Here is a 230,538-nt window from a genome sequence, read left to right as displayed (position 1 = left end):
TGGATGGATGGATGGATGGATGGATGGATGGATGGATGGATGGATGGATGGATGGATGGATGGATGGATGGATGGATGGATGGATGGATGGATGGATGGATGGATGGATGGATGGATGGATGGATGGATGGATGGATGGATGGATGGATGGATGGATGGATGGATGGATGGATGGATGGATGGATGGATGGATGGATGGATGGATGGATGGATGGATGGATGGATGGATGGATGGATGGATGGATGGATGGATGGATGGATGGATGGATGGATGGATGGATGGATGGATGGATGGATGGATGGATGGATGGATGGATGGATGGATGGATGGATGGATGGATGGATGGATGGATGGATGGATGGATGGATGGATGGATGGATGGATGGATGGATGGATGGATGGATGGATGGATGGATGGATGGATGGATGGATGGATGGATGGATGGATGGATGGATGGATGGATGGATGGATGGATGGATGGATGGATGGATGGATGGATGGATGGATGGATGGATGGATGGATGGATGGATGGATGGATGGATGGATGGATGGATGGATGGATGGATGGATGGATGGATGGATGGATGGATGGATGGATGGATGGATGGATGGATGGATGGATGGATGGATGGATGGATGGATGGATGGATGGATGGATGGATGGATGGATGGATGGATGGATGGATGGATGGATGGATGGATGGATGGATGGATGGATGGATGGATGGATGGATGGATGGATGGATGGATGGATGGATGGATGGATGGATGGATGGATGGATGGATGGATGGATGGATGGATGGATGGATGGATGGATGGATGGATGGATGGATGGATGGATGGATGGATGGATGGATGGATGGATGGATGGATGGATGGATGGATGGATGGATGGATGGATGGATGGATGGATGGATGGATGGATGGATGGATGGATGGATGGATGGATGGATGGATGGATGGATGGATGGATGGATGGATGGATGGATGGATGGATGGATGGATGGATGGATGGATGGATGGATGGATGGATGGATGGATGGATGGATGGATGGATGGATGGATGGATGGATGGATGGATGGATGGATGGATGGATGGATGGATGGATGGATGGATGGATGGATGGATGGATGGATGGATGGATGGATGGATGGATGGATGGATGGATGGATGGATGGATGGATGGATGGATGGATGGATGGATGGATGGATGGATGGATGGATGGATGGATGGATGGATGGATGGATGGATGGATGGATGGATGGATGGATGGATGGATGGATGGATGGATGGATGGATGGATGGATGGATGGATGGATGGATGGATGGATGGATGGATGGATGGATGGATGGATGGATGGATGGATGGATGGATGGATGGATGGATGGATGGATGGATGGATGGATGGATGGATGGATGGATGGATGGATGGATGGATGGATGGATGGATGGATGGATGGATGGATGGATGGATGGATGGATGGATGGATGGATGGATGGATGGATGGATGGATGGATGGATGGATGGATGGATGGATGGATGGATGGATGGATGGATGGATGGATGGATGGATGGATGGATGGATGGATGGATGGATGGATGGATGGATGGATGGATGGATGGATGGATGGATGGATGGATGGATGGATGGATGGATGGATGGATGGATGGATGGATGGATGGATGGATGGATGGATGGATGGATGGATGGATGGATGGATGGATGGATGGATGGATGGATGGATGGATGGATGGATGGATGGATGGATGGATGGATGGATGGATGGATGGATGGATGGATGGATGGATGGATGGATGGATGGATGGATGGATGGATGGATGGATGGATGGATGGATGGATGGATGGATGGATGGATGGATGGATGGATGGATGGATGGATGGATGGATGGATGGATGGATGGATGGATGGATGGATGGATGGATGGATGGATGGATGGATGGATGGATGGATGGATGGATGGATGGATGGATGGATGGATGGATGGATGGATGGATGGATGGATGGATGGATGGATGGATGGATGGATGGATGGATGGATGGATGGATGGATGGATGGATGGATGGATGGATGGATGGATGGATGGATGGATGGATGGATGGATGGATGGATGGATGGATGGATGGATGGATGGATGGATGGATGGATGGATGGATGGATGGATGGATGGATGGATGGATGGATGGATGGATGGATGGATGGATGGATGGATGGATGGATGGATGGATGGATGGATGGATGGATGGATGGATGGATGGATGGATGGATGGATGGATGGATGGATGGATGGATGGATGGATGGATGGATGGATGGATGGATGGATGGATGGATGGATGGATGGATGGATGGATGGATGGATGGATGGATGGATGGATGGATGGATGGATGGATGGATGGATGGATGGATGGATGGATGGATGGATGGATGGATGGATGGATGGATGGATGGATGGATGGATGGATGGATGGATGGATGGATGGATGGATGGATGGATGGATGGATGGATGGATGGATGGATGGATGGATGGATGGATGGATGGATGGATGGATGGATGGATGGATGGATGGATGGATGGATGGATGGATGGATGGATGGATGGATGGATGGATGGATGGATGGATGGATGGATGGATGGATGGATGGATGGATGGATGGATGGATGGATGGATGGATGGATGGATGGATGGATGGATGGATGGATGGATGGATGGATGGATGGATGGATGGATGGATGGATGGATGGATGGATGGATGGATGGATGGATGGATGGATGGATGGATGGATGGATGGATGGATGGATGGATGGATGGATGGATGGATGGATGGATGGATGGATGGATGGATGGATGGATGGATGGATGGATGGATGGATGGATGGATGGATGGATGGATGGATGGATGGATGGATGGATGGATGGATGGATGGATGGATGGATGGATGGATGGATGGATGGATGGATGGATGGATGGATGGATGGATGGATGGATGGATGGATGGATGGATGGATGGATGGATGGATGGATGGATGGATGGATGGATGGATGGATGGATGGATGGATGGATGGATGGATGGATGGATGGATGGATGGATGGATGGATGGATGGATGGATGGATGGATGGATGGATGGATGGATGGATGGATGGATGGATGGATGGATGGATGGATGGATGGATGGATGGATGGATGGATGGATGGATGGATGGATGGATGGATGGATGGATGGATGGATGGATGGATGGATGGATGGATGGATGGATGGATGGATGGATGGATGGATGGATGGATGGATGGATGGATGGATGGATGGATGGATGGATGGATGGATGGATGGATGGATGGATGGATGGATGGATGGATGGATGGATGGATGGATGGATGGATGGATGGATGGATGGATGGATGGATGGATGGATGGATGGATGGATGGATGGATGGATGGATGGATGGATGGATGGATGGATGGATGGATGGATGGATGGATGGATGGATGGATGGATGGATGGATGGATGGATGGATGGGAGCGCCCCCTTTGAAACGGGGCGGTGGCAACCGCCACCATGCTCAGCCGTCTTTTGTTTTTTTCTTCTTTTTTTCTTCTTTTCTTTTTCTTTTTTTAAGTGGTTTGGTGACGTCACGTCACGTGGTTTGGTGGCTGCCCGGCCGCGCCCAAGGGCTGAACTGAGTGATTGCAATATGCTAGGCATCAAAACTTGGTACTCCACCCAAATTTACATAGCAAAACTGCCATTTCAGTGCCAAGTCGGCACCTTCTTCAGGGTTGACTGGGTGGAAGCAGATGACGCGCTTTATTTAACCACTGCCACTGGGAGTCACCGTCACGTCACAATGGGATCGCAATGGGTGTGCCGCCGTGTTGGTCATGAGTTGGGAGCGCTGAAATTATGTCATCGCTGCTTGACGGTGGTTGTAATTTGAAACTTTGCGAAGGCCGTGCACACACACTGACCAGGAGGAAAAACAAGATGTCTAGAGCCTCGTCATCGCCATCCTCGTGCGCCTCGTTTTCCTTGGAAATGTTCTGCGAATACCACTGCCACGTCAATGATTCCAGCTGTGCGGACTTGAAGTTCCTGGAAGTTTCGTGGTCCCAACTAATCCTGGAATACCGAAGTAGCACCTTACGCTGTTTCTGGCCTGTGAAAGTTCAACTTCTTTCATGGTGTACTAAGTCAGACGGCGACCATGACAGCTAACAGCACAGCTATGCTATTGATGATGTATCCGTTCTTGAATGAAAAAGGCGAATCCTTTCAAGTTTTACGACACTCTCGGTGCATTCATATTCACAGCCAGTGTGAGTGTCTTTAACCGGCCTGCATCACAGCGCTGCTTGCGCAAAACGAAGCACAGATGGAGATGTATATATATAAATATATATGTATATGCATGTATGGAGTAGGCGTAACGCTCTGCATTCACTTATGTAGCCCTGAATATAATGCGGTTATCTCTGCAGTCTGCACTTGCGGCTACCAATCTTCTGTCTGGAATACCCCTTTATCAAAGTACCACACTCAAAATCTCTCGTAGTGGCAGTAATACGCAGTGGCCAGTGTATAGTGGTCGTATAGCTACCATTTATACACGACCGCATAGACTCTTCGTTATATTAGGGAGGTGGTTTGCTGACTGATATCCACTGAATAGGTGGTTTCGCTCTCGGAATCTGTTTTGACCTGTTCATCACTGAAAACATCGTGATTTTGTTCACTAAATGGCGGAGTAGTATCCCAACTATCAGTTTCTCCTCTCGGTTCATGTAATAATTTTTAAAAGGCAATTTTGGCTCAAAGAAATCTCACAAATCTACCTAAAAGGTAACCTGGGGGAGGCGGCAGGCTAATTACCTGTTAATTCTCAGTAATAAAAAGAAAGGGCAGAAGAATCGCTTCAAACAAGGGATTTCGAACTGCCATCATACTCGTTCAAAAACCTAGCACCAATCCATTGTGCCGCAGAACTGACAGATGCGGACGGTTTTAATTGCGCTACTATCCTTTCTCACAAAGTTTCTCTTATTTCGCGTTAGGTTGCGCTGCTTAACTCTTATCGGCAGGGCGTGTGTGTTTGTACACACGAATTTTTAAAAGTTCTTATCGAAGTATCTAGCGTTGTTTTCAACAACTCAGTGATGTCGGCTGCATTTGAAATTCCTGGTGATCAGGATAGCAGGGTTTTCTGTATAGAAAAAAAAATTGCTTTCCTAAACAAATAAAAAGTTTGGTGCACGCTTAGGCTCTGCCTTAGACGCGATAACCTTAATGGCTCCTTCCAGCGGCCTCCAGTCCTTTGCGTGCTACTTCAGAGACGGGAACATCTAACAGCGCAGCCCCTGGCGTTGCTTTAACTCCATGAATTCCAGGCCTATGAAGGCCACACCCCAAGCGCCATCTCTTGGCACAGCGGTGCTCCACGGCGCGTCTTAGCTCTGGCGGCCGCCGCATAGCGGCGCAACTACATAATCAGTTGCGCCGCCAAGCTGCCGCGCCGCCACCCCAACAATTCGAGATTAAGAAAAAGGAAAGAAAAGTGGTCTGGGCTTCCGCTTCCTAGCGGGGTTGTTCGGTCGGAAATTTTTGGGTCTGGAAACCACCGCCCGACACCCGCCGGTAAAAACCGGCAAAAGAAAAGCAAGTGACACTCAGGTACGGTGCACGGCTTTCTCAGTGGTGTGCGCTTGGAGAAGGCTCCGCAAACCACGCTGCGCCCTTTCAAGGGCAAACCCATTTTCGAACACCTCAGTCTGCAAAGATTGTTTGTGTCACCGTGTTTATACGGGGTTCTCACTACGAAGTAAAGAGTTCAAGCTTTTGCGTTCTAATTAGCGTGTTGCAACAGTCATACATGTTCAATTGTCACTGCTGAAAGCGATTCTTCGACGTTCCGAAGAGAAAACTTCTGGGTATCACTGCGGTTCTGGCCAAGTCCGGCTTTTTCCGGCGGTTTGACTTTGCGATAGCACGGCCAGTGCTGTCGACACTGGATTTTCTGCATAATAGGGTCCTTAAAACTATCAATTTAATAGCAATGGACATCATGAAGTTTTACGGCGCGCCTATGGAGTGCTGTAGTAGTTGTTTACATTGGCCTCTGTTGGAGCGTTGCCTCTGAGGGCTGTTCTGTGGTGTAACTTCTTTCTTCTCTCATGTGGTAGAAGGTTTTAATAAAGGACACCGTGCATGAGTTTTCGTTGCAAAAACAGGTTCGGTTGATAAAAATAATTATGGATAAATGTTTGTAATTAGAAAACAAGGCTGCAATTAAGGGAACGTGTGACTGTGCGGCGTGCGTGAATTTCCAGTTTTTGAGCCATTCATGTTTTTTTTGTTCGTTTCAATTGGGTTTTTCGAAGTAAACACAGAGATCCTGTCGATGATAGAACATAACGTGTATTCTCAAGTGCGAACCGGAAGTTGTGGGAATGCACTGTTGGGGAACGCTTGAGAGCAGGGTTGCCTTTCTTGATCGTGGTTTTCTTGTAGCTGGTCATCGGTCCAATTCTGATCTTATTTTCTTTCGGAACAAAAGTCCGTTCATTTGCTGGTCACGCTGTCGACCATTCCATCTACTGTTTTGTTACAGTCGTCTGCACCGTAGTTCCGTTAGTGTCCACATGATGGTGTTCGTCAGCGCAGTGGAGTTCAACGCTGGAGAAATGCCTTATCGACCGCCTGGACCAGCAAGCCTGGATCATCTAATTAGTCCGCAAGTCAGCTGCCGCGAGCGAAGCCCTGGACTAGGGGCACCGACCACCCAGGTCGTGCAAATTCTTTTGGATAAAAGATTGCACATCATCCTTGCGTGACTCCTTTGGTCTCTTCTCATCTCAGTTTCTTCTCCTATTCACGAGGTTGCAGTGCTGGCATTTTATACAGTCCTTTTATGCGAACGGTATAGTACTGGGACCATCAAGTATCGAGCTCGCTATTCAGCCGGTGCAGGTTTTACGGAGGTGACGTGCGTCACTATCGCAGGCTACTAACGGGTTGTCATAGGGATAGTGGCATTCTCCTTGATTCTAGTGAAGGCACACAAAGCGGCTCTGAGGAGAAGACTATGAGGCGACAGCGACTGCGATAGGGTTCCTCATGTTCCGTGCAGACGGGGACTTCGTGCTTGTTCCATGGCGAGAAGATTCTTCGTTGCCTGCTGCTCGTGGTAGAGTTGCCTGCTGTTTCGAAGTGGCGGAGTTTCAAATCAATGTGGAACCAATGGCTTAGCAGCATGTGCCAAATCCTCTTTTAGAGCTTTAGCTCTTGTAGGTTCTTTCCACAGTTTTGAAGAGGTAAAAAACAGCGCAGCGACGACGGACAAGAACGAAGAAAGAAGAAGGACAAGCGCTGAAAAACAGAGCTAAGAGTACCAGAAATGAACGGCAGAAGAACCGAAAACTGAGTGAGTTGGTGCATATTGAAAAGGTAAAAAACAGCCCAGCTACGGCGGACAAAAACGAAGAAAGCGCTTGCCCTTCTTCTTTCTTCGTTCTTGTCCACCGTCGCTGCGCTGTTTTTTACCTCTTCAGTATGCACCAACTCACTCAGTTTTCGCTTCTTCTGCAGTTCCTCAGTTTTCCTCCGTTGCCGTCGGCGCCGTTCGAAAAACGTTCGGACCCGGAAGGGGCTTCCTCTGAAGGAAGCACCCTGCGGTAACAGTGCCCCTCACACCTACGATCTCAGTACCTCTCACTCTTCCTAGCACCTCTCGCATGCCAGTTGAGCGACCTAACTCTTATGGGGCCAAACTGCAGAGGCATCTAGCTCTTTCCTCAGTCCTGCCCGTTTGGTTAGGCTAGCCCACAGCCGGGGACGCTAGGGCAAAACTTGACTTGGGGGCACCGACCAAGAGAGAGAGAGCTCTTCAATATTTTAGCCTCCGTGAATATTCGCTGCCATGGTAATCTGCGTAGGTAAGGGAATAGGCGAGTAAAGATGGAAGAAGGGTGGTAGAAAATAAATAGCGCGGTCATTGAAGAGGGTTGCAAGGCAATAGTTCACTGCTTGATGGATTCTTTGGACGACACCTCAGTCAAGTTCTGTGCATGTAAAACAGGGTAATCAAGTGTTCGGGCAATTTAGGGTTTGTCTAAAACACTAGTAGCGTCTAGATAGGCAAATAAGAATATGACTGCATGTCACTGCTGTCTGTAGCAGCCTAAAGTACCGAATATAGAGTCCACCGCGAGTTGCACTTGGGTGATGGACTGCATGCATTGTTCATAGGGAGCACGTTCGTTGGCGTACGCTCGACATTCGAAGAGAATATGGAGTGCAGTCGCAACTGAGCCACAGTTGCCACAATACGGACTGTCTGCTTACTTGAAATGGTGTCGCAGACTGTTCGGAATCGCAGTACTAAAATGATGGCGACGATAAATTGTTTCTAGATGACGCGGAAGCCCGAGTTGTAGTCTTAATTTCAGCTGTAAGTCGATGGAATGGAGGAAGCGCTAATGATGACTTGAAGAGTTCCAGAGGCGGTTCTTTTCATCCTGGGCCTTTCGTTTGGCGAGTTGGAACGCATCTGATTGTGTGAAGATGCGCTTGCAGTTAAGGTGCTAGCTGGAGACCTTTGCGAGCCGCTTCGTCGGCCCTTTCATTAGCTAGGACGCCGAAGTGAGCTGGAATTCATTGAAAAATTATGCAGTGGCCTTCAGCAACAGCCAAGTGGTGCAGATATCCGATGTCACGAGAAACTGGCTGGTGATTTGTTCTCTTCAGCAGGTTGGACAAGGTTTGCAGCGCTCCTTGCGAGTCTGTGAAGATCACCCAGCGTCCTGGGTTATGTCGCCGATAAAAATGCACGACCTACATACAATCGCAGCACCTAAGTTCGCCAGCTCCCAAATACGATGCGCATGCTCTGCTAGGTCTTCCCGGCGGTGCTCTAGTGCGTGGTTAGAACATACGCTTTATCAACTCTAGTTCATCTGCACTTCTCCGCTATCAAACAAAAGTTGAAGCTTGGTGATTAGCGTCACAAAACTTTTACCTCCCCCTGCTTTTCAGTTTTGGCGAGAGCGCCGGCTGCGATGGATCGTCAAGCAAAATTTGCAGCTCACCATGACGCTGCCGGGCCACTAGGACGAAGACTTGTTCACGAAAAGTTACTTCCTCAACCTAATGCTCAAACATTCGCGGTACGTACTCATTATCGTCACATGGGTTGTTTTGATCCGCAGCCACAACGACCAGACGTGGAGCCGTCGTTTACCAGTGGTTATATACTTCGGGAGCTATTTTTCGCCAGCCTCAGAGTTTCGGCCCCGTATCCTTACAGGCCGAATGCACTTACAGTCAAGAGTAGATCAGACACGCACAACTGAGAAGGACCTTAGAGTGTATTATAATGACGCTAGATGGCGCGAAAACAAAAACAGTCCAAACCACTGACAGGTCATCACGTGCGCAAGCACACGGGCCAACGCTGCTACATGAAGTAACCACCGGCTCGGCGCAGTTCTTTCTTTTGAATCGCCAAGCACATCCCACGGCGACACGTCGGGAACTCGTCGGGCAACACTGGCAAAGGAATAATGGTCTTGTACGCTGTTTCGCGGGGCCCAGCTGACGGTTCTCCCGCGGTCATAGTCGGCCGAGCCACATAGTGGAACTCCATTTCGCCGTCCATGGAGGTAGCGCTAAATGAAGCACCGGACGTCACCATTGAATCACCCTCGGTGGCCGTGGCGCTAATTGGAGGGTCCGATGGTCCCTGCCGGCTGAAGGACCAACTGACGGTGCCTTCTTCCAAGCTGCGCTCATCCTCAGCACCTGGACTGCATCGCATCGTTTCCATATCATCCGTTTCGAAGCTAGAAGACGCCGATCCTGCTGCGAAGTGCTCGCGATAAAATGTAAAGGCGTCAGGGTCGTCCCCTGGCGACATATGAAGCTCCGCTGTGGGTGCCGAGAGCTCTGTCGGCATGGCGGTGGTGGGCACAGTACCACTGCCCCAATGTGGTCCTGGTACTTGGGAATTCCATTCCGGCTGGAGGCGGCCACGCTTTGCTGCAGAGCCTTCCAAATCGGGACCAGGGCATGAACGCTTGGATGCCATGTTGTTCAGTAAGGCTTGTTTTCTACCAGACGGTATCACGCGCAAGTGCGATGGGCGAAGGCGCTCTTTGTCGTCGTCTTCCAGCGCCCGCGAGCAGCAGAGAGAGCCCAATGTTGGCGGTCCTGTAGACAATACCTCTGCCTGCCCTAGGTAGACGTATTCCTTATGTTACGTTTCGCCTTCGCCGTGGGGAAAAAAACGGCATGACTGCAGCGGAACGCCGACTAGCCCCGAAACGCACGTTGGGTGAACGCCTTGATTACCCGCAGGAAGCCGCGTCCGTCTGCCCGGGCGAAGTTTTGAGCGCGTCTCCCCTACACCGCGTGCGAACGCACGTTCGAACGCATGAAATGCGCGGGAACGCCGCTAGTGGACATTCAAGCGTCTGCGTTACGTGGATGGCACCTTTCTCTCTCTCACAATACGTGACAGCGGTGTGATCCCTCGATCGGGAGTGAGTGAGTGTGTGTGTGTGTGTGTGTGTGTGTGTGTGTGTGTGTGTGTGTGTGTGTGTGTGTGTGTGTGTGTGTGTGTGTGTGTGTGTGTGTGTGTGTGTGTGTGAGTGAGATTGGTGCCACAGAGAACCTCCTTTCTCGGCGGGGGCCCGGCCCCCATCTAGGGAACCTAGGGCAAGGGAACGCTTCAAAACCTCGGCAGCGGTACGGCTGAGGGGCTTTTCATCTGATGGTCTCATCGTGTGCTGAGGTAGCATGGTCGGGCGCCGGAGAGGGAATGAAGGAGGTCGGAGACGAGGATGCGGGAAAAGACAGGAGAGAAAACTTTATACAGCAAAATTTACATTACTTACAAGTGAGGTCGGTAACGAGACGCTCACTGCTGGAACGCTGCATGAGGACAGCACATGATGAGACCATCAGATAATAATAATAATAATAATAATTCTTTATTGCGCCAAATATTTAAAAAAATGTACAGAAATCCGGCCTGCCAAAGCCTCATAGGGCTTGAGCGGCAGAGCCCGACAGGCAGCGGAACCGCGCAGACATACACACAGGCAAAAAAAAAACACATTCAAAATAACGGACATCAAATTAGTATGACGGTGAGAACAAAATAGACACAAGACTCAAGATGAAAAGCGTACCGCTGCCGAACCTACTCGAAGGTATAAACCATACGCTATATGCGGATGACATAACAATATGGACGCATACAGGAAACGATGGGGAAATAGAACAAAATCTCCAACACGCGATCGATATTGTCCAGGAATACGCGGAATGGGCAGGATTAAAATGCTCGCCAAGCAAATCCGAACTTCTGGTGATCCGCGGGGCTAGCAAACGCGATACCAACGCAGGAGACATTCACGTACTGGTAAATGAGACTCCGGTAGCCAGAGTTGACAAAATCAGGGTCCTAGGACTTATAATACAGGACAATAGAAAGAACACAGAGACAATAAACAGGCTTAAGTCCACAATTAACATGACAACGAGGCTCATAAGGCGAATAGCTAACAAAAGACGGGGAGTCGAAGAGAAAGATCTCTGCCGAATGGTTCAGGCTTTCGGGATAAGCAGAATAGTTTATGCCGTTCCCTACCTCAAGCTAAGGCTGGCGGAACAGAACAAAATAGATAGGATCATAAGGCAGGCATATAAAGCAGCATTGGGGCTGCCCCACTGCACTCCTACAGAAAGACTTCTTAAACCGGGGACCTACAACACCACCACGGAACTATGCGAGGCACATATATTTGCGCAATTAAGGAGGCTTGCGATCTCCCCCCGGGGAGAAAGATCCTGAGCAACCTAGGATTACATGATAGAATTCCGGAAAGAAACTCGCAGGCAAAATTACAAATAAAAGTTAGAAAATTACTCACTATTAAACCACTTCCAAAAAACATGCACCCTGCTTTTCACGAAGGCAGGAGGAGAGCCAGAGCAAAGGCCCTTGAAGCCAAGCTCGAAGGCTCGGAATACACAACCTATGTAGACGCGGCGGAATACGAAGGAGGCGACTGCTTTGTGGTCGTGGCCGTGAACGACTCGGGTGAAACATTAACGGCCGGTTCGGTCAAAACAAAAAACTCAGGGACAGCGGAGGAGGCGGCTATCGCCATGGCAATGGCCAGCACCAAAGCAGTCACCATAATTAGCGACTCCAAGGTGGCTATCAAAAATTTTGCGCGGGGTATGATCTCCCAGGAGCCCAGGAGGCAGACCGAATATTAAGACATAAAGACTGGGACCAAAGAGAGGTGGAACTAATATGGGTGCCGGCACACTCGGGGAACAGGGGAAACGAGTTGGCTCACAGTATAGCTCGAGGTTATGTCAGCCGAGCAGTGAGCCGGGTTGAGTCCCCAAATTTCACGAGAGATGCATTCATATCATTTCACGAATACATCAATTAGTTTAAACTGGAAAGGAGGATCTATCCGCCACCAGACAAAAAGCTCGACAAAAGCCAGGAGGTAACGTGGCGTCGGCTCCAGACGCGAGCCTTCTTTAGCCCGTCGAGACTAGCACACATGTATCCAACACAATACAACGCTACTTGCAAACAATGCGGCGAGATAGCCGGATATGACCACATTTTGTGGAGCAGCAAAAAGGCGCCGCCACCGGCGGACCTACTACCAGTCCCTTCTCTAGAGCGGTGGGAGGCTATACTGGCCAGCTCAGACCCGTTGACGCTGGTCCGGGCCACTGAGTGGGCTCACAAGGTCGCCAAGAGCCATGGGCTCGAAGCCACCTAGTATAATTCCCACTAGGGCTCAGTCCTGACAATAAACGTTTTCCAATCCAATCCTCATTGCTAGCCTTAGTGCCTACATTATCCCCCGAGCCCTCACGGCTTGCGGATCTGCACTGTTCGCTAGCTTCTTGACCGAAATCATCGGCCCTCGCTGCCGAAGTGGTCTTTCTTTTCTGGACCAAACCTGTCCTATGCCGCCACTTCTGAGCAGCAGCCGTGTCATCCGGCGACTGAGCTGAGCTCCTAACTCGGTCCCTGACACTCTCGCGGTGTAGCTTACCACCGTCAATTTGGCTTTCGAAATCTGCCGCCGCGGGAATTCGAAAGTATCGGAAAAGCGCACTTTTAGCTATCGCATAGTTGTGGGCATCCTCGTCAGATAACCGCGGTAATACATCGGCGGCTTCACACGGTCAAGTTCCCATCAACACAATTGGCCAATCACCCTGGTCTAGCTGCTCCTCCATGCAAATTCTCTCAAAATTTTCTAGAATATTTCTGAAATTTTCGTCTTTTTAAAAAAAAAAAAAGCGAGATGGCGCTCTCATTCCTCTGATCGCGTTAAGTGTACGCGTGAGTTTCCGCAGCTCTCTTTCGTGTTCCTGTTCCCGCAGCTCTCTTTCGCGTTCCTGTTCCCGCAGCTCTCTTTCGCGTTCCTGTTCCCTTTTTGCCATCTGTTTCTCCTCAATGGTCTCAAGGCATTCCGCAAGCTCGTCATCTTCAGCCTCTAACGCAAGAATAGCCTTCAGCAGTCCTGGTTTTCTTAGTTTGTCTGAGACATCCAGACCCAACTCTTTCGCAAGCTCCAGTAACTTCGGTTTGCGCAGCGTCTTCAAATCCATGGCTGCTCCGAGTGCTGCTTTCTGTACGCTATTGTCTTGCTGCAACTAAGCCGGCAGCAACGACAACCCCAATTACCAGCTCTGTTTCTGACCCTAACAAAGCCTGGCAAAACAAGCAGAAGAAAGTCCCGCACTCACCTCGCAGCCAAGAATCCAGCGCAGTCGTTCCGCTGCAGGCAACCAGTCATCACGCAGGGCTCGTTGCACTGCCCCCGACTCGCCGTTCAGCGTCCGTTTGACCAGATCTCTCCGCTGGCGTCCATTGTTTCGCATCCCACCGCTGCCACCAGTTTGTTAAAGATGAGGTAGCATGGTCGGGCGCCGGAGAGGGAATGAAGGAAGTCGGAGATGAGGATGCGGGAAAAAACAGGAGAGAAAACTTTATACAGCAAAATTTACATTATTTACAAGTGAGCTCGGTAACGAGACGCTCACTGCTGGAACGCTGCATGAGGACAGCACATGATGAGACCATCAGATGAAAAGCCCCTCGGCCGTACCGCTGCCGAGGTTTTAAAGTGTTCCCTTTCCCTAGGTTCCCTAGATGGGGGCCGGGCCTGCCGAGAAAGGAGGTTCTCTGTGGCACCAATCACACACACACACACACACTCCCGATCGAGGGATCACACCGCCGTCAGGTATTGTGAGAGAGAGAAAGGTGCCATCCACGTAACGCAGACGCTTGAATGTCCATGAGTGGCGTTCCCGCGCATTTGATGCGTTCGAACGTGCGTTCGCACGCGGTGTAGGGGAGATGCGCTCAAAACTTCACCCGGGCAGACGGACGCGGCTTCCTGCGGGTAATCAAGGCGCTCACCCAACGTGGGTTTCGGGGCTAGTCGGCGTTCCGCTGCAGCCATGCCGTTTTCTTCCCCACGGCGAAGGCGAAACGTAACACTTACCACTTCCAGCACCTCGCTACCAGTTGTGAACTGCTGTTCCCTTGCGAGACTGTTGAACATTACTTTGGTTTTCCGCATGTTAATTTTGAGACCCGCCGTTCTGCTTTCCCTGTCGTGATCTGCTCATGATCCGCTGATCCGGATCACGAGAAGGAAATAACTAGAAGAATAAGAATTTGATGGAGCGCATATGGCAGGCTCTCTCAGATCATGAACGGCAGTTTACTAATTTCCCCTAAAAGAAAAGTATACAACAGCTGTATCTTACCGGTACTCACTTATGGGACAGAAACGTGGAGGCCAACAAAGAGGCTTCAGCTGAAGTTAATGAAAAAGCAGCGAGCTACGGAAAGAAAAAGGATAGGCGTAACACTATGTGACCGGAAGCGGGTAGAGTGGGTGAGGGAACAAATACGGTTTAATGACATCCTAGTCGAAATCAACAGGAAGAAATGGCCTTGGGCCGGGCATGTAATGCGAAGGCAAGATAACCACTGATCTTTGAGGGTAACGGAGTAACTACCAAGAGACGGCAAGCGTAGCAGGGGACGGCAGAAAGTTAGGGGGGCGTATGAGATTAAGAAATTTGGAGGGATACGCTAGCCGCAGCTGGCAAAGGATAGGGTTAATTGGTGAAACATGGCAGAGGCCTTTGCCCTGCAGTGGGCGTGGTCAGGCTGCTGCTGCTGCTGCTGGTGATGATGATGATGAAATTGTTTCGCATTTACAGGCTGTCGCTGTGCAAGCGTTTAGCTTCGCTCTTAGGTTTGCAGTCTCAGCGAAAAAAAAAGCGCTTGAGTTAAGCACGGCTTCTGGTTGGTTGTTCCTTCTTCGCTCTGGACTACATGAGAACTTACGTTCGGTTGGAGCGGCAGTGGCCTGTGCCGAGCGTGTCAAGTTTGCGTTGCTGGAAACGTCTGCTTTAAGCTCGGTCGCATGGGCTGTGCACGGCCATTAATACACGCAGCTGTAAACAGTTTGCGTTAGTGAAGTGCTCGTTACTAATTCTACTATTTGTTGACCACAATCATCACCGTTTCCCTAAGGAAGGAATGGCATCCAAGATTCTTTCAGAGGCCACACTGAAGACGGGGCACAAAAAGCTACGGCACATAGCAGCTTACGAGATCAAAGCACACAGGGGCGTGCTACTGGTGTGATCACAGCTGCTTTTTGCGCATCGGCGTGGAGCGAGTACGTGGTTTTAGAGGTAGAGTCCTTCCTTCATCGCATGCACTTAGACAGGGACTTAGCAGGCATATCATCCAGACTTACCGAACCTCCCCCCCCGTTCTCCCCCCCCCCCCCCCCCCACACACACACACACACACACACACACACACACACACACACACAAAGAAGCAATCAATACGGCTGTAGCGCGTACTGCGAACCGCTTTCTCCGCCTCCTCATCCTTGCATCGCCCTCTCGTCCAGCCGTATCTGGGCATGCGCGTAGAGTCTTGCGTGTTGCAACAATTGAAGCGCGAATGTTGGCGCCGCTTCAACGACCCCGTCTCAGTCACCACGCTAGCTGCCTGCTTTTAACACTGAACAGCATAAGGATTGACAGAAGTGATCAAAATACCATTGCATTTCTAAGAGGAACACAGGAGTGTCACTAAACTATATATTTTGCTGGGCCCTCTAGCAGGAAGTGATCGAGACATACGCCACTACATCCTACTTGCTACTTGTGCTTAAGCTCTCTCTCTTCTGCTGGATTGTTTGGATTTATTCTGCCTGATGTTTTGTTTTTTTTTTCTTTTTTCTAGCTCCAAACGTTCTGACAAACCTAAAACAATCATGCAAACAAGCACACAGAACCTACGACGTAGCGCTTGTGGTATCCATTGTTCCTAGCTTGCAACGCATGGTGGCTCTCGCAAAGGCGTTTCCTGCGAGCTACTTGGTTCGGTAGCATCATAAGGCACAATGCAAGAGACGTGAAATCAGCTTCCAAGGGCTTCAGGGTACCAATCAAGTGGAAACGATTACAACACTTCTCCTGGCCAGGTGTTCTGCTTTACTCGGATAGCCGGTAAAGTTTCTCCTTTACCCCGCCCTTTGAACGTCAAACACCATGAGTTGCTGACAAGTCACTTTACGCCGCTGAGTCGGCTCGATGGCTCAGTGGTTATGGCACTCGGCTGCTGACCCGAAAGATGCGCTTTCGATCCAGGCTTCGGTGGTTGTATTTCCATGGTTGCGAAATGCTACAGGTAGCTGTACTGTGCGATGTTAGTGTACTGTACGTTAACAAACCCAGGTGGTCGAAATTGACCACAGCCTTGCGGCGTCCCTCATAGCCTGAGTCACTGTGGGATGTTAAACTACATAAAAGCAAAACCCCATACCCATTCGTGCCACTCGTTTTAAATGCCTGAGCTTCTTGAAAGCTTCGTTACCAGCTTATGCATAGACTGGCGCCGGCGGATGAACAAGAGTGAACGACAGCTTATATCGGCGTTTAGGATACAGTTCAGTAAACTGTCCGCCAATCTTTGGACGATAGGCCCCACGTCCAGTCGCGATCGTGGCCTTGGCAACCGTTGCGAGACTGATAAGAGCGCGCTGTGAAGGGACGAAAGTAGTTCCTGGAGCACTCGTCGCAGCGAAAACACTTCAAGAGCGATGCCTCCCTCAAGCCCGCAGTACACACTGGTGGGGTTTTCACCAGAGCTCGACTGGAGGCCCCTGACCTTCCTGAAGCCTATTCCAGCGAACCGGGTATGCAGCACTTGCGGTCTGGTGCGCAAGGCAGCCGCCTTGCTGCCCTGCATGCACGTGCTGTGCGAGTCTTGCTGCGAGCAATGCGCACAGGACGGTTCGCAGGTGTGCCCGCTCGACGGCAATCCCTATGGGAAGGAGGACGTCCATATGATGGAATGCCCTGCCGACGAGATGCTGAGAAGAGAGGTAAGTGAAAAGGAAACAGAAAATGTGGTTGCACTGCTACAGTCAACTTTTTTTTTAAAGCGATAGCGCTGAAGGCCTCGTTACCCAGAAAACCTGGCTTCGGCATTGCGAGCGTGGAATCACGAGCATGGCTCTTGCACGTGGTCCTTAGAGAGCAGCCAAGGAGGCCGGTGGGCCACCTAGCTCGCATGACCTTGCGGTGCCATCGTAACCTGCCCCACCATGGCAGGTGGCAGTTAAATTAATAATTGGTCGCTCGGGGAGAGCAACCTTGGGCTCCTTTGGCTACTAACTTATTACGCGATGGTGTCAGCTTGAATATCACTTCAGTTTTTAGAGCCTTCCATATTTTTAATCATATCGGGTGGTCGCCGAACGCCAGGTGTGTTGGGGTCTTATAACTGCGACAAGCGGTGCAATCGGCGAGACTTCGCGCGACCCCCCCCACCTCCCCTTCCAAAAAAAGAAAGAAAAGATGTGAAGATGTCCAGAAAACCTTCCTTGAAAGCTGCGTTGCTTTATTTTTAATTCAGAGCCCCGTGACTGGGTTTCCACTTCGCAGAGCGCTGTGGCAAATCAAAATTCACATCGCATGGCATTAATCCTTCTGGCGAGCTCGTGAGTTTCCTTTCTTGACTATTTCTTTTTTAAATATTCACTCCATTTCCTGAACCCATGCTCCAGTCATACGAAAGAGAAATTGATTGATTGAAAACGAGCTTGACCAATTTTCTTGCGCTTACACACGCTTTAACAACAAAAAAGGTAAAGCGCGTGGCAGGGACTGCCTTTACTCACGCACGTCCTCTGCTTGGCATCTATTTTTTTTTAACAAAATATTGTAGAGCGTGTGTTTTTCGGAACAGAACAGCTTAGCAGACGGCGTTCCCGCTACAAGGATTCCAAACACTTACACGAACCTTCACCGATTTCCCGGTTTATCGCCGTCATGAGGCACTATTATGCGAAAGGGTCGACAGTCACGTGATGCTATTCAAAATCAGAAAGGCTGTACTTGAATTTGCTTCGCAGGAACGTCGCCAGCGCTATCAGAAGCCGAGCGTTATCTGTTTCGCTGGACAATAGCGTGCGATATCCCCCCTGTTGTCTTGCCTATGGCTGCTACGCCAAGGATCTACCCTCGAAAGCGCCTAGTCGGGCCAAAGTTTCCAATTCAACGTGCAATGCCATAGTTGACGGCGAGTTAGGCAAACAGTTTGCTGTCCCAAGAAAGACACAAGTTGGTCTAGTTCGACTTATCGCCTGGCTCTAACGACCACTTGGAGGAAAATTTTGAATATTGGAATACTGTAAGTTTAGTTTAGTTTAGTTTACGGGGTTTAACGTCCCAAAGCGACTAAGGCTATGAGAGACGCCGTAGTTGAGGGCTCCGGATATTTCGACCACTTGGGGTTCTTTAACGTGCGCTGACATCGCACAGTACACGGGCCTCTGGAATTTCTCCTCCAAAGAAATTCAACCGCCGCGGCCGGGATCGAACCCGCGTCTTTCGGGTCAGCAGCCGAGCCCCATAACCACTGAGCCACCGCGGCGGCGTGGAAAACTAAGATACTGTTTTGGAAATATTGAAGGTTATGGTCCACCCTTCCGATGCGGAGCAAAACTCTTCTTTTAATGCTTTTCAATCGCTCGCGTCGAGTAGTTAAGACTGCCATAGGAAACCATTGGGGAACGTCATTTACAGTGGCAAAAAAGGTAATAGCAAAAAATTACAAACCTGCCGAATGCAGATGTGCGGATATATTGCTTGTTGTAGTGAAATTTTATTATGCGTGAGAAATTGCGTTCATGAACTTTTTCACGTTAAAAAAATGCTTTTGTCTAGTTTCTGGGTGTGAGAGCACAATTTCACTAATAACGGAACTTCCATAATTCGGAAGAGGATAAAATTGTAATTAGAAGCATCGACACCCCCGCTCTTCTGGCCATTTCGTAAAACATCCTGCGAAAAACTTGATACTGCTTCAATTTCGAATCTTTAAACCAAAGGCCACAGTGTCCTTAACTTCTCGTTGATGATGTCGATCTCATTTTCTTATTCTACGTCCTGAGATTCAGTCAACGGGAGCGGGAAAACATTACGTTTTTAAATTCTTTTATACCTGGAATAAATGTTATTCTGCTGCTGAAAAAATTATCAACGAAGCTAGAAAAAGCGCTGCAACCAATTTCTTATTCGAAAAAAAAAATTGAATGCATCTGTACTCAGCATCTCTGTAGTCCTCCAGTAGTTGAAGATTCTTATGTTGCTCCATAGTGGTACAAAGCGGGCTCCACGAAACAGGTTCAGTGTACAGTACTGATAAGAACACTTTTGTGAACCCAGAACAAACTGCAGCCATCCAGCCGTGCATTTCCAAAACTCAAAAAAAAAAGAAGCAGAATGTGACACTTATTCTTTAGCCTTGAACAAAGCGGTTACATAAGCAACGTAGATCACAATACCAGAAGACCAACAGTCGGCCCTACAGCACGCACACTGGATGTCTTAACATCTCAGCTTTCTCCTCTTTCTCGGCCTGATCCCATCGCCTGCTAAGTCCTCTGTGATTTGCAATGGAAACAAAGCTGTTTTGCGCAAAGTTCCTTTGTTTAATTTTACTTTCGGCAATTCCCCGATCCCCCATGTATAAACGGTCCGATTCTTGATCTTCTTCACAAATCTGCGACCGGCAGTTCGTGGCTAATAGCCTTCCGTAAATTAGCTGACGCAACGCTTGGTGTTACCCGCCGTATATCTGTGCGCTCTTGGTGCACTTGCTCATATGGCTCACTAGTTCGTGCGTTCTATCCGATAGCCAAGGATGGTACACCGGGCACAATTTCATCGCAACACCTGCTGACGGTGGGACTCCCTCGAACCTATTAACCATGAGGCTATGCGCGTCGTAATTTATCTTTCCCGCATTACAATCATAGCCGTCCTTCAGAAGTACGACAATGTTAATACCCTCACTGAACTCACCAAGCAGCGTGAGGAAAATAGAGCTTGCAAATTTCCTCTCAACACTTCCCCATGTCGTACTGTGAGCTGCAGACAATCGATCCACACTTGCCAAGCCAGTGTCAGCCTCAACTGAACCTCAAACGCGCATACTTTATACCGATGCATCACGTACAACAAAATGGGGAGCCATCGCTGTTTACAGCCACTCTCATCCTGATAATAACTCTCGTGCAGCAAATACCGCGGATACGGGCATCTGTTGGAACTTGAACGCCAAGCGATGTACAGTGCCATAGCTTCTCTTTCGTTCATCCCCACTTGAAATGGAGGGAGACAGAGAAAAAAAAGTAATTTAATGAAAGGAATGGATGGAGAGGTCGGCCGGCGGTAAGGTGACCCTTGCCTGCTACTCCACTTGAAATGTAGTTCATTTATATACCCATGTCCTGTATGCATGCACTCGATTATCAGCCATGCTCATGATCCTCATAATATTCACGTCGATGCTTTGTCACAACCAGACGCACCAGAAGACCCGCCGACTTCCCCATTTCCCCCAACTGCATTCCTGTTCTGTGTATCTTAACCACATTCCAGCGCCAGCGAACACGCGCAGTAGATTATCGCGCTCGCATACCCTCCCCGTTAGCCTCGGGAGGAGACGATAACCTTGCGCCGTACTCGGTGAAGGGAGACTCCAACTCCATCTATTCGTATTCCAAATTGATTCGTCGCGGCGTAGTAACCAGATACAAACGGCTGATAGTAAGTGCCGCAGCTGCACCTCTTTACTGGACGTGGGTAACCCAAGCAGCCCAGGTAGCCTGCCCATTATTGAAAATGGGTGTTTCCACTGTGGTCTTTTATAAGACCGGCTTTTGCCAGCACATTTTCAATGCTGGGCCGATTAGCTGGGCTGCTGGGGATATATGCGTCGCTTGTGGATATGCCTATAGCGATGGCTTCTGTACGCCAACGGTTCCTTGCGGTGGAATTGGGAAGGCGATCACAAAAAGTGGACAATGGAAAACTGGCACATCGGCAAGCTTTGCGGCGTTCAGAGCGAAACGGCCCTGCACTCACTCTTCTAATAACTCAAACACAGGGCCTGAATTTGGTTAAACATTTTTTAAAAATAAACGCGCTTCTTGGGACACAGTGCACAAATGGACGGAAGGGCACACTTTCTCCAAATAATGAAAAAAACTCAGTTCCTCGGCATGTTCTCGCGGCTTATCTTCAAGTGTTGCATCCTCCCGCCTTGCAGGTCATGTGCTGGAACGAAGGCTCTGGCTGCCAGTATGCGACAGCTGCTTCAGGGATCACCCAGCATTTCCTGCGGGAATGTGAACACCACTCCGTCCATTGTCCCAAGTGCTCGGCCACCGTTCTTTGCCGAGATGTGTGCGAGCATCTCGCATCACCCAGTTGCGGCTCTTCCTTTGCTTCCGAAAACCACGCTCCGCCGGGTAAACTGGATGGGGCAGCATTTTTGACTTCTCTCCAAGCAGCCTTCGAAACGCAGGCGGATGAACTGTCAACTTATCTGAGGCCAATGGCTGTCGACATCCGCGCACATGGGGACATATTAAGAGAAATTTCCGACAGTATAAACACACTGAAAGAGACAATAAGGCCTGAACCGGCGGTCTCAACAAGACAAAATCCCGATAGTGCAAGAAAAAGTGTACGTGCCACAGTTGCGCCCAAAGTGGAACTTAATGAAAATTTTCCCGCATGCACCGATGAAACTGGCATTTTTTCTAGAAGCGTCAACAGCTTTCAAAAAACACTCAAGGATGGTCTGCGCAAAACACGGGACGGACTGACACAGATTGCAGCTCCCGTAACACAACTGAACGCGGACGTGAACGAGAATAGTGAAAAGGGATTCGACCGTGTCATGCTTCGACTCATGGAACCACAAGAAGAGCAGTGTATGGTGTTTTTTGTCAAGGACGTGAAAACGCTTCATGACACTGCGACAAAGGAAGGCTGGGCTGCGTATGACAGCGAGCAGCTTTACCTTCGGGGCTACTGCATGTCTCCTGGCGTTCTGCTCATAAAGAGTGAGGATTCTGCGACACTGCACGCCAGGTACACTCTGCACAAGGGTGACATGGACGACTTTATTCAATGGCCATTCGAGCATAAAATGCGGATGAGTGTGATTCATCCCAAGGGACGTGCAGAGCTTGTGCTGGAATGCAAGCCGTGTGGAAGACAAGAAAGACATCAAAAGCCAAGGGAATCAAGCAACTCTATTGGTTACATTCCTGGTTCTTTTAACCTCGGTGATCTGATAAAAGACGGATACGTAGAAAATGATCAGCTTCGTGTTAAGTGGGAGCTTTTGTCTTGAAGCAAACTTCAGCACACAAAGAGGTCGTCTCCTTCGTTTTTGTGCGCCCGAAAACCATTGTACTGCTGCGTTTTTTTTTCGGACAATTATTTGGTCCATAGTATGAAATTAGGCAGAAGGTTAATAAACAGAACTGCTGTGAAAGTCTATCTTGCAAGTCTTCTTGCTTACTGTGTCTGATTTTCTTGTACGTTACATACTTCTATTTTAAGCCACGACGACTTGTACATTTCTGCTCAGATTTTAGTCCCCAAAGACATGTAAACGAAAGACCTACAAATAGGTATGGGTTATTTGAAATGGCAGAAGCCTGTTTTTCATTTGTTAGTGTTTATTTTTAAATTTACTGAGTGAAGTTGCACCTGCCTACATTTGAGATGGTAGTACCCAAGGCTGTTTTTATTTTCAGCAAATCCAACGTTTATCCTGTGTGCTTCTTCTGTGTCTTTATTTTCTATGCTCGCGCCAAGTTTAACAGGATGAATCACAACTCGCCAAACGTTATGCATTACTCTCAAAGTTTCCGTTTTGTTTCCATAATGCTGTCAATTATTTATGCAAAAATAGGTCACAAGGTAGAAACGAGGCGCGAAAGAATTCGAGGCGAAATAATTCGATTTTTCTCTCTTATTATAGGGATTGCTTTAGAGCTCCCGTCAGTGCAGCTCTTCGATAGTTCCAACTGTGCCCCTTGAGTTTCTGTACCTTGGGCTTTAAAAGTGCACAAAGGAGGAATCTGAACTCGTCTTATTATCGCGGGAACTCGATCTACACGTTCCGAGCATCCTTAGAAACTTCGAATTGTTGTCTTCGTTTAAAATAGTACATCGCCACGTTGTCTCTGAAGTAACCCGTAGTTGTCGAGGCATTTCTTTGTCCCTTCTTTGTTTACCGAGCCAATAATATTGTCACGTAATGATGACGTAGTCAGGCTAGCAGGAAGACAGCAAAAAACTGGCTGGGGTTCAAAGAGGCTGAACCTAGTTTAGAGAGTGCAAGCTCGGTAAGCATGATCAGGCACGGTTTGCTGCTCTTTAACGTTTCCTTGCTCTATCCTTCGCCATGGCGCCCTGCCGAAGTTCTCGATCTAAGAATCATCAGGTTAAATCAACCGTCTGCGATTCACAGCCGAAGCACTGCTTCCAGCGCGCAACTCCTCAGTGGTTATCTGCGCATATCAACCAATGTTTCGCACTTGTTATCTTATCTTAATGAGCGGCAAGTCACGTGGTTCAGCGCAACTGTGAGATGAGCGTTGAATGAAGTTGTTCAACGCAGTTGCGAAGGCGAGTGAACGAAGCCGGCTCCGTGCGCTGCAGCTGCGTGGAGGCGCAGCGAGTCACGTGGTATGACGTCACAGCCACACCTCCCCGCTCTACCGCTTGAAGGTCATTCCTCGGAGTGACGCTCTAAAACGCCTTATGGAAGAATCGGTATATCTGACAGACCTGCGCCCGCAAAGAACACAATAACTCGGCGGTGCATTAGCAACTGCTCGGTGGTCGACAAACGGAATGCCTGGCGCTATAAGCTGCGCTTAATTAAAAGCCGGCAACGAACTATCGAGATACGGCGAGCAATGCAATCTGAACAGCCTGGAACAATACCGAATCGGCACGGCCCGGGCGCGATCAATCGAGATAAATCTGGTCGTGTCTTGCATCACAAACAGAGCGATAAATCCGCGTGAAGGCAGCTTTCAAAAATTAACAAACAAAAAACTTAAGAGATCACTGCGGCTACCCGCATTGGGAGAATGCGAAAGCATTGACGTCTCCTCGACAATGGTCGCCCCACTTTGCCTCTGATTCCCAATTTCTCTAATTATTATCTTAATTGAAGTGAAGTGAAGTGAAGTCTTTATTTCATAGCAAAGTGTACAAAAAGAAGTACTGGTCAATCTAAGCACATAGTGCTTGTTAGAAGACCAGGCAGCCAGTGTTGCATCCTTATACATTCACAATATTCACATAACAGGAAAAAATAATAATAGAAGGTAAATACATGTAATACAATCCTATGCGAACCAAATATAAAAACGAGAAAATATAAAAAAACGAAAAAAAAGAAACCGGTCAAGTTTCCCACTTGGCAAAAAAAAATCCCATATTACAAGACAAAGTTGAACACCATTTCCTTACTTCTCTCAGCATTACAGCTCGTGGTTTTAAATCGTACAGTATCTCACTTAGTTCATTGAATATCTGAGGTACATAATAATTTCTGGCTTTCTTTCCATAGTTTGTAAAGACTCGTGGTTTAACATATTTCTCAGTTTTTCGTAGTAATACATCTTTCTTTACTAATAGCTTAAAATTGTTAGAATAATAGTAGCGGGTCAACCCAGTATACTTAAATAGCTCATTTAAATAAATTAATCATATTTACTCTGATTATACCCTTTTTTGCTGTCAAACACATTTTCACCTATCAAATTTGGCGCAACGTTTGCTTTCCTGCCCAATTACTGTATACCCGTCCAGCCTTTTCAACCGTCCGTTGAATTTGCTTCTAATTAACTAAGTCATCTATATCAATCAAACTCTCTTGTTCGATTAATTATCAGTCAAAAAACACATTTCAATCAACTTCAAACTTTATTTTGATTTCTTTGCCTATTTTTCCACTATTTTGCCACCCACGGCTGTTTTTCCGTCCACTCACTATATCGACGTCCGTGCTATTTGAACGTTTTTTTTACATTATCGGCTGTAATCAATTAACTAACCAACCTATTGACATGAAACTTTTTGCACAGTATTCTCACATTGTGCTGTATTGATTACAATTATTCTTTTGATGTTATCCTTTCTGAGAACGTCACAATCGCAGCGGACGCGTTGTGGTGACACGCTTTGGTGACACGACCCTGTGAACATAGCCTAGAAATACTTTCGCATTAAAAAAAAAGCTTTTCGTCAATACTGCGTGATTTAGTTGCTCACCTCTTGTGGTCAATTTCGTCTTCAGACCTGGAAACTCCCCCCTTTTTTTAGTTTCAATCGGAGCGCTTTTTGTGCACCCTTTGCAGACCTCACGCTATCGCTACTACAAGTTTCATGCCCACTTCCTTATCTCGATTGTACATGCAGTTCTTTTTCGTAGGCGATGAAGCTGAAGCGAATGTTTGTCTTCTTCGTCTTTGGAGAGCTGAATGACATGGATCCGGTCTGAATCTCTAGGGCCAATTGGAACGCCATGTCTCATAGTGTCATGAGGAATTGCGACGTAGCAGTAGCTTTATCAACTGAGCTAACCCGGACGGCAAGCTTATGGTAGGGCGAGAGCGAATTGATCAATAACTCGAAGTGGGAACAGTGTTCGTCGAATGTTTTTGGGAATCTCCCAAGTTGCCTTTGTAGCCGTATGGCTGCGCTTGGGTGGATGTTAATGAGTAATTACTCTCTTATTACAAATCAACTCCGGCTTGGGGAATTCCCGTAAACATTTGACCCACGAAAGTTGCATGGTCAGTATTTTATTCAATCGTGGCGGCTTCTCATCAGATGTGAACGCCATTATATGTTGACGCTCGGCATCTCCGTGCATCTCCACGCTTTGAAAGGGAGTTAAGATTGTCGCCTGGACGACCGCAGAGAACGGGATAAGACCTCGCTCTCAAGACGCAGAAAAAGCAGCTCCTGATGAGACCGGTGCCGCAGACGTAGTACGTGGCGAACAATGCCTCCCTCAAGCCCACAGTACACGCTGGTGGGATTCTCCCCGGAGCTTGACTGGAGGCCCCTGACTTTCCTCAAGCCTGTTCCAGCCAACCGTGTATGCAGTGCCTGCGGTCTGGTGCGCAAGATGATTGTCTTGCTCCCCTGCATGCACGTGCTGTGCGAGTGTTGCTATGGGCAGTGCAGCCAGGACGGATCGGACGAGTGTCCTCTGGACGGCAACCACATCGAGGAGCAGGACGTGAACATTATGAACGTCTGGCTGAGCTGGCTCGAAAACTTTGGGTTTCAAATTAAAGTTCTTGGTCTGAGATGTGTTAGAGTTTATTATAAGCCTTTCAACTCAACCAGACGGGCAAATCTGTCAGAATGTTTAGTTCTGTAGCGAAAGCTGCGTTGGCCACGAACTTGCGATTTCGCTGTGGCGGTGCTCCGAGGAGGCACAGAGACCGACCTTGAGCCGTTGCCTGGCAACCGCCGCAGCTGGCGGACGCCGCGTGCTCGCCGCGCCATCTGGCACCACGTCACACTGCGCGCCTCAATGCGGAGCCGCCGCCGCCGTTCGGTATGACGTTACACCGCTTGCCTCGTCGTTGCGCTCGCCTCCTTTCGCTTCGCCAGCTGTATCGCATGCCTGATAACATGTCGGATGATTGAAACAACAACATAGCTAGACAATCAGATTAACCTAGACTTGCAATCAAGATTAACCAAGGCTAACCAAGATATGCCTTACCTTTCCATACGTATATCCTGGGCCGAGCTAAGCCACTGCCAATTTTTTGGCATAATACTCTCGATGGCGTTCTAAAAATAGACAGTGCTCGCGTGTTATGTGGAATCGATAGGCAGGCCATTCCAGTTTAGTGCTACCTATGCAAAGGTTGAATGGCAGTCTGTAGCAGTGCGTTCGCGAAGTTGACGAAAGGTCTTAACGTGATGAGTGACGAAAGAGACCAGATGTGCTGATTTCAAAGCGGTGAGGGATTAGTGATAAAATTAGTGAAAGAGGCTCAGCCTGTAGATTTCGCGTTGTATCTGAAGGTCAGGCAGGGTAGCTTTAGATTTCATACCAGTGACGCTAGAAATATAAGAAAAATCTGAGTGGGTGAGGCAAAATTCGTGGTTTCGCTCATATTGGCACCTAGTATTGCCAGGTGGCGCATACGAAGTAGGGGACGACGACGAAGTAGGGCTCGCGCCGTGTGGAGTCTGTCGCTGTTGTTGCCCCAGCTTGCCTGGCCTTCCCTTTCGTACTTGCTAATAAAGCCCCCCTTCGTCAGCAAGCACGTTAGTCTGGTGTAGGCGCTGGGTAAGATCCCTGTATATGTCTAATACTCCTCCGCATACCCTGGGCTCCAGTCCTTCGCTGGTGGAAACCCCTGTGCACCGTGCTAGCCGGAGAAGCCAAGGCCTACCTCCCGAACACGGGCTTTTGGAGTCTGCAAGAGCACCCACCCATCGACCTGTTATGCCAGCTGCAGCCTACTATACCTTGCAGAATCCGCGACTGCCCAAACCATTCCATGGCAGTCAGCTCGAAGACGTCGAAGACTGGCTGGTCGAGTTTGAACGCGTGGACTCGTTCAACCAGTGGGACGACGCAGCCAAGCTTCGAAACGTCTTCTTTAGCCTGGAGGATGGGGCACGTACGTGGTACGAGAACCGAGAAGCTGCGCTAACATCATGGCATGAGTTCCGCCGACGCCTGCTGGAGACCTACACCAGCACGGATCGCCGAAAACGGGCTGAACGGGCTTTGCAGTCTCGCATTCAAATGCCGAATGAGTCTGTAACCATGTACGTGGAGGATATGACTCGGCTCTTCCGGCGAGCTGACCCGGCCATGCCCGAAGAGAAAAAGGTGCGCCAACTCATGCGCGGTGTCAAAGAACAGCTCTTTGCAGGCCTCGTGCGCAGCCCACCATCGACCGTCGCTGCATTCCTTGCCGAGGCCGCGACGATGGAAAAGGTTCTTCAACAACGTTCTGCGACTTACAACCGGCCCGTGCATGCTGCTGCAGTCACCGAATCGTTTGCCACCGCCGGGAGCCACCCTGACGATTTGCGCGAACTGATTCGCACCATCGTGCGTGAAGAGGTCCTCAAGTTTTGCAGCCCTTCGCAGTCTGCACTTGGTTCGATTTCTGCTCTTGTTCGCGAGGAGGTGCAACAGGCGTTCAGGGGTCCTACCGTCGAAACACCACCTCTGCCGGGAGACTACAGCCGCCCCACCTATGCCGAAGTTGCGAGACGCCCGGCTGCAGCTTCGCAACCGCCGATTCCAGTAACGCCTCCTGCACCGCTGTCCCCAGTTCCACCAGTCCCGTATTTCGACGATCGCCGAGTGCACTTGCGGGAGACCGATGTCTGGCGCACACCTGACAACCGGCCACTCTGCTTTCACTGCGGAGAACCAGGCCATCTCTACCGCAATTGCTCTTATCGACGCCTCGGTCTGCAGGGCTTTCGAGCCGATTCGCCCAGACCCCGGTTTGGCCACCGGCCTCCAGCCATTCAAGACTTCCTCGCGGAACAGCGACTTTCAGCCCGTGTGCCGCATCAGCCGCGCTCATCTTCTCCGCGGCGCTCTTCCCCGAACCCGCACAGCTCCCCGCGAGCAGTACAGGGTCGCTCGCCGAGCCCTCGCCGGGAAAACTGAGACCAGCGACCTTCGGGGCCGAGGTCGCTGGGAGTCGCTGCGCTGAAGACCTCCCGCCGCCGCCGCTACGCTCCGACCGTGAACAGATAGTACCGTCATCTGACCAAGACAGCTGCGTTTCCTTGGACATACCTGTTCTTCTCGACGGTCACAGAGTCAGTGCATTAGTGGACACCGGGGCCGACTATTCAATTATGAGTGATAAATTGGCGACTCTTCTAAAAAAAGTCCTTACGCCTTGTTCTGTAGTGCATCTCCGTACTGCCGGTGGTCATCTCGTTACTCCAAAGGGTATTTGCACGGCTCGCGTTCAGATTCAGGGATCTACGTTCGTCGTCAGTTGTGTAGTTCTGTGCAATTGCTTCCGCGATCTCATTATCGGCATTGACTTTCTGCGGGAGTATGGTGCTGTTATCGACCTCCGGCAACGAATCATCACCTTTTCGACCAGTCAAGCCACCCACGTCGCCGACTCTTCCACCGCAGTGCCGCCCTTCGTGTTTCTGCTGACAGTGTCACGTTGCCGCCACGGAGCAGTGTTTTGGTTGAAGTCACTTGCAACGACTTGCATGATGCAGAAGCAGTCGCCGAGGCTAACCGTTCACTCCTGGTTTAAAATGGCAGTTTGGGCGAGTTGGTTAAGCATCTTGTAATAAAAACAGCGCAAGGACACAGGACGAGAACGGAGAGTAGACACACACGGCGCTGAACCTACAACATCTACGCACTCAGAAACACATTTTGAGCGGTCATGTACTGCTGCCCTAGACGATACACTGCGAGCAAAACCAAGCTTTTCAACAGTCTTCATACCGGTTTCCAAACAAAACTTTGGTCCTAGGCGTAGGGTCTTCTCTTGGCGAGGATCCACGGTGATGTCCCGAAGCACCCAAAGTTTTCCTTCAGCTTGCTGCCGCTTGGCTGCTCCTGGAAACGAAGAGCGCACAGTTTTCCACAGGAATTCCGTGAGCTGTTCTGTAGTCTTGCACCACTCGCGGAAGAGGCGTTGATTCCGGCGTACATCCTCGCAGCAGCACCTTGTCCGAAGCATGTCCTTGAAAAACCTCGCCTGTCTCCAATATTCACTCTGGATAATCTTGCACATTCTCCTGGTATGGCCCACAGATGGTCTCAACATTCCACACATGGCTTGCAGATCCGTAGGGCAGGTTCCATGACGGAGATGGTAGGAGGCTGAGCGGGCACGGCAAATGCACACGGCGATGAGCGGAGACAAAACAGCTGGTTGTGACAAATCCAGGTGTCGACATGTAAAAGAGGCCCAGGAACTAGAAATGAACTGTAGTAAAATGGCTGTTTGGGCGAGTTGGTTAAGCATCTTGTAATAAAAACAGCGCAAGGACACAGGACGAGAACGGAGAGTAGACACACACGGCGCTGAACCTACAACATCTACGCACTCAGAAACACATTTTGAGCGGTCATCTACTGCTGCCCTAGACGATACACTGCGAGCAAAACCAAGCTTTTCAACAGTCTTCATACCGGTTTCCAAACAAAACTTTGGTCCTAGGCCTAGGGCCTTCTCTTGGCGAGGATCCACGGTGATGTCCCCAAGCACCAAACTGTGCGCTCTTCGTTTCCAAGAGCAGCCAAGCGGCAGCAAGCTGAAGGCAAACTTTTGGTGCTTGGGGACATCACCGTGGATCCTCGCCAAGAGAAGACCCTACGCCTAGGACCAAAGTTTTGTTTGGAAACCGGTATGAAGACTGTTCAAAAGCTTGGTTTTGCTCGCAGTGTATCGTCTAGGGCAGCAGTAGATGACCGCTCAAAATGTGTTTTTGAGTGCGTAGATGTTGTAGGTTCAGCGCCGTGTGTGTCTACTCTCCGTTCTCGTCCTGTGTCCTTGCGCTGTTTTTATTACAGGATGCTTAACCAACTCGCCCAAACTGCCATTTTACTACAGTTCATTTCTAGTTCCTGGGCCTCTTTTACATGTCGACACCTGGATTTGTCACAACCAGCTGTTTTGTCTCCGCTCATCGCCGTGTGCATTTGCCGTGCCCGCTCAGCCTCCTACCATCTCCGTCATGGAACCTGCCCTACAGGTCTGCAAGCCATGTGTGGAATGTTGAGACCATCTGTGGGCCATACCAGGAGAATGTGCAAGATTATCCAGAGTGAATATTGGAGACAGGCGAGGTTTTTCAAGGACATGCTTCGGACAAGGTGCTGCTGCGAGGATGTACGCCGGAATCAACGCCTCTTCCGCGAGTGGTGCAAGACTTCAGAACAGCTCACGGAATTCCTGTGGAAAACTGTGCGCTCTTCGTTTCCAAGAGCAGCCAAGCGGCAGCAAGCTGAAGGCAAACTTTTGGTGCTTGGGGACATCACCGTGGATCCTCGCCAAGAGAAGACCCTACGCCTAGGACCAAAGTTTTGTTTGGAAACCGGTATGAAGACTGTTGAAAAGCTTGGTTTTGCTCGCAGTGTATCGTCTAGGGCGGCAGTAGATGACCGCTCAAAATGTGTTTCTGAGTGCGTAGATGTTGTAGGTTCAGCGCCGTGTGTGTCTACTCTCCGTTCTCGTCCTGTGTCCTTGCGCTGTTTTTATTACAAGACACTCCTGCTTACTCAAGGCATCTGCGCCGCTCGCAGTCTACTGACGCTTCGTGGTGGCCGGTCTGCGGTCCTGGTCACTAATTTTTCTAATGAGTACCGGCACCTTTTTGCAGGAACGGCTATCGTTTCTGCCGAACCTGTTACCGATATTCCCGTTTGTTTTGCGTCCGCGGCAGCCGGCACTGACGAACCTTCTCTTGAAAACGTCGACATAAACTGCCACCTGTCTCGGGAGCAACGCCTGGCTTTGGAACAGCTGCTGAAGGAATACAAGTCGTGCTTCGCTTCCTCCTCGAAGGTTCGTCAAACACCCATCACGCAGCACCGCATCATCACCTATGACGACGCTCGCCCTATACGACAGCAGCCTTATCGTGTTTCTGCTAAAGAACGGGCGGTTATCCAAACTCAGGTTCAGGAAATGCTTGACGATGGCGTTGTTCAACCTTCCCAAAGCCCGTGATCTTCACCTGTAGTCCTTGTTAAGAAGAAGGACGGCACTCTCCGGTTTTGTGTCGACTATGGCAAACTGAACAGTGTGACCAAAAAGGACATCTACTCGTTGCCGCGCATTGACGACTCGCTGGATAGATTACGGCGCGCTAAGTACTTCTCATCCATTGACTTAAAGAGCGGCTATTGGCAAATTGAAGTAGACGAACGGGACCGCGAAGAAACCGCCTTTGTGACTCCAGATGGCCTCTATGAATTTAAAGTGCTTCCTTTCGGTTTGTGCTCCGCCCCGGCTACGTTCCGACGGATGATGGACACCGTCCTCACAGGCCTCAAGTGGCAAAGCTGTCTTGTTTACTTGAACGACGTCGTAGTTTTTTCGGAAACGTTTGAACAGCATCTCCAGCGCCTGCGGGCTGTCCTCAAAGCCCTCCGCTCGGCAGACCTTTCCCTGAAGCCCCAGAAGTGTCATTTCGGTTACGAAGAGCTCAAATTTCTGGGTCACGTTGTGAGCGCTGAGGGAGTGCGACCGGACCCCGAAAAGACTGCCGCCGTCGCACGTTTTCCCGTTCCGACCGACAAGAAAGCTGTCCAGCGCTTCCTGGGTCTCTGCGCGTATTATCGGCGCTTTATTGCGGACTTTAACACGATTGCTGAGCCGTTGACGCGCCTCACCAGGAATACCACCTCGTTTGTCTGGACCACTGAGCAACAGACCGCTTTCTCTACGCTCCGCCAGCGCCTTCAAACACCTCCCGTTCTTGCGCACTTCGACGAAGATGCCGATACCGAGGTCCACACCGACGCCAGTAACATCGGTCTTGGCGCGGTCCTTGTTCAACACCAAGACGGCCTTGAGAGGGTTATCGCCTATGCTAGCCGTACTCTCTCCCGCGCCGAGAGCAATTACTCGACGTCTGAAAAAGAATGTCTTGCGGTCGTGTGGGCCACAATGAAGTTTCGCCCTTATCTTTACGGCCGCCCATTCAAAGTGGTCACCGATCACCACTGCCTATGCTGGCTGGCAAATTTGCGAGACCCATCTGGACGCCTGGCACGCTGGAGCTTACGGCTCCAGGAATTTGACATTACTATTGTTTACAAGTCCGGCCGCAGACACGAAGACGCCGACACACTGTCGCGTGCACCAGTTGATCCTGCCGACGCAGCGCCCGATGACGACAGCGGCTTCCTTGGTACTCTCACCGCCTCCGACCTACTGACTCGGCAGAGGGCGGACTCGGATCTTCGCCCTCTCATTGACGCCCTTGAAGGTAGTGATACGGTTATACCTCGCCACTTCTCTCGACGTCTTGGCTCCTTCTGTTTGCGGCAAGGTCTCTTGTACAAGAAGAACTCGAGGGGAAACGATAGACCTTACCTTCTCGTCATTCCAGCCGACCTCCGATCTGACGTTCTTTTCGCCTGCCACGATGAGCCCACGTCTGGCCACTTGGGCTTTTCACGTACGCTCGCCAGAGTGCGGAACATGTATTACTGGCCTGGACTTTCTGCTGATGTCAAACGATACGTTAAAAGCTGCCGAGAATGCCAGCGCCGGAAAACGCCACCACTTAAGCCGGCGGGTTTTCTCAAGCCCGTTACTGCCCCTCGCGCTCCGTTCGACCAGATCGGCATGGACCTCCTCGGCCCTTTCCCCTTGTCGCAGGGCGGCAATAAGTGGATCATAGTTGCTACCGACTATTTGACTCGCTACGCCGAGACCAAGGCGATCCCTCGTGGCACAGTTTCAGAAGTCGCAGAGTTTTTCATGTACAACATCGTCCTGCGACATGGCGCTCCTTCGCATGTGATTACAGACAGAGGGACGGCGTTTACAGGGCAACTAATCGACCACATCTTTCGGCTGAGCTGCACAACACACCGCAAGACCACGGCCTACCATCCGCAGAGCAATGGCTTGACCGAACGATTAAACAGGACCCTTGCGGACATGTTGTCCATGTACGTAGATGTTCAACACAAAACTTGGGAGGAGGTCCTGCCGTATGTCACCTTTGCCTACAACACCGCCCTGTAGGAAACTACGCGCTTCTCCCCGTTTCGCCTTGTGTACGGACGCGAAGTCCAGGGCATGCTTGATGCCATGCTCCAGTGCCCAGAGGATGACCAACTCGCCCCAGACGCCCAACAGTTTGCCCAACGTGCTGAAGAAGCCCGTCAGCTGGCCCGCGTGCACATCGGGCAACAGCAGAGCTCGGATGCGCGCCGTTACAACCTTCGCCACCGACAGGTTGACTACAAACCCGGTGACCAAGTCTGGGTGTGGACTCCTGTTCGTCGCCAAGGCTTGTGTGAGAAACTGCTCACCCGCTATTTTGGCCCTTACAGAGTGGTACGGCGTGTGAGTGAGGTTAACTATGTAGTGGTTCCGGACGGTGCTGCGCAACCGCGACGCCGACAGCCCGACTCTGACACTGTGCACGTTGTGCGGCTGAAGCCGTACTATACACGGTGACGCAACCGTGCTGATGTTTTCGCGCGCTTCAGTTGCGGCAGTTTGCTTGTTTTTTTGTTTATTTTTTGTTTCACCCTTACGTCGACAGCGACAGCGCTCTTTTTTTTTTTCTTCATAAGGGGGAATAATGCCACCTAGTATTGCCAGGTGGCGCATACGAAGTAGGGGACGACGACGAAGTAGGGCTCGCGCCGTGTGGAGTCTGTCGCTGTTGTTGCCCCAGCTTGCCTGGCCTTCCCTTTCGTGCCTGCTAATAAAGCCCCCCTTCGTCAGCAAGTACGTTAAAATATTCAAGTGTTGGCTTGAAACAAGAAATACGACGGACTCACACTGAGCATGCATATTCAAGCTTTGGACGAAGAGACGCTATGTAGGCGACAGAGTTCGAATAAAAGCTGCATGATGTGAAATGGTTAGTAATGTTGGTAGGTGACGAAAAATTGAACAATCAGGTGACATGAATTTTCAGTTGCCACAAGGGTACCTTGTTCAAAATCTCAGATGTCAGGGCGTTTAAGCTCCCACCCGGGAGTCTTGTTCACAAGACTGCCATGTTAGAGCCGTGACGTTATGTCGTTATCTGGATCTTTAGGAGAAGATGATAAGAGAGTACATAAAATCTTCATATGCAGGAGGGACTGAAAACCTTACCTTAGGCCCCGCAAAGTTGCGCTACAAGCCACGCAAGGAACTATTAGAGAATAAGTACTGACCACAAACTTGAAATGGATTTCGATTAATCTTCATATTCCAAAGAATGCAGCTCTCTTATTCACTGTCTTGAAAAGGGTGACAATTTTCTGCAGGATTTAGTGAAGATCCTGCTGAGCTTCCGAACACACCCCATCGCAGTAGCACCTGACAAAGAAAATACTTTTCTACAGACCTACATTAGAGGGGAAGATAGAGATGCGTTTTGCTTCCTTTGTTTCAGAGAAGGCACTGGCTCCAAGTATCCTCAACAAGACATTCAAGGGTGCAGTATAAAGGGCATGACATTGTAAACCATGTGAATCCTGTTTCCACTTAATGCAACCAATGTTTACTACTTCAAACAAGTTCGCAACAGCAAACGACGACCGCGAAAGCGCTTGGCGAATTGTTTTACGTCAATGATCTCCTAACTAAAAGCCTAAAAAGTTATAGAAGTGTAGCGTCCCTTCTAGGACAAACTAGTAACTACAAGAATAAAAAAATGGGGAGGGTCTATGCGACATGAGTCGAAGTGTTCGGCATTGCTTGAAATTCCGAACAAGAAACTTCGAGCTTCTCGGTATCAAGTCTGTTGGACTTCCTGAATTCCTTCTCCTAAATTCGAACGAGAATATCTCCGATGGCATTCAGTCTGGTTATGTTTAAGACTCAAAAAGAAGAGATCGTGTGGTTCCGGAAACATTGACCTGCTAATAAATATCGGTTGATGTCACTGCGAAATGGATGACGAAGTTGAAGAACGGTGACATCAGCAAATGTTTATTAGCAGCCCAATATTTCCAGACCCATTCGATTTTTTCTTTTGTAAATCCTAAACCTAACCAGACCGAATTCCATCGAAGGTGTTCTCGTTTAAATTAAAGCATTTTGTCCTACGCGTAGCTGCAAGAATTTTTAGCTTTCTTAAATTTCTTGGCTTTTTTAACGCCTTTCATACGAATTCTGAAGAAACAATAAACAGCATAGACGTAAAGAAAGATAACACGACGTTACCGCTTCCAGTGCCATCGCAGTTCATCACGTAGAGCTTTTAGGAGCATATGACCTTGCCTACCTAAGGAGCAGAGGCATTCGGCCCAGTATTGCGAATGGATGATATCACTGTCGTTCTTTGTAACATCGGCCTTGGCTAATACGGTCCCAATATTGGGGCTATTACCTGTACTACAGGGTAACCATGCATTCAGCAGCTTTCTGAGCATCAAGGTTGACCACAACAAACGAAAGGATTCCGTTAGTGGAGTCTCCTGGACAGGATGCGTCTCCTTAAAATGGAAGCAATTTGTACACAACTGGGTAACAGAAATCAGAGGACGGATCAATTGGTCGCAATAGAAACGCTGTCCTGGCCCGGATAATCCTGCAGACCTACTAGTCGTTGGGAGTCGCTTGAAAAGACATTGTGCAGCCGCACGTGGCGAAAAAGACCCAGGCAGTTTCAATTAGGCGTAGACCAGTGGCCGTTGATGCCGACAGGCTCTCTTGGCACCGAAGATTGGAAAAGAAGTGAGGTACTTGTAGTTCGAGATACTTCTATCGTTGAGGCTCTGAACCCGATGATTGCTTTCGAAACAATGAAGGGAGATAAGATGACTCCTCATGGTCATAGCCTAGACATTGCGACATCTCGACCGTTGTAGACGCAGAAAGCAAGCGCTGCTCAGTCTACAAGAGATTTGTGATCGTCCTGATTACAGTACCCTGATTTAACGCGACCAGCGAAATTTCAGTGCACCTACCAATCGCTACTTGTTTTCTTTTTTGTGCTTGCGCTGTGCTTGTGCTATGTATTGTGCAAATCTCTGACGGGACCATGACCAACACCAAAGATTGGGTGCCAAAAAGCTATTTGTTATTACAGGGAGTCACTGCTCACTGGGAAAATGGCTGGCAACGAACCTGAGATGCTGACCAACTTTTGGTGAGGCCGGATAAGAAGCGCCTTATTAGGAAGGCGTGTTTTTACACCATTTGTTCCAGGCTTCATCTCCAGCACCCTTCAGGCGGTAGTGTTCACATCTATGCAGTGAGTTTACGAGAATTGTCACAGCTTGTATGGATGGAGTGGTGTATATTATCCAGTTTTTGTGCGAAACACTGAACAGCCTGCGCAGAATTTCATTAAACTCTGTTTGCGCATTTTTCATTCCTCATGTTGTATAATACCCCGTTCCTTCCATGCGTCTGATTTCAGTGTACCTTGACAATTAATCCCTAATAGGCACATTTATTGCTGCACAACTATAGCACGCCCTCATCTCTGAATATTTTTATTGTTGGCCAGCATATACTCCTTAGAGAGAAGCTGCAATAACTGACCATCAAAAGCTAGCGTGTGCTGAAATTGTAGTCATGTATACGACAGACCACCGATATGTTTCCGAACATAGCGACAGCGGGAAGAATTCATAAGCCGGAACCAAACCCGTGATCTTTTTCTTTAAGTTCAGCGAAATTACTGCCTTCCCAATTCTCCTGGGAATACAGCTGTGCCCGCTGTACCGCATAGTTCCTGACCTGGGAAAGATTCGCGGTCAATTTATTAAGCCACCCTAGCGGCGTTTCATCCCGTATATTTCCAGGCGTGGTATCTCGGTTCAGCGCTGCACTTGCGACGGGAGGCAACTCGTGCAGTAGCGATTGTCGCCTAGACGACCGCCACGAAGAAGATAAGAGCGCTCTCTGAAGGGGCGGAAACAGCAGTTCCTGATGCGACCGGCGCGGCGGGCGCATACGTGGTGAACGATGGCTCCCTCAAGCACGCAGTACACGCTGGTTGGGTTCTCCCCGGAGCTGGACTGGAGGCCCCTGACTTTCCGCAAGCCTCTTCCAGCCAACCGTGTATGCAGCGCCTGCGGTCTGGTGCGAAAGAAGACCGCGTTGCTGCCCTGCATGCATACGCTGTGTGAGTGTTGCTACCAACAATGCGGCCAGGAAGGATCGTACGAGTGTCCTCTGGACGGCAACGCCTACGAGGAGGATGACGTCACCCTGATCGACTTCTCCGCTGGCGATCTGCTGAGAAGACAGGTAAGCGAGAATGTGCAGGAATAAGTTGCTTTGGCTTTTTTTTTATGTTTCTTTTCGCTTGCGCCTTTCTGTTTGCAGTCCAGAGTGTTTCTCACATGCCTACACATTTCACATCCGTCTGAGCACCTTACAGAAGTAGAATGCAACCAAAGAGCTCTGTAAAATGGTCATACTGTTGCAGATTTCCTTTGTCAGCGTAATGTTGCGCTGGATATCAATGGTATCGGTTCAGTAACGAGGGGCAACTCATGCAGTATATTACGTGTTTCTCTAAGCAAATATTATACACGCTTAGCTACGCGCACTGCTGCTCAGTGTTGAGCCGCTGTGCGTGATATTCTTGCACTTAAAAGAGCTAGTGTGGAGAGAGGAAATATCTCTTCACTCTCCAGGGCTAACAACAGGTTGAGGTATTATGCGTGGTGCATTTGTTAGCCCCGAACCAAACCTGGTGGCCGGGAAAGTTTCGTCTTAAATCGCAGGTATTTCGATAACCATTGAAACACAGCATTCTCGCTTTAGCTGAGGCTGATCCTACAATGTTGACCTGATATATGCTGCCAGTTTGCTTCAAGAAGGGCGTAATTTCTTAATCTGTCGATTCTAAATCGTACTTTATAGACCGTTTAAACTGCGCCAAGAAACCCTACACCCAATATTCAGAGAAACAACCTGTTTTTACTGATTTTGCTTTCCACAGAGACAAAATGATAGTTACTGGAGTTCGTATTAGTTTATCATATTGCATCGCATTCAGGTGGGTGTATCTGTTCCTCTCTTATCTCGCACAGCTGGTTGCGTTCAGTGCTTCCTTGGTTAGCACGCGCATTAACACAGGGCGGAAAGCCTTGCGTTGAATTCTCGCGAAGCCGACATCTGCCCGTTTCTACCTTCCCACTGTGTACAAAGCCGCGTATCTTGTTGTTTTCCTACGGAAAAGACAATATTACGTTTAAATTTAGCGTGCTGTTCCAGCGCGGGTGCTTCAAGGAGCCGCTATGAAGCCGCCGTGCAGCTCCTCGATGCACCCTAGAATGCTGTGCTGTAGCGGCGCCAACGTTGTCAGAGGCAGGCCCGTTTTTTTTTTTCTACGACCAAACGAGTGTGGTCTTCCACCTGTTGAAGGCTGTTTCGTGATAAGTCCCACACCTTCCTCGAACATGATGTGCCAGTTCAAAATAAGATCCCCATCCTTTTCAAGTTGTTCGACGAATGGTTAGGTACATAAATTTTTTCTCTTCTTCACACTCGAATATTTTTTATTTGCTATTTTGATAGAACATAGAGAACAATGCGAATGATACATGTTCTGCATAAGAAGCAAATAGGATACTTGATTGTTTTTTGAAAATATCTGTCCCGCTTATCATTACATTTCTCTGCCCAGAAAAACAGCCCATAATATTGAAACCCATTCCCAATTTGCTATCCCCAGCTTCTCCATCCCTCCAAGTGACTTATTTCGCATCGTTGCAGGTGAAGTGTTGGAATGAAGGTAGTGGCTGCCAGTATGCGACAGCTGCCTCAGGGATCGCCCGGCATTTCCAGCTGGAATGCGAACACCACTCTACAAGTTGTCCCAAGTGGTCGGCTACCGTCCTTTGCAATGATGTGTGCGCGCATCTCCGGTCGGCCTCTTGCAACACTTCGACATCCGTGGCATCCGAAAACCAAGTTCCACCGGCTCACGCGGAGGAGGCAGCATCGTTGACTTCTTTCAGAGGAGCCTTCGAAAGGCAGGCGGGTGAAATCACAGCATATCTGAGGCCAATGGCTGTCGATATCAGCACGCATGGGGACCGATTGAGCGAAATCTCCCATGGCATAAACACACTAAAGGAGGCGGTGCGTCAAGGACTAACGACTTTAACAAGGCAGAACCATGAGGAAATAACGTCCTCCAACGCTGAGCTGAAACATTGTTTTTCGACATGCAGCGATACAGTAAACACTTGTTTGAAAACCTTAAAAAGCGTAGAAAAAAAACTCAACGATAAATTGAGCGCAACGCGAGACGACTTGTCCCAGATTGCAGCTAGTATTCAACAAATAAAGGCTGAATTGCGTAGAGAGAGCGCAATGCAAGGGACGCAGTGCGAGTTTCTTGTAAAAGGAGTGAAATCGCTTCAAGACAAGGCGATGCAGAATGAATGGCCTCAGTATGACGGTGAGAAGGTGTACCTTCGTGGCTACTGCATGTCTCCTGGAGTCATGTTCCAACGTGACCCGATGCATGTTTCTATGAGATTCAAGTACACCCTGCCCAAGGGCGACATGGACGACGAAGTCCAGTGGCCTTTCAAGCACGAGGTCAGAATGAGCGTCATTCATCAGAGAGGAAGGGAAGACATTGTGCGGGAAGTTAAACCAGATCCATCTAGGGTACGTAATGGAAAGCCAGCAACATCACGCAACTTCTCTTGTTTCTTTGGTCCTTCGATTCTTCTCCGATATCTCATCCGTGACGGGTATGCAGATAATGACCAGCTTCGGATAAAGTTGCAACTGCTGCCCTGAACCGAACTTGAGCGCGGACACGGACCGTCCGTTAAAACTTCGTGTATGTGAACGTCCCTCTAAGCTCCATTTCTATCTTCAGTTGTCTATGGATAACTTCACGTAAGTAAGAAATTCCTCTGAAAACACTGGTATTAAAGCTCCTTTCCTAACAGCTCTGATTAGAAACTCTGCACAAAAATAGCTCTTAATTTTGTTTTATTTCTGACCCTCAGATATGTCTCCAACCGTGTAATGTATAAAGAACTAAATAAACAAATGTTATTTCTTCTCTGGCAGTGAATGCTCGGTATTTCTCGAAACATTGTCGTAAAGCGATAGTAACCACATTTTGCGGCCTTTTCTGATTATATTCATTCTCGGCGAATAAAAGAAGCCCTGCCCTCATTTGCAATTTATTTAGGAAGTAGAATCTTTTTATGCGCGAGCCGCCGCGGTGGCTCAGTGATTATAGCGCTCGGCTGCTGACCCGAATGACTCGGGTTCTATCCCGACCGCAGCGGTCGTATTTCTATGGAAACGAAATTCCAGAGGCCCGCGTACTGTGCGATGTCAGTGCACGTTAAAGAACCCCAGATGGTCTAAATGTCCGGAGCCCTTCACTACGGCGTCTCTCTGATAGACTGAGTCGCTTTGGGACTTTCAACCCCCATGAACCTTTAAGGCGCGGAGACAATGGTTGCGACTGTGTCATAATATTGTTAACTCCAATATGCTTATATAATACAAGCAGATACACTTTCGACACCTGAAATAGAAACACTTGGAAACCACGACATTAAAAATTACAAAAAAAGTGTTTCTTTTCTTTAGTGTTTCTCTGTTAGGATCAGAGCATCTCTTCAAAAAATAGAACAGGCTCATTGTAGCTCTTATATACGCTGTATTGTGTGGCGTTTCTATCCGCATGCGTATAAATACACCAGCGTTGTTCTGTTCCAAAAAGGGTGTTCTTTAGACGAATACTGGAAGGTAGGCTTCCACGCAGTAACTTTACTAAACGGCCACCCATGTGGCCGATGGCCCGCAAATGGACATCGCTGCCTGTCGGAAGGTATACGCATGTCCCAGCATTCGTGCTTACCTGAATGAGTATGATGCCGTCTCAGCTTGCAGCCTCGACATTGGCATCGTGTCGCCTCTACCTTGATTTTACTGCACACTATATCGCAATAAATGACGATGTTCGACGGCGCATTACTGTCGTTCGTTTTTTTTTTCCTCCCTTCAGAAGGGGACCTGCTATCCGTGGAGCAACCTGCCGTGGCCGAAGTTACTATCTTCATTCTTTGAAAACCATGCACAGATCATTCATGGTTGAACGAAAATTTTAAGGTCAATTTTTCCTTAATTAATTCCTGGAAACTCAACACCTGTTCCTGTGCACGCCGCTTTTGGTCGCTTATTTATTACCTCTGTCTATCGCTGATACAAGAACAGCTTCGTGCCCGCTTTCTTCTCTCGCTTCCAAGCGAGTAATTTCTCGCAGGCGATGACGCTCCAGCAAAACTTCATCGCCTTCGTCACCTTCGGAGAGCTGCCTTAACAAGGATCCAGTCGCCACCTTCTGTGCCAACGCGGACTTCGTGCGTCGTAATTCAAAGTGGGAGACACTGTGGCGTCTGTTAGCTGGAATTGAAAGAGCACACATGTTTTAGTAAAAGCAGCCATGCTGACGAAAACCATACTGTGGCAAAAAAATTTCTTCCAATAGAATATTTTCCGTGCACTTCAAAGCCAACATCGAACATTTGGTGCTAAGTCGCATGCATAGTACAAAAAACAGAGTGCCGTTACACTTTCGATCACAACATCAGCCTAACCTACTTCTTTGCAAAAGCGAAATGGGCGCAGAAAAAAAATATGTCCCGAAATCTCTCTAGAACACCATGACAACTTATTATGGAAATATCTTCTCCTCTCTGTAATTATATCGCGTTTTCATATAGTATGCTACAAGGTATGGAAATGTGTATGAACGCACTAGCTCGCCTCCACGCGCGTTCAGCAACAGAAGCGTTTCAGCATTCATCCCGAACATTGCTTCTAAAGCTTTTTTTAGAATCTATAGACTATTTAAAAAACATTTTTAAACAAAAAGGAAAAAGCAACAAAATTAGTTTCAGCATTCATCCCGAACATTGCTTCTAAAGCTTTTTTTAGAATCTATAGACTGTCTAAAAGGCTTTTTTTAGACAAAAAGGAAAAAGCTACAGAAGCGTTTCAGCATTAAACCCGAACATTCCTTCCAAAACTTTTTTAGACAGTCTATAGGCTGGCTAAAAGGCTTTTTTTCTTTTTTTTAAGAGTTTGTTAGGCAATCTATAGACTGTCTAAAAAACGTTTTGGAAGCAATGTTCGCGTTTAATGCTGAAACGCTCCTGTTGCTAAACGTGCAAGGAGGTGAGATAGTACGTTCCTACACATTTCCATAGCTTGTAGCGTACTAGTGACTGTCCATAGGTTACTACTGTCTATAATGTGTGTAGACTCTGTATAGACAAATCCTAGACAACAGTCCACAGACAATACAAATGCTATAGGCAGTTTATACACTGTGGCCAAACTCTTTTGGTAGACTGTTGTCTATAGACAGTGTATAGACAGTTAATAAAACAAGAATTATCTATAGGAAGGCAATAGAGGCTATAAGGTATCTATCGACCATTTTAATAAGGCATGGCGCCGCTGCGGTTGGGCCTCTTGTACGCGCACAGGCACAAGCACTCTGATTGGAGGGTACCCTCGACTCCCTGGACGCTTACTAAGCGACATAAATAAAGTAGTCCCACTTTTCATAGAGTGCTCCCAATTAACCGGATTGTAGGTGACCACATGCCAGGCAGCAGCCGCAATAAAATATGAGATGCCACGTTTTTTTTTATTCCAGTTTGCCAGTCACGTTAACAAGTAACGTTTAAGTTCGAATGAAAGCAGACGCATGATAATTTTTAGCACACAGTTTGTAACGTGCCTTGTTGCTCAACATATTTGAGTACGTTACGCAAATAATGAACCACAGCAAACTATATGCTTAAGACTCGCAACAACAACGGGGACACACAGGCTATGGAGGAAGTAGCGATAGCGCTAGCCGCAACGCACTCTGCATCGAAATACATAGTTACAGATTCCCAGGCAGCTTATAGAAAATATATGCGTGGCAGAATCACGCCGCTAGCCTGCAAAATTCTTAGTGAATGTAGGACTTCATCTGAACGGAAGGAATTAATATGGATACCAGGTCATCAGGGAGTTGAAGGAAACGAGCGCGCACACTCTTCGGCCCGAGCTTTTCTTCCCCGGAATCCTTCTACGTCCTCCCTTACTGATTCAGGCTCCCCTGCTCCATTAACAACATACTCAAAAATATTACAACACTTGCTCCTTGAAAGGCAAACACTCCCGAGGCCCGCTAAGGGTCTCAGTAAATCAGAGGAATGTCACCTTCGCAGGCTACAAACTATGTCTTTCAATAATCCAGCTAAGCTTCACGCCATTGAGCCCGAGTCCTTTTCGGCACAGTGCAAATTTTGTGGCCAGAAGGCAAACCTGTACCATATGGTATGGGCTTGTCAGAAAAATGACAGCATTGACATCATAAATCAGCCAACGCGGGAGGGCTGGGAGGCGGCCCTGTCCAGCTCGGACCTCGAGGAACAACGAGCCCTCGTCGCCAGAGCACGGGCAGCGGCTTTTACCAACGGCGTCCCGGACTAGGGACCCGATCAGCCTTCCCTCCAACTAAGGCATTGTGGCTTTCAATAAATGTTTCTATCATCAATCGCATTGCTTTTTGTGCACCCTTTGTAGACCTCACGCTATCGCTACTACAAGTTTCATGCCCACTTTCTTATCTCGCTTGTACATGCAGTTCTATTTCGTAGGCGATGAAGCTGAAGCTGTGTTTGTCTTCTTCGTCTTTGGAGAGCTGAAGGACATGGATCCGGTCTTAATCGTATAGGACCATGCGAACGCCATGCATCATAATGGCATGAGGAATTGCGACGTAACAGCAGCTGTACCAACTGAGCTAACCCGGACGGCAAGCTTATGGTAGGGGGAGAGTGAATTGATGAATAACTCGAAGTGGGAACAGTGTTCATCGGATGTTTAGGCGAATCCCCCAAGTTGCCTTTGTAGCCGTATGGCTGCGCTTGGGTGGATGTTAATGAGCAATTACTCTCTAATTAGAAATCAACACCTTCTTGGGGGATTCCCGTACACATTTGACCCACGAAAGTTTCATGGCCAGTTTTTTATCCAATCGTGGCGGCTTCTCATCAGATGTGAAGGGCATTATATTCGACGCTTGGCGTCTCAGTGTATCTACCCGCTTGTGAGGAGAGTCGTGATTGTCGCCTGGACGACCGCAGAGAAAAAGATAAGGCCTCGCTCGCAAGGCGCAGAAAAAGCAGCTCCTGATGACACCGGTGCCGCAGACGTAATACGTGGCGAACAATGCCTCCCTTAAACAAGCAGTACACGCTGGTCGGGTTCTCCCCGGAGCTCGAATGGAGGCCCCTGACTTTCCGCAAGCCTATTCCAGCCAGCCGTGTATGCAGCGCCTGCGGTCTGGTGCGAAAGAAGACCGCTCTGCTGCCCTGCACGCACGTGCTGTGCGAGTGTTGCTACGGGCAGTGCAGCCTGGACGGATCGAACGAGTGTCCTCTGGGGACGGTAACCACTTCGAGGAGGAGGACGTGAACATTATGAACGTGTCCGCTGAAGATCTGCTTAGGAGAGAGGTAAGCGGGAATGTTAAGGACTACAGCTGCTTGGGTTTTTTTACCCCAAACAACAAAGGTGATCGGCTCAATATTGGAAACCGATGTTTTCACTCCGGACATTTGTAGGGCCTGCCTTTGCCAGCACAATTACCGGTGCTGCTTGGGATGTTTCTTTTTACTTGCGCCTTGACTCTTCCCGCGCAGAGAATTTCAAGCGAGTCTGCACGTTGCGCATCCGGCGGAGAAAAATATCGAAGGAGAATGCAAATAAACAGCGCAGTAAAATATCGCTATTCACCCGGAGCCCCTTTATCGGCGTAATGTTCATCAGGATAGGATGGTTACATGTCAAATAATAAGCCCCCAAGACCTTATAGTTGGAAATGTTCGGTATCTTATGTGTATCTCAACTGGATTAAAAATATCTACGTGAACCTGCTCACTGATTCACCATGTAGAGCCACTACATGGTAGAGCCACTGATTCACCATCCTTGCCCTTTAAAGGCCTTATACGGTGAGCGATAACTTCTCACTGTGCAGTGCTTTCGAGGGCTGCAGATGCAGTGCGTACCCAAGCAGCACATTTTATTGACTCAGTATTGGAAATGGATGGTTTTACTCTGGCTCTTTATAGGACCGGCCTGTAGCGATACATTTTCACTATTGGCCCGATTAGCTGTGGTGCTGGGGTAGTGTAATGCTGACATAGCCAACAAATCTGGACAAAAGCATTTTTAAACGGGAAAGAGTTTATGAACACAATTTTTTTATACATTTCAAGATTTCACTCTAACAATTAATATGCGTGCAGCTCTCCCCTCGTCGGGCTTGAATTTTTCTGACATGAATATTTTTGCTGTCCACAAAAACATTCCGCATTTCTTTTCTGGGGGAGTTTTACCCGCTTGACGCGAGCGAGGGAAAAACTTGAAAAGAAAGATTCTGCGACGCAACTTAAGAGTGGGCCATTAGTTCAATAATTCCATAATAGTACCTTACTATACTTCAATATTAAAAATTGTTGCCCTGAAATATTGGACATGGCATATAGCAATCATTAAGGCCGTGAAACTGTTGGCGTAAATTCAGCGCATTTCTCTACACATACAAGGGCTGTATTTAAGGTTTAGTTGAGCCGGTGATAAGAATGTTGACGTGGAAATAAAAAAATGTCTCGTAGCCAAGCGTTGGATCATGCAGTGCTTGCACACAGGCATCGGTCGCCTTGACGTGCAATGAGGGAAACATCCCTTTGCTTATATTTCCTTTTCGCTACTAGAAAAAGTTATTTATTACTGCTAGTATATTTTATCATATTACCACACTAATAAAATAGACGAATTCTGGAACTTAATTATCTTGCACAGCTAGTTGGGCTGAGTGTTTCTGTGTCCGTATGTGAGCAAATGTAGAACGGAGAGTCTTGCATATCAGTCGAGAATGCCCGCCGTTTTTGCGTTCCTGCTGTCGCTTTGTGTACAAAGCCGGGTATCTAGTTTTCCTCATGCTGAGAAAGGGCCTCTCAGATTCATAGTTTTCATACTGCTCTAGTGTGCCCGTCAAAAGCCACCGCTGTGAAAATTTTCTGCACCACCTCGATATACTCCCTAAGTAGCAGTGTGGGGGCGTCGCCAGCGCTATCAGGCAAAGGCCGTTGGATAATTCGACAAACAATTGCGTGTGATCTCCCAACTGTAGCTGCGGAGTTTCTAGAAAGGTCCGTTATCTCTTACACATCCTTCTTGAACACGGTATGGCAGATCAAAGTTTTCTTCCCCCACTTTTAAAGGTGTTTGACGAATGTTAAGCCAAACAAATACGTGTCTTTTTCCCATTCGAGAACTTCTCTTTATGATGTTCATACAAAAAACTTAGGTAGATCTACAGTAGCCGTTCGATGTACGCAACAAACAGGACACTCTTTTGGGGAAAATATCTCCCACGTTCAGCCTTTAAATTCTCAAAAGAAAGAAGTAAGAAAGATACTCCGTATTTCGCAAAAGCCCGCAACCAAGCCGTATTAAAGAACTTCATTTCTGATTCGCTACGCCTAGAAAAGGTCATAAGTCCACGCAGTCACAGCATGTCACCAGGCTATTCCTTTGATCTCCTCGCAGGTCAAGTGTTGCAATGAAGGGAGTGGCTGCGAGTATGCGACGGATGCTTCAGGGATCACCCAGCATTTCCAGCTGGAATGTGAACACCACTCCGTCCGTTGTCCCAAGTGCTCAGCCACCGTTCTTTGCAAGCAGGTGGGCGCGCATCTCAGGTCGGCTGCTTGCAACATCTCGATGCCTTTCGCATCCGAAAGCCATGATCCGGCGGTTCCCATGGACGAAGCAGCGTCTGTGACTTCTTGCAAAGAAGTGTTTGAAAGGCAGTCGGGTGAAATCACAGCATATGTGGAGACAATAGCGGTTAATACCAGCCCACAAGTGGATCGATTACACAAAATCTCTCGCAGCGTAAAAAAAGGAAAAGATACACTCTGTTCAGAACTAGCGGTTTTAACAATGCAGAACCATGACGAAATAGCGTCCTGTAAAACTGAGCTCAAAGAGTGCTTTGCGACATGTAGTGATACAGTTAACACTTCCCAGAGAACTGTAATCAATGTAGAAAAAAATGCTGAACAATAAATTGAGCGGAACTCAAGACGACTTGTCGCAGACTGCCGCTGCCGTAAAACAAGTGAATGCTAGAGTAAAGGAAAGCCTCCCAAAATCATCGCAACCCGTCACCAGTGCGCATAACCACTGTTCACTTGAAGTGGCGCACTGCGAGTTTTTTTGTAAAGAAAGTGAAATCACTTCAAGACGCAGCGATGGAGAAAGGTTCGGCTACGTATGACAGCGAGAAGGTGTACCTTCGTGGCTACTGCATGACCCCTGGAGTGCTGGCCATAAAAAGTGAGCAACCGGCAACACTGCACGCGAGGTACACCCTGCACAAGGGTGACATGGACGACGTTGTTCAGTGGCCATTCAAGCACAAAATAAGGATGAGCGTCATTCATCCGGGGGGAGGGGTAGATCATGTGCTGGAACTTAAACCAGATCGAAAACACCGAGCGAATCGGAAGCCAAGTGTTCAAAGTGTCCCGACTTATTCCCTCTTGTATTGCTTAATTAAGCCTCACTGATCTCAATGCAGCCGGATACGTAGACAATGACCAGCTTCCATTAAAGTGGGGCTGGTGCCTTAAATCACACTTGAGCACGTATTGTGGCGGTCAGTTTTAATTTCGCGTCCTTGAATACTATTTGACTGCTCTATGGTGGCTGTCAGTTTTAATTTCACATGTTTGAACACTCTTGTAATGGTCAATTTGTTTGCTGTTTTTCGATTCTATGGGGAAGAATGCTGTGTCATGTAGAAGTCATTCTAATTATCCTCATATGATGGATCAGAAACGACGGTTTAAAAAGCACTCTCTACCATTGTTTTATTTGGGACCCTCATACGTACCTCGCCATGTCATGTGAATTAAAAATGCCTAAATAAAGGAATGTTATTTTTCCTTTCGGTGCGGACCTTGCGTGTTTCTTGAGAGACTTTGGTGTGAAGCAATAGTGATATTTTGTTGCATCCATTTCTGATCATTTCTTCACCGAATCCATTCCCTGTCTCCACCGAAACCTACGGGTTGAGATTTTTGTATAATCTTTAGTGTTGTATGAATACATTATTTATTTATTTTTATTTAGTTGTTTATTCTCTAACTCAGCTGTATGCATTACATGTATTATATAGGGGTATTACATGAAGGATAATACAACACAATATACAAAGTGAATCGTAAATGAATGACACTGGGTTAAAGGATAATATTGTATAATAAACTCTTAAACATATCTAACCAAAAACATTAATTTCAAACCCAACGTTTCTGAGCCAGATCGGCTCCCTCTTCAATGATTACCCGGGGCAGTTGTTAGCGTCTTTAATTCTCCATGGAGGGGAGGAGCCGGTCTTTTGACCTCCTGCTACCCCCGTGCATACTTAAAGGACTGTAGACACCAAATTTTTGATTATGTGCTTTCTTGTCTCAAACTACACACTAAGCATTTGTATACACGAAGTACCCCGTGGTATTCGCCTACGACCGCTAAAAAATTTATCACTGAATTTCTTCTTGACGCTGTTTCGGCTTCAACAACTGAATGATGGCTGTGACGTATAGTTTGATGTTTTCGTCACGTGAGGCAAAAAAATGTGAATTTAACTGCTGATACATCGTTTGTTGTGATTCTAGCTATTGAAGCAGGCTGGATTAAGTGCTGTAATGAGTTAAAATATGTATCAGCATTTATATTGCCATTTTTTCTTTCGTTCGTCACGTAGCTTAAACATCAACTACACGTCGCAGCCATCATTCGGTTGAAACCGAAACAGCGCGAAAGAAGGAGTCCGATTATAAATTATTTAATGTTTGTATTCGAAAACCACACGGTGATCGAGGTATTCTTATGTTTAAAGCATCATTTGAAAAAAGAAAACACCCAATAAAATTAGATGTCTATAGTTCTTTAAAGACGCTATAGCTACTGGCCCCAGTCACCCCTGAAGAAGAAGCCGAGCTGGCTCCGAAACGTTGGGTTTCCAATTAAAGTTTTCGGGCGGAGATGGGGATGGGTAAGAGTTTATTATAAGCCTTTAAACCCAACCAGACAGGCAAATTTGTCAAAATGTTTCGTTTTGTAGCGAAAGCTACATTGGCCACGAAGTTGCGATTTCGCTATGGCGGCGCTCCGAGGAGGCACAGAGACCGACCTTGAGCCGTCGCCTAGCAACCGCCGCAGCTGGCGGACGCCACGCGCTTGCCACGCCATCTGGCATGACGTCAAACCGCGCGCCTCACCGCTGAGCCGCCGGCGCCATTCGGTATGACGTCAGACCGCGCACTTCTTCGTTGCGCTTGCCTCGGCTCGCTGTCGCATGCCTGATAACACGTCGGAGTATTGAAACAACAACATAGCTAAACAATCAAACTAACCTAGACTTGTAATCAAGATTAACCCAGGCTAACCAAGATATGTCTTACCTTTTGCTGCGTATATCCTGGCGTAGCCAAGCTAAGCCGCTGCCATTTTTTAGCATAATACTCTCGATGACGTTATAAAAATGCACAGTGCTCGTGTGGTGTGTGGAGTCGGTAGGAGGCCCATTCCAATTAAGTGCTGCCTATGCAAAGGCAGAATGACAGTTTGTAGCAGTGCGTTCGCTAAGACGACAGAATGCCTTAAAGTGATTAGTGACAAAAGAGACCTACCAGACTTAATTCCATCGAAGAATTCGAAGATGGAATTCAGTCTGGTTATGTTTAGGATTTCAAAAGAAGAGATCCTGTGGTACCGGAAACATTGAGCTCTAATAAATATTGGTTGACGTCACTCTGAAACGGATGATGAAGTCGAAGAACAGTGGCATCAGCCAATGTTTATTAGCAGCTCAGTGTTTCTGAACCCACTGTATTCTTTCTTTTTTAAATCCTAAGCCTAAGCAGACTGAATTCCATCGACGATGTTCTCGTTTAAATTCCTGAAAAGGAAGCCGGACACAAAGCAGTTTGTCCTACATGTAGCTGCAAGAATTTTATCTTCCTTAAATTTCTTGGCTTTTTTAACGCTTTTCATATGAATTCTGAAGAAACAGTAAACAGCATAGACGTAAAGAAAGATGACACGACGTTACCGCTGCCAGTGGCATCGCTGTTCATCGCGTAGAGCTTTTAGGAGCACATGACGTTGCCTACCTAAGGAGCAGAGGTATTCGGCCCAGTATTGCGAATGGATGATATCACTCTGGTCATTTGTAACATCGGCCTTTGCCAATACGGTCCCAATATTCGGGCTATTACCTGTACTGCAGGGTAACCATGCATTCAGCAGCTTTCTGAGCACCAATGTTGACCACAACACGCGAAAGGGTTCCGCTAGTGGAGTTTCCTGGACAAGAGGCGACTCCGTAAAATGGAAGCAATTTGTACGCAACTGGGTAACAGAAATCAGAGGACGGAACAACTGGTCGCAATAGAAAAGCTGTCCTGGCCCGGATAATCCTGCAGACCTCCTAGTCGTTGGAAGTCGCTTGAAAAGACATTGTGCAGCCCCGCGTGGCGAAAAAGACCCAGGCAGTTTCAATTAGGCGTAGACCAGTGGCCGTTGATGCCGACAGGCTCTCTTGGCGCCGAAGATTGCAAAAGAAGTGAGGTACTTGTAGTTCGTGATACTTCTATCGTTGAGGCTCTGAACCCGATGATTGTTTTCGAAACAATGAAGGGAGATAAAATGACTCCTCATGGTCACAGCCTAGATACTCTGACATCTCGACCGTTGTCGACGCAGAAAGCAAGCGCTGCTCAGTCTACAAGAGATTTGTGATCGTCCTGTTTACAGTACCCTGATTTAACGCGACCACCGAAATTTCAGTGCACCTACCAATCGCTACTTGTTTTCTTTTTTGTGCTTGCGCTGTGCTTGTGCTGTGTATTGTGCAAATGTCTGACGAGACCATGACCAACACCAAACATTGGGTGCCAAAAAGCTATTTTTTATTACAGGGAGTCACTGCTCACTGGGAAAATGGCTGCCAACGAACCTGAGATGCTGACCAACTTTTGGTGAGGCCAGATAAGAAGTGCCTCATTAGGAAGGCGTGTTTTTACACCATTTGTTCCAGGCTTCATCTCCAGCACCCTTCAGACGGTAGTGTTCACATTTATGCAGTGAGTTTACGAGAATTGTCACAGCTTGTATTTCTTGTGTGAAACAGTGAACAGCCTGCGCAGAATTTCATTAAACTCTATTTGCGCATTTTCCATTCCTCATGTTGTATTATACCCCGTTCCCTCCATGCGTCTGATTTCAGTGTACCTTGACAATTAATCCCTAATAGGCACATTTATTGCTGCACAACTATAGGACGCCCTCATCTCTGAAGACCAGGATATACTCCTTAGAGAGAAGCTGCAATAACTGACCATCAAAAGCTAGCGTGTGCTGAAATTGTAGTCATGTATAAGACACACCGCCGATATGTTTCCGAACATAGCGACAACGGGAAGAATTCATACGCCGGAACCAAATCTGTGATCTTTTTCTTTAAGTTCAGCAAAACTGCCGCCTTCGCTATTCTCCTTGGAATACAGCTGTGCCCGCTTTACCGCACAGTCCCTGACCCCTGACTTATAGCTTCTGTGAAAGCTTTGCGGTCCGTTTATCAAGCCACCCTAGCGACGTCTCATCCAGTATATTTCCACGCGTGGTATATCTCGGTTCAGCGCGGCACTTGCGACGGGAGGCAACTCATGCAGTCGCGATTGTCGCCTAGACGACCGCCACGAAGAAGATAAGAGCGCGCTCTGGGGCGGAGGGGCGGAAAAAGCTGTTCCTGATGCTACCGGCGCGGCCGACGCATACGTGGTGAACGATGCCTCCCTCAAGCACGCAGTACACGCTGGTTGGGAGTCTCCCCGGAGCTGGACTGGAGGCCCCTGACTTTCCGCAAGCCTCTTCCAGCCAACCGTGTATGCAGCGCCTGCGGTCTGGTGCGAAAGAAGACCGCGTTGCTGCCCTGCATGCATGCGCTATGTGACTGTTGCTACGGGCAGTGCTGCCAGGACGGATCGAACGAGTGTCCTCTGGACGGCAACGCCTACGAGGAGGATGACGTCACCCTGATGGACTTCTCCGCTGGCGATCTGCTGAGAAGGGAGGTAGGCGCGAATATGCAGGAGTAGAGTTGCTTTGGCTTTTTTTGTTTCTTTTCGCTTGCGCGTTTCTCTTTGCAGTCCAGAGTGTTTCTCACATGCCTACGCATTTCACATCCGTCGGAGCACCTTACAGAAGTAGAATGCAACCAAAGAGCTCTGTAAAATGGTCATACTGTTGCAGATTTCCTTTGTCAGCGTAATGTTGTGCTGGATATCAATGGTATCGGTTCAGTAACGAGGGGCAACTCATGTAGTATATTACGTGTTTCTCTAAGCAAATATTATACACGCTTAGCTACGCTCACTTCTGCTCAGTGTTGAGCCGCTCTGCGAGATATTCTTGCACTTAAAAGAGCTGGTGTGGAGAGAGTAAATATTGTGACGACGACGAAGCTGGCAGTGGCGCGGGACGGAGCGCTCGCGCTAGGCCAGCGGCCATTAAATCATATCTCGTTCATGGTTCACCACGCCTCATTCTTTGGCTGGCCGCCACGTTACATTTGGTGCGACGTGCTGGGGTCCCTTCATCGCCATCCTGGTCCCGGAGCTTCGGTGTCCTGCGCCTGCCGTGGACGTCGGCGGTGAGTACCTGGTCCGCGCCGCCCGGCCGTGCCCCAGCCCGCCGGACCTGAACCGACCTCGCCGCTCACCCCAGCCCCAACCCCCGCCCGGACCACAAGACACGACGACCCAAGACCCCACCGACCCGAGACCCCACCGACTCGAGACCCCACCGACCCGAGACCCCACCGACCCGAGACCCACACGTGAAGACACCGCCCCCCCCTGCCCCTGCCGTCCGGTGCGTCCACGGACCTCGGCCGTCAGCTCCTGGCACCCCCCGGCTCGGATGCTTCGTGTACCGGGACTCATCCTCTCATCTTTCTCATCGTTGCGGCCAGCACTGCACCATCTTCTACATACTGTTAAACCCCCCACTCAAGACCATCGCCATTTCGCCGTCTGTTCTTCACCGATCGGGACGATCGCTCGGAGGCCCCGGGTAGTGTGACGACGACGAAGCTGGCAGTGGCGCGGGACGGAGCGCTCGCGCTAGGCCAGCGGCCATTAAATCATCTCTCGTTCATGGTTCACCATGCCTCATTCTTCGGCTGGCCGCCACGTTATAATATCTCCACACTCTCCAGTGCTAACAGGTTGAGGTGTTATGCATGGTGCATTTGTTAGCCCCGAAGCAAACCTGGTGGCCGGGAAAGTTTCGTCTTAAATCGCAGGTATTTCGATCACCATTGAAACACAGCATTCTCGCTTTAGCTGAGGCTGATCCTACAATGTTAACTTGATATATGGTGCCAGTGTGCTTCAAGAAGGGCGTAATTTCTTAATCTGTCGATTCTAAATCGTACTTTATAGACCGTTTAAACTCCGCCAAGAAACCCTACAACCAATATTCAGAGAAAGAACCTCTTTTTACTGACTTTGCTTTCCACGGAGACAAAATTATAATTACGGGAGTTTGTATTAGTTTATAATATTGCATCGCATTCAGGTCGGGGTATGTGTTCCTCTCTTATCTCGCACAGCTGGTTGCGTTCAGTGCTTCCTTGGTTAGCACGCGCATTAACACAGGGCGGAAAGCCTTGCGTTGAAGCCGCGCGAAGCCGACATCTGCCCATTCCTACCTTCCACTGTGTACAAAGCCGCGTGTCTTGTTCTTTTTCTACGTAAAAGACAATATTACGTTTAAATTTAGAGTTCTGTTCAAGCGCGCGTGCTTCAAGCAGCCGCTATGAGGCCGCCGTGCAGCTCCTCGATGCACCCTAGAATGCTGTACTGTAGAGCCGCCAACGTTGTCAGAGGCAGGCCTTTTTTTTTTTCTACGACCAAACGAGTGTGGTCTTCCACCTGTTGAAGGCTGTTTCGTGATAAGTCACACACCTTCCTCAAACATGGTGTGCCAGTTCAAAATAAGATCCCCATCCTTTTAAAGATGTTCGACGAATGGTTAGGTACATAATTTTTTTTCTCTTCTTCACACTCCAATATTTTTTATTTGCTGTTTTGATAGAACTTGGTGAACAATGCGAACGATACATGTGCAGTATACAGTGCAAATAGAAAACTTGATTCTGTTTTCAAAATATCTGTTGAGTTTACCATTTCCTTTTTCAGGGCCGCAAACGAGTGCCTAATATCGAAACCCATTTCCTATTCGCTATGCCCAGCTTTGCCAACTCTCCAAGTCAGTTGTTTTGTCTCCTTGCAGGTGAAGTGCTGGAATGAAGGTAGTGGCTGCCATTATGAAACAGCTGCTTCAGGGATCGTCCGGCATTTCCAGATGGCATGTGGTCACCACTCCGTCCGTTGTCCCAAGTGCTCGGCCACCGTCCTTTGCAGAGACGTGTGCACGCATCTCCGGTCGGCCTCGTGCAACACTTCGACATCCGTGGCATCCGAATCCGAAGTTGCACCTGCTCACGCGGAGGAGGCAGCTTCGTTGACTTCTTTCAGAAGAGCCTTCGAAAGGCAGGCGGGTGAAATCACAGCATATCTGAGGCCAATGGCTGTCGATATCAGCACGCATGGGGACCGATTAAGCGAAGTCTCTCATGGCATAAACACAATGAAGGAGACACTGCGTCAAGAACTGACGTCTTTAAAAGGACAGAACCAGGAGGAAATAACGTCGTCCAACGCGGAACTGAAACAATGGTCTGCGACATGCAGCGATACAGTTACCTCTTGTTTGAAAACTATAAAAAGCGTGGAAAAAAAAACTGAACGATAACATGAGCGCAACGCGAGACGACTTGTCCCAGATTGCAGCTAGCATTGAACAAGTCAAGGCTGAATTGAAGGACAGCGTTCAAAAATCATTGCAACCTGTCCCCAAAGTGCGTAGAGAGAGTGCAATGCAAGGGACGCAGTGCGAGGTTCTTGTAAAAGGAGTGAAATCGCTTCGGGACAAGGCGATGAGGGAAGGCAGGGCTGAGTATGACAGCGAGAAGGTGTGCCTTCGCGGCTACTGCATGTCCCCAGGAGTCTCGTTCGAGCGTAACGGGAGATCTGTATGGCTTCAATTGAAGTACACCCTGCACAAGGGCGACATGGATGACGACGTCCAGTGGCCTTTCAAGCACAAGGTCAGGATGAGCATAATTCATCCGAGAGGAAGAAAAGACATTGTGGAGGAAGTTGAATCAAATCCATATGACCCGCGTAATCAAAAGTTAACAACACCAAGAAACGAGGCTTATTACTATTCACCTTCGCTTATCCTCCAATATCTCATCATTGAGGGGTACGCAGAGAATGATCAGCTTCGGATCAAGTTGGAACTGATGCCTTGAACTAAACTTGAGCCCAGACCCCTGCCATCCCTCAGAACTTTCTTTAGTTCTTCAGTGAATAAATTTACGTTAGGTAGAAATTCCGCTGAAAATACTGGCATGAAGACTCTTTTCGCAACAGCTTCTATTAGTTACACTGCACAAAAACAGGTTCTAATTTTGTTTCATTTCTGACCTTCAGAAATCCCCTACCGTCAAATCTAAAGTACAAATAAATAAATAAAGAAATAAACAAATGTTATTTTTCTTCTCCCTGCGAATGCTGCGTTTCCAGAAACACCTCGATAAAAAATAGTAACCGCTTATTGCGTTCCTTTTCTGATTGCATCCTTTCTATACGGAAAATAAAACGCCGGCTGTAATTTGCAACTTATTCATGAAATCAATCTTTATATACGTGAAGATATAATGTTTGCGACCTTATTACACGTATAATCTTGTTTAGTATAATGTACTTCCATAATATAACCAGCGATACTTTGACACCTTAAATGGAAACTTCGAAGCAACGACATATTCAAATTTAAAAAAAAATCGTGTTTTTTCTATTGGTGTTTTTTTTTAGTTAGGATCAGATCAACTCTTCCAAAAGTACAGCAGCGTCATTTGATTTGTTATGCACGTTGTGTCTTCGAGCATTTCCTCCACACGCGGACAAATAGAGCAGCGTTGTCCTGTTCCCGAGAAAAAGGCCTTCTTTAGACGAGCGACAGAAGGTAGGCTGCCCCGCAGTAACTTTTTCTAACCTAACACCCATTTGGCCCACGGGCCGCAAATGGACATCGCCCCCCGTCGGAAGCTACGCATGCCCTGTCATTCATGCTTACCTGGATACTGAGCATGCTGCCGTCTCTGCTTGCAGCCTCGACTTTAGCTTCGTGTCGCGTACGATTCCTATCATTGCACACTATTCCGCAATAGACCGATTTCACAAGGAGTTGCGCTACGCCACCGCTGCCGCGATGCATTCTGGTAGTTGTGGTACTTCCGGTCGGATTTCGTGCTGTGTTTGCACGCCACTAGCGCAGTTCTGCGAGGCATACCATCAAATACGTCGTGTTCGCGGATATTTCACGATGGTTGGGTACACTTGTTGTGTTCCGGGTTGCTACAATAACAGCAGCAAGCACAAAGGCCTTGGATTTTACGTTTTTCCCAAGGAAAAGAAGCTACGAGAGCAATGGATCGCTAAGATCAACAGAGCTGGACAAACTGGCAGGTAAGTTATATGAGCGGTGCTCTTAGCGTTTTGTGCGATAGATTACGCGGTCGTATGTGCACATTTGCAAGAGATGCGTTTGTGTGTCAAGGAGGCTGTATGAGCGATGTAGTCCGTGCGTAACAGACTAGCTGCTCAGTAGAGACGCCGCCGGCACCCATTCCGCTTCGCAGCGGTGTCGTTTCCGAGGCTCGCAGGTTGAGTCATTATTGGCCAACGCATATTATTAGTGCGTAAGCACAAATCCGATGGGTACCGACCCCGAGCAAAATCGTCCGTTGTCTGCTGCGCTGTCTGCTCGCAGCTGGCCTAGCGCGAGCGCTCCGTCCCGCGGCACTGCCCGCAAATCGTCGTCTGCTACTTAGAACAGATCAATGAACAGATCCGTGCTTTCGCACTTATTCGAATGTAGTAAGCATTCTCTTGCTGTTCTTCTTGGCTTTTAAGCCCTTCCTCAGTCCCCAGTGGTGCGCGGGTGCTCTCTTGCAAGTGGCCTTAGGGCTGTTGTTTCCTTTCAGTTCAGTGTTGCGCAGGCAGCTGACAGAGATGTTATGTCTCAAACGTTGTCACGTTTTCATACTCATTGGATTCACAGTAGTGCGCTGCTAACTGGGCTGGTGTTTTTAATCATGTGTTCCTTCAAACAACAATAATTGGAACTACCATGCATACCTATATTGCTTGTTTTATATATTGAGCTGTCAAGAGAAAACCTACTTACGAACCGCCGCGGTGGTTCAGTGGTGTTTGCGTTCGGCTGCTGATCGCAAGGTCGCGGGGTCTGTCGTGACCGCAACTGCTGTTTTTCGCTGAAAGCGATATACAAACGCTCGATAAACAACTGAAGGTGGTCCAAATTAATCTGGAGGTCTCCACTACGTTAAGCGTCCCTCGTAGCTGATGTGCATCTTCGGTGCAGGAAACTCCAAATTAAAGATAAAGGACCTACTTACTGCATGAATGCCACGACTGGTATTGTTTAAAATGTTCATAGTAAGCACATCAAACGGCTTGTGACTACATGGTCATCCTTTTTACAGATTTTCGCGGTTTGTTCCGACATCAGGCCACAGAGTCTGTGGGGCCCACTTTGAAGGAGGAAAAAAGACCTACATGATTCGAGTGCCCACAGTCTTTCCCCTAAAGCCACAAAAGGTGATGAAGAGACGTCCGCTGAAGCGAATAAAGGTATAGTAGCCAGCTACAAGCCGAGCATTTGATGTCTGCATCTGTTTATTGCACAGGTTTTTGCTAGTTTCAAGTTAATACACTTAAATGTATAGGATTGAGTTCGAAGTAGTCACAGCATGAACCTGTAAAGTTCTAAGTACTGCTGCAGAATCTTTGTGTAGCTCTCTTAGACATTTTCTTGAGAGTAGTTATTATTTTATAAACAGCAGTGTCAGGTAATCTTGCCTTAGACATTTGTGATATGCAGTACACATGATTGTGGTTTAGTTCTACTCATTTTGTGCTATCTTTTTACTATTTGACTTTCTTAACCTGCTTGCTTGTTCTTCTACTGCTACCCTATTTCTCAAATAAATATTATTTCCCTCCTTGCTTCAATCAGCCCACTCAGAACACTTCTCTCTACAAAAAGCACAACACTGCCAAAGGCCTAATAGTGTGCAGCCCCAATGGGTTTGTCATGTTTGCTTTAGATCTTGCACCTGGGAGGCTCTCAGATAAGGCATTGACAGAGTCATGTGGCGTTCTTGACATGTTTTCATCTGGGCGCAGTGTGATGGCCGACAGGGGATTTACAATAGCTGATGAGTGCAAGCAGCGCTCGCTACACTTGAACATCCCCCCCTTCATGAATGGGCGTCCACAACTGTCGGAAGAAGATGAAGCAGAGACAAGACGCATAGCAAGCCTTCGCATACATGTGGAAAGAGTAATTGGAAGGGTGAAAAACTTCCGAATCCTGTCGCAGGTTTTTCCCAACAGCATGGCAGATCAACTCAACAAGGTTTGGCATGTGTGTGCGCGTCTAACAAACTTTGTTGATCAGCCCTTACTCTAACTACTATACAGTAACGAACTCTTATTGTGAGCCGAAGTAACTCCTACCAGCATATGCCCAACTGCATGCTGGTGCCACCTGACTAACCACTCCTATTTTCGAGAACAGCTCACCACTTACTTTTGCTCACAATAGTGCTGTGCATCCCATTTAATTATGGTGACACCACCTGCATGAGCCGTTAGCCGTACTCCATTAACGAGACCACTATTAATATGAACACTTTTTCTGCGGATCACACTATTTCATATTTATGCCTTGTCCGTATGAAAAGTTCTCCAAACAGTGGGCAGAGTGAAAATGCGCAATGCTTATATCCATGTATATTTGTTGTGTTAGTATAGATAGCGACAAGAACAAAATCATGCCTGCCCCGATCAGAGGTTCCTGTACATTGACTACAGACACCAGTGAAAGGCAGTCCTAAAGTGCTGATCCCTTTGTTACAGCCCTTTTTTTTCTTGTTGCCTGCTTGGCATTGCCAGGCGGCCTTACTGTTTGCCATATTCAATGAATTAGCAGCCTGAAAGCTGCTTTCAGGCTACTGGATACAGATGTGTGCTAGTAGTACAAGGGGCATGAGCTGATGTAATAGCAGATACCTCATCATGCTATGAGGCGTGATAACACGTTTCTTGGACGATCACTCATTTCAAACTGCACCGCATTGTTTAAAAAATAATGGTACCCAGGGTAATGCACTCGAAGCTCCCAAACTTTTGTCCGATTTCCTCTTCACTGCAGTGTACTGAAGGTGGCCTTAATCAGACCTGAATGTTTTCTTTTTTATTGATTCTTTATGGATGGCTTAATTTATGGACAGTTTTGATCAGATCTAAAGTGCTCATATTAACAAGGTATGACTGTGCTACTTAAAATTATATTTCTTTTAAACAGTTATCAATTTTACCTTCAGTCTTTGCTAAAGTAAGTAACATTAAGTGGTGCAAGTACCTCGAGAGCACAGGAAACAAGTCAGTAGCCATTCCGCATGCAGTTGCCCGAATTTTTTACATGGCGGTTATTGTAGGTAATTGTAAAGCGCTCAGCATGTGGCATGAAAGCCTGATCACTGCGTTTTTTTATCGGGACCAGCTTTCTCAGGCACATGTTCATGTTTAATATGATGAGAACATTGCCTACTTCCTTGGTATTGAATATTATTGCCATGAGAGATTAACACTGAAAGTGGGATTATTGAGTATGTGGTGTATACTGCTGTAAAGGAGGTGCTAACCCATTCTTTTAACTGTTTGTTACTATCAAGTTCCTGTTTAGACACGCAGAGGGCTGTTGAACAACCATCTGTTATTCCTATGGAGCATACATGCATACGATTAATAACCTTTGCTCTCTGTACTGTTTTACAGAGTGCCCTAGAAGTGGATTTTAAATGCTTTTTGTCATATATGCTGAGTTGCATGCCAGTTGTTTAGGTCGGCTCTTGTTTTCCAGGATGCTTTGTCGCAGTGTACCTCAACTGCTGATATTTTCCTTTTTCTGCTTTTGTAGTCTACTTTTGTTGTGTCCACAAGAGTCACTTCGATTGCACTGTTCTCACAGTTTATGGGCCACTTCCTGGAAGAAAGCTCTTCGCAGTTTTTCAGGAGATTTTGTAGTTGAATGCTCACTACTCTAGGAACCACAGCACAAGGAACTTAATTCACAAATGGACCATCTTGTCTGACTGTTGTCTACTGACACAATGCACATATGCTTTGAAAACAAAGCACTGGAGACATAGTGCACGGGCAGTACCCAACTGCATTAAACATGCAGTTTTATTTTATAACACTTCAAAACAGACAATACTCGTGAGTTTTTTAGGTATATGCAATAGAACTCTGAATAAGACAAAAAAAGTAGTAAAATGCACATAAATACAGCCACAAACTTAACATTTTTCCAGTGATACAAATTGTTTCATGCATCTCACAGTAGTTTCTCTATTTGTACGTATCACCATGCATTGCACAAATAAATTTGCATAAAAATTATGCATCTTAGGTACTAATAACAACTGCTTCTTGGTATTCTTATGCATGCTTATCACAGATTTGTACTGAAAATGCTGTTCCCTGAGGACCAACAGTTCTTGAGTGACTTTGAACAATAAAATTCATTGCTCTTTATACACCTGTTAATCACAGATATGCATTGAAAAACGAAATGCTAGACTGATAAAAATGATTAGAGCAATAAAAATAACAAATATCAAAAGGCACACACCATTTTTTTTCCCAGAAAGCAAATGAGCAGACAATCTCCTCGTAGTGATCGGCAGCTATAAATGCACTCCAGACTTAATTCCTAAGAGTCGCCTAAAACGCTTTTTTTAGAGCACATAGAGGAGCCTCAACATCACTACGCAAACTATCGTAGAGCCGCCGCGGTGGCTCAGTGGCTATGGTGCTCGGCTGCTGACCCGAAAGACGCGGGTTCGATCCCGGCTGCGGCGGTTGAATTTGTTTGGAAGAGAAATTCTAGAGGCCCGTGTACTGTGCGATGTCAGTGCACGTTAAAGAACCCCAGGTGGTCGAGATTTCCGAAGCCCTCCACTACGGCGTCCCTCATAGCCTGAGTCGCTTTGGCACGTTAAACCCCATAAACGAAACTGTCGTAGCTGCTTTAATAGCTTGCACAACACTCATTGCTGCATGTGATAAAGGGGAAAATCAGTGGTTAAGGTGCTCGGCTACTGATCCCGGGAGCCTGTGTTTAACCCATTGTGGCCATGTATTGATGAAGACATACAAGACATGCACATGTGCTATGCAATGTCAGAGCCTGTTGAAGGACCCCATGCAGTCTAATTCAATCTGGAGGCCATATGTCGCTTTAGGACATTGAACCTCGCACTTTACAACTTTTTATACTCAAATAAATAGTAACATGAGTCTTTCCATTTAAATCAATCCTTTAGTACGGTGAGAAACTGCTTTTTCATGTGAGTTTAGGAGGAGTTTAGGCTCTTGTTTGTAACACGCACATACAACACATGCACACTTATGCCATTCTTTCAAGATTTGTTTCAGCGTGTGTTTGAAATGAACGGCAGCAAGTACATCTTAATGAAATGTGAGCAACGGTCCACTAATTCAATGAAAAAGGGTTCACTGAAGAGCACTGTAACCTGCAGGCACTTCTCTTTGCTGTAAACGAACAGCACGCATGACTTAATGGCAACCACACCCATTTGCATTTGCACTTGCGTGTAGTACTTGCTTGTGGGCTTCAGATGCCCATCACGTAGTTCACGCTTTCTAAATGCCTCCACATCCATTGGGATTTTGATTTCAATGAGGCGAACTTCGCAGCAGCCACAGGAAACAATGCCGTCTGGACTTGCACCCAGAAATGGCTGGTGGCATGAAAGAAAAAGGCCACATTCTTTGACACTGATGTCAGCATGGTTGTTATTCTGGCTGATAAAAGCTGCTCGTGCCTCAGCTTCAAGTAGCAGCCCTCTTTTCATTGCATAGGTAACGCGTGGTTTTTTACCCATGACTGCATTAGTTACAGACCGGGCATCATGGGGTCCCATTTTTGTTTTACAAGTGTGTACCCATGTATAGACCCTGTGTGCAATTGAGGCTGTGATGAGGCCTTCCCTGTAGGAGTGCCACAGGGGACTTGCACTTTGCAGCCGGGTGGCTACCTCAATTGCCGCCACCTCCTCGCGTGTGTATAAGGCTGACGGAGAATTCTCTTTCACCCGTTGCAACCAGCGGGAGGGCAATTTAACCGCTGTGGCTGCGTCTGACTCCACAGTTCTCTCTTGTCGGACAGGCAAAAAATCATTCGCCTCTAGCACATCAGCAAAGCAGTGAAGGCCGCTTGCTTTAAACTTTGCATGCAAGTTGACCAGCTGTGAGGTGCGGACATTTAAATTCTCGCTCCCAAGAGATGAATACTCCATTCGTTTTTTGTGGTGGCTTACAGCAGGACTAATCCTTTCTGTTGTGTCTTTGCTGAACACCAGGTTGCTCATCTGTCCACTTATTGCTCTTGGGTTCCTTGGATGGTACCATTGGCGTTCTGTCTCTGTACATGAGACCGCTTCTGGTACGCTACGCAGGTCATGCTGCGCAATATGCATGAGGCCATACAGCACACAGCAAACATGCTTACACACCCCTCCCTTTCCTGCAACACATGAGCAATGGCCAGTGATCACTTCACCATCACATTTTGAGACTTCAGTGCTCACTTTGTACAACGTTCGTGTGGACATAGATGCCAGCACTTCAGCACGCACAATAGTTGCTGGAGATGCCCTGGTGGAAAATTCGAGCTTGTGTAGGTGGCCAGACGTAAACAGGCGCAGGCCATCTTCTCTGTGTTTGCGGGCTCCCTTTTTTTCAATGTATCTGCATAATAAACACAGAAGCAAGGATGCATCAAACCAAAGCTGTTTGGATGACATGCTATGAAGAAGTGTGGGAGTCACAGTGGTCCAAGTAACTATGGCCCCTGATAATGAGACATCACTGAAAAAATCAACATGCAAACCACTAAAAAATTGGCTTTTTGCCCACTATGGTTCGATGAAAGCTACCGAAAGCAATTTACAAAGGCATCATTTCTTCTCGTGATTTTATTACGGTGCTTTATTTGGAAAAAGCAACCTTAATTGGAGCTTTATTTTATTATTTTGTGCATTTAATTTATGTTAATTAATTTAAGTTGGAGTTCATTTCGGGCCTCTGCACCATGAATTTCATACCTGTATATGTGCTCTTTTGCAAAAAACTGGTTCAGTGATCTCGTTTCGCGAGTCCATTCCTGCTGGTTCAGCTCGCTGGGTCCAGCCATATCTGGTTTCACGTTGGCCTGCACAGAAAATTGATTGAACCCACAAAGCTGTCGCATGCTATCTGCACAGTTCAAGAGGCCTGTAAGTACTTTTAGAATGTAGTATAAAAACAAGCTCAGTCGCTAGATTGTGCTGCCATGAACGTCCGAGATAAATCATGCACACCTACACATAGGTGCGAACCCGCAGTCGCGCTCAACAGTTGGCGAGCCCCTACGGACGACGACACAGCTAGTGCACACTGAATGTTTTTTGAGCAGTCATTCACTGCCATCCAGGCTCATATTACAGTGGTTGTTGTTCTCAAACATGCATTTCGCGCAGTTAACAGTTTTCGAAACGAACTCCGCGTTGCCAATATACAGGAAACAACGCGAGCCTTCGCGTGCTCGGTCACCGATCCAAAACGCCAAACAGTTCGAACCTTATTTTCTTTATTATCGAATGACTGCAGACCAACCACAATATGAAGGCGGTCCGGCTCCGCAACCGTCGACAGGCTCGATACCTGTGCAGTTTACTCAAGTGTGTTGACACAGAGGGGCCCTTGAATATTTCCGCGGAGGTTTTCACAGAACGTACTATATCGACCCTTTTATCATGGTTCGCAGAGACTTCTGAGAAGCCATATCCCAGGCGGGCAGCTTATTTTTTTTCTAAGGGGCTAATGAAGAAACAAAAAGCAGGATTACATTGAAAAAAGATGCGAATACGGCAGCAGACAAGGCGGTGAGGAGCAAGTTTCCTTTCCAAAGTGCTTTATCAAAACACGATAATACGTTGAAATACTTACATGAGAAACGACACCGATGATTAGAAGCTCCTGCGTACGTCCCACACAACGGATTGCTAAGCAGCCTCAGGCGTGGAATCTTGCGTTGAAACGTCGCAGCGGCCACGGCTACAGCGGCTGGAATACCACGGCGCTCCGTCTGTACTACAACAAGCATGGCGGCGGGGCAACTTCCGGTGTACTCGCGCATGCGCTGTTTGCTTTGTGAAATCGGTCTATTCATGACAATGTCCAAGCGCGGAATACTGCCATTCTTTTTTTTTCTTTAGAAGAGGACTTCGCCATGTCATAGCAGGAGTGACCTACTGTGGTCGAAGATGCTGTCTTCCTTTTTTGGAAACCATGCACACATCATGCATGGTTCAACAAATGTTTTCACGTCAATTTCTTCTGAAATCCTGGTAACTCAGCAACTCTTCGTATTCTCGGTGCTTTTCAGGATTTCTTTTCAACCTATGACTATCGCTGATACAAGAACAGCTCCGGGCCCACCTTCTTCTCCCGCTTCCAAACGACCAGTTTTTCGAAGGCGATAAAGCTGAAGCAAGAGTTACCCGCCTTCATCACCTTAGCTCAAAGCTGACTTCGTGCTTTCCGTTGTCATGAGGCACTGCAGCACCTTTTAGCTGGAGTTAAAATATAAGATGCACTGTTTAGTAAAACCAACAATGCAAACAATGGTTATGCTGGGGCACAAAGTCTTTTTCTTCCCATAGAATATTTTCGGTGCACTCCGAAGCCAACATTGCCCAAACTCCTTGCTAAATAGCGTATACAATACTATGAGTAGAGTATCGTTGCACTTACCATCACAACGTCAACCTAACCTGCCTCTGCGATAGAGAAATAGAGTCATTGCAAGTTAGTATTAAAATATCTTCTTCACCTCTCTGTTATCATACTGCGTTTTTGTACAGTACGCTATAAATTACAAAATTGTGCAGGAACGCTCTACCTCGCCTCCACGCACGTTTAGCAACAGAACCGCTTGAGCAGTCAACCCAAACAGCGCTTACAAAAGCTTCTTTAGTCGGTCTATAGGCTGTCCATGGACTTCAGTCTACGAAGTCTGTAGACTAAAGACAATTCATAGAGAACAGTCTATAAGCAGTACAAATGCTATAGGCGATTTATCGACTTATGGTCATGCACGTTTTGTAGATTTCCGTCTATGGACAGTGTATAGACTATAAACAGAAAAATGCGATAGAAAGTCAATGGAGTCTTTAAGATGCCTGTAGACTGTCTGTAGACCATTTTAATAATGGATGGCGCCGCTAAGGGTGGGCCTCTTGTACGCGCACAGGTCGAAGTATACCGATTGAACTGCACCCCTCGACTCCCTGGAAGCTTACTAAGCGGCGTAAATTAAGTAGTCCCACTTCATATAGAGTACGGCCAATTCACCGGAATGTAGGTGGCAACACGGCACGCTGTAGCCGCGATGAAATGAGAGACCTCGCGTTTTTATTTTCTGAGTTTACCAGTCGCGTAAAGAAGTAACGTGATAATTGGAGATGAAAGCCACGTATCTTGTTGTTTTTCTTGCATTGACAAAACCTTTCTTAGATTCAAAGTTCGTATGCCACCTTGCAGTGGCTGTCTGTAGTCGCCGCTGCGCGTTTGCTCTCCAGTGCTTCGACACACCATTGAAATTGCTCTGCTTGAGCGTTGCGAACGCTATCAGGGCCCGGCCGTCGAATATGCCGACGAACAAACAAAAAATGTTAGCGTTTTAACGTAGCTAAACCAAGCAGACATGCGAAAGCATGTGCTTAGAATGATTCGCTCATGGTTTTCTTTTTCTGGGTCGTCGGCACGTCTGGCAACAATATCAGGCTACGGTTAAGCTCTGACCGAGATTCACATAATCTTATCTGTTCGCGCCGAGATAGAAGTTGAGGAAGACGACGATGTGTCCTGCACAGCGCGAGTGTGTGCTGTTTAACACGAGGCGTGGTCGGCTTCAGCAATAGCATAATACGAGGTCTGTTAGAAAAGTATCCGACCTTTGGCCGAAGAAAAAAAATAGCATAACTGGAGCGTTGGAAACCTAATTACCTTCAAAGTAGTCTCCTTGGGACTCCACACACTTCTCCCAGATGTCCTGCCACTGTTGGAAGTATTCCGAAAAGGCCTTTTTCGGAATGGAGTTTAGCTCAGCTGTCGTTGCAGCCATAATGTCCTCTCTTGTCTGAAATTGCGCTCCTTTCAATGGCCTCTTGATTTTCGGAGACAACCAGAAGTCGCAGGGGGCCATATCAAGAGAGTAAGGAGTCTGCCGAACTACAGGAGGCTGGTTTTTCGCCAAAAAATCTGAATCAAATGCGAGGAATGTGCAGGAGCATTGTCATGATGGATGCGCCAATTTCCTGTTGACCTCAACTCCGGTCTCCTGCGCCGCACAGCATCGCGTAGGCGACGGACAACACCCCTGTAGTACACTTTGGTCATTGTTTGACCCTGGGGCGTGCGTACTCGTGGTGTGCCACACAGCGAGAGTCCAAGAAAGTAGTCAGCATCACTTTGACGTTGCTGAGCATTTGGCAGGCCTTCTTTGGTCTTGGGGACGTGGAATGCTTCTACTGTGACGACTGGGATTTGGTTTCCGGGTCGTACCCGTACACCCAAGACTCGTCACCAGTGATTATGGTGTTGATGAAGTCGGGGTCACTGTTTATGGAATCCAGCGGGTCCTGTGAGACTTCAACACGAAGCTGGTTGTGCTCCACCGTGAGCAGCTTCGGCGCGAATTTCGCCGCAACTCTCTTCATGGCCAAATCTTCGGTGATAATGGAATGTGCAGAAAAACTACTGATGTTCACCTCTTCCGCAATTCATCGGATAGTCACACGACGGTCCCGCATCACCAGAGCGTTCACTTCGGCAATGACCTGGCCATTTCGGAATGTTGATGGCCAACTGGAGCGTGGCTCGCTCTCCACCGATGTGCGGCCATCTTTAAACCAGTTGTACTATTGCTTAATTTGTGTGCTGCTCTAAGCATCATCACCGAAAACCGTCTGAATATTCCGAATGGTTTCCGCTTGGCTGTCGCCCCGTTTCTGGCAAAATTTGATGCATTAGCGCTACTCCTGTAGTACCGCCATTTTGCTTGCACTAAAAAAACCGACGAGAGCACTGCGCACTACCTCACTCAAACGCTGGCTCCCAGCGACTGACGCTATCGGCAGGCGGGAAAAAATTCGTGCATGCGCACGACGGTTCAAAGTCTGCTGGTGCAAGCGCGCTTGTTTCATATTCATCAGGTGCTCGCAAAAAAAAATAAGGTTCGATACTTTTCTAACAGACCTCGTACACTACAGTGCAGTCGCCAGCGAAGCTGATCTGGTCGCCCCACCGCTGGTTTGAAACCCAGTCGCGGCAATATATATTTTATTTCTGCATGGGCTGTTGCTATGCTAGGTTTTGCCAAGGTCACCTTCAAGGTCAAGCTTCACACAAACTCCACAGAACGTAAAGTAACGTAATCGTCGGCGCGTCGACAACTGCGCGTCGGCAACCGGCGCGTCGGCAACTGAAGAGCACCCTATCCGCCACACAAGAACAGGGGGGGGGGATCCTTTCCTCCTCTTTCTGCATGGCGGCGACGGTGTTCTATGCAGTCACGTTATCTTGACTCTCTAGCGGCGTCAGCGGCATCCAGCGGTATCAGTCGGTCGCTGCTAGCGCTGGGGGGATGAAAGGGGGGCGGAGCTGGTTACAAGGCCGACGACAACGCCGACGACGACGCGAAACCCAGGAACGGACGTCAAAGAGCTGCGCTCTAAAAATATTACGTAGCCATCGAAGGCTCACAACCGAGCGGTTATAATCGAATCTCATTTCAAATTCGCTATCCTTGCAAAAAGTTATAAGTGAGACTTTCGGCATATAATCAATTGAGTTCTTTGGTCTCCCAACCAAACCTTTCAGGTCAAGTGCCGGAACGAAGGCAGTGGCTGCCAGTATGCCACCGCTGCTTCAGGGATCGCCCAGCATTTCCTGCGGGAATGCGAACACCACTCCGTCTGTTGCCCGAAGTGCTCGGCCACCGTTCTTTGCAGAGACGTGTGCGCGCATCTCCGATCGGCGTCCTGCAGCACTTCGACATCCGTGGCATCCGAAAGCAAATTTCCACTGGCTCACGCGGAGGAGGCAGCATCGTTGACTTCTTTCAAAGCAGCCTTTGGAAGGCAGGCAGGTGAAATCACAGCTTGTCTTAGGTCAATGGCTGTTGATATTAGCACACATGGAGACAGATTAAGTCATACCTCTGATGGCATAAACATGCTGAAGGAGACACTGCGTCAAGAACTAATGTCTTTAAAGCGACAGAAGCACGAAGAAACAACGTCCTCCGACGCTGAACTCATATAATGTTTAGCCACCTGCAGGGAGAATGTTAACACTTCTTTGAGAACTATAATAAGCGCAGAAAGAAAAGTGAGCGATAAATTGAGCCCAGATCGCAGCCGGCATTGAACAAGTCAAGGCTGAATTGCAGGAAAGCGTCCCAAAAACATTGCAACCCGTCCCCGATGTGCGTAGAGAGTGTGCAGTACAGCTGGCGATGTGCGAGTTTCTTGTAGGGGGCGTGAAGTCGCTTCAAGGCAAGGCGATGAAGGTTGGCTGGGCCGACTATGAATGCGAGAAGGTGTACCTTCGCGGCTACTGCATGTCTCCTGAAGTGCACATCTCCAAAGTCCATGGAAGTCTGTTCGTAAGCGTGAAGAACACCCTGCACAAGGGCGACATGGACGACGTTGTTAGGTGGCCTTTCGATCACACCATCAAGTTCAGCGTCATTCGTCCGGGAGGGGGCGCTGAGCGTGTGCTGGAAGTTAAACCAGATCCACATAATCCAGATAATCAAAAGCCAAGCACATCGAGCAACCAGTCTATTCACTTTCATGCACCTTTTGTCCTCACACGTGGCATCCGTCACGGGTACGTACCAAATGGCTAGCTGCTCATGAAGTTTGAGCTGCTGCCTTGAATCACTTTTAAGCGCGGACACTGGCCACCCCTTAGAATTTCGTCAGTGAACGCCCTTGTATGCTGCATTATTTTTTTTTCAATTTTCTGGGGATTAACTTCACGTCACGTAGAAATTCATCGAAAAACAATAGTATGAAGGAGCTGATTAACAATTCCTCACAAAACATCTCCTAATTTTCTCGACTCCTGATCCTCGGTTGTCCCCAACCGTGATATGTGAAGTATAAATGACTAAATAAACAAGGGAGTAATTACTCATTGGCATCCACCCGAGCGCAGCCATACAAACCTAAGAAACCTTGGGGGATACCCTAAACATTTGTCCGAATAAATAAACAAATGTTATCTCCCGTCTCGCTGCGAATGTTGCGTGTTTCTTGAAACAGTTTGATGAAGCAATAGTGACCGCTTATTGCAAACATTACTGAATATCTTCTACTATCCGAAAAAAAAATAAGAAACGCCTATCTTCGTTTGCGATGTACATGCACAATCGAATTTTTATTTCCATCAAATATAATAGTTGCGGCTTTATCATAATCTTGTGAAGTATCTATTTACATGGCACAAAGAGGGATTGCTTTGACGCCTTAATTTGGTTTGGTTTTGTGGGGTTTAACGTCCCAAAGCGACTAAGGCTATGAGAGACGCCGTAGTGGAGGGCTCCGAAAATTTCGACCACCTGGGGTTCTTTAACGTGCACTGACATCGCACAGCACACGGGCCTCTAGAATTTCTCCTCCAAAGAAATTCTAGCCGCCGCGGCCGGGATCGAACCCGCGTCTTTTGAGCCAGCAGCCGAGCACCATAGCCACTGAGCCACCGCGGCAGGTTGACGCCTTAATTAGAAACAGTTAAGAGGTGCCGAATGATATAAAAGGCACACAGTTTGTTTGTTTTTATTTCCGTATAACATGAGTTGATTCAGTCAGGATCAGCGCAAGTCTGCCAAAGTACAGCAGCTTCATCTGAGCTTTTATTTATTATTTATTATTTATTTATTTAGGAATACTGCAGACTCCTTCTGGAGTCCAAGCAGGAGTGGGAAACACATGAATTATACCAAAAATACATGAATAATACCAAAAAAACACATGAATAATACCAAAAATACAAAATGAAGTCAAAGAAAAAAGTCATACATTCAAACCAACGCAGCAATGAATTCCACTTCGTCAGGAGAATCGAGAACATTCTGAGGCAGCTTATTCCAGTCGGACACAGTAGTAGGAAAATAGGAATATTTAATTGAATCGATGCAAGCCTGGTATTCTTTTAAGATTTTCCCGTGGTTAGACCGTGTGTTAGCTCGAGGTGCAGGGGTAAGGTAGAGAGTCTTGTTTATTTTTGTCTTATTATTGTACAGGAGGTGCAAGAACTTAAGCCTGTATTCTGTGCGTCTCGATTTGAGGGTCTGAAGATCCAAGAGATTAATCATGTGTGTTACGCTATCTGTTCGTCTGTAGCGGTTGCAAATAAAACGGACGGCCATTCTCTGTACCTTTTCCAACTTATCTATATTTGTCTTGGTGTAGGGGTCCCATATGCATGACGCATACTCCAAAATCGGTCTAACCAAGGATTTGTATGCAGTGAGCTTCACCTCTGTTGGGGCTGTCGCCAATTTTCTTCGAATCCCCCATAAGGCCTTACGTGCGGTACAACATATGTTGTCAGTATGTTTGTTCCAGGTTAAAGTTGATGTTATTGTGACTCCTAGATATTTTACAGCTGATACTTCGTTAATTACATCCCCGCCAATATTGTATGTGTGAGCTAATGTTTGCTTCTTGTTTGAGACACGAAGAACAGAGCATTTTTTTATGTTCAGAGCCATTTCCCACTTTTCGCACCAGGTGTAAATATTGCCAAGATTCGCGTTCAGGAGTTCTTGATCGTGTGGTGACCTGACCGTTGTGTACACAACACAATCGTCCGTTAAAAGTTCAACTACTATTCCAGGGTCTATCTCGGTAACAATATCATTGATATAAATAAGGAACAAAACCGGGCCCAGGACAGACCCCTGGGGTACACCTGATGTCACTGGAAGGCTATCTGAAGAACTATTATTTACGTTAACATACTGTGCGCGGTTGTCAAGATAGGCTTTTATAAAGTCAATAAGTATTCTGTTTATTCCAAAGTTATAAAGCTTTTGTATCAGTTTATTGTGTGGCACCTTATCAAACGCCTTGGCAAAGTCCAGGAACACTGCATCGATTTGACCTCTGTCATTAATTGCAAGAAAAAAGTCATGGCAGGTAGTAATCAACTGTGTGATGGTGGAGAGCCCGCGCCGAAACCCATGCTGGGCATCTGACAATAAGCGGTTTTCTTCCAAATATTGAACTAGTTCTCTGCAAATTATGTGTTCCAATAGCTTCGAACTAACTGAAGTTAAGGAAATGGGGCGGTAATTGGATACCGTTTTACGATCACTGGATTTGAAAATAGGGACAACACGCGCGTTTTTCCAGTCGGCAGGCAGTGCTGAGCTTGACAACGAAGCAGTAAAGATTGCGTGCAAGTAGTGCGATATCCACTCTGCGTAACGGTGCAGAAATGCTGTAGGAATATTGTCTGGCCCCACTGCTTTTTTCACGTCCAAGTTTAAGAGTAAATTAAAAATACCTTCTCGAGTCACAACTACGTCGCGCATTGTCGACTGGAACTCCTCGGGTGCAAAACCAATGCTCTGGTCTTTAGGCGCGAACACTGAGTGGAAATACTTGTTAAATTCATTGGCTACACATCTAGAATCTGTAATTTGTATGCCATTAACACATAAAGAAATTTCATTTGACCTGTTGTCATTTATAAATCTCCAAAATTTTGCCGGTGCCTGTTGGAGAAAGTTTCCGAGGGTAACGGAAAAGAAGTTGTCTTTAGCTTGCTTTATCCTATTCCTGAGCTCATTTCGTAAGCTTCTAATGACAGCTAGTGGCCGAGAAGGCATTCGCCTGAGTCGTTTTAGCTTCCGCTTCATATGTATAATATCTCTTGTAATCCATGGATTATGTCTTTTCTTTTTGAGCTTCTTCGGAACAAACCGTTCCAGACATTCGAAGCATATTGTTTTAAACCTGGACCATAACATATTCACGTCCTCGTGGGTCTCAAAGCCCCGGTAATGTGTCTCTAGGTAGTCAAGAATACTCACATCATCTGCTCTATTAAAGTCTTTAACAATAACAGGTGAATTATTGCTTTCAGACCTACTTTGGAGATGAAAAGTTGCCGATACTAGTTCATGGTCAGACACACCACTCATAACATCAACATGAGTACAGGAAATAGCAGGACTAACGAACAACAAATCTAAAGTGTACCGCGATAAATGTGTGATTCGTGTAGGCGCGCGAACAACCTGGGTGAGGTCACATGAAAAAGCAACGCTTAGAAGCAAGTTGGAATGTTTTAAATCGCCACCCGATACTGTCATACTTAGCCAGTCAATATGAGGCAAGTTGAAATCACCACCTATAATCAACTTTGTATGAACTCCCCTGAAACGCTGCACATAGTCACAAAACTGCTCAAGAAAAAGAATGTCCGCGTTAGGTGGGCGATACACAACACCGATAACAACAGTATTACCAAAAACTTCTACCTTGGAGAACAAGCTCTCATGTCCAGGGATGCCATCGAGTGGTGTCAGATTTATGGAGTTCTTTACAATAATAGCCACTCCTCCCCCACGAGACGGCCGGTCACGCCGTAATATTTTGTACAAAGGTGGTACAACATCACTGTCCGGTACATCGTTATGTAACCATGTTTCAGTTAACAACATAACATGGGGATCAAGATCGTAAAGTAAACCTTCAATATCTGTTGTTTTGCTAATGACACTGCGCGCGTTCAATGACACCAATCGCATAGACTTTGTATCCGTGGGCTGTCACTTCGGTGCCATGTCGGCGATTTTTTTCTGCTTACGGCCTCTATGTTTATTCACTTTTGGAACATCGGCATCGTTGTCACTTGACGCATCTACGATTTGGTCCTCAAAGTTGGCGAGTTTTCGACGCTCATTCTTTTCTTCGTCCCACACGTAAACATCGTTCCCGATAACGAGCTTATCGCGCCTGAGATGAGCTGTTTCCGTAGTACTATCAACTGTCGACCATAGCAACTTCCTTATTTTCCGTATTCGAGGTGTGTAGTCATCGGACAAGGACACGTTTTTGCCTTTTAACTTCTTCGCATTACTAAACAGCAGTACTTTTTCAGAGAAGTCATATAGCCTCAAAATCACTGGCCTTGTTTTGTCCGCTGTTTTCTGCCCAATTCGGTGAATTCGCTCGAGACTGGTCACATTGACTCCCAGCGTTTTTTGGAAGATTCCCGTTAATACTGCCTCCATAAGAGACTCCGTTGTCTCTGTTTCTTGCTCCTTCACGCCGTATACAATCAAATTATTCCGACGGCTGTAACTGTCAAGGTAATCAATTCTACGTGTCGTCGCAGCAATTTCCTCACGAAGCAAACCAACTGACCGTTCACACTCTTCCACTTTTTGGGCTGTTTGCACTAGGGATCCAATACTGGCTTCAATTGAGCTCAACCATTTGTTGGTGTCCAAAATGTGGGCATCAAGTTTTTTTCCAATTGCTTTGATTTCTGCCGCTGAAGCTATCTGGTTCTCAAGAATAGCGGCCAGTTGATCTTGCGTCGAGGGGCCAGGATTCAATTCTACATCTCCACTCAAGAGGAGACGAATTAAGCACAAAGACTCAAAGCACCCCGCAACGCATTCACACAACACTTGTGGGCAAGGCAGCACAATAAGGCACAATGAATCACTCTTAAATTCACACACTGCACGTTTAGCACTAACCTGCACAGAGATGACCAGGAAGTTTAGATGCGGCTGCATCGTCCGGCTGCTGCTTTGCCCACTGGCACAGAAATTTTGGTGGGCGGTGCTCGAAGGTTCCGTGACTGTCAGTGTGTACGTTGTTACTTTTATGTACGTTGTATCTTCGAGGATTTTCTCCCCTAGCGGACGAATACAGCAGCGTCGCTCTCCCCACAGAAGGCATTCTTTGGACGAGGTAGTCTTCCACGCCGGAGTTCTTTCTGGACAATCACCCGTGTTGCCCACGGCGGGCAAGGGGACATCGCGGCCGTTTGAAGCTACGCATTACTGATCCTTTGTGATTACTTGGATGAGTGTGCTCTCGTCCCAGCGTGAAGACTCGCAGTTGGCTTCGTGTCGCGTATACATTGTTTTAAATGCCCACTATTTCACAATGCATTACTTCATTATACTGCATTACACTTCGCCATGTTATCGGTGCAGTGACCTGTCGTGGTCGAGGCATTCCTCTTCCTCCTATGTTATACGAAGATCACGTGTGGTGGAACAAAATTCTTGAGGTCAATTTGTTCTTGGTTCCTGGGAACTCAGCACTTCTTCCTATTCGAGGCACTTTTCATGGTTTTTGACGTATCATTATCACTAATACAGAACAGCTCCGTGCCCACTTTGTTCTCTCGCGTAACAGCGAGTCATTTTTCGAAGGCGATGGTTTTTGTTTCCTCTAGCGATAAAGTTGGAGCGATAGTTCTTCGTCTTATCACCTTTGGAGGCTGATTAACCTTAGTCCGGTAGCCACCTTTTGTACCAACGCAGACTCCATGCCCCGTAGTGCTAAGAGGCATTGTGGCGTCTGTTAGCTGGAGTTAAAAGCGCACTCATTGTTTAGTGAAAGAAACAATGCAGACAAAATCCATGTTTACTGAAAAGAAGTAACAGCTCTGTTGGAAGACGGCACAGAGAACGAGACAGACACCTGCGCTGTCTCGTTCTGAGTCCCGTCTTCAAAAAACCCTGTTACTTCTTTTCCGTCATCATGTACCAACCATCCTGTATTATCACTCTTCTAAAAACCATTTTGGTCAAATATTGAGCGGAATCCTCCAAGGTGGAGTAGATTTGTAATAAGGGAAGAATTACTCATTGACGTCCAACCCGGAGCGACTGCTCCGGTGAAGCCGTGGTCCCGGGTTCGAACCGCGGACCAGGACGAATTTTTCTTTAAGAACGAAGTTTCTGAGAAACCTGCATAGCTTTCCTTTGTAGCCATATGGCTGTGCTGAGATGGACGTTAATGCGTAATTACTCCCGTATTATAAAAACCATTTCGTAACACGAAATTTTATTTCTTGTCATTGGAAATTTTCCGTGCACAAAGATGCCAAATTTACCCCAACCCCATGCTAAATCCCATATAAATACAAAAAATGGAGCGCCTTTACTCTGTCTTTAAAAATATCAACTTAACCAGGGGAATAGAATTGTTCCCCTCTCTGTTCTTATATAGCACATGAACCTTGGTGCTTGAAAGAACGCTTAACAGGGACTGGTGATGGAATGCGGGGTGCGGTATGGAAGCTACGGCTTCAGGAATTCGACTGTTTCTATGTGTGAAGTGCAAAACAATAGAAAAATGTGCTCGTGTGGCAAAAAAAAAAAGTTTCCAAAGTTGTGGTGATGACCTACACTAAGAAAGGGATAAGAGGATGTAGTAATGAAATGGTAGTGCAGTGAATCGGGATGGAGCACTTCATGGAAAGCTCACAGGCGTATGAGTTGTCTGTGTTGTGTTAGACAAGGAAACGTTAGATTTCATGCCTGTGATATCTGCGGTCAATAGAGGGTAAAAGGAACTGTGTTATTCTGAACTCCCTGTAAGGAGAACCAGATTGATCATCGAGGAAAAGAACTGAGGAAAACAAGTGCTGCATATGATTCCTTGATTCGCTCATCAACTTATCGCACAGTCCGTTGAGAAGCATTAAGGTCATAGATTTTCTTTTCTCTTTTTGTTTTGGTTCCGGTTTGCAGTGCATATGCTAACGAACGAGGAGCAAGCAGACGGCGTTACAGAACACCTAAGGCCGGCTCCCTTTTTGGAAATAACAGCAAATCCAAAAGCATTTGACATCTGCGGATTGATAATAAAAAAGATCGAAATAGAATGAAAGTACTATTTACAAAATGACCAACTCTAAAGTACAATCGCCTCCGCGGTGGCTCAGTGGTTATGGTGCTCGGCTGCTGACCCGAAAGACGCGGGTTCGATCCTGGCCGCGGCGGTTGAATTTCTTTGGAGGAGAAATTCTAGAGGCCCGTGTACTGTGCGATGACGGTGCACGTTAAAGAACCCCAGGTGGTCGAAATTTCCGGAGCCCTCCACTATGGCGTCTCTCATAGCCTTAGTCGCTTTGGGACGTTAAACCCCATAAACCAACCATCTAAAGTACAATCCTTTGTTATATATTTAAGTGCAACGCAACAATGCATGCAAGTACCATGGCATGCTGCAGAAGAAGCATATCATGTACAAGTCTTTTATAGCTGTGGTCGCCTCTGCTTTCCATCGCCGGAAAAGTTGCTAGGGGGTAAGCACTGAGAACTCGCGGAATAAGAAACGTGAACTTCTGGTGGATATAATCTGTTCGAGACTTGAAAACATGGAAGCTAACTGTTCGACAGATGTAAACTGTAGGGCAGAGGAGATATACGTTTTCAAATCTTTAGTGACTCCTTTTCATTACATTCTTTATGTATGCAGCCATTTTTTTTTTAATTTTCTGTATATCGGGCGCTGCTATCCCGTTCGTCTACGGAGGCGGGCCGATTAGCTCCCGCGGCCGATAGCGGGTATACAGATTAGCGGGCCGATAGCAGCTTGCGAATTGGGCTTGATTACGCTGTCTCGTTCCACTTAAAGGCCAAGCTGGAGCGTCCTCCATCTTTGTTTAGCTCACCCCGTCTGCCCACTGACGGCGAGCGAAGCGGATTCGGTCGCTTTTTAGGCCGACCAGGGCGGAAAGCGGCGCGGTAATAGCGAGGCCGATTGGTCCAGGACCGAGTGCCGCCGCCGGAAAAATTCCTCGGGGACAAATATGGCGGCGCCCTTCGAAGCAGGACCCCTCGCTTAGAACTGAATTCGTCGCCGTTGCTGCTTTTTAAGACGAAAGCATTTAATGGCTCGTACTCCCGTCCGTCCGTCCGTGTTACATCCAGCCACTGGGGTGACTTATCGACGATGACGGGTGTCCACAGAGATATGTGATACAGTTACTGCGTTATTTCCTTTTCTCAAATACAATTTTCCTCAAACTCACGAAATTAAATGGCTGATCTCACCCATGATTTGCACATATGTCCACCTGCGATCCCTTGATCAAGCCTACAAGCCGCCGCGGTGGCTCAGCGGTTATGGGGCTCGCGGCTGCTGACCCAAAGCGCACGGGTTCGATCCCGGTCGCGGTGGTCGCATTTCGATGCAGGCGAAATTCCAGAGGCCCATGTACTGAGCGATGTCAGTGCACGTTAACGAACACCCGCCTGTTTTTCCCGAGCAGCCGAGCTCTCGCTCTGAAACTCCTCGCATTGAAGTTGTTGTATTAAGCAGCTTTCATTGAGCCCTCGTATAGTACATGCCGCATTAAGGAAAGTATTACTTGATAACCGGTTACAAAAGATCGCATTTTTTGCTGGAGTACAGCGTAGCTTTCCTTTTGAGATGGAACTGCTATCGTCCATACTACTTCCGGAAAACGTAGTTCAATTGACCATGAAAAAAGCTGGCCTACGCTGAAATGGTAGCCATCTACACAGGCCACTCTGCGAAAGGTGAACACACAGTTCGCGGGAAGAAGTGTCACATACAGTAATAAGTCAAACCATACGTATTATACACATCAGTTTTCCACTTCCGTTCAAAAACATCGCCCACTCCCTTTCCATTCGCCTGGGAGCCCGTGTGCGCCCGCTGTACCGCCTAGTTTCCCAAGCAGTACAAGTAATCGGCCAATATTGCAGATGGATGGTCTCACTCTGTTCCTTTGTAGGACCGGACTTTGCAAATACGTTTACAGTATTGGGCCGATTACTTCTGCTGTTTGGGTTATTATCTATGAGCTTCTATGAAAGTTTCGCGCTCAGTTTTTTACAGTCATCCTAGCGACGTGTGATCTCTAGTGAGCGGCGGTACATTTCGACGCGTGGCATTTCGCTGCTCCGCTGCACTCGCGAGGAGAGTCAGCCCGTGCGGTCGCGATTGTCGCCTAGACGACCGCCACGAAGAAGATAAGAGCGCGCTCTGAAGGGGCGGAAAAAGCAGTTCCCAATGCGACCGGCGCAGCGGACGCATACGTGGTGAACGATGCCTCCCTCAAGCCAACAGTACACGCTGGTGGGATTCACCCCAGAGCTCGACTGGAGGCCCCTGACTTTCCTCAAGCCTGTTCCAGCCAACCGTGTATGCAGTGCTTGCGGCCTGGTGCGAAAGCGGACCGCGTTGCTGCCCTGCATGCACGTGCTGTGCGAGTGTTGCTACGGGCAGTGCAGCCAGGACGGGTCGAACGAGTGTCCTCTGGACGGCAACCACTTCGAGAGGGAGGACGTCGGTTTGTTGGACTTCACTGCGGACGACCTGCTGAGAAGAGAGGTAATTACGGGAATGCGCTTTCTTTGTTGCTTTTCGTTTGCGCCTTGCGATCTGCCGCGCAATATTTCCCGCATGCCTACGCATTTCGTATGAATCGGTGGACGTAATCACACTGTAATCCAATGAAAGAGCCCTGTAAAATGTTCTTATCTTTGCGGAGCCCCTTTATCGGAGTAATGTTGCGCTGGGCGGGCGTGGTATCCGTACAATAATGCCGCTGCTGTGGCTCAGTGGCTACGGCGCCCGGCCGCTGATCCGAAAGACGCGGGTTCGATACCGGCCGCGGACGTCGAATTTTCATTGCGGCGAATTCTAAAGACCCCTGTACTCTGCGATGTCAGTGCTCGTTAAGGAACCCCAGGTGGTATTAATTTCGGGAGCCCTTCAGTACGGCGTCTCTCATTGCCTCAGACGCTTTTGGACGTTAAACCTCCATAAACCAGACACCATACCCGTAAATTATAGATGCCACAGAAGCCGAAAAATTCGAAATCCTAGCCACCTTATGCAGTATCTCAGCTACAAAAATATGTGCGCGGCTATGCTAACTGCAGGGCTAGAGCCGCTGTGGGAGATATGTTGCACTTCAAGGCCCTTATATAATGATAGGAAAACTTCTCAGTCTCCGCTGCTTTCGAGTGCTGCATATTGGAAAGCTCCGGAGGAAACTCGGTGGTATCGAACTTTTCGTCGTAAACTCGGAAGTCTCGATGATGATTGAAGCATGGAATTGCGGTTCTAGCTTAGGCTGTGCCTCGACCGTAGACCTATCGACAAGCTAAAGCTCGGTTTAACCACTGAGCCTGCTCCGGAAATAGATACCATACCGAGATTTCGAACAAATATCCAAAGTTTTCCAATTTACCTTTCCACGATGGGAAAATGTGTTAATAGATATCTCATTACTTTATCACGTTTCCAAAGTAATCCGGTAACCAAAAGCGGACACATAGTTATCTCGCACTGCTGCCTGTGCTTAGTGTTTCATGGTTAGCATGTGATTAAATTTAGGGTGGAGCCTTCCGTTCCAGTCGCGTACGGCCGACGTCTGCATGTCTCTACCTTCGCCGCATAGGCATAGCAGGGTATCGTGCTTTGCTTCGACTGAAAAACCGCCTCTTAGATTTCAAATTCGCATGCCGTTCTACCGCGGGTGCCTGAATCCGCCGCTGCGAAGTTGTCCTTCCGCTCCTCGATGCAGCCTATAGAGTTCAGTGCTGGAGCGTCGCCAAAGCTATCAGGGGCAGGCCGTCGTAATCTTCGCTGGACACAACAGTGGGACCTCTCGCCTGTTGCCGGGCTGCTCCGAGATAAGTTACGCGCCTTTCTCGGACAAAATGTGTCAGTTCACGGTTACATTATCATCCTCTCAAAAATTTGTGACGATTGGTGAGGCAAACGTTATTTAATCTGTACGACAACAATATTTTTGTCCGTGATTTCCGTACGATATAGTGATTAAGGTACACGATGCAGATTCAGTATACACAGAAAATTTAAAATGTGATTGCAATGGTAAATGTTGGTCACGACCAACGTTTAATTTCTCAAAATCAATTACAGGAAAAATAATGAAAAATATTCCACAGCCATCAAAGCCCCACAACCGAGCGGTTATTTTTGACTCACCCTAGAGAACGTCACTACTCCCTCGCCACATAGTCGCAACATATCTCAAGGTGGCTGATTTTGCATCCTTGCAGGTCAAGTGCTGGAATGAAGGTAGTGGCTGCGAGTATGCCACCGCTGCTTCAGGGATCGTCCGGCATTTCCAGCTGGAATGTGAACACCACTCCGTCCGTTGTCCCAAGTGCTCGGCCACCGTTCTTTGCAGAGACGTGTGCACGCATCTCCGGTCGGCCTCTTGTAACACTTTGACGCCTGTCGCACCCGAAACCAAAGTTCCACCCGTTCACGCGGAGGAGGCAGCATCGTTGACTTCTTTCAGAGGAGCCTTCGAAAGGCAGGCGGGTGAAATCACAGCATATCTGAGGCCGATGGCTGTCGATATCAGCACGCATGGGGACCGATTAAGCGAAATCTCTCATGGCATAAACACACTCAAGGAGACACTGCGTCAAGAACTAACGTCTTTGACAAGACAGACCCATGACGAAATGGCGTCGTCCAACCCTGAACTGAAACAATGCATTGCGACATGCAGCGATACAGTTAACACTTGTTTGAAAACCATAAAAAGCGCAGAAAAAAAATTCAACGATAAAATGAGCGGAACTCGAGACGACTTAATGTCGCAGATTTCAGCTAGTATTGAACAAATCAAGGCTGAATTGCAGGACACCGTACAAAAAGCGTTGCAACCCGTTCTCAATGCGCATCGACTGAGTGCACTACAAAAGACGCACTGCGAATTTTTTGTAAATGGAGTGAAATCGCTTAAAGACGAGGTGGTGCAGAAAGGCATGTTTGACTATTACAGCGAGAAGGTGTACCTTCGCGGCTACTGCATCTCTCCTGGAGTCTTGTTCTGGCGTTTCAGTGCATCTGTAGTGCTGCAGTTGAAGTACACCCTGCACAAGGGCGACATGGACGACAAAATCCAGTGGCCTTTCAAGCCCAAAGTCAGGATGAGCGTAATTCATCCGAGAGGAAGGAAAGACATTGTGCCGGGAATTGAACCAATTCCATTTCGTCTATGCAATCAAAAGGCAACGACATCAAGCAACGAGACTTGTTTCAATTTTTGTCACATTCAACTCCAAGATCTCATCCGTGACGGGTACGTAGATAACGATCAGCTTCGGATAAAGTTCGAATTGCTGCCTTGAACCAAACTTGAGCGCGGACACCGTCCATCCCTTACAACTTTGTGTCTTTGAACGCCCTTGCATGCTCCATTTCTTTCTTCAGCTCTTTATGGACTAACTTGACGTTAGTAAGAAATTCCTCTGAAAACACTGATATGCAGACTCCTTTCGAAACAGCTCTGATTAGAAACACTGCACAAAAATAGCTCCTAATTTTGTTCTATTTCTGACCCTCAGATATGTCTCCCACTGTGAAATGTAAAAATAACTAAATAAACAAATGTTATTTTCTGTCTGGCTGCGAATGCGCGGTATTTCTCGAAACATCTTCGGAAAACGATATTAACCGTATATTGCGTCTTTTTCTGATTATATCCATTTTCTACGAAAAAAAAAGCCTTGGCCTCATTTGCAATTTATTTACGAAGTACAATCTTTATATGCCGAGCCGCCAAGGTGGCTCAGTGGTTATCGCGCTCGGCTGCTGACCCGAAAGACCCGCGTTCTATCCCGGCCACGGCGGTCGTATTTCGATGGAGGCTAAATTCTTGAACGCCGCGTACTGTGCGATGTCAGTGGACGTTAAAGAACCCCATTTGGTGGAAATTTCCGGAGCCCTTCACTACTGCGTCTCGCATAGATTGAGTTGCTTTGGGACGTTAAGCCCCCATGAACCTCTATAGGCGCGAAGACAATGGTTGCGACTTTGTCATAAGTTTGTTAACTACCACCTACTTGTATAATACAAGCAGATACACTTTTGACACCTTAAATAGAAACACATGCAAGCTACGATGTATTCAAATTTAAAGAAAGTGTGTTTTTTCTCATTATCGTTTTTGAGTTGGGATCAGGGCAACTCTTTTAAAAATACAGCAGGCTCATTGCACCTGCTCTACACGCTGTATCTTCTGGTATTTCCCTCCGCATGCGGGTAAATACACCAGCGTTTTCCTGTTGCCGTTAAAAGGGCTTCTTTAGGCGAGCGCAGGAGGGTAGGCTTCCCCGCAGTAACTTTTAATAAACCAACAACTCTGCGGCCCACGGCCCGCAAATGGGCATCCCGGCCGTCGGAAGCTACGCATGCTGATCTTTCATGCTTACCTGGATGAGTATATGCCGCCGTCCCTGTTTGCAGCTTCGACTTTGATTTCAGGTTGCCTACACCTTGCTGTCACTGCACACTATATCGCAATTCATGACGATGTTCGACCGCGGACTCCTGCCGTTCCTTTTTTTCCTCGCTTTAGAAGGGGACATTGCCATGTTATCCGGGAAGCGATCCGCCGCTGTCGAAACTGCTATCTTCACCCTTTGCAAACCATGCAGATATCATTTATGGCTGAACGAAATTTTTCAGGTCAATTTGTCCGTAATTCCTGGGAACTCGGCAACGGCGCTTTTGGTGGCTCATTTTTACCTCTGTCTATCGCTGATAGAAGAACAGCTTCGTGCACACTTTCTTCTCTCGCTTCCAAGCGTATCATTTCTGGCAGGCGATGAAGCTTAAGCAAAACTTCGACCAGCTTGGAACTAAGTGGTAGGTCCTGCCTTGAATAACACTCGACAGCCTACAGGGGCGACCTCTTTCAAATTAGATTTTGTAGACACCCCTGCATCATCATCATCATCATCAGCCTGACTGCGCCCACTGCAGGGCAAAGGCCTCTCCCATGTCTCTCCAATTAACGCTGCCCTTTGCCAGTCGCGGCCCCCGTATCCCCGCAAACTTGTTAATCTCATCCGCCCACGTAACTTTCTGCCGCCCGCTGCTACCCTTACCTTCTCTTTGAATCCAGTCGGCTACTCGTAACGACCGTTCGTTAACTTGCCTTCGCTTTACATGATCTGTCCGAGCCCATTTCTTCCTCTTGATTTCGACTAGGATGTCATTTATCCCCGTTTGTTCCCTCAACCACTCTGCACGCTTCCGATCTCTAAACGTTACACCTATCATTTTTCTTTCCATGGCTCGCTGTGTTGTCCTTAACTTAAGCTGAACCCTCTTTGTTAGCCTCCACGTTTCTGCCCCTTAGGTGAGGTGAGTACCGGTAAGATGCCAGTAAGGTACCGACGCCCCTGCGCAGCTGCTTTATTTGCGTTCGACTGTGTGCAGAGTACCAGTCGCTTAGGTTGAAATACATCGCTGAATATTTGTACGGAGGTTTCTTCCGCAACAGTCTAGACTGATAACACTTCATAAAAAAATATTATATAAATTTATATTATTTCGGACCTTCAATTTAATCCAACCATGACACATAAAGCAAAATTGGTTAAATAAACCAATGCGATTTGTTTTCGTTGCTGCGGACTTTTTGCTTCTTGTTAAGGTTTGCTGAAGCAATATAAACGGATTATGTTATATGCTTCTTATTACTTTTCTTCTCTCACAACAAGTGTGGCGGCTCTCACCTGCGACTTGAGCACCCGACCCAATCTTTATTCCAAACTAAAACACTATTGTTGCGTATGTATTATTGTGCGGTTAAATATTAATCAGATGCATAATGCAACAGGGGCCAATTTTGTCACCACAGATAGAAACACTTCTAAAGCTACTCAAGACTAAGAATTAAAGCAAACAATTCGATATATTTCTTTCTGAAAGAATAAATCATCTTTGAGAGTCACAATAAGAGCAGGTCTCCTACAAGAGCAATAAAATCACTCACGTTTTTGTACATTTTGGATGTTCAAAAAGTTCTACCCATCGCTGATAGACAGCAGCATTGCTCTCTTCCCACAAGAGGCATACCCAGCAGCCCAGATAATTGACCCAGTATTGGAAATGTATTGGCAAAGTCTGGGTCTACAAAGGACCAGAGTTAATCCGTTCATTACCAACATTGGGGCGATTACCTATCATGCTCGGGTATATTTCTTGGACAAACGCAGGAGGCTATGATTTCGAGCCGAAGACTCATGTGGCCCAAGGCGTTCGCAAGCGGAAATCGTGGCCGCTGGGAGCGACGTGCATTCCGTCCCTCATGCACGCTTGAGGGAGTGTGCTTGCGTCTTCGCGTACAGTCTCGCAGTTGGCTTCGAGTCTCAGGCTTTCACTGCACACTGCTGACAGATGGAGGACGAAAAACTGCGTCCTGCAATTCTTAGTTTCTTCGCTTTAAAGGAGGACTTCGCATTGCTGTCCGAATTACCCGCCTTCGTCGAGGCATGTGTCTTCCTTCTTTACCATGCACAGATCTTGCGTGGTTAACAAAATTCCTTTAACGAAATTTGAAATTTTAACGCGATAGCGTAAGAGTCCCGTTCAGCGGGGAACACGGCGTAGTTGGTGTCGTCGCCGGTGCGTGTGCAGAAGCCGGAGTAGTCGCCGGTGCATGTACCGGCACACATGGAGCTGTGGAATGAAAAGTGATTGAGAAAATTCGTAATTAGTATGTCGCAACATGAACAAAACGTCATTATGACATTTAGGTACATAAAGAAAATTATTTGCGATCAAAAGATGTGGGGTAATTAGTCGGGATTATAAGCCCTTACTTAAATACCCTATGCTCCTTGGTTTCGGTGACTTTCGGATTCCGTCAAGCATGTCGTAACGAGCCTCTCTTTTCCCCTTCCCTCAGGCGCTCGATAGCTAACGAGGGACTCGATCCTGGCAGTCTTGCTTCCGTGAGTGGCATAAGAGGGTTTTCTCACAGCTTCTGCCCTGACCGTTCGATCACGCTCCTACGTGGCACTCGCGCTAACACGGAACAAACTACGGCGATCCGCCGCTATGGTCGAGGGTGGCGCTGGTGAACACTCTCAAGGTTCGGTTACACTACACTAAATAGTACCGTAACCAGAAGATTGGATAGCCGTTCCCGTAGCTCAGTTAGTAGTGCACTGGACTCGCAATTTGGAGGTCGTAGATTCGGATCCTGCCGGCGGCATGTGTTTGTTATTTGTCTTCTCCGTTCTAATCGATTGTCTTTAAAATCTCTGTCATATTAATCTCGCACTGAGGAACACCACAGATTAAAAATAAAGAAAAAAACATTCCCTGTGCTCCTTGATTTCGGTGACTGTTGGCTTCCGTAACGTATTATGTCGCGAATCAGACTGGTTACCTCTAGGCAATGGAGGCACTTATTTTTTTTTGCATGGAGGTAAGCCCACGCTGACAGACTTCAAGACAGACTTAACCAGGTGTCATCCCGCAGCCCGCCATGCACAGTCACACCAGCATCCAGCTCTCACTTTGCCCACACATCAGAATTCCAAGAGGCATACACAAGCATCGAGGAAATGAGGCCAGGCAGGAGGTCGATCCAGCGCAGCATACACCCTCGCACTGTATAGCACACTGCTCTTCTGAAGAGAGACTTCGATGAAAGTGGTGGCTATACGCGATGATTCGTCATGCGGCTCTTCCACACGCTGAACAGTCTCATGAGCACTAAAAGATCACATGGCACTTTATAACCTGCCTCTGTGGTAGGCAAAAATCTTATAGTGTAGGGCGTAATCTCAATGTCCTTTTGGAGATTCCGTTGAAGAATGACCCCCCCAAAAAAACACAGCATTGTGACACAACACAAAGCAACGATTAATATTTTATAGCTGCTAACACAAGCGACAGTTTGCAGACCATCGCACAAAAGTCCCTTTTTCATGAAATCACGTTTTGACAGGTAAGGTGAAGTTTAAAAAAAAAGACGCCCAGGCTTAGCTTGGTTAAGCCAAGAATGCGTTGCACATTGCGCGGTCTTTTTGCGCGAGGTATTGCTTGGCGGCACTCGATTTTCTCAGGAGCTTTTCCTCCGTGACGTATGGATGGATGGATAGGAGCGCCCCTTTGAAACGGGGCGGTGGCAACCGCCACCATGCTCAGCCGTCCTTTTTTTCTCTTCTTTTTTCTTTTGTTTTCTTTTTTTCATGTGGTTTGGTGACGTCACGTCACGTGGTTTGGTGGCTGCCCGGCCGCGCCCAAGGGCTGAACGGAGTGATTGCAATATGCTACGCATAAAAGAAAGATTTGCGGTCGATTGGACACACATCCGTTGTTCCCGCTTTCATACACTGTTTGCTGTCTAGAAAGGAGAGGTCGGTAGAGAAAACAACGTCTCAGTCAAAACTTTTGTCATCTGTCTTCTGGATAGCTATAGGAATTCTAAGGAAAACCGTGTACCGTGAGCAAATGCAATGAGTCGGAGACTTCGTCAAAGAAATCTCACCAACGGCCCCTCACTCCTATGACCACTGGGCACAAACAGAACAGGCAAATGAGCAATTAATCGTCTGTTAAACACAGCTAGGAGGCAGGGATGGTTGGCTGTTTTGAAAAAGAACTACTTTGAAACGAGCTGATGAAGAAACAAGTGGTGAGGACCAGCTTCTCCTCCAGAGGGAGAAACGAATTGTCTCGACGCTTAGGCTCCCATTGAGAGCTGCACACAAAACTGGCAAAGATTCTATGCAACGGCTGCTCAACGGCTGCAGGACATAGATAAGCTTCGCAACCAATAAGATACTGCGAACTTGCGGTCGTGCAAATAGAGACAGCTCAAAGCTAATCCAAGCCTGGGTTTGTCAACTAACTAACGCGACCTAAGAATTCACTGAGGCCCACTATTACGAGACTGATGCAAGGAAACCCCCCAATACTGTAGATTGAGGGAGTCCCACCTGAAGCCCGCAGAAAAACTCGCTTTTGTAGCCCATGGCCTAATCAGAACCCCTTTAATTTATCAAGCTTAAGAGACGCACCCGAACTATCACAAAACTGCTTAGTTACACGCAAAACCTCGAGCGTACACTTTTTATCCGAACAGAAAAGGCAACGTCATCAGTATAGGCCAAAATCTTAATTTCATATTGTGATAGTGATTAATCAAAAGGTAGCACTCTCGCACTACACCTTGGCGGGCCTACGTAATAATTTACTTTTTTATTGGATAATCGATTTTTAATAGCAAGCTAGTTGTGACGTCCATGTCATGGATACCGACCCTCTTCGAATAAAACCGAATTTCGATAATAGTATTCGGCGTACCTTTTTCGGTTTAAACCGAAAAGTCCGAACTCTTATTATAGAGCTTCCAGACGCGTCATGTATGAACGAAGCGTGCGCGTCCACCGCCTCTGAAGACCTGTTTACATGAACCCGATAGCGTCCGGTCGGGTGGAGCAAGGTCACCCCGACTCGACGACTGTGTGTTTACATGAACTGGATTTTGGCGAGTCGAAACCGGTTCAACTGCAGCGACACCAAGCGTCGAGCAGCGCAATGGGAAAAGGCAGCGGCAGCCTCCAAGATCGCAGCCCTGCACCGTTGTCTCGGAGGCGCGAGGGCGCAAGCGAAAAACAGGTTCGCATATATCATCTCCCTTCCCAGTAACCCGACTATTCGAATCGACTGTATTTAAAAGCACATCGAGGCATCATAGCGTCGAGGGCCGATTGAGCCAACCTGCCCCATGCGGGGGAGTTGACTGGACGACTCCGACTCGACACGGAGCGCATTCAAATGAACCAAAGTGACCGGTTTTTGACCCGATAACTGCACTCAACCCTGCCCGATCGGGTTCATGTAAACACCACTTCCAAGTGAGCGGCCGACGCCGTTAACAGCCTGGTCGCTTAGACTCGAAAATGCATCGGCACATTCTTCCGGAACATAGAAAGCGCACCGTGGTCTTCGATAAGTGATGGACAGGCCACCGACAGTAAATTCAGGCGGAGTTTTCACCGAGGCAGTTCACAGACAAAACAAAAAAGGAAGGGAAAGTGCTGTGAAGTCGCGCGTTTTAAAGCAAATTTCGTTTTTTTTATTTATATCATTGTACAGCCCGTCTAACTGAGCAGCGACCAATTACGTGGGCGCGGTAAGCGTGCATTTAAAACACTTTTGCAAAAAAAGTAATAAATTTGGGTTGGTTGTTTCGTAACGCTCTGTACAACTTAACGAAATGCATCTTACCCTAAAGTAAATTAGGCAATTTGCTTATTAATTTTGGCTAATTAACCGTAATTTACCAATAATGCCAGGCGTGCCAACCGACGGGAAATATTACGTAGTTGGTTTCACTTAGCTCCAGTGCACCGTTTTTTTTTTAATCCGTGGTTCAAGTTACATGATGCACCTTGTACGCGTTTAAAGAGAAACGGTAATTTTAATCTCATTGCCATCACATCTGTACGGCGCTATATCTCGACGCATGGCTTTTCACTCCTCCATTATGCTTCCTACGATAGTGAGCTCAGTCAGTCGCGATAGTCGCCTTGACGGCCGCCACGAAGACTTTAACCCATTAATTCTCATACATTCAAAACGTCAGATAAGAGTTATGAATTTCCCGGACTTCAACATTAATGCCCTCCTGATCGCAAAAATGTATAAAAGAAACATTGATATTCATCAAGAAAACATTGATTACATGTTAGTTTATTTTGCCTATTTTGATAACTGACTGTCTAATGACCACAAGACCATGTGTCAGCACGCAGGCGCATACAGAAATTCAAGTGCGAAACTCAAAACTGCTCTATCATCTTTGAATGCAGCATTACGACCGCATAAATGATGGGCTTTTTTGAGTTAGGGCTAGCTTTTGACGAATTTATCTTTTCGCGGGCTTCCTGCATATCCGGCAGCTTATACTTTGACCTTGCGTTGATAAATAAGTTGGAGAAGAGCGTTACTTGAATTGTGCTAGCGTCTGCATTAGATATGAGGGCAGAAATTAAAACTATTCACATTTCTGCGTCCTTTACCATGCATGCAACGTCGGTCGGTAATTGATAAAGCGAGAGGAAAAAGAATAGCTATATACGACAGGCGCAGTTAACCGATTGGCCGTTTCACACTTGAAGGAAACTGGGAGCGCGTGGCCACCGATATCAGGGGGGAATCAGCGACAACGGCGCATGCGCAGTAAGGGCGGCCGGCTGCTCATTCCGCGCATGCGCCTTGTGCCGCCCGTTCTCGCCGGCGCTTCCAGTTTGGCTCTCAGTGTGAAACGGCTCGATACGTCGCCAACAATGCCTCCTGCAAGCCCGCAGTGCACGCTGGTCGGGTTCACCCCGGAACTTGACTGGCAGCCCCTGACTTTCCTCAAGCCTATTCCAGCCAACCGAGTTTGCAGTGCATGCAGGCATGTCTGCAGAAGGACGGTGTTGCTGCCCTGCATGCACGCGCTATGCGAGGCTTGCAACGAGCAGTGCTGCCAGAACGGCTCGCACCAGTGTCCGCTGGACAGATGAGGGCACGAGGAGGGTGACGTCACCCTCATGGACTTTCCTGCTGACGACCTGCTTGGGAGAGAGGTAAGCGATGATATAAAAGAGCTTCTGGAGCCCCCCTTTTTTCGTATCTTTTCGCTTCTTGCGTGCCGCGTGAAGGGGTTCGAAGACGTCTGCCCAGACGAAGATAAGTCCCATTGTCGAAACGTTGGCTCAAGCAACCTGAGGTTTTTCCCCTCCCTTGTTCTTTTTGTGATCGCCAAGGACCATCTACCACACCATCTCTCTACCATGGACTCTAAAGGTTAGGTTATTTGTAAAACATAAATACCCCCGAAAGCAGAATTGACAGCCGTCGCCGTTGCTCAGCGGTAGAGAACCAGACGCGTGATTCGGAGGTCGTGGGTTCGGATCCCACCGGCGGCATGTGGTTGTTTTTTCTTCTGCTTTGCTAATCAATTAGTTTTAAGCGATAATATTTTCAGTAATATTCTAAAACGCACAACAGCACAAAAAAATAGAAATCCCTCGAGTCCCTTGGTTTCTGTGGCTGTTGGCTTATCTCATATTTATAACGAGCCCCTCATCCCCCTTCTCTTGTTTGCTTAATTGCTTAGCGAGGGCCTCGGTTCTGGCAGCCTTGGTGCCATAGGAAGCATAAGAGGGTTCTCACACAGCTTCCACTCTCGCCGTTCGATGACGTTCTACGTCACATCAGCGGTAACTCAGGACGTGCTACGTCCGCCGCTTAAGAACGTGGGTGGCGCTGGTGAACACTCTAAAGGTTAGGTTATTTGTAAAACATAAATACCCCCGAAAGCAGAAGAATTGACAGCCGTCGCCGTAGCTCAGCGGTAGAGCACCGGACGCGTAATTCGGAGGTCGTGGGTTCGGGTCCCACCGGTGGCATGTGGTTGTTTTTTCTTCTAGTTTGATAATCAATTAGTTTTAAGCGATAACATTTCCAGTAATATTCTAAATCGAACAACAGCACAAAAAAATAATTGGAAATCCCTCGTGTCCCTTGGTTTCTGTGGCTGTTGGCTTCTCTCATATTTATAACGAGCCCCTCATCCCCCTCTCTTGTTTGCTTAATTGCTTAGCGAGGGCCTCGGTTCTGGCAGCCTTGGTGCCATAGAAAGCATAAGAGGGTTCTCACACAGCTTCCACTCTCGCCGTTCGATGACGTTCTACGTCACATCAGCGGTAACTCAGGACGTGCTACGTCCGCCGCTTAAGAACGTGGGTGGCGCTGGTGAACACTCTAAAGGTTAGGTTATTTGTAAAACATAAATACCCCCGAAAGCAGAAGAATTGACAGGACAGCCGTCGCCGTAGCTCAGCGGTAGAGCACCGGACGCGTAATTCGGAGGTCGTGGGTTCGGATCCCACCGGCGACATGTGGTTGTTTTTTCTTCTGATTTGCTAATCAGTTAGTCTTAAGCGATAACATTTTTAGTATATTCTAAATCGAACAACAGCACAAAAAATAATTAGAAATCCCTCGTGTCCCTTGGTTTCTGTGGCTGTTGGCTTCTCTCATATTTATAACGAGCCCCTCATCCCCGTTCTCTTGTTTGCTTAATACATTGATTCAGTCAGGATCAGCGCAACTCTGCCAAAAGTACAACAGCTTCATCTGAGCTTTTATATACGTTGTATCTTCGAGCATTTCCTCCCCAAACGGACAAATACAGCAGCGTCGCTCTCCCCACAGAAGGCATTCTTTGCACGGGGTAGTCTTCCACGCAGGAGCTCTTTCTGGACGATCACCCATGTTGCTCACGGCAGGAAGGGGGCATCGCGACCGTTTGAAGCTATGCATGACGCATCCTTTATGCTTACCTGGATGAGTGTGCGGTAGTCTCAGCGTGAAAACTCACGGTTGGCTTCTTGTGGCGTAATCGTTGTTTTCAATGAGCACTTTTTTACAGTGCATTACTATGCTGGAAAGCGACGTCCTGCCGTTCTTTTTTTTTTTCACTTTAGAAGAACACTTCTCCGTGTTATCGGTGCAGTGACCTGTCGCCGTCGAGGCATCCCTCTTCGTCCTCTGTATACTATACTGAGGTCAGGTATGGTAGAACAAAATTCTTTTTGACGCGAATTTGTTCTTAGTTCCCAGGAACTCAGCACCTCTTCCTATTCGAGGCACTTTTCACGGTTCATTTTTGACGTCTCACTATCACTACATTTTATGAAACATGGCTCTGCTTGGGTAGGTGTCTGTTTGTAGTCGTCTGAGCGTGGTGGCCTGCTCTCTGTTGAGGATATCCGCCGGAGCCGAGTACTTCTTGCGCGCTCCCAACAGCGCCTTCATTGCCTCCCCGTAAGATTCTGGCGTGCTGAAGGGTTCGACCGGCAAACACGCCCTCCGGTTCCTGAACCCTCGGACAACGGTGTCTGCCATGAGATTTCCCTCAACCCCAGTGTCAGGGACCCAAATGATGGTGTGCTGAATGTGTGTGTTGTTTGATCCATGTCTGTGTTGGTTTTGTTCGAAGAGAATCCTCGCGACTTTTTGGCCGACCCTTCCATCTCTGTATGCCCTCGCTGCAGCCTGAGAATCCGTCGCTATCCAGTAACTCAGTCCCTGCCGATGGGCTTCAGTCAGGGCTAGAGCTATGGCGATCTCTTCCGCTGCTTGTGTTGTCCTTGTGCGCAATGATGCACCCGTAATTATCTTCCCATTGGCGTTCACTACTGCTACCGCCCTAGCGTTTTCCTTCGTTCTGTACTTGGACGCGTCAACATACAGAACCATCTGTGAACCATCCAGCTCTTGGAACACTCCACGAAACAGATATGCAGGATGTTAAGCCGGATTACGAAGAAGAGAAAAGGGGTGAAGGAGCAAGATGCGTTACGGATCACTTCTGCGCTCATCATACCGAGGATGACGGCAGCGGCGGAGGCCAACGGGATCCTGGACTAGGGAAGACCGACCACTGAAGCTCCACATCTATCTATCCCCAAAACCCTACTCCCTCACTCTTCCTTTTGTGACAATAAATGTTTTACTACTACTACTACAACTACTATCACTAATACAAGAAAAACTCTCCGTTATCAGCCACTCATTTTCCGTTGGCGATAAAGTTTTTGTTTCCTATAGCGATAAAGTTGGAGCGATGGTTCTACGTCTTGGTCGCCTTTGAAGGCTGACTAACCTTAGTCCGGTAGCTACCTTTTGTACCAACGCAGACTCCATGCCCCGTAGTGATAAGAGGCACTGTGGCGTCTGTTAGCTGGAGTTAAAAGCGCACTCGTTGTTTAGTGAAAGAAACAATGCAGACTTTAAGGAAAAGAAGTAACAGCGCTTTTCGAAGACGGCACAGAGAACGAGACAGACCCCTGCGCTGTCTCGTTCTCAGTCCCGTCTTCAAAAAACCCTGTTACTTCTTTTCCATCATCATGTACCAGCCAGCCTGTACTACCCCTCTTCTAAAAACCATTTTGGTCATATATTTAGGAGAATCCCCCAAGGTGGAGTAGATTTGTAATAAGGGAGGAATTACTCATGGACGTCCACCCGGAGCGACTGCTCCGGTGAAGCCGTGGCCACGGGTTCGAACCCCGGACCAGGGCGAGTTTTTCTTTAAGAACAAAGTTTCTGAGGAACCTCCATACCTTTCCTTTGTAGCTGTATGGCTGTGCACAGGTGGACGTAAATGAATAATTACTCCCTTATTATAAAAACCATTTCGTAGCACGAAATTTTATTTCCTGTCATTGGAAATTTTCCGTGCACCACGATGCCAAATTTACCCAATCCCCATGCTAAATCACATATAAAATACAGAAAATGGAGCGCCTTTACTCGGTCTTTAAAAATATCGACTTAACGTACTGCTTTGAGAAAGGTGAATAGGATTGTTCCCCTCTCTGTTCTTATATCCCACATGATCCTTGGCGCTTGAAAGAACGCTTACCAGAGACTGGCGAATAGGAAAGAATAGGAAAATGTGCTCGTGTGGCAAAAAAAAAAGTTTCCAAAGTTGTGGTGATGACCGGCACTAAGAAAGGGATAAGAGGATGTAGTAATGAAATGGTAGTGCAATGAATGGGGATGGAGCACTTCATGGAAAGCTCACAGGCGTATGAGTTGTCTATGTTGTGTTAGACAAGGAAACTTTAGATTTCATGCCTGTGATATCTGTGGTCAATAGAGGATAAAACGAACTGTGTTATTCTGAACTCCCTGTAAGGAGAACCATATTGATCATCGAGGAAAAGAACTGAGGAAAACAAGTGCTCCATATGATTCCTTGATTCGCTCATCAACTTATCGCACAGTCCGTTGAGAAGCACTAAGGTCATGGATTTTCTTTTCTTTTTTTTTTGTTTTTGTTCCGGTTTGCAGTGCATATGCTAACGAACGAGGAGCAAGCAGACGGCGTTACAGAACACCTAAGGCCGGCTCCCTTTTTGAAAATAACAGCAAATCCAAAGCATTTGACAGCTGCCGATTGATCATAAAAAAGATCGAAATAGAATGACAGTACTGTTCACAAAATGACCAACTCTAAAGTACAATCCTTTGTTATATATTTAAGTGCAACGCAACAATGCATACACGTACCATGGCATGCTGCAGAAGAAGCATATCATGTACAAGTCTTTTACAGCTGTGGTCGCCTCGGCTTTTCATCGCGGGAAAAGTTGCTAGGGGGTAAGCACTGAGAACTCGCGGAATAGGAAACGTGAACTTCTGGTGGCCATAATGTGTACGAGACTAGAAAACATGGAAGCTAACTGTTCGACAGATGTAAACTGTAGGGAGATATACGTTTTCAAATCTTTGGTGACTCCTTTTCATTATATTCTTTATGTATGCAGCCATTTTTCTATATTTTCTGTATATCGGGCGCTGCTATCCCGTTCGTCTACGGAGGCGGGCCGATTAGCTCCCGCGGCCGATAGCGGGTATGCAGATTAGCGGGCCGATAGCAGCTTGCGAACTGGACTTGACTAAGCTGTTGAGTTCTACTCTTAAAGGCCAAGCTGAAGCGTCCTCCAACTTTGTTTAGTTCACGCCGTCTGCACACTGATGGCGAGCGAAGAGGCTTCGGTCGCTTTTTAGGCCCACCAGGGCGGAAAGCGGCGCGGTGATAGCGATTGGTCCAGGACCGATTGCCGCCACCGGGAAAATTCCGCGGGGACGAACATGGCGGCGCCCTTCGAAGCAGGACCCCTACCTTAGGACTGAATTCGTCGCCGTTGCTGTCTTTTTAAGACGAAACCCTTGAATGGCTCATACTCCCGTCCGTCCTTCGGTGTTACATCCAGCCCCTGGTGTGACTTATCGACGATGACGGGTGTCCACCGAGATATGTGATAGTTACTGCGGAATTTCATTGCCTCAAATACAATTTTCCTCAAACTCACGAAATTAAATGGCTGATCTCACCCATGATTTGCAGATATGTACATCTGCGATCCTTTGGTAAAGCATACAAGCCGCCGCGGTGGCTTAGCGGTTATGGTGCTCGCCTGCTGACCCGAAGAACGCGGGTTCGATCCCGGTCGCGTCGGTCGAATTTCGATGAAGGCGACATTGCAGAAGCCCGTGTACTGTACGAAGTCAGTGCACGTTAACGAACACCGGTATGTTTTTCCCGAGCAGCAGAGGTCTCGCTCTGAAACTCCTCGCATTGAAGTTGTTGTATTAAGCAGCTTTTATTGAGCCCTCGTATAGTACATGCCGCATTAAGGAAAGTATTACTTGTTAACCGGTTACAAAAGATCGCATTTTTTGCTGGAGTACTGCGTAGCTTTCCCTTTGAAATGGAACTGCTATCGTCCATCCTACACTAGTTCCTGAAAACGTAGTTCAATTGACCATGAAAAAACTGGCCTACGCTGAAATGATAGCCATCTACACAGGCCTCTCTGCGAAAGGTGAACACACAGATCGCGGGAACAAGTGTCACATGCAGTAATAAGTCAAACCACACGTAGTATACACATCAGTTTTCCTCTTCCGTTCAAAAACATGGCCCCCTCCCTTTCCATTCTCCTGGGAGCCCGCGTGGGCCCGTTGTACCGCCTAGTTTCCCAAGCAGCACACGCAATCGGCCAATATTGGAAATGGATATTCACACTCTGGCCCTTTGTAGGACCGCACTTTGCAAATACATTTCCATTATTGGGCCGGTTACATGTGCTGCTTGGGTTATTACCTATGAGCTTCTATGATAGTTTTGCGCTCAGTTTTTTTAAGGCCATCACAGCGACGTTTCATCTCGAGTGAGCGGCGGTATATGTCGACGCGTGGCATTTCGCTGCTCCGCTGCACTTGCGGCGAGTCAGCCCACGCAGTCGCGATTGTCGCCTTGACGACCGCCATGAAGAAGATAAGAGCGCGCTCTGAAGGGGCGGAAAAAGCAGTTCCTGATGCCACCGCCATATGCCACCGCCGCAGCGGACGCGTACGTGGTGAACGATGCCTCCCTCAAGCCCTCAGTACACGCTGGTGGGATTGTCCCCGGAGCTCGACTGGAGGCCCCTGACTTTCCTCAAGCCTGTTCCAGCCAACCGTGTATGCAGTGCCTGTGGACTGGTGCGAAAGAGGACCGCTTTGCTGCCCTGCATGCACGTGCTGTGCGAGTGTTGCTACGGGCAGTGCAGCCAGGACGGGTGGAAGGAGTGTCCTCTGGACGGCAACCACTTCGAGGAGGAGGACGTCCGCCTGTTGGACTGCACTGCTGACGATCTGCTGAGAAGGGAGGTAATTACGGGAGTGGGCTTTCTTTGTTTCTTTTCGTTTGCGCCTTGCGATTTGCTGCGCAGTATCTCCCGCCTGCCTACCCATTTCACATGAATCGGAGGGCAAAATGAAACTGTAATGCAATGATAGAGCCCTGTAAAATAATCGCATTTTTGCGGAGCCACTTTTTTGGCGTAATGTTACGCTGGGCAGGAGTAGTATCCGTAAAATAAAGCCGCCTCTGTGGCTCAGTGGTCACGGCGCCTGTCTGCTGACCCGAAAGACGCGGGTTCGATACCGGCCGCGGAGGTCAAATTTTGATGGAGGCGAATTCTAGAGGCCCTGTACTTTGCGACGTCAGTGCAGGATAAAGAACCCCAGGCGGTAGAAATTTCCGGACCCCTTCAGTACCGCGTCTCTCATTGTCCGGGCCGCTTTTCGACATTACGCCCCCATAAGCCAGAAACCATATTCGTAAATTAATGAAGCCGCAGCAGCGCAAAAATTCGAAATGCAAGGCATCCTATGCAGTATCTCAGCTGCAAAAATATGTGCGCGGCTATGCTAACTCCAGGGCTCTCCAGACCTGCTGTGGGAGATATGTTACACTTGAAGGCCCTGATATAATAAGAGGAAAACTTCTCAGTTTCCGCTGCTTTCGAGTGGTGCATATTGGAGAGCTCCGGAAGAAACTCGGTGGTATCGAACTTTTCGTCGTAAACTCGGAAGTCTTGATGATGATTGAAGCATGGAATTAATCTTTTAGCTTAGGCTGCGCCTCGACCGCAGACCTAACCACAAGTTAAAGCTCGGTTTAACCACTGAGCCTGCTCAGGAAATAGATACCATACCGAGATTTCGAACAAATATCCCAAGTTTTCCAATTTACCTTTCCACGAAGAGAAAATGTGTTAATAGATATCTCATTACTTTATCACGTTTCCAAAGTAATCAGGTAACCAAAAGCGGAGACATGGTTATCTCGCACTGCTGACTGCGTTTAGTGTTTCCATGGTTAGAATGTGATTAAATTTAGGGTGGAGCCTTGCGTTCCAGTCGCGTACGGCCGACGTCTCCCTGTTTCTACATTCGCCACATATGCATAGCAGAGTGTCTTGCTTTGCTTCGACTGAAAAAAATGCCGCTTAGACTTCAAGTTCGCATGCCCTTCTACAGCGGGGGTCTGAAGCCGCCGTTGCGAAGTTGTCCTGGAGCTCCTCGATGCAGCCTATAGAGTTCAGTGCTGGAGCGTCGCCAAAGCTATCAGGGGCAGGCCGTCGTAATCTTCGCCGGACAAAAAAAGTGTGACCTCCCACCTGTTGCCGGGCTGCTCGGTGATAAGTTACGTGCTTTTCTGGAACACAATGTATCAGTTCTCGATAACATTCTCATCCTTTCAAAAATTTGTGACGAATGGTGAGGCAAACGATATTTACTCTGAACGACAACAATATTTTTGTCCGTAATTTCCGTACGATATAGTGATTAAGGTACAGGATGCAGATTCAGTATACACAGAAAATTTAAAATCTGATTGCAATGGTAAACGTTGGTCACGACCAACGTTTAATTTCTCAAAATGAATTCCAGGAAAAATAATGAAAAATATTCCACAGCTATCAAAGCCCCACAACCGAGTGGTTATTTTTGACTCACCCCAGAGAACGTCACTAGTCCCTCGCCACATAGTCACAACATGTCTCAAAGTGGCTGATTTTGTATCCTTGCAGGTCAAGTGCTGGAATGAAGGTAGTGGCTGCGAGTACGCGACGGCTGCTTCAGGGATCGTCCGGCATTTCCAGCTGGAATGTGAGCACCACTCCGTCCGTTGTTCCAAGTGCTCGGCCACCGTTCTTTGCAGAGACGTGTGCACGCATCTCCGGTCGGCCTCTTGAAACACTTCGACACCCGTGGGATCCGAAAGCGAAGTTCCAGCGGCTCACGCGGAGGAGGCCGCATCGTTGACTTCTTTCAGAGGAGCCTTTGAAAGGCAGGCGGCAGAAATCACAGCATATCTGAGGCCGATGGCTGTCGATATCAGCACGCATGGGGACCGATTAAGCGAAATCTCTCATGGCATAAACACACTCAAGGAGACACTGCGCCAAGAACTAACGTCTTTAATAGGACAGAACCGCGAGGAAATGACGTCGTCCAACGCTGAACTGAAACAATGTTTTGCGACATACAGCGATGCAGTTAACTCTTGTTTGAAAAATATAGAGAGTGTAGAAAAAAAACTGAACGATAAATTGAGCGCAACGCGAGACGACTTGTCCCAGATTGCAGCCAGCATTGAACAAGTCAAGGCTGAATTAAAGGACAGCGTTCAAAAAACGTTGCAACCTGTCCGCAATGTGCGCGGAGAGAGTGCACTACAAGAGACGCACTGCGAGTTTTTTGTGAAAGGAGTGAAATCGCTTGAGGACGAGGCGATGCAGAAAGGCTGGGCTGAGTATGACAGCGAGAAGGTGTACCTTCGCGGCTACTGCGTGTCTCCCGGAGTCTGGTTCTATTTTGAGGGGCCATCTGTACGGCTGCTCTTCAAGTACACCCTGCACAAGGGCGACATGGACGACGAAGTCCAGTGGCCTTTCAACCACAAGGTCAGGATGAGCGTAATTCATCCGAGAGGGAGGGCAGACATTGTGCGGGAAGTTGAACCAGTTCCATCCCACCCACGTTATCAAAAGCCAGAAACATCAACCAACGACTCTTGTTACTTTTCTCCATGCATTGTACTCCAAGATCTCATCCGTGACGGGTACCTAGATAATGACCAGCTTCGGATGAAGTTTGAACTGCTGTGTTGAACCAAACTTGGGCGCGGAGACGGGCCATCCGTTAAAACTTCGTGTTATTGAACGCCCTTGTACGCTTCATTTCTTTTTCAGTTATTTAGGGACTAACTTTACGTTAGGTAGAAATTTGTCTGAAAACACTGGTATGAATGCTCTTTCGTAACAGCTCTGATCGGAGACACTGCACAAATACAGCTGCTAATTTTGTTTTATTTCTGACCCTCAGAAGATTTCTACAGAGAAATGTATAGTATAAATAACTAAATAAACAAAATATTTTCTTCCCTCTGCGAATGCTCCATATTTCTCGAAACAGTTTAACAAACAATAGTAAACGCTTATTGCGTAAATTTGTATTATATCCTTTCTCTACGAAAAAAAATAGCTGGCGCTCATCGCAATTTATTTGCGTAGTACAATCTTGACATGCGTGAGCCGATCCGGTGGCTCAGTGTTTATGGCGCTCGGCTGCTGACCCGAAAGACACGGGTTCGATCCCGGCTGCGGCGGTCGAATTTCGTTGGTGGCGAAATTCTGATTGCAAAAATTCTGATGGAAAGAACCCCTGGTGGTCGAAATGTCCGGAGCCGTTTACTACGGCGAGCATCACAGACAATGGTTCCGACATTATCATAATCTAGTTATCTACCATCTACTTACATAATACAACCAGGCACACTTCTGACACCTTAAATAGAAACACCTCGAAGGTACGACATATTAAAAATGTTGAAGTGTGTTTTTTCTCATTATGGTCTCTTTTTTACGGAATCAGAGAAACTCTGCCAAAAGTACCGCATCCTTATTTCATCTGTTATATTCGTTTTAGCATCGAGCATTTCCTCCGCTAGCGGACAAATATGGCACCGTTGATGTGTTCTCAAAAAAGGCCTCCTTTATACAGGCGCTCGCCGGTGGGCTTCCTTGCAGTAACTTTTTCTAAACGAACACCCATGTGACCCACGGCGGGCAAGCGGGATATCGTCCGCCGTAAACTACGCATGCTAATCTTTCATGCTTACCTGGATGAGCATGCTGCCGTCTCAGCTTGAAGCCTCGACTTTGGCTTCGAGTCGCGTATAGTTCATTTCATTGCACACTGTATCGCAACTAGTGACGATGTTGGTCCGCGGAAAACTGCGCCTTTGTTCTTCCTCTTCCGAAGAGGACTTCGCATTGTTTTCGCAGGAGGGGTTGGTAGCTTGGTTGGCCTCAAATAAAGATGGCACGTACCCACTACGGGGGAGTGGCCAAGACACAGGTGGTGAATTACAAGAAACAGGAGCGTTTATTGGGAGAAAAGCAGTAGTAATAGCGTACAGGATGATAGATTGGTCGACGTGACCTGTCGTGGTCGAAGCTACTGTCTTCCTTTCTTTGGAAACCATGCATACATCACGCATGGCTGAACAAATTTTTCCAGGTAAATTTCGTTTGAATTCCTTTAAACTCAGCAAATCTTCGTATTCTCGGTGCTTATCAGGTTTTCTTTTTGACCTCGGACTACCGCTTATTCAGAACAGCTTCGCGCCCAGTTTCTTCTCTCGTTTTCAAGGTAGTAATTTTTCGCAGGTGATGAAGCTTAAGTAAAACTTCCACGCATTCGTCACCTTCGGAGAGCTGCCTTAACAAGGATCCGGTCGCCACAATCTGTGCCAACGCGGACTTCGTGCCTCGTAATGCCATGAGCCACTGCGGTGTCTAGCTGCATTTAAAACAACACGTATTATTCAGTAAAAACAACAATGCCAACAAGATCTATGTTGGGGCTCAAAATCTTTGTCTTCCTATAGAATATTTTCCGTGTACTACGAAGCCAACATTGCCCAAACCCTCTGCTAAATCGCGCATACAATGCAATAAGTAGAGTGTCGTTGCACTAACCATCACATCAACCTAGCCTACCTCTTTGCAAAAGCGAAATTGACGACAGAAAAGCAAAATATCAGCTGAAATCTGTCTAGTAGTATGAAAACATCTTCTTCCCCTCTGTTATTTTATGGCGTTTTTGTACAGTACGCTACAAGCTGTAAAAATGTGTAGGAGCCCGCTATCTCGCCTCCACGCACGTTAAGCAACAAAAGTGCTTCATTTTTCAACCAAAAAATTTCTTTAGACAGTGTGTACACTGTCCATAGACTTCTGTCTACGAAGCCTGTAGACTCTCTATAGACAAATCCTAGATAACAGTCTCTAAACAATATGCTACAGACAGTCCATAAATTTATGGTCCTACACTTTAGGTAGACTGTTGTCCATAGACATTGTATAGACTATGAGTAGAAAAATATCTAATGGAAGTCAATAGTGTCTTTAAGATGTCTATAGACTGTCTATAGACCATTTTAATAAGGGTTGGCGCCGCTGCGGGTGTGCCTCTTGTACGCGCACTGGTACATGCATTCTGATTGAACGAACAGTACCCCTCTACTCTCTAGACGCTTACTAAGCGACATTAATAAAGTAGTCCCACTTTGCATAGAGTAGCGCCAATTCACTGGAATGTAGGTGACAATATGCCAGGCAGTAGCCGCAATAAAATACACGAGACCCCGTGTTTTTTTTTTTTTTTTCAGTTTCCAGTCGTGTAAACAAGTATCATTTTAATTCGAATAAAAGCAGACACATGCTAACTTTTAACACAAAATTTGTAACCAATTGCCTTGTTCCTCAATTTATTTGAGTACGTTACGCAAATGCTGGACCACAGCATAATAAATACTTAGGGCACGTGAAAGCAGTGTGAAATTAATCTACTCCTTAGCAGCTATCCCAGGCACGCGCGCTACCGATTTAGCCATGGGCGCCACTATTTTTTATTGGGGTATTTATTGCGCTAGTACGCTAGGTACGACGTGCGGCAAGAAGACTCGGTGCAGTTTTATTCCGGGTTCATATGAGAGAGAAACTTTGTGGCAGTGTGCCTTTCGCTTTCAACTTATCGCAAGCTAATCGAAAGGCATGCTGAGCCGCCTTTATAGCTGGCTTGTCTTTTTGTCTACCCATTTAGGATTTGCTGGACGCTGGCTGTTCGCGCATGCGAAAGGGTGCCTGCGTGCGGCCGCCTATGATGGTGAAAACCTCTTCTTCGAGAAGTGTTTCTTCCTGAGGAGTCGTTGGGGTCTTTTCAGCGTTACGGCATCAAGTGATCCCTAAAAGAAAGAGGGTTTGGATTGGTTTCGTTTATGATTGTTTAAGGTCCCAAAGCGACTCAGGCTATAAGAGACGCCGTAGTGGAGGGCTCCGGAAATTTCGACCACCTGGGCTTCTTTAACGTCCACTGACATCGCACAGTACAGGGGCCTCTAGAATTTCGCCTCCATCAAAATGCGAGCGCCGCGGCCTTGATCGAATCCGCGTCTTTCGGGTCAGCAGCCGAGCGCCGTAACCACTAAGCCACCGCTGCAGCAAAAGGAAAAAGGGGAAGCGCCTGATAACTGCGTTGCCACCAATAAGTAGGCTTACTTTATATTAAAACGAGGGAATTGCGCTAAAAAAGAAACGGTGGAGAGGAGGACATGGACGGGCACCCGTCCATGTCCTCTTCTCCACCGTTTCTTTTTTAGCGCAATTCCCTCGTTTAAGTATGTACGACCGACTCGTCCAACAACGTGCTCTCTTACTTTCTATTGTCGCAACCTGATAGTATTATGATGAGCGAGAATTACAGGCCGTTCTTCTGCAGTATACAATGAACGACTTGAAAGCTCGGCATATCACTCACAGGGCTGACCGAATTGTCTGATATGGTAGAGTGGGGCATTATATAATATATAAAGACTTCGGCTTAAGTGTCGTGTCGGTTGGAAGTTACCACGCAAGCTACGCACTTAAGCAATCGCTTTGCTTAATGTCCGCTTCGTATACTTACCGCCCCTCTCGTGTCTCCTGGCATGAATGACGGCTGCAGCGATACGCAGGCAGTGCCTTACCACTTTCCCCTATTCCCAGAGACCGCACTATACAGGCAGGCATCGATCTCGGTCACAGGCTGCGGCCTACCTGACCTTCACGCCTTAGTGGCTCAACAGCAATCAGCAGGTCTCATGCATACATTAATCATTCCCCGTTCCTACGTTGGATACCGCGGATTATATTCGAACTATCATTTCCTTTCCTGAGCCAACTCGCAATGCACAAGCAATTCACACACACTTCGTCGCGGCTATTCGCTCCCTTCAAAGTAGGCCAGCTCGCTACGACGTCAGATAAAGCTAAAACTAAGGTCAACTGGATGTCGCCTTAATTTTATTTTTTTCCCCTCCTTTTCATATGTTCATATCTTCGCCATGATGACTGAGCTTTGCATCTGTGTTCATATATTTTTTTCTTTTCTTCCTGTCACACCTACGGCAAAAAATCTGTTGTATATATTTGTGTACAGTGACATGTACTGGTTACTGCATGACATAGAACTGTGCAGAGTGCAACTACAAATGTGTGTGTCTGTTTTTTCTTTTAATTTTTCCTGTAATGCTGTCGAAACAGTATGCGGAGGGAGGGTTTCCTCAGGCTAGTAGCCTTTAGTTTTCGCTTCGTTTTTTTCTTGTATTCGAAAGAAACCAATAAACAATCAACAATATTTAGTCGCCACGTCCCATTTCTCTCCACGGCAGATCTCTGTCCCCGCGTAAAGCTTACGAAATTAAATGGCTCATCTCGTCCACGATTTAAAAAAACGTTTCAAAGAAAGTCAATTTGGGCTACATGGCTCATTATTCGAGAGTGAAATGGCAATAGCGCTACAGCGAGACATACAAAACAAAGACTGACGCAGGACATGGGCTAACTTCATCTGAGTTGATGTACTGCCAAGCCAGCAAATGTACAGAAAAATTTTAAGGCATGCGAAAAAAAAAGAAGAAAAGGCATCAACCAAACCGTCTAAAATATGGCATCTCGGTCTTCGAAAGGCGGACCGAACTATCGCTCACACAATCCATTCCCCTATTTTTTATAGGGAATGCTTGCAAATCCTCCCGTGCCTTCGTATATCCACTCCTGCCCTGAATATTTATCTCCTTAAGTCGTGGTTCACACTTCTTGCAATGCTTAGATCTTTTTCCCCCCGGCCCATGTTCTGCCGCACGGTTACACACGAAGCCTTCAACGCACTAGTATACAATGTGTGCACCTCCCAGTTCTTTTAGCGATCGTGGATGCTCAGCAGCGCAGTCCTTAACGCCCCACCACGTTTGGCCAACATAGGCTTTTCCGCTGTAAGTGGCATCTCGTATACCACACCTGTGCAGCGCTTCACGTACTGCATGCCATGCGTTTTGTTGCAAGAACTCTTTTTATCGCTCGCAATTCGCGCGCATGGCTGCGCAAGCTTTCGTGGAGAATAAGTTACGACCGATACGCCACGTCGCTTCGCCACCGTTTTCACATTATGCGCGACACTGCTCACATAAGTTACCAATTCTGTTTTCACGGATTGTTTTGTTGGCTCCCACGACTTTTGAAACATAGAAAATTTCATCTTAGGAGGGCTTCAGAAACTTCTCTGATGACCAAGCATGGGAACCCCGCCGAAACTAACCGATCAACTTCCTCATCAAAACTTGCCGGCATAGCATGCTGACACGACTTCACGAGAGCTGATTCGAGGCAGAGGCCCGCAATGGCGCGTTTTATAGTTTTTGAATGAGCTAATGTATCAGGCAGTAGCTCTTTCTGTGCTCGAGGTGAGTATCGCCAACAGACATAATGCTCGCCCAGGGTAATGTTAAGAACTAAAAACTCCGAACACCCCCTCATAGAAAGTTCACTACTGAGCGCCAATCCCCTCTCTTCTGTTTGAAAGTTGGCTAAAACTCTGCTTACAGCATCTGTGTAGGTCAAGTATTCTTTTTTTTTTCAAAAACTATTAAAAAACCATCAAAATACCTAAACACATCTTAGTACTCCCTCCCCTGTTAACCTTTGTTCTAGGCCGCGGTCAGTGAATGCATTTGCACACATACGCACCTGTGATTCCTTGGTCAAGCCTACCAGCCGCCGCGGTGGACCAGTGGTTATGGTGCTCGGCCGCTGTCCCGAAAGACGCGGGTTCGATCCCTGTCGCGGCGGTCGCATTTCGACGGAGGCGAAATTCTGGAGGCCCGTGTACTGTGCGATGTCAGTGCACGTTAAGGAAACCCCGGCTGTTTTCCCCGAGCAGTAGAGCTCTCGCTCTGAAAGTCCTGGCATTTAAGTTGTTGTATTAAGCAGCTTTTATTGAGCCCGCATACAGCACGTGGCTCATTAAGGAAAGTATTTTTTTCACTCATTTTACACCATGTTTCAATGGCGCACACTCAAAAAGACCGTGTTTAAGCTTGAACAGTTTTAGACAGTTATAATAGTGAGGGATGTACGCATTCAGTTCTCGTGCGAGAAAGTCAACCGGTCGCGAAGGTTTCGCCTAAAACTTCAGTAACGTATCTGCCATTGCGCCGTTGTTGCGTTGACATTCTGTTTTCACGTATTACTCGACAACCATTACAAAAGGTGACAGTTTGTGCTGGAGTACTTCGCAGCTTTCATTTTCAAACTGAACTGCTGTCAGCCAGCCAACACAGGTTGAGGAGAACGTAGTTTCATTGACCATGAAAAAAAGCTGGCCTCCGCTGAAATGGTAGCCATCTACAAAGCCCCTTTGCGGCACGTGAACACACAGATCGCGTGAACAAGTGTCACATACAGTAATAAGCCAAACAATACGTAATCGAGACATCACTTCTTAACTTCCGTTAAAAAAAAAAAAATGTCTGAGGCTTAACTTGGTTAACCCTGGTGAGATGCGAGGCATATTGACGGCTAGTCTTGGTAATACATGGCTTTCCTTGGTTGAATACTTGGTCATTTTAATACAACCACTAGAAGCCTTCGTCGTGGGGGAAGACAACGGCATGGCTACAGCAGAACGCCGACTAACCCCGAGACGCGCGTTGTGTGAGCGCCTGGATTGCCACGGAAGCCGCGTCCGCCTGCCCGGTGGAGCGAGCGTTTCACCTACACCGAGTATGAACGCGCGTTCGAAATGCGCGAGAATGCCGCTCGAGGACATTCCGGCGTCTGTGCGATGGCATCGTTCTCCCTCTCCCAGCGCGTGACGGCGATCTGTCGTGACGTCATTGTGTCACGTGGTGTGACGTCACCATACCACGTGGTCTGCACGGCGTGCAATCGCAGCGATGGCACGAGTTGGAGCGCCGTCTCTCATCTGTCGTGACGTCATTGTGTCACGTGGTGTGTACGGCGTGTAACCGTCACGAAAGGCTTGGGTTACCTATTGTAATATGCTTCGCATAAAAATTGCTCCGCCTTCCCATTCGTCTGAGAGCCCGTGTGCGCCCGTTGTGCCGCCTAGTTTCCCAAGCAGCACAGCCAATCGGCCAATTTTTTGAGGTGCATGGTTTCACTCTGGTCCTTTGTTGGACCGGACTTCGCAAATGCGTTACCAGTATTGGGCCTATTACTTTTGCTGTTTGGGTTATTACCTATGAGCTTCTATGAAAGTTTCGCGCTCAATTTTTTAAAGCCATCATAGCGACGTGTGATATCTAGTGAGCGGCGGTACATTTCGACGCGTGGCATTTCGCTTCTCCGCCGCACCTGCGACGAGAGTCAGCCCGATGCAGTCGCGATTGTCGCCTAGAGGACCGCCACGAAGAAGATAAGAGCGCGCTCCGGAGGGGCGTAAAAAGCAGTACCTGATGCGACCGGCGCAGCGGACGCGTACGTGGTGAACGATGCCTCCCTCAAGCCCTCAGTACACGCTGGTGGGATTCTCCCCGGAGCTCGACTGGAGGCCCCTGACTTTCCTCAAGCCTGTTCCCACCAACCGAGTCTGCAGTGCCTGCGGTCTGGTACGAAAGAGGACCGCCTTGCTGCCCTGCATGCACGTGCTGTGCGAGTGTTGCTACGGGCAGTGCAGCCAGGACGGCTCGAACGAGTGTCCTCTGGACGGCAACCGCTTCGAGGAGGAGGACGTCCGCCTGTTGGACTGCACTGCTGACGATCTGCTGAGAAGGGAGGTAATTACGGGAATGGGTTTTCTTTTTTTGCTTTTCGTTTGCGCCTTGCGATCTGCCGCACAATATCTCCCGCATGCCTACGCATTTCGCATGAATCGGTGGACATAATCACACTGTAATTCAATGAAAGAGCCCTGTAAAATGTTCTTATCTTTGCGGAGCCCCTTTATCGGAGTAATGTTGCGCTGGGCGAGCGTGGTATCCGTAAAATAATGCCGCTGCTGTGGCTCAGTGGCTACGGCGCCCGGCCGCTGATCCGAAAGACGCGGGTTCGATACCGGCCGCGGACGTCACATTTTGATTTCGGCGAATTCTAAAGGCCCCTGTACTCTGCGATGTCAGTGCTCGTTAAAACCCCAGGTAGTAGCAATTTCCGGAGACCTTCAGTACGGCGTCTCTCATAGCCTCAGACGCTTTTGGACGTTAAACCTCCATAAACCAGACACCATATCCGTAAATTAATGAAGCCGCAGAAGCGTAAAAATTCGAAATCCTAGCCACCTTATGCAGTATCTCAGCTGCAAAAATATGTGCGCGGCTATGCTAACTACAGGATCTTCCAGAGCCGCTGCGAAAAATAAGTTTCACTTGAAAGCCCTGATATAATGGCAGGAAAACTGCTCAGTCTGCGCTGGTTTCCACTGCTGCAGATGGTATGCCTATTGGAGAGCTCCGTAAGAAACTCGGTGGTATCGAACTTTTCGTCGTAAACTCAGAAGTCTCGATGATGATAGAAGCATACAGTTGCGGTTTTAGCTTAGGCTGCGCCCCGACCGTAGACCTGTCCTCGAGATAAAGCTCGGTTTAACCACTGAGCCTGTTCAGCAAAGAGATGCCATATCGAGATTTCGAAGAAGTATACGATTTTTTCCAATTTACCTTTCCACGAAGAGACAGTGAGTTCATTGATTTTTCATTACTGTATCCCACTTCCAAAGTGTTCAGGTAACCAAAAGCGGAGAAATAGTTATCTCGCCTTGCTGGTTGCGTTTAGTGTTTCCATGGTTAGCATGTGATTAAATGTAGCGTGGAGCCTTGCGTTCCCGTCGCGTACGGCCTACGTCTGCCTGTTTCTGCCTTCGCCACATATGCATAGCAGGGTATCGTGCTTTGCTTATACTGAAAAACCGCCTCTTAGATTTAAAGTTCGCATTCCGTTCAACATTCTACCACGGGGGTCTGAAGCCGCCGATGCAAAGTTCTCCTGCAGCTCCTTGATGCAGCCTAGGATTCAGTGCTGGAGCGTCGCCAAAGCTATCAGGGGCAGGCCGTCGTAATCTTCGCTGGACACTACAGTGGGACCTCTCACCTGTTGCCGGGCTGATCGGTGATAAGTTACGCGCCTTTCTCGAACACAATGTATCAGTTCTCGATAATATTGTCATCCTTTCTGAATTTCGTGACGAATGGTGGGCAAACAATATTTAATCTGTGGACAACAATATTTTTGTCCCTGATTTCCGTACGATAGACTGATTAAAGTACACAATGCAAATTCAGTATACACAAAAAATTTAAAATGTGATTACCATGGTAAATGTTAGTCACGACCAGCGTTTAATTTGTCAAAATCAATTACAGGGAAAATAATGCAAAATATTCCACAGTCATCAAAGCCCCACAACCGAGCGGTTATTTTTGACTCATCCTAGAGAACGTCACTAGTCCCTCGCCACATAGTCGCAACATATCTCAAAGTGACTTTTTTGTGTTCTTGCAGGTGAAGTGCTGGAATGAAGGCAGTGGCTGCCAGTATGCCACCGCTGCTTCAGGGATCGTCCGGCATTTCCAGCTGGAATGTGAGCACCACTCCGTCCGGTGTCCCAAGTGCTCGGCCACAGTTCTTTGCAGACACGTGTGCGAGCATCTCCGGTCGGCCTGTTGCAACACATCGGCATCCGTGGCATCCGAAAGCGAAGTTCCACCGGCTCACGCGGAGGAGGCAGCATCGTTGGCTTCTTTCAGAGGAGCCTTCGAAAGGCAGGCGGGTGCAATCACAGCATATCTGAGGCCAATGGCTGTTGATTTCAGCATGCATGGGGACCGATTAAGCGAAATCTCTCATGGCATAAACACACTCAAGGAGACACTGCATCAAGAACTAACGTCTTTAAAAGGGCAGAACCACGAGGAAATAACGTCGTCCAACGCTGAACTGCAACAATGTTTTGCGACATGCAGTGATTCAGTTAACACTTGTTTGAAAACCATAAAAAGCGTAGAAAAAAAATTCAACGATAAAATGAGCGGAACTCGACTTTTAATGTCGCACATTTCAGCTAGTATTGAAAAAATCACAGCTGAATTTAAGGCGAGCGTTCAAAAATCATTGCAACCCGTCCCCAATGTGCGTATAGTGAGTGCACTAGAAGAGACGCACTGCGAGTTTCTTGTAAAAGGAATGCAATCGCTTCACGACGAGGCGGTGGAGAAATGCAGGGCTGACTATGACAGCGAGAAGGTGTACCTTCGCGGCTACTGCATATCTCCTGGAGTCTGGTTCCATTTTGGGGGGACATGTGTATTTCTGGGATTCAAGTACACCCTGCACAAGGGCGACATGGACGACGAAGTCCACTGGCCTTTCAAGCACAAAGTCAAGATGAGCTTAATTCATCCGGGAGGAAGGGAAGACATTGTGGAGGAAGTTGAATCGGATCCATCTAAACGATGTAATCAAAAGCCAACAACATCAAGAAACGGGGCTTGTTACAGTCCTAAGGGCCGTATACTCCCACATCTCTTCCTTGACGGGTACGTAGATAATGATCAGCTTCGGATAAAGTTGGAACTGCTGGCTTGAACCAAACTTGAGCACGGAGGCGGGCCATCCCGTACAACTTCGTGTCTGTGAACGCCCTTGCACGCTCCATTTCTTTGTTCACTTCTCTAGAGAATAAATTTCCGTTAGGTAGAAATTCCTTGTAAAATAGTGGTATGAAAGCCCTTTCCCAACAGCTTTAATTAACAACGCTGTAAAAAAACTGCTGATTCGGTTTTATTTCCGATCCTCACATGCCCCTACCGTGAAAATGTAAAGTGTAAATAACTAAATAAACAAATGTTATTTCCCCTCTCGCCGCGAATACTGCGTGTTTCTCTAAACATTCGTAAACGAATGGTCACCTCTTAATGCGCCCTTTTTTGATTATATCCTTTCGATGCGAAAAAAAAAACGCCGGCCGTCATTTGAAAATTTATTTACGATCTCCGGTCTTTATATTCGCGAAGACATAATGGTTGCTGCTTCATCGCAATCGTGTTAAGTATTACCTGATAACATCATACAGCCAGATATACTTTTGACATCTTAAATAGAAACACTTCTAAGCTACGACGTATTCGAAACTTTATAAAAAGTTTTTTTTTATATTCGTGTATTTTTGTAATAACGATAAGAGCAACTCTGCCAAAAGAACGGCAGCCTCATTTGCTCTGTTATGCGCGTTTTATATTCGAGCATTTCTGCCTCACGCGGACAAATACAGCAGCGTTGTTCTGTTCCCAAAAAGGCCGTCTTTAGACGAGCGGTAGAAGGTAGGCTGCCCCGCAGTAACTTGTTCCAAACTAAGACAAATGTGGTCCACGGCTCGGAAATGGACATCGCCCCCCGTCGGAAGCTACGCATGCCCCATCTTTCATTCTTACCTGGATACTGAGTGTGCTGCCGGCTCTGCTTGCAGCCTCGACTTTGGCTTCGTGTCGCGTACGGATCATTTCGCTGTACACTATTTCGCAATTCATGACGATGTTCGACCGCGGAAAACTGCCATTCTTTCTTTTCTTTCTTAGCAGAGGACTTCGCCTTGTTATCAGTGCTGTGACCTACCGTGGTCGAAGATACTGTCTTCTTTTTTTGGAAACCATGCACACGTCATGCATGGTTGAACAAATTTTGTCAGGTCAATTTCTTCTGAATTCCTGGAAACCCAGCAACTCTTCGTATACTCGATGCTTTTCGGTGTTTCTCTTCAACCTCTGACTATCGCTGATACGAGAACACCTTCGTAGCCACTTCTTCCGCTTCCAAGCGAGCAATTTTTCGAAGGCGATAAAGCTGAAGCAATAGTTACCCGCCTTCATCCTCTTCGGAGATCTACACGGACCCGGTCGCCACCTTCGCTGCCATCGCGGACTTCGTTCTTTCTATTGTAATGAGGCACTGCAGCACCTTTTAGCTGGAGTTAAAGGGATACTGAACCAAACATTTGGAGCTGCTCTTTTGCATGTAAACAAGAGCTTGACTACTAAAATTGGTAAATATGACAAGCATTTTAGCGAAAAAGGCGGATAACACGCTTTTTTTCGCGATTTATTGCCGTATCGTTGCACCTGGTGGCCGCCTGTGGAAGCTGCGACTAGACGTCATAACACCCGCGCGCCCACCGTTCCCGCAGAAGCACGATCGCCATCGCTACTCGCGTCTTTTCCGTGTCTGTCGTCTGCTCACGGCGTACACAGATATGTCAAAATGTTAATCGATGCTGTCTACATACCATAACCGTATTCACGCTTACGTCCGCTAAATGCAGCTACTTTTTCCGGACCTTGTGCCATTTCTAGCATTCTCGCTTTTAAAACAGAAGCGGGACGATATTCAAACTAGTGGCGCCATCTGATGGTTAGGAGGGGAAGCATTGTTGTCAACAAACCGACACCCCTCTTAGCCTAAAGGGGGCAGAATCGTCGCTCTAATTAAAAAATAAAGCAAATTTATTACTCGTAAGTTTTCTTATGTGCAACAGGAGATGAAGCGAAAGACTGGTGGCCCATTAATGGCCAGTGAACGCGCTGAAGAAGCCAGTAACAACGACGCAGCCAGTCCGAAGCGAGGTTTCATGCATCGAAGGGCGCCGCCATATTTGTCACCGCGGGAGGGTGCCACGACGTCACGCTTTCCACCTCGCGCCGACCGGGAGGGCTTGGCGCGCGCTCATGAAACATCGAAAATAAAACCATGCGCTGAAAAATATCCGCAGTGACGACTAGATTTCGGTGTAATCACATTCCGAGAATCTATATTGAACCTTTCTGTTCAATTTTCAGATTTTGCTTCAGTATCCCTTTAAAATAAGATGCATTGTTTAGTAAAACCAAGAATGCAAACAAAAATCTCTGCCTCTCCCGTAAACGAGAGTAGAGTAAGCATGAAATGTTTACGGGCCTAATGTCATCTCGGTGGACACCCGAACCGCACCGTACAGGAAGGGACAAACGCCACTACCCGTTCAGCGCGATGCCTTGCCATTTGAACGCAAGGTTTTTTGAGGAAAGGAAATGCCGCAGTAATTCTCTGCCATCTTGGTGGACAACCGAACCGCACCGTAAAGGAAGGGAGGAACGCCACCACCCGTTCGGCGCGATGCCTTGCCCTTTGAACGCAGCGCTTCTCCCCCGGATCACGTATGACAGCGAAGTGTAACGTGGCATTTATGTGCTTTTTGCACGCCTTATTAGAAATCGGAAATTATAATTCCGTGCATTATCAAACCCACAGCTCCACTGATATCTTGATAAACATTGAGAAGGCACTGGCAGCAGTTATTTTTTGTCTCGTTTGGAGACCAACCGGCGCTTGCATGCCGGTCGCGTAGGAGGGCTTAGAGAGTCTCGTTAAATCTCGTTAAGTCTCGTACGGTGCCCGGATGTTCTCGTTTCAGAGCCCGGATGACGAATTCAGTGCCCGGATGAGTGGATTTCAGTGCCCGGATGACGGGAATTCAGTGCCCGGATGACGGGAGTTCAGTGCCCGGATGAGTGGATTTCAGTGCCCGGATGATGGCTCTCGGTCTCGGCGTGACGTCACCACACTGCCGACAACGGGAGCTAAAAGCATTTCATGCTTAAAATTATGTTTGTGTACCGTCTTACCGTTACTCTTACCGGAGTACCGGGAGTCCGCCCACCGCCGGTGAGCACTCGCTGATTGGTCCCGATGCTGCAGGTGCGCGCGCATCTTACCGGTACCTGGCGCCATCTGGCGCTGTCAAAGAGATTTGCGCATGCGCATTTGCTGCGCATGAGCTCACGGCATTCCGGTACCGGTAACATTGTCACGGTACACGGTATCCTAAACGTGTGTGATGACGGGTGCAGCGTGGCGCAGCAGTCCGTTACAACATTCCCCTATTCGTACAGGTCGCAGTATACAGGCAGGCATCGATCTCTGTCACAGGCTGCGGCCTGCCTGACCTTCACTCCTACATGGCTGAACAGCAATCAGCAGCTTTCATACATACATTAGTCCTTCCTTGTTGCTACGTTTGCTAGTCCGCATCATTGACACGATCATTTCCTTTTGTGAGCCTCCTCGTAATGCATAAAAAATTTACACACCCTTCATCGCGGCTATTCGCTCCTTTTAATGCAGGCAAACTCGCTACGAAGTCAGAAAAGGTAGAGTGAGGTCATAATTTCCAAGTCCCGTCCTTTTTCACTGTACGGCGGTTCTCTGTCCCCGCGGAAAACTCAAGAAATTAAATGGCTTTTGCATATATGTCTACCTGCGATCTCATGGACAAGCATAGAACCCGCCTTGGTGGCTCAGCGGTTATATAGTGCTCGGCTGCTGACCAGAAACACGCGGGTTCGATCCCGGTCGCGGCGATCGCATTTCGATGGAGGCGAAATTCCAGAGGCCCGTGTACTGTGCGATGTCAACGCAAGTTAAAGAACACCCGGCTTGTTTTCCACAGCTCCACAGGCATTGAAGTTGTTATATTGCGCAGATTTTATGGTGCCCCCGTATAGCACGTGCCTTATTAAGAGAAGTAACTTTTTCACTCATTTTACACCATGTTTTCTTTCACGCACACTTAAAAAGACAGTGTTTCAACTTGAACAATTGTAGTGAGCTAAAATAGCGATGGATGTAAGAATTCAGTTCTCGTGCGAGAAAGTCAAATTTCGCGAAGGTTTCGCCTAAAACTTAATGCGAAGCTTTAGCACTTTTCGTAAAAATTCAGTTCCCTGCGACATTTTATAGTTTTTAGTCCACTGACAAAGAGTACCTCATTCAAAAAGGGCGGCAATAAACGCGAAAAGCTGTTTGGAAGAAAACGGGCAACAGCGCCTCAGAGCGCCGAGCGAATGCCACTGTCGCCCGCGATTGGCCGGGACCGTCATGACGTCATACACGGTTACCTGAGGCCAGCACCGACTGCGTTGCTGCGTAGCGCGTTGCTTCAGCTGGCTTGAGAACTGCGGTTCGCAAATTATGGATCATTCAAGCTGTCTTGAACAGTTGGTCTCTCACCATGCATGTTCGAGCCATCAGCGTGTCCAGAAAACGGCGGAACCAACGATGGCGCGGAGTGCGCCGGCAGCGAAGGTGAAGTCGCGACATTTTCACGTGCTGGAAATCTCAACTGGTACGCATGTTTCGCATACGTGCGTACACAGCGTTTAAGTGGGTGCATGTGCGTGCATAGCTTCTGCGTAGGTGCGTGTGCAAGTGGCAATTACAAAAAAAAACGAGGAAATCACGTCGAAGCGTTGTTGTCTACTCGCTGCTGCATAAAAGCCAGACAACTTGAAACGCCCGGAAACATGATCGAATTCAAGTCACCGGTAGGTTTACACGAATCAGGGGAGGTAAAGCATTAGTTTATTCATTTAACTATATTGAGGTGTGCAATTACACCCAAAGGCCTTTTAGAACTAGAAAATAATGCCAAACTGGACGAATCGGAGTGGGTTCACTGTTGTACGGCAGCACGAAGAGATGAGACGACGGATGAAGCTCACGCGTGCGCTATTCCTTCCGTCGAATGTTTGCGCTACGGTTCAACCGAAAAACTTCTGCACTTAACACCGCACATTTTGTTCTGTTTTTTTTCGCATGCTGAACACGCTTCTGAAAAATAATTATGGCTGCGTTTCGGAGCAGTGCTGCTTGTCAAAACTAGTGTGCTTGGAGATACAGCTCCAGTTGCGCATCGAGGTAGCCAGCACAATTATTTGTGTCAGATATATGCGTACCGCGACTTCGCCGTTCTGATTCGAGAAAAAAGTTGGATGAATTTTGACGCCATTGACGGTCGTCTGCCATGAACCAGCGTTCATGAATGCAGATGTTCGCATTGTTCAAGTATACTATAGTTTGATATTATCGGTTTTTATTTCAATTAGGTGCAGCTGCATATACTGCGCCGTGATGAAAGATGAAGAGGATTGCTTGTGCTTCGAACCACTCCGGGCTTCAGTCGCGCTGATTAAATTGAAATATCGAGTGCCCGCATCATTCTAAAGCTTCCATAATAGTCACTGTGGCGGAAATGGTCGGAGCACGAGACAGTTGATTGCGTAGGCACGAGAATTTTTCCTTTTCACGGCAGTGACCCTCTGGGCAAAAAGTTTCCTATCCTTTCGCAATGTGTGGAACACCACGTCTTCTTCTCGACCGCCAGAGTTCGCACAACCGAACACTGCCCAAAACGAGGGCATGATGACGGCCTGTCGGTGCACGCACTCGCCACAGAACGCCCGAACCAATGATAGCAAACGGCACTGGCTTAGGATAGCGTTGATCCGTCGTTCACCGAAGCGGGGGCCGGAAAGGAGCAAGTAAAGCAGGCGACCGGAAGACTACCCGTGAATGGCGTCACTTCCGCCAGTTCTCCCTTTTTGCCACCCCCTACTGGACGCTTCCGGAAGCGACCAGGGCGTGTCGCCGGCGGGATTTAACAAGCGATTGCGGCTCTTTTTCCAGCCACTATCGAGAGAAAAATTACACACATGATTTTCAAGGTCCCTTCTTCCCAACCACACGTTTCATGCAACTGGTGGCGAAGGTTTCTACTAACACTTTAGTAATGGATCTGTCATGGCACCCTTGTTGCCATGACATACTGCGTTCTCTTCCCCGTCATTTTCACGCCTAACTTGACAACCACTCACCAAAGGTCACCTATTTCCAGGAGCACTACGTAGCCATCATTTTCAAATGGAACTGCTATCTTCCAGCCTATACTGTTTCCGGAGAACGTAGTTTCGTTGACCATGAAAAAAAGCTGGCCTGCTTTGAAATGGTATCCATCTGTAAAGGCCTTTCAGCGGCAGGTGAACATATCGATCGCGGGTAAAAGTGTTACAGACAGTAATAAGCCAAACCATACGTAATCGACACATCACTTTTTCACTTCCATTAAAAAAAAAATTGCTCCGCATTTCCATTCGGCTGGGAATTCACGTGTGGGCCCGACCGCCTAGTTTCTAAATCAGCACCGGAAATCGTCCCAATATTGCAGATAAATGGTTTCACGCTGGCTCTTTGTAGGACCGTACTTTAAAAATACGTTTCTAATATTGGGCCGATTACCTGTGTGGCTTGGGTTATTACCTATCAGCTTCAATGAAAGTTTCCAGGTCAGTTTTTTTTTAAGCCATCCTAGCGGCGTGACATATCTCAAGTCAGCGGCGGTACAGGGTAAGCCGCAATTAAAGGGAACACGGCTTCGCGTGGCCACGTGCCTGCGGAGTGCAATTGCACCTAATCCGTTCATGAATCGATGCAGAGCGGCGCACGAGAAGAGAGACTTCGACCAGGTGTTTCTGTCATGTGCCCCTTTGCACGGGTTGTCTAACAGCTTGGGCTTAATGGTACTCTGTATGTGGGCATCCACGCGGAGCCCTGTTCCCTCTGAGCGTGATTGACCCTGCACATTTCGAGGCGCGACATTTTCCAGCTCCGCTGCACTTACGATGAGAGCCAGCCCATGCAGTCGCGATTGTTGCCTTGACGACCGCCACAAAAAAAGATAAGACTGCGGGGGCGGAAAAAGCAGTTCCTGATGCGACCGGCGAAGCGGACGCATACGTGGTGAAAGATGCCTCCCTCAAGCCCTCAGTACACGGTGGTGGGATTCTCCCCAGAGCTGGACTGGAGGCCCCTGACTTTCGTCAAACCTCTTCCAGCCAACCATGTATGCAACACCTGCGGATTGGTGCGAAAGAAGACCGCGTTGCTGCCCTGCATGCACGTGCTGTGCGAGTGTTGCTACGGGCAGTGCAGCCAGGAGGGATCGAAGGAGTGTCCTCTGGACGGCAACCACTTCGAGAAGGAGGACGTCCGCCTGTTGGACTGCACTGCGGACGATCTGCTGAGAAGGGAGGTAATTACGGGAGTGGGGTTTCTTTGATGCTTTTCGTTTGCGCCTTGCGATCTGCCGCACAGGATCTCCCGCATGCCTACACATTTCACATGAATCGGAGGACAAAATCACACTGTAATTCAATGAAAGAGCCCTGTAAAATGTTCTTATCTTTGCGGAGCCCCCTTATCGGCTTAATGTTGCGGTGGCCGGGCGTGGTATCCGTAAAATAATGCCGCTGCTGGGGCTCATTGGCTACGCCGCCCGGCCGCTGATCCGAAAGACGCGGGTTCGATACCGGCCGCGGAGGTCGAATTTCGATGGAGGCGAATTCTAGAGGCCCCTGTACTGTGCGATGTCAGTGCACGATAATGAACCCCAGGTGGTAGAAATTTCAGGGACCCATCAGTACGGTGTCTCTCATTGTCCCGGCAGCTTTTGGACATAAACCCCCGTAAACCGGAAACAATATCCGTAAATTAACGAAGCCGCAGCACCGTAAAAATTCGAAATCCAAGGAGTCCTATGCAGTATCTCAGCTGCAAAAATATGTGCGCGGCTATGCTAACTGCAGGGCTCTCCAGAGCCGATGTGAGAGATATGTTGCTCTTGAAAGCCCTGATATAATGAGAGGATAACTTCTCAGTGTCAGCTGCTTTCGAGTGGTGCATATTGGAGAGCTCCGGAAGAGACTCGGTGGTATCGAACTTTTCGTCCTCAACTATAAAGTCTCGATGATGATTGAAGCATGGAATTACGCTTCTAGCTTAGGCTGTGCCTTGACCCTAGACCTATCCACAAGCTAAAGCTCGGTTTAACCACTGAGCCTGCTCCGGAAATAGATACCATACCGAGATTTCGAACAAATATCCCAAGTTTTCCAATTTACCTTTCCCCGATGGGAAAATGAGTTAATAGATATCTCATTACTTTATAATAATGGAGTAATTACTCATTGGCGTCCACCCGAGCGCAGCCACACGGCTACAAAGGAAAGCTATACAGCTTTCTCAGAAACTTCGTAGTTAAAGGAAAATTCGTCCTGGTCCGGTAATTACTCATTGGGTACCAATGAGTAATTACTCCATTTATTCAAATCTACTCCACCTTGGGGGATTCCCCTAAACATTTGACCAACACTGTTCCGACTTCGAGTTATTGATCAATTCGCTCTCGCCCTACCATAAGCTTGCCGTCCCGGTTAGCTCAATTGGTAGAGCGACTGCTCCGGTGAAGCGGTGGTCCCGGGTTCGAACCCCGGACCAGGACGAATTTTTCTTTAACTACGAAGTTTCTGAGAAAGCTGTATACCAATGAGTAATTACTTCATTATTACAAGTCTACTCCACCTTGGGGGATTCCCCTAAACATTTGACCCATTACTTTATCACGCCTCCAAAGTAATCAGGTAACCAAAAGCGGCGACATAGTTATCTCGCACTGCTGGCTGCGTTTAGTGTTTCCATGGTTAGAATGTGATTAAATTTAGAGTAGAGCCTTGCGTTCCAGTCGCGTACGGCCGACGTCTCCATGTCTCTACCTTCGCCGCATATATATAGCAGAGTATCGTGCTTTCCTTCGACTGAAAAACCGCCTCTTAGATTTAAAGTTAGCATTCCGTTCTACATTCTACCGCGGGGGTCTGAAGCCGCCGCTGCAAAGTTCACCTGCAGCTCCTTGATGCAGCCTAGGATGCAGTGCTGTAGCGTCGCCAAAGCTGTCAGGGGCAGGCCGTCGTAATCTTCGCTGGACAAAAAAAGTGGGACCTCCCACCTGTTGCCGGACTTCTCCGAGATAAGTTACGCGCCTTTCTCGGACAAAATGTGTCAGTTCAAGGTAACATTATCATCCTTTCAAAAATGTGTGACGATTGGTGAGGCAAGCGTTATTTAATCTGTACGACAACAATATTTTGTCCGTGATTTCCGTACGTTATAGTCATTAAGGTACACGATGCAGATTCAGTATACACAGAAAATTTTAAATGTGATTGCAATGGTAAATGTTGGTCACGACCAACGTTTAATTTCTCAAAATCAATTACACGAAAAATAATGAAAAATATTCCACAGCCATCAAAGCCCCACAACCGAGCGGTTATTTTTGACTCATCCTAGAGAACGTCACTACTCCCTCGCCACATAGTCGCAACATGTCTCAAGTTGGCTGATTTTGCATCCTTGCAGGTCAAGTGCTGGAATGAAGGTAGTGGCTGCCAGTATGCGACAGCTGCTTCAAGGATAGTCCGGCATTTCCAGCTGGAATGTGAGCACCACTCCATCCGTTGTCCCAAGTGCTCGGCCACCGTCCTTTGCAGAGACGTGTGCGAGCATCTCCGGTCGGCCTCTTGCAACACTTCGACATCCGTGGCATCCGAAAGCGAAGTTCCACCGGCTCAAGCGGAAGAGGCAGCATCGTTGACTTCTTTCAGAGGAGCCTTCGAAAGGCAGGCGGGTGAAATCACAGCGTATCTGAGGCCGATGGCTGTTGATATTAACACACATGGAGACCGATTAAGTCATATCTCTCATGGCATAAACATGCTGAAGGAGACACTGCATCAAGAACTAACGTCTTTGAAAGGACAGAACCACGAGGAAATAACGTCGTCCAACGCTGAACTGAAACAATGTTTTGCGACATGCTGCGATACAGTTAACTCTTGTTTGGAAACTATAAAACGTGTAGAAAAAAAACTGAACGATAAATTCAGCGGAACTCGAGACGACTTGTCGCAGATTGCAGATAGCATTGAGCAAGTCAAGGCGGAATTGAAGGACAGCGTTCAAAAAACGTTGCATCCTGTCCGCAATGTGCCTAGAGTGAGTGCACTACAAGAGACGCACTGCGAATTTCTTGTAAAAGGAGTTAAATCGCTTCAAGACAATGTGATGCAGTATGAATGGGCTGACTATGCCAGCGAGAAGGTGTACCTTTGCGGCTACTGCATGACTCCTGGAGTGTGGTTCGAGCGTGGCGCGACATCTGTACGGCTGGAATTCAGGTACCAACTGTACAAGGGCGACATGGACGACGAAGTAGAGTGGCCTTTCAAGCATAAGATCCGGATGAGCGTAATTCATCCGAGAGGAAGGGAGGAACTTGGGCGAGTATTTAGAGCAGATGCATCTGACCCAGGTAATCAAAAGCCAAAAACATCATTCAACGAGCCTTGTTACTATATTAGTTCCATTACAATGCAAGATCTCGTCCGTGGCGGGTACGTAGATAATGACAAGCTTCGGATGAAGTTTGAACTGCTGCCTTGAACCAAGCTTGAGCGCGGACACGGGCCATCCGTAACATCTTCATATTAGTGAACGGCCTTGTAGACGCTCCATTTCTTTCCTCAGTTGTTTTGGGACTAACTTTACTTTAGGAATAAATTCGGCTGAAAACACTGCTATGAAGGCTCTTTCCCAACAGCTTTGATTAGAGACACTGCACAAAAATATCTTCTAATTTTGTTTTATTTCTGACCCTCAGATTGCCTTTTTACTGAAGTATGTGGTATAAATAACTAAATAAACAAATCTTTTCCTCCGTCTAGCAGCGAATGCTCCGTATTTCTCGAAACATTCAATAAACAATAGTAACCGCTTATTGCGTAAATTTTTATTATATCTTTTCTCAACGAAAAAAAAAACACTGGCTTTGATTTGAAATTGATCTGCTAAGTACAATCTTTACATTTTCTTTACAATCTTTACATGCGCGAGCCGATCAGGTGGCTCAGTGGTTATGGCGCTCGGCCTCTGAACTGAAAGACACGGGTTCGATCCCGGCCTCGGCGGTCGAATTTCGATGGTGGCGAAATTCTGGTGGCGATGTCGGTGCCAGATAAAGAAGTCGAGGTGGTCGAAATGTCCGGAGCCCTTTACTACGGCGAGCATCATAGCCTGAGTCGCTTTGGGACGTTAAACCATCGTGAACCATTATAGGCGAGGAGACAATGGCGGCAACATTGTCATAATCTAGTTATCCACTATACAGCATAATACAGCCAGGTACACTTCTGACACCTTAAATAGAAACAGTTTGAAGCTACGACATGTTCAAAATTTTGAAGTGTGTTTTTTCCCATTATCGTTTTTTGTGTTGGGATCAGAGCAACTCTGTCAAAAGTACCGCAGCCTCATTTCATCTGTTATGTACGCTTTAGCATCAAGCATTTCCTCCGCAAGCGGGCAAATATGGCAGCGTTGATCTGTTCCCAAAAAAGGCCTCCTTTACAGAGGCGCTCGACGGTAGGCTTCCTCGCAGTAACTTTTTCTAAACGAACACCCATGTGGCCCACGGCGGGCAAGCGGGATCGCGTCCGTCGGAAACTACGCACGCTAGTCTTCCATGCTTACCTGGATGAGCATGCTGCCGTCTCAGCTTGAAGCCTCGACTTTGGCTTCGAGTCGCGTATGGATCATTTCATTGCACACTGTATCGCAACTAGTGACGATGTTGGTCCGCGGAAAACTGCGCCTTTGTTCTTCCTCTTCAGAAGAGGACTTCGCATTGTTTTCGCAAGAGGGGTTGGTGGCTTGGTTGGCCTCAAATAAAGATGGTACGTACCCACTACGGGGGAGTGGTGGCCAAGACACAGGCGGTGAATTGCAAGAAACACGAGCGCTTAGTGGGAAAAAAGCAGTAGTAATAGCGTACAGGATGATAGATTGGTCGACGTGACCTGTCGTGGTCGAATATACTGTCTTCCTTTCTTTGGAAACCATGCATGCATCACGCATGGCTCAACAAACTTTTCCAGGTAAATTTCATTTGAATTCCTGTAAACTCAGCAAATCTTCGTATTCTCGGTGCTTATCAGGTTTTGTTTTTGACCTCGGACTACCGCTTATTCAGAACAGCTTCGCGCCCAGTTTCTAATCTCGTTTTCAAGGTAGTAATTTTTCGCAGGCGATGAAGCTGAAGCAAAACTTCCACGCCTTCTCACCTTCCCAGAGCTGCCTTACACGGATCCGGTCGCCACAATCTGTGCCAACGCGGACTTCGTGCCTCCTAATGCCATGAGCCACTGCGGCGTCTAGCTCCATTTAAAACAACACGTATTACTCAGTAAAAACAACAATTCAAACAAAATCTATGTTGGGGCTCAAAATCTTTGTCTTCCCATAGAATATTTTCCGTGTACTACGAAGCCAACATTGCCCAAACCCTCTGCTAAATCGCGCATACAATGCAATAAGTAGAGTATCGTTGCACTTACCATCACATCAACCTAACCTACCTCTTTGCAAAAGCGAAATTGACGACAGAAAAAAAAAATATCAGCTGAAATCTCTCTAGTAGTATAAAATATCTTCTTCCCCTCTGTTATTTTATGGCGTTTTGTACAGTGCGCTACAAGCTGTAAAAATGTGTAGCAGCGCACTATCTCGCCTCCACGCACGTTAAGCAACAAAAGTGCTTCAACCAAAAAATTTCTTTAGACAGTCTGTAGACTGTCCATAGACTTCTGTCTACGAAGGCTGTAGACTTTCTATAGACAAATCCTAGATAAGTCTCTAAACAATATGCTACAGACAGTCCATAAATTTATGGCCATATACTTTAAGTAGACTGTTGTCCATAGGCATTATAGAGACTGTGAGTAGAAAATATGAAATGGAAGTCGATTGTGTCTTTAAGACGTCTATAGACTGTCTATAGACCATTTTAATAAGGAATGGCGCCGCTGCGGGTGGGCCTCTTGTACGCGCACAGGTAGATGCATTCTGATTGAACGGTACACCTCGACTCTCTGTACGCTTCCTAAGAGACATAAATAAAGTAGTTCCACTTTGCATAGAGTAGCGCCAGTTAACTGGAATGTAGGTGACAACATGCCAGGCAGTAGCCGCAATAAAATACGAGACCCCGTGTTTTTTTTTTTTAATTTGCCAGTCGTGTAAACAAGTATCATTTTCATTCAAATAAAAGCAGACGCGTGCTAACTTTTAACAAAAGATTTTAAACCATTTGCCTCGTTCCTCAAGTTATTGGAGTACCCTACGCAAGTACTGGACCACAGCATAATAAATCCTTAGTTCCCGTGAAAGCGGTGTGAAATTAATCCACTCCTTAGCAGCCATCCCAGGGACGCGCGCTACCGATTTAGCCATGGGCGCCACTATTTTTTATTGGGGTATTTATTGCGCTAGTACGCTAGGTACGACGTGCGGCAAGAAGGCTCAGTGCAATTTTATGCCGGGTTCATATGAGAGAGAAACTTTGTGGCAGTGTCCCTATCGCTTTCAACTTATCGCAAGCTAATCGAAAGGTATGCTGTGTCGCCTTTATAGCTGGCTTGTCTTTTTGTCTACCCATTCCGGATTTGCTGGACGCTGGCTGTTCGTGCATGCGAAAGAGTGCCTGCGTACGGCCGCCTATGATGGAGAAAACCTGTCCCTCAAGAAGTATTTGTTCCTCAGGAGTCGTTAAGGTTTCTTCCGCGTTACGGCATCGAGTGATCCCTAAAGGAAAGAGGGTTTGGTTTGGTTTGCTTTATGAGTTTTTAACGTCCCAAAGCGACTCAGGCTATGAGGGACGCCGAAGTGAAAGGCTGCGGAAATTTCGACCACCTGGGGTTCTTTAACGTGCACTGACATCGCACAGTCCACGGGCCTCTAGAATTTCGCCTCCATCGAAATGCGACCGCCGCGGCCGGGATCGAACCCGCGTCTGTCGGGTCAGCATCCGAGCGCCGTAACCACTGAGCGACCGGGGCAGCCAAAGGAAAGAGGGGAAGCGCCTGATGACTGCGTTGTCACCAATTAGTGGGCGTACTTTAGATTGCCGCAACCTGGTAGTATTATGACGAGCGAGAATTACAGGCCGTTCTCCTTCAGTATACAATCAACGAATTAAAAGCTCGGCATATCACTCACAGGGCTGACTGAATTCTGTGATAAGGTAGACTGGGGCATTATATAATCTATGAAGACTTCGGCTTAAGTGTGAAATCGGTTGTAAGTTACCATGCAAGCTACGCACTTCCGCCATCGCTTTGCTTAATGTCCGTTTCGTATACTTACCGCCCCTCTCGTGTCTCCTGGCATGAATGATGGCTGCAGCGGAACCCAGGCAATACGTTACAACATTCCCCTCTTCGAACTGACCACATGATACACGCAGGCATCGATCTCCATCACAGGCTGGCAGCCTAACTGACTTTCACGTCTTTGTGGCTGAACAGCAATCAGTAGGTCTCACGCATGCATTAACACCTCCCCTGTTCCTACGTTGAATAGTGCGCATTATATTCACACAATCTTTCCTTTTCTGAGAAAACTCGATATGCATAAGCAATTTACAGACACTTCATCGCGGCTGTTCGCTCCTTTCAAAGAAGGCCGACTCGCTATACGACGCAGGAAACAGCTAAAGCTAAGGTCAACTGGATGTCGCCTTTCTTTCCTTTTTTTTTTTTGCCCTGTTTTTCATATGTACATATGTTCGCCACGATGACTGAGCTTTGCACTTGTGTTCATATTTGTTTTTTCTTTTCTTCCTGTCCCACCTATGGCAAAGAATCTGTTGTATATATTTGTGCACAGTCATATGTACTGGATCCTGCATGACATAGAATTGTATAGAGTGCAGCCGCGGTGGCTCAGTGGCTATGGTGCTCGGCTGCTGGCCCGAAAGACGCGGGTTCGATCCCGGCCGCGGCGGTTGAATTTCTTTGGAGGAGAAATTCGAGGCTCGTGTACTGTGCGATGTCAGTGCACGTTAAAGAACCCCAGGTGGTCGAAATTTCCGGAGCCCTCCACTACGGCGTCTCTCATAGCCTCAGTCGCTTAGGGACGTTAAACCCCATAAACCAACCAACCAACAAAATTGTGTGTCTGTTTTTCTTTTCCTGTAATGCTGTCAAAACTGTATGCGGAGGGAGGGCCTCCTGAGGCTAGTAGCCTTTAGCTTTCGCTTCGCTTTTTCTGTGTATTGGAAAGAAACCAATAAACAATCAACAATATTTAGTCGTCCCGTCCTATTTCTCTCTATGGCGGATCTCTGTCCCCGAGGAAAACTAACTAATTTAAATAGCTCATCTCGTCCACGACCTGAGAACGTTAAAAAGAACGTCAATTTGGGCCAGGTGATGCTGCATTATGTGAGACTGAAAAGGCAATAGCGCTGCTGCGAAACACACCCAAGAAAGACTGACGCAGGACATGCGCTAACTTCATCTGAGTTTATTTACTGCCAAGCCAGCAAATATATAGAAAAATTTTCAGCCATCTGCAAAAAAAGAAACAAGAAATGGCATCAACCAAACCGTCCAAGATATCACATCACGGTCTTGATAAGGCAGACCGAAGTATCGCTTACACAATCTAATCCCCTCTTTTTTATGTAGAATGCTTCCAAAACCTAACGTGCCTTCCTATCTCTACTTCTGCCAAGAATCTTTTATCTCCTGAAGTCGTGGTTCACACTTCTTGCAGTGCCTGGATGTTTTTTCAGCCGGCCCATGTTCTGCCGCACGGTTACACACGAAGCCTTCAGCACAGTGCTGTGAAAGATGTGCACCTCAGTTGCCTTTCTCCCGAGGATCGTCGTCGGAATGGCCGGTTTGGTCGGGTCGGGTGCTCGTCGATGCGACGAATGACAATGGCACGAAGCGCTTCGCGTCTTCGTCCACTCGTGCGGCGGCACGTTGCCGGTTGGGGCAGCAACTCCAAACTTCCTGAGAAGCAAAACTTATTTATAGGGGTGTGCGAATATTCGAAATGTTCGAATATAATTCGAATATTGTATTTTCAGTATTCGTATTCGATTCGAAATCCAAGTATTCGTGTTGTTTCGAATATTCGATACGAAGCGAATATTTGTATCTAGCCGAATATTCTATTGCGAGCACCGGCGTTCATTTCGGTCCGCAAGTCCTATCGACAGAGACATAACATGGCGGCGCCCAGAGCAATGCGTAACATTGGGCCATGCAGTAGCTGACTGCACTGGTGAGCTTCTTTGTGCGAAGCTGGTATGGTCAGAGCTGTGCACGAAATACCTCGCAATACGAGCCAGTTCAGTGCGAATTGAGAGGGCATTATCTGTGGCTGGAGAAGTCGTTTCAGCTAGAAGGGAACTGCTACTTCTGCTTCACCATGTGGAGCAGCCGGTTTTCCTTCACGACAACCTTTTATGTTCATCCCAGCAACACGCTTTTGTGATTATGGCAAGCTAGCCTTGATCAATGCTGTGTACTAGCCATCTTCTGATATTTCCACTCTTCTAGGAACAATGTTCGAGACTGACACTTTTTGAGCAGACACACACACCTTTTGTGGTCATTTCATCACTGATAGTTGAACTGAACTGTGATGTTCTTGGCTGCTCAAATAAATGTTTTGTAGTGGTTGAATGCGTCTGTCCTTGATTATTCGATATTCGATTCGATATTCGGAACCAAGTATTCGTATTCGATTCGTATTCGAAAAATTTGATATTCGCACACCCCTACTTATTTAATGAAGACGAGACCAAAATACAAGAACTAAGAGAAAAGGCTGTTTAAAAAAAGGCTGTTTAAAAGAAGGGCCGCATAAAAGCGGCCGAGTCTGAGACTCGGCGCGCTCCCCCCGCTCTTTGTTCGTAGCGGGTTTTAACACCTTCGATAATTGGGCGGAGCTTTATTAAACCTGCTCTCGCCCAATTCCAACCAATGCTGCTGAAATGCCACTGTACATGCAAATGGGCGGAGCCCAGTGCTCGCCAGAGCCCGACTCTAGAGGCGCCAGTAAGTCCACTGCTTAGGTAGACAGTCGGGTGGTTTCAGAAGGCGCCGACCTTATTGTCCCCCACACCCACTTGACAGCTCATCTCTCTTCAATGTAGAACGGTCGCCGACCCTATGCAGCCCTGACAAGGCTGTTCGCGGTCTGCTCCCCGTTTCCCGCGGCCTTGGAGAGCGCCCGAAGCGCGCGACGCGCTGTCTCCATTCTCGATCCCTCCCGACTTAGCCGGACACGGTAGGGGGAAATTAGCTACTGGCGCCGTAGGCCTCTAGCTTAAAGTTCTTTTAGCGATCGTGCACGCTCAGCCGCGCTGCCATTAACGCCCCGCCCCGTTTGGCCCACATAGGCTTTTCCGCAGGTCAGTGGTATCTCGTATACCACCCCTGTGCAGCACTTCACTAACTGCTTGTCATGCGTTTTGTTGCAAGAGCTCTTTTTATCGCTCGCAATTCGCGAGCATAGCTGGGCAAGCTTCCGTGGAGCACAAAGCACGACTGGCACGCCACGTAGCTTCGCCACCTTTTTCACATTGTGCTCGACCCTTCGCATATAAGGTACCACTTCTGGTTTCACGAATTGTTTTTTTTGGCTCACATGACTTTTCAAATAGGGCACATTTGATTTTTCTTCCGAGGGCTTCAGCAACTTCTTTGATGACCGAGCATGGGAACACCGCCGAAACCAACCGGTCAACTTGCTCATCAAAACTCGCCTGCATAGCATGCTGACACGACTTCACGAGAGCTGATTAGAGACAGAGGCCAGCAATGGCGCGTTTTACAGTTTGTGAATGAGCTGATGCACAAGGATATAGCTCCTTCTCTGCTCGAGGTCAGTATCGCCAACAGACATGGTGCTCGCCCAGTGTAATGTTAAGATCTAAAAACTGCAAACACCCCGGCATAGAAAGTTCATGAGTGAGCACCAACCCCCTACCCTCGTTTTGAAAATTGTCTAAAACTGTGCTCACAGCATCTGTGTAGGTCAAGTGTTTTCTTGTTTTTGAAACTATTAGAATATAGTCAACATACCTAAACACTTTGGTACTCCAATGTTTGGGGGAATCCCCCAAGGTGGAGTAAATTTGTAATAAGGGAGTAATTACTCATTGGCATCCACCCAAGCGCAGCCATACGGCTAAAAAGGAAAGCTATAAGCTGAGAAAGGAAAGCTGAGAAAGCTGTATAGCTTTCCTTTGTAGCCGTATGGCTGCGCTTGGGTGGATGCCAATGAGTAATTACTCCCTTATTACTTTGGTACTCCAATGTTAAACTTAGTTCTAGGCCGCGGTGAATGAATGCTGTTTGCACATATGTGTACCTGCGATTCCTTGGTCAAGCCTACCAGCCGCCGCGGTGGATCAGAAGTTATGGTGCTCGGCTGCTGTCCCGAAAGACGCGGGCTCGATCCCGGCCGCGGCGGTCGAATTTCGATGGAGACGAAATTCTACAGGCCCGTGTACTGTGCGATGTCAGTGCACGTTAAGGAAACCCCGGCTGTTTTTCCCGAGCAGTAGAGCTCTCGCTCTGAAAGTCCTCGCAGGGAAGTTGTTGTATTAGGCAGCTTTTATTGAGCCCCCGTATAGGACGCGCCTCATTAAGGAAAGTATTTTCTTCGCTCATTTTATAGCATGTTTCCTCTGGCTCACACATCGGAAGACAGTGTTTACTTCAACAGTTTTAGACAGTTGTAATACGAGCTATGCACGAATCAGTTCTCGTGCGAGAAATTCAATTGGTCGCCAAGGTTTCCCCTAAAATTTTAGTAACGTATCTGCCATTATACCTTTGTTGCCTTGACATAGTGCTTTCGCTTATTACTTGACAAACCGGTTCAAAAGGTGACAGTTCGTGCTGGAGTTTACGTAGCCTTCATTTTCAGATAGAGCTGCTATCGTCCAACCAACACCAGTTGCGGAGAACGTAGTTTCATTGCCTCCTATCGTCCAACCAACACCAGTTGCGGAGAACGTAGTTTCATTGCCCATGAAAAAAAGCTCGACTGTTCAGAAATGGTACCCATCTATGTAGTCTCTGCGGCATGCGATCATACCGATCGGGAGAACAACTTTCACAAATAGTACTAAGCCAAACCATGCGTTTTCGCGAAATAACTTTTTCTCTTCAGTTAAAAAAAAAATAATAATCCGCTCTCCTTGCGATTCGCGTGGAAACAGGTGTGCGAACCTTCTACCTCCTAGTTTCCCAATCAGCACAAGTGATCGGCCAGTATTGCAAATGGATGGCATCACTGTGGCCCTTTGTAGGACCGTACTTTGCTAATACATTTCCATTATTGGGCCGGTTACATGGGCTGCTTGTGTTATTACCTATCAGCTTCTATGAAAGTTTCGCGGTCAGTTTTTTAAAGCCATCTATAGCGTCGTGTCATCTCTAGTGATCGGCGGTATATATCGAAGCGTTGCATTTCACTACTCCGCTGCACTTACGATGAGAGCCAGCCCATGCAGTGGCGACTTTCGCCTTGACGACCGCCACAAAGAAGATAGGACCGCGGGGGCAGAAAAAGCAGTCCCTGATGCGACTGGCGCTGCGGACGTACGCGGTGAACGATGCGGAGGGAAGCAGACGACGCGCCCAGCTGCGTCACCGTCACTATGGGTGCGTTCCAATTCTCTAGACGTCCGACAAGATGTCTAGTGTGACGTCTAGGAAGCCGTCTACATGTCTACATATTGGAACGTGTCTACTTCACGCGCCGCCTTTCGTCATACAACATGAACTAAAATTTACAAATAGTTGCACGCCTATGTTCTTAAAAATTGTGAATAAAAGAAGTTAAAAACGCTCTGTTAGTAGTTTCCTCTTTCTTTTTTGTTTTTGCTGCAATAATGTTGCGTTCATCGCTACAGCTTTTGCAGACAATCTCACTCGCGTAGCAGACGATCTCACCGGCCCGATTTCCTCCCGCGCCATTCAAACATATAAGCTGCTATAGCAATCGTAGGTCCACAAAGGCTGCTTTATTGGCCGCCAGTTCTTATAAAAATCAACTTAACGGAACGACTCACGCTTGAAAGATGGTGCGTCTCCGTGCCAGCGAAGAGCACGGCTCGCTCAGCTCCGACTGCACCAACTGCTCCGCCATCTTTAGACAGGAAGTTAGCCTGCATCGATGTTGACTTCGGCGAAGCAGTCTTTTGGACGGCTTCGTGAAAAATGGAACACGTCTCAAAATGACGGCTCTCCGGTAAGACGTCTAAGTAGACCATAGAGTTTCTTACTATTACCTAGAGGGAAAGCTGGCAGCCCGTCTATGGGAGTTTGCATGGCGACCCCTCGAGACCTCTTCAGCCACCATGGGCGCTCAAAGCATCATGGGGCGGTGAGCTACTTGTTGCGGAACTGCAACTTTTGGCCAAGAAATAATAGAAAAATAAAGCTGTTTGATAACTACAAACGTCCTAACATTCAATATCTTGTCTAATGATTGCAACAAACGAGCAGAAAAGCATTTAAGTGCAAAGTTTGCCCAAAATAAGAGACGACTCGCTCTCCTATTGGCCTAGTAATGAACACTATAAAAACTAATATTTCGTAATTAACAGTCGCACTTTTAAAAGTAAATATGTTTTTAAAAAAAATGTTGTTGCTTAGATACTTTAAGAGGTTTTTTAATGGCATTTCGGAAGAGTAAAACCTTTTATGGGCGTCGTGTGTCGTCGCGTTTTCACTACTATGGCTTTTGCACACAGCGTTCGCGCGTAAGTCTTCTGCGCCATGGAGGAAAAAAAACTAGGAGAGAGTGCGCTCAGCCTCTGCAAGCCATCCTCCTCTGACGCCGCTGCCGAGGGCCCTTTTGCGCACTGGCTCTTGGGAAATAGGCCCTCCTCCACAGTTACCAGACTGCCAACCAGCGGTGCTTTTTAGTGAACGTCCGTGCTCCGATTGTATCGCAAAAGCGCAGCGCCTGTGTTTGGCAGTATGCGTACCGAGCTCGAGGTTGTCTGAAGGCTCCGCGTCTCAGCGCTCTGTTGATTACACTCGAGTTTTTGGGTGCACTGTAGAAAACTGCAGGTAAACTTTTCATCAAAGGGTGCGGCCGCAACCTCGATCGTCACTGTTCAACTGTCGTTCATAAAGAGAATGGAGAGGTTTTCCTTTCGTCGTTAAACACACATACGGAGCGTTTATTTCAGCGCATGCTATAAGCGGAGAACTCGAGAGCAGGCGAAGAAAACGAGCCTCTAAAAAAAGGGCGCAATGGCTTCCAGAGCGCTCGCGGCGGACGGACGTGTTTAACGAGCGCTCCGGCGCGCTGCGCAAGATTCTGTTTCTCGGGCAGGCGAACTTCGGCCGGCCCATGGGCCCGCCGTTCTCCGCTGTTTTCGATGCACAAGTCGCGCCGAATACGCTCGCGCACATACGCGGTTCCGACGTGAAATGCAGCAGTGAAGTATTTCTCTCTCTCGCTGTCGAGAGAGAGTGCCGGCGGCTTTACGTCAGCCCCTGCGCGGTGTCTCCCGGCCACAGCGCACAATCACTTACAAAAAGCAGTAAACTGTATGTACTAAATAGCCGCGCGCACGTAGTGTCCTGTCTCGGACTAATCGCGCGGGCTGCACACTGCACTAGCGGCCGGGGTGGGGCGCCCGGCCGCGTATACCGTCCGAGGTAGCACCCACGAGGCGTTCGTGTCACGCGTGCACTACCTGGTGAAGAGCAAGCAAGAAGTCAAGTCCGCCTGCTCGATGAACGCACAGAGGCTCACCATTGTTCTGTCGGGTGCGCGCACTGCCGCGCGGCCACAGGAGCGCTTCGAGACTGTCCGGTATGATTCCCAGCGCCCTGTAGGCCGCGAGCATCTCGCGACGCGGCACTGCAGAATCGGCACAGCGAAGGAGCATGTGGTCTCTACTGCGCCGCAGTTATCGCACGCGTCGCTCGGGGGTGGTGGCCGCTGCGGCGAGCGAGCAGTTTGCGCTCACCACGGAGCCGTCAGTGAACACAAGCAGATGGTCGCGCAGTTGCTCGCAGAGCGAGAGAGCGAAACCGGAACCGAAATCCGGCTAAGAGCTACCGCTGCCTTGTCACGTGAGGTCCTATTTCCCATGATGCTTTCCATTATATTTTTTATGACCAGGGTTGCCAGATTGGGCTATTAATAGCCAAATTTGGCTACTTTTTGTCCCAGTTGGCGTCAGAAATTTCGTTTTGGCTATGTGGCTACTTTTGGGCTACATCTTTTTCATGCGTGAAAAAAACAGTTAAAGTAGTTATAATGTGCTCTGTTACAATTATAGAGTGACCGAAGTAAAAGGAATGCTAGAATCAAAATGCAGGCTATAGCAGGTTAAAGAAATTGAGCGCGTCTGCTACAAAATGACAATTTGTAAACGCTGTGTTCGAGGAAACTTATGTGCTTCAGGCGGTCAAGGATCATGGCCTTTCGATTTCTTTTATAAAGAGTGGACACTACGTTAAAGTTGCTCCCCGGAAACACGTCATGGCCTATAGATTCCACTTAATCCGCGAACTAACGCCACCCGCGCGCGCGCGCCACCGAACAAAAACTGTTGCCGTCTTCACATGTGAGCGTTCTCCCATCGACGGTGCACCACGGGTGACCATGGTACCAGAATAGAGGGAAAACACTAAGAGAACTTAAGTCTTCTAACGTGGTCCGAATGCGTAAGCATTAAATGCTACTGTTTCACTTCTGTTGCCTGGTTTCGTGATCCTCACATGTTAACCGTTAATCGTAGACGTGGCCTAGTGGTTTGGGGCATCCGCTTCGGCTGCGGTAGGTGGCTGGTTGGAAACCCACCGCCAGGCATGTTCTTTTCTTGTATTGTTTATTCTGGTTCTGCGGACACATTCTGCTGAAGATACGCATGAGGCAAGGAATGCTTACGCATTGATAAGGTCTTTCTGTTTCTTCCTATTCTCGTGGTGGACACAGCAAGCGCGCCACTCGCAAGAGCCTACGCTTTTTCTGCAGCCTCAAGCGGCACACGTGCAGCCCTCGAGATTCATTGCGAGCGACGCGAGAGCGCCGTGTCCATTGCGTAATCTGCGTGCACTCATGCGGAGCCATGGAGCCATCCTTCGGCGCTGCGCAGAATCCACTGTAACTATCGAAGGCGGCGGAAATTAGTGGCATGACATGGCATTAGATCCGTCGCTACGAGAACTTTAATCAGAATGGGCGTTGGCGATGTACATCCGGAACTCCAAAAGGAATGGAAAACAGAGCCGGAATTCAAGGGCAATATGTTTTTCTCATTATTGAGAACGTGCTGTTAGACTGAAGATAAAATCGACACAGATTACCATCTAATGGCATATATCCTTGATTTATTTTGAGCTCATGCGTATCGTAGAATGTAGCTTCAAGAAGGCGCATGCTAGATGCTTTGAGGTGACGCTCTCAGTGTGAACCTTTCTCTTAAAGCATAAAATTGAAATGTGAGGCTGCGTAATTATACAGTAAAGTATTTTCACTGTCGATGTGTCTAATCTGCGCGCGAACATTTAAAAGGTGAAATATTCCTAAACTAGAGCTGTGATTACGTTATATAGCGCCGCCGTTCTTTTCCGCGTGCAGACTGGCTGTCGTCACCTGTCTCAGGTGATATGGCCTACTGCCGCACCTGCAAAGTGGAACTGCGGCCCCATCTTTAGAACCTGGTTAGCGCACCTGGTTAGCCGCACTGGTTAGCGCGCATGACGGATGGGAAATGTAACAACGGAAAGAACACGCCGTGCGCACCCCCTCAGACATCATGTGCGGGAAAGAAATCTAATATGTAAATATTCTAGCCGAAAATTAATTCAATATGCTTAAGAAATGTCGTCACAAAAACAAATATTTTTGGCTACTTTTGGGCTACGCAAAAATTTCGCTTTTGGCTACGTTTGGGCTACAGCGGAGGCCAATTTGGCTACCTGAGGTCGGAGACATCTGGCAACCCTGTTTATGACTAGGCTTCAAGATTGTGACGTCATACTCCCTCCTAGTTTTTTTTCTTCCTCCATGGTCTGCGCACACACAGACAGCGTTTTTGGAATGAAACATCTTAGTAATGACACTCCATGTTCCTGAAAAACTACAACTGTTCCGCAACAAGTAGCTCCCCGCCCCATGATGCTTTGGGCGTCCATGATGGCTGAAGTGCAGCGCCGCCAGCTTTCCCTCTAGGTAATAGTAAGAAACTCTATGAAGTAGACGTCCACTCGGGAGTATTGGAACGCACCCTTCATCAACGCTGCGCATGCTCAGAGAGCAGCGTGGGGCGAGATCGAGTGCTAAAAGCATGGAGGAAGGAAAGCTCCGGAGAGGGCCTACCTCCGTGGCTGTAAGCATGCTAAAAGTATCTCCCTGCGCGAACAACTTGATTGTCGCCAGCGGCTCACACGTTCCATGCGTTGGATAGCGTGGCGGAGAGGTTTATCGAAGCCATAACGTGACACGCCTGTGTGTATGACAGCAGGCGAATCGATTTCAGTGACCAACAGCGCAAAGAGAACGCGTGCAAACAGATACGGCAGAGCAGCGGTCTTTCCGCAGGTGAGCGGTTTACGACTGCTATTTTCGGCTTCATTGGTACGTTTCTCTGCCGGAGTATCCCACTTGCTGCATGCACCGTAATGTTTGATCGAATTTTTTTTCTCTCGTTTTAGTTTGTATTTGAAGAATGCTGCAAGTCGTGGAAGAAGCTCGGAGATCGCTTTACCCGTTAGCTCGAAGCAATCGAGCTCGCAACGAGCCGCAGCAGCGCCCATACGTTGCGAGGCGGACAGGGCAGTTTAGCGATGCAGTGAACTTTTACAAGATCTGGGGTTGTCGAGGAAAGTGAGTTTGGAATGTTTCTTTTCGAGGCTCGAAGTACGTGGAGTTACGAGCGTGAAACGTGTTCGTTGTGCTCCATGAATTGGGTGCTACGTTCCCGCTCGTGTTGTGCACTGAACTTCCTTCGTTAATTTATTCTCTTTTTTGCCGTTACTGTCATCACCTGTGTGGGAGGATTTAGTATCACTTTTTTGCTTTGTGTTTTGTTCTTGTAACTGCCTATGAATTGCTGCGTTGAATCACGTTTAACACCACGGCTTCTGGAGAGGACCCTGGAGAAGCCTGTCGACTGTTCCTCATCTTTTCGGAAGGTTTCACAGCTTTTATGCGACTCAGAAATGAGGGTACTGCATCCGAAGTAAAATGAGATGAACTTTTTGCCAGCTTTCGAAAGGTAGAGTAAAATAGGGTAATATCAAACATTACATCAAATAAACATGCCGAACGGTCAGACGTCTGTTCCGACAATTCCATGAATCCCCAAGCTTCCGATTGTGCCTTGGTGCACAAGCACCGAGTTTTCAATCTGCGGGGGGAAGGGGGGGGGGGGGCAGGGGGCGGAAGGGGAGGGAGTTATTAGCACCCTCTCTTTTGTTCATTCGCACTCCCGCCTTCCTCCCAGCATGCTCCTTGGCAAGAGATATTTATTGATTTATTTTACTCTCAGTATACAGAGCACATTACAGAAGGGAGCGGCAATGGCAATTTAGAAGATTAAAAAAAGGTAAACGGGCCAATAAGTACAGATCCTTGAGGGACCCCAGAACCAAGTGGTACAGTAGAGAAATCATCGTTATTAGTGGTGACAACTTCAACTTGAGAGGAAGGAAATCCACGGATTCAGTTAAGAACTGCAGCGTTAATGCTCAGCACACTTAGTTTCTGTAGTAATATCAGTGAGTTATCAATTTTATCGAATGCTTTAGCAAAGTAAAGAAATATAGAATAGAAGTAGGGCTACAAAATGAGCTTTGTTATAGTCTCTAATGGTGTAAGCTTGCAGGGTTTTAAATACGGTGCCTGCGATAAAGCGAGCGTGAAGTGCAGCGTATCGGGGTACCGCAGCGTACCGCAGCTTCGCAGAGGGGCGCTGCGGACGCCAGTGAAAAGCGCCCTCTCGGGCCGACTCCGCATTTTTGTCCGGGCAAACCGGTCACCCCTCCCATTGAGTACCTGCGCGAGCAGCGCGCTTTCCCCTCAAAAAAAGCCAGTTCTGCACGTACTTTGCACGTGTTGGCCAGCCTGCAAATCTCTTTGTGCAGTGCCGAGCTTTTTCCCTCGTGCTTGAACGCTGACGAGCTTCAGAGGATTAGCAAAATGTACAGGGGCGCTAGAAGAAAATGCGAACAGCACGCCGCCCACGCGCTGCGCAGTCGGAATTGATCTTCAATGCGTTTTTATCTCGGTAGTAACAAAAAGACGCTAGAGTGGTACATTATTGTATCACGGATGTCTCTAGTGTATTTGTGTTGCCAGCCAAGTATAAGCGTGACGAAAATAAATTCCAACAGCGGAGCGCCTAGGCACTACGCTGTTCGCATTTCTTTCTGTCGCGGCAGTACGCTCTGCGATGTAGGTTAAAAGAAATAGTGGACGTAAAAATTTTTTTTTTCGCTGCGCAAACTTCAAAAAAGAACTGCTAGTGGATCAGGCCCACTACGTGAAGCAGATTGTTGACGAAAAAGCCGGTACCGTAACGGCGAAATGTGTATCGCAAGTAAATGACGAGATCATTTAAGACGTGGAATTCGAGGTAAATACATTTTTTTGGCGCGGCCATCTTCGCAAGATGCTTAATTTCGTTGGGTGGCTGAGCACTTCGGTGCAGGCAGGTTTGTTGGCCAAATAATAAGGATTTTGTTACCTGTTTCGATGAATAATGATGGAAATAATTTTTATTTTAACTTAAAATAAAGTGGCCTTAAGGCGACACGCGAGGCTGAGGTGAAAAACGAAAACACACACGAAATGCGCCTACCAGCTGCTTGCTATATACGGCTAAGAGAAAAAAATGCTCTAGTTTGGTCAATCGCTACATCGGAGATAAACGGTTGGTATATTTATTTTAATGCCAATTTCAGCGCACGCGCATCCCCAATACAATTTATTTGCAGAGCCATCGCTCATATGCAAACGCTCATTCATGTGCAAGCAAACATTTTGATTATTTTTATTTTTTGAATTTTTTTACATGTAAAGCAACTTCGAAAATTGAGCCAGGCGTCAGAAGTCGGAACATTGAGGAGATCACTGACCTTGCCTCACACGCGTCTGCATAATGCCATTAGCTGTAGTCAGTCTCCAAAATAAAAAACGGCAAAAAAAATGAGTTTCGTTAGCGCGAGCTTTACTAAACACTGCATGCTTAGTGAATTACAGCAAGAACTCCTCAGAAATAATATTACGCGTGCAACATACCAAACGTGTTTAGCAACAGGAAAAAGCTTACTGCACCCTGCCCATAGCAGTTATCGAGGCCTGCCGTTTCTCGTTCTCATCCATTTCATACCCAACAATTCCGGACAAAAACATTTTTGAATAGGAAAAAGTGTATGAACGCATTTATTTCATATACTGGAAGATTTCACTATAGCAATCTCCCATCGATAGGAGTGAAGTTCGCGGTGCCGTATGTTGTTTGCTGCATCCGGTCGCTTTATGGGAATGCCCATTACGTTCTTTTTCTTGGGCCCTCCGCACAACCACACAGGAAGGGGTCAGTCAACCCGGCGGGAAAAGAGGGGGCGCCGAATGGCGGGGGATTACAGGAGACTTCAAACTCCCCTTATGGACGGAGTCGTTAGGCGGCATCCTGTGTGCACGTGTGTACGGCGAGGCTGACCCGCGTCACAGTGCGTGGCTCTTTGTACCATGTCTGCAGCGGCATGCTTTGACCTATTGTCACGCTAGCTGCAGGCATGAGGAGCGACGACGAGAAACAGATGAGTTGAAATGGCGTTCCTCGAACTTGGCGGCAACCGGACCTTGGGAAAGCGAGTGATCGCGAAGCTCGCAGCGGGAAAGCATAATTATCCGAAATTGTGATGGTGGAAAGTGTGTATATGTGTACAGTGTCGCGATGAGTTACCTTCTTTCCCCAATCATTCATTGGTTGTGTTATTCTTTCCCCAACTGCTGATTTGTGGTATTTTCCTTTCCCCAATAAGTTATTGGGTGGATGTTTGTATAGTACTTGATTGGTTATTCTCCCACCGAGGGCGGGGACATTGGTTTTAAAACCAGCTGCTTCGGCAGGACCGAGGGCTGGTTTCGTCACCTAGAACTGCGAGCCAGTCAAGTGTAAATATGTTTTCTCCTTGCTTGTGTCCTCCGTTGTGTTTTTAATTGTTATAAAAGTTAACCTCTCCTGAAGTGTCCTCTTGCAATGTGATTAAGCAAAACGAATCTGCAAGACGTCAAGAGTCCTTACAACCATCATCATTAACTAAATTTCCCTCTACGAGATCAAGAGGGAATCCAACTGGCGCAGTCTCGGCAGGATTTGCTACGTCTTCCTGCTCGAGGTATCTGACGGAGGGGCGGAGGATCAAGTCGGTGGACAAGCTGCAGAGCGGTACGTCCTAAAGGAGGAACGTGAGTCAGCGTCAGAGCGACGCTGAAAGCTTCGGAGGCTTCTGGTCACTGTCAACGGGACGTAGGAGGCTCAAGTCGGCGAGGAGCTGAAGGAGCCAGGCGACCGACGTGTCGTAGAGGTGCCTAATCCGTGAGCTGCGGAAGGAACCAAGCGTCCCCGTTGAGGTTCAAGAGAAGAACCAGGCGACCAGCGAGTCAAACGAGGCAGGACAAGTCAGCGAGCTGCTGTGAGAGCCGGGGCTCAACTCAACTCATCCGCATCAAGGAGCCCGCTGTCGTCACTCAGGGCGACGAGATTGCCGTGGCAGAGGAAAGCAACCTGCGAGGTAGGAGACCTTTCTGCTTCCTCCGAATTCACCATGTCGGTGTAGTGTTTCCGTGCTATAAACGATAGCACGGAAAAGGGAGATGGCTGCCGTACGGTATAATCGGGAGGGCATTATGCGACGCGTTGAGGTTGAGCAGAAGGCAGAGCAGCTGCTGGAGATTGAGAAGCTGAAACTTCTCATTGAGCAGGAAAAGTTAAAGCTTGCGCAGATGCAATCGGAATTAAAGCAGGGACCGAAAATTGCTAGCGCGATCCAATTTGCTGCAATTCAATGCTTTGATTGCATGAAATTTGGGCATCTAATGATTAACTGCCCGAACTCGAAGCGAGAACAAAGTGTTCCGGTTGTAAGGAGAGAGGTGCGCAAACTAGTAGCCCATGTGGAAATGCTGGTGCCTGAGAGGCTGTGTTCCCAATCGGAGATGATTGGTGAGAAGGCCAGTCAATCAGATAAGACAGAGGACCAGGCATGCGGCGATTTGCGTGCCAAAGGTAAGCGTTCTGAAACCTGTGTCGCCTCAGGGACCGAAATAGCGGTTAGGCAGCAGGGCCCAACCGTGTGTGCCGTGCCAGGAGAGATGGCTGAGGGCATAGGGGCGTTGTTCACGCCTGTGAAGCTCTGCCTATCAGAGCAAACTGAGATAGAGCAGACCCAGAAGGCACATGAGTGCATTGTGTGTGAACAGGTGTTCAGCACTGGGCCAGAACAGGTTGACGCAAACTCTGGGGCAGCCGTAATGCTCGACGAAGAGGTAGAGCAGGCGCGAATAGAGGCAACACCATTCGCAGGCAAGTGTAAGCTAGCTGCCAAAGATGAGGTCGGTAGCCAGCCGGAGCGGACACTCTGCGCAGTGACCGCAGATACTATAGCTGAAGGTGTAGGGAAGTTGGCAACACCTGAGACACACTCGCTGCGAGAGCAGCCAGACAGGGAGCAGCTATATGTAGCAAATGAGAGAGCATGTTTTGAAGACGATTTCAAAACTGCGCATGAGTCTGTTCAAGACAAACCTGAGGCTCCAGTGGAGCTTGAGGCAGATCCGGAAGCTGCCAATGTTATTGCAGATGATCATAGGCTAACCAGGAAAGATGAGCCTGCATTTGATGCCGAGGAAGGAAGGGATGCGCGTTTGGTCACTGCAATGGCTTTCGAAGCTGATAGGGAACTGCAGGACTGGGATAATGCACCTGTCCCGGTGGGTATCAGCGTGGAGGAGAGACAGTCTGTTTCATCGCCAGAAGTGCGCAAGCAAGCTGGTGGAGTCAACTGTGAGAAAAGAAGGCTCGAAGGCATGATTTTCTTTGAAGCGTACGTCGGCGGGCAGTTGTACGAAGAGCTAGGGCTACTTGAATCTCGTTGCAAAACTGCATGCGAAGTAGCCGATGAGAGGCCTGAGCGAACTGTAAAATTGAAAGAAGTGGAGAATGCAGACGCGAGGGCAGCAGCAATCTTCGTAGCCCGCGGGGAGCAGGTGAGCTCTATTGCTCCGACGGTGGCGGCATCCTTTGGAACCGGCGTTGTCCCGGATAATTCGGAATTTTGGACCAGTCTTCTGGACAAAGCCCAAAAGAAACAAGTTTTGTTTCGAGATGTAGGCGGCTAGAAGTAATTTCTGCCAATTTGGGGCAACGATCTGACATGGTGAATTCTGGAATGTGCAGATTGGTCTCCAGCCTTGTGTGTGCGGGTTGAAATATCCGCTGTGTGCGCGCATGTGTGCGTGCTGGTGTACTGACCGGACAGCCAGCGCATGTGTGCGTGTTGGTGGACTGACCGGACAGCCGACGTACGTGTGTGTGCGTGCGTATGTACTTTTGTTGTTGGACACCGTGGCTGAACTTTAATGTCCCACTGACAACAAGTGTCCGTGTGACATTCTTGGTTGGGAGGAGTGAAGTTCGCGGTGCCGTATGTTGTTTGCTGCATCCGGTCGCTTTATGGGAATGCCCATTACGTTCTTTTTCTTGGGCCCTCCGCACAACCACACAGGAAGGGGTCAGTCAACCCGGCGGGAAAAGAGGGGGCGCCGAATGGCGGGGGATTACAGGAGACTTCAAACTCCCCTTATGGACGGAGTCGTTAGGCGGCATCCTGTGTGCACGTGTGTACGGCGAGGCTGACCCGCGTCACAGTGCGTGGCTCTTTGTACCATGTCTGCAGCGGCATGCTTTGACCTATTGTCACGCTAGCTGCAGGCATGAGGAGCGACGACGAGAAACAGATGAGTTGAAATGGCGTTCCTCGAACTTGGCGGCAACCGGACCTTGGGAAAGCGAGTGATCGCGAAGCTCGCAGCGGGAAAGCATAATTATCCGAAATCGTGATGGTGGAAAGTGTGTATATGTGTACAGTGTCGCGATGAGTTACCTTCTTTCCCCAATCATTCATTGGTTGTGTTATTCTTTCCCCAACTGCTGATTTGTGGTATTTTCCTTTCCCCAATAAGTTATTGGGTGGATGTTTGTATAGTACTTGATTGGTTATTCTCCCACCGAGGGCGGGGACATTGGTTTTAAAACCAGCTGCTTCGGCAGGACCGAGGGCTGGTTTCGTCACCTAGAACTGCGAGCCAGTCAAGTGTAAATATGTTTTCTCCTTGCTTGTGTCCTCCGTTGTGTTTTTAATTGTTATAAAAGTTAACCTCTCCTGAAGTGTCCTCTTGCAATGTGATTAAGCAAAACGAATCTGCAAGACGTCAAGAGTCCTTACAACCATCATCATTAACTAAATTTCCCTCTACGAGATCAAGAGGGAATCCAACTATAGGCTTGCATTTTTTTCGTATTAACGTTTTTCCTATCGTCAACTGCTCGCGCTGCCATATTGTTTCCGGCGGCGGAACCGGTTTCTAGCAGTCCAGAGAGGAGGCGTTTCGCCGCTTCCACCGTGCTAGCGGGAGGTGCCCACTGCAGTCCTGGGAACAATATGGCAGCGCCCAGGGAGCCCTTTTTGGAAAGGTACTATTACCTTGAATATTTCCGTTACTGTACGTTACAATTTTCCTATATTAAATTTTTTTCCCCAAAGAATGTAGGACAGCTCCAGGAAAACTGTACAATTAAACGGGCAGTCCTTGGCCGTTGATGTTCAGAGAACTATTGTGACAGCCCCACACACAAGTTTCTCCACTCTTAGAGCGTCGCGGAATTCACAGCGAGCGGCAACACCACTTTTGTGCGCCCGCGAGCAGGACGGCACGTGCTCACAATGAAAGAGAGAGTGCCAGGTGCGCGAGCAGCACGCGCGTACCAGTCGACAGGCTGCTGGCTCAATGCGCTCCGCCGGCGACGTGCCTGGACGGAAACGCCAAAATGACCGGCAGGGGAGAAGTGGCGCTGGTGCAGTGGGAGCAAACTTCAGGTGCGCGGCGCTAAAAAAACATTGTCGAGCATACTTCCGCTGCGTGGCTGTGTTGCAGGAAGTATTTACGTTATCAAAGCGATAACATTAGCGATAGCGATATAAGCACGAGCGCTTAGAACGCGCTCGTGCTTATATCGAATTCCATCTTGGTGCTCCACCGCAAAGAAACTTTTTGTTCAATATCAAGCATTAGGTGTGCGGCTAGCATGCAGTTCCAATTCCCATGCACTCTTGTTCCTTCCTGCCGGCCGGCCGTAAAGCCCCCCCCCCCCCCCCCCCCCTCCTTCCACAAACAGGGCTTTCTTGTCGCCGCGCCAGTTTATCAACAAATTACCGCTGTGAGCTCAACTGAGTCGCAGCGCCAACAGAAAACGAATTTTGTCATGGTTTATGCAACCTGGTGCATAAAAATGTACTTTCGCTTAATTTATCAAAGCTTGAATCGATATGAGCAGCTAATCCAGCTTTCACTAATTCTGAGGTCCGAAGTCGCGTTATTTTATTCAGGAGCTCTCGCCGCGTGTGGGAGCGTTGCGTAGCCGTTTGGCTAAGTGTGAAAAATGTAATGAAATCGCGCATAGTATTTTCCTATGAATAAGGTAGATACCGCACCGCTGCGGTGGCTCAGTGGTTACGGCTCTTGGCTCTGGCCCAAAAGATGCGGGTTCGATCCCGGCCGCGGCGGCCGAATTTCGATGGAGGCGAAATTCTAGAGGCCCGTGTACTGTGCGATGTCCTTTACCCCCCAGATCCCTCTGACATGCGTGCGGACAAAGCAGCTGAAATCGGTAGCAGCGATCATGCTTACAATCCTGTGCATGAAATGTGTTTGATGGGAACAAGAGCAAGCTCAGCCCAAGGATGCCGAACACGTACTGGTGATCGAAAACACGCGCTCCGTCGGGACAACCTTCAGTCTGCAGCTCGCCTATCCAGTTACTACTCCACTGCGTCAAATCAATAGCTCTACATTCTGATGCATAAAATTATCATACATGATATGGAACGTAGAAGGCGACAACAAACGACACGACAGCTCAGAAATCTGCTTAGAAGTGCCGGTTTCCAGCCCGTACACTACCTGGTCGACTACCCTCGGATGTCACGTTAACGAGAGAAGAGAACACGTAAACATGCGTTCAACGCACGGCGCCGGCGCGACCCGCAGTCCCTCGTGCCGCGCGCGCCGACAGATGGCGACTGGCCCGCTAGACTTGGTCTCTCCCGACAAGTGGCAAAACCAGTCTTCTAAAAGCATCGGCTTATTCCGGATACAAAAAAAAGCACTTTGAGAGGGCACAACATGAGACGACAACATTACAATTTTAATATAAACATATTTTAAACTCTTCGTGTCTAAGAAACAATGGACTACCCGTCGCGGGGTGCATGTTCCAGTATGTAGACAATGATATGCTGCCCCATAACCCCACCGCTCAGTCTCCCGGGAGAGAAAGGGGGGGGGGCTCGAGCCTTTCAGTTCCCCGGCACTCAGTGCCTATGCTTTGGTGTTGCGTGTTTTTGCTTTCTGGAATTTGGCTCTGCTGCATTCTTGTAACTCGCGAAAACTGTTTTGGGCTAACGTGCCATGTGCATTGGTTGCTTGGTTGTTCGGCCTGTTGCTTTGCTCTTTTTGTGCTGAGGGTGGGTCGAGGGCTGCAGAGGGTCAGTGGGCAGCCCTCTGCCAAGAATATGGGTCGGGGAAAGCTCGTCTTTATCCTCCTGCAAGAGATCTTGTGCTTTTAAATTTCTGCTGATGGGAAACAAGGAAAAAGAGGCCCACTGCTGAACTTCCACCATATAATTATTCACAGAGCAGATCTTCACGTGTCAATATCAAAAGTCTTCAGCAGTATAATCCTACACACCTTGTATACTGAAACGAAACGTTAAGCTAGAACACTCTTGAATAATAAAGTATATAAAACAAGCTCATTACTTTACGTGGTATATGCCTGTACAACAAACAGGAACACAAATATATCAAGAACCATTGCAACACATGCGTGAGACGCCATTAGTGCAATCCATTATTTATAACTCCTGAACTCACCGGTCAAGAGAGTGAAAAATGAAGTTTCACATTTTGAGCTGACGTGTGGCATTTGCTTGCCTTGCATGAAAATTGTTACGCTCGACTCCTTCCGCTAAAGCGCCGAAGCATCGGGACGGCCCCTTGGTGCCGTATGTGTTAAAGACGCGTAACGCCGGTCTACAAAGAATCTCCAGACATCTGGAAACTGTCAATAGACAGGACTTCGGAGAGGCGTCGGCGTGGCGGCCCCGGCACCCCGAAAGCAGGGAGCGGCGTCAACAAGGGGACCCCCTGGTGGTTTATGGGGGGACATCCGCTGCACGGGAACGGCTCAACTCCCATTAGCGGTGCCGAACCCAAACGAAACGCAACGGCATGGTGTGTCGGCGGCTGTTCTGTGTTGTTTGTGGCCAGCGCGGGTGCTGGCGTGCTCGCGCTTCGGTAACGGCTTCCGGTCTTCCTGGAACCTTTCGGCGCAAGTGCGACGCCGGCCCTCCGTCCCCGCGGCTCGCTGTGAAGTGCAGGCGTCAGACTCGTGTTTCGGCTGACGAATGGCCGAACTCAACGGCTTGTCATCGTTGCCGCGAGGGATCGGCCGGACAGCATCTTCGAAGAAGTGGCGAGGGTGAACTGGGGGACGTCCTTGTGGGCGGACCACTACGAATGGACACGTGACCCAGTTCACAGTGATTGGACACATTTTTGATTAACCAATTTCCCCAACTAGGGACCTGGGGACAGGACACGCTATTTAAGCCGCTGTTCGGCATGGAAAGAGGCTTTTTCTTCAATCTTGTAACCTTGTCTCCCTACTTTACCTTCTTGTCTTACTTTCTTCATGTAATTAAACCTTTGTATTTTACCTGTTACCTTGTCTGGAAAGTTCGTTCTATGTGCCGGCAGAGAGAGGGAAATTATGGTTATGGTAGGGAACACAACTGGCGCAGTCGACAGGATCTGCTTAGGCTGAGCGGAAGAACTTCACCGGGGACAAGCGACAACGACGACGAGAGTGGCGGAGGGAGCGACCGAGCTACCAAGGAGACCCACCAGACCTCCAGGCTCATCTGACCCAGCCGGGGCACCGACAGCGACGCTTCGGTAGCTAGGCGAGTACCCGTTTGGTTTCTTGTGTTTGCGTGTAATGTCAAAGCCTTGGGTTTTGAGGAGTGACATCGCTAAAGAAACAGTAATGGAGAACCCGGGTGTAGATGGGGAAGGGGGAGAGGTGCCGGCGCTAACAAGCGAAATGGTAGAAGGCCGTAGTAACGCCTCGCCACAGACGGCGTCGGAGCAGCAAGAAATGCTGCTGGAGTTACAATTAAAAATTGCTGAAAGGGTCCTAGAAACAGTACGTTTGCAATCGCAAAGTGGAGTCGCGTCCGTCGAGGGGAGCAGCTGCTCAGGTGCGGATACGCGGTCGGAGGAGGACCGGAAACTAAAATTTGCTAGCCTGTTGAAGGGGGTACTCGCGACAATGCCTACTCAAGAAGCACTAGTGCCGGGTTGGTTTGAAGACATCGAGGCAACCTTGGAATCCTACGATGTACCAACGGAGTGGTGGGCCGGACTTGTGTTGCCGCGACTCAGTGAGAGGGCACGGGGACTCCTTACACGTCTGTCTTCAGATGAAAGGCGAGAGTACGCCATTCTAAAAAGCAAAATTTTGCAGGGACTCAGATTATCAGCTGCGGAGTACAAACGCCTGTTCCAATCATCCAGCAGGAGACCGGAAGAGTCGTGGGAGCAATTCGCGGTCAGATTAGAGAATTATTGGGGGTACTATGTCGAAAGCAGTGAAGCAAACTCGTTGGAGAAAATTAAACAGCTGGTAGTCTCAGACCGTCTGAAGGATTGTCTCAGCGCAGACGCAAGAGCACACATTGTGCTAAATCAAAGCCATAAGCGAGGATTCCTTAAGCCCGAAGATGTTGCTACGATAGCACAGGCATTCGAGGAGAGTGTCAGGTGCAGAGTAACAGCGGGAAGGACATCAAGTGCGAACGAAAAACAGAAAGCTGAAGGGACACCGACAGCGCGGCCTTCAGAAAACGCTAGCCCCCATTCGCGGCGCAGGAAACAATGTTTTAGTTGCTACAGCTACGGGCACGTAGCAAAGGAATGCCCGCAGGGCGCATTATCAGTGAGGGAGGCGACAAAGAAAAATCGTAGTGAGAACAGAGAGGTCGTTGCTCGGGTAGCCGCGCCACTTGAGGCGGGGGACGCGCCAGTGCGAGTAACAGAAGTCGGCGGGGCCAGCACGGTTACGCTAAAGAGTGCAGGTCAAACTTTCGACGCGCGAATAGACTCTGGGGCGGACTTGACCGTCATTCGCAAATCACTATGCCCAAGGTACGACAGCGCAGGGTCGACTATCAAACTGACAGGCGCGTTTGGGGAGCAAGTAGTTGCCGAGCTAGCATACGTGCCGATGTCGACTACGGAGGGCGCTCCAGGTATCTCATTTTACCCCTCGGAGAAGGGCATACTGTGCGCAATCACCGACAAGTTGGCAAAGGGCATAGACGCGCTGATAACCCCTAATGATTACGAGCAGCTCTTGGAGGACAGAGTGGCAGTACCACCTATCTGCGAGCTTGAAGGCGAAGATGAGAACTTAGACCCAGGGCAGGAATCGTGCGAGAACGAGAGCCAGGAAGTAGTGCGCGCATGCGAAGTGACCGTCGAGAGCACCTCGCAAGAGGCAGCGCAAACGACGCGGCAGAAATTCCGCGAGGCGCAACGGATGGACGAAACGCTGAGAGAAGCATGGGCACAGGCGAAGGAGGGCACGCACGGCATGCTCGTGCGTGACGAGCTGCTTTATCACCGAGAGCACGTCGCCGGGCACGAGTGCTGCCAGCTCGTTCTGCCATCAGAACGCCGCAAGGAAGTCCTAGAAATGGCCCATGATTCCGCATGGGCAGGACACCTTGGCGAGCGGAAAACTCTACAGCGCATTAAGGCGTCATTCTACTGGCCAGGGGTAGCCCGCGATGTGAAGCAGCACTGCCGCACGTGCCATGATTGTCAGATAAGAGCCCCTATGCGAACACAGGACCGCGTGCCGATCTCACCTTTAGCTAGACCGGGCGTCGCATTCCAAGTGGTAAACACGGACTCTGTAGGCCCGCTCGAGCCGCCTTCCGCTAGAGGACACCGTTATGCTTTATGTGTAGTGGACGTCCATTCAAGGTGGCCAAAAGTAATATGTTTGAAGGCCTTGACTGCGGGGGCTACTTGCGACGGGTTACAACAGATATTTGCGCAACTAGGTGTCCCAGAGACGATCTGCTGCGATCAGGGCACAAATTTCACACCTAAGTTGACTCAGGAGCTCCTTGCAAAGCTAGGCCCAAAGGGCATTCGACGAGGTCAAGGCTAGGCTAAAGTCTGCGACAGCGCTACGCGCACCAGATCGCACGCGAGGATATGTCCTCGCCACAGACGCGTCCGACTTCGCCGTCGGCGCGTGTCTAGCGCAACTCGACGAGGAAGGTAGGGAGTGCCCCGTAGCCTTCCTGAGCAGGAAACTGAGTCCGGCCCAGGCCCGTTGGGCCACCATTGAAAAGGAGGCTTATGCCATCATTTGGGCACTAGAGAAACTCGAGGAGTGGGTGTTTGGCACTAAGGTGCGAGTGATCACCGACCATAACCCTCTTCGCTACCTCACCCTTTGCAGTCCACATAGTGCTAAGCTCACTCGATGGTCGTTGGCTCTGCAAAAGTACAACCTCACAATAGAACACAAAAAAGGGTGGTGGGTGGTAGTGGTTTATTTAAAAAAAAAAGATAAATAAATAAATAAATAAAAAGTGAAGCAAAAGAGTGTTGCCGGCCGCGGCAATTGCTATCTAATATCTTAAGCACCCGAGCTGCAGCCGGCGGAAATGAAAGGGAAAGGGAGAGGATAGTGAGGAGAAGTATAGACGGGAGCGACAGCAAGAAAGGACAGGGGAGAGCTTTGTACACTATTTACAAAATACACAAGTAATCAAGTTCGCGCCGCTCGCGCGCTAATGTCCAAACATTGTCCGAAAATAAGTGCGCGCGAGCGACCACTGCGCACAATCACAAAAGATGTAAACACAATGTACATAGCCGCGCGCACATATAGCGTCCTGTCACGGACTAATCGCGCGCGCGACACACTGCACTAGCGGCCGGGGTGGGGCGCCCGGCCGCGTATACCGTCCGAGGTAGCACCAACGGAGCGTTCCTGTCACGCGTGCACTACCTGGCGAAGAGCAAGCGGGAAGTCAAGCCTGCCTGCTCGATGAACACACAGAGGCTCACCATTGTTCTGTCGCGGGTGCGCGCACTGCCGCGCGGCCACAGGAGCGCTTCGAGACTGTCCGGGATGATTCCCAGCGCCCTGTAGGCCGCGAGCATCTCGCGACGCGGCACTGCAGAAGCGGTACAGCGAAGGAGCATGTGCTCCAATGTTTCCACTGCGCCGCAGTCAGCGCACGCGTCGCTCGACGAAAGTCCGTGGCGCACCCGTCTTACCCCGGGCCACACGCAGCCGACGCGCACTCGGATGATCATCGCCCGCTGGAGGCGCGACAGTGAGCGCGCGCCGACGAGAGAAATGCGCTCTCCTCGCGCGATGCGAGGGTCCGGGTGTTGCTGACGGAGGTGGTCGTGGATCACCGCACGCACGTCTTCCAGGGCGAGCGGTTCGTCGCTGGGAGGAAGCTGATGTGCGGCGGTGGCGAGCTCGTCGGCTTGCTCGTTGCCGCGGATGCCGCAGTGACCGGGCACCCACTGCACGCGAATACTGCATCTGCGCTCCGCGAGGCGCTCAATGCGCTCGCGTAACGCGCACAGCAACGGGGTGCCACGGCCGGGAGTCTGCAGGCGGCTGAGGGCGGCACGGGAATCACACAGCAGAGCACACCTGGGTGGCGGCGGAGTAAGGGTGAGCACCAGGTCCAAGCCCAGGCGAAGACCCAGTAGCTCCGCCGTGGTCGAAGAGCCCAGGTAAACCACTCTTTGCTGGCGGTGCAGCTGCAGGGCGGGGATGGTGGCCGCTGCAGCGAGCGAGCAGTTTTCGCTCACCACGGAGCCGTCAGTGAACACAAGCAGATGGTCGCGCAGTTGCTCGTAGATGACGGCTCCGGCTAGCTGCTGCACCGCACATAGTGGTGTGCTGCGTTTTCCCGCGATGCCGACGATCTCTCGCTGTACCTCCGTCGTGAGGGGCCAGGGGGAGCAGAGGCCGTAGGGGGGCGTGGCGCGCGTCAGCTGGTCATATTCCTGCAGTGCCGCGCCCATTCTTGAGCGCGGGTATTGACGAAGGCGCTGCAGGAGTTCCCCGCCGTCCGGAGCGCGGTGAAGGCGGTCGATGTGGTGCAGCGAGCGCTGCGTGGCCTGTAGCTGCAGCGGCCACGCGCCCGCCTCGGCCAGTGTGGCCTCGCATTGCGAGTTGCCGGGTAGGCCGAGGCAGGTCCGCAGCGCTTTGCGATGCTGCACCTCCAGTGCCTTCCATGATGGTTTGCGCACCGTGACGAGGGGCAGCGCGTAGAGTATCGCCCCTAAGGCTGCGGCGTTGTAGAGGCGCAGCGCAGCCTGCTGAGAAATCCCCTGGCCCCGGGCGGTGAGCTTGTGCACGGCGGCTGTAGTCCTCTTCATCTGCTGGCAGGCCCTGGTCGCCGCGGGGCGAAAGGAGAGGCGCTGGTCGATATCCAGGCCGAGGTACCGCACGGAGCTCTTCCACGGCAGCGGCGTCCCAGCCAACGTCAGCGGCGCCAGGCGGGCGCATCTGCGAGCTCCGCAGGCCATGGCTGCAGACTTCTGCGCGCAAAGCGCCAGACCGAGGCCCCGCAACCGGTCGCCGATAGCGTCAAGGGAACCCTGGAGGCAGTCTCTCACGCGGGAAGCCTCGCCCGGAGGTCCCAAGCACCACAGAGCGATGTCGTCCGCGTATATGGAGATGTACACGCGGTGCCGGTTGCCTGTGGGCAGACAGCCCGGCACCGCCGACATCGCCACATTGAACAGGAACGGGGACAACACCGACCCCTGCGGCACGCCTAGATCCACCGGGCGGGGCTGAGAGAGAGCCGCTCCCACGCGCACGCGAATAGTGCGAGCGTTAAGGAACCCCTGCACATAACGCAACAGACGACCGGCCACGCCCGCCTCTTCCAGCCTCGCGAGAATTACCGCACGGTGGACGTTGTCAAACGCACTCGAGACGTCGAGCAGCAAGAGCAGTGCTACCTGCCGCGCCGCCACGGCGTGCTCGAGTGCGGAGACAACGTCCGCGATTGAATCTGCCGCGCAGCGCATCCCGCGAAACCCTGTCTGACGCTCGTCGAACAAGTCCGCCTCCGCGGCCCGCGCATGCAGGCGTTGGAGCGCCATATGCTCCATCAGCTTGCACGCCGCCGACGTCAGCGCCACTGGACGGTATCCGCTGAGCTCCGTGGGTGGGCGGCCTGGCTTCGGTATCGGGCAGACGACCGCTGTGCGCCACTCCTCAGGTAGCACCCCGCGTTCCCACACCAGGTTGAGCTGCCGCAGGAGGACTTGACGTTGCTCCGCGTCCAGGTTGCGCAGCATCTGGTAGGTAACCCCGTCCGGCCCGGGCGCTGAGCGGCGGGTGCAGTGGCGCAGCGCGTCGTTCAGTTCCGCCGCAGTGAAGAGCGCGTTGCACGGGCCGTCATCCGGGGCGGGGGAAGAGGCACTGGCGTCGAAACTGGGGCCCGATGTCGTCACTGCACGGCTCGCGGGGCCCTGTGGCGCGAATCGGTCAGCGAACTGCTCAGCCAGCTGTTGGTTTGTTTGGCCGCTCGAGATGGCGAGAGCGGCCAGTGGCTGAGGGTTCGCCTGAGGTGTAGTGATGCGCCGCAGTGTGGTGAAGAGCCGTCGCGAGCTGCGATCCTTCTCCATCGTGTTGCAGAGAGAAGCCCACTGCCGTCGATATAGCTTGTTGGAGTGACGTCTTGCCGCTGCGTCTAGCCGATTGTAGACCGTCCAGTCTTCTGGCTTGTCCGTCCGTCGCGCCCTGCGCTCCGCCTTGTCCCTTTTGTCGCGCAGATCGAGCAGCTTATTGTCGGGTGTTGGCTGACCTGCCCGCACCTCTGCGCGACGCGTGGCTGCGAGGGCGCTCCGGACAAGACTGGTGAAGTAATCGGCGCCGGACGCAGCGGCGGCGTCCACCTCTTGGCGGAAGCGGCCCCAATTCACGATAGCGTACGTACGCATGGGGCGCGCCTCTTTAGCAGTGGGCTCTATGGTGATGGAGAAGTGATCCGAGCCCCAGAGGGATGGTGCACGACGCCAGGTCGCCTCGATGCCGCTGGACGCGAACGCAACGTCGATGCAGGAGCCTGACGATCCACGCCGTCGGAAGGTGGGCTGGCCAGTGTTGAGGGGAGTGAGTCCCAGCTGCGTTGCTGTGTCATGCAGGTCGTCGCCGCGCCGGTCGTTGCGCGCACTGCCCCACGCACAATGATGGGCATTGAAGTCACCAACTATGAGCTGGCGCGGGGCACAACACGACGACACAGCACGAAAACACAGCGCGTTCCACGCCACAGCTGGGCGCACATAAACACTGGCCACTGATGTGTCAACACCCCCGACGCGCACTGTCACTGCCACGCACTCCTGAACGTCACTCGTCGCCGCCGCCGTGCCGACGAGCGCGTGCTGGACGTCGCGCCGCACATAGATGGAGGCCCGCGATTTTCCGGGTCGATGGGCTGGGTCGCCGCAAGGGATTGATGCACATGACCCCTCCTCACACTTCGTTGGTGAATGGTAGCCGATGTAGCCGGGCAGCCGCCTTTGGGGCTCCCCATCCCGCAGCCGGACGTAAGTTTCCTGCAGCGCGATCACCTCTGGTTGTTCGGATGTTATGCGTGAGCGGAGCTCAGCGTATCGCGCTGCAAGGGAGCGGACGTTCCATTGCAGGACTGTGGGAATGCGGGGTGCTGCCCGGCGACTAGCCATGTTGTTGGCTGTTTAGTGCAGGAGGGCCTGTCGCTTCCTCACAGATGCGGCGACCCTCGGAGCCCTCTGGCAGGAGCACGCTTAGTGCTCGCAGCGCGGCCTGCAGGCGCTCGATTAAGGCATCGCGTGCGTCCAGAGGGGAACCACCGGAGGTAGTGGGTGCGGGCCTCACTGGTGCGGTGCGGGAACCGGCCGGCTGCTTGGGATGCTGCCACCGCTGCTTCTGAGGCCGGAGCTGCTGAGAAGGCTGCTGCTGCTGCTTGCTGTGGCCCACAACCTGCGCATAGCTGCGCTTGCTTGGTTGCTGCTGTGCAGCCTGCGGCGCCGTTTCTTCACGTACAACCGCGCGCACGGCCCGTCGTGAGAGAGGCACCTCTGACGAAGCCAAAATCGTGGCGACATGCCTCTCTCGTTGCCAGTGGGGGCATGAAGGGTCCGTGGCAGGGTGTCGGCCGCCGCAGTTTGAGCAGCGCGATTTTCCGCTGGTGCACGCCCCAGTTTCGTGTGGTCCACCGCAGCGGGCACAGCGGGCAGCAGCTCTGCAGGCCTCGGTGGCATGGCCCAGGCTGGAACAGCGGGAACACTGCAGTGGGCGCGGGCGGCAGGGCCGGACAGCGAGGCGCCGCCTGTAAATGAACACATACGGTGGCGGGATCGGCGCCGCAAATCGGAGAAGCAGCGTGCTTCCCGACAGCGACGCCGACGTCACTGCCACCGCCGATTCCACGGCGGCAAGCAGCTGGTCCGCTGAGCGGCGCGCGTCCACGCCGAACACGAGCCCACTGGACTGGTTGCGAGGAGCTGGCTCCCTGGCGCACACAGCCAGGCCACGGATGACAGTCGTGGCCAGAAGCGAGCCGAAGGTAGCTGCGCAGCCGGTGTCCACCGCCACCACATTCCTCCGCGTATTAACGCGAACCGCCAGCACGCCTGGGCGCGGGCCCAGCTCCTCAGCAATCTCCCAGCCCTGTTCCCTGCTTATGGCCACGCCGCGTTCCGCTGGCCGGAACAGGACTGTCCAGTGGAGCTTCTCATGGACCGCCACAGCAGCAGCAGCTCTCTGCAGGGCAGCCTTACGCCTTCGCTGTGCTCGGGTTGAAGCCTGGCGCCAGGGGATCAGGCCGGCGGCCTCCAGGGAGCATGAGGATGCCGGGGGGGCGTGGCACTCGTTGCTGTCAGGCACGCTGGCAGCGTGCGCCGCGCTCCGTCTGAGAGCCGCAGCTGTGGCCTCTTGGTCACGTGCCGGGTTTGCTGGCTTCTGCCGCGCCGCGTCAGCCGATGTCGTCACCGGCCGCTGGTCCCTCAGGGTGGGGGCTTGCGTTCCGGCGAGAGCAGGGGGAAAGCAGCTAGTACTGGCAGACACGCTGTTGTCCGCTGTCACCTCCCTGGCTCTTTGTCCTGTGATCGCTCCCTCTGGACGCGGAGGGGGAGGTGAGACAGGTGCAGTGAGCTGCAGTGCTTCGCGCTTGGCAGCAGATTCCTTGCCCCCGCTGCCTTTGTTCCCCTCCTCAGACTGGGTGGAAAGGCGCCGCTTGCGATGGGTGCTTTGATCCATGGCGTCGTCCCCCTCTGGCTCTTCTACGGCTGCTACCACCGCTGCCGGAATTTGGCCGTCGCCGTGTGGTGGCTGCTGGACCGGGCTGGCAATGGCGGCTTCCCCGTGTTCGTCCGCGCGCGCCGCCATCGCAGCAGCACGTGGCGGAAGGGCCAAGGTGCGTAACGTTGCCTTCGCCGTCTCCGGAGTCAGGGCAGAGCGCTGTGTTGCGCGCTGCACGCACTCTATCCACCTCTCTAGCAGCGGAGATGATTCGAGAGACCGGTCGCGGCGTGCGCTCTGTGAACGAGGTCCGTCTGGCACAGTCCTAGGCTTGCGCATTCCGCGGCCGCGGGCCTCCTGGTGGGGCTCCATGGCCGGGGGCCACGTGAGGTGCTTATCCCAGGTCCAGGTCCGTTGCCTGCGGGCCGTACGTGCAGGCGATGCGGGCCCAACCCGAGTGCTGAACGACGTAGCTAGGCCAGGCCGAAGTCGAAGGAGCGTCAAAAAACACGTCCGACTCGTCCGAATTCGTCGGTGTCATTCACAAAAAAGGGATCCAAAATGCCAACGCCGACGCCATGTCAAGGCTTGTGGGTGCCGGCTAATCTCCAGCGGGATCTCTGTGTGTACGGGCGAGGGGTCAAGTTTTTTTTTTCTCTCTCTGTCTCTCTCTCTCTGCTTTTGCGGTATGGGGGATAAGTGGGAGAAGGCTTTGACTTTGCACGCGGCGCGGGAGGCCATCGGGAACTCCCGGCCGCCGGGGCTCGGGCTTGTCGAGCTATTCTGGTGTGTTGTGTTGCACGCTAGGAAAACCATGCAACACAGTTGGTGCGGAGGTGTTACGCTCGACTCCTTCCGCTAAAGCGCCGAAGCATCGGGACGGCCCCTTGGTGCCGTATGTGTTAAAGACGCGTAACGCCGGTCTACAAAGAATCTCCAGACATCTGGAAACTGTCAATAGACAGGACTTCGGAGAGGCGTCGGCGTGGCGGCCCCGGCACCCCGAAAGCAGGGAGCGGCGTCAACAAGGGGACCCCCTGGTGGTTTATGGGGGGACATCCGCTGCACGGGAACGGCTCAACTCCCATTAGCGGTGCCGAACCCAAACGAAACGCAACGGCATGGTGTGTCGGCGGCTGTTCTGTGTTGTTTGTGGCCAGCGCGGGTGCTGGCGTGCTCGCGCTTCGGTAACGGCTTCCGGTCTTCCTGGAACCTTTCGGCGCAAGTGCGACGCCGGCCCTCCGTCCCCGCGGCTCGCTGTGAAGTGCAGGCGTCAGACTCGTGTTTCGGCTGACGAATGGCCGAACTCAACGGCTTGTCATCGTTGCCGCGAGGGATCGGCCGGACAGCATCTTCGAAGAAGTGGCGAGGGTGAACTGGGGGACGTCCTTGTGGGCGGACCACTACGAATGGACACGTGACCCAGTTCACAGTGATTGGACACATTTTTGATTAACCAATTTCCCCAACTAGGGACCTGGGGACAGGACACGCTATTTAAGCCGCTGTTCGGCATGGAAAGAGGCTTTTTCTTCAATCTTGTAACCTTGTCTCCCTACTTTACCTTCTTGTCTTACTTTCTTCATGTAATTAAACCTTTGTATTTTACCTGTTACCTTGTCTGGGAAGTTCGTTCTATGTGCCGGCAGAGAGAGGGAAATTATGGTTATGGTAGGGAACACAACTAAAATGAACGCATTTTACAGACGGAGAGGACACAACTTCATGTTGTGCATTAGTATCGCGTGACTACCCTCAGCTGCAATGGCAAGGAGTCCATTGGGGACATGAAGTATACTCTGCAATGGCGTCTCGAATTCTCATGGCACCTGAAGCTGTGCAGCTGCCATTTCCAGTACTCTGATGGTTTATGTGCGCTATGGTCTGCCTCCAGCCACCTGCTTGGATTCTGTCACCACTGACCCGGCCGGCCGCGTATTCGCCAACTGCATTCGCACCGCGACCACCTTTGGCGCGAATTCTTTGTGCGAACCGCTGCAGGTGCCGCGCTTCACTTCGGGAGCAGCCTGTACAGCCACAAGGCTTGAAACCACGGTGAATTGATCACGGTGACTGAAGATTGTCACAACGGCTTACCTAAAAGGGATAATAAATCCGCTTAAACGGCGTTATATGCCACTATGCATCACGATTTGCGACCTAAAAGGGAAAAAGTTGAAAAAAAATGAAATAAAAAAAAATAGAACTACAGTACAGAGAGCGGAGTCGAACGGCCGACCTTCCATACGCAACACGTGCCTCTAATCCACGGCGCCATAGCGGCGAGGTCAAGCCGTCGTTATGAATGAATATTTATAACCAGCCTTAATGTGGCTGCTACCTGCCGGTGGGCGGCGCGGTCATCGCGGGCTGTACCGGCTGCAGTTGGCGAACACGCGACCCGGCCACCATAATCATTAGGGCAACAGGCACTGCCAGAGAGCAGCAAATTATGCAGGCCCACCGCCGCGCTCACCATGTCCATTAGCAACTCCACATCGGTTCCCAGGAAACAACGCCACCGGCAAACAAAATTCCAAAAGCGTTTTCAACACAATGGCATGCCATTGGCAGCCTATAGTTAAACATCTTTTTCCCGCGATTCAGTTGCCTGGAGGGTTAAGGGTTCTTCAGGTTCGTTTACGTTTCTTCGGGGGAGTTCAGCCTCCTCAAAACGTGAGTAGTTCGGTGGTGTTTGAAGCACACGAGTACAGAAGCAGAAGGTACGAAGGAGAAATTACATTTACAGGGTATATGCAAGGCAAACTCAGTTGCAGAAGCCTGAAGTCACACAGAAGTTTCAAGTACTGCAACATAGAATGCACTTATCTCACACACACATACTTCAGAAAATCTTACTCATCGACCGGCGGTCTCGGTTAAGCCTAGAAGTTCTTTCTGTACGTGCTAAGCACGGAGCATGGTTGGGACTGCCATTCCTGGCTTTCTCTTCCGTTTTTATTACTTACATGAACAAAGGCGCTGGGGCGGTCATTTCTTTTTACCCGCCGTAGTCTTTGAACAACCAATCGCTACTTAACTGCGCAGGAGCCACAGCTCTGTGCGTTGGGCATAGCCTCGAAACCAGTGCTCGAATAAATAAAACAAACAAATCAACAAAACATTCGTAAAACGCTCTCCACGCAACACCCTCGCCTTCCCCCAAGAATGTACTTTTCGTCTCCAAGTGCATGCACGTGCCTAAGCGCCTCGGAGAGCTCAGGGCCGCCACACTCGCATGCTGCGTCCGACCGGATGACCTTTGTTTACCTCCCCGCATGGCTACAACGGTATCACTCAGCGGATCAGCCCTTTGATCAGTCGCGGTGGGAAGGAGACCACCCTTTTCGGGACAGGCAAGGCCATGCTGCACGCGCGCCCTCTGCCCGAGGCGTCACGTCTGCGTTCCAGAAGGGCGTCCTCCCCATGCCGGTAATTGCTTCAGCATGTGTTGCTCGCTTCACTGCGCGAGCCACGCGGGAAGTACAAAGGGGAGAGCCGGCGAGGTCGTCAACGAGGAGCGATCTTACACGTCCCCCCTGAGAGGATAGACGAGCTTGGGAGTCCGCTCGTTTAGAGAAGATCAACAAAAGATCGCGGCTGTCTACAAATACAATATGCGATCCGCATATAGAAAGAAACTGACATGCTGAAAGACGGCTCGCGCGTCACAAAAATACAACTTGCCGATCCAGCACAAAAACACTCGTGACAGAGCATACACGATGTTTGTCTCAGTACCAGAGTCAGGAGCATGTAAGCATCCTTGCACAGAGTTCTGGCAGAGCCGGTGAGGTCGTGTATGAGGCGCGATCTCACACCTCCTCCTGTCTTTTCTACTATCCCCTCACCTCTTTCCTTTCACTTGTACACGCTGCCTGCTATCCTTTATTTCCGCTGCCCCAGCTCAGGTGCTTCAGCAGCGATAGCAGATGCAGAAGCTAGCAAAAATGATTTTTCCTTCCATATTCAATGAAAAATAAAACCACCAGTACTACTACTACTACATATACATTGGATTTTATCAGGGAACAATCTTGCCCCGCCGCGGTGGCTCAGTGGTTACGGCGCTCGGCTGCTGTCCCGAAAGACGCGGGTTCGATCCCGGCCGCGGCGGCTGAATTTCAACGAGGGCCAAATTCTAGAGGCGCGTGTACTATGCGATGTCAGTGCACGTTAAAGAACCCCAGGTGGTCGCAATTTCCGAAGCCGTTCACTACGGCGTCCCTCATAGCCTGAGCTGATTTGGCACGATAAACCCCAATAAACCAAACCTAAACCAAAGAACTAATTTTAATAAGCAGAATGCGAAAAGTTGCTACCACCTTAGCGTACTAATCAAGCTTTGTAGTTGTTTTCTGCTAGTGTATAGTTGGGGGGAAGACGCCCCCTCCCTTGCCCTCCATTCCGGACGCCCGTGGATTCATGCTGTTTTCAAACCAGATCTGTTTACGCCGCGAGCGGTGACGTGTTGGCCGGGAAGTTTGTGAAAAAGGGAGAAACACCTGCGCAGCGGCCGTTCCTCCTCACCACGGTCGTGGGTTCAAACATGTCGGACTTGTCGGTCGACCCCGCGAAGGCTACATTGTCCTTTTCGAAGAAAGCCACCACCCTTCACGGAGCAGCGGAGGGGGGGGGCATTGAGGCACCCTAGCTATTTCTGCAAGGAGGATAGGGTGAGGAGAAAGCGTGCACGAAGCCCCTAAAAGGAGCGAAGGCGAGAGGAAGGGGGAGAGTACAGCGCAAAGCTGAGTGCCGGACCAGCGTCAGCAAGAATTTTCTTTGGCCGCACGCAAGCTGGGCATTCTCGTGGCAAAAATCGAGCCAGCCGGTTGCAGTCAGCGCTCCTGTCTGTCTTTACACGTGGACGAGAGTCAGCTCATGCAGACGCGACTGTGGCCTTGATGACCGTCGGGAGCAAGATTAGGCCGCGTTTTTAGGGGGAGGAAAAAGCAGTTGCCCGAGTGACCGGCGCAGCAGACACGTAGTACAGTGCTAGCAATGCTTCCTTCAAGCCTGCAGTACACGCTGGTTGGGTTCTCCCCGGAGCTTGACTGGAAGCCCCTGACCTTCCTCAAGCCTATACCAGCCAACCGAGTCTGCAGCGCCTGCGGTCTGGTGCGAAAGAGGACCGCGTTGCTACCCTGCATGCATGCGCTGTGCGACTGTTGCTACACACTATGCGGCAAGGACGACTCGAGCGAGTGTCCTCTGGACGGCAACGCCTACGAGGAGGATGACGTCACCCTCATGGACTTCTCCGCTGACGATCTGCTGAGAAGACAGTTTCGCGAGACGTACCCGCCGTCTGCTATCCCAGTGTTGCCATACTGTAGTGTTGCCAGACTTGCGCACCTCCCAGTGTTGCCAGGCTATAAGGTTGCCAGATTGTGAACTAAAACCCAGTGTGGCTAGACTATTTGTTCCCTATCCCTTTTACATTCTCCTCCGCCTACAACTACGCTGTCGCGCCGGAATAGCCCCGCTCGTAAGAGCAGCCTTGCCCGGAGTGGCCGCCGCCTGTTCGCCAAGCGAAAGAGCACGTCCGCGGCGGTTACGAAATTGCTTTTTTAGTTACTTGTCGAGCAGACGGGTACGACAGACGAAATCTGCCGATGCGTGGCCCCAGTGATCGTATTTAGACGAGAGAAACGCGTGATTTTGTTGAAATAAGCGTGCTAAGCTCAAATTCACTTGTCGAGCAGACGGGTACACCAGACGAAATCTGCCGATGCGTGGCCCCAGTGATCGTATTTAGACGAGAGAAACGCGTGATTTTGTTGAAATAAGCGTGCTATGCTCAAATTCACTTGTCGAGCAGACGGGTACGACAGACGAAATCTGCCGATGCGTGGCCCCAGTGAGCGTATTAAGACGAGAGAAACGCGTGATTTTGGTGAAATAAGCGTGCTAAGCTCAAATTCACTTGTCGAGCAGACGGGTACACCAGACGAAATCTGCCGATGCGTGGCCCCAGTGATCGTATTTAGACGAGAGAAACGCGTGATTTTGTTGAAATAAGCGTGCTAAGCTCAAAATCACTTGTCGAGCAGACGAGTACACCAGACGAAATCTGCCGATGCGTGGCCCCAGTGATCGTATTTAGACGAGAGAAACGCGTGATTTTGTTGAAATAAGCGTGCTAAGCTCAAATTCACTTGTCGAGCAGACGGGTACGGCAGACGAAATCTGCCGATGCGTGGCCCCAGTGAGCGTATTTAGACGAGAGAAACGCGTGATTTTGTTGAAATAAGCGTGCCATGCTCAAATTCACTTGTCGAGCAGACGGGTACGACAGACGAAATCTGCCGATGCGTGGCCCCAGTGAGCGTATTAAGACGAGAGAAACGCGTGATTTTGTTGAAATAAGCGTGCTAAGCTCAAATTCACTTGTCGAGCAGACGGGTACACCAGACGAAATCTGCCGATGCGTGGCCCCAGTGATCGTAGTTAGACGAGAGAAACGCGTGATTTTGTTGAAATAAGCGTGCTAAGCTCAAATTCACTTGTCGAGCAGACGGGTACACCAGACGAAATCTGCCGATGCGTGGCCCCAGTGAGCGTATTAAGACGAGAGAAACGCGTGATTTTGGTGAAATAAGCGTGTTAACTTGAAGCACTGGTCATACTCATCCTGGTCACGGCACCAGTTAACTTGAAACTCTGATCCTCCTGTTCACGGCGCCAGTTAAGTTTCTCCTCTGGATCGTCGTCGGAATGGCCGGCTCGTCTATGCATGTGGTTAGCAGTTCGAAGGGCACCTCGCGCCAGTGGCGGTCCCAGAAATTGGTTTTAGGGGGGGCGGACGAACTTCCGTATAAAAAAAAAAATAGACACATTTTTTTTATCTACATTTTATTTGTACAACTTTTGCGCTTTTTTTTTTTTTGAAAATTAAATGATGAACGATATAAATGTTATACCATAACTCTTGCCTTGAATGTTAACGGCTACTTGAGAAATATTCATTTCGATGCCAGGGAGAAACAGGTCGTCGGATGAGACATCCCGCCACGGTGGGTCTAGCAAGGTCAATGCACCTGTCCGGGCATTTCACGAGTGCGATTGGCGGCCCTCATTACTCAGTTCGGGGAAGGAGCTTTGTTCCGCCCTTGGTCACCTCCGACAAGGCGGCTGGGCGGTACGTCTTGTGAAGCCAACCGAAGGGACGATCCCCACGCTGGCGTCGCTGCGTCTCATGGTGGGATAGGTGGTAGCGGTTTATTTTAAAGAAAAAATAAAAAAAGGCGAAGGAAAAGAATGTTGCCGGCCGCGTCAATTGCCATCTAGTATCGTAAGCACGCGAGCTGCAGCCGGCGTAGGTGAAAGGGAAAATATAGCGAGGAGAAGGACAGGGAAGAGCTTTGTATGCTATTTATAAAATAGAAAAAGTAATCAAGTTCGCGCCGCTCGCGCGCAAATGTCCGGGCTCTGTCCGAAAGCAAGAGCGCGCGAGCGGCCACTGTGCACAATCGTTTACAGAAAACGACAAATTGTACGTAGCGTCCTGTCTCTAACTAATCGCGCGCGTGGCACACTGCACGAGCGGCCGGGGTGGGGCGCCCGGCCTCGTAGAGTCCGAGGTAGCACCTAAGGAGCGTGCATGCCACGCGTGCACTACCTAGCGAAGAGCAAGCGGGAAGTCAAGCCCGCCTGCTCGCCCACGGTGGGATAAAGACATGAATGAGTGGCTCCACGTCGCCCCGACGAGGTTGCTGGCCACCGCAACCGCATGTGAATGGCACCGCCGTCGTCGCCGCGCCGGCGCCAAGGCAAGACAACAGCGGGGCATGGCAGGGCCCCGATGCCTCGACAATAACTACGAATTTTAGAATTGTGTGGAATAAAACTGCCGCTAACACGTTGAACGTACAAGGTAGGGGACTACTGGACACATCACAGACGAAAAAGGTTTGCTGATTTACGTCAAAAATCACATCTCGCCCTGTGAGAGGCCGAAAACGTACGTTCGGGAAGATATGCAAAGGCTTTTGGGGAAGGGGGGGGGGGGGGGCGAGCGCCCCCTCCGCCCTTCGGACCGCCACTGCTTCGCGCCTTCGTCCACTCGTCCGGCGACACGTTGCCGGTTGGGGCAGCAACTCCAAACTTCTTGAGAAGCAAAACTAGTTTCTTGAAGACGGAAACAAAAATAAAGGCAACAGGAGAAAAAGGCGGTTAAAAAACAGGCGGTTTGAAAAAAGGCGGTTTGAAAAAGGGCTGTAGAAAAGCGGCCGAGATTGGGACTCGGCGCGCTCCTCTTCTTTGTTTGCAGCTGGTTTTAATACCGTCGATAATTGGGCGGAGCTTTATTAAATCTGCTCTCGCGCAATTTCAATCAATACTGCTGGAGTGGCACTGTAGGTACAAGTGGGCGGCGGCCAGTGCTCGCCAGAACCCGACTCTAGAGGCGCCAGTAATGTCCGCTGCTTAGCTAGACAGTCCGGGTTTTCAGAAGTCGCCGACCTTACTGACCCCCACCCACTTGAGAGCTAATCTCTTTTTAATAGGAAACGGTCGTCGGCCCCTTGGTCCCCGTTTCCCGCGGCCTTGGAGAGCGTCCGAAGCGCGCGACGCGCTGTCACCATTCCTAACCCCTCTAGACTTCCGATGGACACGGTAGTTACCGTCGAGAGGGGGAGGGAACCTACTGGCGCCGTAGGCGTCTAGCTTACAGGTACCAACGACGCGTGCTCAGATTCACGCAACATTGACACTTTTAATTGGGGTAGGCAGTGTTGAACTGAATAACTGATAACAACGAAATTGTAGGCTGTGCTTGGTGAGCTTCGAAAAAAGTGCGAAATTCGGGCGTCGTCAGAAGCAGCCTTGCAGAAATAATTACTTCATGTGCGCGCATCCTATTATTGCCCAGTCACTTCGTAGTGGCTAGATATTTTTTTCTTCTGGCAGTTAAGAATGCTCTGCAGCTCGTGCTGCGTTGAAAGCCGCATTCAGAACAGTAATTGTAGGAATGAAAACATCGTCGACCGAAGTCCGTCTTGATGGGTTTTTGAGATAGTTGAGAGGAAACTGACGCCAACCAATATTTTTACTTTTTTGCCAACCGTTTCGGGACCAACTTGGTCCCTTCTTCAGGGGTGACTACAGTGTGCCAGCAGCAGCGGGGTGCTGCCTTCGCTCTGCCTTTGTTAGCCCGTGGCGCAGTGCACTAACGCACGACGAGGGAAGCGTTCCTGGAGTCCTATTCGTCGCCGCCTTTGTGAACCGGATGTGCCATGACTCCACATGTCGCCTCTTGAACGGTTTTTTTTTTTTTTTCGCGCAGATTTTAAAGGTTTATTAAAACGAAATACAAATGAGTTGTAAGTTTCATAAAAAAGTTAGTACAGTAGGAGGTCCCAAAGTGAAAACTGTCTGGGGAACCTCCCATCAGGAATACATAAGAAAAGTGCACAAGTTTGGCAGGGGAGATGGAACAAAAGTATACAATTAAGTTAAAACCTATTAGTGTAATTTGCGCCAATGAATAAGTTATACAATAGTTAGCGGGCATAATTTAACAAAAATGGCATAAAACAGCAAAGCATAAGAGCAAGAGAAAGAACACAAAAAGACATCGGATAGCAATGGGCATTGAATAAATGCAGATATAAAACATAGCCGGAGGAAAAAAAAAGAGGTTCCAGATGAGTAACAATATGACCGTTTGCTGTCAGAGTGGGGAACAGAAAATAAGATTAAGGCAAACTTAAGCATGGCATGAAGCTGAATGGGTTGATGAGAGATGTTTTTTTAGTAAAGTGTAGAAAGCGGACTGCGAACGTGCGGATTTGATTGCTAGTGGTAATGAATTCCAGGTTTTGATGGCGGAGAAAAAAGCAGTTTGTTTTCCATAATTTGTGTTCACTTTTGGTAGAAGCATATTATTTTGTTCAGAGAATCTAGTGTTATTGCTATTAGAAAGGAAAGATGCGGAAAAACAGAGAAGTTGATTTCAACAAAATCACGCGTTTCTCTCGTCTAAATACGATCACTGGGGCCACGCATCGGCAGATTTCGTCTGGTGTACCCGTCTGCTCGACAAGTGAATTTGAGCATAGCACGCTTATTTCAACAAAATCACGCGTTTCTCTCGTCTTAATACGATCACTGGGGCCACGCATCGGCAGATTTCGTCTGTCGTACCCGTCTGCTCGACAAGTGAATTTGAGCATAGCACGCTTATTTCAACAAAATCACGCGTTTCTCTCGTCTTAATACGCTCACTGGGGCCACGCAGCGGCAGATTTCGTCTGTCGTACCCGTCTGCTCGACAAGTGAATTTGAGCATAGCAGGCTTATTTCACCAAAATCACGCGTTTCTCTCGTCTTAATACGCTCACTGGGGCCACGCATCGGCAGATTTCGTCTGTCGTACCCGTCTGCTCGACAAGTGAATTTGAGCATAGCACGCTTATTTCAACAAAATCACGCGTTTCTCTCGTCTTAATACGCTCACTGGGGCCACGCAGCGGCAGATTTCGTCTGTCGTACCCGTCTGCTCGACAAGTGAATTTGAGCATAGCACGCTTATTTCACCAAAATCACGCGTTTCTCTCGTCTTAATACGCTCACTGGGGCCACGCATCGGCAGATTTCGTCTAACGTACCCGTCTGCTCGACAAGTGAATTTGAGCATAGCACGCTTATTTCAACAAAATCACGCGTTTCTCTCGTCTTAATACGCTCACTGGGGCCACGCAGCGGCAGATTTCGTCTGTCGTACCCGTCTGCTCGACAAGTGAATTTGAGCATAGCACGCTTATTTCACCAAAATCACGCGTTTCTCTCGTCTTAATACGCTCACTGGGGCCACGCATCGGCAGATTTCGTCTGTCGTACCCGTCTGCTCGACAAGTGAATTTGAGCATAGCACGCTTATTTCAACAAAATCACGCGTTTCTCTCGTCTTAATACGCTCACTGGGGCCACGCAGCGGCAGATTTCGTCTGTCGTACCCGTCTGCTCGACAAGTGAATTTGAGCATAGCACGCTTATTTCACCAAAATCACGCGTTTCTCTCGTCTTAATACGCTCACTGGGGCCACGCATCGGCAGATTTCGTCTGTCGTACCCGTCTGCTCGACAAGTGAATTTGAGCATAGCACGCTTATTTCAACAAAATCACGCGTTTCTCTCGTCTTAATACGCTCACTGGGGCCACGCAGCGGCAGATTTCGTCTGTCGTACCCGTCTGCTCGACAAGTGAATTTGAGCATAGCACGCTTATTTCACCAAAATCACGCGTTTCTCTAGTCTTAATACGCTCACTGGGGCCACGCAGCGGCAGATTTCGTCTGTCGTACCGGTCTGCTCGACAAGTGAATTTGAGCATAGCACGCTTATTTCAACAAAATCACGCGTTTCTCTCGTCTTAATACGCTCACTGGGGCCACGCAGCGGCGTACCCGTCTGCTCGACAAGTCACTAAAAAAATAATTTCGTAACCGCCGCGGACGTGCTCTTTCGCTTTGCGAACAGGCGGCGGCCACTCCGGGTAAGGCTGCTCTAACGAGCTGGGCGGTTCCGGCGCGACAGCGTAGCTGTAGGCGGAGGAGAATGTAAAAGGGAGAGGGAACAAATAGTCTGGCCACACCGGGCCACACTGGGTTTTAGTTCACAATCTGGCAACCTTATAGCCTGGCATCACTGGGAGTCGCGCAAGTCTGGCAACACTACAGTATGGCAACACTGGGATAGCAGACGGCGGGTACGTCTCACGAAACTCTGCCGCGAGCATGTGAAAGGAGTAGATGCTTGGGCTTTTTTTATATTGTTTCCTTTGCCTGTTTCTCTTTGCCGCGGAGAGTATTTCTCGCATGTGTACACATATCACATATATCGGAGGACAGTACAAAACTGTGCTGCAAAGAAAGAGCCCTGTAAAATATTCGTATCGTTGCGTATGTCGTTTGTCTCGCGTTATGTTACGTAACAGCGTAATAATGAGGCCGTCACAAGCTTCAAAATTGTAACTCGTAAGCATTTTTGCTCACTGCTGGACCGTTTCGAACCGCTCTGCGAGAGATTCTTCCTCTTCAATGCCATATTTCTCCTCATTATTCAGTGCTTCCAAAAACTGGAGATGCTATGCGGTGTACATTGGTGAACGCCTAAGCAAAACAAGGAGGCAGTTTAAATTTCCGTCGTAAACTGAGAGCTTTTCTATAAGTACTGAAGCACAAAATTTTGGCTTTGGTTTAGGCCGGGCTTTTAACGTTGACCTGGTAGATGCTAATAAGAGCGTAATTTCTTAATCTGTCGAATCTAAATCGTTTACCCTTCTCGTGGCGACGTGAGAAAATACTTGTTGATGATGAAATCGGGTTTCTTGATGGATTTGTCGTTCGGACTCTCAAACATTCACATTACTGGACGGCAGGAAAAGGAGTTGACAAATAGTTAACAAATAGTTCAACTTCTCACACATAAATAAACAAGAAGAAACGAGCTAGGAGAAAACCATTTACAGCACGACTGAACGGTTGATTGCAAGAAATCAGCCCCCGCTTAACCCAGAGCGCTCAGATTTAAGCCCTCTGTCTCCGCCCTTGCCGGGGACAGCAGCCAATAATAAATCAGGCGACACTTCGCGCCAATCGATGGTTAGGGAAATGAAAATAAAGTTTCCGTCAGGTAATCAAAGACTGGGGAAAGGATATCGGCTAACCAAATACTTGGGAAAGGAGGGGTTCCGAGCACACATGCAAACAGCACTGAACTCACTGCATTCCGAACCTCTGCCTTCCTCTACGTTTTCTTTTCCGCACACGTGCATGCGGGACGCGCGGCAGGTTCTTTATGAAAAAAAAAAAAAGAAGAAAGGTGTTCTTGAGGGGTCAAGCGCCCACTGACAACTCCAGCCTAAACCAGGCGCCTCTTCTGGGTACCAAAAGCTCAAGCGACCCATTGGCGCCGCTTCGAGTACCGAGGAGCCACCGTACACCTGACTCACGCGCAGGGAAACGAGAAAGATAACAAAATAAAAAGTCCACTGGCCACCGAAATGACGACTGCAGGCATTCAAACAATGAACATTGCACAAAGCTGCGCGCTGAAAAGATATGTGGTAGAAAGGGAAGATGGAGACGGAACCAGCGCTCTAGCGGCGGGGCCGCCGGTAACAATAGAGCAGCCACCGAGCCTCCGTCCTGCCTCCGCGGTTCCACGAATTTGGTAACCTTTCGACCGGGGACAGGTGCACATCTTGAAGCAGCTACCTCGCGCCGTAAAATCTGTCCTGGAGACTGAATGGCGCATCAGAAAGTTCAGGGAACTTCACATAAATCTTCCTTTATATACAGTTTAAAATCGGGCAAGAAACACTACAACGAACATTCAGAGAAACATCCTCTCTTTACCGATTTTGCTTTCCATGGAGAGAAAATGGCAGTTACTGGACTTTGTATTCGTTTATCATACTGCATCGCATTCAGGTAGGCATATGCGTTCCTTTCTTATCGCGCACAGCTGGCTGCGTTCAGTGCTTCCTTGGTGATCACGTAAATAAGCACTGGGCAGAAAGCTTTGGGTTTAAGTCGAGCGAAGCCGACATCTGCCCGTCTCTTCCTTCCCACTGTGTACAAAGCCGCGTATCTTGTTCATGCACTGAAAAAGCCCATCGTAGATTGAAAGTACGCGTGCGGTTCTACCGCGCGTGCTCCACGCCGCCGCTATGAAGCGGTCGTGCACCTCCTCGCTTCACCCTAATATACAGTGCCGGAGCGTCGCCAACGTTATCGGGGGCAGGCCTTTGTTTTTGAGAGCGTCAGATATACTGCTCGCGTTACTCAAGGTCGTGTGAGTATGCAACATAACATCACTGTCTAAATATGGCGGCCGCAGGGGTTAGTGTTTGCATAACCAAAATTTGCATATCACGTGACCAAAATGGCCGCCATAATACGTACCAATTGCTGGTATCCACCACTTACCAGGTGGTGCATCACCAGGTACCGGAGTGGTACCATACCATGTGATCCAACCGGTTGCATAGCAACGAGCGATCCTTATAAGATGCGTCCAAGTGCCACATTCAAGTGCACTTTGTGGGGACACACATGATTCCCCTACCCCATGGTAACGGCCGCGCGTAATTATCTCGCGATGCTATGCGCACGCCGTTCGGGAGGTTTTGCGAGGGAGGGCACTCACGCCACCCCCACTTCCTTTCGCTCCCCGCCGCGACGTCGCCGGGGAGACTTTCCCCTTTCACAACGGAGAGACCTCCTCTCCACAGCCCCGGAGAAGGCGCGTTTCTTCCGAGGCTCGCTTGTCTTCTGGCGGGAGCCGTGCACATGCACGGATCAGAGATCTGCCACGGAGACCGCTGCCCTTACCGCCCGGCCACCGCGTGCGCCTTGACCGCCGCGGGCCGTGAGCGAGGAACCACGCGAGGTGAGCGGAACCTTCTTCCCCCACATTTTTTCGTGCGTTCTTTCATTTGTGCTTTTCACCCCCGTACGCGAGCGGAACACTCGCCCTCGTAACGGCGGTTGTATTGTTGCTGCTGCATTGTATTGCTCGAGAGCAATAAACGCTCCTCCGAGTAGCATACTCGTGTTTGTCCCCTCTGGCCCGAACCCGCCGTGGTTGCGACTCACCGCACCGCGGGTTGGCGGTCACAGCTCTGACTGCTAGGGCTGGCACGCTGGTGCTAGAGAGCGACAACTGCTTCTAGCCCTTTGAGCGTTATCACAAGAATAACCCCCATAACGTATAGCACATATACTACTATACTTTCATTTTCCTGTTAATACCCAAGTGTGCAAAGAGCCAAATTGGACCACTGAGTGGTACCATTGGTACAAGGTTTGTGAACCACCGAATTGGCGTAGAATGATTGCACCGGTGTCAAACGATTCAGCGTGTTATGGAGCATACAATTAATAATCGTATCAGTGCTTAGCACATTAAAGCGATTCATACCGACGCCCATTGGTCTTCACAGCCATAACTTCTTGGATCTTCAGACGTTCCTTACGACCAAACTACTTCACGTAGGACATTCGAGGTGGCGTCAAACGATTTGTCTTCTCACTATGTATAGGTTGGCATCAATATCGTTCGTGCAAAACAGAAAAAAAAAAACTTGCAGTTGACGCCAGATCATACGCTGCTTCAGAGTCTGACAATTTTTTCAACGAACAAAAGAGTGTGGTCTTCCACCACTCAAGGCCGCTCGCTGATAAGTTGCACACCTGCCTCGAACATGGTGTATTAGTTCAGAATATGAGACCTCTATCCTTTTGCACATGTTCAACAGCTGGTTAGGGAAATAATTGTATCTGTTCTTCAGACTTCAATATAATTATTTATGAAATTGATAGAACATAGTTAGCTATGTTAACGATACATGTTCCGTATACAGCAAAAATAGAAAACTTGATTCTTTTTAAAAATATTTGTCGCGTTTACCGTTTCATTTTTCAGGCCCGAAAAAGGGCGCATAATATCGAAACCCGTTTCTTATTCGCTATACCCAGCTTGATCATATCTCCAAGTGAATTATTTTGTATCATTGCAGGTGAAGTGCTGGAATGAAGCTAGGGGCTGCCAGTATGCGACGGCTGCTTCAGGGATCGTCCGGCACTTCCAGCTGGAATGCGAACACCACTCCGTCCGTTGTCCCAAGTGCTCGGCCACCGTCCTTTGCAGAGACGTGTGCGCGCATCTCCGGTCGGCCTCTTGCACATTCGTGGCATCCGAAAGCGAAGTTCCACCGGCTCACGCGGAGGAGGCCCCATCGTTGACTGCTCTCAGAGGAGCCTTTGAAGGGCAGGCGGGTGAAATCGCAGCGTATCTGAGGCCAATGGCTGTCGATATCAGCACACATGGGGACAGATTAAGCGATATCTCTCAAGGCATAAACACACTAAAGGAGACACTACGTCAAGAACTAGCGTCTTTAAAAGGACTGAATCACGACGAAATAACGTCGTTCTACGCTGAACTGAAACAATTTTTTGCGACATGTAGCGATGCAGTTAGCACTTGTTTGAAAACTATAATAAGCATAGAAAAAAAACTCAACGATAAATTGAGCGCAACTCGAGACGACTTAATGTCACAGATTGCAGCTAGCATTGAAGAAATCAAGGCTGAATTGAAAGAGAGTGTTCAAAAAGCGTTGCAACCCGTTCCCAATGCAAATCGAGTTAGTGCACTACAAGAAGCGCACTGCGAGTTCCTTGTAAAAGGAGTGAAATCGCTTCAAGACAAGGCGATGCAGACAATCTGGGCTCACGATGACAGCGAGAAGGTGTACCTTCGCGGCTACTGCGTGTCTCCCGGAGTCTGGTTCTATTTTGAGGGGGCATCTGTATATCTGGGATTCAAGTACACCCTGCACAAGGGCGACATGGACGACGAAGTCGATTGGCCTTTCAAGCATAGGGTCAGGATGTGCGTAATTCATCCGAGAGGAAGGGAAGACATTGGGCTGAATGTTGACCCGTTTTACCTTCATAGTCAAAAGCCTACAGCATCAAGCAACGAGTCTCGTTCCATTTCGAGTGGCCGTGCACTCCAAGATCTCATCCGTGACGGGTACGTAGATAATGACCAGCTTCGGATAAAGTTGGAACTGCTGGCTTGAACCAAGCTTGAGCGCGGACATGGGCCACCCGTTACAACTTTGTGTCTCTGAACGCCCTTGTACGCTCCATTTCTTTCTTCAGTTTTTTATGGATTAACTTCACGTTAGTAAGAAATTCCTCTGTAAACACTGGTGTGAAAGCTCCTTTCCTAACCGCTCTGATTAGAAACACTCCACAAAAATAGCTTCTAATTTTATTTTATTTCTGACTCTCAGATATGTGTCCCACCGTGAAATGTATAAATAACTAAATAAACAATGTTATTTTCTCTCTGGCTGCGAATGCTCGGTATTTCTCGAAACATTTTCGTAAAACGATAGTAACCGCATATTGCGCCCTTTTCTGATTATATCCATTTTCTACAAAAAAAAAAGCCCTGGCCTCATTTGCCATTTATTTACGAAATAGAATGTTTCTATGCGCGAGCCGCCGCGGTGGCTCAGTGATTATGGCGCTCGGCTGCTGACCCGACAGACCCGAGTTCTATTCTATCCCGACCGCAGCGGTCGAATTTCGATGGAAGCGAAATTCTAGAGGTCCGTGTACTGTGCGATGTCAGTGCACGTTAAGGAACCCCAGGAAGTCTAAATGTCCGGAGCCCTCACTACGGCGTCTCTCATAGAGTGAGTCGCTTTGGGACGTTAAACTCCCCCATGAACCTTTTTGGGCGCGAAGACAATGGTTGCTACTTTGTCATAATCTTGTTAACTGCTATCTACTTATGTAATACAAGCAGCGACACTTTTGACGCCTTAAATAGAAAAACTTCGAAGCCACGACATATTAAAAATTAGAAAAAGAACGTGTTTCTTTTTCATTAGTGTTTCTCAGTCAGGGTCAGAGCATCTGTGCCAAAAATACAGCAAGGCTCATTTCACCTGTTATATACGCTGTTTCGTCTGGCATTTCGCTCCGCATGCTTATAAATACGCCAGCGTTGTTCTGTTCCCAAAACGGCCTTCTTTAGACGAGTACTGGAAGGTAGGCTTCCTCGCAGTAGCTTTTCCTAACCTAACACCTATGTGGCGCTATGGCCCACGGCCCGAAAATATGCATCGCGCCCCATCGGTAATTACGCATGCCCAATCATTCATGCTTACCTGGATGAGTATGCTGCCGTCTCTGCTTGCAGCATCGACTTTGGCTTCGTGTCGCGTATAATTCCTTTCACTGCACACTATTTCGCAATTCATGACGATGTTCGACCGTGAACTACTGCCATTCTGTTTTTTTCCTCGATTTAGAAGGGTACGTTGTCTTGCTATCCGTGGAGCGACCCGCCGTGGTCGAAGCTCTTACCTTCATCCTTTTGAAACCATGCACAGATCATTCGTGGTTGAACGAACTATTTGAGGTTAATTTGCCCTTAGCCGCCGCGGTGGCTCAGCGGTTATGGTGCTCGGCTGCTGACCCAAAAGACGTGGGTTCGATCCCGGCCGCGGCGGCTAGAATTTCTTTGGAGGAGAAATTCCAGAGGCCCGTGTACTGTGCGATGTCAGTGCACGTTAAAGAACCCCAGGTGGTCGAAATTTCCGGAGCCCTTCACTACGGCGTCTCTCATAGCCTCAGTCGCTTTGGGACGTTAAACACCATATACCAGATCAGACCAATTTGCCCTTAATTAATTCCTGGAAACTCAGAAAGTGTTCCTATGCACGGCGGTTTTGTGGCTTATTTTTTACCTCTGTCTATCGCTGATACAAGAACAGCTTCGTGCCCACTTTCTTCTCCCGCTTCCAAGCGTATCATCTGATGACGATGATGATGATGATTATGTCCTCAGGCCTAATGCTCGCAGGCGATGAAGCTTCAGCAAAACTTCATCGCCTTCGTCACCTTCGGAGAGCTATATACGTTCAAAAATATTACAACTACTATAGAGAATGTCATAGCCTTTAACTTCGCCTATGTAAAGGCCTCAAGAAGGCGGATGAGCGGCTCCTTTTCCACCTTCTCACCAATACCTTGCTGTGCCCGGCAGCAATTAAACAATTGACCCCTCCTTTGGCGGCAGCTGCCAGCACTGTAGTGCAGTGTCTTCGGACACCTATCACCTGGTGTGAACTTGCCCCTCCAATCCGGCATTGCCCCCATCCCCAACCCAACCTGGGAGGACTGGGAGGTGACCCTGCTCGGCTGCCACGACTTACAGGCCCAACAAGCCTTAGTCGGGGGCGCCCGGGCGGCGGCCACCGCCCCTGGGTCCCAAACTAGGGACCTCCACCTAGTGTTTGTAAGGATCGGTCCCTTAGGGGCTGATCCAAGCATACCTCCTGTCCCTTTTGAATAAATGTTTTCACCACCATCCCCACCTTGTGTGGTACAGTGGACTTCGTGCGTCTTAACTCCATATGAGAGGCACTGTGGCGTCTGTTAGCTCGGATTGAAAGAGCGCACATGTTTTAGTAAAAGCAGCAATGCAGACGAAAACAATGTTGTGGCAAAAACTTTTTCCCACGCAGTATTTTCAGTGCCCTACGAAGCCGACATTGCGAAAATTTCCCGGTAAGTCGCATGTATAATACAAAAAAGACAATGCGGTTACACTTTCTATAACAACATCAACCTAACCTATGTCTTTGCGAAAGTGAAATGGACGGCATAAAAAAACTATGCCCTGAAATCTCTCTAGAACGCCATGACAAGTTATTATGGAAATACCTTCTTCTCTCTGTTATTACATCGCGCTGTTATGTAGTACGCTAAAAGGTGTGGAAATGCGCAGGAACGCACTACCTCGCCTCCACGCACGTTTAGCAACCGAATCGTTTCAGCATTGAACCAGAACATTCCTCCCAAAACTTTCTTTAGACACTCTACAGACTGTCCGTACGTTACTGTCTATAAGGTCTCTAGACACTATTTAGACAAATCCGAGAGTACAGTCCATAGGCAATACAAATGCTATAAGCAAACTATAGACTTATGGCTATACACTTTTAGTAGGCTTTTGTGCATAGACAGTCTATAATCTATGAATACAAAAAGAAATTCCATACGAAGACAATAGAAGCTATAACATATCTATATAGACTGTCTTTATATTTTAATAAGGGATGGCGCCGCTGCGCGTGGGTCTCTTGTGCGCGTACAGGTACAAGCATTCTGATTGGACGGTACCCCTCGACTCTCTGGATGCTTACCAAGCGACGTAAATAAAGTAGTCCTATTTCGCATAGAGTACGGGCAATTAACCCGAATGTGGGTGACAACATGCGAAGAAATAGCCGCGATAAAATACGCGACTCCAGGCTTTTTTTTTTGTTTTCAGTATGCCAGTCGTGTAAACAAGTAACGTTTTCGTTCGAATGAAATCAGACGCATGCTAGTTTTTTACTTGAAGGAATTGGTGAGCGCTATAAAAACACAGAAAGGGGACGAACACACAGGACGAAGCGCTTTCTAACCACTTCGTCCTGTGTTCGTCTCTTTTCCGTGTTTTTAGAGATTAAACAGTTGTTAGAAAGCGCTTGCGAGTAATTTGCGATTCGCTGATGACATTGCCTTGCTAAGTCACTCAGGACATGAACTGCAAAGCAGGATCAATGAATTAGACAGGCAGAGCAGAATGGTGGGGCTAAAAATTAACATGCAGAAAACCAAAGTAATGTTAAACAGCCTAGCAAGGGAACAACAGTTCGCAGTTGGCAGTAGAGCACTGCACGTTCCTTAATCTGAGGCCCAAGCCCGGCCCGAGCCCGAGACCTGAAGCCCGAGCCCGGCCCAGGCCCGCTACTTCCTGCCCGGGCCCGGCCCGGGCCCGCTAAATTATCGCTCTAGCGAGCCCGGCCCGGCCCGGCCCGTTTCACCGTAACGCTTGAGGGATACTGCTCACTCTCAGCAAGTAGACTGCTACTAGACCGATAAGGAACTGGCCAACAAAGGTTCTGAAACCACAGTGTGGCTTGCAGAAAGTTGGTTCTTTTTAACCCAGAAGGAAGTGATTCAGAGCAGTGCTCGCCAGGCCCGTCTTGTGGACAGAGACCTCGTGTATGTGCGCAAAGATAAACTCGGAAGTTCCGAGAGCCAAATAAAAAGGGCTGCATACGAGCGTAATAGACGACTTTCATTTCCCCATGATTTTAATTAGTTAAATTTGGCCACCCACGAAATATACACATTAAAGCTGCATAGCAAGCTGTGGGATGACATTTTTTTAGTGAACGCGATCTCTCAGGTTGAACTCATAGCCGAAATGGTCGCCTTTAAGCAGAAACGAAAAGCTAAAAGGCTTGAGTATTTCACGATGTGTGTTTGAAGACTCTAAGCGTCTTTAACTTATATGTTCTTCCCCAATGCATCTATAATAGTGTATAGGTATGTTTTCGGATGACGAACGAGGCCAATTAAGGCTGGTTGAATTTCACTCTTACTGGTGGAGCACAAGATAACGCGCGAACCACGTGATAACATACAGGGCAGAACACTTGCGATGACAACCAGGCTGAAGAAGCAAGCAAGGATATAGATGTGGTTATGAGATGAGATTTACAAACTCACGCGAGCTTTTGTGGCTATTTCATTTACGAGATGTTCCGGTCAGCTGATCAAAAAGAAAACCAAACGCGCTTTAGTTTGTGAAACTTCTGTCATGAGAAAAATATAGCTATAAAATAAAAGCTATGTTTTTGAGGCTTAAGGGCCCAAGGGGAGTCAGGCTGTGAGAGATACCGAAGCAAAGGGCTCCGATGATTTCGACAGCCTGGGTTTATTCAACGAGCAATTATACTACAAAGTACATGGCTGTCATGCTTGCCGCCTAAATAGAAATTCGGCCATCGAGGCTAGGAGCAAAACCTAAGCCACCGCGGCGTGGAAATAGGGCAATAAATAATTCAATAAATAAAGCTCAGTTTTCTTCTCAGCACGTACTATAACCCATAGCTCATCCGTGTCGCTGCTCCAATGCCGCAGTTATGTACTTCACTCTGCAATAGTGAATGAATAGTCAGACGCCAGCGGTTTCTGTACGGACCCAAGGCCGACTCGGGTCCGCAGCTTTAAGCCCGAGCCCGGCCCGGGCCCGCAACTTCAGGCCCGGGCCCGGCCCAGGCCCGGCAAACCAAATCATGTCCCGGCCAGGCCCGCGGGCCGGGCCCGGGCTTTCGGGCCGGCCCGAGCCCGTGCAGTGCACTAGTTGGTAGCCAGGTGCTGGAAGAAGTAAGAGAATATGTCTATTTAGGGCAGGTAGTGACAGCTGATCCAGATCATGAGAGGGAAATAACTAGAAGAATAAAAATGGTGTGGAGCGCATATGGCAAGTTATCTCATATCATGAATAGCAGTTTACCAATATCCCTCAAGAGAAAAGTATGCAACAGGTGTATCTTACCGGTACTCACCTATGGGGCAGAAACGTGGAGGCTAACAAAAAGGGTTCAGCTTAAGTTAAGGACAACGCAGCGAGCTATGGAAAGAAAAATGGTAGCTGTAACGTTAAGAGATAGGAAGCGGCCGTAGTGGGTGAAAGAACAAACGCGCGTTAATGATATCCTAGTTGAAATCAAGTGGAAGAAGTGGGCTTGGGCAGGGCATGTAATGCGAAGGCAAGACAACCGCGGGTCCTTAAGGGTAACGGAGTGGATTCCAAGAGAAGGCAAACGTAGCAGGGGACGGTAGAAAATTAGGTGGGCGGATGAGATTAAGAAATTTGCGGGAATATGGTGGTCGCGCCTGGCGAAGGACAGGGTTAGTTGGAAATACATGGGAGAGGTCTTTGCCCTGCAGTGGGCGTAGTCAGGCTGATGATGATGATGATGATGAGAAAGCGCTTCGTCCTGTGTATTCGTTCCTTTTCCGTGTTTTTATAGCGCTCACCAATTCCTTCAAGTATGTATTTCCAACTAGCCCCAGTAGTAGCTCTTTTGACTAATTTTTTAGCCCAAAATTTGAAATGTTTCCTCAATATATTTTAGTACACTACACAAATACTGGAGCAGAGCCAATTAAATGCCTAAGACATGCAACTGCAATATTAAATTAACCCACTGCTTATAGCAGCCGTCCCAGGCGCAAAACGTGCGCGCTACCGCTTTAGCCACAGGCGCCATTTTTTTTGTTTATTTGTGGTATTTTACACTAGTGCGCTAAGTACGACATACGCCTAGAAGACTCGGCGCAATTTTTCTTGCGGTTTCATCTGTGAGAGAAGCTTTCTGGCAGCATGCCTTTCGCTTCCAAGTTATCGCAAGCTAATCGAAAGGCATGCTGAGCAGTGTTTATAGCTGGCGAGTCGTTCTGTCTACATGTTTCGGATTTGTTGGACGCTGGCTGTTCCCGCATGCGAAAGGGTGCCTGCATGCGGCCGCCTATGATGGCGCGAACTTCTTATTCGATCAGTTTTAGTTCCTTAGGAGGCGTCAGGGGTTTTTCCCCGGCTATGGTATCGAGTGATCGCTACAGGAACGAGGGGAAGCGCCTGACGACTGTGTTGCCACCAGTAAGTGGGCTTGCTTTATATTGGCGCAACCTGGTAGTGTTATGATGAGCGAGAATAACAGGCTGTTCTCCTTCAGTGTATATTGGACGACTTAAAGCTCGTCATATCCCTCACAGGTCTGGCCGAATTGTGTGATATGATACGGTGGGGCAATATAAGATATAAAAAGGCTTCGGCTTAAGTCTCCAGTCTCTTTTAAGTTTCCACGCTAGCCACAAACTTCCGTCAGCGTTTCTTATAATATCCGTTTCGTATACTTACAGCCCCTCTCAAGGCTTCTGGCATCAATGACGGCTGCAGCGAAACGCAGGCAATACGTTATAACTTTCCCCTCTTCGAACAGACCACAGTATACAGGCAGGCATCGATCTCCATCACAGGCTGGTGACCTACCTGACCTTCAGGCCTTTGTGGCTGAACAGCAATCAGCAGGTCTCATGCATAGTCCTTCCCAGTTAGATAGTGCGCGTCATATTCCCACAATATTTTCCTTTTCTGAGCAAACTCGTAATGCATAAGCAATTTACACACACTTCATCGTGACTATTCGCTCCTTTCAAAGCAGGCCGACTCGCTAAACGACGCCGGAAAGAGCTAAAGCTAAGGTCAACTGCATGTCGCCTTTCTTTTCTTTTTTTCTGTTTTTCATATCTACATATTTTCGCCACGATGACTGAGCTTTGCACCTGTGTTCATATTGTTTTGTTTTTTTTCTTCCCGTCCCCCCTACGGCAAAAAATCTGTTGTATATATTTGTTTACAGTGATACCTATTGGATCCTGCATGACATAGAACTGAGCAGAGTTCAACTACAAATTTGTGTGTTTGTTTTTTGTTTAATTTTTCCTGTAATGCTGTCAAAACTGTATGCGGAGAGAGGGCCTCCTCAGGCTAGTAGCCATTAGCTTTTCGCTTCGCTTTTTCTTTGCATTGGAAAGAAACCAATAAACAGTCATTGGTAGAGAGAGGGTGCGGTAGATGGTCCTTGGCGATCACAAAATGAACAAGGGAGGGGAAAACCTCAGGTTGCTAGGGCCAACGTTTCGACAAGGGGACTTGTCTTCGTCTGGGCAAAGTGTTCATCATCGGCAGGGATTATATAGGGCCTTCGCTCCGAGGAGGAAGGCCCCGGGGGTGGGGAAGGAAAGTGGTGTGGGAGGGGATGCGTCTCAGGAAGGGGAGGGAGGTGAATCATCATTCGCTAGGCTGCAATAGTGCAACAACCTATATCCGGGGGGTATGCAATGAACAAAAGGCTTTGAAGGGGCTGCGACGGGGGGGGGGGGGGGGGGGGGGGGGGGGGGGGGCAGGCGCTGGGTGAACCTGCAAAACTCAGATAAAAATTAATACAGCCTCACCTGGCCCAAATTGATGTTCTTTTTAACGTTCTTTTAAATCGTGGACGAGATGAGCCATTTAATTTCGTTAGTTTTCCTCGGGGACAGAGATCCGCTGTAGAGCGCCTCCCCCCCCCCCCCCCCCCCCGTCGCAGCCCCTTCAAAGCCTTTTGTTCATTGCATACCCCCCGGATATAGGTTGTTGCACTATTGCAGCCTAGCGAATGATGATTCACCTCCCTCCCCTTCCTGACACGCATCCCCTCCCACACCACTTTCCTTCCCCACCCCCGGGGCCTTCCTCCTCGGAGCGAAGGCCCTATATAATCCCTGCCGATGATGAACGCTTTGCCCAGACGAAGACAAGTCCCCATGTCGAAACGTTGGCTCTAGCAAACTTAGGTTTTCCCCTCCCTTGTTCATTTTGTGATCAATAAACAGTCAAGAATATTTAGTCGCCCCGTCCTATTTCTCTCTACAGCGGATCTTTGTCCCCGAGGAAAACTAACGAAATTAAATGGCTCATCTCGTCCACGATTTAAAAGAACGTTAAAAAGAACATCAATTTGGGCCAGGTGAGGCTGTATTAATTGAGTTTGAAAAGACTAGCGCTAGTGCAGGACATACACAAGAAAGACTGACGCAGGACATGCGCTAACATCATCTGAATTTATTTACTGCCAAGCCAGCAAAAATGCAGAAACATTTTCAGGCATGCACAAAAAAAAAGAAAAGGCATCAACCAAACCGTCCAAGATATGACATCTCGTTCTTCAAAAGGCGGAGCGAAGTATCGCTTACACAATCAATTCAACTTTTTTTCATGTGGAAGGCTTCCAAACCCTCGATCCCGTGCCTTCGTATCTCCACTCCTGCGCAGAATCTTTATCTCCTGAAGTCGCGATTCACACTTCTTGCAGTGATTGCATCATTTTTCCCCCGGCCCATGTTCTGCCCCACGGTTACACACGAAGCCTTCAGCGCACAGGTGTGAAAGATGTGCACCCCTAGTTCTTTTAGCGATCGCGGATGCTCAGCAGCGGGGTCATTAACGCCCCACCCCGTTTGGACCACATTGGCTTTTGCGCAGGTCAGTGGTATCTCGTATACCACACCTGTGCAGCACTTCACGTACTGCATGCCACGCGTTTTGTTGCAAGAGCTCTTTTTATCGCTCGCAACTCACGCGCATAGCTGCGCATTCTTTCGTGGAGCATAAAACGCGACCGGCACGCCACGTCGCTTCGCAACCGTTTTCACACCATGCGTGACCCTGCGCATATAAGCTACCAATTCTGATTTCACGGATTGTTTTCTTGGCTCACACGACTTTTGAAACGTAGAACATTTCATCTTTCTTAGGAGGCTTTCAGCAACTTCTCTGATGACCGAGCATGGGAACCCCGGCGAAACCAACCGATCAACATGCTCCTCAAAACTCGCCGGCATAGCATGCTGACCCGACTTCACGAAAGCTGATTAGAGGCAGAGGCCAGCAATGGCGCGTTTTACAGTTTGTGAATGAGCTGGTGTATCAGGCAATAGCTCTTTCTGTGCTCGAGGTGAGTATCGCCAACAGACATAATGCTCGACCAGGGTAACGTTAAGATCTAAAAACTCCAAACACCCCCTATAGAAAGTTGACGACTGAGCACCAACCCCCTCTTTTCTTTTTGAAAGTTGGCTAAAACTGTGCTTACACCATCTGTGTAGGTCAAGTGTTTTTTTTTTTAACTATTAAAAAACCGTCAAAATACCTAAACACTTTTAATACTCCCTTCCATGTTAACCTTTGTTCTAGGCCGCGGTCAATGAATGCAGTTGCACACATGTGCACCTGTGATTCCTTGGTCAAGCCCAACAGCCGCCGCGGTGGATCAGTGGTTATGGTGCTCGTCCGCTGACCCGAAACACGCGGGTTCGATCCCGGTCGCGGCGATCGCATTTCGATGGAGGCGAAATTCTGGAGGCCCGTGTACTGTGCGATGTCAACGTACGTTAAGGAACACCCGGCTGTCTTTCCCGAGCAGTAGAGATCTCGTTCTGCAAGTCCAGGCATTCAAGTTGTTATATCAAGCAGATTTTATTGAGCCCTCGTACAGGACGTGCCTCATTGAGGGAAGTATTTTTTTCACTCATTTTACACCATGTTAATTGGCACTCACTTAAATAGACAGTGTTTAAACTTTAACAGTTTTAGACAGGTATTGTAGCGAGGGGTGTGCGATTCAGTTCTCGTGCGAGAAAGTCAACATGGACGCGAAGGATTCGCCTAAAACTTCAGTAACGTATCTCCCATTGCACCTTTGTTGAGTTGACATTTTTTTCACGCCAAACGTGGCAACGCTTAACAAAAGGTAACATTTCTTGCAGGAGCACCACGTAGCCATCATTTTCGAATGGAACTGCTATCGTCCAGCCTACACTGTTTGCGGAGAACGCAGTTTCATTGACCATGAAAAAAAGCTGGCCTGCTGTGAAATGGTAGCCATCTATAAAGGCCTCTCTGTGGCAGGTGAACATATCGATCGCGGGTAAAAGTGTTACAACAGTAATAAGCCTAACCATACGTAATCGAGACATCAGTTTTTCACTTCCGTTCAAAAAAAATTGCCCCCTCCCCTTCCCATTCGGCTGGGAACACGTGTGGTCCCGTTGTACCGCCTAGTTTGAGAAGCAGCACACGTATTCGGCCAGTATTGCAGGTGGATGGCATCACTCTGGTCCTTTGTAGGACCGTACTTTGCAAATACGTTTCCAACATTGGGCCGATCACCTGTGCTGCTTGGGTTATTGCCTATCAGCTTCTGTGAAAGTTTCGCGGTCAGTTTTTTAAAGCCAGCATAGCGGCGTGTCATACCTCAAGTGAGTGGCAGTACAGGGTCAATCACGATTAAAGGGAACATGGCTTCGCGTCGCCACGTGCCTGCGGAGGGCCATTGCATCTTACCCGTTCATGAATCGATGCAGAGCGGCGCACGAGAAGAGAGTCTTCGACGTGGTGCTTCGTGCCATCTGCCCCTTTGCACGGGTTTGCTACCAGCTTGGTTTTAATTTTACTCCGCATGTGTGCAGCCACGCGGAGCCGTGTTCCCTCTAAGTGTGATTGACCCTGTACATTTTGAAGAGAAGAATTTCGTAGCTCCGCTCCACTTACGACGAGAGCCAGACCACGCAGCCGCGATTGTCGCCTTGACGACCGCCACGAAGGAGATAAGAGCGCGCTCTTAAAGGAATTTTTCTTCGGAGGGCTTCAGCAACTTCTTTGATGACCGAGCATGGGAACCCCGCCGAAACCAACCGATGAACTTGCTCATCAAAACTCGCCCGCATAGCATGCTGACACGACTTCACGAGAGCTGATTCGAGGCAGAGGCCAGCAATGGCGCGTTTTACAGTTTCTGAATGAGCTGATGCACAAGGATATAGCTCCTTCTCTGCTCGATGTCAGTATCGCCAACAGATGCGTGATGCTCGCCCAGTGTAATGTTAAGATCTAAAAACTGCAAACACCCCGGCATAGAAAGTTCATGAGTGAGCACCAACCCCCTACCCTCGTTTTGAAAGTTGTCTAAAACTGTGCTCACAGCATCTGTGTAGGTCAAGTGTTTTCTTGTTTTTGAAACTATTAGAAAATAGTCAACATATCTAAACACTTTGGAAATCCAATGTTTAGGGGAATCCCCCAAGGTGGAGTAAATTTGTAATATGGGAGTAATTACTCATTGGCATCCACCCAAGCGCAGCCATACGGCTACAAAGGAAAGCTATAAGCTGAGAAAGGAAAGCTGAGAAAGCTGTATAGCTTTCCTTTGTAGCCGTATGGCTGCGCTTGGGTGGATGCCAATGAGTAATTACTCCCTTATTACTTTGGTACTCCAATGTTAAACTTAGTTCTAGGCCGCGGTGAATGAATGCTGTTTGCACATATGTGTACCTGCGATTGCTTGGTCAAGCCTACCAGCCGCCGCGGTGGATCAGAGGTTATGGTGCTCGGCTGCTGTCCCGAAAGACGCAGGTTCGATCCCGGCCGCGGCGGTCGAATTTCGATGGAGGCGAAATTCTACAGGCCCGTGTACTGTGCGATGTCAGTGCACGTTAAGGAAACCCCGGCTGTTTTTCCCGAGCAGTAGAGCTCTCGCTCTGAAAGTCCTCGCAGGGAAGTTGTTGTATTAGGCAGCTTTTATTGAGCCTCCGTATTGGACGCGCCTCATTAAGGAAAGTATTTTCTTCACTCATTTTATAGCATGTTTCCTCTGGCTCACACATCGGAAGACAGTGTTTACTTCAACAGTTTTAGACAGTTGTAATACGAGCTATGCACGAATCAGTTCTCGTGCGAGAAATTCAATTGGTCGCCAAGGTTTCCCCTAAAATTTTAGTAACGTATCTGCCATTATACCTTTGTTGCCTTGACATAGTGCTTTCGCTTATTACTTGACAAACCGGTTCAAAAGGTGACAGTTCGTGCTGGAGTTTACGTAGCCTTCATTTTCAGATAGAGCTGCTATCGTCCAACCAACACCAGTTGCGGAGAACGTAGTTTCATTGCCTCCTATCGTCCAACCAACACCAGTTGCGGAGAACGTAGTTTCATTGCCCATGAAAAAAAGCTGGACTGTTCAGAAATGGTACCCATCTATGCGGTCTCTGCGGCATGCGATCATACCGATCGGGAGAACAACTTTCACAAATAGTACTAAGCCAAACCATGCGTTTTTGCGAAATAACTTTTTCTCTTCAGTTAAAAAAAAAATAATAATCCGCTCTCCTTGCGATTCGCGTGGAAACAGGTGTGCGAACCTTCTACCTCCTAGTTTCCCAATCAGCACAAGTGATCGGCCAGTATTGCAAATGGATGGCATCACTGTGGCCCTTTGTAGGACCGTACTTTGCTAATACATTTCCATTATTGGGCCGGTTACATGGGCTGCTTGTGTTATTACCTATCAGCTTCTATGAAAGTTTCGCGGTCAGTTTTTTAAAGCCATCTATAGCGTCGTGTCATCTCTAGTGAGCGGCGGTATATATCGAAGCGTTGCATTTCGCTACTCCGCTGCACTTACGATGAGAGCCAGCCCATGCAGTGGCGACTTTCGCCTTGACGACCGCCACAAAGAAGATAGGACCGCGGGGGCAGAAAAAGCAATTCCTGATGCGACTGGCGCTGCGGACGTACGCGGTGAACGATGCGGAGGGAAGCAGACGACGCGCCCAGCTGCGTCACCGTCACTATGGGTGCGTTCCAATTCTCTAGACGTCCGACAAGATGTCTAGTGTGACGTCTAGGAAGCTGTCTACATGTCTACATATTGGAACGTGTCTACTTCACGCGCCGCCTTTCGTCATACAACATGAACTAAAATTTACAAATAGTTGCACGCCTATGTTCTTAAAAATTGTGAATAAAAGAAGTTAAAAACGCTCTGTTAGTAGTTTCCTCATTCTTTTTTGTTTTTGCTGCAATAATGTTGCGTTCATCGCTACAGCTTTTGCAGACAATCTCACTCGCATAGCAGACGATCTCACCGGCCCGATTTCCTCCCGCGCAATTCCCACATACAGGGTGTTTTTTTTTAGAAGGTCCAAAATTTTTAAAGAAAGGTAAATTCCTTTAGATTTATTTTAACCCTGGGGCTATACTGAGGGCTACGGCGGACACCAGGTAAGAGGCAAACTACATTAATTAGTTCGCTGATTAACTGATTACGTTAATTAACTTTTATAATTTTTATTTTAGGGGATATGTTGTATTAGCAGAATTGGAGATCGTTTTCCAGAGTCCAGCCAAGAAAAAAGATTTTCATGAAAAAAATTTTTGCGCGCGTAACGAAGCGAGAAAAAGTCTCCCTAGTAGGCAGCTTCACACTGTATCACAGCGTCTGTGAGCGCTCGCTCCGCCCTGCACTTTGTGTCAATGCGTTTTTGTTCCAGCGCGGCATTCCGTGAGGCCGCGGAGCGTAGCGAGATAAGCAGCGATAGCGCAGGCCGCCAGTGCGGGACGCTTGATGCAAAGCGCAGGGCGGAGTGAACTACGTCAGAGGCGCTCCCGCCGCTGTGTTACGGTGTGAAGATGCCTACCAGGGTGACTTTTTCGCGCCTCGTAACGTGCGTGAAAAATTTTTAATTAAAATTGTTTTTTCTTGGTTGGACTGTTTAGAGGACGATCTCCAATTCTGCGAATACAACATATGCCCTAAAACAAAAATTAGAAAAGATAATTAACATATTTAGTTAATCAGCGAACTAATTAAAACAGTTTTCCTCTTGCCTGGCGCCCGCCGTAGCCTCCAGTATAGCCCCAGTGCTAAAATAAATCTAAAGCAATTTACGTTTTTTAAAAAATTTTGGACCTTCTAAAAAAAAACACCCTGTATAAGCTGCTATAGCAATCGTAGGTCCACAAAGGCTGCTTTATTGGCCGCCAGTTCTTATAAAAATCAACTTAACGGAACGACTCACGCTTGAAAGATGGTGCGTCTCCGTGACAGCGAAGAGCACGGCTCGCTCAGCTCCGACTGCACCAACTGCTCCGCCATCTTTAGACAGGAAGTTAGCCTGCATCGATGTTGACTTCGGCGAAGCAGTCTTTTGGACGCCTTCGTGAAAAATGGAACACGTCTCAAAATGACGGCTCTCCGGTAAGACGTCTAAGTAGACCATAGAGTTTCTTACTATTACCTGTATGTTGCCCGAAGGAGAAATAAACAAAAACCTAGAGGGAAAGCTGGCAGCCCGTCTATGGGAGTTTGCACGGCGACCCCTCGAGACCTCTTCAGCCACCATGGGCGCTCAAAGCATCATGGGGCGGTGAGCTACTTGTTGCGGAACTGCAACTTTTGGCCAAGAAATAATAGAAAAATAAAGCTGTTTGATAACTACAAACGTCCTAACATTCAATATCTTGTCTAATGATTGCAACAAACGAGCAGAAAAGCATTTAAGTGCAAAGTTTGCCCAAAATAAGAGACGACTCGCTCTCCTATTGGCCTAGTAATGAACACTATAAAAACTAATATTTCGTAATTAACAGTCGCACTTTTAAAAGTAAATATGTTTTAAAAAAAAATGTTGTTGCTTAGATACTTTAAGAGGTTTTTTAATGGCATTTCGGAAGAGTAAAACCTTTTATTGGCGTCGTGTGTCGTCGCGTTTTCACTACTATGGCTTTTGCACACAGCGTTCGCGCGTAAGTCGTCTGCGCCATGGAGGAAAAAAAACTAGGAGAGAGTGCGCTCAGCCTCTGCAAGCCATCCTCCTCTGACGCCGCTGCCGAGGGCCCTTTTGCGCACTGGCTCTTGGGAAATAGGCCCTCCTCCACAGTTACCAGACTGCCAACCAGCGGTGCTTTTTAGTGAACGTCCGTGCTCCGATTGTATCGCAAAAGCGCAGCGCCTGTGTTTGGCAGTATGCGTACCGAGCTCGAGGTTGTCTGAAGGCTCCGCGTCTCAGCGCTCTGTTGATTACACTCGAGTTTTTGGGTGCACTGTAGAAAACTGCAGGTAAACTTTTCATCAAAGGGTGCGGCCGCAACCTCGATCGTCACTGTTCAACTGTCGTTCATAAAGAGAATGGAGAGGAATTCCTTTCGTCGTTAAACACACATACGGAGCGTTTATTTCAGCGTATGCTATAAGCGGAGAACTCGAGAGCAGGCGAAGAAAACGAGCCTCTAAAAAAATTGCGCAATGGCTTCCAGAGCGCTCGCGGCGGACGGACGTGTTTAACGAGCGCTCCGGCGCGCTGCGCAAGATTCTGTTTCTCGGGCAGGCGAACTTCGGCCGGCCCATGGGCCCGCCGTTCTCCGCTGTTTTCGATGCACAAGTCGCGCCGAATACGCTCGCGCACATACGCGGTTCCGACGTGAAATGCAGCAGTGAAGTATTTCTCTCTCTCGCTGTCGAGAGAGAGTGCCGGCGGCTTTACGTCAGCCCCTGCGCGGTGTCTCCCGGCCACAGCGCACAATCACTTACAAAAAGCACTAAACTGTATGTACTAAATAGCCGCGCGCACGTAGCGTCCTGTCTCGGACTAATCGCGCAGGCTGCACACTGCACTAGCGGCCGGGGTGGGGCGCCCGGCCGCGTATACCGTCCGAGGTAGCACCCACGAGGCGTTCGTGTCACGCGTGCACTACCTGGTGAAGAGCAAGCAAGAAGTCAAGTCCGCCTGCTCGATGAACGCACAGAGGCTCACCATTGTTCTGTCGGGTGCGCGCACTGCCGCGCGGCCACAGGAGCGCTTCGAGACTGTCCGGTATGATTCCCAGCGCCCTGTAGGCTGCGAGCATCTCGCGACGCGGCACTGCAGAATCGGCACAGCGAAGAAGCATGTGGTCTCTACTGCGCCGCAGTCATCGCACGCGTCGCTCGGGGGTGGTGGCCGCTGCGGCGAGCGAGCAGTTTGCGCTCACCACGGAGCCGTCAGTGAACACAAGCAGATGGTCGCGCAGTTGCTCGCAGAGCGAGAGAGCGAAACCGGAACCGAAATCCGGCTAAGAGCTACCGCTGCCTTGTCACGTGAGGGCCTATTTCCCATGATGCTTTCCATTATATTTTTATGACTAGGCTTCAAGATTGTGACGTCATACTCCCTCCTAGTTTTTTTTTCTTCCTCCATGGTCTGCGCACACACAGACAGCGTTTTTGGAATGAAACATCTTAGTAATGACACTCCATGTTCCTGAAAAACTACAACTGTTCCGCAACAAGTAGCTCCCCGCCCCATGATGCTTTGGGCGTCCATGATGGCTGAAGTGCAGCGCCGCCAGCTTTCCCTCTAAGTAATAGTAAGAAACTCTATGAAGTAGACGTCCACTCGGGAGTATTGGAACGCACCCTCATCAACGCTGCGCATGCTCAGAGAGCAGCGTGGGGCGAGATCGAGTGCTAAAAGCATGGAGGAAGGAAAGCTCCGGAGAGGGCCTACCTCCGTGGCTGTAAGCATGTTAAAAGTATCTCCCTGCGCGAACAACTTGATTGTCGCCAGCGGCTCACACGTTCCATGCGTTGGATAGCGTGGCGGAGAGGTTTATCGAAGCCATAAAGTGACACGCCTGTGTGTATGACAGCAGGCGAATCGATTTCAGTGACCAACAGCGCAAAGAGAACGCGTGCAAACAGATACGGCAGAGCAGCGGTCTTTCCGCAGGTGAGCGGTTTACGACTGCTATTTTCGGCTTCATTGGTACGTTTCTCTGCCGAAGTATCCCACTTGCTGCATGCACCGTAATGTTTGATCGAATTTTTTTTTCTCTCGTTTTAGTTTGTATTTGAAGAATGCTGCAAGTCGTGGAAGAAGCTCGGAGATCGCTTTACCCGTTAGCTCGAAGCAATCGAGCTCGCAACGAGCCGCAGCAGCGCCCATACGTTGCGAGGCGGACAGGGCAGTTTAGCGATGCAGTGAACTTTTACAAGATCTGGGGTTGTCGAGGAAAGTGAGTTTGGAATGTTTCTTTTCGAGGCTCGAAGTACGTGGAGTTACGAGCGTGAAACGTGTTCGTTGTGCTCCATGAATTGGGTGCTACGTTCACGCTCGTGTTGTGCACTGAACTTCCTTCGTTAATTTATTCTCTTTTTTGCCGTTACTGTCATCACCTGTGTGGGAGGATTTAGTATCACTTTTTTGCTTTGTGTTTTGTTCTTGTAACTGCCTATGAATTGCTGCGTTGAATCACGTTTAACACCACGGCTTCTGGAGAGGACCCTGGAGAAGCCTGTCGACTGTTCCTCATCTTTTCGGAAGGTTTCACAGCTTTTATGCGACTCAGAAATGAGGGTACTGCATCCGAAGTAAAATGAGATGAACTTTTTGCCAGCTTTCGAAAGGTAGAGTAAGATAGGGTAATATCAAACATTACATCAAATAAACATGCCGAACGGTCAGACGTCTGTTCCGACAATTCCATGAATCCCCAAGCTTCCGATTGTGCCTTGGTGCACAAGCACCGAGTTTTCAATCTGCGGGGGGAAGGGGGGGGGGGGGCAGGGGGCGGAAGGGGAGGGAGTTATTAGCACCCTCTCTTTTGTTCATTCGCACTCCCGCCTTCCTCCCAGCATGCTCCTTGGCAAGAGATATTTATTGATTTATTTTACTCTCAGTATACAGAGCACATTACAGAGGGGAGCGGCAATGGCAATTTAGAAGATTAAAAAAAGGTAAACGGGCCAATAAGTACAGATCCTTGAGGGACCCCAGAACCAAGTGGTACAGTAGAGAAATCATCGTTATTAGTGGTGACAACTTCAACTTGAGAGGAAGGAAATCCACGGATTCAGTTAAGAACTGCAGCGTTAATGCTCAGCACACTTAGTTTCTGTAGTAATATCAGTGAGTTATCAATTTTATCGAATGCTTTAGCAAAGTAAAGAAATATAGAATAGAAGTAGGGCTACAAAATGAGCTTTGTTATAGTCTCTAATGGTGTAAGCTTGCAGGGTTTTAAATACGGTGCCTGCGATAAAGCGAGCGTGAAGTGCAGCGTATCGGGGTACCGCAGCGTACCGCAGCTTCGCAGAGGGGCGCTGCGGACGCCAGTGAAAAGCGCCCTCTCGGGCCGACTCCGCATTTTTGTCCGGGCAAACCGGTCACCCCTCCCATTGAGTACCTGCGCGAGCAGCGCGCTTTCCCCTCAAAAAAAGCCAGTTCTGCACGTACTTTGCACGTGTTGGCCAGCCTGCAAATCTCTTTGTGCAGTGCCGAGCTTTTTCCCTCGTGCTTGAACGCTGACGAGCTTCAGAGGATTAGCAAAATGTACAGGGGCGCTAGAAGAAAATGCGAACAGCACGCCGCCCACGCGCTGCGCAGTCGGAATTGATCTTCAATGCGTTTTTATCTCGGTAGTAACAAAAAGACGCTAGAGTGGTACATTATTGTATCACGGATGTCTCTAGTGTATTTGTGTTGCCAGCCAAGTATAAGCGTGACGAAAATAAATTCCAACAGCGGAGCGCCTAGGCACTACGCTGTTCGCATTTCTTTCTGTCGCGGCAGTACGCTCTGCGATGTAGGTTAAAAGAAATAGTGGACGTAAAAATTTTTTTTTTCGCTGCGCAAACTTCAAAAAAGAACTGCTAGTGGATCAGGCCCACTACGTGAAGCAGATTGTTGACGAAAAAGCCGGTACCGTAACGGCGAAATGTGTATCGCAAGTAAATGACGAGATCATTTAAGACGTGGAATTCGAGGTAAATACATTTTTTTGGCGCGGCCATCTTCGCAAGATGCTTAATTTCGTTGGGTGGCTGAGCACTTCGGTGCATGCAGGTTTGTTGGCCAAATAATAAGGATTTTTTACCTGTTTCGATGAATAATGATGGAAATAATTTTTATTTTAACTTAAAATAAAGTGGCCTTAAGGCGACACGCGAGGCTGAGGTGAAAAACGAAAACACACACGAAATGCGCCTACCAGCTGCTTGCTATATACGGCTAAGAGAAAAAAATGCTCTAGTTTGGTCAATCGCTACATCGGAGATAAACGGTTGGTATATTTATTTTAATGCCAATTTCAGCGCACGCGCATCCCCAATACAATTTATTTGCAGAGCCATCGCTCATATGCAAACGCTCATTCATGTGCAAGCAAACATTTTGATTATTTTTATTTTTTGAATTTTTTTACATGTAAAGCAACTTCGAAAATTGAGCCAGGCGTCAGAAGTCGGAACATTGAGGAGATCACTGACCTTGCCTCACACGCGTCTGCATAATGCCGTTAGCTGTAGTCAGTCTCCAAAATAAAAAACGGCAAAAAAAATGAGTTTCGTTAGCGCGAGCTTTACTAAACACTGCATGCTTAGTGAATTACAGCAAGAACTCCTCAGAAATAATATTACGCGTGCAACATACCAAACGTGTTTAGCAACAGGAAAAAGCTTACTGCACCCTGCCCATAGCAGTTATCGAGGCCTGCCGTTTCTCGTTCTCATCCATTTCATACCCAACAATTCCGGACAAAAACATTTTTGAATAGGAAAAAGTGTATGAACGCATTTATTTCATATACTGGAAGATTTCACTATAGCAATCTCCCATCGATAGGCTTGCATTTTTTTCGTATTAACGTTTTTCCTATCGTCAACTGCTCGCGCTGCCATATTGTTTCCGGCGGCGGAACCGGTTTCTAGCAGTCCAGAGAGGAGGCGTTTCGCCGCTTCCACCGTGCTAGCGGGAGGTGCCCACTGCAGTCCTGGGAACAATATGGCAGCGCCCAGGGAGCCCTTTTTGGAAAGGTACTATTACCTTGAATATTTCCGTTACTGTACGTTACAATTTTCCTATATTAAATTTTTTTTCCCAAAGAATGTAGGACAGCTCCAGGAAAACTGTACAATTAAACGGGCAGTCCTTGGCCGTTGATGTTCAGAGAACTATTGTGACAGCCCCACACACAAGTTTCTCCACTCTTAGAGCGTCGCGGAATTCACAGCGAGCGGCAACACCACTTTTGTGCGCCCGCGAGCAGGACGGCACGTGCTCACAATGAAAGAGAGAGTGCCAGGTGCGCGAGCAGCACGCGCGTACCAGTCGACAGGCTGCTGGCTCAATGCGCTCCGCCGGCGACGTGCCTGGACGGAAACGCCAAAATGACCGGCAGGGGAGAAGTGGCGCTGGTGCAGTGGGAGCAAACTTCAGGTGCGCGGCGCTAAAAAAACATTGTCGAGCATACTTCCGCTGCGTGGCTGTGTTGCAGGAAGTATTTACGTTATCAAAGCGATAACATTAGCGATAGCGATATAAGCACGAGCGCTTAGAACGCGCTCGTGCTTATATCGAATTCCATCTTGGTGCTCCACCGCAAAGAAACTTTTTGTTCAATATCAAGCATTAGGTGTGCGGCTAGCATGCAGTTCCAATTCCCATGCACTCTTGTTCCTTCCTGCCGGCCGGCCGTAAAGCCCCACCCCCCCTCCTTCCACAAACAGGGCTTTCTTGTCGCCGCGCCAGTTTATCAACAAATTACCGCTGTGAGCTCAACTGAGTCGCAGCGCCAACAGAAAACGAATTTTGTCATGGTTTATGCAACCTGGTGCATAAAAATGTACTTTCGCTTAATTTATCAAAGCTTGAATCGATATGAGCAGCTAATCCAGCTTTCACTAATTCTGAGGTCCGAAGTCGCGTTATTTTATTCAGGAGCTCTCGCCGCGTGTGGGAGCGTTGCGTAGCCGTTTGGCTAAGTGTGAAAAATGTAATGAAATCGCGCATAGTATTTTCCTATGAATAAGGTAGATACCGCACCGCTGCGGTGGCTCAGTGGTTACGGCTCTTGGCTCTGGCCCAAAAGATGCGGGTTCGATCCCGGCCGCGGCGGCCGAATTTCGATGGAGGCGAAATTCTAGAGGCCCGTGTACTGTGCGATGTCCTTTACCCCCCAGATCCCTCTGACATGCGTGCGGACAAAGCAGCTGAAATCGGTAGCAGCGATCATGCTTACAATCCTGTGCATGAAATGTGTTTGATGGGAACAAGAGCAAGCTCAGCCCAAGGATGCCGAACACGTACTGGTGATCGAAAACACGCGCTCCGTCGGGACAACCTTCAGTCTGCAGCTCGCCTATCCAGTTACTACTCCACTGCGTCAAATCAATAGCTCTACATTCTGATGCATAAAATTATCATACATGATATGGAACGTAGAAGGCGACAACAAACGACACGACAGCTCAGAAATCTGCTTAGAAGTGCCGGTTTCCAGCCCGTACACTACCTGGTCGACTACCCTCGGATGTCACGTTAACGAGAGAAGAGAACACGTAAACATGCGTTCAACGCACGGCGCCGGCGCGACCCGCAGTCCCTCGTGCCGCGCGCGCCGACAGATGGCGACTGGCCCGCTAGACTTGGTCTCTCCCGACAAGTGGCAAAACCAGTCTTCTAAAAGCATCGGCTTATTCCGGATACAAAAAAAAGCACTTTGAGAGGGCACAACATGAGACGACAACATTACAATTTTAATATAAACATATTTTAAACTCTTCGTGTCTAAGAAACAATGGACTACCCGTCGCGGGGTGCATGTTCCAGTATGTAGACAATGATATGCTGCCCCATAACCCCACCGCTCAGTCTCCCGGGAGAGAAAGGGGGGGGCTCGAGCCTTTCAGTTCCCCGGCACTCAGTGCCTATGCTTTGGTGTTGCGTGTTTTTGCTTTCTGGTTGCATGGGTTTGGCTCTGCTGCATTCTTGTAACTCGCGAAAACTGTTTTGGGCTAACGTGCCATGTGCATTGGTTGCTTGGTTGTTCGGCCTGTTGCTTTGCTCTTTTTGTGCTGAGGGTGGGTCGAGGGCTGCAGAGGGTCAGTGGGCAGCCCTCTGCCAAGAATATGGGTCGGGGAAAGCTCGTCTTTATCCTCCTGCAAGAGATCTTGTGCTTTTAAATTTCTGCTGATGGGAAACAAGAAGGAAAAAGAGGCCCACTGCTGAACTTCCACCATATAATTATTCACAGAGCAGATCTTCACGTGTCAATATCAAAAGTCTTCAGCAGTATAATCCTACACACCTTGTATACTGAAACGAAACGTTAAGCTAGAACACTCTTGAATAATAAAGTATATAAAACAAGCTCATTACTTTACGTGGTATATGCCTGTACAACAAACAGGAACACAAATATATCAAGAACCATTGCAACACATGCGTGAGACGCCATTAGTGCAATCCATTATTTATAACTCCTGAACTCACCGGTCAAGAGAGTGAAAAATGAAGTTTCACATTTTGAGCTGACGTGTGGCATTTGCTTGCCTTGCATGAAAATGAACGCATTTTACAGACGGAGAGGACACAACTTCATGTTGTGCATTAGTATCGCGTGACTACCCTCAGCTGCAATGGCAAGGAGTCCATTGGGGACATGAAGTATACTCTGCAATGGCGTCTCGAATTCTCATGGCACCTGAAGCTGAGCAGCTGCCATTTCCAGTACTCTGATGGTTTATGTGCCCTATGGTCTGCCTCCAGCCACCTGCTTGGATTCTGTCACCACTGACCCGGCCGCGTATTCGCCAACTGCAGCCTGTACAGCCACAAGGCTTGAAACCACGGTGAATTGATCACGGTGACTGAAGATTGTCACAACGGCTTACCTAAAAGGGATAATAAATCCGCTTAAACGGCGTTATATGCCACTATGCATCACGATTTTCGACCTAAAAGGGAAAAAGTTGAAAAAAAATGAAATAAAAAAAAAATAGAACTACAGTACAGAGAGCGGAGTCGAACGGCCGACCTTCCATACGCAACACGTGCCTCTAATCCACGGCGCCATAGCGGCGAGGTCAAGCCGTCGTTCTGAATGAATATTTATAACCAGCCTTAATGTGGCTGCTACCTGCCGGTGGGCGGCGCTGTCATCGCGGGCTGTACCGGCTGCAGTTGGCGAACACGCGACCCGGCCACCATAATCATTAGGGCAACAGGCACTGCCAGAGAGCAGCAAATTATGCAGGCCCACCGCCGCGCTCACCATGTCCATTAGCAACTCCACATCGGTTCCCAGGAAACAACGCCACCGGCAAACAAAATTCCAAAAGCGTTTTCAACACAATGGCATGCCATTGGCAGCCTATAGTTAAACACCTTTTTCCCGCGATTCAGTTGCCTGGAGGGTTAAGGGTTCTTCAGGTTCGTTTACGTTTCTTCGGGGGAGTTCAGCCTCCTCAAAACGTGAGTAGTTCGGTGGTGTTTGAAGCACACGAGTACAGAAGCAGAAGGTACGAAGGAGAAATTACATTTACAGGGTATATGCAAGGCAAACTCAGTTGCAGAAGCCTGAAGTCACACAGAAGTTTCAAGTACTGCAACATAGTATGCACTTATCTCACACACACATACTTCAGAAAATCTTACTCATCGACCGGCGGTCTCGGTTAAGCCTAGAAGTTCTTTCTGTACGTGCTAAGCACGGAGCATGGTTGGGACTGCCATTCCTGGCTTTCTCTTCCGTTTTTATTACTTACATGAACAAAGGCGCTAGGGCGGTCATTTCTTTTTACCCGCCGTAGTCTTTGAACAACCAATCGCTACTTAACTGCGCAGGAGCCACAGCTCTGTGCGTTGGGCATAGCCTCGAAACCAGTGCTCGAATAAATAAAACAAACAAATCAACAAAACATTCGTAAAACGCTCTCCACGCAACACCCTCGCCTTCCCCCAAGAATGTACTTTTCGTCTCCAAGTGCATGCACGTGCCTAAGCGCCTCGGAGAGCTCAGGGCCGCCACACTCGCATGCTGCGTCCGACCGGATGACCTTTGTTTACCTCCCCGCATGGCTACAACGGTATCACTCAGCGGATCAGCCCTTTGATCAGTCGCGGTGGGAAGGAGACCACCCTTTTCGGGACAGGCAAGGCCATGCTGCACGCGCGCCCTCTGCCCGAGGCGTCACGTCTGCGTTCCAGAAGGGCGTCCTCCCCATGCCGGTAATTGCTTCAGCATGTGTTGCTCGCTTCACTGCGCGAGCCACGCGGGAAGTACAAAGGGGAGAGCCGGCGAGGTCGTCAACGAGGAGCGATCTTACACGTCCCCCCTGAGAGGATAGACGAGCTTGGGAGTCCGCTCGTTTAGAGAAGATCAACAAAAGATCGCGGCTGTCTACAAATACAATATGCGATCCGCATATAGAAAGAAACTGACATGCTGAAAGACGGCTCGCGCGTCACAAAAATACAACTTGCCGATCCAGCACAAAAACACTCGTGACAGAGCATACACGATGTTTGTCTCAGTACCAGAGTCAGGAGCATGTAAGCATCCTTGCACAGAGTTCTGGCAGAGCCGGTGAGGTCGTGTATGAGGCGCGATCTCACACCTCCTCCTGTCTTTTCTACTATCCCCTCACCTCTTTCCTTTCACTTGTACACGCTGCCTGCTATCCTTTATTTCCGCTGCCCCAGCTCAGGTGCTTCAGCAGCGATAGCAGATGCAGAAGCTAGCAAAAATGATTTTTCCTTCCATATTCAATGAAAAATAAAACCACCAGTACTACTACTACTACATATACATTGGATTTTATCAGGGAACAATCTTGCCCCGCCGCGGTGGCTCAGTGGTTACGGCGCTCGGCTGCTGTCCCGAAAGACGCGGGTTCGATCCCGGCCGCGGCGGCTGAATTTCAATGAGGGCCAAATTCTAGAGGCGCGTGTACTATGCGATGTCAGTGCACGTTAAAGAACCCCAGGTGGTCGCAATTTCCGAAGCCGTTCACTACGGCGTCCCTCATAGCCTGAGCTGATTTGGCACGATAAACCCCAATAAACCAAACCTAAACCAAAGAACTAATTTTAATAAGCAGAATGCGAAAAGTTGCTACCACCTTAGCGTACTAATCAAGCTTTGTAGTTGTTTTCTGCTAGTGTATAGTTGGGGGGAAGACGCCCCCTCCCTTGCCCTCCATTTCGGACGCCCGTGGATTCATGCTGTTTTCAAACCAGATCTGTTTACGCCGCGAGCGGTGACGTGTTGGCCGGGAAGTTTGTGAAAAAGGGAGAAACACCTGCGCAGCGGCCGTTCCTCCTCACCACGGTCGTGGGTTCAAACATGTCGGACTTGTCGGTCGACCCCGCGAAGGCTACATTGTCCTTTTCGAAGAAAGCCACCACCCTTCACGGAGCGGCGGAGGGGGGGGGCATTGAGGCACCCTAGCTATTTCTGCAAGGAGGATAGGGTGAGGAGAAAGCGTGCACGAAGCCCCTAAAAGGAGCGAAGGCGAGAGGAAGAGGGAGAGTACAGCGCAAAGCTAAGTGCCCGACCAGCGTGAGCTAGAATTTTCTTTGGCCGCACGCAAGCTGGGCATTCTCGTGGCAAAAATCGAGCCAGCCGGTTGCAGTCGGCGCTGCGGTCTTTACACGTGGACGTGAGTCAGCTCATGCAGACGCGACTGTGGCCTTGACGACCGCCGGGAGCAGGATTAGGCCGCGGTTTTAGGGGGCGGAAAAAGCAGTTGCCCGAGTGACCGGCGAAGCTGACACGTAGTACAGTGCTAGCAATGCTTCCTTCAAGCCTGCAGTACACACTGGTTGGGTTCTCCCCGGAGCTTGACTGGAGGCCCCTGACCTTCCTCAAGCCTATACCAGCCAACCGAGTCTGCAGCGCCTGCGGTCTGGTGCGAAAGAGGACCGCGTTGCTACCCTGCATGCATGCGCTGTGCGACTGTTGCTACACACTATGCGGCAAGGACGACTCGAGCGAGTGTCCTCTGGACGGCAACGCCTACGAGGAGGATGACGTCACCGTCATGGACTTCTCCGCTGACGATCTGCTGAGAAGACAGGTAAGCGAGCATGTGAAAGGAGTAGATGCTTGGGCTTTTTTTTTATATTGTTTCCTTTGCCTGTTTCTCTTTGCCGCGGAGAGTATTTCTCGCATGTGTACACATATCACATCTATCGGAGGACAGTACAAAAGTGTGCTGCAAAGAAAGAGCCCTGTAAAATATTCGTATCGTTGCGTATGTCGTTTGTCTCGCGTTATGTTACGTAACAGCGTAATAATGAGGCCGTCACAAGCTTCAAAATTGTAACTCGTAAGCATTTTTGCTCACTGCTGGACCGTTTCGAACCGCTCTGCGAGAGATTCTTCCTCTTCAATGCCATATTTCTCCTCATTATTCAGTGCTTCCAAGAACTGGAGATGCTAAGCGGTGTACATTGGTGAACGCCTAAGCAAAACAAGGAGGCAGTTTAAATTTACGTCGTAAACTGAGAGCTTTTCTATAAGTACTGAAGCACAAAATTTTGGCTTTGGTTTAGGCCGGGCTTTTAACGTTGACCTGGTAGATGCTAATAAGAGCGTAATTTCTTAATCTGTCGAATCTAAATCGTTTACCCTTCTCGTGGCGACGTGAGAAAATACTTGTTATTGATGAAATCGGGTTTCTTGATGGATTTGTCGTTCAGACTCTCAAACATTCACATTACTGGACGGCAGGAAAAGAAGTTGACAAATAGTTAACAAATAGTTCAACTTCTCACACATAAATAAACAAGAAGAAACGAGCTAGGAGAAAACCATTTACAGCACGACTGAACGGTTGATTGCAAGAAATCAGCCCCCGCTTAACCCAGAGCGCTTAGATTTAAGCCCTCTGTCTCCGTCCTTGCCGCGGACAGCAGCCAATAATAAATCAGGCGACATTTCGCGCCAATCGATGGTTAGGGAAATGAAAATAAAGTTTCCGTCAGGTAATCAAAGACTGGGGAAAGGATATCGGCTAACCAAATACTTGGGAAAGGAGGGGTTCCGAGCACACATGCAAACAGCACTGAACTCACTGCATTCCGAACCTCTGCCTTCCTCTACGTTTTCTTTTCCCCACACGTGCATGCGGGACGCGCGGCAGGTTCTTTATGAAAAAAAAAAAGAAGAAAGGTGTTCTTGAGGGGTCAAGCGCCCACTGACAACTCCAGCCTAAACGAGGCGCCTTTTCTGGGTACCAAAAGCTCAAGCGACCCATTGGCGCCGCTTCGAGTACCGAGGAGCCACCGTACACCTGACTCACGCGCAGGGAAACGAGAAAGTTAAAAAATAAAAAGTCCGCTGGCCACCGAAATGACGACTGCAGGCATTCAAACACTGAACATTGCACAAAGCTGCGCGCTGAAAACATATGTGGTAGAAAGGCAAGATGGAGACGGAACCAGCGCTCTAGCGGCGGGGCCGCCGGCAACAATAGACCAGCCACCGAGCCTCCGCCCTGCCTCCGCGGTTCCACGAATTTGGTAACCTTTCGACGGGGCACAGGTGCGCATCTCGAAGCAGCTACCCCGCGCCGTAAAATCTGTCCTGGAGACTGAATGGCGCATCAGAAAGTTCAGGGAACTTCACATAAATCTTCCTTTATATACAGTTTAAAATCGGGCAAGAAACACTACAACGAACATTCAGAGAAACATCCTCTCTTTACCGATTTTGCTTTCCATGGAGAGAAAATGGCAGTTACTGGACTTTGTATTCGTTTATCATATTGCATCGCATTCAGGTAGGCATATGCGTTCCTTTCTTATCGCGCACAGCTGGCTGCGTTCAGTGCTTCCTTGGTGATCACGTAAATAAGCACTGGGCAGAAAGCTTTGGGTTTAAGTCGAGCGAAGCCGACATCTGCCCGTCTCTTCCTTCCCACTGTGTACAAAGCCGCGTATCTTGTTCATGCACTGAAAAAGCCCATCGTAGATTGAAAGTACGCGTGCGGTTCTAGCGCGCGTGCTCCACGCATCCGCTATGAAACGGTCGTGCACCTCCTCGCTTCACCCTTAAATACAGTGCCGGAGCGTCGCCAACGTTATCGGGGGCAGGCCTTTGTTTTTGAGAGCGTCAGATATACTGCTCGCGTTACTCAAGGTCGTGTGAGTATGCAACATAACATCACTGTCTAAATAAGGCGGCCGCAGGGGTTAGTGTTTGCATAACCACAATTTGCATATCACGTGACCAAAATGGCCGCCATAATACGTAACAATTGCTGGTATCCACCACTTACCAGGTGGTGCATCACCAGGTACCGGAGTGGTACCATACCATGTGATCCAACCGGTTGCATAGCAACGAGCGATCCTTATAAGATGCGTCCAAGTGCCACATTCAAGTGCACGTTGTGGGGACACACATGATTCCCCTACCCCATGGTAACGGCCGCGCGTAATTATCTCGCGATGCTATGCGCACGCCGTTCGGGAGGTTTTGCGAGGGAGGGCACTCACGCCACAAGCGTTTGCGGGTAGGCAGGCTGGAAACGCTGATTGGTCAAAAAAATATGTCGTTATACGCGTGACGTCATAGGTCACGTGATATTTAATGACGTCATGTCCGGTTGGGGACAGGCAGTTTTCCCTTGATTTTTCCCCGCCACCGCTCGTCAGCGGACGGGGCTGCTCGCCAGGAGCCGAGAGGCGAGGAGGCAGCGTGCACTGCAGCGTTGCCTGCTCGGCCTGTCCCCGTCCCCAGGCAGCACAAACCGTTGGCCCAATATTGGGAGTCTGTTGGCTATGTGTGGCCCTATACAGGACCAATGTTGCCTTCATTGTCCCCATATTGGCACTGCCACAATGTGCCATTTCCAACATTGGCCCTACTTGTCCGATGTTTTCCCCATATTGGCAATGCCGCTTAGTTACACCTCCAACGATGGCCCTACTTGTCCGATGTTTTCCCCATATTGGCAATGCCACTTAGTTACACCTCCAACGATGGCCCTAAATTTCTGCTGTTGTCCCCATATTGGCAGTGCCGCCTCATTACACCCGCTATGATGGCCCTACTTGTCCGCTGTTTTCCCTGTATTGGCAGTGCCGCTCCACGACACATCAAAGGATGTCCCTGTGATTATATGTGGTTATTTCTCTCAATCCGTTTTTTTTTTAATATTCGGACTTGTTTATTTATTTATTTTTTATGACCAACAACAGCGCTAGCGTCGAACTCTGACGCGAAATTACAATAAAAAGCGCGATGTAATTGATTGCGCGAAAGTGAGCAGAGGTCAGATTCATTCACGAAGGTATACGAATTTTGAAAAGCGGCGTCTTTTGTAATTATTGTATGCAAAAAAAAGAAAGAGAGAAAGAGGTGCCACAATCAAGAAAATGAAATTTCGATTCGAGGAATGGTATAATAACGCACTAATTAACGTACTGCCTCGCATATCTCTCGCATACCTCGCATACCACAGCCCCCGATTATAGGTTGCCGGTTCAAATTCGTGTCTCAAGATATACGCTCAACTTAACTAATAAGTTTATGCTGCACGAAACGCTGAATCGTATTACACAATCCGGAATACAATGCCTCACCCACAGGATGCTCACCCTAGAAAAAAACAAATAAATGGCTTTTTCCACTAGGTCACAAATTATTGCGTGGCGCATTGTGAGAGAAGAAACGATGTGAGTAAAACGGGATTTTGATTTTATCGCAAATAAACAGTTGACGTGAACAACTTGCTGCGCATTTACTGCGTGAAGAAGCAGCAGACGAGAAAGAAAATGTAGATGTATATTAAATTAAAAAAAATAATAAGGGAACAAACGGCTCTGCTTCCTGAAGCCGCGAAGCTAAGGTGGCTAGGTTTTTTTAATGTCGCAAATTGTTTTGTTATTCTGCTGTGCTTTTTGGGTATTCTATAACGACGGCTCTAGCACACGTTTTTGCTTTAAATTATCACGTTTATCAAATTAAAGATCGGAACTTTTTCCCGGTCGCATTTCCACTAGTTTTTTTTTGCCTTTTCTTTGCGCGTATCCTTAATACCAATGAGCCATAACAGGTGCATTGCTGATTAGCGCGCCGCGTCATTTCGAGCTAGCGCAGACACGCACGGGTGGGCCGCATGACGGCTTAGACCGACCTGCCTACACTGGTGTGTATAAAATGTAGGGTATTCGTCGCTCTAGAAGCGAATCATTGGATTATATTGATGAATGGTGTTGCTTGGACGTATGTCATCCTACTTTGTCCGCCACAAGTATCATATATGAAACACTCAAAGAACAAGCATTGTTCCCGCTAATTTTATTTATTGTTTTATATTTCCGGTATTTTCATAGTAACACGTTTATCTCAGCTTCAACCAAAGAGGCACACGACCGCAGAGATTACGCTAATGCTTGGAGCCGTTTTGACGAAATTCATGCCCAAGCTCCACGTTTCCACTTCCAACATCTCCGCATTGTCGTTTCCTTGCCGCTTTTCACGTGCTCAACGCCTATGGCGCACCCTCCGGACATTCCGGAATTCTTTCACTCATTTCACCCCCCCCCCCTCTTCACCCCCTTTTTGAAGTCCCATACAGCCGCCTTTTGCCGGGCCGAGCCTCTTTGTTGGAAGAGCGCTGGCCCTCACCATGCTAGGAGTTTTTTTTTTCTTTGTGATTTTAGGTAGACTGACCTTCTCTAACCTGTTTTCCCCTCGCGCCCAACTAAGCGCAACGCCGCTCATCCACCCTCCCTAGATTTTCTTCTACCCCTTTTCCAGCTGCCGTTTCTCTTGCTGCAGCAAATTCTCCGAAAAATATAAGAAACCTGTCCCATCGTGGTCTCCTCCTTTCCAGAACACTCGCCCAACGAGTATCGCCTGTAGCTAGCAAGGCGGCGAAAAGCCACACAACCAGCGTGCCGACGAAGCATGCGCGCTCAAGCTGACGCCGTTCATTGTCGAGAATCCGCACCCGATACGATTTGACAATTATGACAGAATTCAGTAGCCTGGCCTGCAAGATTCTATTTGTGAGTACCACCATACTTTTATATTGAAATGTGTTCGGAAATGAATATGGTTCTTGGAGTAATTGCCGCTTTGAATCAGCGCCGACCTTTTTTTTCTCCGGCAGGAAACGAGAAAGCGACAAAGCACTGGCGCCAACTTCTGAATGGCAACTTTCACAGCGAAATGTCTAGCGCAAAGGCATGCACAGAATGGTGAGAACTTTATTTTTCAGCTTTGAAAAAATGGATTTACCGAACGTTGACTATCTCTTCAATCACCGTGGCGGAGTGTCGTGTGGCCCGACTCATGTTGCGTTCATTACGACATTGGTCGTCTATCGTTTGTGCAAGATGAGTACCAGAAGCGCTTATTCTTTCACTGCAGCAGTTTTCTGGCCGCGTGTAATATTCCCGTGCCGGGTGCCCTTGTCTTGGCCAGTTGCAGGCGTACGAGAAAAAGCGGAATTCCTGGTCCCAGCGAACTTTATCCATGTTGTCTCGGAATTAATCACCCATGGACTAACGGAAGAGTGATTTCGTGTGGTTTTCAAGTAAGATTTCCGTCTGCCCCGTTACATGCATGCCAAGCGGCATCGATCATCTGTTTACTTAAAAAAAAGTGTATTCGGTCTCCTGCGTTCAGCGCATTTCGCAAAACTGTGCAAGCCGTCTTTGCATGGAATATTATATTTCATAGCGAAAAAAAAAATTGCTCACAGCTGTTCAATAGGGAGGAGCTGCTACCACCTGTGCCATACTTTGCTGGAACAAAAAGGCAAACAACCAGCTCGCAATAGACATATAATTTTGATAGGAAATATAAAAATAGATTGATTTGTATTAAACACTATATTTATCTCTTTTTGTGACTTTTAATATGCATTTGAGGGTGTGACACGGCAAATTGGGATTAGAAATTAGCAATACGGTGGGAAAAAATTGTTAAATTCAATTCAACATTTTGCTATTAGTGTGGGGATTTATATTAAGAGTCATTTAGAAATTATACTTTCAACATATGTTGCGAGTACCTTCTCGCACACTGCGCGCCACTAAGATCAATGTGTTATTTTATTTCTTGTCTTTTTTCTGCGATGGTTGTACTTACACTCATGATCACATCATGCACCTCTTTGCAGCTGCGATGTACAGCCAGGTCATCGTGCAAGAGCTTGGCGAGGAATTTGTTTCAAGGCACTGCAAAAGTTCTCTTACAAGAGGAGTGCAACGATTAGTGCCGATATGACTCATCGATTCAGCGCCTCCGGCACAATGCATTTCACGATGTACTGGCACCGTAGATGCAATAAATTTTGTTCTTTGAATCCGTTCTTTCTTTTTTGTATGTCTGCTGACTGCTCATTTGTAAAATGTTACACATACAAGCTCCGGCTGGTGGAAAACAAGCGGTATATGTCTGCATTGTTGATGGCCAGCAAGAGGTGTGGTACAAAACTAGGTGGGACCCCCGATCGCGTACAATTTCCCACTGGCCTTGCAATTGATATGCCGCCTATAAAAGTTAGATCAAGGGTGGAAACGTGGGCACAATTCGCAGCAAACCTGGGGCTATTATTGATACTGGCGGAATGTGGGCATACTATTGGCGCGAATTTCGGGCCATTATTGACAGATCGACTGAATGTGGGCATACTATTGGCGTGAGATTGGCTGAATATGGGCATAGTATTGGCACGAATGTCGGGCCATAATTAATAGATTGGCTGAACATGGGCATAGTCTTGGCACGAACGTTGGCCATTTGTGGATAGACTGGCTGAATGTTGGGTCAATGCTGGCAGCTAGACTGGCTGAGTATAGGCACAATCTTGGCATGAATGAAGGGCCATTGTTGGAAAAAGTCTCGGATTGCTCAAATGCCAGTGTAGGACCAATATTCATGCCAATTTCCGCCACTCTTTTGCCACTGTTGGACCAATCAATTTGTGCTGCTTCATGTCTTTCGACCCGCCGCGGTGGCTCAGTGGCTATGGCGCTCGGCCGCTGATCCGAAAGACGCGGGTTCGATCCCGGTCGAGGTGGTCGAATTTCGATGGAGGCTAAATTCTAGAGGCCCGTGTACTGTGCGATGTCAGTGCACGTTAAAGAACCCCAGGTGGTCGAAATTTCCGAACCCCTTTCACTACGGCGTACCTCATAGCCTGAGTCGTTTTGCGACGTTAAAACCCCAATAAACCATAAACCCATGTTCTTCAGAGCGCGCGCGAGATTAAAAAGCGCACCTGTCGCGCTGCGCTGTCACACTGCATGCCTGCTTCTGTGCATTTCTTGCGGACTCCTTTCAGTCATACTTAGCTTTACTATTGACCAAAAGGGTTTCTTAAACAGTTATTTCAAGTTTTATTGCTATCTATAAAGAATATGTTTGTAGCAGGTGCGTGAGCCCGAACAAAAGAAAACTGTTTTTATTCCCCTTCAGTATTCCTGCTTATCGAGACTTGAGCATTTATATGTTGCAGTACAACTTTTTTCAGGCATCACAACTGATGTTTCGATGTGTTTGGTACATATTCATCTTCAGACATTTCATGTCTGTTGGGTAAAAAAAAATATACGAAATAATACTTGACTGCATCAATTGTGACTGAGGTATAGCATCACGTATAGCATGCTCTTGAAATTCCTCTAGCTGCTGCACAGAAGTCTGTAATTGACTTCATTGTAGCTTCATACTTGCACCATTTAAACTCTGCACATAGCTCTTTTTTCACAAAAGGAAATGTGATTAGGTTTCTGAATAGAGCTGTGCACGGGCCGCAATTTCGAACCCGCGCCCGGCCCGGGACCTAACCTACCGACAGGAAGCCCGGCCCGACACTGAAGGACCCTGAGCACGCTCGCGCTCGGCCCGACCTGCAAAGCGGCGACGACACAAAAAGAGAATTTCAGGAAAAGGAGTTTATTTCAATGGCATTCAAATTTTGACCTCGCATTCCAGATCACAGTTTGGGATTATACACAAAACACAACTCATAAAGGTATAGATTTATCACTCTAAATATGCAAGTTGTTCATTGATGATGGCTTGATCGAAACAAGCGCGGCACTCTTTCATTACGAATCCTGCGGCGCTGAAATTTTTGTCGCTGCTTGAATTGGTGGCCGCAACGGCTAATACTTTCATAGCAAGAATAGAAACGCTTGAAGTACGAAGGAGAATGTCAGACGTGGTGTCGTAAGCCATGGATGGCGTGCCACGACAGGAAGACTTTTAGAGCGCAGCTCTTTGGCGTCCGTTCCTGGGTTTCGCGTCGTCGTCGGCGTCGGCCTCGTAACCAGCTCCGACAGGAAGACTTTTTGACTTGTCAGAGGATAAGCGAGCAAATAAGCGACAGGGCGGCGCTATCCTTCGGATGCCGATGTGGCCGCGACATCCCTGCTTCTACTATTCACGGGAAGGCACGGTGCTGTGTTCACTTCGCTGACAAGCAATTACGGCGAAACGCAGCAACGAGTACGAGCTGAGCCGTAGTGGAGGCGCCAGTGACATTCTTCTAATGCCATTCATGTGGAGGGGGTCACCCCTTCGCTCTCGCCCGCGACTGTTGTCCGTCTCCCCGGCCGGAACGGGAGAGAGTAGCTCCTGCCGGGTAGGCGGACAAGAGAGAAGGCTGCCGGCTCTGCGGTACGCTGCGAGTGGCGAGTGGAAGAATTTAACCTTTTCCCGATGTGCTGCTGCAAGATAGACATCGCGCGCGACTCCGTGACCCCGCGACCTCGCGTGCGCCGTACGCAGCCCTGCCTCCGCTTCCCAGAACCTTCCTTTCTTCTTACAAGGCGCCCAAAACTGGTTGCTTTTCCCCAACGTTGGTACTTGCTAGAACCAAAAATGCTTTTCCAGCCCCAGCTAGCTTTTTTTTTTAGCGTTTGTACTATCCTCCCGTCCTTGTACATTCCCTCCTGGATGGTCTAGACACAAATCACTTCCTGCTGTGCATGCAAGACGCCCAGCTCACCACAGCCATATTCGCACTTCCACATATATGATACATGCTTTGCCCAACTTAGAGCCCTGGGCGTTTGGTTGTGAGTAACACCGTATGACGCGTAATGCATTACCATCAGGCAGAATTAAAATATGAGAAAATTCATCGCAAGATATATTTCCTTGTATTCTCCAAGTAAATTACTTCTATACTAACTCCTCCCTTCTGAAGTGACCAAAAGATAAAACAACTCAGCGTGTAAAAAGGTGAATGCAAAAATACACTACTTTTGTGCAAAATTCACAGGAAGTGCACTTAAATTGCCACAAGTGCATGGCCAATTAAGGAAAAAAAACAAGGGCAAAGGACGGAGACGCACAACAGGAACACAGGACGACGCTGTGTTTTGTGTTCCTGTATTCTGTGTTCCGAGTTCTGTGTCCCCGTCTTTTGCGCTGCTTTTCTTTCTACAATCGTGAACCAATTAACTCGCCCAGCTCTCCACTGTACTGGACCAATAAGGCATCAAGCTTCACAGTGCATTAGTGTTATATCTTACGCTACATATTTTCGAATTGTTTTTGCTGCAGAACAGGTATAAGAGGTCGGCATACACGTCTTTCATTTGCTTAGGAAGAAAGCAGCGCAGTCAAGAAAGCTACTCCCTCCTGCCAGTGAAAATCTTAAAAATGCGGTTTTTTCAGCGCCAGTATAATATCTTTGCATGCTGACGGCATGTTGAAATTTTCGTTGATGCACCGTAATAATTATCTCATGAAGCCCCAGCTCTTGTGGCCCAGGACGAAGAGTACGATTATTTTTTTTTTGTTTATTTCATCCTTCGGGCAACATACAGATATTGCCCACGAGGCAAGACAAAAGGAGGTGCTGAACCTCCTGACTGGGTCTTGTCCTCGCCTGGGTACAGCAGCAGGAGCGGTATTGGATTATACAACAAAAAAAGGCTGTCTTTGCCATCACTTACACAACAGACGCATCATAAACAGTTCTTGTAAATATATACAGATAATAAAATAATAATACACACTAAATCATATACAAAAATGGTACAGAAATACAATACATTAGGGTTGTTCGAACCGACATAGCATTCCCTGCTGAAAAAAAGCTCCACGACGCAACAACCCCACAGACCATCCACCACAGAACACCACACAATCTGCACGACACACCGCATAATCCGTATGACATATCATACGAATTGTATGACATATCACACAGACTGCACGATATGCCACACAGACCGCACGACATCCCACGGTGAACGATCTATGAGTCCATTGCATCATAGAACTCCCCCCAGCAGGGTTACATCAAACGGAACCAGAAGTAAGCATTTTGTCGTCTAGGACACAACGTTAGACAAAAAGAAAGACAAACAGATGCGTTTAAAACCCCTGCGCGTGGAACTATTTTTAGCTGCATCTATTACAAACGGATGAGAATTACACATCAACATGATTTGGTGCTCAATTGATTGTGTTCCATAGTTGGTGCGAGACCTATTTACCACAACAGAAGTCTGACGCAAGCTGTAACCAGTGGATCTATTTAGGTACGTGTTAAAAAAATTAATGTAATTTGTTTTTATTTCGTTATAAATAAACACACATATTTTGAGTTCATACATGGCAATATTTGAAGTGCATTTATGAACCAAGTTCTTATTGCTCTAACGTTCTCCTAAGCAAATAAAACTGAAAATTGTGATAATTTTGATAATGCTTTATGGAGCTAACACTACCAGGACGTGGTAAATAAACAAAAAATAAATTATTTGATAAAGGCCTGTACGCTGCACTTGTGCTGCTCATTTATTTCATGCTGTCCATTTTCTCAGTGCAGTGTCTTCTTTGATAGGCATATTTCTGGCTCATTACTTATTTTGCTTCGGTTCACAATTCTTCTTTTAGCTATATTTCATCCACTTTCCTGCCATGATCTCTATTCAAGCGTAATTTGTGTAATTTTGCTTTGTCCGGGCTCCTGCAATGTTCTAGTACATATGAATGATGTGAAGACCTGTTTCAAGCTGTTGCACTATAATTCACTCTAACCTCCTCGATCACGATCACCTAAGCTTTTCCTTATCTGTTGCCATACTTTTTTATAGAAACACTTAAAAACAAAGCACCATGATCTATTTCAGTATTGTTTTATTTGCCGATCTAATTTTTTCGAAGATAACATGGAATACCAACTCCCCTTTAATGTCCCCGTTCTCGTCTCGAAGTCGCGAATTTTTAGATGTGCTCTCAGTATTCTCGTTAGTGCATTTGTGCTCACAAGGGACTAGAACAGCCAACGCGGCTAATACGCTAGATTTAATCCTGACAAATCGATCTGACATAGTCTCACCTATTACATACCTGCCAGGCATCAGCGACCACTTGCTGATGCACTCTGACATTAATCTAGCCACTCCGAACACTAACAAAAAGAAAAAAATAATAATACGAGACTACAACGGAGCAAATTATCAGGCGATAAATAATGAACTATTTTTTTTTATCGATGCTTTCCCATAGCTTTGGTGTCCGCAGCATTCAAACCAACTGGAGCATGTTCACAGCTATAGTCACCCAACTCACAGAACAATACACTCCTGAACGCACTGCCACCACCCACTCAATAGCTCCCTGGTGTAATAATCACATTAAACGTTTATCTAACAAAAAGAAAGCCTCTACCGCATCGTAAAGTTCTCGCCAACTAGTGAGTGATCGGACTTCGTATTCAGCGGCTTCCAACATGTATGTTCAGGCGCTCAAAAGCGCTAAAAGCACTTCCACTCACATGTAACCACCAATGTCAAAAATTCTGGCGGGTCATTAATCCTTCCACCGACGATAGTTTTGCGTTATCTGACCCGTTAGGCGACCCCATCCCTTCCGACGTTTGGGTCGCGATTCTTAACCACGCAATCACTGACAACTTTACACCCATATCTGATGTATACATATGCCTACAACTCACCACTTATGTTTTCATGCCACCTATAACTGTTGCTCCTACTGGTGTGAATAAGCTTATTGATGGACTCAGTGTTCATTCCGCTCCGGGTTATGACTGCGTTACTTAAAAAGCACTGCAGCTTATTCGCCCATTATACTAACCAAACTTTTCCAGCATTGACCAGTCAACGCTGCTACTGAGTGGAAGATCGGAAAGGTGGTTACAGTCTACAAATCCGGCAGCAAAGCATCCCCTATTAATTATCGTCCCGTATCCCTTACCAATACTTCACCCAAAATGTTCGAACATATAATATTCACCAACCTTGTTAACTTCCTTTCATTGAAAAACTTGTTTATGTCAGCGCAACATGGTTTTCGAAAACCTTATTCTTGCGAAACACAATTAATATAGTTTACACATGCATTGCACTGTATTCTAGACCTACCATCACTAACTGACTGTATATTTCTGGATTTTTCGAAGGCTTTCGACGATGTATGTCACAACCTTTTGGATCACAAACTAAAACATCTGAATATTGACTGTAACTTATTGAAATGTATTGAATGTCTACTTAATCGCTCACAATTAGTTTTTGCTATCGGTTATAACACCTGTTTTACAGAGGTGTCTTCCGGAGTTCCACAAGGTTCAGTTCTTGGACCCTAGGTACTGTTCCTGATTTAACATTAATCATCCCCGCTCTCTTATGGATTCTCATATTCACCTATTCGCTGATGTTTGCGTCATTTTTAGAGAAATAACCAACACTAACAACCTTACATTACTTCAGTCAGTGGCGGTCACAGAGAGAGGTATTAGGGGGAGCGGACAGACTGCTGTATATAAAAAAAGAAAAAATAGAAACAGCGATTTTTTATTTTATTTGCACAAAAACTTTTTTGCGCTTTGTTATTGAAAAATAAATGGCGAAAGATATAGACATTATACCATTACTCAATCTTTGAATGTTAACGTTTACGCGAGCAATATTCATTTCGATACCAGGGGAAACGAGTCGACATCTGAGATATCCCGCCACGACATGTCCACTAAGGTCAAAGCACCTGCCCGGACATTTCACCAGTGGGGTTAGCGGCCTTCATTTCTCAGTTCTGGGAAGTGGCTTTGTTCCGCCCTCAGTCCCCTCCTTCAAGGCGGCTGGTCGGCGCTCCTTGTCAAGCCAGAAAGGGATGGTCCCCTCGCTGGCGTCGCTGTGTCCCATGGTGGGATAAAGCCATGAATGGGTGGCTCCCTTCCCCCCCTCCCCCGCCGACGAGGTTGCTGGCCACCGCAACCGCAGGTGAATGGCACCGCCCTCGCCGCCGCGCCGGCGGCATGGCAAGACAACGGTGGCGGCAAGGCAGGAACACGATTCCTCGATAACTATCAACGTGTAGAACGTACAAAGCAGGGGACTACTTGACGAGACCGCCACTGACTTCAGTGCGAAGAATGGTGAATGCAGCTGTATATGAACAAATGCAAAGTCATGCGTGTATCTAGAAAAACTTCCGTCCCACCTCACTACTACATCGATAACATTTCGTTGAAATCAGCCTCATCATATAAGTGCATCGGCGTCCACATTACTTATTATCTTAACTGGTCTCTTCATACCGTGAAAATAATTGAAAATGCTAATCGCATGCTTTGCTACTTACGTCGCAACTTCTTTAACGTTCCTTCCAATTTGAAACTATTGCTTTATCAAACACTAATACGATAAAAACTCGAGCATGCAACACGTGTATGGCACCCTGCTCATGACAACTTCATTAATTATCTTGAGCTGGTGCAAAATAACTCTGTGCGTTTAATCCTTGTTAACTACAACCGCACAGCGAGTATGACTACTATGAAGTCTAATATCTGCCTCCCATAACTGACATCGCGTAGAAAATTGTTTCGTATCACCCTGTTCAACAAGCTGTACCATCATCCCGCTCTTCATGATCACCTCATCCCCCATACAATTTCTGTATCCCGCCGCATTGATCATGATCAAAAAGTCGGAAGTATGTCATGCAACAGAAAATGCTGCTCGCAGTCATTCCTGCCGCGAACTTCATGCGACTGGAACCACCTTCCCGCAGAAGTTGCCGGCACTGAAAATTATGAGTAGTTCCGCGTAGCACTAGCTAACATTGTATATTCAGGCGCTGTTTAATATTCATGTAATCAACTGTATTTTTCTCTCAGTTTTCGCATATTTACCATTCCCCCTGTGTAATGCCACTGGCCTTGAGGGGTAACTAAATAAATAAACAAACAGAGTAATATGCAAGCCTCTCACACAACATTCACTAATATTTCTTTCTTTCTGTAATAACGATTTGTAGACAGCCTAAAGGCTCATATTTTACTGACGGGAAGGTTCATTTTTCAGTCACAGTTCCATACTGTAGAGCGCAGGATAGCGCTTGTGCTGCATAGTTCTTCTTCTGTGTGTGTCATTGTAGGCGCTATTGTTTATTTTCTCAAGTACTATGCACCATGTACCCCAAACTGAAGTTCTAAATCTTCTTTGATATTAGCAGTTGCAAATTCAAGCCTTCTGCAGGATTTGACGGAGGCCCAAGGAGCCGAGGACTAATTTTATGCATATGTAAATGTAAACAGCTAATCTCTCTGTACTATTTTAACTTGCATTCTCTTTTTTGCTTTATGTGCTGTTTATATATTTCGTGCCATTGTGCTGAATGTCGTAATTTTTGTATGTATTATAGTGTAAATTGATACTATATGTCTGCTGTCAAAGTGTTTTCTTTTTCTTTACTGTAATGCGCGATTGTAATGTTTATCTGTTATACTGTTTGGTGTACTTTCCATGTTCTTTTAAAGTACCAACTTGTTTTTCCTACGTTCAAAACTGTCATCTATGGTCCCCTGGGCCTTGTCAAGCTGTGTGCACAGCTTTTAGCCCAGGGTGACCAGCCAGATTTTTCTGGTAAATAAAGTGCATTGACTCATTTATTAATTCATTGATATGCAACTTACAAATGATTGGAAATGAGGGGAACATGTGCACAGGGCGGAAAGCGCGTGGTCTGCCAGGAAACACTGAGGTGGCCCCGAGAAGGGCCTTTAGTAAGGACGACATCCGTTTTGTGCCTCTTCACTAAGCAGCGACGACACTGCGTGCGCAGTCCTCGTTTTGCCCGAGCTGTCGAAGCAATCCTTGTTAAAAAAAACACGAGGGAACAAAGTCGTGCTGTGTATGCAGATGCGATCGCCTCGTGGTTCCATTCACGGCGAACAATCATCCGGCAAGCCCGGCTTTTTCGACGGATTCAGGAAACGACTGAAAATAACAAAAGTAAGGAGCGAAGAAAGGTGCACTGCTTACAGGTTAGAACACAAAAAAACAAAGCTAGGCGCTGCACTCGGTTAACCCATTCAACGAGGCGTGGCGTGAGCTTTTTTTTTTTATCCGATTTCGACAAGGCGTGAGAAGTCTCTAAAGAGGCAAAGGCACACTGCACTGGGTGAATGATATAGCTAGACTAAGCGCAAGTCATAACTTCTCTAAAGCCACACCGCACTCGTTTAACCCTGCAACGAGGCCTAGCGCGGGTTCTGATGTCTGGCGCCGATTTCGACAAAGAGAGGGAACACGGCCGCGAGATTGGATGCCCGCAATCTTCCAGGAAGCAATGAAGCGGCCCTGAAAAGGGCCGTTTGGAGCAGCTCTTCAACGTCAACCTACAGCGGCGTGGCGGCGAGCAGTAGGCCCAGCGTCCGCGGCGAACAATGACATCGGCTTCCGAGAAGCATATCCAGGGAACGATGCTGCAAAAAAAAAGTTTCGTTACAAGCACCGAAATTTGGTGAGCCCTCAATGCACGAGAAAACTTGCGACAATGTAGTTCAGTCCTTACCTCGGGGTTGAGAATGCGCACGCCCGACAAGCGCGTCAGCGTAGCTGTCAAACGGCGGTCCTCAAAGCGCGCCTGATGCGGATCCTTGTAGTGCCGCGGCAAAAACTTTAAATACGAGCACGACACTAGCCACGTGCTCCTTGCGAAACGGCGAAAGCCGCAAGCAAGAACTGCACAGAAATTTCAGCTGACTGTCGCCGACGAGCGCACCACGCACGAACGCCATAGCTGCACACGCCTCGCAACGAGCGCGCGCGCCGAGGATCACGAAACGAATGCCCGCTCACCACGCACACGCGGCGCGGCGGGTGCACCTAGCGATTCCCCAGGCGCTCTAGGGAGAGGTCGAGATAGGCGCGCTGACGCCACGTCCGGTTGAGAACGAGGGCGAAGTCAAAAAACGTCACGGAGAAGCGCATCTCATCGACCAATCAGCGTTTCCAGCCTGCCTACCCGCAAACGCTTCTCTCACGCCACCCCCACTTCCTTTCGCTCCCCGCCGCGACGCCGCCGGGGAGACTTTCCCCTTTCACAACGGAGAGACCTCCTCTCCACAGCCCCGGAGAAGGCGCGTTTCTTCCGAGGCTCGCTTGTCTTCTGGCGGGAGCCGTGCACATGCACGGATCAGAGATCTGCCACGGAGACCGCTGCCCTTACCGCCCGGCCACCGCGTGCGACTTGACCGCCGCGGGCCGTGAGCGAGGAACCACGCGAGGTGAGCGGAACCTTCTTCCCCCACATTTTTGCGTGCGTTCTTTCATTTGTGCTTTTCACCCCCGTACGCGAGCGGAACTCTCTCCCTCGTAACGGCGGTTGTATTGTTGCTGCTGCATTGTATTGCTCGGGAGCAATAAACGCTCATCCGAGTAGCATACTCGTGTTTGTCCCCTCTGGCCCGAACCCGCCGTGGTTGCGACTCACCGCACCGCGGGTTGGCGGTCACAGCTCTGACTGCTAGGGCTGGCACGCTGGTGCTAGAGAGCGACAACTGCTTCTAGCCCTTTGAGCGTTATCACAAGAATAACCCCCATAACGTATAGCACATATACTACTATACTTTCATTTTCCTGTTAATACCCAAGTGTGCAAAGAGCCAAATTGGACCACTGAGTGGTAACATTGGTACAAGGTTTGTGAACCACCGAATTGGCGTAGAATGATTGCACCGGTGTCAAACGATTCAGCGTGTTATGGAGCATACAATTAATAATCGTATCAGTGCTTAGCATATTAAAGCGATTCATACCGACGCCCATTGGTCTTCACAGCCATAACTTCTTGGATCTTCAGACGTTCCTTACGACCAAACTACTTCACGTAGGACATTCGAGGTGGCGTCAAACGATTTGTCTTCTCACTATGTATAGGTTGGCATCAATATCGTTCGTGCAAAACAGGAAAAAAAACTTGCAGTTGACGCCAGATCATACGCTGCTTCAGAGTCTGACAATTTTTTCAACGAACAAAAGAGTGTGGTCTTCCACCACTCAAGGCCGCTCGCTGATAAGTTGCACACCTGCCTCGAACATGGTGTATTAGTTCAGAATATGAGACCTCTATCCTTTTGCACATGTTCAACAGCTGGTTAGGGAAATAATTGTATCTGTTCTTCAGACTTCAATATATTTATTTATGAAATTGATAGAACATAGTTAGTATGTTAACGATACATGTTCCGTATACAGCAAAAATAGAAAACTTGATTCTTTTTAAAAATATTTGTCGCGTTTACCGTTTCATTTTTCAGGCCCGAAAAAGGGCGCATAATATCGAAACCCGTTTCTTATTCGCTATACCCAGCTTCATCATATCTCCAAGTGAATTATTTTGTATCATTGCAGGTGAAGTGCTGGAATGAAGCTAGGGGCTGCCAGTATGCGACGGCTGCTTCAGGGATCGTCCGGCACTTCCAGCTGGAATGCGAACACCACTCCGTCCGTTGTTCCAAGTGCTCGGCCACCGTCCTTTGCAGAGACGTGTGCGCGCATCTCCGGTCGGCCTCTTGCAACACTTCGACATTCGTGGCATCCGAAAGCGAAGTTCCACCGGCTCACGCGGAGGAGGCACCATCGTTGACTGCTCTCAGAGGAGCCTTTGAAGGGCAGGCGGGTGAAATCGCAGCGTATCTGAGGCCAATGGCTGTCGATATCAGCACACATGGGGACAGATTAAGCGATATCTCTCAAGGCATAAACACACTAAAGGAGACACTACGTCAAGAACTAGCGTCTTTAAAAGGACAGAATCACGACGAAATAACGTCCTTCTACGCTGAACTGAAACAATGTTTTGCGACATGTAGCGATGCAGTTAGCACTTGTTTGAAAACTATAATAAGCATAGAAAAAAAACTCAACGATAAATTGAGCGCAACTCGAGACGACTTAATGTCACAGATTGCAGCTAGCATTGAAGAAATCAAGGCTGAATTGAAAGAGAGTGTTCAAAAAGCGTTGCAACCCGTTCCCAATGCAAATCGAGTTAGTGCACTACAAGAAGCGCACTGCGAGTTCCTTGTAAAAGGAGTGAAATCGCTTCAAGACAAGGCGATGCAGACAATCTGGGCTCACTATGACAGCGAGAAGGTGTACCTTCGCGGCTACTGCGTGTCTCCCGGAGTCTGGTTCTATTTTGAGGGGGCATCTGTAGTGCTGCTCATCAAGTACACCCTGCACAAGGGCGACATGGACGACGACGTCCAGTGGCCTTTCAAGCACAAGGTCAGGATTAGCGTAATTCATCCGAGAGGAAGGGAAGAGATTGTGCGGGAAGTTGAACCACATCCATTTCTCGTATCTAATCAAAAGCCAACAACGTCAAGCAATAAGTCTTGTTGCAATGGTCTTTCTATTCTGCTCCAAGATCTCATCCATGTTGGGTACGTACATAATGATCAACTTCGGATAAAGCTTGAACTGCTGCCTTGAACCAAACATGAGCGCTGACACCGTCCATCCCTTACAACTTTGTGTCTCTGAACGCCCTTGTACGCTCCATTTCTTTCTTCAGTTTTTTATGGATTAACTTCACGTTAGTAAGAAATTCCTCTGTAAACACTGGTGTGAAAGCTCCTTTCCTAACCGCTCTGATTAGAAACACTCCACAAAAATAGCTCCTAATTTTATTTTATTTCTGACTCTCAGATATGTGTCCCACCGTGAAATGTATAAATAACTAAATAAACAATGTTATTTTCTCTCTGGCTGCGAATGCTCGGTATTTCTTTAAACATTTTCGTAAAACGATAGTAACCGCATATTGCGCCCTTTTCTGATTATATCCATTTTCTACAAAAAAAAGCCGTGGCGTCATTTGCCATTTATTTACGAAATAGAATGTTTCTATGCGCGAGCCGCCGCGGTGGCTCAGTGATTATGGCGCTCGGCTGCTGACCCGAAAGACCCGGGTTCTATTCTATCCCGACCGCAGCGGTCGAATTTCGATGGAAGCGAAATTCTAGAGGTCCGTGTACTGTGCGATGTCACTGCACGTTAAGGAACCCCAGGTAGTCTAAATGTCCGGAACCCTCACTACGGCGTCTCTCATAGAGTGAGTCGCTTTGGGACGTTAAACTCCCCCATGAACCTTTTTAGGCGCGAAGACAATGGTTGCTACTTTGTCATAATCTTGTTAACTGCTATCTAGTTATGTAATACAAGCAGCGACACTTTTGACGCCTTACATAGAAAAACTTCGAAGCGACCACATATTAAAAATTAGAAAAAGAACGTGTTTCTTTTTCGTTTCTGTTTCTCAGTCAGGGTCAGAGCATCTGTGCCAAAAATACAGCAAGGCTCATTTCACCTGTTATATACGCTGTTTCGTCTGGCATTTCGCTCCGCATGCGTATAAATACGCCAGCGTTGTTCTGTTCCCAAAACGGCCTTCTTTAGACGAGTGCCGGAAGGTAGGCTTCCTCGCAGTAGCTTTTCCTAACCTAACACCTATGTGGCGCTATGGCCCACGGCCCGAAAATATGCATCGCGCCCCATCGGTAATTACGCATGCCCAATCATTCATGCTTACCTGGATGAGTATGCTGCCGTCTCTGCTTGCAGCATCGACTTTGGCTTCGTGTCGCGTATAATTCCTTTCACTGCACACTATTTCGCAATTCATGACGATGTTCGACCGTGTACTACTGCCATTCTGTTTTTTTCCTCGATTTAGAAGGGTACGTTGTCTTGCTATCCGTGGAGCGACCCGCCGTGGTCGAAGCTCTTACCTTCATCCTTTTGAAACCATGCACAGATCATTCGTGGTTGAACGAACTATTTGAGGTTAATTTGCCCTTAGCCGCCGCGGTGGCTCAGCGGTTATGGTGCTCGGCTGCTGACCCAAAAGACGTGGGTTCGATCCTGGCCGCGGCGGCTAGAATTTCTTTGGAGGAGAAATTCTAGAGGCCCGTGTACTGTGCGATGTCAGTGCACGTTAAAGAACCCCAGGTGGTCGAAATTTCCGGAGCCCTTCACTACGGCGTCTCTCATAGCCTCAGTCGCTTTGGGACGTTAAACACCATATACCAGACCAGACCAATTTGCCCTTAATTAATTCCTGGAAACTCAGAAAGTGTTCCTATGCACGGCGGTTTTGTGGCTTATTTTTTACCTCTGTCTATCGCTGATACAAGAACAGCTTCGTGCCCACTTTCTTCTCCCGCTTCCAAGCGTATCATCTGATGACGATGATGATGATGATTATGTCCTCAGGCCTAATGCTCGCAGGCGATGAAGCTTCAGCAAAACTTCATCGCCTTCGTCACCTTCGGAGAGCTATATACGTTCAAAAATATTACAACTACTATAGAGAATGTCATAGCCTTTAACTTCGCCTATGTAAAGGCCTCAAGAAGGCGGATGAGCGGCTCCTTTTCCGCCTTCTCACCAATACCTTGCTGTGCCCGGCAGCAATTAAACAATTGACCCATCCTTTAGCGGCAGCTGCCAGCACTGTAGTGCAGTGTCTTCGGACACCTATCACCTGGTGTGAACTTTCCCCTCCAACCCGGCATTCCCCCCATCCCCAACCCAACCCGGGAGGAATAGGAGGCGACCCTGCTCGGCTGCCACGACTTACAGGCCCAGCAAGCCTTAGTCGGGCGCGCCCGGGCGGCCACCGCCCCTGGGTCCCAAACTAGGGACCTCCACCTAGTGTTTGTAAGGATCGGTCCCTTAGGGGCTGATCCAAGCATACCTCCTGTCCCTTTTGAATAAATGTTTTCACCACCATCCCCACCTTGTGTGGGACCGTGGAATTCGTGCGTCTTAACTCCATATGAGAGGCACTGTGGCGTCTGTTAGCTCGGATTGAAAGAGCGCACATGTTTTAGTAAAAGCAGCAATGCAGACGAAAACAATGTTGTGGCAAAAACTTTTTTTCCCACGCAATATTTTCAGTGCACTTCGAAGCCGCCATTGCGAAAATTTCCCGGTAAGTCGCATGTATAATACAAAAAAGACAATGCGGTTACACTTTCTATAACAACATCAACCTAACCTATGTCTTTGCGAAAGTGAAATGGACGGCAGAAAAAAACTATGCCCTGAAATCTGCCTAGAACGCCATGACAAGTTATGGAAATATCTTCTACCTGTTATTACATCGCGCTGTTACGTAGTACGCTAAAAGGTATGGAAATGCGCAGGAACGCACTACCTCGCCTCCACGCACGTTTAGCAACAGAAGCGTTTCAGCATTGAACCAGAACATTCCTCCCAAAACTTTCTTTAGACACTCTACAGACTGTCCATAGGTTGCTGTCTATGAGGTCTCTAGGCACTATTTAGACAAATCCGAGAGAACAGTCCATAGGCAATACAAATGCTATAAGCAAACTATAGACTTATGGATACACTTTTAGTAGGCTTTTGTGCATAGACAGTCTATAATATATGAATACAAAAAGAAATATCCATACGAAGACAATAGAAGCTATAACATATCTATAGACTGTCTATATATTTTAATAAGGGATGGCACCGCTGCGCGTGGGTCTCTTGTGCGCGTACAGGTACAAGCATTCTGATAGGACGGTACCCCTCGACTCTCTGGATGCTTACTAAGCGACGTAAATAAAGTAGTCCTATTTCGCATAGAGTACGGCCAATTAACCGGAATGTGGGTGACAGCATGCGAGGAAATAGCCGCGATAAAATACGCGACTCCAGGCTTTTTTTTTTTTTTTTGTTTTCAGTATGCCAGTCGTGTAAACAAGTAACGTTTTAGTTCGAATGAAATCAGTCGCATGCTAATTTTTTACTTGAAGGAATTGGTGAGCGCTATAAAAACACGGAAAACTGACGATCACACAGGACGAAGCGCTTTCTAACCACTTCGTCCTGTGTGTTCGTCTCTTTTCCGTGTTTTCAGAGATTAAACAGTTGCTAGAAAGCGCTTGGGAGTAATTTGCGATTCGCTGATGGCATTGCCTTGCTAAGTCACTCAGGACATGAACTGCAAAGCAGGATCAATGAATTAGACAGGCAGAGCAGAATGGTGGGGCTAAAAATTAACATGCAGAAGACCAAAGTAATGTTAAACAGCCTAGCTAGGGAACAACAGTTCGCAGTTGGTAGCCAGGTGCTGGAAGAAGTAAGAGAATATGTCTATTTAGGGCAGGTAGTGACAGCTGATCCAGATCATGAGAGGGAAATAACTAGAAGAATAAAAATGGGGTGGAGCGCATATGGCAGGTTATCTCAGATCATGAATAGCAGTTTACCAATATCCCTCAAGAGAAAAGTATGCAACAGGTGTATCTTACCGGTACTCACCTATGGGGCAGAAAAGTGGAGGCTAACAAATAGGGTTCAGCTTAAGTTAAGGACAACGCAGCGAGCTATGGAAAGAAAAATGATAGCTGTAACGTTAAGAGATAGGAAGCGGGCGGAGTGGGTGAGAGAACAAACGCGCGTTAATGATATCCTAGTTGAAATCGAGTGGAAGAAGTGGGCTTGGGCAGGGCATGTAATGCGAAGGCAAGACAACCGCTGGTTCTTAAGGGTAACGGAGTGGATTCCAAGAGAAGGCAAACGTAGCAGGGGGCGGCAGAAAATTAGGTGGGCGGATGAGATTAAGAAATTTGCGGGAATATGGTGGTTGCGCCTGGCGAAGGACAGGGTTAGTTGGAAGGACATGGGAGAGGCCTTTGCCCTGCAGTGGGCGTAGTCAGGCTGATGGTGATGATGATGATGAGAAAGCGCTTCATCCTGTGTGTTCGTTCCTTTTCCGTGTTTTTATAGCGCTCACCAATTCCTTCAAGTATGTATTTCCAACTAGCCCCAGTAGTAGCTCTTTTGACTAATTTTTTAGCCCAAAATTTGAAATGTGTCCTCAATATGTTTTAGTAAACTACACAAATACTGGAGCAGAGCCAATTAAATGTAAGACATGCAACTGCAATATTAAATTAACCCACTGCTTACAGCAGCCGTCCCAGGCGCAAAACGTGCGCGCTACCGCTTTAGCCACAGGCGCCTTTTTTTTTGTTTATTTGTGGTATTTTACATTAGTGCGCTAAGTACGACATACGCCTAGAAGACTCGGCGCAATTTTTCTTCCGCTTTCATCTGTGAGAGAAGCTTTGTGGCAGCATGCCTTTCGCCTTCAACTTATCGCAAGCTAATCGAAAGGCATGCTGAGCAGTGTTTATAGCTGGCGAGTCGTTCTGTCTACATGTTTCGGATTTGTTGGACGCTGGCTGTTCCCGCATGCGAAAGGGTGCCTGCATGCGGCCGCCTATGATGGCGCGAACTTCTTATTCGATCAGTTTTAGTTCCTTACGAGGCGTCAGGGGTTTTTCCCCGGTTATGATATGAAGCGATCGCTAAAGGAACGAGGGGAAGCGCCTGACGACTGCGTTGCCACGAATAAGTGGGCTTGCTTTATATTGACGCCACCTGATAGCAGTATGATGACTCGAGAATAACAGGCTGTTCTCCTTCAGTGTATATTGGAGGACTTAAAGCTCGTCATATCCCTCACAGGTCTGACCGAATTGTGTGTTATGATACGGGGGGCAATATAAGATATAGAAAGACTTCGGCTTAAGTCTCCAGTCTCTTTTAAGTTTCCACGCTAGCCACAAACTTCCGCCAGCGTTTCTTATAATATCCGTTTCGTATACTTACAGCCCCTCTCAAGGCTTCTGGCATCAATGACGGCTGCAGCGAAACGCAGACAATACGTTATAACTTTCCCCTCTTCGAACAGACCACAGGACACACGCAGGCATCGATCTCCATCACAGGCTGGTGACCTACCTGACCTTCAGGCCTTTGTGGCTGAACAGCAATCAGCAGGTCTCATGCACACATTAGTCCTGCCCAGTTAGATAGTGCGCGTCATATTCCCACAATCTTTTCCTTTTCTGAGCAAACTCGTAATGCATAAGCAATTTACACACACTTCATAGCGACTATTCGCTCCTTTCAAAGCAGGCCGACTCCCTAAACGACGCCGGAAAGAGCTAAAGCTAAGGTGAACTGGATGTCGCCTTTCTTTTCGTTTTTTTCTGTTTTTCATATCTACATATTTTCGCCACGATGACTGAGCTTTGCACCTGTGTTCATATTGTTTTGTTCTTTTCTTCCTGTCCCCCCTACGGCAAAGAAATCTGTTGTATATATTTGTGTACAGTGATTCCTATTGGATCCTGAATGACATAGAACTGAACAGAGTTCAACTACAAATTTGTGTGTTTGTTTTTGTTTAATTCTTCCTGTAATGCTGTCGAAACTGTATGTGGAGGGAGGGCCTCCTCAGGCTAGTAGCCATTAGCTTTCGCTTGGCTTTTTATTTGTATTGGAAAGAAACCAATAAACAGTGAAGAATATTTAGTCGCCCCGTCCTATTTCTCTCTACAGCGGATCTCTGTCCCCGAGGAAAACTAACGAAATTAAATGGCTCATCTCGTCCACGATTTAAAAGAACGTTAAAAAGAACGTCAATTTGGGCCAGGTGAGGCTGTATTAATTCAGACTGAAAAGGCAATAGCGCTACTGAGAGACATACACAAGAAAGACTGACGCAGAACATGCGCTAACATCATCCGAGTTTATTTACTGCCAAGCCAGCAAATATATAGAAAAATTTTCAGCCATCTGCAAAAAAAAGAAACAAGAGATGGCATCAACCAAACCGTCCAAGATATCACATCATGGTCTTGAAAAGGCAGACCGAAGTATCGCCTACACAATCTAATCCCCTCTTTTTTATGTGGAATGCTTCCAAAACCTAACGTACAGTGTTTGTCAAAAGTAATCAGGCTTCATGGTTTGCTTCTAGCTCGTACAGTGGAGCCCTTACAGCTTCCGTGAAGTTCAATGAAAGAGCCCTGTAAAATGTTCTTATATTTGCGGAGCCCCTTTATCGGCTTAATGTTGCGCTGGGCGGGCGTGGTATCCGTAAAATAACGCCGCTGCTGTCGCTCATTCGCTACGCCGCCCGGCCGCTGATCCGAAAGACGCGGGTTCGATACCGGCCGCGGGGGTTGAATTTCGATGGCGGCGAATTCTTGAGGTCCCTGTACTATGCGATGTCAATGTACGTTAAAAGACCCCAGGGGATAGAAATTTCCGGCGCCCTTAAGTACCGCGTCTCTCACTGCCTCAGACGCTTTTGGAGTTTAAACCCCCATAAACCAGAAACCATATCCGGAAATTAATGAAGCTGCAGAAGCGTAAAAATTCGAAATCCTTCCCACCTTATGCAGTATCTCAGCTGCAAAAATATGTGCGCGGCTACGCTAACTACAGGATCGTCCAGAGCCGCTGTGAGAAATAAGTTTCACATGAAAGCTCTGATGTGGTGACAGGAAAACTGCTCAGTCTGCGCTGCTTTCGACTGCTGCAGATGTTATGCCTATTGGAGAGCTCCGTAAGAAACTCGGTGGTATCGAACTTTTCGTCGTAAGCTCGGAAGTCTCGATGATGATTAAAGCATGCAACTGCGGTTTTAGCTTAGGCTGCGCCTCGAACGTTGACCTGTCCACAAGATAAAGCGCGGTTTAATCACTGAGCCTGCTCAGCAAAGAGATACCACATCGAGATTTGAAAGAAATATCCCGTTTTTTCGAATTTACCTTTTCACGAAGACACAATGAGTTCATAGACTTTTCATTACTGTATCACATTTCCAAGTTTTCAGGTAACCAAAAGCGGAGTATCTCGTCCTGCTGGTTGCGTTTAGTGTTTCCATGGTTAGCATGTGATTAAATACAGCGTGGAGCCTTGCGTTCCCGTCGCGTACGGCCGACGTCTGCCTGTTTCTACCTTCGCCGCATATGCTTACCAGGGTATCTTGCTTTGCTTATACCATCACGAAACTCCGGCCAAAGTTTCATATAGGGACAGCGCGCGCCGCTAGGGGCGCGCCTGTCGGCGAGGGGGCAGAAGTCGCCGTGCGAGCCCTCCTCGCAGCGGCTGTTTTCCGGCCAACAGGTTCATATTCTCTTGGCAGTTGTGCTTTCTGGGGATCGGTATTTGGGCTTAGGATGGACGCTACTTTACAGGTTATCACCTGAAAGCTTGGCCGCAACATCGAGAGACTAAAAAGCCTTCGCATTCATTTTTACCACAACTTGCCTACAGTGTCATCTTGGAAGATCTAGCATAGCGATCAGTAACGTATCTATATGTGTCTGGGTTGCGCCTGTCTCGGCCGAGTCGTGTTCATCCAAGTGCACAAGGCTGCATAATACTGCAATCGCAATAATGCTGAAAACAAGACGGTTATGGTCGTATTTTAAGAACAGGAGTGCGCGCTACAAAAGCGATCATATGACGAATGCACCGGCAGTTTGATGGTGCTATCTCAATTTTTTTTTTTTGCTGACACTTTCGGAGGTGCCATAGCCATCTGCTGAACTCTCGCGCCATAAGCCATTTATTTACACTTTGTCGCGCTGTGACTACGGACGTGCTGACGAGTGCAAGGAAATTGTGAATTTGTATTGTTCATAGCTCATCTGCTGGCTTCGCGCAACAAAAATAAGAGACAAGCTGTGAGCGGCCACGCACTAAACCAAAAATGAGCAATGATAAAAATCACGGAGAAACATGTACAAAAAATATAAAGCGCTAGGGGTTTAACGCGGTTAAACCAAGCAGACATGCGAACGCATGTGTTTAGCGTGTTTGGCTCAAGGTTTTGCTTTGTTGGGTCGTTGGCACGTCTGGCGACGATATTAGACTGAAGTTAAGCTCTGATCGAGGTTAAGCTGGTCTGATGTGTTCGTTCCGAAGGTGGACGTTGATGAAGACGACGGCGTGCAATGCGCGCAGTGCGAGAGTGTGTTGCAGTTTAGTTTTTTCCTGTTTGGGTCTGCATGAAACGCTGGCCAGTCTCCCATCGTGAGTGTGCGCCATCGTTTTTGAGGCAACAACAACGTTGCTGCGAGAGCACAGTGCTCTCGTGATGTGGCCAGCGAAGCTCATCCGTTCGCGCCGCCGGGGATTCGAAATTTCCAGTCGCGGCAATTTTTATTTTATTTCTGCACCCTTAAATTCAAAGCGAGACAAGATTCTTGGTTGGGTTTGACCCCATGAAGTAGTGCTTTCGCATCAAAAGCCATACGCACATTGAAAAGTACACCTGTCTGAGGCCGCCGCGGTGGCTGCAGTGGCTATGGTGCTCGGCTGCTGGCCCGAAAGACGCGGGTTCGATCCCGGCCGCGGCGGCTGAATTTCTTTGGAGGAGAAATTCGAGGCCCGTGTACTGTGCGATGTCAGTGCACATTAAAGAACCCCAGGTGGTCGAAATTTCCGGAGCCCTCCACTACGGCGTCTCTCATAGCCTTAGTCGCTTTGGGACGTTAAACCCAATAAACCAACCAACCAACCTGTCTGAAATGCAACAACGTCACAGATTCGTGCTCAAGTACGCTGGTAGGGCTTCGAATATCCGTGGGACGGCGCCGGCCCTTAGTTTCAGCGTCTGGCGTTGAAGCGACACTGCTTCTCCGTTGATCACGAACTCGTGAGCCAGAATTAAATCCGCGGGGCCAAATGTCTCTTGCAGACACAGACATGATTGGAGTCTAAGCTAAATCCACCGCTTTCCTGTCGAGGTATCGCCCGCTCCCATATTTTACGCTGCTCGGCGTCGCTCGGCCGACAGAACAGAGAGGCCTTGTCCTGCGTACCTCCGTAGACGGCAGGCTTGCACGCCGCGTGCACTGTACTTATTTTGCAAACGAAGGCAAAGGGAAATGAGAAAATAGTTGCTGCCGCACCGCCGGCGTCCCATCCGCCCGTAGACTCGCGGCCGTAGAGACGCTCGCTTCGTCGCGTCGTTGCCCCCACAGGACTCTTAGCGCCGCCTCGTGGAAGGCGCGGTCAACATATGAAGCTCTCCCATAGCGTTACGGAGAAGTTTCATAACCATAAAAGCTTACTGAAAAAATGCCTCTTAGATTTCAAGTTCGCATGCCACTCTACCGTGGGTGAGTGAATCCGCCGCTGTGAAGTTGTCCTGCAGCTCCTCGATGCAGCCTAGGATTCTGCGCTGGAGCGCTGCCAAAGCTATCAGGGGCAGGCCGTCGTAATCTTCGCTGAACAAAACAGTGTGACCTCCCACCTGTTGTTGGGCTGCTCGCAGATAAGTTGGGCACCTTTCTCGAACACAATGTATCAGTTCTCAGTAACATTCTCATTTTTTTTTTCAAAAATGTGTGGCGAACGGTGAGGCAAACAATAGTTAATCTGAACGACAACAATATTTTTCTCCGTGATATCCGTACGACACACAGATTAAGGTACACAATGCAAATTCACTATACACAAAAAATTTAAAATGTAATTGCCTTGGTAAATGTTAGTCACGACCAGCGTTTAATTTTTTCAAAATCTATTCAACGAAGACTAATGAAAAATATTCTACCACCATCAAACTCCCACAACCGAGTGGTTATTTCCGACTCACCTACCCTAGAAAACGTCACAAGTCCCTCGCCACATATTCATAGCATCTCTCCAAGTGCCCCGCCGCGGTGGCTCAGTGGTTACGGCTCTCGGCTGCTGCCCCGAAAGACGCGGGTTCGAACCCGGCCGCGGCGGCTGATTTTCGATGAAGGCAAAAATTCTAGAGGGCCGTGTACTGTGCGATGTCAGTGCACGTTAAAGAACTCCAGGTGGTCGAAATTTCCGGAGCCCTTCACTACGGCGTCTCTCATAGCCTGAGTTGCTTTGGGACGTTAAACTCCAATAAACCAAACCATACCAAACCAAGCATCTCTCCAAGTGACTTATTTTGTATCATTGCAGGTGAAGTGCTGGAATGAAGGTAGTGGCTGCCAGTATGCTACCGCTGCTTCAGGAATCACGCAGCACTTCCAGCTGGAATGCGAACACCACTCCGTCCGTTGTCCCAAGTGTTCGGCCACTGTCCCTTGCAGAGACGTGTGCACGCATCTCCGGTCGGCCTCTTGCAACACTTCGACATCTGTGGCATCTGAATGCGAAGTTGCACCTGCTCACGCGGATGAGGCTGCATCGTTGACTTCTTTCAGAGGAGCCTTCGAAAGGCAGGCGGCTGAAATCACAGCATATCTGAGGCCAATGGCAGTTGATATCAGCACGCATGGGGACCGATTAGGCGAAATATCTCATGGCATAAACACACTAAAGGAGGCGGTGCGTGAAGGACTAACGACTTTAACAAGGCAGAACCATGAGGAAATAACGTCCTCCAATGCTGAACTGAAACAATGTTTTTAGACATGCAACGATACAGTTAACACTTGTTTGAGAACTATAAAATGTGTAGAAAAAGTACTGTACGATAAATTCAGTGCAACGCGAGACGACTTGTCGCAGATTGCAGCTAGCATTGAACAAGTCAAGGTTGATTTGAAGCAGAGTGTTCAAAAAACATTGCAGCCCGTCCCCAATGTGCCTAGAGTGAGTGCGCAACAAGGGGCGCACTGCGAGTTTCTTGTAAAAGGAGTGAAATCGCTTCAAGACGTGGAGTTGCTGAAAGGCAGGGCTGAGTATGACAGCGAGAAGGTGTACCTTCGCGGCTACTGCATGTCTCCTGGAGTCTCGTTCTGGCATGGCAGTGCATCTGTATGGCTGCGATTCAAGTACACCCTGCACAAGGGCGACATGGACGACGAAGTCCAGTGGCCTTTCAAGCACAAGGTCAGGGTGAGCGTAATTCATCCGAGACGAAGGGAAGACCTTGTACGGAAATTTCAACTAGAGCCATCTCACCCAGGTCATCAAAAGCCAACGACATCAAGCAACGAGACTTGTCTCCCTCTTTATCTCTTTTATATCGAAAATCTCATCAGTGACGGGTACGTAGATAGTGACCAGCTTCGGATAAAGTTTGAACTGCTGCCCCGAACCAAACCTGAGCGCGGACACGGGCCATCCCTTACAACTTCGTATTAGTGAACGCCCTTGTACGCTCCATTTCTTTCCTCAGTTCATTAGGAACTACCTCTGCGTTAGGTAGAAATTCGCCTGAAAACACTGGTATGAAGGCTCCTTTCCCAACAGCTTTGATTAGAAACACTGCACAGAAATAGCTTCTAATTTTGTTTCATTTGCGACACTCACTTGTACCCTACCATGAAATGAAAAGTGTAAATAACTAAATAAAATATGTTATTCCCCCCTCGCTGGGAGTGCTGCGTGTTTCTCGAAACTCTCGTCAACGAATGGTAACCGCTTATTGTGTCCATTTCCGATTATATCATTTTGATGCGATAAAAAAAACGCTGGCCGTCATTTGCAATTTATTTGCGATGTCCAGTCTTGAAATGCGCGAAGACATAATTGTAGCGACATCATCGTAATCGTGTTAAGTATTATCTGCTAACATCATAAAGCCAGAGATACCTTTGACACCTTGAATGGAAACACTTCAAAGTTGCGACATATACAATATTTAAAAAAAAACGATTTTTTTTCCAATTGGCGTTTTTTAAGTTAGAATCAGAGGAAGCCAGCCAAACGTAGAACAGCCTCATTTGATTTATGCACGTTGTATCTTCGAGCATTTCTTCCGTATGAGGACAACTAAAGCAGCGTTGTTCTGTTCCGAAAAAAGGCCTTTTTTAGACGGGCGACAGAAGGTATTCTGCCCCGCAGCAACATTTTCTAAACACCCCTCTTGCTTACGGCCCGAAAATTGACATCGCCCCCGTCGGAAGCTACGCATGCCCCATCATTCGTGCTTGCCTCGATGAGAATGCTGTCGTCGCAGCTTGAAGCCTCGACTTTGGATTCGTGTCGCGTATAATTCCTTTCCTTTTACATGATTTCGCCATTCATGACGATAATCGTCCGCGGAATAGTGCAGTTCTTTTTTTTTTTTTTTAGCAGAGGACTTCGCCTTAGTATCGGTGGAGTGACCTGTTGAGGTCGTGGTCGAAGTTACTGTCTTCCTCCTTTGGAAACCCAGGACACACCATGCATAGTTGAACAAATTTTTTCAGGTGAATTTCTTCTGAATTTCTGGAAACCCATCAACTCTTCGTATACTCGATGTTTTTCAGTGTTTCTTTTCAACATCTGACTGTCGCTGGTGCAGAACAGGGCCGTGCCCAATTTCTTCTCTCGCTTCCAAGATAGTGATTTTTCGCAGGCGATGAAGCGGAAGCAAAACTTCCAAGGCCATGTGTACCTACGATCCATTGATCAAGCCGACCCGCCGCCGCGGTGGATCACAGGTTATGGTGCGCCGCCGCAGACCCGAAACACGCGGGTTCGATCCCGGCCGCGGTGGTCGCATTTCGAAGTGCACGAAATTCCTGAGGCCCGTGTGCTTTGCGATGTCAGTGCTCATTAACGAACACCCGGCTGTTTATTTCCGAGCAGTAGAGTTCTCACTCTGAAACTCCTGGCATTGATGTTCCGATGTTAACCAGCTTTTATTGAGCCCGCATTTAACACGTGCGTTATTAAAAAAACATTTTGTTTTAGCTCACTTTAGAGCATGCTTCGTCTCGCACGCACATCAGAAGACAGTGTTTAAACTTGAACAGTTTTAGTGAGTTATAATAGCGAGGGATGTACGAACTCTGTTCTCGTGCGAGAAAGTCAACTGGTCGCCAAGGTTTCGACTAAAACTTTAGTAGCGCATCTGCCATTACACCTTTGTTGCTTTGACAAACTGAGTTCTCGTCCTGCGTCGCTTTCATACCTTACTTGACAACCCCTTAGAAAACGCCTCAATTTTTGCTGGAGTGCACTGCGTAGTCTTCATTTTCAAATGAAACTGCCATCGGCCATCCCACACTGACTGTGGAGAACTTAGTTTATCTGAGCATGGAAAAAGCTGGCGTGCCCTGAAGTGGTAGCTATCTATATAAAGGCATCTCTGAGGCATGTGAGCCCACAGATCACGGGGACAAGTGTCACAAACAGTAATAAGCGAAACCGTACGTATTAGAGACATGACTTTTCTCTTCCATTAAAAAAAATTGCCCCATACCCTTTCCATTCGCCTGGGAACAAGTGTGCGCCCCTTGTACCGCCTAGTTTGTTAATTATCAGCTTCTATGAAAGTTTCTCGGTCAGTTTTTTTTAAAAGTCATCTATAGCGGCGTGTCATCTCAAGTGAGCTGCAGTATGTGACGTGAGTCAGCCCATCGCCTTGACGACTGCCACGAAGGAGATAAGACCGTGCTCTGAAGCAGCGGAAACAGCACTTCCGGCGTGAATACAGTCCGACGTAACACGCTTGCGCGCTCTCGCACGCGCTGCGCTAACGTTGGCGAACTGCAGCGTGACGTTACCGGCGGCTACCAGCGCTCCCCGACGTGCCCGGCCCAATTTTGGCTCCCGAAGGCGCGAAAATGCATTTTCACGCCTGCGTCGACCCACAATGCACCTCGCAGAGAAAAATGGCTGATGCCTGCGCGACCGGGAGGTACACCCGGCCAAATCTTTAACTTTCTTGGGTACTGCATCGCTAAATGTTCCTTGTAAAAGGTTCTTTTCGGCTATACCGCCGGCATATTCATGCTGTAAGTTGACGCGTGAGATGGCATTTCGTGGTTCCTTTTTGTTCATATAAAGTTTGAGTGGAGTAGTTGCGTGTTTAAATCAAAGTTATTAGAAATAACCATCGTCTGCCACTACCAAGAACCGGAACAAGCGGGATACGCAGCAGTAGTTGTGGTCCATATGGCCTCCTCCTCTGGGTGAACTACCACTCCTTTCATGG

The 230,538-nt window shown here is 48.4% G+C and overlaps 9 protein-coding genes, 1 long non-coding RNA gene, 1 other non-coding gene and 1 pseudogene across 17 annotated transcripts in view; 10 read left to right on the top strand and 2 right to left on the bottom strand.

Annotated features, from left to right (window-relative positions):
* LOC149329740 (uncharacterized) overlaps positions 1-14,340 on the bottom strand; it is a 53,225-nt gene extending 38,885 nt beyond the window's left edge. The window contains exon 1 of the long non-coding RNA XR_016285460.1: positions 13,822-14,340. This is a non-coding gene — a long non-coding RNA (uncharacterized LOC149329740). The remainder of the gene's footprint in view (positions 1-13,821) is intronic.
* A 2,804-nt stretch (positions 14,341-17,144) lies between these two features.
* LOC149329739 (uncharacterized) lies at positions 17,145-38,119 on the top strand. Of its 2 annotated transcripts, XM_089560447.1 has the most exons (3): positions 17,145-17,504; positions 37,267-37,326; positions 37,988-38,119. In XM_089560447.1, exons 1-2 carry the CDS (start codon positions 17,220-17,222, stop codon positions 37,306-37,308), a joined length of 327 nt encoding a protein of 108 aa, XP_089416573.1. In that variant the 5' UTR covers positions 17,145-17,219; the 3' UTR covers positions 37,309-37,326; positions 37,988-38,119. The 2 variants fall into 2 exon arrangements, with proteins under 2 accessions (XP_089416573.1, XP_089416572.1); XM_089560446.1 differs by lacking the exons at positions 37,267-37,326; positions 37,988-38,119 and adding an exon at positions 21,740-22,972 and having other exon boundaries at positions 17,161-17,504.
* Positions 38,120-38,136: 17 nt separating this feature from the next.
* Positions 38,137-52,502, top strand: LOC149329738 (uncharacterized). Of its 3 annotated transcripts, none has more exons than XM_089560451.1 (2): positions 38,137-38,435; positions 52,247-52,502. In XM_089560451.1, the coding sequence occupies exons 1-2, from the start codon at positions 38,151-38,153 to the stop codon at positions 52,286-52,288; spliced, it is 327 nt and encodes a 108-aa protein (XP_089416577.1). In that variant the 5' UTR covers positions 38,137-38,150; the 3' UTR covers positions 52,289-52,502. The 3 variants fall into 3 exon arrangements, with proteins under 3 accessions (XP_089416577.1, XP_089416576.1, XP_089416575.1); XM_089560450.1 differs by lacking the exon at positions 52,247-52,502 and adding an exon at positions 42,184-42,403; XM_089560449.1 differs by lacking the exon at positions 52,247-52,502 and adding an exon at positions 39,912-42,147.
* Positions 52,503-53,100: 598 nt separating this feature from the next.
* LOC149329737 (uncharacterized) lies at positions 53,101-56,959 on the top strand (annotated as a pseudogene). The gene is made up of 2 exons (XR_016285600.1): positions 53,101-53,401; positions 55,626-56,959. The product of XR_016285600.1 is annotated as an uncharacterized LOC149329737 (transcript).
* Positions 56,960-61,701: 4,742 nt separating this feature from the next.
* LOC149329736 (uncharacterized) lies at positions 61,702-65,780 on the bottom strand. 2 transcript variants are annotated; one of them, XM_089560445.1, is made up of 3 exons: positions 65,567-65,780; positions 64,684-64,790; positions 61,702-64,327 (listed from the first exon to the last, which is right to left on the bottom strand). In XM_089560445.1, the coding sequence occupies exons 2-3, from the start codon at positions 64,770-64,772 to the stop codon at positions 62,989-62,991; spliced, it is 1,428 nt and encodes a 475-aa protein (XP_089416571.1). In that variant the 5' UTR covers positions 64,773-64,790; positions 65,567-65,780; the 3' UTR covers positions 61,702-62,988. The 2 variants fall into 2 exon arrangements, with proteins under 2 accessions (XP_089416571.1, XP_089416569.1); XM_089560443.1 differs by having other exon boundaries at positions 64,684-65,780.
* Positions 65,781-77,851: 12,071 nt separating this feature from the next.
* LOC149329735 (uncharacterized) lies at positions 77,852-83,100 on the top strand. The gene is made up of 2 exons (XM_089560442.1): positions 77,852-80,037; positions 81,741-83,100. The coding sequence occupies exons 1-2, from the start codon at positions 79,753-79,755 to the stop codon at positions 82,824-82,826; spliced, it is 1,371 nt and encodes a 456-aa protein (XP_089416568.1). The 5' UTR covers positions 77,852-79,752; the 3' UTR covers positions 82,827-83,100.
* A 9,223-nt stretch (positions 83,101-92,323) lies between these two features.
* On the top strand, positions 92,324-92,395 carry TRNAT-CGU (transfer RNA threonine (anticodon CGU)). The gene has a single exon. It is a non-coding gene; the product is annotated as a tRNA-Thr (tRNA).
* Positions 92,396-97,210: 4,815 nt separating this feature from the next.
* Positions 97,211-103,959, top strand: LOC149329733 (TNF receptor-associated factor 3-like). The gene is made up of 2 exons (XM_089560441.1): positions 97,211-97,725; positions 99,435-103,959. Exons 1-2 carry the CDS (start codon positions 97,441-97,443, stop codon positions 99,597-99,599), a joined length of 450 nt encoding a protein of 149 aa, XP_089416567.1. The 5' UTR covers positions 97,211-97,440; the 3' UTR covers positions 99,600-103,959.
* Positions 103,960-104,064: 105 nt separating this feature from the next.
* Positions 104,065-111,604, top strand: LOC149329732 (uncharacterized). Its single transcript, XM_089560438.1, has 2 exons — positions 104,065-108,526; positions 110,247-111,604. Exons 1-2 carry the CDS (start codon positions 108,242-108,244, stop codon positions 111,327-111,329), a joined length of 1,368 nt encoding a protein of 455 aa, XP_089416564.1. The 5' UTR covers positions 104,065-108,241; the 3' UTR covers positions 111,330-111,604.
* Positions 111,605-111,742: 138 nt separating this feature from the next.
* Positions 111,743-227,794, top strand: LOC149329729 (TNF receptor-associated factor 3-like). 2 transcript variants are annotated; one of them, XM_089560440.1, is made up of 2 exons: positions 111,743-118,638; positions 226,626-227,794. In XM_089560440.1, exons 1-2 carry the CDS (start codon positions 118,354-118,356, stop codon positions 227,076-227,078), a joined length of 738 nt encoding a protein of 245 aa, XP_089416566.1. In that variant the 5' UTR covers positions 111,743-118,353; the 3' UTR covers positions 227,079-227,794. The 2 variants fall into 2 exon arrangements, with proteins under 2 accessions (XP_089416566.1, XP_089416565.1); XM_089560439.1 differs by lacking the exon at positions 226,626-227,794 and adding an exon at positions 120,804-122,020.
* Positions 159,948-171,852, top strand: LOC149329731 (TNF receptor-associated factor 3-like). The gene is made up of 3 exons (XM_089561205.1): positions 159,948-160,277; positions 163,342-163,393; positions 170,507-171,852. Exons 1-3 carry the CDS (start codon positions 159,982-159,984, stop codon positions 171,575-171,577), a joined length of 1,419 nt encoding a protein of 472 aa, XP_089417331.1. The 5' UTR covers positions 159,948-159,981; the 3' UTR covers positions 171,578-171,852.
* Positions 196,729-216,565, top strand: LOC149329730 (uncharacterized). The gene is made up of 2 exons (XM_089559597.1): positions 196,729-197,632; positions 215,205-216,565. Exons 1-2 carry the CDS (start codon positions 197,348-197,350, stop codon positions 216,288-216,290), a joined length of 1,371 nt encoding a protein of 456 aa, XP_089415723.1. The 5' UTR covers positions 196,729-197,347; the 3' UTR covers positions 216,291-216,565.
* Positions 227,795-230,538: the final 2,744 nt, after the last annotated feature.

This window comes from Amblyomma mixtum, chromosome 9 (genome assembly GCF_055824585.1).
Source record: "Amblyomma mixtum isolate Tamu chromosome 9, ASM5582458v1, whole genome shotgun sequence".
Taxonomy (NCBI): domain Eukaryota; kingdom Metazoa; phylum Arthropoda; class Arachnida; order Ixodida; family Ixodidae; genus Amblyomma; species Amblyomma mixtum.
This window is presented reverse-complemented; position numbering and strand designations above follow the sequence as displayed.

Bases quoted from the DNA above. Each gene is read 5' to 3' on its own strand.
- LOC149329731 (XM_089561205.1), top strand. From the start codon at position 159,982: ATGCTTCCTTCAAGCCTGCAGTACACGCTGGTTGGGTTCTCCCCGGAG. The intron at 160,278-163,341 runs GTACCCGCCGTC...GTGGCACTGTAG, and splicing joins AGAAGACAGTTTCGCGAGAC to GTACAAGTGGGCGGCGGCCA. The intron at 163,394-170,506 runs GTAATGTCCGCT...GTATCATTGCAG, and splicing joins ACCCGACTCTAGAGGCGCCA to GTGAAGTGCTGGAATGAAGC.
- LOC149329733 (XM_089560441.1), top strand. From the start codon at position 97,441: ATGCCTCCCTCAAGCCCTCAGTACACGCTGGTGGGATTGTCCCCGGAG. The intron at 97,726-99,434 runs GTAATTACGGGA...GTATCCTTGCAG, and splicing joins ACGATCTGCTGAGAAGGGAG to GTCAAGTGCTGGAATGAAGG.
- LOC149329730 (XM_089559597.1), top strand. From the start codon at position 197,348: ATGCTTCCTTCAAGCCTGCAGTACACACTGGTTGGGTTCTCCCCGGAG. The intron at 197,633-215,204 runs GTAAGCGAGCAT...GTATCATTGCAG, and splicing joins ACGATCTGCTGAGAAGACAG to GTGAAGTGCTGGAATGAAGC.
- LOC149329738 (XM_089560449.1), top strand. From the start codon at position 38,151: ATGGCTCCCTCAAGCACGCAGTACACGCTGGTTGGGTTCTCCCCGGAG. The intron at 38,436-39,911 runs GTAAGCGAGAAT...GCATCGTTGCAG, and splicing joins GCGATCTGCTGAGAAGACAG to GTGAAGTGTTGGAATGAAGG.
- LOC149329735 (XM_089560442.1), top strand. From the start codon at position 79,753: ATGCCTCCCTCAAGCCAACAGTACACGCTGGTGGGATTCACCCCAGAG. The intron at 80,038-81,740 runs GTAATTACGGGA...GCATCCTTGCAG, and splicing joins ACGACCTGCTGAGAAGAGAG to GTCAAGTGCTGGAATGAAGG.
- LOC149329736 (XM_089560443.1), bottom strand. From the start codon at position 64,829: ATGCGACAGCTTTGTGGGTTCAATCAATTTTCTGTGCAGGCCAACGTG. The intron at 64,328-64,683 runs GTATGAAATTCA...TTTATTATGCAG, and splicing joins GCAAAAGAGCACATATACAG to ATACATTGAAAAAAAGGGAG.
- LOC149329732 (XM_089560438.1), top strand. From the start codon at position 108,242: ATGCCTCCCTCAAGCCCTCAGTACACGCTGGTGGGATTCTCCCCGGAG. The intron at 108,527-110,246 runs GTAATTACGGGA...GTGTTCTTGCAG, and splicing joins ACGATCTGCTGAGAAGGGAG to GTGAAGTGCTGGAATGAAGG.
- LOC149329729 (XM_089560439.1), top strand. From the start codon at position 118,354: ATGCCTCCCTCAAGCCCTCAGTACACGGTGGTGGGATTCTCCCCAGAG. The intron at 118,639-120,803 runs GTAATTACGGGA...GCATCCTTGCAG, and splicing joins ACGATCTGCTGAGAAGGGAG to GTCAAGTGCTGGAATGAAGG.
- LOC149329739 (XM_089560446.1), top strand. From the start codon at position 17,220: ATGCCTCCCTCAAGCCCGCAGTACACACTGGTGGGGTTTTCACCAGAG. The intron at 17,505-21,739 runs GTAAGTGAAAAG...CCCGCCTTGCAG, and splicing joins ACGAGATGCTGAGAAGAGAG to GTCATGTGCTGGAACGAAGG.